The 222102-nt window shown below is 51.8% G+C and overlaps 4 protein-coding genes across 7 annotated transcripts; 2 read left to right on the forward strand and 2 right to left on the reverse strand.

Moving 5' to 3' along the window:
* The first annotated feature begins 231 nt into the window (after positions 1-231).
* On the forward strand, positions 232-133806 carry ANKRD11 (ankyrin repeat domain containing 11). Of its 3 annotated transcripts, none has more exons than XM_050311249.1 (13): positions 232-396; positions 24270-24349; positions 100323-100467; positions 107532-107670; positions 117833-118003; positions 119101-119304; positions 121255-121397; positions 122088-122235; positions 122990-129717; positions 130809-130907; positions 130998-131141; positions 131689-131781; positions 132585-133806. In XM_050311249.1, exons 3-13 carry the CDS (start codon positions 100381-100383, stop codon positions 132768-132770), a joined length of 8142 nt encoding a protein of 2713 aa, XP_050167206.1. In that variant the 5' UTR covers positions 232-396; positions 24270-24349; positions 100323-100380; the 3' UTR covers positions 132771-133806. The 3 variants fall into 3 exon arrangements, with proteins under 3 accessions (XP_050167206.1, XP_050167207.1, XP_050167208.1); XM_050311250.1 differs by lacking the exon at positions 232-396 and adding an exon at positions 5751-5770; XM_050311251.1 differs by lacking the exons at positions 232-396; positions 24270-24349 and adding an exon at positions 90703-90726.
* Positions 133807-136342: 2536 nt separating this feature from the next.
* Positions 136343-139555, forward strand: SLC22A31 (solute carrier family 22 member 31). Its single transcript, XM_050311256.1, is given in 11 exon segments — positions 136343-136445; positions 136448-136581; positions 136584-136682; positions 137236-137339; positions 137415-137569; positions 137810-137978; positions 138258-138379; positions 138490-138598; positions 138680-138894; positions 139009-139120; positions 139207-139555. Coding segments are annotated over 11 exon segments (1671 nt in total).
* A 599-nt stretch (positions 139556-140154) lies between these two features.
* On the reverse strand, positions 140155-145876 carry CDH15 (cadherin 15). The gene is made up of 14 exons (XM_050311252.1): positions 145764-145876; positions 143886-144038; positions 143596-143751; positions 143371-143515; positions 143129-143289; positions 142820-142948; positions 142530-142715; positions 142206-142459; positions 141979-142121; positions 141670-141906; positions 141355-141594; positions 140728-140864; positions 140490-140645; positions 140155-140352 (listed from the first exon to the last, which is right to left on the reverse strand). The coding sequence occupies exons 1-14, from the start codon at positions 145812-145814 to the stop codon at positions 140155-140157; spliced, it is 2346 nt and encodes a 781-aa protein (XP_050167209.1). The 5' UTR covers positions 145815-145876.
* A 4410-nt stretch (positions 145877-150286) lies between these two features.
* ACSF3 (acyl-CoA synthetase family member 3) lies at positions 150287-207507 on the reverse strand. 2 transcript variants are annotated; one of them, XM_050311254.1, is made up of 11 exons: positions 207488-207507; positions 204199-204921; positions 202664-202819; positions 192857-193011; positions 192284-192429; positions 186355-186467; positions 173232-173358; positions 170036-170215; positions 153481-153615; positions 152824-152935; positions 150287-150929 (listed from the first exon to the last, which is right to left on the reverse strand). In XM_050311254.1, exons 2-11 carry the CDS (start codon positions 204889-204891, stop codon positions 150713-150715), a joined length of 2034 nt encoding a protein of 677 aa, XP_050167211.1. In that variant the 5' UTR covers positions 204892-204921; positions 207488-207507; the 3' UTR covers positions 150287-150712. The 2 variants fall into 2 exon arrangements, with proteins under 2 accessions (XP_050167211.1, XP_050167212.1); XM_050311255.1 differs by having other exon boundaries at positions 150287-150880; positions 207488-207506.
* Between the last annotated feature and the right edge of the window lie 14595 nt (positions 207508-222102).

The raw sequence follows: 222102 nt of genomic DNA on the forward strand, positions 1-222102 counted from the left end.
TCTGCCGTGGCCCCGCCCCGGAAGTGCCGCCCGGCGCTCGCAGCCAATGGGCGGCGGCGCCGCGGGGACACGTCGCGCGCGCCGCTCTCCCATCGGCCCCCGCGCGCCGCGGGGGGTGGAGGCCGTTGCAGTTCCCCCCCCCCGTCCCCGCGCCCTCCAATGGGCGGCGTTGTCTCATCGGGCCAATGAGCGGCGCCGTCTCAGCGGCGCGCGGGGGATGGAGCGCGCGGCCCGGAGCCGCCACGGCGCGCGCCCCCCGCGCTAGGGCCGGAGCGGGACCGAACCCCCCGAACCGCCCCCGCACCGCACCGCGCCCCTCCGAGCGGCGGGGCCGCCCGACCCGCGGGCCTCGCTTCGCCGCCCGGCTGCCCTCGGCCCGCTCAGCGCCCTGCGCCGGTAAGCGCCGGAGGGGCGGCGGGGGAGCGAGTCGGGGGGCACTGGAGGGCACCGGGGACGAGGGACCGGGGAGGTTCCGGAGGGGACTGCGCGGCCGGGGCGGGGGCGCCGGGAATGGGGGGAGAGGGGCGAGGGGATTGGGGTCGAGGTGGGGACACCGGGGGCACCGGCAGCGGGTCAGAGGGTGTACCGGTAGCGGCGGTCGGGGGCACCCGGCGCGGGGTCGCGGCGAGGGGAGGAAGCGGCGTAGCGAGGGTGGGAAGAGGATGTGCGTTTTTGGGGGGTGACGAAGGAGGTGAGCGGCTCTTTGGGCGGCTGGGCGATTGTTGGGGGACCCGGGGTGGGGAGCAGGGGGTGGGAGGGGGCTGCAGGAAGCTGGGGGAGAGGGGTGGGCGGGGGTTGATTTGGGGGCTGCAGGGAGACGCCGGCGGCTGGGCGGTGTTTCGGGGTGCGGAGGCTCGTGGGGAGATGTGGGAGGATCACGGGGGGCCGTGTCGAGCCCGCCGTCCTGGCCACCCCCTCCCACCCCTCTTTTTGGGGAGAGGGGTATTTTTTTCGCAATGGTGCGGGGCCGGGGGGGGTAAGCGCATTTTGGGGTGAGCGTTGCGCTGGGAGGAACAATACCAAAAGTTGTCTGAAATGGTAATTTCCGTTTCCCATTTCATCATCCCGGGTAGGCGTTAGCCCTGCCCGTGCTGCGCAGGGCCCGAGCTCCGAGCCCCGCCGGTCTGGTTTAGTCCCCGGTTTAATCTTTAAATCGCTCCCTGTTTCTCTCCTCCGAGGGGCCTTTGTGTGCCGGGGAGGGGCCGCTCGACACCTTTGCCCCTTAGAAAAAAGGAAGAGAGGGAAAAAAAAAAAAAAAGGCTCCCACCCCCAAACAGCTGCAGCCCAGGACGAGCCTCCCCCAGCCCAGGGATGGATTCATGTTTAGAAAGGCAAATGCGCTCGGGGGGAGCTGCGCTGAGCCGAGCCCTCGGTGCCCTCTGCCCTTTCCCAGAGGGAGCAGCTGTCCGGGTGTGCGGCTCCAAACGGGCTCTTCATTGAGGCACAGGGGCCGTGTGTTTACGGCTTGGCTTCTCCCCCAGCCTTGGGGATCTGTTTTGGTATCCAGTTGCAGGAAAGGGTCCCTCCCCCCTCCTGGTTTTGTACACAAAGTGCTCTCTCACCGCTGGGGACACGGCTCTATAGGCAGAGAGCGAATTCCAGGCAGCTCTTGAAGCAAAATTCCCTTCTGAGATGGCTTCTGAAACGGGGGATACACCACTTTTATCCCTCTCTAGGCAAAGATTTTTAGGTGAAAACAGTTCTAGTGATTCTGTGTTTTCCTGAAATCTGTATAAATTTAAGGAACTTGGAGTTCAGTGTATTTCTCCTTTTTTTGTTTTGTTCATAAAATGGAACATTTTTATATAACCACTCCAGTTATTTCCTTTTTCTGTGGGGGAAAACCACTCCATGGAGTCCAGGAGAGGGAAAAGGAGATTAACTCTCACATGTTTCCAAACGGCACCAGCACATTCTTTGTGTGTGCCCTACCAGGAACTCAATATTTGGCTTGATTAGCTTATAAAGGGAAAACGTTGGCGTTTTTACAGGCTGGATTTCCTGGCAGATTCTGGGTTGAAGCAGTCTGAGATGGTTGTGGGGTGGTGGAAGGAGTTGGAAGGTGATGCGGAGTGAGACCTACACCGAGTTCTGTGCCTCGGTGGGGAAACTCTGGGACGGCATTTCCTTAGGGCACCACACACCGCCCCGCTGCTGTGTGACCTGTTTTCTCTCCGTGGGAAGCACTTGGCAGTGCAGGATCAGGCTCAGGGGTGGTCTCTGCCCGCTGGGGCTCTGGGTGAGCTGGTCAGGGTCTGTCCCCAAGGCCGTGTCTTTGCTGCCCCAGGTGTGTTGGGTTTGTGGAGCTCAGCGGTTTCCAGGCTCCGAGTCTCTGCTTCCAGGAGAACTTGTCAGTCCCACGGGAGGTATCGGACCTGCCGGGGCACATCCAGCCTGGAGCAGGGCTTGCTGTGAGCCTGGGCGGGCGAGCTGGGGCCTGCGGCACCCCCGGGCTTGGCTGAGTCACAGCGAGGGCTGGTTTGTGAAACTCCTGCAAACCGAGCTGCCTGTGCAGAGAACAACACTCTGCGCCTGGAGCACGGAGAGCCCTCGTTCCCAACTGTGCTCGCCTTATTCCTGCTGTAAATAGTGGCTGAGAATCCCCGGCCATGTCAGCGCCGGCTGCTGCGGCTGCCTGGAAACTGGAGATGTTGCATTTCGTGTTCCACAATTGGTTTTGCTGTTCAGTTCTGCTTCTGCTTTTAGAAATGAACTCTTGTCTGTGTCTCCATTTCATAAAAGAACATGGCTCAGGGTGAATTGAAATTTTTTTTTTTTAATGGTCTGCTTTTTGTTTTTATGATGTTGCAACGGCATTTTCTCAGACTTAAACCTGCAGATTGTCCAGTTTGGGTTGGGTTTGGATGGGGGAAGAAAACTAAAAAAAGGCAAAACCCCTTTGTCTTAATTTCTTCCTTCATGTGTGGTAGTCAACCTGCTAAGATTATTTTTATTTTCTGCTCAAGTTTTAGTGGACTAAGTCCCCCAAAATGCCCGTGAACAAAGCAAAGCGTGTCGTGGTGTCGTGCCGCGTTCTTCCGCTGCTCAGCAGAGCAGACAAATGTATTTCTCTGGGGTCAGTGAGACTCGTCATGTTAATCAATACTGTACCAGCAGTGTTCCCTTTCCAGGGAACCAGATGGGCTACTTACAACTGGTGCTGATTATTTTAACTGTGTAATTGTAACATGGCTGCGTGATGACAGTGTTTCCTGCAGATACTTCAAAGGAAGGTTCCCGACCAGTGTGTCTTTACAGCGTTTAATCTGCCCTCTTTGTCTTTATGTTGTGGCTTTTGGACATGTGTTTGAAGTACTAAGAGTGTTTTTTTTCCTTACCTCCTGCTTTTCTATGCATTAAAAGGAAGCAATGCTCTGGAATGATGAAGTGTCTCCAGTGTGGGAATAAACCTGGGGTTTTAGAGGCTCCCATAGTGGTGTTTCACTGAGTTTTAAGTCCAGGCAGTGACTAAGGCAAAAACTAGGAAGAGATTGAAGTAGCTGTGAGGAAATGGCAGTATTTTTTTTGTTTTTAAATAGTGCATGTGGCTTTGTTTTGGGGAAAATATGTTGTGTGGTGACTCGAGTCTTAACTGGGACAGACTAATTACTCGGTGAAGAAATCCTTCTCTGAGGGAAGGAAACACGCAGGGCCGGAGCTGGTTAATTACATTTTGTAAAATTATGGAGTGACGGCTTTCTTAGGAGGTCTGTCCCTCTTCCTTCCCCTCTTCCTGCCCTGTACCTGAATTTCAGGCTCAGCAGTTGCCTTACAGATTGAAATTCCTCCTGGGTATTAAGATTTGATGGTGGTAGACCCAGAGCAAGTAGTGGCAGGTACTGCTGCTTTTCAGTACAGCAAAGCAAATAATACTGGAAAATATTTACATGGGGGTTGTTATTCTCCTCTTACTTCCTTGATGAGCTCTAGTAAAGGTGCCTGTGTGCTCCCTCCATCGCTGGGGAGAATTCCCTGCATTTCGGTTGTAAAAGGCTGCAGAGAGAAACTGGTGTCTCCATAGCAAAGATTCCAGGGTTTCGTGATCAGCTCACATATATTTTTACCCCCATCTAATTTAAACCAGTCTGCACGACACTCACAGGAATGATTTGTATGCAGCTTTTAAATATTTTCCTCCTTCCTGCGTGAGGGATTAGCGGCACGGAGCTGCTTTTTCGGAGGGTTCTCAGCCAAGTGTTACGTAATTTGTGTGCCACCGATGCACGGCCATAAAAAATACTCCCAGCAGTGGTAAGGGAAAGCTTGTGTAGGCAATTATTTGAAATCACAAGCGTCCTAAGCAGGTTTGTGCAACCTTAAAAGTCTGGGCAAAATGCTGCCTTTGGAATCCTGCTGGTAAGGGGGGTGGGAAGCTGTCAGCGTCCGTGCTCTGGAGGCTGGTTTTGAGCATATTCCGCTCCAATTTTCAAGCTTTCCCGTGTGAGAACTGGTGTTTTCTGGTGGATTTTCTCATGCGAGTGTTGGGTATTTAAAAATATTAATTTCTCTGAGTCTGAGTGGTGCTGCTTCAGCCGGGGCTGCTTATAGGTGATGCCAATTTGTAATCTTTTGCGAGGGGCTGAAAAAAAAAGGTAAAAAGGAGCTTAAATGCTAATAGGAGTGAAAAATCTGCTCGGCCTGGAGTGTGTGTGAAGGAAGCGGGTGCATGTTGGGCTGTGGAGTCTGCATCAGCTGAGCTGGGGGCTTTTAAAAATCTGCTCTAATTTTTATGCTGCATGTGGAATGGCTAATCCCATAAAAGCCTCGCACCTTTTGACAGATGAAACGCTGCTGTTCTTCACTTATTTTTATAGATGGTATTAGCGCTGTGGCTCTGAGGGTAATGCAGTCCTTACACGAGGAAGATCTTGCTTTGATCTGACAGCTTTCAAGATCCATTTCCAATCATGGAGTTCCATTAACTCTGTTTGTAATGGTGCCCTCAGACTTTTTTTTCCTGTTTATGTGACTCTTTGGGGTGTTAACATTGCTCTGTATTTGAGTTCTCTTTAATAAACTGAAGGAGTAATTGGGGTCAGGAAAGGAAATAATCATGTTAGAAGGTGCAGTTAATTATATCAGGTATTTTGGGCTCCATAATTCTTCCTCTTGATTCTAATGTTTTCTTTGAGTTGTAAGATGTAGTGAAGTTATCAAATCACCAAAATAGGACAGTGGGGCAGGGTGGTACCTGTATGGTTCATTTTGGGAGTGTGAAGTGAGTGTGGCTAGATGGCCATGAGGGTTGTGGAGGGGTGGTTTCCCCGGTGAGTAGCCTCTTCCCTCTTCTATGTGGTCCAGTGTCCATCCAACATGATCTTTGTGGCCCTGTGTCTATCCAGTGGGATTGGGTGGTCCTGTGTCAGTCCAACAAGATCTGTATGGTCTTGTGTCTATCCAACATCATCTCTGTGGTCCTGTACCTGTCCAACATGATCTCTGGGGTCCTCTGTCCATCCAACGGGATCTGTGTGGTCCTATGTCCATCCAGCATGATCCATGTGTTTCTGAGTCCCTTGAGGATGGCACGGGAGCCCTGTGTCTCAGTAGCCCCCTGTGCAGGGGTTCAGGTGGGTGGTGGGTACCGGCTCTCTACAGGAACAGCCTCCCCTCTCCCTCTGCTCCTCCTCCCTTCAGGCACTGCCGGCGTCTCACCAGGCCTGGTTTTTCCTGCTCCTCTCAGTGTTGGTCCTGGGAAGGCGTGAGCTGTCAGAGAGCACTCCTGAACCCCTCTGTCCTCGGGTTAATTCTCTTTTCTGGAGTTTACCATGTGAGTAAGTCGTGCTGCTCGTGTCTGTGTAGCTGCTGTGAGCAGAGGCTGGAATTGCAACCTGGGCAGGCTGAGGGATTGGGAGACACTTCCCCACGGTAACTCGGCGAGGCGGGTGGTGGTGATGGGGAGGAAATTGGCTGCTGGAGCTGGGAGAAAGTGATGTTTTTTTCTAGGTCAGGGTTGAAGGCACTGTCAGGGCGGTGATGTGCAGCATATATTACTGTCTCCATTGTCCCTGCCATATGGATGTGTGCAGCACTGCCCTTGGCATTCAGGCATTGAATTATTTATCCTCTCCAAATCTGGAGGCAGCTTTTCTTCCCCTGCTCTAAGAAAACCAAACTTAGTCGATGAGTGTTTTTAAAATAAACCTTCCACTGTGAATTACTGCAGTGGCAGGAGCAGGATATTGATTGTATGTTGCGTTTGGATTCGGAAACCAAAGGTTACAACACTGGATATCTTGTGGAAACACTAAAATATTTATTTTGCTGTTAAGTGCAAGTGTGTCTGTGCTGGTGCTGGGTTTGTGTGTGACTGAAATGCCATGTAATGAAATTCATGGACTTTGAGAATGGAAAGGGTAGAAAACTTTGTACTGTGTGTAAAAGCAGTTTTGTCTCAGCTGTGTGTGAGGGGAGCGATGCTTTTCCAGGGAGAAGGCATCTCCTTTCCTCTTGTGCTGTGTTGGATTTGCTCTGAGAGCAATGTTAAGGTGGTCCTTGTTTGGGTGATGGGCTCCAGGTGCTCACTGAGGATGTGGGTGTGTGCAGGGTGTCACAAAAGGGTGGTTACAGGGTGAAGGAAGTCACGGGAGGGAGGGGAAGCAAACGCTGGAGGAAACTGGCTCTGTAATTTATTTTTAAGACACTGACAGCTTTGCAGGATAGAAAAGGTCTAGCATAATTTACCTTTAGAGCAGCATAAAGCTGCTAAAACTGTGTCACAGGCACGGGGAAGAATCAGAGAGTCGAGAAGGGAGATGTTACCCTCTAAAAAATTCACCATGATCTGGAGGCAGTGTGTCCCTGAAGGCTTTGCAGCCGGAGGCTGGAGAGCTGGGCTTGGAAATACAGTGCTGCCCTCAATATCTGGATGTGAAATGAAGGGATGTGTAATTAGGAACTGCGAAAAAAAGGCATTAAATAGCTTTAGAGGTGAATGGAAGCTTCATTATTAAGCACCAACTGCTTGACTGCAGTTCATGGTGCCTCTTCCTTTCGACTCACGCACACATGAAAGTGCTCCCCGCCCCCAGCGCAGCCTTATCGGCTTATCTGGGCAGGAGTTCAGAGCCATAAAAACTATATCCTGCTTACACCTTCCAGCCGATCCTGTGACCTGCACTGTGTAAACAAGTTGTACCAGGAGCTCCAAATGACTGGTAAGTAGCTGGGTTTCTGCAGGCTGGCGAGGTCCAGGAGCAGCCAAGATAAAGTTCCAAGAAGTTCTCCGTTGGGAATGGTCTCCTGATAGCTGCTACAGGGAGGAGGTGGCAGGGCTGAGATCCTGCTGACTGTGGCAGTGACCGGATCCCTTGGGAAGGAGTAATCTTTGGGATAGACTTTACACTCCGGGACTGGTGTTTTCCACGTTCTGCGGGAGGGTGGTTGTTGCAGATTGTGAAATGTCAGCGTTGTCGTAACAACAACACAGCTCTTGCTGCGCCGACTGGCGTCCTGCGATTGCGTCAGGCCTGGGGTGGACTGGAGATGTAAGCCTGCCTATTAATATATCCATATATCTTTGGATGGGTGGATGGGATTAGCCATGGCAAACCTGGGAAGAGGTGTAGGTAATGCAGGGAAGGGATGTGTGAGTGAGGGGACACACAAACATCATGCTCTTGGCTGTGCTCTGGGGGTTTAAATACCCCAGGGTGCTCTGGTTACGGTGTTTGGCTGCTGCCCACCCCAGGCTCCTTGGTTTCGTCTTGCAGGTCAGCACAGGCAGATCCGTTTATCTGAGCTGGACTGTGGGCTGTAACGAGCAAGTCTGGGGATTTTGTGTGTAGAACTTCACCTTTTGAGCAGTCCAATGATTGAGTGCATAGGTTTGAAGATGAAAACCTGTTTTCCTTGAATGTTCGGGTGGTTTCTTGTCCCACCAACTCAGAAGGACATAAGGAATATACTGGTTTTCAGAATTAGGCTCCCTGATAAGAGCTCTCTGTTCTCCAGGTTGCCTCCTTGCTGTGGCCTGTCCTGGCACGCATCGGGGTCCTGTGTGGTGGCTCTCCCTGGCTCTGAGCTGTTTGCTGTTTCCCTTTTTCCAGCAGCCCAGAAGGTTTCTGGCTCTCTGACGGGGATCTGAGGTGCCTGTGTTACTCAGCTGCTCTGTTGTGGGTGACGGCAGCGAATTCAATTCCCTTCCCCTGTGATCAGTGCTGGCACTGGGGTGTTAAACTGGTTCTGTGGTGAGAGCTGAATTCCTTTGAGTTATCCTTCATCCAGGGGGGAAGGGATCAGACAAGGAGTCAACTCTGTGGCTCTTTCCTGGTGTGCTGAGTGTGCTCCTTGGTTAGGGAGCTAGAGGTTATAGTCTTAAGCACTGGATTTAATTTCCTTTTGCAGTGTGCTCTGTCTGTAAGCTTCCCCTGCTTCACCCACCAGGATATTTCCTCTCCCTCCTGGCCGTCCCTCCCCCTTCCCAGGAGCCTCATCTGATGGAGGTTCTGCACTTGCCTTGGTCCTCCTCATGCAGGATTCTTGTCTCTAATTTTAGCCCGTCTGCCTTTTGATGTTCCCTCCCGTCTGTTCCTGCCTTTCTCCTTCTCTCTGAGATCATTCTGCATCTTCTCTCCTGGAGAGCTGGGCCTTGTTTTTCCATGGTGGCAGGGAAGTGCTTGGGAAAGGAGCGAAGCTGTGTTGAGGTGAAGGATCCGTGGGCATAGGTATTGCTGGCAGGGATATTTGGGATGCTGTACTGTGTGCTTACAGGGAGCAGCTCCTTCCCTCTCCTGCATCTCCCTCACCACTTACTGTTCCTGCTTGGATCTGCTCTTGGAATCTCTCCTGTGTTATGGATTCATCCTGTATTTGTTCGACGGGGCTCTTCCATGAGGTTACCAGTAGTGCTGCCCAGCAGCCTGGTGTCCCTGAATCTCCTGCCCTTTTCCCTGCAGGAAAGCTGCAGGAGGCCTGGTTTTCTTGGGAATCTGACTCCGTGTTAGCATGCATTTGCTTATGTTTACAGGGCAAATTACTTCTCTGATGTGGAGGCATTTGACACAGTCAGGCAGTTCCTTGCAAAGGGATGTGGAGCCCATCAGGAAGCACAGGGAACCCGACCCTGGAGCCTGGGTGTCCGGGAAGGCCTCTCAGCCTGGTGGGATTCACCTGCTCAGAGCCTTGTGAGCGCAGTGTGTGGAGCATAATCTGATTTGTGCCTGGAATATAAATCCTGGCTGTTGCAGACGTGCAGCCTGGGGTTTTACAAGTTCTTTTGTGAAAACAACATTCAGCCCCTCCACCGCTGCAGCAAGGAGCTTCCCTGGAAACCCAATCCCAGCAATTAGCGAGGTTTGCAGAGGATCCTAGCAACTGCTGCTGGGCTCTGAATGGCAGGGTTTAGTTCTGTTTATTAGTCTGATGTTTGTTGCTGTTTTCTGTGCCTTGTATGGAGGTACATAAATTAAACCACAAGAAATTCCACCTCAAGATGAAGAAGAACTTCTGTTCCGTGGAGGGTGGCAGAGCTCTGGAACAGAGGGTGTGGAGTCTTTGGAGACGTTCCAAACCCACCTGGACATGTTCCTGTGTCACCTGCTCCAGGTCACCTTACCTTGGCAGGGGGATTGGACTCCAGAGGCCCCTTCCAACCCTATTCGGTGATATCCTCCACATCCTATGGAGGGAAAGGTGGAAGGAGCCATGGATCAGTGACTAAATGAGCTGGGGTGATAATGGGAATGCTGCCGTGGGCTCTGCAGCAAGTGATCCTCGGGGAAAATGGAGCACGGCTGGAATGTATTGGGTGGTGTGTGACTCTGCTGTTTGTGGGTAACCTGAGCTCACCTGTGAGGAGTTTTGTTACCCAGATACTCCCTGACCTGACTTGCTTTTGTCAACAGTGGCTGGGGATGATTCGGGAGCGATGCTTTCCACGAGGCTGGTTATGTAAAAACCTTAATGCGCTGCCTTGTTCCAGCTCAGCTTTACAACGTGCACAGGGCTCCGAGTGGAACTTCAAAGGAGGGAGTTTGCTTTATGGTTGAACCTATGAGCAGTTTTATGTGCAGGGTGGAGTGAACTCGTGGAGAAGATTGCAGTTTTCCCACTGTCATAAAAAGTTACGATCCTCCTGATCCAAGCATTGTTCCGTAGGCGGAGGCAGGAGGCAGATGCAGAGGTCAGTGGGAGCGTGCACGGAGCGGGCTCAGATGTGCCAGCGCAGTGAATGCCCTCCTCTGTGCTCCCAGCTCTCCCAAACAGCTTCAAAAAGTGCCTTGTGCTCTTTCTGGGGCTTCCTAAGAAACCTGCACCTGTGTTACTTGTGGAACAGGCAGAGCATTTCCATGGGAAAGGAACTTGGCAGGGCGGCAGTGGAAGGCAGCTGAGGGGGGGCTGTTTTCCAGGGCAGTATTTTAAACTCTTCTTAAAACGTGGCGCTTCAGTGGCGGAGACTGTAAGTCAGTTTATAACCTTTCTTTCTTTGGGCTTTTCTTTGGAGTATGAGCCAAGGGAGTTAAAAAAAAATAACCAAGTGACTGCATCTTGATGAACCTCATTCCAATTAACTTCCCCCATGCTCCCAAAGATGTTCAAAAACTGAGACATGTTCCCTAAGAAAAGACTGTTCAGGTGAAGTGATGACAGTGGGAGAGTAGGTTCACCTTGTACAGCCTTAATTGTGGCCTTTTCTAAAAGCATTCAGTGACCTGTGGAGGGGTATAAAGTTATCCTAGCTGTGGAGTCACAGCTCCAAATTCTGAAGGATAAAACACTTCCCAGTTTTCAGTGAGTTATAACTGATTAAAATAAGTCACTATTCCAGTTTTGGTCAGATCTCTATAGACTTAACCCCTCCATTAAACCATATTCTGCTGAGATGGGGAGGTATAAATGTGCCCTTTGTTTGCAGCCAGGAAAATTAAAGGGTCACTACATTAAAAAAGTGCATTTTAGATCTTCAAAAAAGCTGTTCCTTAAAGAATTTTTTTTAATGGAAATGGGCACATACGTTGGGTAGGGTGGGTTGTTTCCCATTCTCTCATCTTGAAGAATTTTATTCTGAATACATGAAAACTTGGGGGGAAAAAAAAGACTGATCCCTCTCTTTGGATGACCCATTAGCTGCTCCAGCTGCCTTTTATTTATTTTTGTAGACACATGTGTGAATGTAAACATTTTATCTGGAATGGCCTCACAAATGTTCCTGCATTAACATATATTGTCATGGAGAATAATTTTCATTTAACTGTAATTTGCTTTATATTTTCCTGCCTGGTTGCCATGGAAACGGAGACGGATGTGGCAGGGACTCCTCACAGGAGCCAGGTTATGGATTGCCTCTCTAATGGACCTCTGTTAATCATGCTGCAGCTTCCACGGGAGGAACCAGGGCTGTTTGCAGGAGACACTTTATTTAGATAAACCGTGAGATGCCTGTGGTACCTCAGCTTAATATCCAGACTTATCAAGGGTGCTTTTTCCTTCTGCAGAAGTTTTGTCATAACAACTATGTCCTGTGATTGTGGAATTGAGATATATTTAAATTTAATGCCGGTTAGACTTGATTTTCAATTTTCATTTCATTTGCTGGAATAGCTTAACTAGTAACGCTCTTTCCTTGGCTCAGTTTAAGATCTGAAACGTTTGAAACAGAGCAGTGAAACATTTGTTATCCTTATCCTTGTGCAAGAAGTTGACTTGCTTTTCATAGTAATGTGTCTGTGCTTTTGCGTTTGCTTTTGGCTGCCAGCAGGTGGAAAGGGGGTGAAGATGGATTTTATTACACTTGTTGTCTGTGGATTTTGGGTCTGTTTTTCACCTTCTGTTTTTGACTGCCTTGTCCAAGGCTGCTGTTCTGAGCTGAGCCCACACAACTTGTCCAGAGAAGGGAACGGAGCTGGGGAAGGGTCTGAGGCACCAGGAGCGCCTGAGGGGAGCTGTGGGGGCTCAGCCTGGTGAAAAGGAGGCTCAGGGGGGACCTTCCTGCTGTCTCCACCTCCTTCCCAGCCGCGGCCAAGTGATGAGACATCTCCGGAATCGCTGCACCACGGTGATGACTCCTTCTACCCTGGGTCTCTGATGGCAGCGGCGGTTGTGGAGCAGCAGCAGCCACTGGCCTGGCCTTAATTCCAGAGGGATCCCAGGGCAGGAGATGCGTCCCTGCAAGGGCAGCAGTGGCACATCTGGCAGAGATGCTGTGTTCCTGGTGACTGTCCCATCGATGTGGCCCAGAAGACCAGTGGCACCTGGTGTGTACTCGCCACAGTGTGGCCACAGGTCCAGGGCAGTGGGTTAGTGGTGGCCTTGGCAGTGCTGGGGGATGGCTGGACTTGATCTTGGAGTCTTTTCCAACCAAAATGATTCTGTGATTTCCAGGATTATCAGTGCTCAGATTCCTGACATTTAGGATGCACTGAGAATGATCTCTGCCTTTGTCCATGTCCAGTGACTTGTTGAATCCTTGGAAGGAGCTGCCTTCCAGCTACCGAGATAAGAATCTCAGTGGCATTGGTTCAAACTGAACTCACCAATTAACAAATGATTCACTTTTGCTTTGGCGATGAGCTCAAGGAGAGAAAACCAACCACCCAGGATTCTCTGCTCTGTGTATTCTCATGGCAGAAACCTCAAATTGTATAGAGGCATGAATTTCATTTGTCTCCTGAATGAGAACCCTCAAAATGAATTTTTAGCTGGGTTGTAGATTGGTTTTTGGCCCTTTCTTTGCTGCTGGTCGTGGTCAGATGCCCATGGCCGGTTACGTAAGGCTGGATTACCCCAGCACGTGGATACTTCCCCATGCATATGGTCTCACAGTTATTTCTTGGTGCTTTACAGAAGGAATTGGGTAACATTTTGTTCTGTAATGCAGGATGAAGAAACCCAGCATGTCTTTCTGTAATGGCGTATAAACAAGTAGTGTAACATCCTATTTAGGGTGTTTGAAGGAGGAAGGGTTTGGGAGGGGAGGCAGGGCTGAAGCAAAGCTTGATTTTCCTTAGACTTACACACCAGATTTGAGTAGTTTTGCCTTCTGTGAACACTGTATTAGAAATGAGCTGGTTTTGAGGTGTATAAGCTCAGTTCTGTGTCTGCTGTGGATATGGAGGAAACTTGTTCACCTCTGGGCCCTCTCTGTGTGTCTTTCACTGTGTGGTGTTGGTGCTCTCTTGCTATTCACAAGGAGCAAATGTGCTTCACAAAAGTCAGTCTGATTTTAATAGAAGTCTGAAAAATGGCTAGGCTCTACTCAGGACTTTTGGGTCTTGACTGACTTTTTGCATTTTTTCCTCCCTTATTTTTATTTTTCCTCTTTTTTTCTACCTGTTATCCCATCAGTGCTCAGAATTGAGCATTTGTGTTGCTCAGTGACCTGTTTGGAATACCGAAATTCACCTCTACAGGGGGGTAGGTGATGCATTCTGGCAATGCCATCTCTAAACTCTGAAGATAGGACTCTAAAGGTCTAAACTAAAGATGAGACAGTCAGAATTCCTGGCAATTTATAAAATAATAAACACTTTCTGTAATTCATAGGTTTATTTACATTTCATTTTGGTTTTGCTTAACTTCAGCTACCTGAAAACCAAGTGTTCCTCACAGAATGCTTTATAATCTGAAGGCATTTTATGTGAGAGTTGTTAAAATATGGAATAGCATGAGAAAGTATTAGAAAGCAATTTTTTGGAGTTGATGTTGAGTTGGTATTTCCAGTATCACAGGAACATTGTGTGGGAATGAAGGCAGAGGTGCATGATGTGGTTCAGGTTCTTCCAACCCAAATAATTCCATGATTCCATGCTATTTTTAGGGTTCACTTACTTGCATTTGGGTTCAGATGGCAGCTCATGCTTTAATTTATCAGAAACCATAGAGGAGGGTTAATTGCAGATAAAGCATTATAAAGCCAAACTCTCACTCTGCTCCTTTCTCGTGAACCCTTGGGTTGACTTTGAGCCACTCTACGTCCCATGTCCTGCCGTGAACACAGCGTTGAATTTGACTCATTAATTGTGGGGGAGATGTGGGAAGGAAGAGCACTTCTAACACATGGCTGTTCCCAAAAAATGGTGCAAATCAGGATGAGCTGTGGGGCCCTGGAGAGTTCAGAGGAGCTGCCTTTATCGTGGGAAGAAGGATTTCTTCAGGGAGTGGGTGAATTGTTTCCTTCTGCTCTGAGCAGCCTCTTAATGAGCTGCCCTCTCCAGGGTGCAGAGAGATGAACCTCCCTTGGCCAACTCCAGCCTGGGAGGCTTCCACCACATCGCTGCCTTTGGATGGCTAGATCTAAAAATACATCCCTGCTGCACAGTGGATTTGAGGCACGTTAATCTGTTCCCTTTAGGAAGGAGACTTGTACTGGATGAACTACTGTGGAAACTGTATTTTTGCTGTGCAACGTTACTGGTTTTTTTTCTTCTAGCAGCAAAATGTTGTGGAAATCATTGTTCTGATTGGAATTCCCTCTCTGACAACAATAGAAGCAATGGGGTGGGGTTTGGAATTGTTTAATGAGGAAAAGTTTTGGAGGAGCGAGCTCTCCCAGGCTGCACAGGCTCCACCACGTGATTCCTCTTCGTCGTTCCGTCTCCTGCAGGAGCGGCTGCGTTCCCACTGCTGGGATAGTTCTGACCACTCCTGGCTCTTCTGGCACAGCTGTGTAAGGACACTGGGATTTGAGTTGGATTTGGGTTCATTTGGTTGTAATTTAGCACGTTTTCCTGGGATGAGGAGGAATGAGAGCCTGCCAGGATAACACCTCAGAGCAGTCCTGGAGTTATTGCTACCTCTGAGTGCAATGACTCATCCCGAAGCAGACAGCTCGTGCCCTCGATCCTCACTGGAGCTCCAGACACGTTCCCATGGCGTGCTGCAGTGTTCCTGGCTGCAGGCTCAGCCGTGACGCCGCTGTTTATTGTCAGCCTTTGTTTCCAGGTAACTTTGGGGAATGTTTTAGGGGAGCAGCAGGGCCAGTTCAGGCACAGCGTTGTGGGTTGGAGGTGCGTCTGCTGCCTGGTGTTGAACAACTCAGTAGCTGATGTTCTCCAGCGAGTTACAACTTGAATTGCTGCTGTTTGTGCCAGTGGGAAGCTACAGTGGGGCGTTTGAGGTCTGGGATCCACAATGACTTGCAGCAGGGGTTGCGTAAGTGCGTGGAGCTCTCCGGTCCCAGCGCTTTGTTTTCTGTGTGTTGCAGGAGACGCAGCTTTTGCCTCTCCAACTATTTAAGATTCAGAGTGTATTTTCCTCCTTTGATGTTTGGCTTACCTTGACAGGCTGAGAGAGCTGGGCTTGTTCAGCCTGGAAAAGAGAAGGTTCTGGGCAGACCTTAGAGCCCCTGCCAGTGCCTGAAGAGACTCAGAGAGAGCTGGAGAGAGGCTTTGGACAAGGCCCTGGAGGGACATGGAGGAATGGCTTTAAACTAAAAGAAGGGGAGATTCAGATTAGATATTAGAAGGAAATTCTTCCCTGGGAGGGTGGTGCGGCCCTGGCACAGGTTGTCCAGGGAAGCTGTGGCTGCCTCATCCCTGGAAGTGTCCAAGGCCAGGTTGGACAGGGCTTGGAGCAACCTGGTCTAGTGGAAGGTGTCCGTGTGCATGGCAAGGAGTGGAACAAGATGAACCTTGAGGTCCCTTCCAACCCAACCCATTCCATGATGTTGACACAGGAGCTCACTTGCTGTGTCTGTTGGACTTTTACCTGCTCCACCAGTCCCTGTTTTCCCAGGACCTGCTGCTGCTGCTCATCAGCACAGACTCAGTCACAAGCTGCTCAGACAACCTCAACCATTTGTAAGGAAACTGTCTTTAAAATATGGATGGCATTAGAGGGACTCAGGCTTAAAATTAGAAACTGTTTATGATGCACAGTTGTAGTTGTTTACCTTGAACCATAATTATCTTATTTCCTGAGTTAAAAACGTCACGTCAGCGTGCTGGAGCAAGATTTGATGACAAAGGAATTGTTTTTAGCCACCAGCAGAGCAAAGAACACTTGAAATGTGTGTCTAAATATGATTTTATAACCTAAAGTATAGCACACTCAGGATTTTAAATTGGCTCTGGAGGTTGCGTGGGCTTATGGGTCGGCCATTTGGCCGGGGATCAAGGGACTGGGTTTAATCCTGACTCTGTCCTTTTGTCCTCTGAGCGCTTTCCTTGCCACCCTCTGTGCTGTTTGTTTGGACGGCCCTGTGTTGGAAGGGAGGGATGTGCCCTTTCTCCGGGTGTTTGTGGATTTTCCTGGGGTGCGGTTTTGTGGCACAGCCGGAGCGGGGCTGTGCTGCTGGGGGTGGTGAGGCTCCCCCACCCTTGCAGCCGGGGGGCACGGCCAATCTGGCCCCTTCGGAGCCGGGAGAGCAGTGGGAAGAGGAAGATAAGGAGGTTTTGTGCTGGTCTGGCAGGTTCATGTGATTGATGGACAAGCTCTGGAGTGGCCCAAGGGAGAAGCTGGGATCCAGCTGCTGAGCAGGGCCAGAGCCCTCCCCCTCCTTGGGAACCCACATCCCTCGAGCCCCTCGGAAGGGCTGGGGCATATCTGCTGGCACAGACACATTCTACTTCCTTATTTTATTATTATGTTTCCTTATTTTATTATTCAGCAACGCTCTCTGAACCCGTGTGGCTGAGGTAGCCTGTGGCCTCCTCACACCCTTTTCCAGACAGGATTTCTGTACCTGAGCTAAGCAGCAGCAGCTCCTTTTCACCTGGACCTGGTGCTGCCAGGGTGCTTCCTTCTCAGGAGAATGGAAAGTGGGAGGGGAGCAGCTTCTTTAAATATGACAACTGCTACTTAAACATGTTCAGGGCATAGAATAGAAGGGGAAAAAAAAAATCAGTTGAAGCTTTAGGTGCTTTCAATGTATGTGGGATTTTAAGGAATCTTTTTAATTCTGACCTCAGCTTACCAGGCCCCAGACAATAGGGGAGGGATGCCATGTGGAAATCAAGGAGGTGCTTCCTTTCAACTCTTTCCTTGCTGTGTAATTTGAGGTGGTTGTAAGGCACTTGTAAGTTGGGAACTGAAGGCTTGAACACATTCTACAATTACATTTTTCATGTTGCTTTCTGGGGACCTCCTGGATTGTCCTGGATTGTGGCAGGGAATTGACTGTTATATGTACCTGGGTGTGGGCTCTGACTGACACCTGTGTATTCTAAAAAACCTGTGTCTGAATTGTTGAAGTGTCTGATTGTAATGTTGATGTGGCCACACATTTTTCTTGGCTGGGGTGGTTTTATTCCACTACTCAGAATCCAACTGGAATGCACTCTGTGGATAAGTTTGCTGTGTTTTTCCTCTTTGAGGGAGGCTATGTCTGTTCTTGAAGGCTGAACAGTGTCTTCCTTGACTCTTCCTTGGCTAATTAGTGTATAAAATGGGATGTTTGCATCCTTTTCACCAATCAGCATTCAGAGAGGAAAGGAAATAGTTCAGGTATTAATAGTAACCTGTATCCAATTTGCTACCAAATTGCACGGATGCAAATCTCTGGGCCTGCAAAGGTGACAGGTGTGTTTGTCTCTCTTCTGAAAAATGGTCTGTATTTTCTCAATGTGTTAAAATTGAGCACGGAGGAAGAAATGCAGATTCATATTTTAAATAAAGAGGAGCTCATCCTAGCCCAGTAGTATTGTTCACCCTCCTCCTTCCCTTAGGAGAACGTACAGAGGGAATCGAGTGGAATTTTATGGTGAAGTCACAGGAAGGAATTCAGTCTGGAGACAGGAAGGATGTGTTTGTCCCACCTCAGACTTGTATTTAGGAGGAATGGAAAGGAGGAGGTACCTGGACTGTGACAGCAACCATGAGCGCACTTTTAAATTATGGCTCTAATCCAGCAAAATCCTTCTTGCCTTTATTGGCTTGGTGAAGGCCAACATCTTGGAGCTCAATCCCCATCCCTGGAAATGTGCAGGGCCAGGTTGGACAGAGCTTGAAGCAATGTGGTCTAGTGGAAGGTGTGCCTGCCCATGGCAGGGGGTGGAACTGGATGAGCTTTAAGGTACTTTCCAACCCAAACCATTCCATGATTCTCTGATTAATTAGGACAAATTGGAGCTTCAGGATTTTCTAGCCTGGCTAAAGGGCACGGTGGGGTTTTCTAGCTCTCAGAGATGGGCACTACTTGTGTCTGTGTTCAGAACTCACCTCTGAGTGTCCCCTTTGGTAAGTCGGTTTATGCTTCATCTTGCATCTTTCAGAGCTCAAATGGGAGAAGTTCCCCTGGGTCACTGGGGTTATTTGAAGTGCAGACAGGTTTTGGGCAAACCGAAGCTGGCAACCTGGCACCTCTGTTTGTTTGCTGGCTGAATCCTAGCAATTCTTCTGCAAGTACCTGTGGGCAGGAATTGAGTAATCTCCAGGCAGGTTTTTGCTGAAAACTTATATTCTGTAGCTATGGAATATATGTTTTCTAATACTTGATTAATTTAGTTTTCCCATAAACCTTTCTAATTGTCAGCATCTGGGAATCTTACTGCTCATGCTGTTGACTTTATTTGCTTTATTCCTCACTAGTTTTCCTTTATTCCTTCTTGGTTTTATGCCCAGGAAGAGCATTTGTTGTCTGAGCCTCCTACCTTTTACTTGAACTTAGTGTATATTGGTTTCTGTGTGGACCTGGAAGTCTTTTCCTAGATAATATTTGGTTTTCAGCTGTTATGCCCTGAATTTTACATGTCTGTGTATGCTGCAGTACATAAGCTTTGTTATTCATGCTGTCTTTGTGTCTGACTGAAATAATTGGGTTGGATGTTTACTACTTCTCAGGTGGGGCTCAGCAAATATTCAGGATACAGAGGTCACATTTTGTTCTTATTTTCGTGTGAACTAAACCTGATCATGGATCAGTTCTGCTTGGAATATCCATACCACTGTGCATCCTGTGTTTTCCAAATGGCTTAGGAATTAAGAGCTTACACTACACTAAAATAAACAGCTTGAGGGTTCTGTAGATGATGGTGAAGTTTCTGGCTGGCTGGTGAACCAGTTCAGGTGGTTTGAGAGCAGATCTGCTGCTGCTGGTCTGTGCTGAGGGTTTTTTGGGAGCATGTTCTCACGGGTTAATGTGGATCTTCATTTTCCTGTGTCCCAGTAATAATGATGTGTTCTCCCAAAACCAGACAGAGCATCTTTGCTTTGCACGTGCAGGTCACGTAATAAAGAAATGAGCCTGATGATGCATCCTTTTGGAAGAGATTCAGCCAGGCTGGAAGATCCTAGCAGTCTTAGGGAATCACATTTCATACTGGAGCTCTGAAAATGAAAAATGGCAAGGTCTGGAGGATTCTTTGGAGCATTGGAGCTGACAGACAGGGGTGCCTGTAGCTCCCTGGGCTGCTGAAGGGTTGGTGGACAACTATTTTTGGGTGTTTAAACCTTTTTCTTATTTCCATTCATGACAGAGAGGCCACTTGATGGAAGTTACTGCTTTTGTTAGGCAGGTGCTGCTTGTGTAGTTAAGACTTCGTTGTCCACTTGCTGATGGATTTCATGAAGAATTTCCTCATGGAGAGGGCTGTCAGGGATTTGAAGGGTCTGCCCAGGGAGGTGGTGGAGTCCCCATCCCTGGAGGTCTCCAAGGAACGACTGGATGTGGCATCCAGTGCTGGGCTGGGTGACAAGGTGGGAATTGGGCACAGGTTGGACTGGAAGGTCTTGGATGTGTTTTCCAACCTTAATGATTCTGGGATAAAAGTGCTCAATCTTTAAGGCATTTACCATTATTAAAACAAGGGGAGTTGTTTTTAGCTTGAGCAGACTAAATCATGGAAAACAGCGTCCTCAGCCTGGGTCTTGTCTGTGGTTACTGGTGCAGCCTTGAGCTGCAGCCCAAGGCTGTTCAGAGCAATCCCAGCAGCTCTGTTTTGACTTAAGACTTTCCACTCCTTGAAGAAACCACAGAAGGGTGGTCAGAGTGAAGGAGGAGAGGAGGGAACCTGCTCCTGTGTTTCCAGCACTCATTACTGTGTGCACAGAATTGAACAGTCTAGTTCAGTTGAAGCTGTTGGGGCTTGTTCGGCTCCTGTGCCACATCGTGCCAAGATCCTCTTAAGTTCCTGCAGGGATTTGGAGCTGGGGCTCTTTTGAGAGCCCCAGGTTTTTACCCTGCCAAGTACCTTTCAGACTGCTTTTGTGGATCTTTCCAGGAGAAACAATAGGTAGTTCTAGAAGTTTTGTGATTCTGAGATATTCTTCGTGGTAGCAGACTTTAAATATCTGGTATGAAGAGACCAGATAACCAATAATGAAGTTGGCATGTCCAGCAATTCAGAGTTCACTGCTCAGCTGCGTCTTGCGTACTTACAAGGGATAAACTCTATGAAATGTTCAGCTTCTGCTGATAATTAGTTTTTTAGCTTAATGAAATTCAAACATTTATGGTATAAAAGGGTTTAACTTCCTTTTTTTTTTTTTGCACAGATTTTGGGGAATATGTGGGGCATGTTAAAAATACTTCTTGTGGTGAGGCCCTGGCACAGGTTGCCCAGAGAAGCTGTGGCTGCCCCATCCCTGGGAGCTGGATGGGTCTTGGAGGTGTCCCTGCCTATGGCAGGAGCTGGAATGAGATGAGCTTTGAGACCCTTCCAACCAAAACCATTCTGGGATTCTGTGATTTGTCATCACAGATCCTGACCTCTCTTAGTTCACTGGAGGTCTCCAATCAGCTTAGTCATTCCTGAATTTAGGCTTCTGTCAACCCCCAGTTCCCTGCAGTCTGTGTTGTTCATGTGAGACTTTCAGTTAAAACACTCAAAGAACAATTTAGTTACAGAGGAATCTCATCTTTCCCTTCTTTTTTGCTTGTTATAGTGGGAGAAATTGACCCTTGGGCTTTTCACCCACACCATTGTCTTGATCTGTGTTTTTGAGGACAGTACCAGGTTATTTTGTATTTTTTCATCAAGTGGCACAGATGACAGGAGTCTTAAAAACTGTAGGTCTCAGCATACCTATTATTTTCAGGGTGAAATAAAGGAACTTTAAGACTGAGAATATATCACCTACTTCAGTTCTTTCTGAAAGCCATCAAATTAAATTTTATTTGATGCTATGATTTTGTCACAATCAAACACTGAAAGGTTTTTTTGAGGAAGTGGAATTTTCTCTGTGCTTTGACTTGTCCTTTGAGTAATTGGTGCTGTTTGAGCATAGTTGGGATGTGATTGCTGGGGAATTATTTGGAAACTGTAGTGAAAGGCAGCTCCTGGAGCTCACTCCATTGCTGGGAATCTCTCTGTAAAGGGGGAGAGTGGCTGTGGAAAATGACAGTTTGTGTGTGTGCCTGGAGATGGCTGGGCTGGGAGCTGCTGATAGGCTGGAGGGCACTGCAGTTGGATCTTTTTCTCAAATTTATGGGGATTTCTTGGAAACAACTCTTTTCCCCTTTCCAGCAGGTGAAAGCTGTGGCTGTGCTGTCTCAGTCTGGTCAGGCAGTCACAAAGCTCTGCTGAACATGTGAATGGAGTGCATTGAAAAAACACTTCTGAATTTCCCCTCCCTCCAAATTTGTTGTCCGTGTTCCCTCTTGATTCTGTGTTGAAGGAAATGGAGCTTACCTGAGTGCAGGAGCTCTGTGGTGTCCCGTGTGCTCCCCTGTGTATATTTTCACTGGAGCCCTCGGAGAGATGCCTCATTGAAATTCTGTCTCTTGATGGAATTATTGTGAGGGAAGCAGATGAGTGCTGTGGAAAAAGGCTCTCCTAGTCCCTGGAGATTTTTTCCATTCAGAAGTTAGTCTCAACTAGAATCTAAATCTCATCCTGAAATTATGTTACGCTGCTTAGTTCTGGATCACCAGAAAATCTGAATTGATGCATGTCTGACTTTGAATCCAAAAACAACTTCTTGCCTTAAAGCAGCACTAATGAGAAGGGGAATCCTGCTGGAGAAGTTGCTGTACAAGTATTATTGTGCTCGATAGGGCTGCAGTTGCCATCAGGGGATCCCTCAGTGCTCCAGGACTCCCTGGCCTTGGAGAAATCCATGAGGTAACCATGTATCTCCTGCTCTTCTCAAAGAAAAGTGTCAGAAAACTTTCATTTTTCTCATCTGGAGAAGTTTACCTGCCACAGGATTCCTTTCTTTGCGTCAGGACTGTGTGCCTGTATGTGTTCCTCTGGGTTTTGGGTTTATTTTGGCCTGCTCCTTTTCACTGAGTTTCCAAAGACTTCCCTTGGCTCAGCTGGAAGCAGCTCTGCCCTGGATGCAGCTGTGTTGCTCATCTGTTGGGGAGTGAAAGATTCCCAAAACAAACAAGGCTCTCCTGGGGTTCCCGATCTCTTCCACTGTGTATCTGTCCTGGCTGGCCTTGGGGTCTCTCCTGGGTGATTCTTGGAAGGCAGATGTCCAAATCCAGCTAAATCAGAAGTTGTAAGGAGATGAGCAGCAATAAAGTATAAAATTGTCACCAGCTCTGCAAGGCCAGTCCCAGTGTGACAGCGTTATGGGGAACTAACTCTGATGCTGTTTAAAGAAGTGTCTGGCTCCAGAGCGTGATGTGAGGGGGCTGGACCTGGAAGTTTTGCAGGTGGAATTTGGGACAGGAATAATAGATAAAACAAGGTTTAAAAGCAGTGGTTGAAGCCCCATGGTGAAAACACGGGTGTGAGAGCACTCAGTGCCTTGGTCTGGTTGACAAGGTGGTGTTGGGTTAAAGGTTGGACTCAGTGATCTCAGAGGTCTTTTCCAGCCTAAATGATTCTGTGGGACCATTTGGGGAAAGAACACAAGAAGCTGAGTGTTCTCAGTGAGTATGAGAGGAGGGAGAGGAGGAAGACCATCAGCACGTGGAGATCCAAAGAGTTATAGTGGTCTTGGAGTTGGGGAATCTTTAGCCCTTTGAAAGGGGCAGCTGGAAATGGAGCAAACAAATAAAAGCTAAAGAGAACATGTTTTGTACTTTTTAGTCCACCTGTAACTTTATATATGTGAGTTTTTTGGGTAAAAAATTGGGGTTTAGCACTTCTGCTATTAGAAGGAAGGGTAATTTGGGAGAAATCCAGATTTTCCCACTGTCAGCTGGAGCAGGGGTTGGTCACTGTGCCTCGGTGTGGTTTGCAGTGTCTAGAGATGGGATGGGATGTGGGATTTTGGGGAATTTGGCATGAGCAGGATGTGGAGCTTGGAGTTCTCCCTTTTCACCTCTTTGTACAGGGCAGAGTAACTGCAGTTGGACTGGAGAAGGCCCAGTGCTTCCCAGTGCCTCAGGTACTGCTGCTCTCCTGGCAGAGTTGGGCTTTAGCAGTTTGGACCTGCAGTGCCTCAACAGCTTGTTTCTTTGCAAAAAGTTCCTTTCCTGACCTGTTTCTCTGGGGAAGTGTAGCAGAAGTTTTTCTGGGATAAGGCAGTGTTTTACACATGGCTGTGTCCAAGCTCTGCTCTTCCACACTGCCAGCCCCCAACAGGCTGTTTGTAGTTCAGACTTTTCCTTCCTCCGGTGACTTGTGCAGGTTCCCACCAAGCTGTGCTATCCCAAAGTCAGCCCCTCTGCAGGGGATGACTGTGACTCTTGGGGGATCTCCTCTGGAACAGACTGGCTTGTTCTGCCTGGGGAGGAATTTATTTGTGAGCAGACGTGGTGGTGGGACACGGGCAGAGCCGGGGGACCGCTGGGATGGAGCACCCTGGGCTGACTTCTATGTCCTGGGAACATGAGGAGTACAGGATTTGGGCTTGGAATCTGCCAGCCCTTTCATGTGCCAGTTAATGAATGTAATTCCCCTTCGCCTTGGGTGCTGAGAGCTCCTGCTGGTTCCTGCCTCGCGTCGGAAATTTCACTTTGGGAATTTGTAGCTGGAAAAATATCCTTGAAAGTACAGTGACAGCTGGTTGGAAAATAAAGTTAGAGGTTTGTAGTGGATTCACTGCTATTCAGAGCAAAGGTGTGCTTGGAAAGAGAGTGGTTGTGTTGTGGATAATTCCATGAGTTGTTTGGGAAGGTGAATTCCTGGCGTGGGAGCCCATACTGGCCCTGCCTGTCTTTGGTTCATGAACTGCTCACAGTTTGGGGGCTGACATATTTTTTTTTTTTGTAAATAAAATGGTTCTGAAACCACACAGATGGTCACAGAAACCTTGAGACAATGATTTTTTTTTTTTTAATCTATTATCAGAAAGTTATGGAATGTGGTGGATGCTCGGCTGAGCTTCCACTATTCCTTGTGTTCCTCTGTTTGTGCAGACTTGTTATCAGGGAGTTTATTTCTGGATTAGCCAAGTGTTTGTACTTGGTAACCTTCATGTACTCCAATCCAGCATGCATGTTGTGAATAAAACTCCCTTGGTTTAATTTTCTAATGAACCTATTCTCTGTTTTTCAGATTACACAGCGTTCTTGGGACACACCTCTGTTGGATTTTAATATATGTCCTGCTAAGAAGAGCTTTCAACTATGGAATCGGTAAATATTGACTTTATTTCTATCTAAATATTCTGGTTTATTCCCTAATAAGAGCTCGTGTCCCTGTTGGAGTGTTTGGTTTTGCCTTTTTTAAAAGTCTTTATTTTCTGAAATTTGAAGGTAAAAATTGCAAATTCCATGGAATAATAAAAGGTACTAATCAGGAATATCTTAGGAGCTGTCTGTAGTTCTGAGATGCCTTTTTAATTTTAGATAATTTTGATTATACCAAGTTTTTCCCTGACTTCAGTGAAATAAAAGTGAAGTTTCCTGTGTGGGCAGTTCCAGCACAAGTTTACCCGGCAGACTGTGCAGGTTGTTGGTGATGCTGAGTGTTAAATAATATCATAGTCCTCTTTCTTTCTCTTTGCTTTCAAAATGTCTTGAAAAAACCCAAAGTCTATTAGTTTCCCAATGTTATGTCTCTTTGTGATTAATCTAATTGAAACAGATGGCACCTACGTTTCATTTTGGGCAGAGAAACCTCCCAATCTGCTGAGACTACAGTTTGATTCAGTGTTAGGATTCAACTTTTTGAGAGCATTAGCAGATGTAGAAATAACAGGCTGTTGTAGAGTGGAATTTAGGGGAAAAATGAGATTTTTTTGCCTCTGTTTCATGGTAGAGGCTGGTGCTGTCCTGGAAGTCCCAGTGGTGTGGATGGAGCTGGAGGCAGGGCGTTGTTCTGGCTGTTTTTTTGGGGTTGTTGTTATGGCTGGTGTTTCTGCAGTGCTGGTGGTTTGATGTGCTGGGAGCTGATTAAAAGCTGTATGAGCTCATCTGGGCAGTGCATGTCATGGAGGGGTTCAAGGTCACCCCCAGCAGGCCTGGGAATCCTATGGAGAAGGCTCCCAGTGTATAACTCCAGTGTGCAGCTCCTGCCTTGGGGCTCTGGTCCTTGGCTGACCTCTGGGTTCCTGCTGCAGTGGGATTATTTGTGTTGAAGTTGTTGTCATCACGAGGAAGGCTGTTGGTGAAGGAGAGTTGCTCTGTGTGGAAGTCCAGCCCTGCCCTATCAGGTCCCTTTGCAGGCTGGAAGTCCCTTTGCTGCCTTTTGTCTTGGATTTTGAGGGGGGGAAATAAAAATCATCGTATTTAGTGTGTCCATAATAATTGCAAGGTAGTCAGGTGGAGACAAGATGTTATTTCAGCTTCCCCTGGTGAATATTAATAGCAGGAGAAACCTTTCACAGTGGAACAAAGCAGAGCAGGCATCGGTGACTCTCCCTGGGCTGTTAAGTAATTAAAGTGTATCAGGTGTGAGCCCTTTTCCCAGTGTGTACAGGAGTGCCTTCATCCTTCCTAGGAGCTCAGCAGGGCCCTGAAAAACCTGGCTCAGCCCTGACATCACTGATAAACCGGGCTGGTTGGTGGTTGCTGCCTGTTTTATTTTCTAGCTGGGGACAAAGATGCTTAATTCTGAGTTTTGAAGTAAATGGTGTTTGGCTTTTTGAAAGCAAAGCATCCTTTTAAAAGCAGGATAACAAAAACTTACCCAATATTCAGTTGTATTTGAGTGACCGTGTTTGGAAGGGTTTGCTCAAAACAAGCCAAGTTCGTCATAGCCACAGAAGGGTTTGGGTTGGAAGGACCTTAAAGTCCATCTCATTCCATCCCCTGCCATGGGCAGGGACACCTTCCACTAGGCCAGGTTGCTCCAAGCCCCGTCCAGCCTGGCCTTCCAGGGATGAGGCAGCCACTTTTCCAGGCAGTGATACCTTCTTTTTCCTGTTGGCAGCAGGAACGGCTGCATCACGTTGGGCTCATCCTGGGGTTTGGTGACTCAACTGGTCCCCAGCACCAACAGCTGGAGAGATCCGTGTGTTCCTAACACCTTCACAGGGAAGCAGAGGGGCCAAGGCTTTCTCCAGGCAGCAGCTTTAGTGGTGGCCTTGGCAGTGGCGTTTCAGGGAGTTCCTAATGAATATGCAGGTGTGGGATTAAAAGGATGAATGAGGAGCACGGAGCAGAATTGCTTTCCGAGCTGCAGCCGCGCTCTGACCTCCTGAGAAGGGCACGAGTGTAAAGCTGAGGCCTGTAGTGGAAAAGCAATTACAATCCAGGCTGCCAGGATTGAATTGTCCTCGGAAAGTCAGATGCTGCAATAATGGGAGAGTTGTTTAGCTGGAACGTGACTTCACTTAAATGCTCCATGTTTTTCTATTAATGCTCTTAAATGTGTTCATATATGGGTCTCAATTTTTACTGCTTTGAGGGGAATCGAGCTCAGTATTCCTCCAGGAGGATATTTCTCTGCATGGAAGTATTCTGATGAGTTTGCTGGCTTTTTTCCGTGCGTTTCAATTCTTATCCCTTCTAGATTAGAGGTGTTGGAAAATAAAACACCAGCGTTTCTTTGTTCTTTAGCATGTTGGTCACCACCCAGCCAAGGAGAGCGGTTTCCATGAGTCCTGGGATATGGGACTGTTGGCTTTCAGGGGGAGAAGCTGATGTGTTATGAAGGAGGGCCAAGAGAATGGAGAGAAAGCCACAGGCAAGTGGAATTACTAGTGTCATGTTAATAATTCTGAGAGAATTAGATTTTTTCAACCTGGAGAAGGGAAGGCTCTGGTGAGACCTTAGAGCCCCTTCCAATGTCTAAAGGCAGGGATAGATGAGATATTGGAAAGAAACTCGTCCCTGTGAGGGTGGTGAGGCCCTGGCACAGGTTGCCCAGAGAAACTGTGGCTACCCCATCCCTGGAAGTGTTCCAGGCCAGGTTGGATAGGGGTGGGAGCAACCTCGTCTAGTGTAGGGTGTCCCTGCCCCTGGCAGGGGGTGGAAGGGGGTGAACTTTGAGATCCCTTCCAACCCAAACCAGTCTGTGATTCTATGGACCATTAAAGAAGTAAAGCTGTGTCGTTTGTGGCTTTGCTGACTTTTGCTGTGGAGCCCTTTCTCTTGAAAAAGTACAGATTTTGGGAGTGCTATAAAACAGCTGGATGGCTCTCCAGGTGCAAGTTTGTCTGGAGTGTTTCACAGGATCCAGACTGGATTTGTGCTGCTGCCCAGCTCGGCCAGGGAAGGGGAGGTGGGTTTGGAGAGCATCCCGTGGTGCTTGTACACTGTCGTACCTGTGTGGGAGGTGGGTCCTCACAGCCCTTGGGAGCAGCAAACCTGTGTGTCCAGGTTGTGCTCTCTCGGACAGCACTGAAGTGACAAACTCTAAATTTAATTTTCAAAGCTGTATCTTTGCTGCCAGCAGAGGTTAAGTAGAGGTGGCTTAACTGTGAGTCTGGGCTTCTTTGTGTGTCAAACAGGCCTTGAGCTTTTGGACACAAAACCCTGCTGAGACCTACAGGAAAGAGCTTTAAATCCTTCCCCCTGTCCCCGTGAAAAAGCTGCTTTTTCAACTGTAATCTCAGCACAAGCGTTTGCTTTGAGTGGTTGAATTGCTGCTTTTACAGTTCTCTGTATTTTCCCAGAATTTGTTAAATTGCCAATGTTATTCACATGCCACTTTTGGCAGGTGCCACCTACATGCCCTCAATTTGAACGTACCTTTCAGGAGAAGTGTAGGTAGGGGAGGCTCCTCTCTTGCATGTCAGATGTTGGAGAGCGCAGCACTTCCATTAATTCACTTTCCCTGACCTTTCCACTGCTAATAAGCTAAGCTGGAGCACAATGCAGCACCTTAATGAACAGACCTGAGCTGAGCAGGGGCTGCTTTGAAAAATGTCTCGCTTGACTTGTTCCTTGGGTGTAATTCAGCTCCGAATGTATCCACAGCACAGATGGGAGTTATTGATGAGAGCAACCCACAACCAAATACAACCTTGTTCCTCCTTCCTCTTGTGTTTCAAAGTAGAGAAAGCCATGTCAATAATTGCTTAAAAAGAAGGAAAATAGTTGGGTTTTTTTCCTTGACTCTGCTTGGCTTGGAATAATCTTATTCTTTGAGAGGGCTGTACTGTGACCTAATTCTTAAAAGAAATCTACTTTGGAGTTGGGATTTTGTACAGGGAAAAGTTCATTAAAACAAGCTCATAACATAGACAATGCAAGGGATCACCGCTTCCAGTAACTGCCAGTCTGTAACTTCACATGTGAAGACTTCCTGAGTCACCCAACCCTGGTGACACAGGGAGGCTGGATTTAGGGAAGGGATCTGTAGGTTTTTTGGTGATTAAGAGGCCTATTCCTGCTTCCATTGTTGTGCAAAGGCATTCCTGGGTGTGACCTCTTGGGAAAGTAAAAGTGCTCGGGGCAGATTGTGCTGTGGGGAGCCAGGGGAGTGTTTGGATGGGTTTATTTATTTACATGTGTTTTATGGAGCACCAAAGGGTGTTCTCTAAAGTTCTGGTCCCCACCCTGAGGAAGTGGCACTCTGGCTGGGAGGTGACAGGGAGTGAAGTGGCAGCGTGACACAATATGGCTGAAATCCCTTGTTTTCCAAAGGTATCCATCAAGGTGTGATTGAGTGCAGATGATGCAGTTGACAGCAAGAGGTGTTCCCACTCCAGGAGCCCCCAAAGGCCCATGCGTAGGACCAGGCTCAAAGTTGTTCTTCTGGAATGAAGTTTGGGATGTCCTTGTTCCTTCCCCTTTTGTGTAGATACTGGTGAACCTGGGGATTTTGGCATTTGAAACCCTGAGTTCTTTAAGTGGGGGGAAAGTTTTGGGGTTTTTTTGTGTTTCCTGTCATGGGAATGCTGAGGGAGCTGCATTGGTGACTTGGGCATCTTCAGTGGGGCTACAGGTGTATGACAGGAACACACCAGCTGCTGGACACCCTCTGAGGTGGGAATTGTGCTTGGAGCTGTAAAATAGTAGGTGATCCAGAGTGTGTGTTATGGAACTCTTATATGGAAGGTGGTTTGGCTGAGCCATCCAAGTGTCTGACATGAACAGAGAGCTGCTCAGCAGTTTTTCCAGTGCTGCATGGTATCCCTGTTTTATGGTGGTTTGCTGGACTTCTTCAGAAATCCAAGACTGGATTGTCTTTAGCAAGGTAATGTTTTAATGGGTATTTTGATCTTGGATTATGACTGAACGGGCTGTTTGTTTCCATTTACTGGAGATGTACAAGAACTGGGAGAGGGGAGCTTTTGGGTGTTTTGCAGAAACTTGTGGATATGAAGTGAGTGAAGGGCTGTTGTCTGTGACCCCCATGGCAGATCCTGGGGGCTGGAATTCGTGGAAGTGCTCCCTCTACCTGGGTTTTTTGGGAAGCTGGCATGCATGGCTTTGGCCTCAGAAGTGGCTTTGGGTTGGTGGACAAACCCTGACAGCTCTGCTTTCCCTCAAAACTGCCCTCCTCACCACTCCAGCTTACCCTGGAGTGGGCAGATGGCTGCAGGAGCTGCCTCGGGGCGTTTTGGGAAGGCACAGCCGTTGGAGAGGGCTGGGGCAGAGCAGCAGTGAGTGAAGCACATTTCTGGGGCTGTGGGACTGGCTGAACCTCAGTGCTTCCCCTGAGAGTGGCGTCTCAGCTGCGACACTTTTGACTCTTGAATTTGGAACAGACTTAGCAGCTCACCTTTGGGGGTGGGAGCTTCTGAGGTTGTCAATACTATTGCCTGGAACCATCTGTTCCCACCACTAAGTAGCTGCAAAAATCACTAATTCGTTCCCTATTTTTTTTTCTTTTTGGTGGAGCTTGGGTGTAAATCTTCTCCCTTGTTATTTTTATGGACTCCCTCATTATGGAAGACAAGCATCTCCCTGGCACTGGAACTGATGTTCTTGCTTTAATCTTTCATCTGAATTTATTTGAAATTTAAATCCATGTCATTAATCGATATTAGGGATAACTCTGGAGCACAAGAGCTATTCCTGGGGAACTTGGTGCTCGGGCTCCCTTATCAACCAGGAATGGGCTTGTGTAACATCACCTTTCTGGGTGAAGCGCTCTGGGAGGAGCAGGGACAGCAGCCATGTGTATGGGTTATTTTAGGAAATCGCCACTGTAAATGGATGCTGTGTTTGCTTTTGCAAATTGAATTGGTCATGGATTCTTATTTTTTGTTTATTTTTGCCGTAGTGAATAACAATCCAAGTGGAATGGCCCCGGTGGTGCTGACCTGGTGGTGGTGGTGGTGACAGAGGGGGAGGCAGCACTCATGGTTCTCGTGTGGGGGTCACAGGAACACTGAAAACAACATTGATTGTGGGACAGACAGACCGCTGTGATATTATCCTGAGTTTTCCTGGGCTGGGATTTCACTCCAAGGCTTAAGCTGCAGAATCGAGGTGGATTGAGATCACATAAATGTGTTTGGGACAGCAGGTCCTGCGGTTCAATTCGATGCTGTCACACGGCAGGTGGTGATGATCCTTTTTTAGTACAAAAGGACTTGGGGCCCTGAGCAACCTGGTCTAGTGGAAAGTGTCCCTGCCCATTGCAGGGGAGATGAGATCAGCTTTAAGGTCCCTCCCAACCCAAACCATCCTGGGATTCTATGACTTTCCTGCCTGAGGCCAGGTGTTCACTGGAGTTTTTAGTCTCTTCCTTACTGTGTCACTGGAGTTCAGTTTTCCAGATGTTTATTTTGGTCATTATCTAAACTCCAGAGCAAATGCCTCGGGGTTTTGTCAAGGTGATGCCCAGTTTTCCCAGCTTTACACCATTGGCACAATTACCACTGTTGGCAGAAGTTGGGTTTTGTCTGATCGGAAAGAACAACACTTGGATTTTGATGGAGTTTGTGTGTCTGGACTCAACTTGGGGTGCAATACTGTGAAAATACAGCTATTGATTCTTGGTGTACCCTTCAGAAAATGTTGGTGCTTTCAGGATTGAGAAGTTTGCAGAAAAGTTGTAGTTAAAAAACTGTCATGTGCCTTACAGGGAGGCTCAGACTCCATGGGGCAGAGCCAGGTGGTTTCAGAGCACATTCCCTGTGATTTTCCTTGGCTGACATTTAACCTTAATTCTGAGTTTGCTGAAGTCTTGTCAGCCAGTTTGGTGAGAGATGGGGTGTCAGTGGCAGTGCTGGATGTGTTCATGTGGGCACCTCCAGTCTCTTCCTCAGGCTGACGGGATGGAGATGATCTCCAGTGATGAGCCAGACACTGACAACAAGGGAACACGGGGAAATATTCAGAGGAACTGCAAAACTGAGGGAAACTGGTCATTTTGGTGGATAGGGGTGGGTAGGGTGGGAGGAGCTCTCTGATTTTGGCCATTTTTATCCTTTTATATAATTCTTCAGCTGTTGAACGGTACAAGGATTCAAAGGTCAGCGTTGAATAGCTCTGGTTATTCTCTGCTGGACCCAGACTTATTATGGGTGTCATATGAGAAATATACTTTCTTTTTATGTTGCACAGTCAGAAGAAAATTATTTTGTTGTCTTCAGTAGTTTTTACCTCATTCTTGTAGTCTTGCCAATATCCTGTAGTTGTTTTTTGCAGGAAGCCTTTCAACATTCTCTTAATTGGAATTAACTGTTGTAAGAGAAATGCACGTTTGGGTTGAAGATAATGTAGGAAATAAATATTCAGAGAAATTTATTTTAGGTTAGAGGAAAAATGGTCATTGGAGAGTTTTGCTTTGGAGCTGTAACTTTGGAGAGGTATAAGGAAGGGTTTAAGGATAAAGGAATAAACCAACTCTGTTCCTGAGTCCTGTCTATGACTTCCTCGTGAGGAAAGTTGGACTGGGTGATCCTTTTTGGATCCCTTCCAGCTCAGGGTATTTCATGATTCCATGATTATCTTGAATAACCTCAGAGACTGGTACTAAGTCTACTCGATATTGTATTGTAAATTATGTTCATTAACATAATTACACAGTTTTAGTGCTACATGGAAGTTCTACAGAGTCAAAATCAAATGGCAACAGGTAGTCAATAATTGGACAAAATAAAAACATGAAAACAAATAATGAGGAAAAATAATCATGCATTCTTTTCCTGTCACCAGTCAGGACTGCAGCTGGATGTAGCAGCTGCCCAGGCCTGAATCCTTTTTTCCTCTCATTTTTAATGATGCTTTTACAACAGTCTGAAGGAAATCTCTGTCTAAACCAACTGGTAGTAGAGACATAGCAGCTCCTCTGGGCTTTACCTGAATTCTCCTTCCTTTACCGAATCCCCCTCTTTCTCCTTGCAGTTTTTGGTTATTTAGTGCTATAAAATAAGGAGAACCTGAATATATGAATTTACCCAAACCCTTGAGTATATAAACTGGAGAAACTTCCCTTGTTCCCTTGACCTCAAGCTTGCTGAGGTAGGAAAGCATTTAAAATACCCACAGCTCTATGTGAACATGCAGATGTATTTTTAAATGTCCCTTACTTCAAGGTCAACCACAATTCCAGTTGAAGTGCAGTTTGGATTTCCTGTAGCCAGATACTGTCCTTGGGGCTGATTCCCATGTTGTGCAGGGATTGTGGGATGGGGATCCAAGGCCCACATGGTGCTTTGGACCTGTCCAGATGGAACAAGTCCAGAGGAGGCTGCCAAGTTGATCCAGGGTCTGGAGCCCTTCTGTTCTGGAGACAGGCTGGGAGGGCTGGGAGTGTTCAGCCTGGAGAAGAGAAGGTTCCAGGGATATCTTAGAGCCCCTTCCAGTGACTAAAAGGGTTCCAGGAGGGCTGGAGAGGGACTTTGGGCAAGGGCTGAAGTGACAGGACAAGGGGGAATGGCTTTAAACTAAAAGGAGGGATTTAGATTAGATATTAGAAGGAAATTCTTCCCTGTGAGGGTGGTGAGGCCCTGGCACAGGTTGCCCAGAGAAGCTGTGGCTGCCCCATCCCTGGAAGTGTTCAAGGGCAAGTTGGATGGGGTTTGGAGCAACCCGGGATAGTGGAACGTGTCCCTACCCCTGGCAGGGGGTGGAAGGGGGTGAACTTTGAGGTCCCTTCCAGCCCAAACTATTCCATGACTCCGTGAGAGGAATGTGGATGGATGGTCTCTGCCCACAGGAACCTTCAGAGCTGCTTCATCTCCTTTTTTCATCCTTATGAAATGGCACCGAGCTCTGAGCTGCTCCTGAATAAGCTCAGGCGCTGATGAGCAAGAGGTTTAATTAGATCTTCAGGCTGGATAACTGGAGCAGTGAGCTGGGCATAACAGCAGGATGGAATTCCAGTGACGTGTCCGCAGAGTGCTGTGGCCCAAGCAGAGTTATTCCTCAGCCTTGCGTTATTCCTCAGCCTTGCGTTCCCAAACACCCCTGGACACTGAAGCAAAATGATGTGAACAAAAAGCTCAACTCTGATGATTTACACACCAAAATAGCTGCCAGTGAAGTGATCAGTGGCTGGTTTGATGCCCCATTGGTGGTATCTTTTGGTACTTCTGGCTGTGAGTTGGATACCTGTGAGATGCTGCTGTAAGCTGAGACTTCCTGGTTTGTAATGCTGAATTAATTATAATAAGGTATTAAAATTACCCTCCAATATAGTGATTTTCTGTGCTGTCACCAGACAAATTGTATGGTTTTGACCAGGAATACAGGCAAATCCAGCTTTTGGAATCTTGTGCTCCCAGTGATGCTCCTGCCCCAGAGGACACAGCAGCTTTAAGGTCAGGCGTCACTTTAAAATGAATACTTTTGTGACTGAGATGTCAGTGGAAAACAAAAAAAATCTCCTCATACCGAGCTTTGCTTTGCTCACAGAAATAGTTTCTATATTAATATTTAATTTACAGTAGCTCCAAGGAATGAAGAAAGTCCTGGACTCTATTTTTTTTTATACTCCTAAATACGTTTCTTTGGAACAGCTCTCGGATACAAACAAGGAGGACAGAGTGTCCTGGGCAAAGGAGTGAGACAGTTTGTGTTAAAACCAGAAGTGTTCATGGCTTTAGCATGGGAATGTTCAGTACTAAAGATCCATCAGATACCTCGGAGTAGATCTAGTTCCCCATTGCTCTTTTCCAGTCCCTTTTCTGCTGGGATTCTTTGTGGCTTTACCCCTTGATGCAGATTTAGATGTTTTTATTCCTGAAAGCCTCCCTTTTCTGGTGCTGCCAGCACAAAGCTGTGCTCCATCTCAGGAGAAAGAGGGATCAGAATTCCAGGCACGGTCCTGGCACAGCTTCAATTAAAAGGTGTTGAAAGAGCCTGGATTTTGCTGTTTTGCAAAGTTGGAATTTTTGTCCCTGTTAAAACCTTGGGGATCCCTGGGAAAGGAGCTTGATCCTGGCTTTTTCTGCTGGGTGAGGAAGAATTTATACCGTCACTCCCCTGCTTTGACCCAGTTATGAAACCCTTGCCTGTAAAAGTATTAATGTGGGGACTCTCAGCCATTGCAGTGTGAGAATTCCAGCAGTGAGAGCTTTCCTGGAGAGCCACCTCCAGTTTAGCCATTAAAGGCTGGTGATAAATCTGATAAACTTAGTAAAATAGGTATTCTAGTGTGCCGTGAACCTTCCTCATTACTCTGGAATTAATCAATGACTTGGACTTCTTTTTCCCCCCTGCTCAGCTGTACTTTCACAAGGTATAATTAAAACAAAAAAAGCTCTAGTTTTCCTTTTTGTTCAACTCTGCTGTTGTTGAACTATGTGTGGTTTGGACTTGAGCCCTCCAGAATGTTGGCAGAAGGTCTTGTCTGGAAAGAAGTGGTAATAATCCTTATGGGGTTGAAAAATGGGGAAGAAAAGATCTCTGGATGATTCTAGGCAGAATGTCAATGTGCATATATCTATATATCTCAACATGCACTAAGGATTGTGTGATTTCATATAGATATTCATAATTTTGGGTCAGGTTTGCTGATTTTTGTTTTTACTTTTTTGTAGCCAGTCCTCTTTTTAAACTTTTCGTATGAAGCTTAGTGCAGTAGCTAAAATTGCACATGGAAATCACTGCAATTTAAATGTTGCATTTTAATTCAGCTGAAATGATAGAGAAGTGACCTAAAACTATCTTTCTTTTTTTTTTAATGTGAATTGCTTCTCTTTTGCCTTCTGAGCACACAGCAGAAGACTATACCCATCCCTCCCACTCTTGTGGGGTCAGAGCCTTGAGCCAGCGATCTGTGTGCCAGGCTGGCCTCAGGTGAAGCCTTTGTTGAAATTCTGGTTGGGGAGGAGGAGAAGGTGCAGCCAGGCCTGGCTACCATGACCATGCCATAGGTGGGTGGTGGGGCCAGCTCTTCTGAAACACAGAACCACTTTTGGGTGTGTATGTTTGAGTTCTGGACTGGTATCAGCTTTCTGTGCTGTATCCTGGGGCATTAGTTCATGAAATCATTGGAAAGGACCTTAAAGCTCATCTTGTTCCATCCCCTGCCATGGGCAGGGACACCTTCCACTAGACCAGGTTGCTCCAAGCCCTGTCCAACCTGGCCTTGGACACTTCCAGGGGTGGGGAGTGCTCATCCTGACAGTCCCAGTGCTGGCCAGGCTCTACTGGGAGGCTGTGGGGGTGTCTCCAGGCTGGCAGTGTTGGAGGGCTGGGAGTGTCAGCTTGGAAATGCTGTGAGGGCACAAATAGCGTTGTGCAGTGACTCAGGACGTACTGTGACACTGTGCTGGGGGCTGGAATTCTACTTCTCTTCCAAATCCAGGCAAGCTTACAAAATTATCTGCATGTGTCTGTGCAGACTGGAAGGGGAAATATCCATTTCTTTGAGCTGCAGAGTGGTTGGAAAACATGGTCTCTTTTTGTTGGACATATAAGAATATTCTCCAACAGCAGCACTGATGCGTTTGTAGTGGCAGGAGATTGCCTTGGTGGTACTAGGGGTCAGGATACCTTAATTAAACCTTCCAGGTCAGGCTTCCCCTCATTCCTCAGCAGAATCACGGGCAGCAGCTCTCCCAGCTCCTCCTCTCAGTAGAATCCAGTTCTTGTGGAAAGCTTTATTCAAATCCAGGGTCAAGCTTGGAGTTAACTCTCAGTCCAACAACGTTAACTCCCGTGTAGTTTGTTTTTGTCCCGTTGTTCAGCTCTGTTTGATGTCACTGCTCTGGCTGGAGGGACGCCTGTGTCACTGTGTACGTGTGGTGCTGGCGGCCAAGCCAGAATTCCCAGCTGCTCCTGGGAAGCCGTGGAACCGGAGCCTGGCTGCTGCCGGCTGTGGTACAGAAGGCAAGGCCACAGCACCCGAGCCCAGGGGCTTTCCCAGGGCTATGTGTGAAGCTCAGCTCGGATTTGCAGGAGAGGGGTCGTAGCTGGGCTTGTTTTTCCTGGTGCGGGGTGAGGACTTGAAGGCTTTGAGAAAAGCAGATGTGAAACCCGCAGGGTGATGAGTAGACTCTGCATCACACTGATAGTTCAGAGAGGGGAAGGGTCAGTGCTTGATTCCCTCTGGACATAATGCCAAGAGTTCTGTTTTGGAGCTGTTTGAACGGTTTCTGTGAGGAGCAGGAGGTGAAGATGTTGCTGAGGATTTGGGTTTAGCAGACCCCTCTGTACCTTTGTGATTTTGGGCGGCCAGTGGAGCGAGGGAGCGTTGAAGCACTTGAACAAAGAATGTCTCTGGAAGTGGCCACTGGTCATTCTGGCACAAACTTCGACCAAAGCTGCCATTGTTTTTCTCTTATTTAAACAAGTCAAGCTCACGCTGGGGCTTTTTTCTCTTCCCTTGTAGTATAATGTTGGCTTTTATGTGTCCCCTGGGCCCACACCCGGCCGTGGGGTGGGCCTGCACACAGATGCATTGTTTGGGATCCTGCATTCCAGGGAGATCAAATGCTCCTGCACCACATCAGCTGCACATCTGCAACTGCTCAACCCTCCGCAGCCCCGCCGGATCCAGGTGCTGTGCAATTACCAGGTTAAAGGCATCGAGAGCTGCTGCTTCTCTGTCCTTTCTGTGAATTGTGCCGGCTTTGATTCCCTACAGCTGGTGAAACAGTCAGACTTGGTTCAGGCATGTGTGGAAGAGAGCTCATTTCATGCTTGGAATTGTAATTATGTTCTTTTCTTTCAAGCTGCCAGCGGTAAAAGATGTCTTCCAATGTGTATTATCTAAATAAGCTGTAGTGTTTAAATGTTTTCTTATTTCATTTTAAGAATGTGGCAAAATAAATTGTGCTTACTCTTCTAGTTTTGGTTCTGGAGCAATTAATTCCCCGTAGCTCTCTCGTGATCTGCCGGCCCAGGGAAGCTGCTGTGTTCCATTGCAGTGAAGTAGCTGTGGGGAGCAGGGTTATGTTGGTGTGGTGGCTCTGTCCAGGCCTGCCCAGTTGGCACTGATGTCCCCCCTTGTGTGCTCTGACTGCGGGTAGTGTGTGCTGTCAACCATCCTGCTCATCCCAGTCATCTCCTAGAGTCAGAGCAGCTGAGTTTCGGGGAATTTTAATCTGGTTAATACATGTGAATAAGAGTTAAGTGCAAACACTGAATGAACAAGGGGTAAGAGTTTTACACTGAAAAATGATCGATTTAGATTAGATATATGGAAGGAATTCTTCCCTGTAGGGGTGTTGAGGCCCTGGCACAGGTTGCCCAGAGAAGCTGTGGCTGCCCCATCCCTGGAAGTGTCTGAGGCCAGACTGGATGGGGTTTGGAGCAACCTGGTCTAGTGGAAGGTGTCTCTGCCCCTGGTAGGGGATGGAACGAGATGAGCTTTGAGGTTCTTTCCAACCCAGACCATTGCATGGGTCTGTGATTATTTCTCTCTCTAAAATAGCCTTTTCTGCCTCTGAGTTTTCTGTGATGAATAAATCCACTTCAGTATCCAATTAACTGCTACTGTGATGCTCTAAGCTTACTTCTGGAGGCTGCAGGTGTGAGGTTTTGAGCACAGAGGTTTTCATGCTGCGCTCTTGGGAGTATTGGCTGGATTTGGAGAGGAAAGAATACCAAGAATGCAGTTGGTTTTCGCTCACACTCGTGGTGAACCTGCAACTGGTATCTGGCACACTTGTAGTGAGCAATCGATCCCTCTTTCCTCTTCTCAAGAGAAGAGGAGGTGTTAAGAAACAACTGCATGTGGCACTCAGTGCTCTGGTCTAGTTGGCAAGGTGGTGATCAGTCAGTCACAGGTTAGACTCAATGGTCTTGGAGGTCTTTTCCAACCTCAGTGATTCTGTATCGTCCCAGCAAACAGCTCTTCCCTGAATGTACTGGATCTTCAGAAAGGGGTCCCTGCACGTGCTGTGACCCAGGAAGATGTTCCTTCAGAGCCAAGTTTGGGCTTTGGACCTGGACCTTTGGCTCCCTCACAGAGATGTTTTTCATATGCAGCTATTGGAGCTGCTCTGTGAGTTTGGAGTGTCTGGAGTCAGCCCTCAGATCCCCTTTCCCTCGTCTCTGGAGTCTGTCTGCTCATCTGTGGTCTTGATGAGAGTGCCTGATAACCATTTCGGTGTCTCTATGATTGACTGGAAGTCACAGTGGATAAATCTTTCATGATTGGAAACCACTTAAGCCATGAGGTGGCTAGTGATCACTGGGTATTAGTGGAGAGGTTCTACCAAACAATCAGGGAAAATTGAGTGGCAGAACATATAATTTATGACTTCTTCTCAGCTCTGTGGGGGCAAGTCAGTGAGAATCGAAACACTGAAAGGATTATATTTGACAGATATTTTAAAGAATGACTCCAGTTAGTGTCATTTATTGCTGGAATGTGTGGACAGATCCCAAGTCAGAGCCCTCGTAGGGGCAGTGCCAAAACCAGATATGAAAGAGTGTACAAGAAAATGAGGGTGCAGGATGTGGCCAAAGGCTCCAATTTTCTGACAATGGGCAGAAAGAATGTTATGAGGGCTTTTTTTCAGACGTTTTTCTTTGATAATGAAGTGTACAGATCCTTCTTAGTGTTGGCTGAAACCCCAGCCTGAAGGGGATTTGTTGGAGCTGGTAAGTTGGGCAGTGAAGGTGTCATCAGTGTACAGAGACCAGTTAGAGAAACTTGTGGAACGTTCTGGAAATTATCTGTAGGATATCTCAATTTTTGCCTGGCAGTGATATATGGCATAGGAGGAATCCGTTGCCCAGTAATGGAATGTGCATTGGAAATTCCTGGGCAGGGGCTGTTCTGTGCAGTCGGATCTTCCTCCACAGGTGTGTGGTGGGTTACAACCCTTCGCTCCAGAGGAGGAAAAACCTTCTAGAAAAACATTCTTCCCTCAGATGTTTTGTTGTGGTAATACCTCTAGAAGTATTAATCTCTCCTGTCACAGTTTGGCACTCACTCCAGTTCCCAGCAGGGGTTTCTCAGCTAATCCCTGTCTGGAAGATTTTCCCTTACCTTACATTAATTTCTGATCCCGACATCGTTTGAAGGTTTGTGTTCAGCTTAAATAAATACACCCCAGCCTGTCCTGTCGGCTCGGGGTTAAACACCAGGGCAGTGTAAGTACCTGTGAGTGTCCCTGGAGCAGTTCTGGTGCCACTCACCTTTCTTTCCAGCCATCCCCAAAACCTCCATGCCCTGGACTGTGTCACTGTTATTCCTTTGTGACCCTGGAGAAATTATTTGAGAATTTTGGTTTCCGATGCAGGATTTTCTTGCTGTGAGTAGCAGATGTTCTCACTTTAGCCCATGAGTGACAGCTCCTAAATCAAACATCTGCCTTGCTGCTGGAACTGTCCCCAAATGCTGCCATGCTTGAAAGCCAGTCTCAAGTCCTTGGAGCCAGCTCTGCCCGTGTTCCTGCGCTCTTGGAAGCAGAGGCAGCTGCTGTTGGCATTGCTGCTCCGTGAAGGCAGCTGGTGACCTGATCCATCAGTGCTGGGGCTGTTCACTCTGGAGAGTGGGTTTGGGTTTGGTAGATTTGCCCCCATGACACAAAGAATTGCTGTCACTGTGTGCTAGGGAGAATTGACCAAAGCAGTGTCCCAGCTTCCCTCAGTAAGTCTATGAAAGCATTGAGGGAAAAGGAAGAATCACAGATTTTAACCTTTTAAAATGTCACGTTTCTCCTGTTGGCTTCCGTTTTGACCAACACACCAGTCTGTTCTGTGACTACAAGGATGTGAAGTTGTAGGCCTGGATTAGGGCTCTGTGTACCACAAACACATTCCAGTGTGGACATGGTCAGTCCAGGGTCTGCTGGTTTTATTCCCAGATTTTGTGACTAAAATTCTCAGGAGCTGAAGTTTCTGCCAAGTCTCTGCTATGGCCCCGAGGAGGGGGGGAAAAACCCTTTTGCTAATAAAACGTTTTTGATTACCTTTTTTGGGTTTAGATCTGTACAAACAGTTCAAAACAAAGTTTTCAAGTCATGTTAGTTTTAAACTGTCCAGGCTTAGCCTACAAAGACCCAGGCTTGGTTGATTTGTGATTGTTTTTTTTTCCCAATGGAAGTGAAACTCCTCGTGATGCAGCTCGAGGGGCTTGTGCTCCCCTTCAGGTTTGGTAGCTTTGGGTCTGCCTGGGGTTGAAAATACTAAAGCTCAGTCTTGAATTCAGACCTAGTCTGGTGCTTGTCTTAGCAAAGATGGTCCTGGTATTATCTGCCTCAACCCTGCTGTGCCTGGGTGAAGTTCTACTGAGGGCTGTGGTGTCTGAAGAGGAGGCTTGAGAACAGGAGCTGGCAGTCATGCTGTGGGGGGACTGTGTAAACTCAGTCTAAAGATAATTTATGGTTTCTAAAGCTGCTGCTGAGTAAAACTTTCCAAGGCTGGCTCTGACCTGGCTCTTGTCAGTGTAAAACCGAGAACAGTCATCTCAAAGTAGCATTTTGAGTTGTGCTGAGGGGAAGGAGGAGAACTTTGACTTCCCAAAGGCTTCATTGGCTGCAGCTCTGCAGCACATGAGCGACTCTTCTTTCAGATGCGAACCGCCGGGTCACTTGACCGTTACCGGAGCCTTGACTGGTTTAAACAGGGCTTGTTGGTTTAAACTTGGCTTAGAGCGTCGTGTTTTTTGCCTGGTTTCGTTTTTGCAGCAGATGTGATGTCAGGGTTGTGATAACCCCCCTCGGCTGTCTCTGCACCCGCCGGTGTCTCGCTCCCTGCCGCGTTCCCGCAGCCGTGCGCCGGCACCGGGAGGGAGAACTTTGGGTCACGCCGGGTTGAGCTGTTGGCAGCGACGCTCGCGTGTTGGCAGGAGCTTTCCCAACAAGATGCTGGGAGAGCAGGGAAAGATTTCTCCTTGTTTTTGCAAATTAGCAAATGAAACCCTAAATAACTTGCTAAACTCAGTTTCCTTCTGTTGGGTTAAGAGGAGGGGAGTGCTTGGAAACCTTCGAGATCCTAATGGGCCAAGTGTGCTAAAAACACCTTCTTCCACCCCAGGCGCCACTTCTTTCCAATACATTTGGCTCATTCTGTGGCAAATCATTTTTATAACACTTGAGAAACTGTATATCTCCAGAAAAACAGGATGTGTGCCCTGCCTTATATTTTGGATTTGCTTTTATTTTTTGGGGTTGCTAAAAGCACAGCCCAGCCCCATTTTGGGGCGTTAGGGCTCTACCCGTTGGTTTGGTGCTGGTTGGGTGATAACGGCCCTGGTGCCCCTTCATTGGGTGGTTTTATATGGGGTTAGAGACTGGGTTTATTGGAGCACAGATACAGGGCAGACTCCCCAGCCCTTCCCTCCTGCAGGGTAACTGAATTTCCCTTTGCCAAGGTCAATTCTTTATCAGCTCCCAACCAGGAGCGTAATGAGGTCGAGTTCAGATACTGTCCCCCTTCCCCTCCCAAGGTGGGGACAGTGAGTTCCTCATCTGTTCCTTGGGCTGATAATGGCTATTCCTCCCTCCCACAGAGAGCTCTGGAAGTTTCTTAAAGTCTTGTCCCTAACCCTTTCTCAAGTTTTTGTGTATTAGATGGCTGTTTTGTTCTTCATGGCTTTGTCCATTTAATTTTGCATCTTATTTGACACTTAAAGAATTCTTATTTTAATTGAGGTTCCCCGTGAACTGCAGAACTGCAGGGTGTTGTGGAAGACCCATTTATATCTCAATTTGGGCAAGAAGCTGGAATTATAAGCTCAAGTAGGGCTTGAAAACCTGGGAAGAGGGTTTATTGGGTATGGAAGGGAGAGGAAACTGAAGGGGGAAGATGGAAAATGCCACTAAAAGTCAGTTTGAGATATAGAGTTCATCTGACAAGATGGATCAGAGGGAGCTGGGAATGTGAGACCATTTCTCTGATAATTAAAATACCAGTTTGTAACTAGTTTTCAGGCTGAAGAGCCAAAGTTTGGGCATTTTGTAAGACTGTGAAGGTTTTCCTCTGAGCCAGTAGACAAGGTTGTCCCCAAGAGGTGCTGATGTGCACATGAGGTGTCCCAGTTCCTTCCTGGCAGGAGCTGAGTGCACATCTATGTATTCACTAATGCAGATGTCACAGGGCTTTGGGTGTATCTGCAGGTAAGAAAACCCTTTCAGAAGAGCTTAAGTTTTTAGGTGAGGCGGAAGAACTTTCACTGCTGTTCTCTTCAGCTGATTATAGCTGAGCAGTGGGTGGAGGGAATCTTGGTCGGCACTGTGTGGTGGGTTCTCTTGTCCCTCTTCCCTGCCTGCTCACTCTGCCAGGGATGGCATAGAACCCTCTGCATTTCCAAACACTTCAGTCTAACCTTACATATTCTTCCTAGTCTATGTTTTATGGTTTTAAGTAGTATTTTACTGCTTTGGAGCATAACTACATTATAAAATTGTTTTTATCTCCAATAACACTTCTGAGCTCTGGCAAAGGTGATTTTTGGGTCTCTGGCTCAGAGACTCTCCTGATCCATTTCTTTGTCCATTTTATTCTTGAATTTTTCTGACTTTCTTCCATTCACTCCTCCATAGGGCAGGGAGTGACAGGTTATCCGAGATCTTTCTTTGTATGGTGATTTCCTGCTTTTAGGGTTCTGTGTAGAGAGCGTGCCAGTTTTTACAGTTCCTCAAGGACGTGATGTGTCGTTATTAAAAGGAAAACACTGGCTTATCACATTTTAGGCCTGGCCTGCTGACTTGTGGTTGCAGCGAGCTTTAAAGTGACAGTAATAACTTGTGAATGTCTCCAGCAGTGGTGGCTGTGGGTATGGTGATGGTAGGGCAGAAAAGCCCGTGGCCACCCACTGCTGCAGGTCTGGTGACACCACACCTGAGTAAAGGTGGTCTCAGTGTGGGTGTCTCATCACCCAGAGCCCATACAGGTACATAGAATAGTGGACTGGTTTGGGTTGAAAGAGACCTTAGAGATTATCCAGTTCCAAGCCCCTGCTATGGGCAGGGGCGCCTTCTACTAGACCAGGTTGCTCCAAGCCCCATCCAACCTTCTGTCAGTTTAGCCCACAGAGATTTGGTTCCTGATTTCAGAGAAAGCACAATGCTTGTTGTGCAAAATGTAGTCTCCCTTGCAGTGTTTCTCCTTCTCTTTTTCCCAAACCTTTCCTGGGTTTGGCAGGACACAGCCCCTGGGCTGGGGAGGCTGGGCAGTGACCAGGCTCTCACCTTCCTGCAGGGATGAGCATCTCCCACCTGGCTGCCTCAACCCCTCTCATCCTTTGAGCTGTGCTGGGGAGCAGTGGGATCACTGCAGCCATGGGCCCCATTTCCTCAGGAAACCAGGCTAAAAATACCCGAGCAGTGCTCTGGGAAGTGTTGCTCAGTGTCAGTCCTGAGCAGCCTCTGCTCAGCTTGTCCCCAGCTTCTGTAAATCCATCGAACTGGTGTTAAACGTGGCACTTACAGGCTATTTCTCATTCCTGACGTTCCTCTCAATAAATGTACCATTTCCAACCCTGTTTCTTAAAACTAACGCCCTTCAAATCCTTACTCCAAATTTTAGTGTCCTTCTTGGTGATGAGATAACATCCAAATCAACAGGAGCTCTCTGTGGAGAAGAGGAGGTTGCAGTTGGAGTCAGAATTTGGACACAGAGGCCATTAATATTTTTTCTTTTAGTGAAGGTGATGGATTTCCTCACAGATGGCAGTGGGATCTTCTTGGATTTGAGCATCACAGAACATGAGATGTGGGGATGCAGGTGGGCTCTGTGTGGGTGCCGTTGAGGGATCCTCACCTGTCTTGGGGAGACAAAACTGCCCAGGAGTGTCAGGTGTGGGATCACTCCCATTTTAGGTGTTTCAACTCTGGGGGAGTTTGGTAGCCTGGGAAAGTCCAGCCCTGCTCTGCTCACGAAGGTGAGTGTGGGAGGAGGAGGATGTTGAGCATCCTCATGGGAGCATCTCCTGTTCCTCACCCCTGGTGCTCCACTCTGGTGCCTGTGGATGCTCAGGATGAAATAAAGGATTTCAAGCCTGTCTGGTGTCTGGCAATCACATTTATGTGCTTTTAAAATCTTAAAATAGTCCATTTTAATGGAATTGGCCCGTGCAGCTCCTGGGATGCTGCTGTGGTGGCCCTGGAATGGCAGGAGTTCTGTGAGGGCTCTGCAGTGGCTGGGTGGGATGCCAGGGACTCTCCACCCAGGCAGACACAGTAGCACAGTGGCAAAATTTTTATTGGAGCCCTTTATTTTGCCTCTTCCAGTTGCTTGGCATAACGTGACCAGGGAGAGAGTCCAGGTTTATAGGGATATAAAGGGGCGTTAGATGTATCTGGGGCTTGGAGCAACCTGGTCTAGTGGGAGGTGTCCCTGCCCATGGAATGAGATGAACTTGGAGGTCCCTTCTAACCCAAATCAGTCTGTGATTCCATGATTTTTTTTTTTTTTTCTTTAGAACAAGTGGAGTGGTTTATGCAGGCAAGAAGTTGGGGCCTAAAAGTGGACCACAGCCTTGGGTACTGTCATGTGCTGATCCCTATCCTTCATCCCCTTGGAATGTTTCTGCTGGGGGAGGAGGTGCTCCCATGCTGTGCATTTCCAGTACCACCACCTGAGCCCCGAACTGGGATCACAAAAATATGCAATAAGAAAAGAGTCTGTGGGAAGGGATCTCAGGCAGGAGATTTGCATGAGGGAAATTGACTTTCATGGCTGTTAGAAAGGTTTCTGTTAAAAAAATAAAACTTTTTTTTTCAAGTATTAATTGAAAAACTGACCCAAACAATGGCTGTTTGTCTCCTAAAGAGCTTTGCCTCATCCCGTTGAAAGAACAGACAAATTGAAGCTGAAACATAACATTTTTTCCACAAATGTGGCCATGCTCCAGGACCATAAAGAGAATTTGGAAAGGCTGTAAAACACATGTTAAACAATTCTTTACTTGAGGCACCTCTAGAAACATTTCTTTTCATATAAATTAAATATTTACCTTGAAAATTTTTTTTTTTTTAATGAAAAGAGTTTGGTAATTAGAAGCAGAATGTTTCTTCCTTAGCAGATGCATATTAAGAAAGTGATACAGCAGCAAATAACACAATAAATGAAATAAAATAAATTTGGAACGGTATAAATCAGGGATTATATTTAAGGATGTTCCTTTCAAAAACAAATGTTTGACTTTACTGGCATAAGCAACTCTTGTGATGGTTTTATTTTTTAATAGTTACTATGGAATATATGCTAAACCAGAATTAAAGAAGTAAATTATTGTGGGATTTAAACTGGGCAGCACAGGGGCCGTGTTGCTGTAAGGTCTTTAATTCCTAATCTGGTCAAAGAACCTCAATTTGATACTGAGATTAGTTAATGAACTAAACACAGTTGTGTTTTTGTACAGAAAGGAAAAGTAGCATAAATTATGTCTATAAATAGTATATTTAATATAAGTTATTTAAAATGTTTTTTAGAAGCGTACTTAAGATCAGCATTATTTACCAAGGAGGGCAGACTTTAGATCTCAGATCTAAAGTCGGAATGTATGAATGTATTGCACAGAATGTATTAATACAACTCCAATGTGGAAGCAATGGGCACTTCCCAAATTTCTTGAGTCTTGATGCGATGCATGTTTTTAAACTACGGAGGGTTTTGAAGAGAACTGGAGATTGAGTCAAGCTGTGAAATGCCAGTGATATGTCATGTGTTCACTATGTATTATTTTCAGTTTTTACAGAGGAGGAAATTTTGATATTTAAACTTTTCCAAATGTCAACTGGTTCTGCACAAAATAATCTTGAGTCTGAGCCTCCCCAGGAACTGCGTGTCACCAGGAAACCTCCTGGGAGCGGAAAAACAAGGAAGTTTTTCCTTCTGCCCATCTCAGAACAAAGTCCTGTGGGAGAGGATGGAGCTGAGGGGTGGGAAGGCTCTGGAAGATGGATGTGTGGGAGCCGTCCCTTCTGTAGGGAGGCCAGCATGCCTGGAGCTGTGTTCCAAATTCCAGAACTCAAAGCCGGGTTGGATGGGACTTGGAGCAGCTGGTCTAGTGGAAGGTGTCTGTGCCCATGTCAGGGTTGGAACTGGATGAGCTTTAAGGTCCCTTCCAATCCAAACCATTCTGTGATTATATGAATTCCAGCCTTTCTCCACTCCCTCCAAACCTGTTGCTGTCCTGGCATTTATTGATACAGGATCTGATACTCTGGATAACTCCCCAGGCTGGCCCTGCATCCACCTCTGTGTTGAATTCTCCCAAGGAGCTGCCTTTGCAAGTGCCATTTGGCACTTTGCAAAGCTCCTGCCTGCACATCCTGCTGTGGCTGTTGGAGCATCTTTGGGAAAGCAGCTGGAAGTGTGTTCCCTGTGCAAAATGTCTCTGTCGCTGTGTCCCGTGGGAGTTGTCACACTGGGAATTTCTGTGTTCATTAGTCCCATGCTAGGAAAAATCCTCAGTTCCTACTGACAGCCTGAGGAATCATTAGGGCTGGTGACTTCCAGTATTTTTCCTAAGCCTCGGCATAACCTGACTTAATCTTTAATGAAAACTAGAACCCAGCAGACTTTATATAGTAACCAGCCCAACCAGTGTCCCACCTACCTGGGAGGGACTGCAAAGGAGCTGGTTGGTCTGGATGCTTCTGAGGATGGTATTTAAGGTGTAAATGTGGTTAAATTTTGCACATGAAAGCATGTGTTTTAGCCCAGGAATAGTCTGCTCACACCCAGCAAGGAGGGCGGTGTCAGAGCTGGGCAGAGCAGAGCTCGGGTCGCAACAGACTGTTCCTCTGAGAAAAAGAGTGCATTTCGCTGATGGTTCTTCCTGACCTGTCTGGTCTTTGGGAATAACGCCAGGAAAAAGCTGCTGTGCGTTTTCTTATGGATGTGAGAGTGTTACATGCTTGTGGTTTAAGAGCAAGTGCTTTTATTCTGAGAGGTGGCTTCTGTGTCTTCACAGGGAGGGTTGAGACTCTAAACCTGGGCGGTGGATTTGAGCTCTGTGTTTTATGCAGCCCCCAGAAAGCTGTGGGGGATAAATTCCAGCTGCTGAGAGGATAGATGGGGAAAGTCTGTGAAAATGAGATTTGGCTTCTGTTTATTTTTAAGACCTGCTCTGTTTTCTTGCCTTGATGTGGTGCATCTCCCAACCCCACATACTGGTCACTCATCACCAACTCTGCTTGATGGGCATCATCTTTGTGCTGCTGTGGCCCCAGATTGTCTCAGTGTTCAGTAACAGGTGCAAACTTAGGAGCTGGATATGGGGGAGAAATTTTTCCCTGTGGTGGCAGTGAGGCCCTGGCACAGGTTGCCCAGAGAAGCTGTGGCTGCCCCATCCCTGGAAGGGTTCAAAGGCAAGTTGGACAGGGCTTGGAGCAATCTGGTCTAGTGTAAGGTGTCCCTACCCGTAACGGGGGAAATGAGATGAACTTTGAGGTCCCTTCCAGCCCAAACCCATTCAATGATCCTATTAAAGAAACTTCCCCAAACCATTTGGTTCCTCAGACTGTGAGTGCTGGAGGGACAAGGAACCGACAGCTCAAAAGGAAACAACATTTAATGACAACTTTCTCCGGAGCTGTCTGTAAATGATGGATCATTATAGCTGTGAAAATCGTGTAGAAATCCAAACTGGCCACCAGACGTTGCAGAGGTGTTGTCGAAAAACTGCTTGGGGAATACAGTTATGGATTTTAGAAAAACTGCTTGGGGAATGTCATCATGTGTTGTGGAAAAGTTCCTTGGGGAGCATAGTGGTGCATCTACAGCTTCTGAGAGCCAAGGGCAGGTCTGTGTTGGACACGGGGATCTTCCACGTGGTGTCATGTGAATGGGTTTGAGTCAAGCTTTCATTTCCAGGTGAAGTGGGAGGTGTGGTTGTGTCCAGAGCACCTTTCTCACACTGGTACCTTTCAGGTACATGGAGGTGGTCACTACCTGAACCCCCAGACTCGGGGCTGGTCTCCGGGAAGTGCTGATGGGGAGGGGCTGCCTTTGTTCTCTTGAGCTCTCCTGGCTGGAAGCTTCAGTCTCAGCAGGCTCCCCTGAGGAGGAGCTGGAGGAGGCTCCCAGAAAGGCACATGAGCAGGGCTGGCTGCCAGCACCACACCGGAGCACATGGGCTGCACCGGGCATGGCATGGATCCCTCTGCGAGGGACTTCTCATGCAGATGTGATGCCATTTCACCCGAAGGTTTGGGGCAGCTGGGCTGCCCTGGCCAGGCTGGCGAGACCCAGAGAGGTGCATTTCCTGCAGAGAGGTAATGCTTGGAGCCAAATAGGAGCACCCCAGACACACATGGGGTGAGGTGGTCGTAGCCTCCCTTCCTGCTCCCTCCAGGAAACCAGACTGAGGAATTTTTCACATCTGGCAGTAGTGGTACATTTTTAAATTTTTTTTTTTTTTTTTTTCAAGGCAGAACAGCTTTGCAGTGATTTTAATTCAAGAGCAGTCAACTCAGTCGTACCTACCATAGGCTTGCGTGCGGTGCCGAGGGCTGATGAACAGCCTGGGTGGATCATGGCCCTTCCCAGTTGGATCTCCCTCCTGCTGGCAGCGTGGCCAGAGCTCAGTGTGTCTCTGCTGCCTGAGTCAGAGCAGCTGCTCTGACACGTTCCTGGTCCTGGGCAGCAGCAGGGATCAGCCAGCACCGTTCCCATACGGCTTTCATGAAAAACACCCTGTTTCAGTCCTTTTTTAAAAATCTGATTCCTGCTTAAATGTTGAATATAAAGATAGTTTATCATGATGGAGGGAATTACGACCTTTTCTTTGTGTTGTAATTTCTGTTATTAGTCTTAGTTTTCTCTAAACCCATTAAAAATGATATTCCATGTGAGCTCCTTCTGCTACAGTCCTGGCTTAAATGCTTCCCATGAGTTGTGCTGCCGCAGCTGCTCATGGGCCTGTCAGAACTGGAGTAGAAATAGCAAATTTTATTTTTATTTTGTTAAAAAAAAAAAAAAAAGAGAAAGGAACGTTTTTGTCTGCCTGTGTTTGCTTCCAGCTGAATGAGTTCCCTGCTTTGGTGTGCAACTGTGGCAGGTTGCTGAGGTGGCTGGAATAGTTTGATGTGGTGGTGCTTTTGGGTGAAACCTTAGGTGTGATGAGGAGTTAAAAGTTGATTAAAAGGGGGTCTTTATAGGTGGTGCAGTTATTAAACACCAGCTGTGGTTTTCAGAGTCTTGGTTCTGTACTTTCTGTTGAATGAACTACTTGGTGCATATTTAAAAACATGACTAAAAAGCTTAAGGTGGTTGAATAAGTCGGTGATGTGACGGCAGCAGAGCTCACGTGGGTTTTGGTGTGCCATGGTGGGGTCACCTGTCTGGAACAGGCTGGGATGATTCCTGCAGGGACACGTCCTGGCGGTTACCTTGGCTTTGTTTGTGATAATTAAAAATCCCTTGCATAGGGAAAATGGATCAAACAGAGCCAGAGCTCCTGGAGATGCCATGACAGAAATCACAGAATAGTTGGGTTTGGAAGGGACCTCTGGAGATCGTCCAGCCCAAAGCAGGGTCACCTAGAGGAGGTGACCCGGGAACACATGCAGGTGCATTTGGAATGTCTCCAGATGGGGAGACTCCACACACTCCCTGGGCAACTGTTCCAGTACTCTGTCACCCTCCATGGAATTAAGTTCTTTCTCATGTTGAGGTGGAACTTCTTGTGATTCTCTCCTCGTCACTGGGCACTGTGAAAGGAGCCATCATTGTGTTGTGAGGGCACTGCCAGCGCAAGACTGCTCTGCCCTTGGGGTAAAGGGATTTCCCCCCTCCCTACACATACTTTCCGTACTTTATCCTGGTTGGGCAGGGAAGTTGCTTCCTGAGATGAATTTTGGGTTTGGAAGCCGTGCCTGTGTGTTGCTGTTCCTCAGCTGAGCCAGGGATGCAGCTCTGTAAACCCGTGTTTTCCTTGAGAAGCAGTGTCTCAATGGAGACAGAGCCCGTGCGTGTGGTGGGAGAACTGGGAAAGAGGAGCCGAGCACGGAGCACCCTCCACCGCCCCCACCCGATTGCTTCCTCCCAGCCTATTGTTGGCATTCCGTGTATATTCTCCCCAGGAATTAACTTGTCCCCAAATCGCGGCGCCGTGGACGCACCAATTTTCCAAGCTTCCCTGCACCTGTCGGATGCGCTTTCCAGCCTCGGCCTCACAAAACTGTTTGTCATTCAGGGGGGACAATGTCCCCTTGTGTGCCGGGCTCCCGGAGGGAGGGGCCGGGCGGGGGCACGGCCCCGCTGGCGGATGGGCTTCCCATGTGAAATGAGACGGGAAGACAAATTGCTTCCAGAGCGGCATTTCACACAGGCGGGAGCGGCGATCCTGCTCCAGCGGCAGCAGCACCCGCTTGTCACTCACATTTCCATTATCTGGGTTAAATATAAAAGGGGGCAAGTGGGGGTGAAGAGAACACGAGGGAAGAAAGGAGCTTTTCGAGGACTCCGAAGGTGCTGCTGGTGGGATCGGCTGCGGGCTTGGATGGCCTTGAGCTGATCCCAGGTGGAGGGTGCATCGAGTTCTCTGCTAGAGCTGAGGAGCTTCCTGGTCACATTTGCAGGAATAGCTTGTTCTTGTTCCAGGTTTCTTTTCTGGGGAAACTTTCTGCATAGGGTTCTTCTCTTCTGCCTGGGGATGTCGCAAAACCTTGCGTTTGACTGGTCTTTATGTTGTCTTTAGGTTGATCTTTAAGCTTTACTGTAGGAGAATCCAGTGTTGTTTCCATGCATCTTAAAGAAGACACAAAAATATGACAACAGTTTTCTTGTTCTGATGATTCAATAGAAATACAAACCAGAATTTTAAATAAACGTGGAATTGAAGTTCAGTGGAGGTAATAGACAAGGTAAAGTCCAGGCTCACCTGAAGTATCCATACCTTTAGAAAGCACAAGGATTCTCATAAGCTATTTCCCAATAGTTACAATTTCAGTAAAATTTGAAACTTTTCACGACTTGGGAGATCTTGACGTTTCTGACTTGTCCTCAGTAAAGGCAGAAGCAGAGTTTGGTTGGGTGCTCCATGGGGAGAGAGGAGCATTTCCATGTTCTTTCAAGGCCGTGGGAGTGAACCCTGGTTGTGCTTGGCTTGGTGTCACTTTAAGGGCTGCATTATAATATTTCATTAGTGGCAACTGCAGCATCAGCACAGCAGCCGGTCGCGTTCACTGGTGGCAACCCCTGGAATGTGGTGCGGGAGCATCCTGCTGGGATGCTCCATTTCTATCCTGTGGCCTGGCTGCGCTGGTGGCAGGAGGTGAGTGAGGGGACAGCGACTTCCCAGCTGGCTCGTGCATCCGGGGAAGTGGAGAGAGACTTGCCAGTGGAGCAAAGGATGAGCAGTGAAGGGGGGAATTGTGGGGGAGACGAGCTGCAAGGTTGTAGGGAAGGAGTTTCTAAAGTGGATTTCCAGAGGGAAGTGTCCAAGACCAGGTTGGATGGGGCTTGGAGCAACCTGGGACAGTGGCAGGTGTCCCTGCCTACGGCAGGAAAGGGGAACAAGATGAGCTTTAAGGTTTCTTCCAACCCAAACCATTCCATGGTTTCATGGCAAACCAACACCCTGGTCCTGCTCCAGCCCACTGGTGACCCTTGGAAGCCGGACCAGTGAGGGGTTAAGGGAGTTAGTGAAGTGTTACTTTTTGTTGTGTGTGTTTGCTTTAAGGCTTCTTGTCCCCTTAACACACTTCCATCCCTGGAAGAGTTCTCAAAAAATCAGACGTGGGACTTTGGAATACGGTTTATTGGGCATGGTGAGGTTCATGAGATGTTGGACTTGCTGATCTTGGAGGTCTTGGAGTGGGACCAGTGTGGAGGAGGCTGGCAGGAGCTCTCTGTTGTGTGTGACTTCCTAGATCCATGCTGGAGGATGGGAAGGAGGAAAGGGAAAGGCTCAGCTCACTGCTTGTGTTGCTTCTCTCAGCAAACTCTGTTTCCTGAGGCTGGGGCAGCGGGGGATCTGTGGGGTGGCTGCTGGGCTCTGCTGGGGAGTTCCCCAGATATGGAGGTGCTTGAGGGAGAAACCACATGCTCAGTCAGGGTGTGGGTGAAGGAAAACCAGTCCAGACCTGGGTATTACCCTGGACAGGAGGATGTGCAGCACATCTCATCCCTGGCTCTGAAGGGTGGTTTGCTGGGCGGCACAGGGAGAGAGGATGTAGCAAACACAATATTGGGAAAGATGAAAAAACGAGTGGGTGGCAGTGAGAAGGAAGAGGAGGAGACAACCCAGACGATGAAGGAAAACAGGATCTTCTGTAAGAGATGGGAATACTGGAAGGAAGCCAGGAAGGAAGCCTGAGAAAATGGAGAGAGCACTAGGAAGGCTGGTGTTGCTCTGATAATTGCAGCAGGTATTCCTGGCATTCAGCTTCCAGAAACTGCAAAGCCTTTGAAAGCCTGGTCAAAACCAACAAAGTACATGGAATAATGTGAATATCCTTGAGTTAAACTTTGATTGTTTTGCCACTTTTTTCCAAAGGGGATTTGGTGTGTGCTGTTGGTTTGTCCAAGGAGGGAGCTGACCTTGGGAAGGGCTTGGGGTGCAAGTGGGTGTCGCCATGGCTGGGAGGGAATGATTTGGATCAGAAGCTTCAGGCTTGTTTATGCTAAGTGATTTAATGGATCTTTTTGTGGATTCTGGTGGGGAATTTGCTTCTGGAGGTGGTGTGGGCAGAAAAGCCTTGTGCTGTGTGAATGGTGCCCGGATTCCCTCCTGGGCCAGCAGCAGTGGGTGCTGGGCTCACTGGATCACTCCAGCCTGGCTGAGCGTGGTGAGCCGAGCTGGGAGAGAAGCAGCTCCAGCTCCTCCTGCTCCTGCTCCGGCACCACATCCATTGGTTGGTAAAAATAGCTCGGCTGCTGGCGTCAGTGCCAGGCCTCGCATCTGGCTTCCCCGAGCGAGCGGCTCCAGCCCTCCCTCCTCCCTCCCTCCAGACAGGGTCTGCTGGAGGACACATGGCGTGTGATGGCTGCGGCTCCAGCCGCTCCCTCCCGCCCTGGGCCTGGGCTTTGGGAAGGGCCTTTGTGCTGGGGGCTCCCTGCAAACCCAGCTCTGATCCCAGAATTGCTCCTGCTTGCTTGGCCCATCCTAATAAAACGGGAATCAATCCACAAGTGAAGCCAACGCCGTCTCCTGTAGCCCAAGGGGTTGTTCAGAGCTTTTTGGCTGTTCAGGGAAAAGGTGAACACCCAGCTGAGTGTGCAGATCGTGTTTTGCTCCCCTCTTGCGCAGGTTTGGCTGAGTAGGTGTTTAGAAACAGTTTGTATGAAGTCGACTGGTTCAGTGTCGTGATTTCTTTTTTTAGTCTTGCTTTTTTCAGCGTTTAAGCTCCGGAAAACAGGGAGATACCAAGTGCAGGCAGGAATGCTCTCTTTGTAGACACGGAAAGAGACCAAAGCAGCCTTGCGAAATTGCCTTCAAAATTCAGTGGTCTGTTTGCAATTGCTCACCTGCATGACTGATAGTGAACAGTGAATGTTTTACATCCTTGTCTAAAAAATTAAATTATTTGGGCTCCACAGGGTGTTGCAAAACTGTTCCATGCTCAGGCTCAGTTAAGTATGGCCCCGTGGGCTGAGCTCTGCACCTGTACTCTGATCCCTGCCCCAAACCCTGGCTAACTGCCTTTGCCAGCTGATCAGAGGTCTCCCACATGCCAGGAAGAATAATTTACCCGAAAAAACTGCTGTGGGTGTTTTCTGCTTTAATGCCAGTCAGCGATCAGCTCTCCCTCACTGATGGGACTTGCTCTGCTCACCATGGAAGGTCCACAGAGGATTTCCCTTCCCGTGCTGCGGGTGAGCCCGGATGGCTCCTGCTCCCCAGCAGATGTTCCTTCCATTTGCAGCCTGTAATTCCTAATCCTTCTCACGAGAAACATTTCGAATGGAGCTTTATGATGTGGTGAGCTCCTCCCTGAGCTGTTCCTATACCTCCTGAGCATAGCACCTCCAAACCATCCATTCTGCTGGTGAGGGAGGCCCAGCCCATTGCTGATCTGGCGCCATCCAACGCTTTGGTGCTTTACATCAGAGCTTTTCCTTCAACAGCCTCAGTTCTTTCTGCATCACTCCGTGGAGCTGTAGCTGATAAGATGTTGAGTTTCAGGAGCTGTGAACCAGTTTAGTAGGTGGGTGAGTTTTTCCAGCTCCACATTAGTGTTGCTGCTCTGTTGAAAGCTGGAAGACTGAGGGTGACACAAATCCACCCTGTTCCCAGATCTCAGCCTGAGGAGGTTTGCAGGAGTAGGGAACAGAATCATGACCTGTGCAGAGATCCTTGTGTTTTGGGCCAGCACAAGGTTGGGAAGGGGCCACCAACACACCTGAAATCCTGGCATTGAAGCTCCCTGCTGTTGCTGGAAGCTTCCCTTGCTGCTGTTCAAAGTAGAAGGATTTTTGTTTTAGTAACTGGAAAAATATTTCCAAGTTGTCAACAGATTTGTTTTAGAACAACTCGTGGGAAGCTTCTAGTTTTGTTTTTTGGGAATTCAAAGCAATTGGTGACATACCTTGTGGAGTTACTGCTCTGATGATAAATCCATGTTTTTAACATATATGGTGCTTGAATGTGGGAACATTCGCCCATTGTTTCTCCAACCTGCCTGTTCTAGAGCCATCATTGTATTTTTAGCATAAAAACTTGTTTAAAGTGTTCACTGAGTAGAGGAGAAATGAGAGTTCAGTGAATGTGTAACTTGGGAGTAGTCAGAGGTGCAACCAGGCTGAAGGAGGAATAGAGACGAGTACAGAGTGTGCTCTGGGCACCCACAGTTTCTGAATTTCATCCTTTTGAGCTTTTCAAGGCACAAAAACAGGTGCTATGTGTCCTGTATGCTGGTGTTGGCATTTCTGGGTGCTGGGGAGGCTGGGGATCCAAGGTCTGTTCAGTACAGGGGGTTTCCAGACCTCTCAGCAGGTTGGTCAGCAGACCAGTGCATGTTGGAGGAGGGACAGGGCTCCTTTCTCACCTTTTTTCAAAGAATTTAGGTCAAATACTGCAGTTGTGTAAGCAAAGTTCAAGCTGGTCATTAGGCTAATGTTGGGTCATCCCTGGGCCTTCAGCCCTGAACTCCTGGGGATTAGCTGGAATGAGAACTGGTGGTGTGTTGACAGGTGTTTTTCAGGTTTTCAGGACGGTTTTGGGGAAAATTTGGCAAATACCTGATCTCCAGAGCCATTTCATGGTAGGCTCAGAGATATTTCGTTTGAAGCACTTTATAAAAGGTGATTTTTGCTTGACTTTATCACTTCCCTGTAGCCAGATGAGGCCAAAGTAGCCAAGTCTGGGCTGAGCACTTCTGCCTGGGGAGCTTCTAGGCCCCTTCATTTCCCATGTTCTTTAGAGGAAGGAGGCTGTGTCAGCTGCAGTTTGCAGGTAGATTTTTTTTATAAAAAAAGATTTTATTCCATAAAAGGAAAAGCTCTTTGCTTAAAATTATGCTCTGTTTAGTATTGCCTTAAATTATTGAGAATATAGTGATGGTAAGGAAATCAACCTGTATGGTGAGGGGTGTGATGTACAGAGAGTTAATCTCTGCTTTCTCTGTGCATCATGGAAGGCATCATCTTTCATTTCAGTCATTGATTAGCAGCTCCCAAACCTGCTCCATAGCCTGCAAATCCTGAATTCCGAACAACAGAGTTCACAGCTCGTAGTCAGAGCGGCGTAATTCAGCCTCAGCTGCTTTATGCTTTGTCTGGTCAGTCAGCTTGAAAATTTACCTGTCTGTAATGAAAAAGCATAATTGTACCCTTTGCGTGAGGTTTTGCTGAGGTTTAATTTATTTTAGCTCAGTGTTGAGCCTGCAGCAGTCGATGCCGGCAGTGGGAGCGCGGGGGCAGCTCCCAGCTCTTGGCAGCCTGTTTGTGGTTATTGGGTTCCTGGGGTGCTCATGGACCCTTCTCCCAGAATTATCCTGTTTATTTCTACTCAAGTTTGTTGGTTGTGACTGTTTGAGTCACAAACTTTACAGGTTGCCTCGGCCTTTCCCCTTCCCCTGTGTTAACATGCTTCCTACTTCAGGGAGTGTTGGCCATCCCGGTGTGTGGAGTTGGCTGCCGATGACCAGCCCAGCTCAGGAATCCACAGTGTTTTTGGGGTGTTTTGCTTCTTGTTGGCAATTTACCCTGGGCAGTGCCAGGCTCTCAGCCCTGCCCGTGGCTGTGGGCACCCCGTGACCCCTCCTCATGTTCATCGTAGCACAGCAGGGTATGAGTCTGGGTGGTAACAAACCAAGGAACTAAAATCTTATCTCAGTAGTTCATGGTATTTTGGTTTTTATCTCCCCTCCTGCCTCTTAATTTATAAATGGTATTACCCAGTCCCAGGATCAGCTTTGAGAGATGCTGTTGCTCATGAGGGAGGTCTGGCTGTGAGCCGGGGTGTGCGTGGTGCCTGTGGTGTGCGTGAGGCTCCTGCCTGCTCTGCCCACACCAGGACGTGATGGTGGGGACAGGACCTGTTGGTGGGACTCGGTCACTTGCTTCAAGTTGCCTGACTTGAAAGGAGGTAGTGGAGTCCCCATCTCTGGAGGTGTCCAAGGAATGACTGGATGTGGCACTCAGTGCTCTGGGCTGGGTGACAAGGTGGGGATCCATCACAGGTTGGACTCAGTGGTCTTGGAGGTCTTTTCTGACTTAAGTGATCCTGTGATTCTGTGCAGAGTTTGAGTATTTAAACTTGAAGGAACATGTGTTAATTGCAGTGATGCCTTGAAGTTAAGGGAACTGGGATGGGAAAGCAGCTGGTTGCTGTGCCTGCTCAGGGTTGAAGGAAGGCACAGTTACATCAAACCCAAACCGATGTGCTGACTCACAGGGGATTTTGGGAGCTGGTTGAAGCTTTAACCTACCCTTGCAGCAGCAGAATCCTTACAACTGGACTCCAGATTTTTCCTGAAAATCACGGGTTTTGGGGAGGTGCAGTTGTCTGATTTTTATTTTTATTTATTTTTTAAGCAATCACACCCCTGTGCTTCTGCCTCTCTTTTTATACATTTGCCATACCATCAGCTACTTTGAATGCTTCCAACTGAAACTAAACAGTAAGAGCTGTGGTGGAGGTAAAATACTATTTTATTTCAGGAGGAGATTGGGGAATCTCTGGGTAAACAACCCAATTCAGCTTCAAAGCCTTTTCAGCTCCGATGCATTGTTCCTCCTTCAGCCGCTGCCTCGCACCCTAATAAAAGTGGAAATCAGGCGTGGGGGGAGGGGGACACAGCAGAAAACACAAGCTGAGAAGTGGAGATCAAAAGGACAAACAGAAGCAGAAGGCAGGGAAAGGGAGGCACAAAGAGTCACAGCTGAGCTGCGGAGCCTGGGAGGGATGGAGGAGAGACAACAGCTATTAGAGGAGGCTGGGAACAATGGGCTGAGCTTTCATTTGGGTTTAACAAAGCTGCCTTCCACCAGCGGAACTCCACGGACGCTGTGGCCTTAATTCATCTTGAAAGTTGTTGGCTTGCTGCTCGCTGGGGCTGGAAACACGCTTCAGTGTGGAGGCTGTCCCTTGTCAGATACACGGACCTCTCCATGGATGGGCCTGTTCAAGGGCCACAGGAATGAGTGTTTTTCTCCCTGTTCATATTGTGGTAAAACCTGTCCCAGTTTGGGTTATAGAATCACAGGGTTCAATGAATCTTAGAGCTCATCGCTTTCTACCCCCTGCCTTGGGCAGGGATACCTTCCACTAGACCAGGTTGCCCTGTCCAACCTGGCATTGAACACTTCCAGGGATGGGGCCAGCCACAACTTCTCTGGGCAACCTGTTTCATGGCCTCACTGCCCTTATTAGTAAAGAAATCTTGATTGGCAAGAGTTGGATTTGGAGGGACTGTGGGAACCAGCCAACAGCGGCTCTTTGCACTGGGAATGTCTCGCACAGCCAGAACGTGCTCCCTGAGCTTCCCTAGCTGATTAAACCAGTTCCCAAACCTGGCAGCCTGCAAGCAAACCCAGCTTTGAAAGTAAAGCCTCCGGGCTTTCAGGGCAAGTATTTATTGTAACAAATAATTTCTACTGGCTAAAGAATGATGACTATTATTTTTGTGGAGCCAGCAGTATGTGTTGCTGAGGCGAGGAGACTGGCCGTCGGTGTGGTCCCGTTCTGGCTGCGCTCCGGCACCCGTGTCCCCGGCACCCTGCACCCCCGGAATGTGGGCACATAGGCTCAGTCCTGCCTTCCCCAGCTTAGTGCTGGAAGCTGCTTATTCCTTCTCTCCCATCTGCCTCTCTCCGTTCAGAGCTGTGCCGCTGTGGGGGGCTGACCTACGGCAGCCCCGGGTCCTGGGGTGCCCCCAGGGCCAGGGGGACCGGGAGGTCCCTGGGGAAGGAGTGGGGTTTATCCGGCAGATGGGGAAGCCATTCCTCAGCCTCAGAGCTGGCTTTGTAAGGTTTTTCTTCTTGGCTTGATCCCAGGATGAGGGCCGTGCCATGCCCTGGGGACGTGGCTTGCAGGCATTCTCAGCCTCCCCTAGGCCAGAGGAGTTTCTAAACCTCGGTTTGATTGTAAAAATAATCACTGGGAAGGTCAGTGCCGTTGTATCCTGCTCCTCCCTTGCTGCCCGTGTTTGCTTTCCTTTGTTTGGGTGCCTTCTTGCTCCGACTTGCCTCCCTCAGCATGCTGGATGAGCTTTGTGGGGTGAACGCTCTACTTGGATGCTTAATTAAAAGGAGGGAGGATGTATTCTAAAAATCCTTGGTTTCCTTGCCTGCGTGTAGCGTGTTGCAAGGGTTGCTGAGCTGGTGGTGGGGAGGGGAAGCGAGTGCAGCATTCAGCTGACAGAGCATCTGAATTGCCGGTTGGAGCCCGGGGAGTTCAGGAGGGGGAGGGAGAGTGAAATGGATGCTGAAATCCTGAATCTGCTTCTTAAATTTCCTCTCTCCCTGGAGAGGAGGGAGGGAGCAAAGTTCAGCGTGGCGTGTTTGGCTTGGCTCCCTGTTACCTGCTGTCTCCTCCCAAGCGAAGCACTTGTGGCAGGGATAAAGGATGGAGCTTTATGGTGGGAGAAAGGACTTTTTCCTTTAGCAACATTTGCTTGTTTGTGGTGGAAGAGCATTACAAAAAATAATCCAGCATTATTGAGGAGTGAGTGGGCGAATCGCTGCATCAACTGCCATGGTAACTCCTGAAGGGCTTCACCCAGAGCTGTCAGAGCTGGATTGTTAGTGCTGTAGTGACTTTTAATGTAGAATCCTTTCCAGGCTATTTAATTATTTGGTCTCCTCATTTAAAAACAAAACAACACAAACCCCCTTTTCTCTGAACTACCTTCTCGTTGATGTTCTTCTCTCTGACCTGAATTCATCTGAACCGTGGGGCCCTGAGTTGAACAGCATAACTGTGCTTATGTGGAAGGAGCATGAGTGCTGCTGCTTGTGTACTCATGGAATTATGGTATTATGGAGTGACTTGGGTTGGAAGTGACCTTAAAGCCCATCTCGTTGTAATCCAACACTCTTTAGTCCTTGTGGAAGGAAGCTCAATGGGCCTCAAGCCCAACAGGTGACTGGGAGGCCTCCCTAGGGATGCGTTGCACAGTGGGATGGCTCCTGTCCTCCTACCCAGTTCCTTTGGCAGGGTAGCCCAGTCCTACCCCTGCCAGGGCAGCTTGGGCGGTATTGGCTTTGGGACACCTCCATGGCCTCAGCACCACGTTCCTCTGATGGGAGCCATCTCCTCCTACCCAGCTGTGGCAGTAGCTTGGGTGTGCCAGGGCACCCAGGAGGAATGTGGGAGCAGTGTGCCATCCCTGCTTTTATCTTCCATCCCATGAACACTGTGGGAGTGTTCATGAAGGATGTGTGATGGCTGGGAGGCCGCTGTGTTTGTTGTTCATCAGGCTGCCCTGGCATGTGAGGGTCACTGTGCAGATGAAACTCTGCCCATCTGTCCTTATTGCTGCTGCTTTATACCAGAAGAAAATCCAGGAACACAAGGGCATTTAATGCTCAGACGTGGCTGGTCGGTTGGCTTTGTAGAAGCCTCCCGTGGATGGACTTGGCGTGGGAGGTCCCTGGGCCTCACACTCACGTGGATGGGATGTCTCTGGGTGTGATGGGCACACCAAGACCTTGGTGCTCAGTGATTTGGGGGTGTTTCATAGCACAGGATCCCAGTGGGAGGGGCTGTAACTGCACTGGGAACCTCTGTGTGAGGAAGCCCAGGATTCTGGTTGCGGCCCTGGCAGCTTCCTCTGGAGCACCACCCATCTTAGCTTTGCTCAGCATCCCAATGGAGTTTGAAATGGTTTCATCCTGAATAATTTATCTCCCAGAGAGAGAGAGAGAGAGGCGGTGGAGGGAAGCGGGGAGGGGAGGGCTGAGCACGGGCAGGAATGGGCAGTGCGGGGTGGGGATGGGGAGCACCCCCAGAGCAGCTCCAGGCACTGCCGGGCTTTGTTGCTCCCGGCATTTTCTGCTGAACAAAAGCTCTGGATCCTGGGTAGAGGCTCCCGTGGGAGCCCTCGTGACCCCTGACCTGCCCTCCTGCCACCTCCAGGACCTCTTTGTCACCCGTGTGAGCAGTGGGCGCGAGGGTCTGCGCTGCAGCCAAGGGGCTTTGTGGTTGGTTTGCTGGAGCAGGACACGGCTTTACTAGTGGTTGTGAGCTTTACTAAAGGATTCCACGCTGGAGGAAGGGCTGCCTCCCTCCCCACCAGCCACCGTGCTGCCCTACTTCTCTCTAGGCTCAGCCAGCCCTTGCTGCAGCCCTACAAAGAGGTTTGAATGCATTAGTTTACATGGAATTAATCTCCAGATTCCAAACATGCTTTCAAGCTGGTTTGGCCTTATTTTCCTGCAAAAGGAGGCCAACTCTGCGTTGTAGGCAAGGGCTGTTGTAAGCGAGGGTTGAGCAGGGAGAGACCAGCACAGGCACCATATTCAGGCCATTAAAAGGAATTTCTGGCTCATGGACAAAACAAATTGAAAAATCTCCTTCTTTGTCACCACATCAGCAGTGATGGAAAAACAGAGCGAGGTTGTGGGGTGATCCTGCTGGTAACCACGGTACCTTCCTGAAGGGATTTGAGCTCCAGGTTTTCATAGGAAAATAATTAAAGATTTAAAATGTGCCACAAAGACTGTTAGAAAATCATGGGTGAGGGGAGTGACGGGAAAATGTTGTTACTGGGAATCAGGAGAAATTGGAATGCTGAACTGAGGTGAAGTGCTTCCAGCAACAGGTTGGTCCAGAATTCCCTCTGCTCCTTTGTCTGCTACCAGGGAGGGAATGAGGAGCTCAAGGGCTCCCGGGATTTTTTTGGATAGCCTGTCATCCCTGAGAAAGGAACAGTTGTGTGGGGGTGGGGAGCGTTGTATTCAAAAGTGGGTGAAATGGAAATGAGCCAAAATTCTGCAAATTTATAAGGAGCAGCAAACAGAGATTTCTTTGAGGAAAGGTCGGAGTGTTCGCTGTGAGCACAGCCCCGGTAGGAGTGAGCGAGGAAATGGAAACTGTGCTCCACTCTACAGGGCTGTTTTCATCCTTTAGCCAGGCAAAGATACACAAAGCTGCTTATTTTGGGCGGTGGTGGAATGTTTCTGTAATAATTTCAGCAAATTTAGGTTCACATAGAATATCTGTAAGAGCGGTGCACCCCCAGCTTCACCAAGGGTGTTCTGTGTGGTGGAAAAAAACTGCTTTCCCATGAATTTAATGGCTTTAAAGTGACAAGATGGCAGAGTTAGATGGGATATTAGGGAGAAATTCTTCCCTGTGAGAGGGGTGAGGCCCTGGCACAGGTTGCCCAGAGAAGCTGTGGCTGCCCCATCCCAGGAAGTGTTCCAGGCTGGTTTGGACAGGGCTTGGAGCAACCTGGGATAGTGCAAGGTGTCCCTGTCCATGGCAGGAGGGAGCTTTAAGGTCTCTCCCAACCCAAACCATTATGGGATTCTGTGAGTTTAGAAGTGGTTTCACCTAGAAGAATCTCTGTTGGGTTTATTTTTCCTCCCTGTTTAGTATCCTACATCTACCAGATCCTCATGCCTTGCTCATGGATGAACATGCAGCGTTCCTGTTCCAAGGAACTGGTCCTGGGGAAGCTTTGTTGGGCAGAGATGAGGAGCACACAGGGCTCAGGCAGAGGAAAATGATTAGAGAGGGAGCTGGGATGGTTCTCAGGAGGGAAGAGTTGAGCTGAACACAGGAGTATCCCCGCGGGGTCTTCGCTGTGCACCTGGGAGCTGCTGGATCACTAATAACTCCTATTAGGACTTCATTTGGGGCTGACAATCCTTCCCCCTTGTTGACACAGAGCATGTAGAAGCACGTAGTGTTTGAAACACAATATGCAAAGCACCGTGTTAGTAACTGACTCCAGAACATTCCTGCGCTGCAGAGGCTGCCCACAGCCTGCGGATTTCATAAGCTCCTCTCTGAGCTGGCATAGGGAGGACGTGGAAGCACTGAGCTGGAGTCACAAGAGAGCTTGAACCGTTCCCACAGTCCTCAGGCTTCCAGTGCCCGCTGGAGCCTGTGGGTGTTTGCCCTTTCCAAAGGGAGGGAAATCCCAACCTTCTGCAGCTTCACCCGGTGTCGTGTCACCAGAGCCAGGAGGGAGTATTCCATTTTCGGGGTACGGTTGTACCTCTGGAGGAGGGTGAGGGTTTGGGCACGTGAAGTGGCCACCTCTGGAGGAGGGTGAGGGTTTGGGCACGTGAAGTGGCCACGAGGCGCAGGGAGGTGCCGGTGGTGAGTGCTTGGCCAGTTGCCCGTGGGCAAGCAGAAACCAGAGTTATCTCTGGCAGATAAGCACCAGCAGGAAAACACGCCGGTGCTTTGCCACGAACAGGAGCCTGGTTTGTCTGTAAACAAGTTCTTTCGCAAAAATGTCTGCTTGGGACGGCTGACAGGGAAAGTGAGGAGCCAGGAGCCTGCACACGTCTGGCCAGGGAACATAGCTGGGCACGGAGAGGAGATGCTGCAACAACTGGCTCTGCCACTTTAAGCTGAATTAAAAACCACCCCAAGATCCACGCGGTGCTGGGCTGGAGCGCAGCCGCTTGCTGCAAATATATGAAGAAAAAGCCACCAAAATAGAAAATGTCATCATCGCTCACGGGGCGGCGGGAGCCGAGCGCAGCAAGCGGTGGCAGAGTGGGACAGGAAGTCTCCTCCCCCTCCCCGGGCAGAGCTGATCAAAAGGATGTAAAGCTTGTTTACAACATGTATGCAAAATACAGTTGGGAAGAAATCTGAGGTCTTTGCAGAACGAGCGCACTAGGAATGGGTGATGTCGTGCTAATGTAGGTCTGAGGCTGCTGAGCTTGTGACCCGAAGTCTTGGAATCATTGAGTATCCAGAGTTGGAAGGGACCCACAGGGATCATGACAACTCCTGGCCCTGCACAGGATACCCCAGCAAACCCACCTTGTCCCTGAGAGCGTTGTCTGAACGCTCCTTGAGCTCTGTCAGCCTTGGGGCCGTGACCACTGCCCTGGAGAGCCTGTTCAGTGACTCTGAGGGAAGAACCTTTTCCTGATATACAACCTAAACCCCCCTAGCACAGCTCTAGCCATTCCCTCGGGTCCCGTCAGTGGTCACCAGAGCAGAGATCAGTGCCTGTCAGGTCATTGTCACGTTGAGGAGCAAAGCAAGACTGTACCTGTCTCCGTGGGGTTGCCTCCAGTGAAATGGATGCTTGGAATGCCCACTGGAGGCTTCCTGCACCCTTGCAATGAAGGCTGGTTGTCAGGAACTGGGCACTTCATAGTGCTCCAGGAGAACCTTAGGCCCCAAGGGTGCTGCCACCCATTGGGCTGAGCATTTTGGGTAATGCTGATGCCTAAAGGTAGGAAAGAGAATTTGACACTGGAAAGATGAACATTTTGGAGCTGCTTCAGAGTCCAGACCAAAATGGCAAAGGTGTCTCGGGACTGGCAGTGGATCAGGGATAGAGTCATGCTGGTGTGTGTGGAAACAGGTCAGCTGTACAGTCTGCAGCCTCGCTCACCTCCCTCTGCCTTGGCCAGAGGCTCTTCCTTACCTCACCGGGAGTCTTAAGGCTTAATCCATTGTTTGTAAAGCTCCTTAAGATCCTTGTTTGGGAGCGCTGGAATCTGGAGGATTAAAACCAATTTATTTTTGTGTATCTTGTATAATGTGCGTCTCGAAGACTTTCCAAAGGAGGAGGAGTTGTGAGCCACAGGGAGATGGCAGGTCCGGAAGGTAAACACGAGAGAGGAAGCGGTGTGGAAGAACAAAGAGGGAAAAAGCCAGAGGCTGGTTCCCCATGGAGGAGACTTGGCTGTAAGGAGGGCAAGTTTCCAGCCCTGGAGGAAAAGGCTGGATGTAGCAGAGTGTCTTCCTCTTAATCCCACTTAAAGACCCATCTGGTCGGTGCTCCTGCCCTTCCCCACCTTCCCAATCCTCACTCCCTTGTCCCCTGGATGCACTGGCACTGTCCCTATGGCAGCTGCGACAGCCTCTCTCCCTCTCCTCACATGCCAGTGACACGCCGGAGAAGAGACAACCTGGTGCTTTGGACATAGGTGGTGCCTTGGCTCCTGTGGAAAAGGAGAAACTGGTGATTAAATTCTTTCCCCAGGTGCAGGTCGGAGTGTTCTGTGTAGGTGTGTTGCCGTCACGTGACTCTTTGCATTTGAAACACAGTGTTTTCCCACATGAACTTGTTTGGGGTCACAGGACAGGAGTCATACTTGTAGTCTCTATTGGGCTCCCTGGTTTCAGAGCTCACCAAGAGATGTCCTAAATCCTGGTAAGATTGCAGGCAAGCTTTGGGGCATCCAGATGATGTCCAAGAACATTTGAGACCCTCAGGATTCTGTTATTTGAGCCTTATAATCCAGAAATAGGAGAGCTTGGCAGGAGCGGCCGTCAGATGATACTGGTGGTGCTGGTGTGGGGCTGGAACCGTTGCAGTGTGTTGGCAGGAAGGTGTAGGTGTGGCGTAGGAAAATTCCTGAGGTGTGGGTGTGCTGGAGCCAGGGAGGATGAGTGACTGGTGCCAAGGGCTGGGTCCGGCCAGTGCCAGGTCCTGCTCACCTGGAATGGTGCTTGAGAGCATTGGGACATGACAGGAGGGATGCTCTGGGTCCTGGGGCACTGCTGGTTTTATGTCTTGGCACCATAAGGTTGGGATTATCCTCAATACAGCAATATTTGTTGTTCCCCAGTCCCCCTGAGGTCAGAGTTAGGGAGTTACAACTCCTGGGTTATGGCATGGCTGGAGATTCCGTGGGGAGTAGGTGGGACTGGGTCCCGCGTGTTTTTGCACTCGCATAACTAATGGGATTAACACAGTATTCACTTAGAGAAAAAAAGAAGAGGCTGGGGCTTGAATGGGGCTCAGAAGCCTCGTTTCACGCATTGGGAGCGGGAAACACAGGCTGTTGAGCTTAGCAAGGAGAAAGTTGGGAGCATCTGGTTGGTTGGAAGCCCGGCTGTGCCGACTGGCAGCACCTGGGCAGGGGCTGGGGTTGTGTTTGCCTCCCAAACATCTGCTGCCCTCGAGTTTTGGGTGACCTTGCCTGACACCCATCCTGCTTGGGCATTAAAAATAGAGATGTCTCTGCCTGCTGGGAGTGGAAGCTGAAGAAATTAAAATCAAGAATCAAGTACCAGATTCCTTGCGAAGGTTGCTAGTAGGAGAAGAGCTCAGGTTGTGGCTGTAGCAGATCTTGCATCCTGTAAATATTTGGGCATTAGGCTCTTCATTAAATGCTCCCTTGGTTTGAAAATATCTGCTGTGGTTGGTCCACATCTGCAGAAATGCAGGAATTTGCTTGAGGAAGTTCTGTTGCCTCTTTGCTGAGATTCTACAGCAAGTCCTTCTGGATTGGAAAGCAGTTCATTTTATTAATTTGAACTATTTTCTTGTTTTTGCTGTTCTTCACTCCCTTAAGTCCATGACTCTTTTGCCTGTTCCACTATTTAATCCTTAAAATCCAGTTACTTCCCACTCCAGCTCACCTGTTACTGTGAAGCTGAGCTCAGTCCCTGCAGCTCCAGGTGTCTTTGCTTTACCCCCCATGATCCAGCACTCCCTGATCCAGCACTCCATGCTGCCTTCCCTGCTTCCTATCTCACCTGAAAGTTATTTGATGGGGACTTGAAGTGCTGTTTGAGCTCTAGAACTAACATTTCCCTCCAAATATATTTTTCCTTTTGTTCTGCTTGATCCTGCAACTATCAAGTAGTTTAAATAAAGCTGCTTTTTTTGTCTCCTCGCCCTCAGCAGTGAAACACGAGAGCTCTGAGCAGGCACCAATATTTCCTCTTGCACAATAGAGAAATAACCTCAAAGTTGACTAAAGTTTCCCTGCCTGGTGACCTCGTGCATCCCCCATCCCCATATCATTGTAGTGTTAGAAGGCAAACGGAATATTGTGCATTTCAGGAGAATTTTTTAATTCCTTGGGGTTAATCCATGGCACGTGAAGTAGAGCATGGCACAGAGCAGAGTTTTGTGAAGCTCCACTGCTGACAGCAGAGCCGAGAGTGGATATTTCAGTTTTTGCTGCTGTCAGGTATAACCTCAGCTGGGGCAGAGCTGCTCCAGTGGGAGATGGGCTGCGATTGCTGTAGCGAGGAGCTTGGGGTGTGTTTGGGATGGAACTGAGGAGGGCTCTGCCTGTTTGTGGGGCCAGGGTGGGACATGCCATGTGCTTGCTGGCCAGGACAGCCCGGGATTGCTCCATCCAGCACTCTGTGTGCTGGGGAGGAGCAGGGCCGTGTGCTGTGTTTGAGGAAGAAGGGAAGCTGCAGATCCAGGTTGCATCAGAAGTCTGCTATTGTGAGTGAGCAACAGCCAGTTATTCCTAGTGTCTGATCCTCCTCCTCTGCCAGGATTTGTGGGGTTTGTGTCTTGCTGTTTCACTGCACTCCCCATCCCTGGAGGTGTTCACGGCCAGGTTAGATGAGGCTTGGAGCAACCTGGTCTAGTGGCAGGGGGTGGAACTGGATGATCTTTAAAGTCCCTTCCAGCCCAAACCTGTCTGAGATTCTGTATTTCAGCCCCTGCGTGCCCCAAACGTGGAGATATCTCTCCCTGCAATATCCCACCACACTTTTATCGTCCTCTCCTTCTTGACTTCATTATGTCTTGATCTCTGTAACCTCTTTAACATGTGTAAATACTGAAATGAGATTATCGTTAAAGAGCCCTTTATTAAAAATGTACTGCCCGTCCTAATCAGGAGAAATGTGCCTGTAGCTGCGTTTCTCTTGCCTGCATTTCCACAAGTAGAGAGGGCAGGATGGTGAATCATCTCACCAGGGCGACAGCTTGGGCTGGAAACCAGGCAGGTTTCCTCAGACCCTGCACCACTGCGATGCTCCCCATGGCATGATCCCAGCGTCTGCAACCCTGGAACTCCACAGCACGGGAATGTGGGCCTGCTCCCACGGGAGGGTCCCAGGAGCATGTTCCTCTTGCTGTGTTTAGGCAACTTTAAACCTCATTAACCTGCACTTGGTGGCCCTTGGTGCTGAGGGCCTGCTGGGCTCAGCTGACTTAGCACCAGAGTTTTTGGTTGAGCTGTGTCCCAGCAGTGCCAAGGGGTTCTGGCATGGCTGGCTGGTCTCTGATAAATCAGGAAACCCCAGGGAGTATCCTCATCTATCCCTTCCCAAACCAACCTTGGCTCTGAGCGGGTGGACAGGACATGGGACCTGCACCCACAGTTGTGTTGATGGGTGCCCAGGGCTCACCCTGCAGATCCTCCCTGGGGAGGGGGATCAGAGCAGAGGAGGATGGGGTACAGCCACTGTGGGGGGGCTGGCAGGGCACAGGCTACCCCAGGCAGAGGGAACATCCCAAACACCGCTTTAAGCCCTGCATGGGGACTTGCCATAAGACTGGCACGTGAGGGGCTAAATTGGAACGGGCTGCAGCCGCCTCTCAGTGCGTGATTTAATGAGCTTCAGTTCTCGGAATCTGGTGTTTGCTGCACAGAGCAGGGGCAGGAGGACAGGGGATCACTGGTCAGCCAAGGCCCTGGGGTCACCTGAAGAGCACAGGGGTGCACCCTGCACCACAGTGCTGCCTGTCCTTGTCACTGAGCACTGGTGTTAGTCCTGTCCTGGACCCTGGAACCCTTCCCTGGGGCCTTGCAGGCAGCTGTGCCTGGCCGTGCCTGGGATCCTGGCTTTCCTTAAGGGATTGCTGGAAACTCCCCACATCAGTGTGCTGTTGATGAGCAGGGTGGTCTCGCTGCTTTGCCGTCAGTGTTTATTACTGGAGCTGAGGAGCCTTTCCCCTACGGTTCTGGTGGAGCCTTCAGCGCGTGAGGATGATCAGAGAAGGATTTTTTTTCCCCTTGTAAAATATATTCCAGCTCCAGTTTGTAATGTGACGAGAGGGGGAGCGAGAGAAGGGAACAACAGCATTAGCGGATGTAGAAGTAGCTGGAATGAGAAGCTTTTGTGCCATTAATAACAGTCCTGGCGGGCAGCCAAGGCTGGGAGTGTGGGATTAGCCTGAACAATCAAGACTGCAGGATCAAAACAAGGAGGCAGGAACAGCGAGGTCACACTGCTGCCATCTGCGCTGCCGCAGTGGTGGGAGGGAGCGGAAGAGGGGCTGCGCTGGAGGAGCGATGCCGATGGCGCAGGCAGCGCCTGCCACCCCCAAACCGACCCCGTGCCCCTGCCAGGGCTCCAGCCTTGGCCATCACCTCCAGGTCTCCAGGCATCTTCCCGGGCCTGTGGAGGGAAGGGCGGCTGCAGCGTGTGGCTTTTAGGAAATGGCTTCTGAAACACCAGAAGCGGCTCATTGGGGCTCAACCGTGCAGCTCTTCCAGACTGATGGTCCAGTGGTGGTGTGGGGGGATTGGAATGGGGGTCTTCACTTGACAGTGCCCACCTGGAGTGTTCCTGACTCCATCTGGTGACCTGGGGTGGGCAGAGGTCACCGGCTGGATTCAGCCCCAGCTTTTGTGGGTGAGCCAGCCGTGTCCCTGCCCGGCATGAGGGCCAAGGGGACCTTTCCGGAGGCTCCACGTGCGGGTTTACATCACTCTTCCAAAGGAGGCCAAAAAGGGCTGTTGTGGTTTAAGCCCAGCTGGAAATTAAGGACCATGCAGCTGCTCTCTCAACCCCCCCCTCTCCCTGCCACCTCAGTGGAATGGGGAGTAGAATCAAAGTAAAACTTGTATGTTGAGATAAGAACAGTAAACCTTGTATGCTGAGATAAGAACATTTTAGTAATTGAAAATAGAGTAAAATATAGTAATGATGGTAAACGATAACAATAATGATAACAAAAAGGGAAAATTTTGAGATTTCAGCTGAAAGGTGATTTTTGAAGCAGAGGGCGGCAAATCTTGTTCTGCTTCACTCAGGCTCCCATCAACCTCTGCCGAAAAACCTTCCAAGAGTATCAGGAGCAAAACGATTCCTGTCAGTTGTGCCGCTTCTCCTCCCTTTTTCTGTGACCCAGTAAATCTTTCTGTCCTGTGAATGTAAATACAAAAGCTGAAACGCGAGAGAAGCAAAGCAGTGTCCCACAAACAGCCTCCCAGCTCTTGCTAAAAATATCTCGGTGCGGTGCAGTAACTCCCAGGCATTCTTTTGTCTGACTGCTTTTGAATTCCCTAATTGAAGTTGGTTGGAGGGCAGTGCACCAGCTTCCTGAATAGCTCAGATGTTGATTGTGAGTTAAAAAACAAGAGCAAAATTGTTTTTCCTTTGTGTCGCTGCGCTCTTATTTACCTTCCCCCTCCCCTCCCTCATTTTTAATCTCTGTATTTTTTTCACTTGCAATTTGATTTTGTGAGACAACCGCATTAAATCTGGCTGCAGGGAAGGGGCCGGGAGGCAGGGAGCAGGAAGACACAGTTTTGGGTACGTGATGCCACGTGCACCTCGGAGCCGGAGCTCCATTGGAAACATCCGGGCTGGTGCAGAGATGCTCTGCAAATGGAGCTTAACTTAGTAGGAAGTGTTAATAATGTTCCTAATTGCCTCCTAATAACTAAAATCTGTGGAATTTGGCACCAATTGGGATATAGTTTTTTCCTGCAATCTGTCCCTTCCCTCCAGAAAGAAGAAAGTTGCCTCCCTGACACACAGCAGCGATTCCTAAATTCATTGGAGGTACTGGGTGGAGTTTCCCAGGTTCCACGTGGCCTCAAACCAGTCAGTCCATGGAGCCTTTGAAAACTGTCTGTTTTGGTCCAGCACTCCAGACTTAACAGAGGAAGAAGAATAAAATCAGGCTGTTTCTCTCCTTTCTGCTTTTTTTTTGGTCTTATTTTTCACTTGGACGTGGAACCTGCTAAATCCAAGCTCATTTCAGGCACTCCCAAAAGGCTGTGGGAAGCATACACAGTGTGTCTGGGTGGCTCTCCGCTTACCCAGAGATAGTGCCCTGGGCTCCCATGGGGACAGGAAGGAAAAGTTTGTGACAGATAATTTGTGATAAGTCATGGCCAGTCCAAGAACCTCCCCTGAATATTGGAGTAAATGTGAAAAACTGAAATATTTGTGTGTATATTGGTAAAAGGGAGAAACTATGAGTGCTCTGAGCTCTGGCAAACAAAAACAGACATTGCTTTCACATCAGTGAATTAAAGGTTTGAGACTGGGATGGAGATGGGAGAGAAGCTGATTCAGATGCTTCTTTAGGAGCTGGGATTTATTCAGGCTCTCTGTGGTGGGAGACATTTCGTAGCTGCTCAGCAGCGGCAGAAAAACAAGCACAAATTTTTCTGTCTTCAGGGATAACTGCAGTGAAGCACGTGGGGGGAGGGCTGTGCCTGGACTGAAATACATCTCTGTCCCCCTGCAGAGCACCAGGCCCTGAAACTTCCCCAACACATAGCCCACAGAGCTGGAGTGGGGATTGGGCTGGCCTGGAAGGAGCTGGGCTCTTCCACTGCTCTCCTTGGAAGTGGAGCATCTTCCTGGTTTGCCACACACAAAATTGAGATGCTAAACAGAGACTATAGAGAGAGGGTGTGCTGCCTCTCGCTCTGCTATGGTGGAAAACCAGGAGGATTTGTCAGGAAGAGCCGAGTCCTGCCTGCACACACCCCACTTTTGGCACAGGGGTGGGGGACCAGGTGGGGATTTCCCCCTCACTTTCCTTGCCCCTCTTCCCGCAGGCAGATGGACTCTGTAGGTGAGAAACACCCTTATGGATGCCCCATCTCTGGAAGTGCTCAAGGCTGGGTTGGATGGGGCATGGAGCAACTTGGACCAGTTGAAGGTGTCCCTGCCTTTGGCAGGAGGTGGGATGAGATGAGATGAGCGTTAAGGTCCCTTCCGGTCCCAACCATTCTGTGATTCTGTGATCATTCAAAACCTCCCTTCCTCTGCAAAACCATGGCCAGTTGCTCCCAGGAAGTGGAGGCATGGCCAGTGGTGTGGGGCTGGAGCTGTATCGCAACACTGCGATCTTGTCCCCTCTGCTCAGCTCCCAGGTTAATGTTTACCCTCTTTGGGTTTCAGTCCCCAGGGTTGTTGGTGTTTCAGGGCACTTTGTGTGGGCTCTGAGCAGCCCCTTGGAGGGGTTCAGCTTATCGGCTACGCAGGAATGCGAAGAATTCCTGGGGAGGAAAATGAGATTTCCCGTTCCCAGTGGAGGGAAACCAAGCCTGGGCAGGTGATGTGGTGATGTTTTGTACACACGGCAGCTCCCAGCTTCGGGAGCCTCTACTCGGTTTCCACCTGGCCAAAACATTTCATTCTCACTGTGAACCTTAGAGGGGAGAGAGCTCCAGTGGAAAAGTTGACGCAGCCTTATCTGCCTCTGTGATAGAGGAGTCCGAGCCCTGGTTTATGTCAGGCTGGAAGCTTTTCCCATCCCTTGCAGCAAACTGCATACCGTTGCCTTGGAACAGCTCCTTCATCGGGGGCACATCGTTCAAGGAGCGTGGTGTGGTCAAGAATATGGATCTGGGTTCATTTTCAATCCATATTGAGTTCCCTCATGGCTGTCTTTGTTAACCCAGTGTCTCTTGAATGGTCCTCTTTGGAGTGCTACAGCGTTCCCAGCATTCCTTCTCCAGAAACTTCAGCCCTTGCCTTCAGTGTGCAATTATTCTTGCAGGAGACATTCAGGTCATCTGTTCCCCTCGTGCAGTAAGTGACGCTTCTACCCATGACTGATGCTGAACATAGTCCAGGGTCACCTTACCCAGCACTTGGTGCCTGAGGCTGCTGTTGCAGCGTGAACAGGCTTCCAAACTTTGTTAGCAGGGAAAAACCCTGGAAATAAATTTGCCAGCAGTGCCCAGACCCCCTCGCTGGTGAGGTGGAGCCGTCCTGGCTCAGTCTGGTGAGGTGGGATCTGCCGCTCCCCTTGCACCATAACCCCAATAACTGACCTGAAACGGCGGCTCCGGGGTCAGGCCGACATCTGGCACCGCAGCCAGCAGGGGAGGGAGGGGGAAACACTGGCTGGAAGGGAAGGAACTGGAGGAGGAGGGGAAGGGCGGGGGGGAAAGGACAGAGCCGGGAGCTCCTGAAGCTCCAGGGTGAGACATTAAGCAGAGAAGGGGCAGGATCTAATGCTCAGTGATTTTTGCAAGCGGCTGCCACAGGCTGGCTCGGGGCGGAGGGCAGCGTGTTTTCAGGGAGGTACCACAAACAACAACAACAGTGGCAGTTAATTGCCATCTCTCTGTTACGCCCTGGACTGCATTTGTCTCAGGGCAGGATGTGTTTACAGATGGATTTTGGAAGTAGCCAAGGATCAGATGGTTTTTGTTCTTTGGTTTCGCTGTTGGTGCTCGGTGACGCGGAGCTGCCTCTGCCTTCAAAGGCCGTGTCTAATGTTACAATTTCCTTCCTGCTATGAGCTGCTGTTCTCTGTGCTCACACCTTTCTGGAAGCCTTTCAGGCTACAGTATTCCCTACTTGGTTTTGTATTACAGGAATCTTTTTCTGACGGGGTTGAGAAAAACCTTTTCACTTTAGGTACATAAAGCAATAATAATCTTTTCACCTACTAAAAAGAACAACCCAAGGTTTCAGGAGACTGAGTCTGCTGTGGTGTGTTCTGGGGAGGGGAAAACATTCCCCCAAGTAGAGAAGCTTTTGCTGCCGAACCAGGTTGAGGGTTGATGGTTGATGGTGTGCTGTCCTGGTCAGAATCCTCTTCCCTGGCTACCAGGGGGTGAGGACTCCCATGCTCCCAACTTCCATCTGTTTCTTCCTGGAAAGGATGGTCAGGCATTGGAAGGGGCTACGCAGGGAGGTAGTGAAGTCCCCATCCCTGGGGGTGTTCAAGGAACGACTGAATGTGACACTCAGTGCTCTGGGCTGGGTGACAAGGTGGGGATCCGTCAAAGGTTGGACTGGATGGTCTTAGAGGTCTTTTCTAACATAAATGATTTTGGAGTAGACTTAAAACCCCCCTTCCCTTTGCACACTCTGTGTGGGTGAACAAGGCTGTTGTACCTCTTGCAGCTGCCAGTTTAATGCTCTGGTGTTGCATTTCCTTGCAGAAGGCTCAACCTCACAAGGCAGATTAGGACTGAGAAAATCCAGGTTCCATTAAAAACCATTGGAAATGAGTTCCCAGGTTGTTCTAAGATAAATCAATAATGCCCATAATCTCCCTGGCTGGACTTAGTGACCGAGCCAACCGTTCATTTAACCACCTTTTATTTTTTTTAAAGCACTTTCAAAATCATTCCTGTCAAGACCAACCTCTCACTCTGAATTGCTATTATGAAACTCTCAGGCAGCATTTGTTTTTGGATGATGCCAAAGCTTTGGTAATTCCCTCAGCCCCGTGCTTAGGAACCCTGCAAGGCTGAGCCTGTGTCAGTTCTGAGGGAGCCACAGAATTCCTGCAAGTTTGGAAGATGCTGTGAGTTTGGGAGTGGTGCTGGCTGAGCCTGATGTTTGGTGCGTCCCTGTCCCTCTGTGCTGCCCTGTGGTTGGTGTGTGTATAGAATGATGGAAGGAGTTGCAAATGATCCCTTTTTTGGTACAAATTCGAAGTGATTGAATGGATTTTTGTAGATGATAACTACTTTGTGTCACGATAGTCATCTTTTTGATTCTCTAGTAGGAGCCTCGGACAAAAGTTTGTCACCTCTTGGAAACTCGGCCTTATTTAACAGCACTTGAACTGTCAACTATTGAAATAATGTCTTGAATGGGATAAGATTTGGCTTGATATAGGGCTGTGGTCTTGGAAAACCTATAATTCCTCCTCCTCGTCCCCCCATGTTGCTATTACTATTGGATTTTTCTCTTTAGCTGTGGCACAGAGAAGATTGAGTTGCTGGAACATGATCTATATTTTGATTACTAAAAATCTTAGTGCTGCTAATTTAGTCAGCTGGTACGTTACGAACGTAGGGTCTGTGTGTTCAAACTGTTCTTGGGTTTTTTTTACTTAATAAGTTCTCCAGATAGTTGCCATGGAAATAATCCTGGATTCGGGGAGGATGTGAAGGCCCCGAATACGCCGGCGCGGTGGCAGCGGCGTGTGGTCTGCACGTTCCAGGCTCGGCTCCTGGACACAGCCCGGTGTTGTGACCAACTCTGGGATGGGAACTGGCTTGGTCCTCCCATGGCTGTCCCAGTTCCCCCTTTTTGGAGTTTTGGGCAGAATCCTCCTGATTTTCATAGTGCAGAAAAGTTGAAGGGAAGGCTCACTGCTGGTTTTCAAGGTTGATTGTGTTTTTCTGTCTTGTCTTTGCCTGAATCACACTAATATGAACAGGTTTGGCTGCTGCCTTCGCCTCCCCTGGGCCTCTGTGGCTGCAGAGGGTTGATGCCAAGTCTGGGGAGATTCCCCTTGCTCCACTCCTGGGTGCAGCTGTGCCAGACAGTGCCGGTGCTCCTGCAGCAGGAACCTCCCCCAGGCCCCTGTTTGTGCCGCACAAGAACAAACCTGCTTCCTCTGGGCCTGAGTTTTCCTTTTCAACAACTTCCTTTTTGTGCAGATGTTGTGTTTTTTGGTGAAATCAGTAGGTGTTGCTTTTCAGACACGATCATCAGAATATATTTTGTGTGTCTTAAACCAAACTTGGGCACTTCTGGCTTGAAATAAGGCAGCCAGTCCTAATTGCAGGAAAATTCAGGTTGTTTTCCTGGCTTCACAAGTCTTGAAAAACACCTTATTATTTAAGCTGGAATTGACTTTAGTTTGAGGAGCGAGGCAGGTATTTGGGATATGTGAATCCTGTGGGGCAGGACCAAGTGCAGGAGCTGCCGAAGCAGCAGCTCATCTTCCTGTACTCAGTTGCTGCCAGACCGATGTCCAAGGGAGGCATCTCTGACAGTGACAGAGACCTTCAGTCACGGAATCCCAGACTGGTTTGTGTTGGAAGGGACCTTAAAGCTCATCTCGTTCCACAATGACGTGTTTTGAAGGTCCGAAGAGTTGCGGTAGATTTAATTTTGGGCAAATAGTGGAGGAGGTGTGTTGATGAGTTGGAGGGACAAAGCCTTGAGAGCCCTTTTCCTGCGTGGTGGGCCAGTACAATGGGATCTGCCCCTTTCCTTGGTGGTGAAATACAGGTGGATCACAGGATGGGTTGGGTTGGAAGGAACCTTAAAGCTTGTCTCATTCCAGACCTTGGCTGTGCACTTTAAATTGTATCTGAAATAACAGCCTATGAGAGATTTTTCCTTTGTTACACATATATATTAATTTAATTATTTTTTTTTATTATTCCTGAGAGCTGAAGTGCGCTTTCTGCTGCCCCCCTCTTATTTACATACATTATTGAGTAGCTCTTGCTGGGATATGGAGGAAACCATGCAGTGCAGCCTCATGATAATGGAGATGGAGACCCCATCTCTCTGCCACCATCCCACCTCTCACCCCCAAACACCTGGATCACTCCATATCTCAATCCAATCATCATGGCAGTCTCAAAGGCAGATTTTAAAAAGCCAAGTCAGCACCATGACAAAGATGACTGAGACCCCAGCAGCTCGGTGTAGACCCCACCTCCCTGTTCTTATTCCTATTCCAGGCAGCAGCTCTGCATCCTTTTACGCTGCGCTGGGTGTATTAAATTAGGGAGTGGAGTGACAGCTGGGCAGGAGCTGGGAACAATGCAGATAAAGTTGGCTTTCAGCGCCGTGACCCTCTCCAGGCTGCACGCCAGGAGCCTATAAATAATTGATAGGAGCAACCACCCTGGCCAGCACGTTAATGTACCGCACGGCTCCGACGGCGAGCGGAACCGCGCTCCCCATTACATCACCGGGCTCTCCGACCGGCAATGTCATCTCTCTGCTTTTAAATAATAAATTGCACCGGGACCTGAAACACTCCTTCACCCCATTCAAGCCTACCGGGATGTGCAACTACACAAATGAATTTTACAGATGGTAAAATAAATTTTGTATCAAGCTGAAGAAAATTCCTTGCGGGAGGAGTTTGGCCCCGTGGACTCACCTGACATCAGTGGTGGGTTTAAGGGATCAAAGGCAGTGGTTCTGGGTGGTGACGTTGAATCTGGCTTGTTATCTGGAATGATTTGAAAGCTTGATTTGGGGTCACTGGCCTAAGTTCATGGGTAGTTTCAGGAGTAAAGTTCTCCGGTGTTGCAAGTCAGAAAATCCCCCTTGGCCAGGGCTGTGTCTGTGAGCGGAAGGTGTGTGAGAGGCACGTTCCGGTTCCTTGGTCCTGCAGCTCCAGGGCTTTTGCTTCCCATTGCTGGTGCTTCTGAGCAGTGAAAAAAGCTTGATGTAACCCAAACCCTGAGTTCTCTTCCCTGAGTCGTTCTGTTACCTCCTGCTTATCCACAGATCTGTGGAGATAAGCTAAAATGTGCTTTGGCTGTTCTTAGAATCATGGAATGGTTTGGGTGGGAAGGGACCTTAAAGATCATCCAGTTCCAACTCCCTGCCATGGGCCGAGACACCTTCCACTACACCAGGTTGCTCCAAACCCTGTTCTAACTGACCTTTCCAGCCTCTTGGGATGTGTGTGGGGTGTCCCTGACCATGTAAGGGGTACTCTTTTGGTGGACTTTTTATGCTTATTTTTGTGGGGCTCCAAGGATTTTGAAAATATAATTTAAAAAAAAACCAAATCCTAGGAGTACTAGTCTAGAATCCACAAGCATCAGGAATTGGGCAGGTTGTGGTGCCCTGTTCCTAATAAATTAGTGGAGAATAAATGGAGAAATCAAACTGGAGAGCAGCTGTTAGTATGGAAAAAATGAGTGTAATTCTGGGAAAATTGGGAGCAAGGACCAAGAAAGATTTGCTCAGAAAGACCTTTAGATTATTAAGACCACCCATTTCCCCAGCACTGCCAAGGCCACCACTAACCCATGTCTCCAAGTGCCACATCCATGTGGCTGTTAAATCCCCCCAGGAGTGGTGACTCCACCACTGCCCTGGGGAGATGTTTGGAACCCTCTTCCAGGAGTTATCTGTCCTGTGAGTGCATCCTGTCAATCTCAAACTCTGTGCAGGATGACTGAAAAGGGTGGTTTCTCACCTTCCAGAGCAGGACTTAGGGGAATGATGATTTCCAAACCAGGAAGTGAGCGATGGTGCAGAGCTGCCTAAGGAAGCGTAAGCTGCTTACGGTGGATTAGATGAGTGCCTGCTTAGCTCTGCAATTAGATGGGGAGATGGTGTGATAAATCATGAGTAACCAGCTTACCTGTCCCGTGATGTTGTTTATCTCCGGGCACATGTGCACCAGTTTCCAGAGGGTGGTGGAGCATCTGCTTTTAAAGGCGTAAGTCTGGAAAACAGGGTGAACGGATGTGCTTTCTGTACAGTTTTTGGGAGTGTCTTTGCTATCCTTGAACATTGGGTTTGCCCTGGAGTTAAGCTCTTTCCAGAGGAGCCCAGATGTGGGTCACTGGATCAGGGTGACACTGCAGGGGTGACTTGTGTTTCCCAGGGGGTCTTCCTTCTATGAGCCCAGGGTGCTCCAAGCCCTGTCCAACCTGAACACTTCCAGGGATGGGGCAGCCACAGCTTCTCTGGGCGACCTGTGTCAGGCCTCCCCACCCCTACAGGGAAGAATTTCTTTCCAATATCCCATCTAACCCTTCCCTCTGTCATCCCGGAAGGCTGTTGAGATCACACTGGTAGCTTCAGCCTCTGCTCCTGACAGCAGAGAGCAGGAGATCCTGCTGCACCTCCGTTCGTGGTGTGTCCATCTTCTGGTTCCCACACTGGTTGATCCCACTAGCACTGCTCTCTTCCCTCCCTGTGGCTCCCAGAAGCTCCATCCTTCCCTGCATCTCACCTTCCTGAGCTCAGGAAGGGCCTGTGCTATTCTTAGCACCTCAGCAGAAGCCACATGCAGGAGCCTTTGATGGAGGGAGCCGGAGTAACCATGGCATTCTCCTGGAATGGGGAACCATGGATTACAGCCACTAAAAGGCATAAAGCAAATAGCAGGATTATCCCTGGCGTGGTGGTTTTCTAGTGAGCAGAAGGCACTGCCTGACTTTCACGTTTAGGTGAGGCACTGTAAATAACCTGCAGTTAAAAAATAATGCTAATTAAATTCAGATGCAATAACGATTAACACTGCTGAGCTCCATTCACTGGATTTCCTTGTGACTCTAATTGACAGAGAAAAAACTCCGACCCTACATGGAAAAAGGAGGAGAGTTGCTTGCTTCTGGCTCTGTGCTGGATCCTCGTCCTGATGCTGCTGTTAAGCTCACATTTGCCCTTTCCCTGTTTTATTATTTTTATTTGTAATAAAAAGGCCACTTAACAGAATCCCAGAATCATTGAGGTTGTAAAAGACCACCAAGACCACTGAGTCCCACCTGTGACCGATCCCCCTTGTCACCCAGCCCAGAGCACTGAGTGCCACATTCAGTCATTCCTTGGACACCTCTAGGGATGGGGACTCCACCACCTCCCTGAGCAGCCACTTCCAATGTCTGACCACCCTTTCTGTGACAAAATTTTCCTGATGGGAATCTGGGGAGCTGCCCTGAAGCTCTGCCCATGTGGCACCCTGGGGTTGTCCCTGCCTGTGCATGGTGAGTGCTCACACTGAGCCCCCCAGCACCTCCCTCACCTTGATGCAGAAGGCACCATGCTCTTCTCTTCCCTTGATTTTCCAGAGGAGAGGGGAATGAGACTGGTGGTTTGTGCTGCTCCCGCAGCGTTCCCAGGGTTCACTTAGCATGCAAACGGTGTTCCCTGCACAGCAAATTCTGCTTTCAAGTTCAGCGAGTGCTCAGGCTCTGCCTAAATGGGCCTGCTAAAGATATTTTTTGACATTTGAAAATCCTATTAAGGCCGTTCCTCCATCTCCCCTCGCTCCCTCCCTGCTGCCAGCTCACCATGGAGGCTCCGCAAAGGTTTCTTTAGGCGGCCGGGTCACGTCCTGCACAACAGGCCTCGGGAATATGGGTCACAACGAGACAAGGGGAACAAAAAGTATATTGTCCTCGTGTCTTACGCTGATGGCTGATTGAGGGACTCCCTGAACGGACAGTTTAGGGTCTTAATGAGGTACCAAACATGAGGTAATTCAGAATATGCCCCTTTCAGGCTGCATGGCCTGCCAGGAGTGGGTTCCTCACGCCTGCTCCCGCTCCAACTCCTCTTTTCCAAGGGCATGGGCCTGACAGCACGTCCTCGGAGAGGAGTTTGCCACGGTTCCTGTTCCTGTGTGAGTCGGTGATGAAACCCATGAGCACATTGTTGATTTTCTTATTTACAAATAATTCTCATAAGTTGAAGCTGTTACTCATTGACTTTAAAGCCAGGGCTGGAGGCTGGAGCGGGTCCATTCAGCCTCTTCTTCTCCAGGCGTTTTAAAACTAAATTTAAGGAAGGATTTCTATTAAATCCTCATTTTCTGGGAAATTCCTGAAACCAAGAACAGCCTGCAGTGGGACAATCACCAGTTGTGCTGGTAGGTGTGTAATTACCTAGGTTTTGGGGAGCGGGGATGCAAACAAGTTTGCATACATTGAATTACAGGCTGTGTTTTAATAGTATGTTTTTTAGGTCTTGGCTTGGATCCAGAATTTTTTCGTGCTATTATCCTCTATTTACAGCTTTCAGAAATCAGCTGATGTCACTGCACATATGTTTAGAGCCGTTGCTAAGGTGATTAGCTCCAGAATTCAACGCCTACGCAGCGCTGATGAAAGGCTGAGAAACTGCTCGGCAGCGTCTGTTCGGAGCTTTGTCGGCTGCAACTATTAAGAACCATAAAACAATATTACCCAATTTTAGGGTAAATACGTTGGCCTTGACTGATAATCATGCATCAGGTTTTACAGGAACAGAGGCTTTATCTGGCACGTTTAAGTAAGCCTGAGAACATTTTTCACCAGGAAGGTATTTAAGATTGCCTCGTTCCTCATTTCCATGAGCCTCTGCAAGGTCGGTGTGTTCAGGGTTTCCCTCTGCCAGGAGGTGACAATCCAGGGCCAGGCTAGATGTCCGTTGTCTCTCCCCTGGGCAGGGACACCTTCCACTATCCCAGGTTGCTCCAAGCCCTGTCCAACCTGGCCTTGGACACTTCCAGGGATGGGGCAGCCACAGCTTCCTTGGGCAACCTGTGCCAGGGCCTCACCACCCTCCCAGGGAAGAATTTCTTCCTATTATCTAATCTAAATCTCCTCTTCTTTTAGTTTAAAGCCATTCCTCTGTGTCCTGTCCTTCCAAGCCCTTGTCCAAAGTCCCTCTGCAGCTCTCTTGGAGGCACTGGAAGGGGCTCTAAGGTCTCCACAGAGCTTTCTCTTCCCCAGGCTGAACACCCCCAGCTCTCTCAGACCCAGAAATACTCAAACTCTAATGGGAGTCTGTCCTCTGTAAAAGAAAGAAAGTAATTTACCTTCCTCTCCCCTTGTAGACAAGGAGATCAAGTTGCCTTTCCCCCCAGGACTGGGATCCTCTTACCTGCCCAGGTCCTGCTCCCAGACCAGCAAGAGAATACCTTTATTCAGGACAGAGAAGCCATGAAATACAATCAAGTTGCCTACAGCCTGCACCAAAATTGGGCCACCAAGTTACATTTCATAGGTGAAAACTCCTTTTTTGTTTGAATCAGTGCTTTAATTATGTACACAATATCGTCTTTGCAGTCCAAGACACTTTGGTGTCCTTAAAAAAACCCTAAAATTTAAAAATCTACTCTTTAAGCTGTGAAAATATGTGGATAAATATATATATGTGTGTGTCTTTTCCCCGAGTCATCCAATATCATAGATGTTCACAAGCATTTTCTTCCCGGGGAGTTCACTGCTCTCCCACTGATTATTTTTTCCTTTCCTTTTTTAAAGGAATCTGGCGAAGGCTTGACCTAGTTTGGCTGTCATCACACCGTGAACAGTGCAAGCCTTCACCTAACATAGCTCCCTATATTTTTGTTCTCTAGGCTGTGCAAAAATAGCCACACACAGCCAACAGCTGGGTGTGAGCAGCAGCCATGTGGGATTTGCAAGGACTGGGGCTGGAGAGGGGGTTTGGCTCATTCCTTCCCTGCTTCCAGCATTGGGGGGTGTCTCTGGGAGGAACCTGGATCTGGTCAGTGGAAGTGGAGCCCTTAAGGGGGATTGTAAAAAGGAGGGAGAGGGACTTTGGACAAGGGTCTGGAGTGACAGGATAAGGGGAAATGGCCTCCCACTGCCAGAGGGCAGGGTTAGATGGGATATTGGGAGGGAATTCTTGGCTGTGAGGGTGGTGAGGCCCTGGCACAAGTTGCCCAGAGAAGCTGTGGTTGCCCCATCCCTGGAAGTGTTCAAGGTCAGGGGTCTAGTGGCAGGGGGTGGAACTGGATGAACTTTAAGGTCCCTTCCATCCCAAACCATTCCCTGATTCTATGAGATGTTTGTGTGCAAAAGTAAAACCTGGTTTACAGCTCCTGTTCCTCCCCAAAACAAGGAGTTTGGCTGAGGGATCAGGATCTCCAGCACCCATAGGAAGCACATCCTTGGGCAGTGGTCAGCCTTCCTCATCTGGCTCATCAGCACCTGCATGCCCTGGGCAGGAGGGGACCATCCCTGGAGAGGCCCCCATTGCCTGCCCAAGGTGGTCCATGCATGGTCCAGCCTCACTAAATGTTCTCCCTGCATCTTAATTGTGCCCATTCCTGGGATTTATGGCATGGATTTTTCTTTTTTTGAAGTGGTTTTTTTTTTGGGTGGATCAGATGGGAACGCTTGTGGTCTTGATGTATGGGTTCCCATGTCCAAGGTCTGTGCTGATCCCCTCAGAGGTTTCCAGTGAAGGAGAGGAAAGGTGCTGATGAAGCTCATCGTTCTTCCATCCAGTCTGTCTTCCAAGCTGTCTTTGTGCCCCTTTCCTCCTCCTCCTCCTCCTTCACCTTTCCTGTCCTGGGCTCAGGGATGTTCCCAGGGCTCTGGGAGGGTGAACAGAGGTTGCATAACCCAGCTCCTGCTCCATGGGGCCCCGCTTTTGGCCTGGATTCTTTGGAGTGCTGGGCTCTTTCCTGCCATCACCTTAAACCTGTTCCCATGTTGCTGGGACATTTAACAGTTCCCACAGAGCCTGTTCCGTGTGTGGGTCATGTGGGGACCTGCATGTGGGGGGGTGCAGCCATGTAAGCTCTCCTGGAGATTTGAGCTTTTATTCTGGGAATCCAAATATAGTTCCGTGTGATCAAGTGCTCACGAAGAAATGGAGTAATCCATACTTGGGACAAGTCCAGGGCTTTAAATTCCAAACAGCCTCGTTCCCGGCAGCATGTGCTGAGCTGAAGGCGTTGGGAGAGTCAAGGTCTTTGCTTCTGATGGTTTAATTTGGACAATGAGCGTCACTTAAGAGTGCCATTTTATTGCATTCGTTTCACTCTTACTTTCCAAAGAATCCTTGTGTTCCATTCAGTCTCCTCCCTTTGGATGCTAATGGACTTCTGCTGGGATTTTGGTGCCTGAGACAATGCCCCCATTCAGGGCCTGTTACGATGGGGAGGGGCAGTTCCAATGTCAGTTAATATGCAAAGCCCCATCCTAATCAATGCTTTTTGCGTATCCTGCTCCCACAGAGTGCTGAGCTGGTCCTTCCAGGTCCACACGTTTCTGTGCTAAAATAAATGCGTTCCTCATGCAGCTTTTAGAAATCAAGAAAAAAAAAAGTTCCCAGTTCACATCTCAGCAAGAGCAGAGCATCTGCAGGAGTCAGGGTGGAGAGAAGAGCAGTGCAGTGTGATGGTCACAGCTATTTTTGACTGACCTTTTTGAAGTAAAACCCACTACCAATAGCACTTGGTCCTCGCATCCTTCGTCTGTGGGGCAGAGGGACAATGTAGTGCTGAAGGGTGGGGACAGCAGAAGGTGCTACCATGGGATGAGGGTGCTGTGAGGCCCTGGCACAGGTTGCCCAAAGAAGCTTGACAAAGAAGCTTCACCACTGGAAGTGTTCAAGGCCAGGTTGGATGGGGCTTGGAGTAACCTGGTCTAATGGAAGGTCTCATCCCTGGCCATGGCAGGGGATGGAACTGGATGAGCTTTCATGTCCCTTCCAACCCAAACCATTTCAGGATTCTGTGTTTTAACTTGCTGTCATATATCCTAGCAGAGAACCAACAGAGCCAGGTATTACTGTAACTCCAATGCCAAAATATCCAGTATATCCCAGTATTGTGGGATGTGCTGGGTGCGTGGGCTCAGCACTACCTGTCCTGTCAGCCCAGCTCCTGTACAGCCTGGTGTGTCCTGCACAGTGTGGCACCTGTATGTCACACAACAATCCTATGTTTTGTAAAAACCACTGGCTCAGGAACTGCCTGGTTTGTCCTTACCCCCATGTGTCCATACACCCCTTTGTCCATACACCCTCTGGTCAGTACCCAAAGGAAACAATCACACTTTGTGTTTCACAAGCCGTTTTTAATCTCTTGGCTCAATCCCAGTCACGAGGCTCTGAGGTGAAAGGGCTTAGAGAGACCAAAATGAATTGGGCCCGTCCCCATTGGCACCAGGAGGTGGCCACAAGGGATGCAGACCTGTAACAGCCAGACCGTGTGATCCGACATGCCAGGAAGTGCAGGAGGCCCCCCTGCTGCTTGAGTTGGCCTTGGGAACGGTTTGGAATGCAGCAGCCCCCATGGTGGGAACAGGAGGCTCCAGAGATCCACCTGTGGTGGCTCCCAGTGGTGCAGTGCCACTGGATGGGTCTTTTGGCCAGTGGCATTGGAGCCATTCGGGGCTCATGTGTGGCTTCAAGAACTTTGTCACTCGTGCTGTGTTGGTGTGAAGAGTTGTTTGACCTCTGATAATTGATGGATTAGCTGGGAATGTGGGCTGGAGACCTGGCCCTCCAGTCCCAGCACGCTGAGCTGTGACTCTTAGGAGCATCAGTATGGAATCATGGAATGATTTTGGTTGGAAGGGATCTTAAAGCCCATCTCATTCTACTCCCTGCCATGGGCACGGACACCTTCCACAAACCAGGTGTCCTTCAAACCTACACCTGCACTGACTACCTGGGGAGGAACTGCCTCAGAGCATGACAGGGGGTAATTATATGTGGAGTTTACCTTGCTGTTTATCTCTTGGACTTCATGGAATTGTCCTCTCTTGCATAGAAGGTGGGGTTGAGGGGGAACACTGAAGCCCCTCATGTGCTGGGGGAGCTGCTGGAGATGTTTCCTGCCTGGAGATGTTTCCTGCCCTGGCATCACTCTCTGATGGCTCTACCCACACACCCCAGGTGATGGGCTGCTGCAGTGCAATGGTTGGATGGGATGGGTTGGGTGCCATGGGGTGGGACAGACTTTACCCATACTGCACCAAGATGTTAACATTTTCCCTGGAATTTTAAATAAATCCCTTCATGTGCAGGCTGGTTTGTGACTCACACCCTTGGGCTGATGGCAGCAGCAACGTGGTGAGCTCGCACTGAAATGAGGACAGAACTTGGCTTCTTAAGGCTTGTCACGTGTTAAGGATGCAAAAGGATGTAAAGATGCAAAAAAACAAGGATGGGAGAGAAAACCAGTGGGTGAAGTGGCCTGATCCAGCAATTCCTGTCTGTCCAGCTGTTTCCAGCTCCAGACCTACAGCATTCCCTGTGCACACACATGGTTATGGACACTGTATTATGGCCCAGAACTAGAAAGAGGTGCTTATTAACATTAGAGAGCCAGAAAATAGCCCTCTTTGTGGTGTGAGGGTATTGCCTTGTGCTCTGTGAAATGCAGAGTGTGTCTTTAAAATGGAAGAGAGTGGAAATGGTGCTGTGAGTGAGCTTTGATTACACTATGGAAACCTGTACTGCTGATTTTTAAGAAGGGGGGAAAAACCAGAAAAAAAACCCCAAAAAGTAAGCTTAATTAAATATACTGGTTATAGCTCTTCCTATAAAATCACATGGCAACGTCTGGGTCCAGGGGAGTTGAAATGTGAAGAACATTTATGGGAAATCTATTTGGGGAGGTCTGAAGGGAGAGGGAGAGAGGAGAAAGTACAACATGAATGGATGACTTGACTTCAAATCTCTGCACTTTGACATAACTTAGGGAAAATAGGTTGTGACAGTGTATGAGTCATACAGAAACGGCTTGGAAAGGGAGGGGGATGTGAGAATAACTTTGGAATCAGTCAGTGGGGACCTGTAGCTCCAGAGATGGGCAGTGAGGGAGGGTGGTGGTTGGGAATGGAGCACATAGGTGGTCCCATGGAGGTTGTAGTAAGGTGGGAATCAGTTTCTTCTCCCAGGTAACAAGTGACAGGACAAGAGGAAACAGACTCAAGTTGTGCCAGGGAAAGTTCAGGTTGGACATCAGGAACAATTTCTTCATGGGGAGGGTGGTCAGGCATTGGAAGGGGCTTCCCAGGGACATGGTAGAGTCCCCATCCCTGGAGATGTTGAAGGAAGGCCTGGACGTGGCACTCAGTGCTCTGGGCTGGGTGACAAGGTGGGGATCAGTCACAGGTTGACCTCAGTGGTCTGGGAGGGCTTTTCCAACCCTAATGATTTATGATTCTATGTGCATGGAGCACATAGGTTCCATGATGAGCCACTGCTTCCCCTTGCTGGTTCATGGGCTCTGGTGGAGCAGGAGGAGGAGGAAGGCTGGGGAAGCCCTTGAAGGTCACTGTGCTCCTGAGCCGCTTGGGGTGATCAGCCTTGCCGAGCAGCACCGCGAGCCCTTGGCCATTGGAAGAACATGAAAGAGTTTCTGTGCAGATCTATTTATATTGATGATCTCGAGAACATGGTGAATAAAAAGCCCTGGGAGCTGCTGGGGAGTTCGTTTCAAGTGTTGTAGATATGCAGATGGCTCTTTCCTTCCAAGGATAAGGCCCGAGGAGGGAGGACGGCACAGGCTGACGGACGTGCTCTGGTGCACGGCCCCTCCGGTGCCGGGACACAGGGCAGAAGAGCCCGTTTGGTGGATCAGCACCCCGGGTTGGGCTGTTCCATCCCCAGGCTGTGCTTGCAGGGAGCTGAGTGCTCCTGTGGGAGCAGGTTTGTACAGGAATCTCATTCAAACTGGGCTCTGACTAACTCTGACAGTCCTGGTGCATGGATGCACTGGGTGTTGAGGCCAGGCTGGGTTTAGGATGTGGCTGTGTGAGCCACTTTGGAAAACTTCTCAGGTTATAGATGTGAGATTCCTTATAAAACAGTGCTCACATGACAGGCTGCTTACAGGGAAAACTGGGCTGCTGCAGCACCCGGTGCATCCCGAAATCCCTGCCTTGGAAAGCAATCTCAAAGCCTATCTGTCTTGACAGGGTCTCTTAATGGCTTACTGATAATGCCTGAAGATTTGCTGGAGCTCTGCCACAGCCTTGCTGTAGAATCACGGAATCATGAAATGGTTTGGGTTGGAAGGGACCTTAAAGCTCATCCAGTTCCATCCCTTGCCATGGGCATGAACACCTTCCACTAAACCGGGTTGCTCCAAAGCCTGTCCAGCCTGGCCTTGGTAGATTCACAGTGTTCTACTCTGCTTTCCTCCAAGCTGATATCCCCTTAGTTTTCCACAATGAGCTAAATCCCTCCCAAAACTGGGCACCTCAGAACGTGTATTCCAAGTGCCTTGTTGGATGGAGGTAGCTGGAGTGGGCAAGGAGGGATCTCCTCAGTTCCTGGCAAAGGTGCAGCATTCAGAGGTGCTTTGTGCTGTGGTTAAGCCTGTGGGTTCATTATCATCTACAACCATTTTGTCATTAGGGATATGGGAACTACTTGGATTCCGAAGAATTAAGGTTATTGTATGAATTCCACAAGCAAAAATTCCAGCTTCATAAACACATAGTTTGCTACGACATGGGGTTTCTGCCTGTTGGGGTGGGGAAAGAGTCATATAATCCAAAGCTACAGCACTGGATTAAATTCTCATGTGCAGAGTATTAAATCTCAGGTTTTGCTCTCCTTCTTGGAGGGGGATTTCTGTGACAGACCAGGCCATCACTGCTGAGCTGAAGGAGGTTTTTAATATAAAATAAAATAGGAATCAGAGTGCTCAGTGCACACCTGGGCATCACCAGAGAACGTTTGTTTGTCCTGACAGCACTGGATGTTTCAGACTGTTAGGGAGGGGAAGAAGGACATCATGCTAGGGGAGGTTCAGCTTGGACATCAGGAGGAATTTCTTTCTGGAAAGGGTGGTCAGGCCTTGGAAGGGTAGTGGTGGAGTCCCTATCCCTGGAGGTGTTCAAGAGATGCCTGGACACGGTACTCAGTGCTCTGGGCTGGGTGACAAGGTGAGGATCAATCACAGGTGGGACTTGATGGTCTGGGAGGTCTTTTCCAACTGCAGTGATTCTGTGAAAGCAAAAGCAAACAGAATCCAAGAGCTTTGCTTGTGAAATATTGCGATGGTCAGTTTTACTGTTGGGAGAATGTGTAGGTGCAGCCAAGCACATGAAGAATCCTTGGGCTAAACAGGGAACAAAATGCAGCACAAGGCTGGGGTTTATATTTTAAAAAGTCCAGCGGTGCCGTGTGCTCCAGTGACCAGGCAGTGCCAGGCTCTCCTCCTGGCCTGTCCTTCCTCCCGTGCCCCCAAGCTCCGCTTATGCCGTGTTAATAATTACTAGAATGTACTTTCAGTCAGGTTATTTGTTTTCCCTCCTCATGATGTGCAAGAGCGGATAATGAAATTAATTTGCACACTTGGTGAGTTTGCAAAGCCGGCTTCAGCCACGTTGCCACGATACCGTGGCGGTGCCGGCGGCTCCCGGGGCCGGTGTTTGCACAGCCAGGGCAGCCGGCTGCTGTTGTGGGCAAACAGAGCTCGGGGGGAGATGGGGTGTACCCAGCCAGGAGAAATGCTCTCTGCAGAGCCAGCACGGAGCGTGTGTGCTGTGAAACCCCTTCCAGGCTGTGAAACCCTTTCCCAGGCATCAACCCCCTTTCCATTGTGGAGCGTTTAACGCTGCCAGTGCCAATCAGGTCAGTGCCAAAGGAAGAAATTCCAGGGTTGCTCCTGCAGGTTGTGAAACTCATGGTTGGATCATGTGGGCAACCCAGGAGCCCACTGGTGAATTCAAGTGTTGTACTGACCCTTGTCTTTAAGTCCTGAGCCCCGTGTCCATCAGCACAAGGTGTGTGGTATGTGAACCTCAAGTGTTTTCCAGGAGCACCAGGCACTGCTCCTTGGACGAGACCAGGCTCTGACGGGCTGATTTCGGTCAGAGGGCGGCTGGTGAGGCTGCTCAGGCCACAGGAAGCTCTGGAGAGGTGGCCAGGCTTCACTGTGCAGAGGGTGGGAAACTTAGCTCTGGTGTTTTCTGTCTCCCTCACCATTGTGCTTTGCTGGGAGGTAAAATCAGCTGAGACAAGACCTGGTTGAGCTGTTTTCTGTGCCCTGATTCACCACACAGGTAAAGGACCAAGCCAGGAGTGTGAAGCTCTGCTAAAGCCCAATGCTCCTGTCCTGATCCTGAGGCCCCTGGGGCTGAGCCCTCCATTGGCATCCACTGGACATCCACCCTCTGACACAGCGAGAGTGGTCTTGGTGTGGCCCTGTGCTGGGCTGGGTTCTGCCAGGGTTCCACCCTGGTTCGTGAGGAGGCTTAGTCCTGGGATCACAAACAGAAGCTGGCTGTGCTCATCTCTCGAGGCTGTCATTCCTGGGAGGACTGGCAGTGTCCCCTTTGCCTGCTGTGATCCTGATGGGAGCACGTGTGCAGCGTGCCAGGTGCCAGCCACGTCAGCCTGGCGCAGACCTGGGGGACCAGGTATAAATAGTACCATTCCACTTGTTCTGTTCCTACCTGTGTCCTCATGATTGCTCCAAGGCTTGGATCCATGGATGTGTTACTTTGTTCTGGCTGCAGCCTGGCTTTGGGCTGCTCTTGGGGCAGAGGCTGCCTGTCAGTTCCAGCTTCTGTTTCCCCGCCAGGGTCACCAAGCCTGAATTTGATCCCTCTCTTCTCCAAATTCTGTGACTGAGTGCCACGTTGTCACACCGAGTCCTCAGCCTGGGGAACCAGGCAGATCCAGGATACAGCTGGAGACAGACCTTGCTTTTTAAGGAAGACAAGGAGGTGGCAGAGAATCAGTTGGGTTTTTTCCCCCCAGTTTGCCACGCATTATGTGTTGTCTGCGCGTTGCCTTTTATAAGGTGCTGGGGCTCCTGGGCAAGCCATGGTGGAGCTGTGCCATGGTGCCAGGGACATCCAAAGAGCCACACACTTCCTACCATGTGTCTGGTCAGCTATTCCAGGTATTCATAGAATTATGGAGTCATGGAATGGTTTAGATTGGAAAGGACCTGAAAGCTCATCCAGCTCCACTCCCTGCCATGGGCAGGGACACCTTCCATGAGACCGGATTGCACCAAGCCCCGTCCAACCTGGCCTTGAACGCTTCCACAACCTTGCTGGGTATTCTCAGTTTGACTCAGTTTTCAGCCAGTGTTGAAGCAGCAGCTTTATCACAAATTGTCTTCCCAGAGGCCACATGTCACTTCATGGGGCTCAAAGTCAAGGAGGGGCTCTCAGGTTTTTTTGAGGGGGGGCACATGTCCTTACAGAAAAGTCTGTTGAAGCAGGTCCATTCTTACAGCTTCCCATCACTCCTCCTCTGAAGGCACCTTAACAAGAGCTTTGTAGAGAAAATTGAGTTCCCCCTATACAGGAGCCTACCTGTTTTGCTAAATGCATTCCTGTGTTTTCACAAACGATAGATCTTCAAAAGCTGTGTAATTTGGGAGCTGGAGCTGGAAGAAGGAGAGCAGCAGGTTTGTGGAGAATTCACCTTGGTTTGATGCTTTGCAAGCCAGCAGTAGGGTTGTGCCGTGCCCAAACCTTCCCTGCCAGCCCCTGGACCAGGATGGCTCCTTCCCTTGCTTCTGACGTGTGTCTGGCCGGGGTCCTGGCAGTGAGCTGAGCCAGGCAGGAGCCTCCTGGCATCACCATGGCCACAGGCAGGGACCTGCCGGCACCCGCCACAGCAGAGCCACCGCTTGTTGAACCGGGAATGGGAAAACCAGACGGGGAGTTTGGCTTCTGGAACAAGACGAGCAGAAGTGACGAAGGTAACGCAGGCAAGGTGCTTCTCCCCGTACACCTGGCAGCGGAGGGCATGTGGTTTGCTTGGAGAAGCTCAGGGTTTGTGTGTTTTCCACGTTGGCTGCAGCACACGGAGCCCCATGAAAGCCACAGCGAGTGTTTCCTGTCACACAGCGCGTTGGGCAGCGGCGTGGCAGTGAGCTGGCGTCAGCAGCACAGCTCCAGCCGGGGCTCAGCTCCCAGCTCGGGCTGAAATAATCGGGAAATCCTCTGGTGGTATCTGCGTGTCGGGACTCAGGGAGCTGCCATGGCTTTTTCAGTGGTACAGAAAGCGTGGTGACAGTTCTGCTGGCGGGGAGGGAGCAGCAGCAGTTGAGAAGGAAAGGACCCAGCTCTGAGTGTGGCACCTCACGCATGGCTGCCCAGAAGTGTGCACAGCAGACCCGCCGTGTGCCCGCTCTCCTGCCCTCCCCTTCCTTCCCTCCTGCATGGAGCTGTGAATCCAGCAGAAACCTTTCCCCCTTCTGTAGCCTGGTGCTTGCCCTGCCTTCGCATCATGCCGTGCTGCTCCATGGTCCCTGGTGTGTTAAGGAGAAAGGCTTCCCTGCTGAATGCTGCCCTGGCACAAGCTGGAACTTCACATGGCCCAGGCTTTTCCCCCTCCTTCCCCAAGTTCCTTCCATGCTTACAGAATTCCAGTTTAATGTGAGCTATGAATCCATCTTTTCATAGAATCCCAGAATGGGATTTAAGGGACCTTAAAGCTCATCTCATTCCACCCCCTGCCATGGGCAGGGACACCTTCCCCTATCCTAGGTTGCTCCAAGCCCCATCCAACCTGGCCTTATGTCCATCTCTATTCAGTCCTTGCGCTGTCATTTAAAATCTGCCAATAATATGGCAAACAAATCTAAGTGTTGCTGCAAAGTGTTTTGTACAGGATAAAACATTGGTCTGGAACGCACTGGCCTCAGTGGGAGAAGGAAAAGAGGAAAGCAAAGCTCCTGGGTTTGCAGACCCCAAATTAGAGGAAGTCAGTGAAGTTCTGTGCTGGATTCTTCCCAAAGCCTGATTCCTTCAGGGCCCCTATGTGAGATTCATTCGGTCTGGTCCTTGCTCCTGAATCCACCAAAATATTCCTGAGGTTCCCACGCTGGGAGGAAGCACAAGGATGCTGAGATGGAGAGAGGGATCCTGGGAAGAATTGTGCAAGAACAGGGAGGACGAAGGATGTTTTGCTGCCATTACCATGGATTTTGCTGCTTGCAGCTGGGAGATGTTACTTGTCCACGTTGCGACATCGTGGACTGAAACCAGATTTAAACACAGACATCCCAAAGCATTTGTCCAAATTCCCCGAGGCTCAAGCAGGGATTTCACTGGGGTGTAGCTGGAGTTGCAGAGTTCCTCAGGGTGTTCATAGCAGGACTTTCATGCTGAGGGTCTCCTCAATTTGAAGGGCCTTTTTCCAGTGGCCATGGCACCTTTTGCAAAATATTTTTGATTTCTTCCTTGTGTAATGAATGTGCTTAGTCTTGGTCTCTTCTCAGGTTTAAGGGCATGTTTGAGTCATGTGGTTTATTTGTAGTTAAAGCTGGTTTTTCTCCTAGACTTCGACATAGTGAAGCATGTGATGGTGGTAATTGGGCAGGACTGGAGCGAGTCTTGGTTGGGTTTTACTGCAAGGTGTGTGTCATTATATGTATGTGTGTCTGTACATGTGTGGCATGTACATGTGTATGTACAGATATGGACACAGGGAACATGGAATATTTATGGAATTAAAGCAGCCCAGACTCCCAGGGCCTTGTCTCTGTTCAGCTGTGTCACATCAGTGCCAATTCTGAGTGCCTGAGAGTGAACAGGGCACAGAGTTATGGGTGATGAGGCCATGTAACAGTGATGCCTGTGCTCATTTAAATGGCCAGAAATTAGCTCAAATGCATCTTCATCCTGCCACCTTCCCAAGCCTTCCTGTTGTGCAGCCAAGCAGCAGATGGGGCTCTCAGAAGCCAGCACGAGCTTTCTGTAGGAATGGTGTTCGTCGTGCAGCTTCCTCTTGGGACAGGGCACTGGTGCCAGGAGTGGGGAGGTGGAATATGTGCAGGTGGGAGCACGGAGGAGCCTCAGCTCTGGCTGAGGAGGGAACAGAGTGTGGCAGCAGATCCTGCCAACCCCAGGTCCCCAGTGCCACCAGCAGGGTGGGTGACACCGGTTGTCACTGCCAGGGCATTGAAAGCTGCTGGTACTTCATCTGTCACCCTTGGGTCCATGAGATTCAGCATCAAAACAAGGACAGCACTGGTCAGGAATTGTGTATGCTAACTTGTTTCTCTGTCTTGAAAATGGGTCCAGCCCATTTTTGGGTCTTAGCTGGTCCTCCTGAACCCCGTGAGCTGCACTTCAGCAGAGCAATCCACAGCCCCAGCTCCGTGCTGGGCACAGGGGGCAGAGCCTGGCTCCCCAAACTGTCCTGGGAACACAGTGAGTTCTGCAGATTTGTGTTTAAATTTTGCCAGGATAAAGCAGTCCCAGGGAATCCCTGTCTTTCTCCACTGGTGGGACTTTCAAGACCCTGCTCACATTCCTGTGAGCTGCGGGTGAAGGCTTCACCCTGCCTGAAATTCTCAACTCATCAGGGTTGTGTTTCTTCCCTGTTTTCTGTGTGCAGGGTAGTTTGGGCTGTGTTCTTCCTCCCATATGCAGCAGCAGTGGAAATATCTGTGTGAAGTTGATCACAGTTTTAAGGTTGTTGTTCAGGAACTCCGGCAGAGACTGTGTTGGCAGACACGGCTCTTCCCTGGCTGAAGCCTGGTGGGTTTCTGTGCAAAGCAGGGATGGGCAAAGCACGGAGTACTCCCTGTCCAGTAGGTTTTGGTCCAAGCTGGTGATTTGGAGCCATCCTGGAGAGGACAGCAGTCTGATCAGCTCTCCCACCCTGGGTAACGGTGGTGTGGTGTGTCCCTACACTGCTCCAGCCTTCCTGTAGCACTCCGGCTGCTCCAGAGGTTTCCTCATCGCAGCTGATCCTGCTCCCAGAGCACAGCTCGGAGCACTGACTCAAACTACAGTTTTGTAACCTTGGCCAGGAACCAGATCATCCATCGGCAACATCCAGAAGTGGAGCAATACCAGAGGCAGCTGCGTACAGATAATTGAGGGAAGGGTTTGTGGGAAAAACTGCTCCCTGAGAAACCGCACAGGCGGAGTGGCTGCTCGTGGGTGCAGGGCACTGTCAGGGCTCGCTCCTAGTTCGGACTTTGTGTCTCCCAAGAACTGTCCCAGCTGGAGGATTCTGAGTCACAATGTGGTTGGGCAGAAATATCCAAATATAATCCTGTTAAATAGCAACACTTGGTGTAACAGAAGTGTGTGGAGCTGCCAGAATTTGGGACTGTTGACCTCCTGCTGGGGCAGGAGAAGACACTGGCAGGTCATAGGTGTGGCGTTGTGGTTGGAATTCAACCCTTGGCAGGGATGAGTTAGTGTACTGGGTCACTGCTGGAGAACTGTGGAGGAGTTGGATGCTCACAGAGCCCAGTGGGGTCATGGGCATCATCCTGACCATGGTCCTTGGAGACATGGGTGCAAATCCATGTGCAGGCTGACCTGCTCTTCTGTGTTGTTTTCTGCAGGTCCTGAGGAACACCAGGAAGGGGCATCTGTTCCACAGGTGATTGAAATACTAAGAGCTGCCTTAATTCAGTAATATTATTTAAGTAACTTAGGTTGCAGGATTGTTTTTTATTACAGTGAGGTTGGGGAGGCCCTGGCACAGCTCTGGCTGCCTCATCGCTGGAGGTGTTCAAGGCTGGGTTGGACAGTGCTTGGAGCAACCTTGTCTGGTGGAAAGGTGTCCCTACCTGTGGCAGGGGATTGGAATTAGATGGTCTTTAAATTTCCTTTCATCCCAGTCTGGGATTCCATGATTCCAACATAGTAAGTTTACATGACTGGTGTGTATTTGAGAGAGCAGCAAGCCTTGCCCAAGCCAGCTGTGAGTCGTTTCAGGATATCAGGAGGTCAGGAAACACTGTGGAGTAAGGCAGAATAAATATTTGGGAAAGGTGGAAGGAAGGACAGTTACTGGGGACCAGGTATTGATGTTGAGAACAGGAGAGAAGCTGTGCAAAGAGGTGAATGAAGATGTTTCGTATCTAAGAACTGATAAGGAGGGACATCCCCCTTCAAAAGCCAGGAGCAAACAGATAACAGGTTCCCCCTGGTAAGTAAAGGTGTGGAGTTGAAGGTGAGGACACGATGGAGCTGTGAGACCAGGAGAGCATGCTTTGCTGTGGAAAACACAGGGCTCTCTCCATTGCCCTTTTTTGGGTCCTAAGAATTAGCACCTTGCACTGCACTATCTCATTAATAGCTAATCTCTGGTTACCCATTGTCAGGTGCTGAGGAAACCACCTGTGTTTGCTGTGCAGGCTTGCAGGGCTCCTGCTGCTCCTAGCCCTGTGTACTCACCGTGGAAGACCATGGACTTTACTCCTCCAGAGCGGGACTGGAGCACAAAGAACGATTGTTCCTTGTTCTGCAAACTGCACATCCTGCTGGTGCTCATGTGCAATTTCAGGGACTAATCATGGGTCGTGTTGGCCAAACAGGTGAAGGATAAACTGGTGGAGAGCTGGTGCTGGGAGCATGTTGGTGGAGCAGCCTGAAGGTGTCCCTGCCCATGGCAGAGGGTGGAACGAGATGAGCTTTAAGGTCCCTTCCCACCCAGACAGTTCTGGGATTCTATGGTTATGCATGTTGAAAGACCTCACCTCTTGGTTTTCTCCCCTTGCTTTCCAGTATTGGGGGTGTGTGTCAACTTCTGGGTGTGAGATAATATTTTAAGGCAATTTTCAAAGATTTAAGACACCTGTTTTTCTGGGACAGAGTCCTTAAAAGGAACTTGAGGTATTAAAATTATCATTTTTCACAAGGTTTGTTCCTATTCCAACCTTTTCAGACCAAACAAATGTGTTGGATCTGTGCAAATAATGTCTGGGGCTCTAATTGCATTGGGGGGTTTGCATGGGCAGGAGCCTCCAGGCAATTCCCTCCTTATTTTCTGGCATTGAGGGAAGGCTCCACAATCTTTTTTACTCCAGGCTGGCGGGGTCCGGGCAGGCTCCGATGCACAGATCGTGGGCATGAGCTCATTTGTTGTGGCTTCAGCTTGAATGGCAGGAGTTTGGCTGCTCTGCGGGAGGGCAGGGATGGAGGGCTGGAATGGAGTGCTGGGATGGGGGGCTAGGACCAGCAAAGCTGTGGAAAGCTGCTGTTCCCCCCTGGAGATACATCTGAAAATGTTCTTTATTCCTCCCTGTAAGGGTGGGGAGGCCCTGGCACAGGTTGCCCAGAGAAGCTGTGACTGCCCCATCCGTGGAAGTGTCCAAGGCCAGGTTGGACAGGGCTTGGAGCAACCTGGGATAGTGGAAGGTGTCTGGGCCCATGGCAGGGAGTGGAACTGGATAAACTTTGAGTTTCCTTCCAGCCAAACCATTCCATGATTCCATGATTCTGTGATTCATTTGAGGTCCTCAGTGGTGTTTGCATTTCCCTTGTCACAGCTATGTTTGTTGGTGTGTTGCTCGCTGGGCCCGTGAGGAAGGAGGGATAGGGATGGGAGAATTTGAATGTATATGGGATCCGTTGGGTTTGTTAAAGAGGAATCTCCTCTTGGACATGGTGTTGGTGTTGTCTGGCTGGGGCTGGAGTGGGCTCTGTCCATGTTCCTCTGTTCCTCTGTGCCTGTCCCAGTTTGCTGTCACCTTCACTGGGAGCCTGGTCCTGGCAAACAGGAGCAGCTGGTCCCATGCTGCCTCCCAGATGTCCTGAGCTTGAAGCCAGCAGTGCTCTCCTCCTCATCCCTCCAAAGGACAGATGAATCCCTGCTCCCTTCCCTCCCTTTTGGGACCATTGCTGTTTGAGGTCCTCCACAGAAGTGTTTGGTCTCAGTGTGTGGCTTTGACTTGGTGTGCCCTGGGCAGAATAAAACCCATTTTCAACTGGTTCCTCAGCTCAGCAAGGGAAGAGGATCGTGGGTGGGTGGGCATGGCCAGGGCTGGCTCTGCAGCTTTCCCAGGAGATTGTGTGGATCCAAGCTTTCCAGCAGTGGGGGCTGCTGTGGCCATGCCAGGGCCTGGTGACCACCAGGCCGTCTGTGCAGCCAGGGCTGGACACTGGCTGGGGGAAACAGCTCCTTTGTTTTCCAGGAGAAGTATGAGGGATTATGTTCCCTTGAACTCACTCAGTCTCCCACTTCTTACTGTGCGGCGACATGGGATCAGCTCCTTGGAGGAGCTTAGTTAATTGTTTATGAAATAGGAGGGGTGCTGGTTGTCTCTGGTAGGGAGGTGAGCTGGAGAAGGAGGTCGTGGGAGGGGGTGCTCATCCAGCTCCTGAATTAGGAGGGGTTGAAGCCGAATTGTCATTCTGCAGCCCTAGATTTGCGACTCTTTGCTGCTCCTGGGGATGGCTCTTCCAGCTGGGAATGTGTACCTCCCCTCTGACTCTGATAAAACGTGCTTCAAAATGAAACGAACTTATTAAACGTGCTTAAAAATGAAAGGAAGGCTGCAGCGTTGTCGGCAATTGTTGTGCAAATGTGATACTCCCTGCAAGCTGTGGAACAGGCCAGGGCTGTGTTTACCCAGAGAGGCAGCGGCTTTCCAAGTGTAATGAGTCAGCTCTGCGAACAGAAGGGGCACAGAATTAATCTGGCATCCGTCTGGCCTTTTCTCAGTTAAACAGGTTTTGGAAGCTCCACGTGAATAGGTACCTACTCCTGGTACAAACAGCCACAAAGACTTGGGAGTGGGCACAGGTTTTTTGAGAATAAATTGGCAGCGTGCAGGTCATGGAGCTGTTTGAGCGAGGCACTGGTGGCAAAGTGGGGTTGATTTTTGGCTGCAGGTGGGAGGTGTGTCCCGGTCCCAGCCTGCTCACTGTCAGCAGAGCTGAAGCTGCTTGGGTTTAATATCCGTTGGAAAGGGTAAATAAATATCCGTTGCCCAGCACTTCATCTGAATTTCCACCTCTTAGATTTGCAGTGAATATTGAAGGGAATATTGTCCTCTGCTCCTGCCTCCTCCCAGGCACACGCTCCTTTCTCCTTTACCTGCACCTTAATGAGCCCCAGTAGGTGAAACCGAGGGGAAATAATTCTTTAATTTTACCAGTTGGCTAATGATGCTTGACAGAGTGAGGTTCTTGAGGCTGGGAATGGCTGGAGCTGCTCCTGGAGCCCTGACCTGGGGTGGGGTGTGGTGTGGGGGAGCTCCAGGAGCAGAGCCCCTTGCCTAGGCGTCGTGTTTGGTTCCAGCTCCAGCCCCCTGTGCTGGCAATCCAGGTATGGCTGAGCTGCCTTTCTAAGGTGCTGTTTGCATCAGCCCTTGTGTGCTGAACCCTGGCGCTGTCTCTGAGGAGTGAAGAGCAGAAATGTGGAGACACAAATCTCTGCAGGCATTCCCTCACTCAAACAGGTTTTCTTTTTCCATGATTCTCTATGGGCAGGTTGAGGTTATTAGATTGAATTTTCTGCACTTCTCCCCTTCTTGCTGCCCATCTGTGGCAAGGAGGAGAGTAGATCAGCCTGCTCCTGTCTTGGACAGTTCAGGTCCTTTCCTGTTCTTCCAGCTAGAAGGAAAGGGCTGGGGGCTGCTGGTTGGGAGTCCCAAAGCTCAACACCACAGCTGTCCCCGCCATCGAGCAGGGGGACACAGGGAGGTCTCTGTCCCCGAAGCTTTGCTCCTAAACACGAATAACCACCTTCCCATAGTCCAGGCAGAGGAGCTGGGGCTGTGAATTAGCCACCTTGGGAAGCACAGTCACCTGCTGGAAACACTAGTGCTGGGACTGTCTGTGCCAGGTGCTTTGGTCTGGGAACCTGTGCTGCTTCTGGGCTGCCTCTGAACTACGTTTTTAAAAAGAAAAAAACAAAACACAAACCAACCCAAAGGGCCCCAAAGCCTCTGAAGCGTAAATAAAACATTTAAATTTGAAAGGGATTTCCAGGGAACTTCTGAAATATAAGGCTGATGAAAGCACCACTCTTGATTTCCTCCAGCCTGTAACCCCTGTCCTGCTCTGCTGCAGGTGTGGGATCCAGCACCTGGCAAGGTGGTGCCAGGCTCTCCCAGGACATGGTTCAAGTCCCTGCTGCTTCAGTGAGGGCTGGCAGGAGGCCTTGGGTCCTGTCCTGTCCTGTCCTGTCCTGTCCTGTCCTGTCCTGTCCTCTCCTCTCCTCTCCTCTCCTCTCCTCTCCTCTCTCCTCTCTCCTCTCTCCTCTCTCCTTTCTCTTCTCTCCTCTCTCCTCTGCTTTCTCTCTCTCTCCCCGCCCCCAGAATTCCCATCTCGTGATGGAGCACTGCGTGACTTTGTTCCTGGACAATTTCCTGCAATTGTAGCTCTGCAGAGCTGCTGGTGTCAGACGTTAATGGGTGCGATGTTAGTCCTGGCAGGTGACAGCTGGGGAAAAGTTCCCAAAAGTGCCCTGTTTGTGCCATTGCAGCCTCAGTCGGAGAAGCCCACTGCTGTCGGGGTTGCTGGGGGTCACTCCTCGCAGATATCCCTTGGCACGGATGCTTTCCAGTCTCGGGAGAGGAGATATTTTTGTTCACCTAAAAGGGCCTTGGCTCCGGCTGCTGTTCCTGATCCCTGTTACAGCTTGCACCTCCCTGTATTTCAGATGTCAGTTGTTGTTCCAGCCCTGTAACCAGGCAACACACACTGGAGCAGGAGTGCTTTGTACCCTCTAGGTTGCCTCACCTGGGCCAAGGTGTGGCACCAGAGCCAGAGCTGAGATGTCAAACAGCCCTGGGAACGCTCTGACCCCTCGGTGCGTTCTGGTCTCATAATGGCAACATGTTCAGTAAGAGCATTTTTTAATGTAGGTTTTGTAATTTGTGTTGGTCCTGCAAGTGTGTCTGGGCATTCAGTGTGGCAAACTGTTCCTCAGGGTTGTCCTGTATCCCTGCACTCTGGATGGAGCTGCAGCTCCAGGAGGCTTTGTGTAGGCTTGGAGTGATGCTGTGGATGAAGAGCAGGAGAGATGTTGCTCTTTGCTGGGACATTATCCATTCTAGGCTATTCTGTGCACATGGAACAAGCCATGTTTGCAGCTGCAGGTCCCAACTTGCCTCCCTCTTCTCCCAGGGAACAAAGATAGGATGGGAGGACACAGCCTCAAGCTGTGCCAGGTGACGTTCAGGTGGACATCAGGAGGAATTTCTTCATGGAAAGAAGAATGTCAGGCATTGAAAGGGTCTTCCCAGGGAGATGGTGGAGTCCCCATCCCTGGAGGTGTTCAAGGAATGCTGGACTTGTCACTCAGTGCTCTGGTCTGGTTGGCAAGGTGGGGATCAGTCACAGGTTGGACTCACAGGTCTTGGAAGGTCTTTTCCAGCATAAATGGTTCTGTGATTCCCTATGTGATTCCTCGCAGCACCTCTTACTTATTGGGAAGGTGGCAGGAGCCTCCAGTGGCTTCTCCCACATATGAGGGTGGTCTGCCATCCAAGGGTTGGGAAGGGTTGTATCCCCATGGGAAGTGCCTTGCCTTTCCCCCCTGCAGTGGGAAGATCCTTCTGAGATGTCTGACCTTCCTTTTCCTCTCTCCCAACAGACGGTCGATGATGAGGCGATGGCAGCATAAATGAAGATCAAGTAAGGAAGGCAGAACGATGCCCAAGGGTGGGTGTTCTAAAACACCACAGTCAGAAGATTTCTCTCTCAGCAACGACATGGTGGAGAAACAAACGGGGAAAAAGGTTTGTGTTTGGATCATCTTCCTTCCTTTGGGAATGCTACTCCTGGAGCCTGGCATCTCCAAGCCATGGAGTGTTTCATGTGGTGGGAGGTTGCCATGGGCTCTTATCCTGGGAATGACATTGGTGTGTTGGTGCTCTGCCAGCTGATGGGGTCCATGTTATTCCTCTGTGGCTGCAGTCCTTCCCAGGAAATGCTATGGCCACCTGGACCCACCTTGGCTGAGCAATAGGATATGCTTTGGAAGATTCTCTTCCACAGTACTGTGCATTTTTAGGGGTTTCTTCACTGAGCTGTGGAAGGCCCAAGTGATGCAGTCATGGGTGAAAGTGTGTGCTGGGCGAGGGAGGAGCTTCTCCTCTGGATGGAAATGCCATGTCCGTGTCAGGCTCAGCTGGTCTTGCTTCCCCCAGCAGTGTGGGCTGACCAGGGCTCAGCCTGGGGAGCTGCTCTGCTGAAATTGCTGCTTCTGGGCTTTATTTGAGGTGTTTGGGTTTTGGTGTGGCTTGATGTGAAGCTACTGAGATGAAATCTGAGTTGAAGGATTAATAAGTTCACACTTCTCCTCTTCATTCTCAGATTCTTGTTTTGCTCCGGGCTTGAGCTCTGCCTCCTCTCATTCAGCTTTTCCCCCTTCTCAGTATCAGTCATTTCCAGTCAATAGTTTTGCAGAAATCTGGGTGCAAATTTAAATAAACATGAAAACCTACATCTACCGATTTCTGCTAAGGAAACAAATCTCATCCACTTCCCTTTCATCTCCTTGCTCCAGTTTCTCAGCATTCCCGCAGGAGTTTCTGCCTGGGAGCTGAAGCTGAGCATGGCGAGCCCCAGCTCCGTCACTTCCCCTGCAGTCTCTGCCGTGGTGATGGCAATAACACCTCGTGTGATTGAGGTCATATTACTGACAAAATGAGGAAAATGCCAGATAGCCAGCAGGAAAATCCCAGGCAGGATTTGGTTAAGGAGCATGTTTGTAGCGTCTGCCATGTTCCTCTTTCTGTGTTGTCGTGCATGGGCAGGTTGGTGCAGGAGCGTTGTGGGCACAGCGTGGGGCTTCTGGGAGGGAGCAAAATCTGGGATCAGGGGTATTGGAGAGGGAACAGCTGTCCTGGAGCATGGGGAAGATGCCAGCATTTACCCTGGCAAACAAGGATATGTAAATACAGGGCTGGTCTACGCCGGGTAAGAAGCTTAATGCTGGCGCAGGTGCTTGTGGAGGGAGAGGATCAGTTGGAATATGAATCAGCTCCCATTTTATTTCATCCACTCCCGGCAGCTTAAAGGTTGCGTGTTATTTACAGAGCAGGTTTGTCGAGCGGCGCGGAGGACGCTGGGAGCCGGAGTTATCTCCCGCTGGCTACAGAACTAGGACACAATTTTCTGCCTCCCATTCAGAGGTGTCGGCACAGACCTGCGGAGAGTGGCACTGAGGGGGACGGGGCAGAGCTTTCTGCTCACTTAATTCTGGCCTTTTCAACGGAGGAGGTGCTCACAGGCTCTTGTCTTCCCGAGGCTGAGCTGAGATCCAGCCCGAGTGGCCAAAGGATCTGTTTCTCCCTGTTTCTGGTTCATTCTGCAGCTGAGCTGGAGCAGTGACTCAGGGGAAAAGCACTTCGACCTCCTCCCTGCAGACGCTGTTGTACCTGCCTGTCAGCAGCCGCTGCCTTTCATATATCTTGCCTTTGTCAACACGTTCAAAGGCCTGAGATGTGACTTGGCACACGAGGCTGGATAGGGAGGGCAGAGCCCAAGCGGTGCCACACGCAGGGACCCACCAGTGGGCACAGAGAGAGCAAAGCAATGCCACTGCAGTGTTTTCCTCTTAATGTGACCTTAATATCCATAGCTGATTTAGCAATAAACAGACTTTACATGCCTGGGCTCTGCAGCTCCAGCGCTCGCAGTGGGATGGCGTTGGATGCTCAGGGGTTCTGGTGCTGCGGTGGGCTGAGGGCCACAGGGTCAAGGGGAATGGCCTTGAGCTGAGAGGTCAGGGTTAGATGAGATACTGGGAAGAAATCCTTCCCTTTGAGGGTGGTGAGGCCCTGGCACAGGTTGCCCAGAGAAGCTGTGGCTGCTCCATCCCTGGAAATGCCTAAGGCCAGGTTGAATGGGGCTTGGAGCAACCTGGTCTAGTGGAAGGTATCCCTGCCTATGGAACAAGATGGGCTTTAAGGTCCTTCCAACCCAAATCATTCCATGATTCTGTGATCACCAAACTTTGGACATGAGTTCCATGCTTGAACACACAGCAACCCAGCTCTCAGGGAAGCTGTGCGTTTCCAGAGGGCTCCTGCTTTGAGGAATAGGATGTCAGCTGCTGCTTTGAGCTGTCGAGCTCATACTGCTGGCTCTCTGCTCCCTGCCCTTCCACAGGAGGGACTTACGAACTAGTGGGATGCAACCACGAGAGTGAAGTGGTTTAAAGACTGTGTCTGACAGCATCGAAGCTGTTTCTCCCGAGGTTAGTGGAGCCCTTATATGGCTGCACTCAGCCTGCCCTGGGCGGGCACTGGCAGCCCCAGGGCTCCTCCTGCTGAGTTCAGGCTGAAGGGTTCTGTAAAAATCTGCATGCCTTATATGAATAATTCTGCTTTCTGGTCTAGATTTGCAGATCCCCATAGCAGAGGCAGATTACTCATGGCTTAGCCTGAGCAGGGCTCTGCAGCAAGAGTCAGATCAGTTGTGGAAACCATTTCCTGATGTGCCTGGGACTGGCTGGGTGGTTACACCGTGTGCTCGGCGCCTGCCACAGAGCATTTGCCTCTTTGTGGGGAAATGCTCCCTCTTGCATAGTCCAAATTGCATTTTTGCTGCAATGGTTGAGCTGAACACCAAGCAGAACAACAACTACCCCGGTTTTTGCTTGTAGGAGCTGGCAGAGATTAAAAAAACTGGAGCTTTTTCTCCTTCCTCTTCGCTCTGTTTCAGAAAAGGGAACACAGTCCATGTTTTTCAGTTCTTTTGGAACCCGATTGGGCTGTCAGGGCTTTTGAGTGCTGTACAAATGAGAGCTGGACTATGTGTCCACCAGAGTCACCTTCTGGGCCATGAAACCTGCAGAGACGTGGGTGACTTAGATACCGAAGAGCCCATGCTTTGGTGAAGAAAATCATCCCACGGTCATCACATCAGGGTCATGTTTCTTACAAACCTCGGTGCCTGAGGCTCACAGGAAAGGCTTCAGTTCCAATCACCTCCATACTTCAAATATTTTATTGCAGCTCTGATAACAACACAAATTCAGACTTTTTGGAACTTTGTGTGTGTACGTGTTGTACTCTGGTTTTGTAAAGGCTGCAAGGGACCCAGATTTAGGGACTAGTTTGGTTTCCACCACATCCAGTTGCCTTTTGGGTTAAACTGTCCCTTCCTTTTTGTAACGCAGGGGGAGAACCTTCTCCTGCCCCTTCTGCCCCTGACAAGACGTGGTCAGGAAATGACCTACTAGTGCAGGGAAAACCCCACCCTTTGGAGCATTTGGTTTTTTGCAGAGTGGGCTGGTTTGCCTGTGGCAGGACTTTGACGTGGGGCACAGGCCTTGGAGCCCTCAGTGCTCTTGGGCTTCTCCTCCTGGGCTGCCCGGGCTGGTTTTGTTCGTTGCTGCCTAATTTTTACTGACATCACAACCTGAAATGCTTTCAGCTTGTTTTGGAGAACAAAGGGCTCGGGGATTTCCATGGCTGGCAATGCAAGTCTCTGCATAAGCACTGGGATGTGAGTCAGGTTCTCTTGGAGCAAGGTGACGGGGCTGGAAATACAGATTCCTTTGCATGGGTTTGTAAATCACAGAGTCCCAGAATGATTTGGTTTGGAAGGGACCTTACAACTCATCTTGTCCCACTCACTGCTGTGGGCAGGGACACCTTCCACTTCCAGATTGCTCAGAGCCCCATCTAAATGAGTGTTATTAGAATTCTACATCAAAAGGAACCACAGGATTGTTTTTGCTCAAAGAACCAACCTTTGTCTGTTTTGTATGTCAGAAATGCCCTGATGAGATTGATATCAGGGTCTGTCGTGCTTTTGAGAGAAGCCCTTCTATCCCCAGGCTGCAGCATCTCACCCTGGTGGCTGCTGGGGCAGTTCGTGGTGGGTTTGTGCTCCAAACCATGGCAGCCAAAAGTGACTTGTGATCTTTTCACTTTTGCAAGTGTAACTCAAGGTGGGTTCAGTTACTCATATAGTAAATCTTACTAAGAACACAACGTGCCAGTAGGGGATTTTTCATGCACTCGTGGTTGCCACGTCCCCTTTGCCAAAGCAGCTTTTATTAACACCTACAAAGGGGAACTTGCTGCTGCTGCTGAGCTCTCAACTGTTCCCCGTCCCCAGACTCCTGTCCTGGCCTCGGAGAGCCCCAGCTCTTACACACAGATGTTACATACGAGTTTCTCTGCCAAGGCCAGGTTGGACGAGGCTTGGAGCATCCTGGTGCAGTGGAAGGTGTCCCTTGTGCATGGCAAAGGGGTTGGGATGAAATGAGCTTTGAGGTCCCTTCCAATCCAAATCATTCCAGGACTCTGTGATTCTGACTTGGATTTGTTCCATTTGTGAAACCTGATTCTGATGAGTCTGAGCTTACTTTAAACATGAGAAGACCTAAAAGTGAAACCAGGTTTTACTCGAGTAAAGGATGGCATTCTTCATTACAAAATTGGAAATAATTAGGGAAGTAAAGCTTAAAATAAGAAAAGGAAAACTTTCAGGAATAAGACTCTCCAACTGCCTTGATGTTCCACCCGCTGCTGCAGGCATCCCCAGCAGGTTGCTGCTTTCCAGGGGGGAGCAGAGTCTGGATCTTCCTTGCTCCAATTAGTAGAAAAGGTTATCGTTGTGCTACTGTACAAATTAATCTTCAAAGCAGTGCTGGGGCTGCTGCCGCTTCCTTCACTCTGTGGTATTTAATTGTGCTGAACTTACTGGATCAGCAGCTCTGAGCGTTGGGGCGGATGCAAAGGAAGCGCTGCCCGAGCGTGCCCGAGATTCACACGGACAGTTCCAGTGCCAATTCCACGCTGGGCTCACCCTGCTGTCTGGGAAGGTTTTTCCCCTAATTCCTCTACTCTCTCCCTCCTCCATCATGGAGATTTTAACAACATGGCAATAACAATGGCTTTAAATGGGAGGGTGGTGAGGCCCTGGCACAGGTTGCCCAGAGAAGCTTCCATCTGTGGAAGTGTTCTAGGCCAGGATGGATGGGACTTGGAGCAACCTGATCTAGTGGAAGGTGTCCCTGCCCATGGCAGGGGATGGAACTGAATAAGTTTAAGGTCCCTCCCAGCCCAAACCATGATTTTATGATTCTGACTTTCTAGAATAAGCTGCATTTTACATGTCCTTCCCTTTTTCTCACTCCTGGGTGTGCAGAGATCCTGGACAGCAAAAATCCATCAAAAAACCTACCCGATGTCTGAGAGCATCATCCCAGATGTTCCTTGAACTCTGACAGCCTTGGTGCCATGATCACAGTGCAGGAACCTCACGTGTCCTTAGTGCTCAGAGATGTCTTTTATCCAAGCAGATATAAGGAAAAGTTCAGGATGACCAGATATGGATGGCCAATGTGGGAAAAGGTGCTTTATTTGGTGGCTTTTCCGTGACACATACATGTTTTATTTTATTCTTTTAATAATAGAATCATAGAATTGGGACAGACTACAGTACCTGCTCACAACACGACATTCCTGGGAGATGATGGGAACTCCTCAGAGCAGCAGCTGGCAGTAGAAGTGGCATGATTTGTTATTCTCAACTATTTTTGTTCACCTCAGAAAAAGCAAGGCAAAAGCATTTCGATCTGGAGGGTTTAAAGGAAATGCTAGAGTGTTTATTTTGGCTGTGAGGACTCGGTCCCGCTGCTCCGGTGCTGAGGCCGGCACTCAGCAGCTGCTCTGGAGCAGGGCTGCCTTTCCTGGGGCTCCAAACGTGTCTTGGCTCCCTCCCACCACAGAGCCCTGTCAGGCAGGTTTGTTTCTCTTGCTTTACCAAAAAAGGGATTCCCCAGCCCATTTCCTCCGTCCTCACTGGAGCGCGGTGAGAAGAGCCACGGGGCTGTCACGCTGCAAACTGAACCCCTTGGGCCGAGTCGGGGTTTCTCTTTCATCTGTGGGTGAAGTCGGGTCTGCAGACAGAGACTCGGGAAGAGGAAGGAGCGACGCACGCAGTGACAGCACAGTCCTGTGACTGCTGGCACCGGGGCCACCTGCCAGGGACAGACAGGGACTGTGCCTCTCTAAACAAGGGAATGCTCTTAGGTTGGCTCCTCCGAGCTCCCGGCCACAGTCTGGCATGATTTAATGTATTGAGGTGCTTGTATTTAATCTGACTGCCTCTAAAGCTCAGGGTCTGGGTTTTGCTGGGTTATTGAAATCAGATCTGTCACAAAGCCGCTTGTGCTGCCCTTGTTGTTGGAGCGGGGGCACAGTGGTCAATCCAGAAGTGCTTGCTTAAAATAATACTGTTCCTCACATACAAAAAACACAAGGGCATGACCTCGGGCTGTGTATTCCTGGCACACTGAACTCCTGGAGTTTGAGTTGTGAACCAGCTCTCCCTGGTCACATGAAAAATCTCACCTGTCTCAGTACTTGGTAACTTTGTCTTGCTCAGGATGTTCCTTCAAAATCTCTCCCTGCTTCCAAGCAATTGCCAGCATTTCTGCTTCACCTTAAAATCCAAACTAACCCGAATAAACAAGACCGGTACAAAGCAGGATGTGGGTTGTTTTGTCATGTTGTTGTGTTCAGAAATCCTCAGGTTCCCCGATCCCAGCTTGCCTTCCCTCCATACTCACAGCCAGGTATATCCCCAGCCTCACACAACGTGTTGGCTCCATTTTTTACATGAATTGGTTGGGATTTGGCACCACACAGCAGTCTTGGTTGGCCTTTAGCTTGTTAGAGCTTTTTATCTTGGTAGAGGCTGCATTGGCAAACCCTGATGCTGGAAATCCACAATATAAAGGAAGGAGGTGCTGTGTGAGGCCAGTGTGAGATATTGGGGGGTCAGGTGAATGCAGTCTGGGGAAGGCAGTTGTTAATCTGGTCTCTTCTCTTTCCAGGATAAAGATAAAGTTTCTCTTACCAAGACTCCAAAGTTGGACCGGAGCGATGGCGGCAAAGAGGTGAAAGAGCGAGCGACCAAACGCAAGTTGCCTTTCACTGTTGGAACAAATGGAGATCAAAAAGACTCGGATACAGGTACCGAGATGCCATATTCCACCCTCAAAATGTGAGTGTTGAGGCTGGTGGGGAGCACACAGGATCCAGGGTACAGGCGATCCATACGGTAGTGTTGTATCAAGTTTCCTGCTTTTTTTTTTTGTGTGGAGGAAGAGGGTGTGGACAAGGGTTGGATAACTGCTGTGTGCACATCTGGAGCTCAGTGGGTTAAAACCCTTCTTGGTGCTGTTTCTAGGTGGACCAGGCAGTGGCTGTGTGAGGAGACATCCTTCCTTCAGCTGTTGTGTGTTGTTCCTGTTTCTTACTATCCTGGTTCAGGAACTGTAGCTGGGACAAGCCATGGAGCTGGGCCTGCTCATGAGAACTTTGAAAATAAGCAAATAAAGCTGAGTACTGTTTAAAAGAAAACCAACAAATAAAATCTGGTCAAGCAGGTCAATCTCGTGGCAGAAGAGTGGCTGGTACACAAGCATCCTGCCTACCGTGGCCTCACACAGATGTTGAAGGATTTGTCGTGTTGGATTTATGAGGAGTTGAGAAGAGCTGTCACAAAGCTTGGATGTGGAGAAAATAGTGTTGGTTGGTTGTAAGGGGATGGGCTGTGGATTTCTGGGCAGAGATTTGTGTGGGTCCTTCCTGTCCATTCCTAGGAGATCTGTATTTGGAAATAGTTTTGGTCAGGTAAAATGGTTGTGCAAACAGATAAAAAGCTAAAAGCTGGGAATGTGCTTTAAAATGCTACAAAGGCTGTGTTTGGTTGCCCTCCGGTGTGGGAGGTGATCTGACATGGGATGTGTCTCCTATGGTTCAGGAATCGGGAAAGCAGATTTGGAAGGGCCAGGAGTGCCACTGGGGAGGGCTGTTTGTGGATGAGCACACGCCGTGACATGTCCTGAGGTTGGCCTGGTGCTGCCATGGGTTTGTGTTGCTGAACTCCCTGTCTGGAGAGAAAGTTTCAAAAAATTAATTAATTCAGTTAAACGTGATGGCTGTTCGCAGGGATGAAGTTTTGGGGTGCTGTGGTGTCTCACTTGGGGTGTCATCTTTGAAGGGGAGGTGTCCAGGACGAGGCAAAGCTGATTAACCAGAGCCAGAGCTTCTGCTTTTTGTCAAGGGTGTTTCTGCCACGTTCAATACTTGGTTGAGAATTGAAGGCCAAACTGGCTGCAGGACTGTCTGACCCTCGTGACAGCTGAGACGTCACAGCAGCCCTCTGCCAGCTCGCTCACCGCGGCCCCCAGCAGCAGGGATCTGCTTTTCCGAGGGCTCTGGCCTCTCTCTGGCTGCAGAGATGTTGGAAATGTTTCTGCTGGCAGCAGCGAGAAGGAAACCAAGTGAAAAAAAAGAGCAGAGAGCTGCTGGGGAGAGGCTGTGACTGCTGGGGAGGAACAGCAGCCTGTGAGACCCCCCCAGCCCGGGGACTCCTGCGTTACCCCTCTGCTTTCTGCAGCTGTGTGACTCTTATCTCCGGACGTGTCTTCCCCTTCCTCTCCAGAGCTTGTCCTTCCTGGGGAAGCAGATGAGCTGAGGGGGCAGCAGCAGCACATCTCCCACAGGAGACCTGTATAGGGTTGTGGCACTCACAGACCCATTGAAAGACAAACTGGGCTTTCACAAAATCTGGGAAGGTGCAGGGAAGGTGTAAGAGACTCTCAACAACCTGTTTGGTGGGGACTGGAGAGGAAGTGACTCAGCTGCTGGGTTGGAGATAACCAGCAGGGAGCTGCAGATCAACGTGCAGAGTCAGACTGATGCTTAGCAGGAGCCTGTTCCTCCTCTTTGAGATCATCTACTCCAGGAATCTGATGCTGGAGATGGGAAAAGGCTTAGTGGAGATAGGAAAAGACTTCCTGGCACCTTGCTCTCCTCTTGCACCACCCCATTGTGACAGTGGGGTGTTTCATACCCGTCTGTTCCTTGGCCTGGCTTGAGGTAGAGGCAGGTGGAGACGTGTTTGTGGGTGCACAGACATTGCACATTCCGGGGTTGGAGGGGTCCCCTCGAGCCTGTGCTGGTGCCACCAGTGGCACTTGGCTGAGGACACACATGAGGCTGTGCACACTGAAGTGTGTGTGCTGTGCAGGACAGGCTTTTGTGTGGAACAAAGGGACTACCATGTGCCCACCCCACATTCCCAGAGGAGGGAGAGGCTGCTGCTGCTTGTTCTGCTCCTCAGCTTTGATCCCAGATTGCACCATCTCTCTGGCTGACCCTGGGTGGTTTATGTAACGTGGTCATGCTTCCTGGGCCTGTTCTCTGTGTGTTCTGTGTGTGTGTGTGTGAGGGGGGGTGCAGGGATATTCCACAGCCACGTGGAATTCAGCTGGAAGGACGTGGGAGTTGGGAGCTAGCACAACTCTCTCTTTGCCTCTAGTGGGATATTTTTTCCCCTCTTTAAATGTTTAAACAATGGCATGGATCCTCATCCTGATGTGTGGCAGTGACTCATTTTCCTTAGCACGGTGTATGTTGCTGTTTTCCCGGATAGCTCTGGCTCTCTGGGGTCGAGAAACATCAGAGGTGGATTTGTCTGCCGTGGAAGGGCAGCAAAACCCATCCTGGCCAGGTGAGGGGCAGCAGCCAGTGGTGCAGGGCAGTTTGAGGGCAGGTGTTAGGAAGAAATTCTGTTCCTGTGAGGGTGATGAGGCCCTGGCACAGGTTGCCCAGAGAAACTGTGGCTGCTCCATCTCTGGAAGTGTTCAAGGCCAGGTTGGACAGGGCTTGGAGCAACCTGGTGTAGTAGAAGGTGTCTGTGCCCATGGCAGAGGGTGGAATGAGATGAGCTTTAAGGTCCCTTCCCACCCAAACCTTTCCATGATTCTGTGATGTGGGCCCTAGAGGCACTGCTGGCCAGCACTGCTCTAAGCGTATGGTTTGGGTATGGTTGGTTCAGTGCTAAATGTTTTAAAATAATCTCCTTCAAAATGGTTTCTAGAGCAACAATTCTGGCTCTTGGGTTCCTCAGAGTTAACTAAATAAACTGTCTTTAGGAAAAAAAAATGGCATCAAGCCTTGAGCCTCCAGACTGTGCATGTTACAGCTCCAGCACTGTGTGAGCAGCATCTCTGTGCCTCAGACTTCTCCTCCTTCCTTCTCCTTCCCTCGTGCAGCATCTCCCCACATCCACAGGCGCTGCCGGGAGCCTACGTGCTGCCTGGCAGCCACCAAACGAGTACAGCCAGCTCTTCTCCCAGCAATTCCAGCAGCTTGGGAGGTTTCCTGCGGCTCCTCATCCCTGTGCCGCACCGAGGGGGGTTTAGGCTTTAAAATAAATTAATATTTGATAATTGTGGTATTAGAAGCACACAGAGCGGACAGCAGGGAGAGAGGGCAGTCCTGCTGGGAAGGCACCTGTGGGGAGGTGGCGGGAGAGGTGGGCACGGGCGGCTGGCGCAGCAGTGCCGGCGCTGAGCCACGGCTGAGTCATGGGCTGACTCAACGGCACCAGACTGCCGGCGTGGGGCCGGCGCTCCCCACCTCCCCCGGGCTCCCGAGGGGACGGATTCGCACCAACAGGTCCCTTAATGCAGAGTGGGACAGGTAATGCTGCTTGGGGAGCAGCTGTGAGATGCACAGAGTGCAGAATTCCTTATGCCCACTCCTCCTCCTGCGCGTGGTTTCCTTAGCTGGATGTCCTGCTGTCAGTTGAGTCCCTTGGCTCGAGGTGCAGCTGTGGTTTCCAGGCCTTTAGTCATCAGCAGGGAGAGTTGGGGCTCAGTACAAATCTGAGTACACTGAGTTAATTTTGGCTTCCAGCAGCTCTCCTTGGGAGCTGGGAAGGCCTGAGCAAGGCTGGGTCAAAGCTGGTGGTCTGCAGCAGTGATAGGTGCCCTGCCCCCTCCTTGTGTGCCCAGCTCCCTCCCTGTGTGTCCAGCTCCCTCCCTGGGTGCTTTTGGGAAAAGAAGGGAGAGACAAACCCCCACCAGCCCTCCAAGCTACTCTGTCCACACTGACCTTCCCTGGCTCTGAGATCTCTCCAGGAGCCCAGGGCTGAACTGGGGGCTTGTGGCCCGGGAGGTGCCGGGTGGACAAGGGCCAGTTGTGAGTATGGTTGGCAGGAGCTGGCCTTGGAACCTCAAACTCCTCTCTAATCCCCGAGGTTGTTACGTGACGCTAATTAGTCGGTTAGAAAATGCTTGATGAATCAGCTGACCCAAACCATCCTCTCCCAGAGCCGGCTGCTGCCTAATGCCCGCAAGTGTTTGGGAACGGGCTCGTTAGTCCCAAGTTGGGAAGGCTGGCAAGGGAATCCGTGAGAAGCAAATTACTGGCTTATTAAAAAGGGCATCTGCATCCCAAAGTGTTATTTGTGCTGTTCTCTGTGCTGGCTGTTCTCTGGTGTTTGCAGCTGGGGGCTCTGAGGGGCTGCGCTGCATCGGGGCTTTCTTTGCTTGTGTAATTTCAATCCTTTAACTAAAATAGTCGAGGAACTGTTCTCACCTAGCAACAGGGAGAGAGTGAATGTCAGAGCTTCTCCCTTCCTAGCTGGGCTCCATAATGCCGGTACAGTGTGGAGAGCCTGGCACACACCAGCCTTCAGATCACCCTGAGAAACTCCCCGTGCGCAGCAGCCATCTGGGAAGGGCTGCGCAGAAAACCAGGTCGTTTTATGATGGGAGCTGCCATAAATCTCCCTCCTCCCCCCTCGTCACCTCCTTAACATGCAGAGGGAGAGGTTGCAGTGTGCTGTGTCTCTGTGAACCAAAAATCTATCAATGATGGCTTTTTCCTTAATACAAGAGCTTTTATCAGCGCTGTCTGCAGAGTGTCCTGGCCCAGCTCCGGGAGGGGGAGGGCTGGCCATAGCCTTCCTCCCCCGTCCTCCCTCCTCCAGTTCTTTCTATTTCGTGGGAAATGAACAGTCTGAACCTGAAAATTGGTCTCTCTCAGAGTTATTCTTGTTTAACATGGGGATTGTTTTTTCTGATGAAGCCTCTGGGCTCCTCTTGCAGCAGTTTGGGAGCCAGTGGTCACTAGGGAAGAGCTGCTTTTACCCATTTAGGCACAATTGTGGGGTCTAGCCTACAGGTGTAGGGAGGACACCTGGATCACAGCATTAAACCTCTCTAGTCAAATTATGTTTTGAAATACTGCAGCCAGTGGGGAGCTTCCTGAGGAGCCAGGCTGGGCAGTGGGGATGGTGGGCTCAGCTCCACACAGTGACCTGACGTGGTTATAGAGGGGCTTGTTCCTCCTGCCAGCACCTCTCTCTGTTCCTGCCTCAAAGCCAAGATCTCCACCATCCTTCAGCATTGCAGGATGAGGCTCTGGCTCTGGACCTCCATCTTTCAGGTTAGGAACTAGCTTCCTACTGTACAGGAGTGGCTAAGGGCACCTTCCTCACCCTTCTGCCAAGGCAGACCCTGCTTTTCTTCTCATTTTGCTCATTGCATTCCTTTTTGGCACCTGGTTGATAAACCAGATCACTTCCTGGCTCTGCCCCCAAGTCCATCAGCATGTCCATGACCTCCTGATGCCGAGGTGCCCTCCCAGCACCAACCCTGGCATGCAGCCCCCAGCCCAAGCCGCATTCCTCTGCATTCCGGGGGTCTCTGTGCAGCCCTACTCGCTCTCCTCACTGAGCTCTTCACCACTGGGTGTTCTCTTGGCCTGTCCTGCTGCCCAATCTTGTTTATCCACCTGTACCATGGTGCTGCTTCCCATTCCACGCCACTGCTGCCAGGCTCTTTGCCACCTCCAGCCTTCCCCTCAGCACCACCAGCCTGCATGTCCTTCAGTTCTGGGGTTTCCTGGAGCATTGGGATGTGTTAGGACCATACTGCCCTCAACCTTTCTACTCCTGAGTCACTGGCCCACATTGCAGGTGCCCTGTGAGTACATCCTTGGGCCATGGTGCTAGGCCAGACCTGCTCTTCCCTGCCTTGAGCCAACACGCTCCAAAACGTTTTATGCCCTCCAAGTTCTGCAGCAGGAATGAGTCACTCTTACGCAGGCTGGGCCGGGCTGGGGGGAGCAGAGCCCGCGTGGTCTCAGGGGTGCAGTGCAGTCTCTGTTGCTGTCTGTGCTCCTCTAATTTATTCTTATTGATCTCTTGGTTGTGTGCTTGCTTGGCATGGAAACTGTTGAAAATCCCTGTTTGCCGGTGAGCCGGCACTCGGTGTCTCCATGCCAGAGACGTTCGGCATGAGCTGCTGGTTTGGAAATGGTATTTTTCCTCAGGGTTCCACCTTGCATGCGTGTGTTGTCATGTTGGAGCAGTGGAAACAGATGGTTTTTGCATTACAGGGTTCTCTGCGTGCGTGGGGAGTGAGGAGCCGTGCGGCTCCGACATCCCCATGACCTGCCAGCATCTCGTAGCACAGGCTCGAGAAACCTTGGAGAGGTTTGCCATCATCGCCCTGTTCTCCTTCCTTCCCTGCTTCTCTCCATTTTGGATAGGGCCAGGGTTCAGCCTCTGTCTGCCCTGCACACAGAGCCAGCCTAGCAACACTGAATCCCTCTCAGTCTGCCCTGGGACCCCATGGAGCTGCCAGTGCGCTTCCAGGAGCCCCACATTTGTGCTCCCGTTGCAGCATTGCCCAGAGTCTCATTTGGAGCATGAGAACCACCCGCAGGGAAATGCTCATCAAACCCCTTTGTCCTGGGAATCCGCTCCTGTTCTGCCTTTGCAGCCTCTCAGGCTCCGTGTGATGAAAGGCAGGAGCAGTTCCTGGCTGGGCTCCGCGGCTCTGCTCAGATCCTGCTTTCCCCTTTAAGCCTGCACACGCGGTTCCTGCTGGCGTCAGCATGAGGGAAGAGCCGAGCAGGATCCCCGAATAAAACCAGGGCTGAGGCTGTGCTCAGGAGGTTTGCAGAAGGGCTGAAGCAGCAAACGAGCTGCTTTAAAAATAGCTGCATGGAGGTGTGGCTCATCCCAGGCTCACAGAGCATCCGTGGGCTGCCGTGGTCTTCTGCTGGATTGCATGTGCACAGTCCAGCCACCGCCGCTGCCGATGGGCACTGGGGGCTCCCTGTCTGCTCACCCCCTCGTCCCCTGGGGGTTTGTGCTTGTTAAAGGGGTTTGAATGTGAAATAGGCTTTATTTCTGTCTGCTGAGGTGTTTACCCGCTGTGAGTTTCTCTTCATTCACTCCATGTTCCTGCAAGGTGTTCCAGAAATGCGTTTAATTAGAGGAGAAGGAGCAGCCTGTGGGAGCTGCCGGCACGTGGAGCCGTTGAGTGGAGATCTCTGTGCAGAGGCAGCTTTAAATCAGCTGAAAATCCGATTCTGAGTAAAAGCTGGGCTGAAATAAAACTGACGTGCAGCTCTGTGAGCCTGGGACCAGCCAGGGCTGGGGGAGCCAGCCCAGGGCCCAGGCAGGACCCTGACTCTGCTGAGGATAAGGATGGGAAGCAGCTCTGTCTGGGATGCTGGGAGCAGCTCTGTCTCTATCCTCCTCCTCATGTTTCAGACCCACTTATGGGTCTTGCTTCTGTGGTCCCCCCATGTTGCTGGAGGGTTGTGTCACACAGGGATCCAGGACTGCTGCACTGCCCACACTGGGAGCCATAGAATGCCAGAATCCTGGAATGGTTTGGGTTGGAAGGGACCTTCAAGCTCATGTCGCTCCACCCCCTACCATGGGCAGGGACACCTTGCACTAGACCGGGTGTGATGACCCACACTTAAGTCATCACACTGGGTTGCTCCAAGCGCCATCCAACCTGGCCTTGAACCCTTCCCACCGGGAAGCACGAGCCTGAGTCCTCGGCTGCCTCCGCCAGCCCTCGCTGCCTCACCACAGCGAGTGAGAACACAGCAGTCGCTTTCCAATTTATTTTTATCTTGTTGATCACATGCTTCTTAATGTTAAATGTTCTGTGGAGGAGGAAATTTCTGCAACTGCAGAATGAATAGGAGTTTAGGGGGTTTCGGTTGAACTCGATAATCAATTTTTGCAAATCCCAGGCTCGTGCTGACAACCTGCAGCAGCAAAGGGATATTAATGAAAATGTTCCCATTCTAATTGTGGAAGGAATTGTGCTCCCAGTTGAGGGAGCAGCCCTCTACCTCGTACAGCTCTGGAAATCATGTACTTTAGGGACACTGCCTAGTGTCACCAGCCTTGCAAGGTGTGACCCCTCGAGCACCTGCATGCCTGGCTTTGGGGCATGGCTGGAGGTGACCAAGGCTGAAGAGAAGCCAGGCCTGGCAGAGCAGGATTTAAGCAGCTTGGAGCAGCAGCTTGGAGCCTTAGGAAGAGCAGAGAGGTGCTGCACACATGGGTCAGATGTCCTTGTGCTCAGGGTGAGTTTGCCTGGCAGGACACACCGTGCAGCAACGTGGCTTCTGGAATTGTCTGCGTGAAGTTGTTTTCTTCCCGTAAGCACACTGGGTTTAATTTTATTTTAAGCCATTAAAAAACTGCCCACTTTCCTGTGATCTGATTTCATCTTCCAGCTCTGTTACAGCTGCCAAGATGACCAAAATGTGGCTTCAGAAGAGTAGACTGGGATTCTCCTTCAATGCAGACGTATTTCCAGGGCTTGTATTTCATAGAACCATGGAATGGTTTGGGTGGGAAGGAACCTTAAAGCTCATCCTCCTGCTTTGGGCAGGGACACCTTCCACTAGACCAGGTTGCTCCAAGCCCCATCCAGCCTGGCCTTGAACACTTCCAGGGATGAGGCAGCCACAGCTTCCTGTGCAGTGAGAGCAGGGGTTTGGACAAGGGTGGCTGTGCTCTCTGGCTGAGAGGTTTCCCGGGAGAGTCATTATTTTTCAAAATGTACAGGATCCCAGGAGCAGGGCTCGATGGAAGTCACCTGCTCCAGGTGAGACCTGAGCAGCAGGGGATGGCAGCTCTGCACATGGTGCAGGGAGGAGGTTTCTGTAGCTACCTGTGCCTCAGCCGTGGGAGTGCAGGAGCTGGAGCGGCAGGAATGGAGCCGAAGCAGTGCAGACATCCCCATACGCTGCTGCCCTCGTCTGCTGGAGACTTTCACTCCACTGTAGTTTGGTAAGTGAAGGAAGAAACCTGTGCTGTGGTGCAGAGTCTGGTGGCCGAGCGTGACCCCATCCGCTGGCGGTTCCACCTGACCCACTGGACTTTGCACCGAGGCACAACAGGCTCCGTCCCAGTGACCACGTGCCCGTGACCCACATCGAGTCTGGCAAAGGGGGTTGGATGAGCAGAGCTGGGGCTGCAGGATTGTTATTTTTTATTCCAGTGAGGCTGGTGAGGCCCTGGCACAGGTTGCCCAGAGAAGCTGTGGCTGCCCCATCCTTGGAAGTGTCCAAAGCCAGGTTGGATGGGGCTTGGAGCAACCTGGTCTAGTGGAAAGTGACCTTGCCATACCAGGGGTGGAACAAGATGAGCTTTAATGTCCCTTCCAACCCAAACCATTCCATGGTCATGTGACTCTGGTGTGGCTGTGGCTCTTTGGACCCACTGGAGATGGTGCAGCAGGATTTGACAAATCCTGATGTTAGCAGCAGTTGTGCTTGGTACCTCAGCAGGAGCTGCCTTTGCACCTGGATGATTTAGGAGACCGAGTGTCAGGCTGGAATTCGAGGATGACAAGATAGGCACTTCCTCTGGGATTTCTTCATCCCTTCCTCTGTTTGCCTGGGATTTTTTAGAGGGTTGCAGAAGATGTGACAGCAAGCAGGTGCTCTGTGCCAGGTGGGAGCAGCCACTTTAGGAAGAGAGCACCAGCCTGTTGCTCCCCATATCCATTTGGCTGCAGATTCCTTGGTTTGATGATGATGATGTGGGGGGGGATGATGGCCAGGTTTCTGAGCTGTCAGCCTATGTCTTGCCAGCACTCCTTGTTGATGCTGTTTGTTACCTCCAGTTGAGTCCGTGCTGTGCTGGTGTCAGGCTGCGTAGGCTCCCTCGAGCACCATGGCATGGGATGGAGGCTCTTAAAGCAAGATAGGAGGCACAGCACTGGCAGTGCCCACAGGGAGGACCCACTCCCTTCTTCCTGTGCTACTCTTTGACGGTGGGGGGAGAACTGGAGGCTGTTGGAGGAGCAGGAGTGGAGCATGTCCCGGCTGTACCTACGGCAGTGTGAGCCTGGGTGGCTGCTCCAGGTACCGGTGCTCCCATTTCAGGGGTCCATCCTTCACCACAGGAACATCCTTCACCGCTGCCTTTTTGGTTTGTGAGATGTGGGACATGGTTTTCAGTCCCGGTGACATTCATGGCTTGTGTTCCTGTGTCCTTGTCCCACAGAGAAGCAGGGTCCCGAGCGGAAGAGGATTAAAAAGGAGCCCGCCACCAGGAAGCCTGGCTTGCTCTTCGGCATGGGCCTCTCGGGGATCCGGGCAGGGTACCCCCTCTCCGAGCGCCAGCAAGTCGCTCTCCTCATGCAGATGACAGCAGAAGAGTCTGCAAACAGCCCAGGTGAGACCTGGAGGAGGGGTTTGCTCTGAGGTGGGAGGGGACAGGTGGGACCTGCATCCCAAATGCCTAGTCTTCCCAGTTCCCGGGGCCACCAGGAGGTTCAGGTGGCTGAGCTGCCACCTCCAGCGTGGTTCAAGGAGGCTGGTTTGCTGCTCCGTGGGGTCTCACCCGTCCCACAGGGCTCTGCAGGTGACTCCAGCCATGGTGTCACTGGGATTTGCACGTGGCTGTGGTGGCCCTTCCTTCCAGTGTCAGGCAGTAGCAGCAAGTGTCCCACGAGCTGAATCCAGGCTACTACCAAGCCTACCCTGGATGCTCAACTAGAGTTTTCATTCCATGGGAACCTCCTCCACATCAGTTCCATGTTTCCCACTGGCCTCTCAGCTGTCTCAGTAAAGGAGGATTGTGAATAAAGACAAAACATCATCCTCTGTATGTTTTTTAATGTTTCTTCTTGTGGAGGGGTAGGAGATGTGTAACCACTGCAGCTGTAACTCGAGATGTGGAGCAGCTGGAATGTGTTTACCACGGATTTTGTATTTTAGTAATTTTTATCTGTTGCAAACATGACCCCCCCAGGGTTTTTGGGGGACTGTGTCACATCTGCATCCTACACACAACACCGCAGCTTTTAGCCACATATTTTGTTGTTTTTAACCAATCTTGCTGCTGATGTTGCTGGTATTTGGGAAAACTAAAAGGGAAAAAGCTGCAGAGTGTTCACTGCATTCCAGTGTTCTCCCAGGAAATGCGCAGTCTCCTCCCAAGGCCATCAGACCTCACATGTGCTTGGTAAAAGGCCACTTCCCTTGGGAATTGAGGTTTGAGGGTAAGGAGCTTCATTGTTGCTCCCAAATCACGGGATTGTCCACAGCATTTGCCAGGACTCCAGTGGGCTCTGGCAGCCTGTGATTCCCATCTCCGTTGGACACACACAGGCTGCTCTGTTCACATCCACTTTGAAGGCTGGGTTGCCTCTTGCTGCCTTGTGGGGAATATTTAGGGAAGAGACGAGATGAAGCACGGTGCATGAGCTCCCTCTAAAGGTTTAGGAACTCCTTGGAATTGCGGTTCCTGACTCTGCTTCTCTCCCGCAGTTGACACAACACCAAAGCATCCCTCTCAGTCTACAGTTTGTCAGAAGGGAACTCCCAACTCTGCCTCCAAAACCAAAGATAAAGTAAATAAGAGAAATGAGCGAGGAGAGACTCGGCTGCATCGCGCCGCCATCCGAGGAGATGCCCGGCGCATCAAGGAGCTCATCATCGAGGGTGCAGATGTCAATGTGAAGGACTTTGCAGGTAACCAGCCTGGGAATCCCAACCTCTTCCCACCTGGTTGCATGTTCCACCTCCGAGAATGACTCCCACCACACAAAGTAGTTTATAACATGGTGTTGCTCCCTCAAGGAGGGGATTAGCCAAAAATAATGATTTCTCTCTTTGGGGAGGAAGGTCTTGTTGCTCTTTAAGAAACAACCAAACAACAAAAAAACACACAAAAACCTCCTGGCTGGGCAGGATCCAGAGCAATCCCTGGGCCTGCCATGGCTTCACACACTGAAACTGTGTACGGGCCCCTCTGGTCCATTTCCTTTGCTCTTCCATGTAGGTGCTGTCTTGGAAGTCTGGAGGGGAATTTGCCAAGGGAGATGTGCTGGCTTAGCTCTTTCTTTTCTTAAAATAGAAGAAATGATGTGCACAGAAACACTTCTAAGAGTGGGTTTGTGATGTCCTCACTCTGGAGTTGGGGGGTCGATGCCTGCAGATTTCTGGGAGTTGCTTTTAAGGACTGAATGTGGGGGTGCTGCTAATGGAGGGTGAATGTGAAGGGCAAGGTCAGATCCCACCAGGTGCTTGAATTAGAGGAGGTGGTGACTGTCCTGAGCCTGGTAGAACCACCTCCGCCTCCTCCTCCTCCTCCTCAGCAGTGCTGCCAAGCTCCTGCTTAGGGTGGTGGGATGACATGGGAACAACCCTGAGTCCTGCAGGGAGAAGGCAGCAATGAGATGATGATGAAGGTGCTGTTCATGCACCCCCGTGCTGATGGTGGGGCTGGATCAGCCTTTCTTCAGCACGTCCAAGAACTTGACTTTGCTCTTTGCTGTTCTCTTTGCACGATTTTAGGGCTATAAATAGATATGGCTGTTCCTCCTCCTGTATGATTAATCCCAGTGCCAGACTGAAGTATCAGTTGTGATTAATTCTGGGCACAGGTGCCCCTTCCGAAGGCTCCAAGTGAAGGTAACGGAACGCGCTCCCACGGCGCTATCAGCAAAACACCGGAGCAGCTGCGCTGGGAAACTTCAAAACAGGCTCTGCTTAAAAATAGTCTGTTTGAACACGATAAAATATTTTGTTCTGTGTTCTTCAGAGGTTTGTTTAAGAACTGGAGTCGCCGTTACTGTGGAGACCTGCTGTTTGGTTCCCCCCCTGAGCCGGTGTTCAGGCCTGGCTGTGTGCTTAGAGAGCATAGAAAATATTTGTGAGGGCTGTGTGGGGCCAGTTTCAGATCCTTGTCTGCAGTTCAGAGCTCAGGCCCAGTCTGGGCACCAGTGTTTCCCTTACAGAGGAGTTGGAACCTAAAGCCAAACCTTAAATGGTGCTTAAAAGAAGGCTGGAGAGAGACTTTTCACAAGGGCATGTAGTGCGAGGAGAAGGGTGAATGTTCTTAAGCTGAAGGAGTGCAGGGTTAGATGGGATACTTGGAAGAAATTGTTCTCTGTGAGGATAGTGAGGTCTTGGCACAAGTTGCCCAGAGAAGCTGTGGCTGCCCCATCCCTGGAAGTGTCCAAGGCCAGGTTCGACAGGACTTGGAGCAACCTGGTCTAGTGGAAAGTGTCCCTGCCCTTGACCACGATTCCTCCCAACCCAAACCATCCCATGATTCTACAAAGAGGAAAGGATTTGAGACCTGTCTTTCACATGACAGCAGCAATTCTCTTCACTTCTTACATAAAACTTTCCCTTTCCACCTCCTGGGGCCGTGTCCGCTGTGGCAGATGCTCTGCCTGTAGCACATGGCGTGACCAGAGGGAAATGTGGGATTGATTCTGAGTTCCTGGCTAGAGTAGCAGGGCAGAGCTGCAGGTTCCTTCCTCCAGGGGCATCCGGACAAACACGGCCAACTTGGCCTTCAGAGCAACACACCCTGTCCACAGCGGTACCTGCAGCCTCTGTGCCTGGAGGTGACTCTCCCGGTCTGTCTGTCTCTATGAAGGTGTTGTGTGCTGAGTGTCCCTTTCCCTGCAGGCTGGACGGCGCTGCACGAGGCGTGTAACCGGGGCTACTACGACGTGGCGAAGCAGTTGCTCGCGGCGGGCGCTGAGGTCAACACCAAGGGGCTGGACGACGACACCCCCCTGCACGACGCAGCCAACAACGGGCACTTCAAGGTTGGGTGTTGCTGGATTTCACTGCTGGGCTTTTAGGGAGTCGTTTGTGCTTTGTGCAGACAACTGTGAAAGCACAGGGATTCTGGTTATTTAATTTTCATTTGCTGTTTAGTGGGCAGGAATCTGTGTTCAAGGCCAGGCTGGATGGGGCTTGGAGCAACCTGGTCTGGTGGGAAGTGTCCCTGCCCATGGGATCTTAAAAGTCCCGTCTAACGCAAACCATTCTATGATTCTGTGAATTTCCTTGCCCCAGAGCTGTTGAGTGTTTTACGTGGTGTTCCTCTGCACACAAGATAGTTCATTCTTCTTCAGGAATTGGGAGGAGAACGTGGCCTTGTGTCTTGTTCTTCTTCTTTCCTGCCCAGGTTGGTTCTTAGAATTGCAGAATTATTAAGATTGGAATAGACCTCCAAGATCATCGAGACCAGCCATTAATCCAATGCTGCCATGCCCCACCACTAAACGATGTCCTTAAACACCACATCTGCATGGGTTTTGTACTTCCAGGGACAGTGATTCCACTGCTTCCCTGGGCATGTTGCTGGATTTTTTCTCCTTTTTTATTGCTGACTGTTAGTACCATGAGGCATATCCTGAGGACATTCCTCTTATAGTTTTGTATGAAAGTTCTACAAAATACCAGGAATCAAAACATCATGAGCATCTTCAAGCCCCTGTTTCTCTTTTCAGGTGGTGAAATTGTTGTTACATTATGGAGGGAATCCTCATCAAAGCAACAGGAAGGGCGAGACACCTTTAAAAGTAGCAAATTCTCCCACCATGGTGAATTTGCTCCTGGGGAAGACCACGTACCCCTCCAGCGAGGAGAGCTCAACAGGTGAGACCGACCTGTCTGGGGCTGGGGCAGTGATGTTTGTGGCCTGCAGCTGTCTGTTAGTGGAGAGATGTTGAAGGACAGTGAAGTTTAGATTCTTGTCAGAATATCCGCACTGCTGCTGCCACGGTCCAGAGCCCACCCATAGCTGTAACCCAAATTCAGACAGCATAACCAGCAGCTTTAGCTCCGGGAGCTGTTTGCACTGGGAGCCAACGTTGAGATCCCTTCCCTGGGGTAATCAAGATGCAGGATTGGAAACCAATTGCAGGTAAATGGATTTCTTACCTTTAACACATGGGTAATTACCACGGGGAGGAGGAGGTTTGTGTGTCCACGATGTGTTCCCATCCCTTGGCTGTTCCACCGCTGGTGTTTCAGGTTCTGCTCCCGGGCTGTCCTTGCTAGAGCATGTCCCACCAGTGCCACCATTGTGGGACACTGCAGGTTTTAAATAGAGCTAATCAGAGTTCTTATGGGGAGCCTTGACCTATGCTGTGTGCAGCCACAACCCTGTTACAAAGTTCTTGGGATACACCCAGGCTGTTGCTTTGAGGAGCACGCCATGCAGGTTGGAGCCAGGATGGCTGTACTTTCCTAAAACATATCCCAATCTGGCATTCCAAGCTGTTGTCTGCCAACCTGGCAAAGTCTGGGTGAGGCCAAAGGGTACCAGGATCGTTCTCAATGGTTCGTGTCTGTCATAGACCCCAGAGCCTCTTACAGCCTTTAACACGCTGTTCTTCTCTCTCTACAGAGACCTCAGAAGAGGAGGATGCCCCTTCCTTCGCTCCCTCCAGCTCCGTTGATGGCAATAACACAGACTCAGAGTTTGAGAAGGGTTTGAAGCACAAACCCAAGGCCCAGGAGCCCCCTAAAACCATCACACCAGTGAAGGATGAGTATGAATTCGATGAGGATGATGAGCAGGACCGAGTCCCACCGGTCGATGACAAACATTTGCTGAAAAAGGATTACAGGAAAGAGACTAAAGCAAACAGTTTCATTTCCATACCCAAAATGGAAGTGAAAACTTATACTAAAAATAACACAATTACACCAAAGAAAGCTGCCCACCGCATCCTGTCGGACAGCTCGGACGAGGAGGAGACCAGCGTGGCCGTGGGGACGGGGGAGAAGCTGCGCCTTTCGACCCACTCGATCTTGCCCAGCAGCAAGATCCGGGAGCCCGCCAGCACCAAGGCACCGAAGGAGAAAAGCAAAGTAAAAAAGAAGCGGAAGAAGGAGACGAAAAACAAAGAGGTTCGGTTTGGCAAAAAAAATGACAAGTTTTGTTCCTCTGAATCAGAGAGTGAAAACGTGGAGAGTGAGGAGGATGATAGAGACTCTCTCCAGAGCTCTAGCTGTGTAAAGGACTCGAGGCTAGTGCTAAAGGAATCCTCCTTGTTTAACTCTCTGTCTGCCTCATCGACCTCTTCTCATGGGAGTTTAGCATCCCAGAAACATAACCCCAATCTTACAGAACAGCACTCCAAGCACTGGAGGACGGACAATTGGAAAACCATATCTTCTCCAGCTTGGTCAGATGTCAGTTCCTTATCGGACTCCACCAGGACGAGGCTGACAAGCGAGTCAGACTATTCGTCCGAGGACTCGAGCTTAGAGTCACTAAAGCCAGTCAGGAAGAAACCAGAGCACAAAAAGAAAAACACCCCCCACAACACTGTTTCTGAGAAAAAGAATTCATTCCATAGCAATGTGGATGGAGCAATTCCAAAGCTGGACAAGGAGGGGAAGGTTGTTAAAAAGCATAAAACAAAACACAAACATAAAAACAAGGAGAAGGGACAGTGTCCCATCAGCCAAGACATTAAAATAATCAAAACATTTTCTTTTGAGTTTGAGGACTCTAAACAAAAGCCTGAGAAAGGCTTGATAGTAGAGACAGAAAATCCAGTCGAAAACAAGTTGAAAGTGTTAAAGCATGAGCGGGAACATGGTAAGAAGGAGGAAAAGCTCCCCAAAGGTAAAGTGGAGGAGAAGGAGTGGTTGTTTAAAGATGAGACTGGAAAATCCTCAAAAGAGGAGAAATCATTAAGAAAAATCAAAGATGGTAGTAAAGACCTGAGCAAATCCTTCAGAGAAGGATTGAGTAAATCAGAAAAAGAGAAACCTGTCAAGGAGAAATCTCCCAAGGAGGAGAAACCAAGAATACACAAGGAAGAGAGAAAGAAGAAGTCAAAGGACAAGCAGTCCAAATCTGAAAAAAAGAATGAGCTGAAGGAGGAGAAAGTTTCTAAACTAGAGAAAGAAAAATCCTTCAAGGAGGAGAAAGAAAAATGCAAAAAAGAAAAACTTTACAGGGATGAGTCTGGGTTTGATGAGTTTAATAACAAAACCCAATTTGCCGAAAGCGAGGACACAAAGTTCAGCCTTTCGGATGATCAGCAGGAGAGGTGGTTTTCAGACTTGTCCTCTGATTCATCCTTTGATTTCAAGGGTGAAGACAGCTGGGATTCTCCAGTAACAGATTTCAGGGAGATTAAAAATGACACCGTGGCAAAACTAATCATAGAACCTGTGAAAGAGGAAATTAAAGACAAGAAAAAGGAAAATAAAACAAAGGAGAAGAAGGATTACAACGAGAAGCGGAATGAAAAGGACACTTTTCTAAAGAAAAAGGAGAGGGACTATGTGGAGAAAAGCTCCGAGAAGAAAAAGGACCAAACAGACAGACACAAAGTTACTCCCAGTTATTTGCCTGAAAAGGATAAGAAAAGGAAGGATTCTGTGGAGACTGTCAAGGAGAGGAAAGAAAAGGATACAGGTGAAACCAACAAAGACAGAAAAGATTCCTCTGATGGCTCCAAAGAGCGAAAAGATTCCAAGACAAAGCAGGAGGAGCCCTATCGAGAGGACTTCAAAGACTACGGCTGTGAAACGTTCTTCAAGGATAAGTCTGACCCTGAATTCAGTGGGAAAACCCTGGAGAGTTGGGAGAGGCACCATTCTGGGAAGGAAAAGGAGAAGAAAGATGCTCCCGATAAAGAAAAAAAAGAAAAGGTGAAGCCAGAAAAATACAAGGAAAAATCCAAAGAAGGCGACAAGGAGAAAAATGAAAAAGTTGCTCCAGAGAAAATTCTGAAGGACAAAGAACTAGAAAAGAGCTTCAAAGAGAAGAAAGAAACTAAGGAGAAGTACAAAGATCTTCACAGCAAAGATAAGGAGAGGAAGAGTTCTTTCGACCAAGTGAAAGAGAAGAAAGAGAAAAACTTCTCCACGGACCGTGAGGATTTCTCCGAGAAGAAGGATGAGAAGAAAGGCAAGGAGAAGAGCTGGTACAGCATTGCTGACATCTTCACGGATGAGAGCGAGGACGAGAGGGATGATTACAGCTTGAGTGGGTTCAAAGTGAGCGACTCTGCTGGGGGCGAGATGCATCGCCTGGACAGTCTGCAGGACAAAGACGACGCGGCTGCCGAGAAGGAGCTGTACCCCGACAAGCACCGCAAGTACTCCTCCGACCGGCAGCACTCGGAGAAGCAGAAGGATAAGGAGTCCAAGGAGAAGAAAAAGGACAAAGGAACATCAGAAGGAGGAAAGGAGAAGAAGGAGAAGAGTTCCTTTGAGAAACACAAAGAGAAGAAAGATAAAGACTCCACCGAGAAGTACAAGGACAGGAAGGACAGAATGTCCATAGATTCCACTCAGGAGAAGAAAAACAAGCAAAAGCTCCCAGAAAAGGTTGAAAAGAAACACGCCAGCGATGACAAGGTGAAAAGCAAACATAAGGAGAAGCCAGATAAAGAGCATTCCAAAGAGAAGAAGTCTTCAAAAGGAGGGGAGTCAGAGAAGAGCCTGCTGGAGAAACTGGAGGAGGAGGCTCTGAATGACTACAGGGATGACTCCAATGACAAGATCAGCGAGATCTCGTCTGACAGCTTCACGGACAGAGGGCAAGAGCCGGGACTGACCAGCCTCTTTGAGTCTTCAAACCTTTCTCTTGCTGATGCCGCTGAAGAAAAGTTTAAGGACTCCCTCCCTTTACCCTGCCTGCAGGACAAACTCAAGGAGAAGGAGAGACACCGACATTCCTCATCTTCCTCAAAGAAAAGTCATGAGAAGGAAAAAGCAAAGAAGGAGAAGACAGAGAAAAAGGAAAAAACAGAAGAATTCAAGGACTCCAGCAGCAGAAAGGATTCCACTCATTACGAAAAAGATTTCTCTGTGGATGGGGAGGCTTTTGGCTCTTCCTACAACATGAAAGCAGAGGCTGATGAGGAACCAGAGAAGAGCATTGATTACTTGTTTTCTGAAAAGAAAGATAAAAATGATTCTGAAAGAGAGTTGTCAAAGAAGGCAGAAAAAGAAAAGACTTACGGTTCCAGCACCATCAGCGCAGCTAAAGAGAAAAAGAAGCGGGATAAACACAAGGAAAAATGGAAGGAGGAAAAGGAAAAGCATAGAGACAAACATGCAGATGGTTTCTTTAAACATCACAAAGATGAGCCAAAGTCAACACTGAAAGACAAGGACGGGCCTCAAGTTTCCACCTTTAAAGATAAATCCAAGGAGGACAACCTCAAATTCGGTGAAACCAAACTGAAGGAGAAGCTCAAGGAGAACCAAGACAAAGAAAAATCAGACTCTATAAAAATAAGCAATGGGAATGAGAAAATTACCATTTCCAAAGACAGTGGCAAGAAGGAGGCCAGGCCAAGGGAGAAACTTCTGGGAGATGGTGATCTGATGATGACCAGCTTTGAGAGGATGCTGAGCCAGAAAGACCTGGAGATCGAGGAACGCCACAAAAGGCACAAAGAGAGAATGAAGCAAATGGAGAAAATGCGGCACAGGTCCGGAGACCCCAAGTTAAAGGATAAGCTTAAGAGCTCAGAAGATGTGCGCAAGAGGAGTCTGGATCTGTCCACAAAGAAGCCGCTGTCACTGGATACTCAGCTCAAGGACAAGAAACTCAAAGAGCTGGGTCCGCTGACTCCTATACTGTCACCAGAAAACAAGGCACAGCCTGCTGTGGGGACAGACTCCAAGGACTGGATCACGGGTCCTCAGCTGAAGGAGATCCTCCCAGCGTCTCCCAGGCCGGATCAGAACCGGCCGACGGGCGTCCCAACCCCGGCATCCGTTGTGTCTTGCCCGAGCTACGAGGAGGTAATGCAGACGCCCAGGACTCCGTCATGCAGCAACGAGGACTACACGGACCTGATGTTCGAGTGCGCGGACTCACAGCACTCCCTGCCCATCTCCACCATGTCCATGAACGCCTGCTCCCCATCCTTCTTTGACAGATACACCAACGTTCCCAGTGGGCTCCCCGAGAACCCGAGTCAGACCCCGACTCGCACCATTCCCTCCACAAACCTCTATCGTTCCATCTCGGTGGACATCAGAAGGGCGCCTGAAGAAGAATTCAGTGTCGGAGACAAGTTTTTCAGACAGCAAAGTGTCCCGGCAACATCAAATTATGACTCTCCAGTGCAGCATTTAATGGAGGAGAAAGTTCCCCTTCCTTCTGTTCCTGCTGAGAAGTTCCAGTGTTTATCTCCCGGGTATTACTCCCCAGATTATGGAGTTTCCTCACCCAAAGTGGAAGCTTTGCACTGCGCACCGGGAGCTGTCAGCGGGGTTGCCCAGTCGCCTGAAAGTGTTTTCTCGGGTTTACAAGCAAAATCCTCCCCTTCGCACAGAGATGAGTTGTTGGCTCCTTCGGTGGAAAGTGCTCTTCCCCCCGACCTTGGCATGCCTTTGGACACCACGGAGGAGCAGCAAGCCACCGCCTCCATCATGCCACCAGAATCCACCTACCTACCACCCATCGAAGAAAACCATTTCAGTTCGGGTGTGCCAGAACAAAACAACATAGACTGGGATAACCCTCCTTCCCGAAACCCGGACACCACCATTCCCCCTAGCCTGATGAGTACCCCCACAGAGCACCCTGTGCCCTGGTCCATGGGCTCTGAGCTTCTGATGAAATCTCCCCAGAGGTTTTCCGAGTCCCCTAAACCTCCGCTCTGTTCCCTAGAGCCGATTCATCCCACGCCGGTAGCCTTCATTCCCACAGAGACTTCCTACCCTGTTTCTCCCATCTCTTACCCTCTGTCAGTGTCTGAACCACGGCTGGAGGAAGTCAAGGAGGATGCTGAGGAAGCAGTTCCTGGAGAGATAGCGAATGCTGAAGAGCAAGCTCCTTACATGTCTCCTACTAGGTTAGACACCTTCTTCAATAACTGCAAACCTCTTCCAGAAGAAGCACCGGAGATCCCTCCAGAGCCCCCATGTGTGCCAGCAGAACCTCAGGCCGAAGTCGTCACTGCACCAGAAAACAACTATCTGGAAAACAATAACGCAGCACCTGCTAATACGGAAGAGGCGGTGACGTGGCCTGATCCCTTCACCAACACTGAGGATGACTTGGACCTTGGCCCCTTCTCGCTCCCAGAGCTGCCGCTCCAGCCTAAGGATGTTGCGGAAACAGAGATGACCGAGGCAGAGGCGGTGGAGGAAAGCCCAGCAGCAGCTTCAGAGCCAAGCACTGGGATCATCAAAGCCAGCACGTCCGTGATAGCATCCAGCGAGCCAGAGGAGCCACCGGCCAGCCAGGCAGCGGCCACCCTGCCCGTGGACACAGAGCCACCAGCAGAGGAGCAGAAACCAGAAGTGGCTGCGCAAGAAACCACCTCGGAGGCGCTGAATGTGGCTGAGGAGAAAGGAGCGGAGGACTCGGAAGCGCAGGTTTTCCAGCAGACCCCGTCAGAGTCTACACAGGTGGAGAGTAAAGAGGTGGAGGCCGTGCACGAGGAGCTGTCGTCTGCTGGTGGGGTGGCAGAGAGCAGCTCCCAGCCCTGTCCCCCGCCCGTGTCCGGCTCTGAGGGCGTTGTTCCTCAGGACGGTGCTGTGGCCCGTGGCGGGAGCCAGACCCCGTCATCCCAGGCGGACACACCTCCAGGCAATGCTCAACCAGAAGTTGTGGAACCAGTACAAAAACCAGTAGCAGAAACTCCCAAACCACCCAAAATAGAAGAGATTCCTCAGCGGATTACCAGGAACCGGGCTCAGATGCTCGCCAACCAAAACAAGCAGAATGCCGCCTCGGCCGAGAAGGAATTTCCTCCCGTCTCCGCACCCGTCACACGTGCCAAAGGCCGCATCACGGAGGAGGACGATTCCCAGGCTCAGCACCCGCGGAAGCGCCGCTTCCAGCGCTCCAACCAGCAGCTGCAGCAGCAGATCAACACGTCCACCCAGCAGACGAGGGAGATGATCCAGCAAACACTGGCAGCTATTGTGGATGCGATAAAACTGGACGACATCGAACCGTACCACAGCGACAGGTCCAACCCCTACTTCGAGTACCTCCAGATCAGGAAAAAGATCGAGGAGAAGCGGAAAATCCTCTGCTATATTACTCCCCAAGCTCCCCAGTGCTACGCTGAGTATGTCACCTACACAGGCTCCTACCTGTTGGATGGCAAACCTCTAAGCAAGCTCCATATTCCAGTGGTGAGTCACCTTTTCTCTCTAGCATCAGGGACTGTCCCCTCCCTCACTGCTACAGGCACAGCCAAGATTTCCCCCATGTCCTGTGACCACCGTTGCAATGCCAACACGTCCCAGCCGTGGCTTTAACCTGCTTTTATAATATGACACCAAACCTGAGCCTGGATAAGTCCATGGCTGTGTGGTAAATGCAGCCCCTGAGATGCTGCATTTTTGCAGGGAAGACCTTGGACTGTGTTGAGGGACCCGAGATTTGGTCAGGCTTTAGAGCAAAGTTTGTATGAATACACTGGATTTGAAGCTGGAAGGTTAAGCTGCTTTTACAGCAGTGTAGTAACAGGATAATGAACCTGGAACAGAGAAAAAGGCGTGGCCCTTAACTCCTGCCTTCATTTTCCCAAGCTCTGCTATTTGACTTGGCACTGGGGCCAGCATTTCCCTGCTGTGCTGATGAACGGCCTCACTAATACAAGTGCATCAATCACCTTAGTGCTGCAGGCAGTAAATCTGGATCCAGATGGAGGAGAGTCGGTGTGACCGGCCACACCAGACTCTGTTCCCTGTTGTGGGCAGGGAGAAGGACCCCAGGCTGTCAGTTCCTCCTGCAGGGGTGTTGGCTCTAGTCCTGTGTTCACATCTTGTTCCTTCCTAGACTTCCTAGACCAACCTGCTCCTCTGCTGGCAACTGGGACTGTGGTGGAGGAACACCTTGCTCCCCAGAAGGTGCAGGATAGATCAGGACACAAGCTCCCATCCTGGGGCACAGACCAGGCTGCTCTTGGCAGTGGTTCTCCAACATTCAGACACACTTGGGCACCTGCACAACCTGCCCTGTGGCACATGGAGGGGTTCGGGCTCTAATTCTGGAAGCTGAGCTCTCCTTCTAGCACTGGGCACCTTTTGCTCTGTTGCCTCACACTTACTGAGGTCTGAGCACCAGCGGGACCTTGTCCTCGGCAGACCTTCTGTCTATGACACCGCTCCCTCTCCAAGCCCATGGCCAGTGTGCATTTCAGGATTCAGGCAGCACCCCAGGCTGTGCTACCAGCAGTGATCCTGGCTCTGACCCTCTGGCTCTAACCCTGTGCCCACAGATTGCCCCACCGCCGTCGCTCGCCGAGCCGCTCAAGGAGCTCTTCAAGCAGCAGGAGGCCGTGCGGGGGAAACTGCGGCTCCAGCACAGCATAGAGCGGGTAAGGGGACACTCAGACGGGGAACAAGGCCCAAATTTCCTGTGCTGGGGGGGCTGAGGCTGCCATGCTCACTGCTTTGCTCTTCCTCAGGAGAAGCTCATCGTCTCCTGCGAGCAGGAGATCCTGAGGGTTCACTGCCGGGCAGCGAGGACCATCGCCAACCAGGCCGTGCCCTTCAGTGCCTGCACCATGCTGCTGGACTCCGAGGTGTACAACATGCCTCTAGAAAATCAGGTCAGTGCCTGTCTCGGTGAGGAGAAGTGTCTCAGGTTCTGCCCTTCCTGGTCAGGATCATCTCACACACTGGAAAGGTTTATTTTACTACTCTCTGGGTCTTTTTGTGTGAAAGGAAGGGGAGAGAGCCATGACTCTGCTGCACTATGGGAGGGATCCTGGGTAGGGACAGGATCCTGGGATTTATTAGTGACCTGTATATTGATCCAGGAGCATTTCCCAGCCAAGTGTCTGTGCTACTGTGATCTTGGCATGAGTTGAATGAGACAGAGGTGTGCAGGGCTGACATGGACAGATGCCCTGCAGAGCATGTTAAAACAGGGAGTGTGTGCACCCAGGCATGTGTGCATCCCCATCCAAGGCTGAAGCCCTGGAAAGGGTTTCAGGCGGAGCTGGAAGAGGCATGCTCCATCCTCCATCCCTGCAGGCACCTCATTTCTGAGGAGTGTGTGCCCCAGGAGGGGTTTGAATGTGGCCTGTGAGACCTGTAACTGCTTAAAGTAAAAAATAATCCCCCATGTCATTCCTTTTGCTGTCCTTTGCTTAGGGAGACGAAAACAAATCGGTCAGAGACCGTTTCAACGCGCGACAGTTCATTTCCTGGCTGCAGGATGTGGATGACAAGTACGATCGGATGAAGGTGAGAGCTGTGGGAGCCCCGTGCTCAGGGCTGGGGCATTCTAGAAGGGTCCTGGCTGTGGCTGGAGCCTGGAAGATGCCTTAGTGGTTTCCAGCACAGAGTGGGTGTTGTTGAGGTGGTCAGGGCAGGGTTGCATGGTGGGGATGCTCCCATGCATGGCACAGTGGAGTGTTGGGATCCTCTGCAGCGATTTGGGAAGCACAGTGGCCTCTTGCTGGTTCCAAAAATGGGGAGGGGAGACAAGTTCAGCTTGGGGCTGAATTCAGCTGTGATTCCCCCTCATATCATCTGGTTGGAGCTTTCCCAGTCATTTGAACCCTCAGGGGCTGCTCTTTGCCAGGAGCATGTACTGCAGTGAACCTGTGGAGAGCTTCAGGGTGACAGGAGCCCAGGCAATGATTCGAGAAAGCTCTGAGAGGCAAACTCTGGCATGGGAAGGAGCAGGGACAGTTGTGATGCAGCTGGTACCACAGAAGGGGTTGGCAGCTCCCACAAAGGGAGAAGGTCCCTGTGGAGGCCAATGGGGACTGTACCAAAGTGGTCATTGGTGGTGTCCATGCTCTGGGGTACTCCAAGCCTTTCAAACCCAAAGCTTTTGGGTTTGCCCCAGCTCCTGCTGGAATTGGGCTCAGCAGACATGCCAAATCCAGCTGTCCTGTGTGTGGCATCCCTTGCTGCATTTAATGCTGTGCCCAGCTCAGTGGCTGCACATCCCCTGCGTTTGCTGGGTGGGACGGGCAGCAGGACCCTCTCCTGCCTTCTCCCACTCCCCTCTCACCTCCTGCTGGTTTTTCCTAATCCAGACATGCCTGCTCATGCGACAGCAACACGAAGCAGCTGCCTTGAATGCAGTGCAGAGGATGGAGTGGCAGCTGAAGGTGCAGGAGCTGGACCCCGCGGGGCACAAATCCCTCTGCGTGAACGAGGTGCCCTCGTTCTATGTGCCAATGGTCGACGTGAACGATGACTTCGTGCTCTTGCCGGCATGACAGTTCCACCCCAGGAGACATCACTGAACACTGGCAAGGACGGGAGCGCTCCGAGGTCGGGCGGTCGAGCTCACATTCACCTTTACCGCTTGCTGATGAATCCCTGGTCAGAGGAGGAGGAAGCAGCTATCGGCAGAAATCAAAACAATAAGAAAAAATAATTGCACTTTCTTCACAACGTGTCCCTCGCTTCCGGACTGACGGCAGCTCCGCGGGGCAGCGGGCCGGGCGCAGCTCCTTCCCACCGGCGGCTGCGGCAGGGAGGCACCGGGCAGTGCCGGCGGCGGGCATTTGGCGGCCCCGAGACTGGCCAGGGCACGGAGGGAGGAGGCCAAGGACACCGTGTGTGTGTTGCAGAAGCTGCTGAGCGGGGCCAGCAACCACGTGAACCATGTACTTGTGAACACCGTGATTTCCAGCTCTCTGTTTTCCACCAGGCGCGGATCTCCTCTCGGAGAAGCTGCAGTAGGAAACCATGGGGGGGAGGGGGGGATGTTTGAGTTTCTCGTTCCATCATGGGTATGTCTACAAAAAAAAAAAAAAAAAACACACAAAAAAAGAGTCACAAAAGAACCCCAATTAGAAACAAAAAGACAGTGTCCAAGTTGGGCAGCAGCGGCTCGGAGCAGGGACGGCTCCGGGATGTGCCCACAGCAGCCGCTGCCACCGTTGGGGACAAGCAGAGGAGCCGCCGGGGCGGCACGGCCGGGGAGACGGCGACGCAGAGAAAGGACTTTGCCAACTGTGTTTTTAATGGAGTAAAATCCACGTGGTTTATATATTTTTTCCTTTAATCTTGGGCATTTCGTTTCTCTTTCTGAGAACATAACTTGAAAACACTACAGAGCCAATACTCATATAAAGAAAAATTGTATCCCATAAATGCTGTACAGTTTTTATATACATTAACAATGTACTTTTGCTGCCTTCTAGATAATTTATTTTGCAACACATTACTGCACAGTTGTAAATAACTTATGTACTGTAACATCACTTTCAGTTATGTGTAAAGAAATAAATAAATTAATTAAAATTATCTTTGTATTTATAGTTCACTCTGGGCAGCATTTTCCCTGTCAAGGAAAAGGTTGCCCAGAGAAGCTGTGGCTGCCCCAGCCCTGGAAGTGTTCCAGGCCAGGTTGGAGCAGCCTGGTCTAGTGGAAGGTGTCCCTGCCCATGGCAGGGGCTGGAACAAGATGAGTTTTGAGGTCCCTTCCAACCCAAACCATTTCATGGTTCTGTGATTTTGAACTTTGTTTTTCTCCCCTTTTCCTCCCCGTGTGTCCAGTGGCATTGGAAACCCTTCAGCTGGTTGTGATGGGGTGGACCATGGGGAGAGGGGACCCCGCCTGTGCCATGTGCCAGCTGGGAGGTCACAGTGTGACATGAAGAATGTTTGGGCTCAGGCTGGTGAGTTTACAGCCCATGTAGTGACTGTGAGCCGAGGAGCTGCTCTTTAGGGGCTGCAGAGTCTGGAGAAGGATGAGTGGACCTGGACTTAATGCAGGGGGCAAAATTGATTGTCAGCTCAGGGATGCAGCTGGAGGCAGGTCTAGTGCCTATCCAAGACTTCTGTGATTTCCTTCCACCTGCTGCCCAGCCTTTCCCAATGGGCAGCTGCCCACATCTGCTGTCCCCAGGCTGGTGTTCCGGGATGAGGGGTGGCCTCCGTGGATGCCCGGTGCCAGCTCTGAGTTCTCCGGCTTCTTCTGTTGGATTTTCCTGGGTGCTCATGCTGGTTCAGTGTCTCAGCTGCCACTTTGGGAAGCAAAGATATTCCAAATGCCATTTGGCTCCTCTTCCTCTGCTAGTGAGGCTGTGCTGAGGGGACCCCTCGTTCAGCCCCCAGCCCAGTTCCTGCCTCGCTCCCACTGGCTTTGCAGCCAGCTGTGGAATTTTCCATGGTCTTAGCATGGGGACCTTGAGGGTTTTACTCCAACGTGTCTCAGCGGGGAGGGGGGGTGTCCCACCTTTCCCTGCCCAACCCCCAGCTCCTGCTTTGGCACTACTGGCACCAGGACCAGGGATCACCACAGCGGGATCACCCACTGCAGCTGTAGCAGGATAGGTGTGCCATGTCCCACCTACAGCCAGAGGGATTTTTCCCCCCATCCTTGCCCTGGGCTGTGGGATCAGGGTGGGCAACTAGTGCCCTGGGACTGGGGGCTGCTTCTGTGTTCAGGGACTTCAAGAAAGCAGACACAAATACATTATTTAATTAATTTCCAGCCCTGCTCTTTACTTTGTTAAATAAAATTCATCTGTGTAGGCACGGGAGAGGCCTTCTATCAGTGTGCAAAGCAGGAAAGTCCTGTGGGCTCATCTGACCACGGTACTGATGGCCTTGGGAGTCTCCAGGGTCAGTTTTCCTCGTGGCACTGTTCCTCCCAGCTGGGTCCATGGGTACAGATCCCATGGAGGGAGGCAAAGAAATGCAGATGTGATTTTTTTATTTAATGTGATTTTTCAGTGTGACTTTGTAGGTGTGATTTTTCAATGTGATTTTCAATGTGACTTTTTAATGTGATTTTGCAGATGGAATCTTTTCCACCGTGGCAGGTCCAGAGCTGAGCGCCTGAGAAATGCTGCTGCCCCCAGAAATCACGTCTGTGAGTAAATTTTAAAAAGAAGAGGGGAAAAAAATCTCTGTTTCCAGCTCGGCTGCTCCACTGGCTCTTCCCACAAGGTAATGTGGTGCTGGGTGCCCACCAGTTCTCTTCCTGGGGGAGGGTCATAGATCCCACTGCCCTCCTTTGAGGTTTAAGGGGACCTAGTGTATTTGTGCGTGTTCACAGATGTGTCCTGGCACTCCCAGCTGCACCCAAGCACCCCCAACACTGGCTGGGCCGGGCTTGCCCCAGTGCCAAGAGGATGCCTTGGTTTGGAGCACCATGGAGGAAGGGGGGCTGAGCTGGGGCTGGGGAGTGAACTGGGGCTGGGGGGGGGCAAAAAGTGGGAGCGGGGGTGAGTTGGATTTAGGGAGCTGAGCTGGGGTTGAGGAGTGAAGGGGCGTTGGGGAGCCAAACCGGGTTCCAGGCTTGGGAGGGGGGTAAACCGGGCTGGGATGTGAACGGGGCTGGGGGGATTGAACCCAGTGTTGGGGGACGAAACTGGGGCTGGGAGGACTGAAACGGGGTGGCGAGGGGGCGAACAGAGGCTGAGGGGGTGATCAAATCGGGGCTGGACAAACTGGGTTTGGGGTGGCGAACTGAGCTGGAGCTGGGGGGGGCACGAACCGCGAGTGGGATGTGTGAACCGGGCTTGGCGGGAGGGCAAACTGGGGCTGAGGGGGGCGAAGCGGGTTAAGGGGCGGCTGAACTGGGATTGGGGTGTGTGAACTGGGCTGGGGAGACAAACCGGGCTTGGGCGGGGGGTGCAAACCAGGTCTGCTCCCCATGTTGGGGGGCGCGAACCAGGCTTTGGGCGTGATGAACCGAGTCTGGGGGGCCTGAACCGGTGCTGGGAAAGGGGGTGTCAGAGCCGGGGGAGGCCCGGTCGGGGCGGTGCCGCGGGGCGGGTCCGCCCGGTGCCGCCCCCACCTGCCCTCGCCGAGCGCGGGCGCGATCGCGGCGATGGCGCTCGGGAGTCGCGGCCGCGGGGCCGGCGGGCGGCGGGGGTGGGCGCCGTGCGCGGCGCTGGCGCTCGGGTGGGCGCTGGGGTGGGCGCTGGGCGCGGAGCCCCGCACCGCTGCCGCCCCGACGCCGCTCTGCTGCCGCCGCCGCTCCGCCGGCTCAGGGGCCCCGCGCTGCTCCGCGCCGCCGTCCCGCGTCTCCGCGGCGGCTGGAGCCCCTGCCAGCTGTACCGCTACCCCCGGCACCCCGGCACCCCCGCCCCAACGGCACCGGGCCCTGCACCCGCGGATGGCACTACGCCCTGCCCGCCGCCGGCCTCCGCGCAAACCTCGTCACGCAGGTGGGGGACAGGGGCGGGGGGTTCGAGGGAGTTCAAGGGGACCCGGGGGTGGGGGTCCCGTGGTACAGGACGGGATAAGGAGGGTGGGGTGGGGCGGGAGGCTGTGGAGGGAGTTTGGAGGGAACAAGCTGGCGGTCCCAGCCACTGGAGCAAGTTGGGAACCCCTGTAAGGATCCCACGGGAAAGCCCTGGATGTGCAGGGAGAACACCGGGGATGTCCTGGGATGTGGGGGAAAGGGAGTTTGCTTGGAGGGGAAAGCAGGGATCCTGGGAAGAGAAAGGGTCCTGGGAGAAGAAGGTGGGAGACCCCATGGAAGAGGGCTTGGAGGTAGGTGGGGGAGCCCTGGAGGAAGGTTGCTGTGGGGTTGGAGGGTGTCCAGGGGAGAGGGCTCTAAAGGCCTTCAGCACCATCCTGCCACATCTCCACATTTCTGCTGTGGGGTGGGGGCTGGCCAAAAGCCCCCCTGTCCCATCTTTCCCAGCCCTGTGAACAGCAACAGGGTGGTCTACTGAGCCCCCCATGCTGACAGGCCCCCACTTTCTACCCCCACAGTGGGACCTGGTGTGTGCCTCACGCTGGAAGGTGCCCCTGGAGCAGACCACACACCTGCTGGGCTGGACACTGGGCAGCATCACTGCTGGCCTGGCCTGTGACAGGTAACGGGGGGGCATGGATGGCCCCCTGGGTGGGGGACACCATGCCCAATCCCACTCACAGCCTGTCCCTGGAAGGTTCGGCCGCCGTCCCACCTTCCTGCTGTCCCTGGCACTGGCAGTGCCCGTGGGCCTCGCTGTGGCACTGGCTGTGAACTTCCTCATGGTCCTGGTGGCTCGGCTGCTCTTCGGGGCAGCGCTGGCAGGAGCCTTCCTCGCCCTCTATGTGGCACGTGAGTGTGATCTGGAGGGTCCACGGGGGGGTGGGCATTGAGGACGCTCTGAGGTGTGGGATGCTCTGGGGTACAGGATGTTTTGGGGTGCAAAATGCTCCAGGGTATAGGATGCTCCAGGATGCAGGATGCTGCATGGTGTAGAATGCACTGGGATGCAGGATATTCTGGGATGATGCTCCAGGCTGCAGGATGTCCTGTGTCAATGGCACCCACAGTGCACCCCTCAACGCCTGCCAGGGCTGGAGCTGTGTGAGCCCACCCACCGGCTGGGGGTGACGATGGTGGCCGGATTCTTCTGGATCGCCGGGGAGCTGCTACTGCCAGGGCTGGCACTGCTGTGCCGGGACTGGCGGGTGCTGCAGGGCGCCGTCACCATGATCCTGGCTCTGCTGGCTGCCTGCTGGTGGTAAGGACCCCCGGGACAGGGGGGTGCGTGGGGCTGGGCTGTGCCTGGTGCTGGTGCCAAGCTGTTCGCAGCTGGGCACACCCTACTAGGGCCGCAGCAGGGATCAAAGGCTGCCTGGGACTCTCCAGGGGAGTGGGAACCCTTCCACCCTGGGTAAATGTTTGCTCAGGTTTGAAGTTGAGGATTTCTGGGCAGTGTTGCTTTGAAGCCGGATGGGAGGGTCAGTGCTGGAGGGGCCAGGCCCCTGGGGAACTCTGTGACCTGACACTCATGCCCCAGGTGCCCGGCACTGCTCCTGGAGTCACCGCGCTGGCTGCTGGCCACACAGCAACTGGAGAGGGCCAGAAAGACCCTGCAGGCACTGGCTGAGGACAATTACCCCCAGGACAGCCTCCTCACGGGTGCGTGGTGGGACTCCAAGGATGATGGAACACCAGGACCCCTCCCCACAGCTATGATGCTGAGGGTGGTGGGGCAGTGCCCAGTATCCTGGGATCCCTTCTCCCAGCAGAGCTGGAGGCCTTGTCTGAGGGGTCCCCACAGCCCCGATACCACACTGTCTGTGAGATCTTCAGCACCAGAGTCATCTGGAAGAACGGCGTCATCCTCGGCTTTGCAGCGTGAGCATGAGGGGGGTGCTGTGGGGGTGCTGCTGCCAGGGAGGGTCTCACTTGTGGCCCCCTGACACTGCTCTCCCACAGGTTCATCGGCTCTGGCATCCGCCACTGCTTCACCCGCAACCTGGTCCCCCACCTGCCCCACTTCTTCTCCTCCTACTTGGTGCTGGTGGGCACCGAGGTGGCCGCCTGCCTCTTTGTGTGCCTGACGGCCGAGCGCTTCGGGCGCCGCGCCATCCTCCTCCTCTGCACCGTCCTCACAGGCATCTCCTCCCTCCTGCTGCTGGCCCTCACCCAGTGTAAGGACCCTCAGGGGAGCCCCAGGCACGCAACCCTCAGCTGGGGAGGGAACTGCATGTCTGAGAGGGGTGGGTGCAGGATTTGACCCCTGATGGTTCTTCACCCCCTCCCAGACCTGCTGGAGCTCATTGTCTTGACCCTTTCCGTGGTGGGCACGGCCGCCTCCCATGCTGTCGCCATGCTCAGCATCTTCTTTGCCAGTGAGGTTCTCCCCACCGTGGTCAGGTAAGGGGGGAGCCACCCCCCTCCTGTGCTGCCCTGGGTTAGGGGGCACCCAGACAGGACCCCCTCTGAGTGTGTTCCCCCCGCAGGGGTGCCGGGCTGGGCCTGGTCGTGGGGGCCAGTTTCGTGGGCAAGGCGGCAGCGCCCATCACCGCCATCCCCAACAGCCGCGGCTTCTTCCTGCACCATGTGGTGTTCGCCTCCTTTGCCATCCTGGCCGTGCTCAGCATCATGTTGCTTCCTGAGAGCCAGGGCCGCAACCTGCCCCAGTCCCTGCAGGACGGCGAGAGCCAGCGCCGGCCCCCCCTCTTCCACCGGCCCCCCCGTGAGGACCATCTGCCCCTGCTCGCTCCCCACGGCATCCCCCACGACTACTCCCGCCTCGCTGCCTCCACCAAGAGGATGCTGGGCTCCCCGGACACCCCCCGCGAGATGTAGCTGTGTCCCCCAGTCCCTGGGGGTTCTTCCCACTGCTGGGCACTGAGCACAGTGCTGGGACGCCCATCTGTGGGTGCTCACAGGGACAGCAGGGAGCCCTAGGACGTGTGCTGGGTGGGCTGGGAGAGCAGCACGTCCTCCCTGCAGCAGGGCCAGATCCTGCCCCAGGAAGAGCGGTGCTGGGAGCCCTGGGGTGGGGGTGATGCCCCCGCGGGGGGTGCTGCTGGCTCCCAATAAAAGTGCCTTGTGGCTATGGGCCGCTGGTGTGTGGGAGGGACACCACCCCCCCCACCACTGGCCCCTGCTCTTTATTATGGCATGACCAGGGGTCTCCTCAACCCCCTCCTCCTGGCTCCCCCAGGGTGTCCCCCCCAGGGCTGCCTGGGTTTGCTGGGCTGGGGTCTGTGGGGGGATGCACGTGTGGACCCCTCTGCATGGAGTCCTCTTGCAAAGCCCCTCCAGGTGGGTGTCTTGTTCGTGTCCGTATCCAAAGCTGCTGCATCTGGTCATCTCTTGTCTGTGTGAGCCCCTCTCTGTCCCTTCCCTGCCCCAGCCCCTCCGTGGGCAGGGGGGTGTCCCCCTCCTGCCCCCCATTCTCACTAGTGCCCATAGAGGTCGGCCAGGCGGCGGAAGCGTGGCCCCCACTCGCTCAGGTAGTCGTAGTCCTGGTCCTCATCTGTCAGGCTGGAGACAATGGAGCTGAGGGGGCTGGCGACAGAGCCCGAGCCCTCGTAGTCGTAGATGAGGGCCGTGTCATAGGGGGGCACACTGGGGTCACTGTCAGCCGCCTCCAGCCCCTGTGGGGACAGGGGGGCATTGTCAGCCCCGCCAGGGATGGAGAGCTGGGGATAGGGGTTTCTGGGGACAGGGGGGCACTATCTGCCCCACCAGGGATGGGGGCTGAGGGCAAGGGGAACACTCAGCACCATCCCACCTCGTTGATGAAGTCCTCGATGTCAGAGGGGCTGTTGGGCAGCTTGCGGGGGGCGAGGGGCGTCCCGGAGCTGAGCGGGGCGTCCCTGCGCACCGGCGGCTTGGCCCGGGCTGAGAACAGTTCAGGGTGCCGGAGCTGGTTGATGTCGTAGGCGTCCTGCAGGGCCAGGAGGGGGTCAGGGCTGCAGGGCTGGGATGGGGACCCCCCCGGGGCTTCCCCTGCCGTGGGTCCTGCTCACCTGGTCCTCCTCGCCCCCTCCCTGCTCGTCGTAGTTGAGGATGTTGTCGCGCATGTCGTCCCGGGAGCGCTCCAGCAGCCCCTTGCGCAGCGCCCGGCGGCGCCCGCGCACCCGCACGGCCCCCACGGCCACCAGCACTGCGGGCACAGCGGGTGGGCACGGGGGGTGGGCATGGGAGGCCGGACATGCAGGGGCACGGGGCGGCGGGGATGCTGGCTGAGTGGGGCTGGGAGGTGGGATGGGAATGTAGGTAGGGATCACTGGGGTCAGTGATGGGGTGGGATGGGGTGGAGCAGAATGTTTTAGTGGGGGTCTTTTGGTGAGGGTCAAAAGTTGGGGGGAGGTGTTGAGGGTCACAGGTGCTGACTGGATGGGGTGATCAGGACCAGGGTGGGGTGATGTGGGACATGGGTAGGGAGAGTTTGGGGTGTTTTGGACCAGGATGGGGTAATGGGGGACATGGGCAGGATATGCATGGGGTGGCCAGGACCAGGATGGGGCGATGAGTGAGGGATGAGGTGACCGAATGTGCTGGTGGGGTTCGGGGAGGTGGCCAGGGCCAGCATTGCATGACAGAGTGCCAGGGTGCCAGGGAGGGCAGGATGGAGGGGTGGGGATCTCACTCACCAAGGAGGAGGAGGATGCTGCCGAGGATGATCAGGAGGGCCCCGAGGGTGATGCCGGCCCCGGCGGTGGCGGCAGCCAGGACCCCGTCCTGGCAGGTGCCGTCTCGGCCACAGTGACATACCGAGACGTTCAGTAGCTGCTGCTGCTCCTGCGGGGGAGTCCCCGAGTCCCGGAGCAGCAGCGGGAGCGAGTAGGGCCCCTCGGGCAGCTCCGCCAGCACGGCCAGCACCGCGTGAGTCACTGCGTGGGAAGTGGGTAGTAGAGGGTGAGCAGGATCCCCCTATGCAGCATCCCCCCAACCCGGCTGTCCCTCACCATTGAAGCGGGTGATGCTCCAGTTGCGGGCGAGCTGGGGCTGCTGGGGGCTGAGCTGGAAGTGGAAGGGGGCTCCATGGGGAGGCCGGTCATCGTCGGTGGCCCCCAGGAGCAGGGTCCCCCCGCGTCCCGGCCGCCCGCAGAGCACTCCTGCTGGCGTCTGCAGCTGCGGTGCGTGGTCGTTCACCTCCAGGATCTCGATGGAGAGGGTGCCGGTGGCCGAGAGCGGGGGCTCGGCTGGGGGACAGAACAGAGGTGTCGTGGGGGGAGGCAATAGGAGCGGGGGGACGTGGCAGGGGTGCTGCTCACCATCATCTCGGGCCAGGACCAGGGCGATGTACCAGCCGCCCTGCAGGAAGGCCGAGGGGTGCAGCAGCTCCCGCTTGGTGCGGACGGTGCCGGCGTGGGGATCCAGCTGCAGCCAGTCCGCAGGGTCGTAGAGCAGCGCGTAGCTGTGGGTGCAGGGGGGGTGTGACATCGCTCCCTGAAACACCCACAGTGGGTGTGGGAGGCAATGGGACAGGAGCAGGACTCACGTGAGGGTCTGGATCTGGTGGGTGTCGGGGTCGCTGGCGGTGTAGGTGGTGATGGGGGTGCCCGGGGGGGTCCCCTCCAACACGCTGATCCTCCGCGGGTTCTCACGGAAGACGGGCGCCTCATTGACATCCCGCACACGCACACGCACTGTGGCCAGAGCCCGGGGGCTGGGGGGGGCCGTGGGCTCCAGTGGCTGCTCATTCTGCACTGACACCGTCAGCTCAAAGCGGTCCCGCACCTCGTGGTCCAGTGGCTGCGAGAGAGGCTACGGGTCAGCCGAGCCATGAGCCCCCCCCAGTGCTCCCTGGCAGCCCCATGCCCACCTTGACCACGGAGAGCACACCGTCGTTGGTGTGGGGGTCAGTGCGGATGGTGAAGGCGCCTTCGGGGTCACCCTCCAGGATGGTGTATTTGGCCAGCCAGCTGGGAGAGCCCACGAGGTCCTTGTCGTGCACGAACACCTTGCCCACATCCACACCGGCTGCCTGCTCCTCCACCTCCATGGAGAACTGGGAGGACAGCAGCGTGAGGCTGGGGTCTGTCCCTTTGGGATGCTGCAGCCCCTTGAGGGGATGGCTCCCTGGCACATTCTCATATCCCACCCGCCTGCTACCTCCTCCTTGGTGAACTCAGGGGAATTGTCGTTGATATCCTCCAGGTAGATGACAGCCATGGCAGTGGTGGTGAGCCCATCCCCAGACATGTCAGCTGCCTGCACCGTCAGGTTGTACACCCCCATGGTCTGTAGGGAATGAAGGGGGCCAGTACTGAGCCCCTCCAGCCCCCCAAGGAGCACAGAGGTCCCACAGCTGCTGCCCACCCACAGTGTCCCCACACCTGGGTCTGCTCATGGTTTCACCAGCTGGGGGGCCCTGGTTGCCCCCAGTCTCAGTGCCACCACAGGTGCTCCCCATCCCATTACCTCACGGTCGAGGCCGGGCCGTGCAGTGCAGATCTCCCCGGTGGTGGCATTGATGCTGAACATGCTGGCAGCGCCCTGCTCCAGGATGGAATACCGCAATGCTGCGTTGTCTGTGTCTGGGTCGTCAGCATCAGTGGCATCCACCGTCATCACACAGGTCCCTGCAGCCGCAGGAGTGCCTGGTGGGTGCCAGTTTTGGGACTGGCTCAGCCCCTCCCCGCCAGTTCCCCCGCTGGACCCACCTGGCTCAGCCCCCTCCACCACATGCCCCGTGAACACGTCCTGCCGGAAGAGCGGCCGGTTGTCATTCTGGTCCACCACGATGATCTCCAGGTCAGTGGGGTCCTCCAGTGTCACTCCACCCAGGTCGAGGGCAAAGGCTCTCAGCTGTGGGCACACAGCACGGGGGTTGGGGTCTAGCTGGGGACCCCTTGGAAGGATCTATGGGCACTCAGGATCATCCTTACCCGGTAGCGGTCGTTCTCCTCCCGATCCAGCATGGCATTGAGGAAGACCTTCCCACTGAACTTGTCGATGGAGAAGATGCCCAGGGGCTCCTCATCCACCCCCGGCCCCTTGATGCTGTATATCACCCCCCCGGGCTGCTGCTTGTCCGACTTGATCTGCCCCAAGGAAATCAGGTCTGGGTGTCCCAGGCTGGGGGTCTTACCCCTCTGGGGTTGCTCCAATGCAATCCCCCTGCCCAGGGTGCCTCCCACCCCAACACCTGGAAGAGAGGGTGGGGCTGCTCGCCTACCTGCACCAGGAGATGGGGGATGCGCTTGTGGTTCTCTGAGACACTGATGGGGGGGATCACCCAGGCCCTCTTCACCCGCCGTGGACCCTCATGCTGCCGCCAGGCCTGGGGGGTGCCTGGGGCTGCGGCACCTGGCTGGGCTGGGCTGGCACCCTGCGGGGAGGACAAGGTGCTGCTGGTGACCCTGAAACCTCTGGAGTGGGGTGGAATGCGGGGCAGTGGGTAGGGAGGTGGTGCTGGGGTGGGCGGTGATGGGGTGCTGGGGTGGGCGGTGATGGGGTACGTGGTGTGGGGACACACGGTGCTGGGCCCCCCTGATGGGGTTGAGGCTGGGTCTGAGGGAGCACAGGGGCCACCCGGCTCCCACAGGAGTGTTATGTTGGTGGTCCCCTGACATCCTGGTGTGATGGTGATGGGTGTCCTGCAGGGATCACCAGGAAGGGCTGCCCCACAAATGATCCTGGTTGGGCTATGTGTCCTGGGACCCCTGCAGAGGGGATGAGAGGGGTACCTCAGGCTGGCAGCACCTGCTGTGGCCCCCCCATATCACTGTCACCACATGGACATGGCAGTGAGGGTGGAGGGGTCAGGGATCAGTTTAGGCTGCTGGGGTGGTCTTGGAGCACAAAGCTGGGGTGCTGGAGGGCAGAGGGAGCTGGGGGGCAGGGTTGGAGCTGTGAGCTGTGAGGGGGGAGATAAGGGATGGAGACAGGGATGGAGACAGTTGTAGGGGTGTTGCAGTAGGGTCAGGGAGCTGATGGGTTTAGAGGCTGTGCAGGACTGGGATCAGGGAACTGGGGGGGTGGCATGGGGGTCCAAAGCTATGGGGAGTGTGGGTGCTGGTAGGAAGGAGTGGGGAGGAGGTAGGGAGGTAGGAGTGGAGGGCTGTGTGCACACAGCCAACCCCCTCCAGCTCTATGCCACCCTCATCCTGATCCCACAGGACATGCACTGTTCCCTCCCTGGGAAGGGAGCACATCTGGGCAGCACCAGCCTCGCACCCACATCTGCACCCAGCTGTGCCTTCACCGCTGGCTGCCGAGGTGTCCCAGGAGCCCCAGAGACTTCGTGTGCACCCTGAGGGGGAGGAGGGGGAGCAGGGCTGTGGGAATGGCTGTGCTGGGGGTCCCTGGGGATGGGGGTTGGGGAGCGGGGGCCGCGTGTCAGCCTCATGGGATGGGCAGGACAACAAGCTCGTTCCAAGGCTATGATGGGCACTGCACTGTGGTCTCCAGCTGTTTTTGTGAGTCCTCCCCTCCAGGAGAGACTCCCTCCCTTCCCTGAGTGGCCGCTGTAGCTGGGGATGGGTTAGGAGGTGAGGGGGCGATGGGGGCGATGGGGGCTCTGTTGCTGTGGGGGCTGCCCTGCAGGGTCCCTTGCTTTCCCCCGCCCTGAGGTACCGAGTGCAGAGACCAGGCCAGAACCCCAACAGCCCCATGTGGCTCAGGCCTGAGACCGCGGGGAGGGGCTCTGGGGCGATGGGCATGGGCAAGGGGGTGCAAGGGGGGTCTGGGACCTCAGATGGAATGGGAAAAGGGAGAACAGGATGCATCTGAGTGCCTAACACTTCCCCAGACCCGCTCTCAGCCCATCCCGGCTCATAGGCGCAGGCAGCGTGCCGGAGCCGCAGGCCCCCCCCTGCCACGGCCATCTGTGGGGTGGGAAATGCCTCAAGAGGGGCTCCAAGCCCCCATCACCCCCAGCCCCATCCCCGCTGCCCCCAGGGACATGACTCTGCGGGGTTTGGGGTCCAGCTACTCCCCAGCTCCGTGCCCAGGCTCCCCATCCCAGCCAGCCCTCCCAGGGTACAGAGTGGGGGTTCCCATCCCAACCCATCACACCACATCCCCACCCTCCCGGTCTCCCCGCACCCCTTACCCGAGCACAGAGAGGGGCGAGCAGGCAGGCGAGGAGGAGCGGGGGGCCCATGGCGGAGCGGGGCACAGCCCGGCCGCCGGCCCCGAGCTAAAATAGCGGCGGGACTGGCTGAGTGACAGCACATGTGCTGCGGGCACTGGACCCCCCCGCGGGCAGCTGGCCCCGCCGCCCCCGGCCCGCAGCCCGCACCCCCTGCCCTGCCCGGCCCGCCGAGGGGCCCGCCGGGGGAATTCGGGGGGCGAGGAGGGAATGGGGGGGAGGTCCTCCCTACCCGGGCCGGGAGAGCGGGACCCGGGGGCCCGGGGGGCCGGGGGTGCGCAGCCCCGGGCAGGGCGGACGGAACGCGGCAGCTGGCGCAGGGCGCGCTCCGGGGATGCCGCGACGGGGCGGGCGGGAGGGGAGACCTGGGCCCCCTGCCCCTCCGCTGCTCCGGCGCCGGGACAGGGACCGGTACCGGCACTGGGACAGGAACAGACACCAGCAGAGGGATAGGGACCAGCACTGGGACATGGATAGGGACCGGCACCGGTAGTGGGACAGGAACCTGAACAGGATAGGAACCTGGACAGGAACAAGGAGAGGGACACGGACACGAACAGTGATCGGGAGCGATTCTTCCCGCCCCGCTACGCCGCTCCTCCCGTCGGGGGGAGCCCACCGGCCTCTCCCCGGCCATTCACGGTGCCGGTATCATCTGCGTTGGCGTCGGGGCCGGTCCTGTTGCAGGGTCAGGAGAGAGACGGCAGCGTCCCACTGTCTCCTGGTCCCGATGGATTCCCACGGGACGGAGCGGCCGAGGGCTGCTCGGGGAGTCCCGCCAAGACTCTCGGCCCCCGTTGTCGGTCCCAGTGCTGTCCCCCGAACCCCGGTCCCGATGCTGCCCGTGACTATCGGGGCCCGTCCTGGTGCTTTCTTCGACCCCCAAGGTTGGTCCCGGTGCCGCCTGCGGCCCCTGTGCCAGTCCCAGTATTTCTCTCGACCCCCGGTGCCGGTCCCGGCGTTTCCCCCATCCCCGATGCCGGTCCCGATGCTGTCGCGGTGCCGTGGCACCAGGTGGCAGCATCGTCCAGGCCACCAGCCCCGACATCGGCGGTCCCCGAGCACGAGGTGCCGCACCGAGGACCGGCCCCCTCTCGCCGCGCGGGGTCCCAGTGCAGCAGGGATGGAGAACCGCGACCCCCCGGGCAAGTCGAAGGGGTCGAGGGACTCTTGCTCTCCCGGATAACCGAGCCCTGGATCTGGCAAGGGAGCGTAGGTTTTTCGGTGACACTGGTGGCATCACCGCGTACCTGCCTGGCAGTTGCAGGTACTCCCGGCCAGCACCGTCCCGTCCACGGAACAGGTGCCCTGTGGGTGGGCACCGACACGGGGATGCGGAACAAGGTGTGGGAAAAGGGATACAGGAGGAGGGATACAGGATGTGTCCTGCCCGTACCCAGGAGCTGAGCGGTGGTGTCAGGGCTGTCGGTGTCTCCAAGGACTTGTCACGAGCGGGTGAGCGTCGGGCACCGATGACCCGCGGCTTGGCTGGGCCGTGGCGTGGGCAGCGGCGCTCACTTGCCCGTCCGTCTGTCCGATCCCATCCGTCCGCCCCGCTGTCCTGTCACCCCGCATCAGTGTCACGGCGAGGAGCCGCCCCGGCGGCGCTGGCCGGGGGTCCTGGCGGCTGCCCCTGACCCTAACGCACCGTGGCAGCGGGGCGGCCGAGCAGATGTTCCCTGCCACCGGCACCGCGGCGCGGGGGTGCTGGGGTGGCAGATGTGACAGGCTTTGACAAGGCGCCAGACCCGCTCGTGGGGACAGGGCTGCCCGTGGTGTGTCCCCGGTTGCAGCACGACAGCGAGTGCTGCAGCCCCCCTCACTGCTGGCCCTGCACTGACACCACTTGCCCCTCTCCCCCCAAAAACTGGGGGTCCCACTGGAGTGCAGTGGCTTGGGGTCTCCCAGATGCTGAGTCCAAGTGGGACCGGCCCAGGACCATGACCTTCCTTGCTGTGCTGGGTCACCCTGTTTTGGAGGGTCCCAATCCCCCCTCCCATCTGACACTCTCTGACTTGCCCAGAACAGTGCAACTGCTGTGGCTGCTCGGACCAGTTGTGCCCCCACTGTGTGTGCTGGGACCATGGATATTCCTAAAGTGGGATGCAGCAGGACCAGTCATGACCCCAACAAGGGACTGGGGGTCAGGGCAGTGCCCAGCAAGGGCAGAGGGAGCAGCTGGGAGCACAGAGGTGCCACACGCTGGCATAGCCCCATAAAGCCACCAGCTTCAATTTTATATGGCAATAAAAGGTAATGTCAGCTATAAAGCATGAGAGCAGGTCTTGGTGTGCTGAGTGGGGGGGGGGGCATGGATGGGTGGGCAGTCCCCAGCTCCCTGGGACACCCCAGCAGGGCAATATCCACTGCAGTGAGTCCCCAGGCGTCCCCAGGTCAGGGACACCCCCAGTGCTGTTGACAGGGCCAGCGTAACAGCCCATGCATTAAAGCTGCTGCTATGGGTTGTTGTTGTTGTTCTTCTAATGGTTTTATTGGGTGATGCTGGGCTGGGCCTGGCAGGCCTTAATGAAGGAGATTGATGGCTTAATCGCCTGTAGCCATTACGGGGTAATTGAATGGTTGTGTACATATGATCCGACCGTCAATGCCGACGTGGCTTGCAAGTGAAATGCCTGGAGCGGGAGAGGGGGGGACACAGCCCCTCTTGCACCCCTAATGGAGGTAGCATGGAGGGAGCAGAGCCCATGGCCTCGGAGACTCCCATCCCTCCCTGGGGTCCTCGCTGTGTCAGTGTTCCTGGAGGTCTCCATGTTCATCCAGTGGCACCAGGTCACCCCACCCCATCTCCACCTGGCTCAGCTCCCAAACTGGGTTCCGTAGCACCATAACCAGGTGCTTTAATGAGGCTTTTAATTAACAGGTTCCATCTATAGGGATGAACAACAATGGGGGAGTGCAGGTGGCACCATGGGGGTACAGCATGGATGGCAGCCCCAAACTCGGGGGTCACCACTGACCGCCTGCCCTGCAGAAACCACCGAGGAGCAAATCCAGCAGAGCCACAGCCGAGTCCCTGCGCTGAGGTGTGAGTCAAACTACTCATTTTGTGTGTGACAACCAGGTGTTTTACAGTATTTGCTACCTGTGATCATCCATCAAAGCAATCGATAGCGTTCCTGCAGAGTTTTATTAATGATCTTGTCACGGGGCTGGTGCGGGGTGCCCGGGGTTGTCGAGAATGATAGATCATTAAGAGCTTTTGCTGCTATTTATTCTCCAGTGACCTTGTCTTTCTCCATTGTTGCTTGCTTAAGAGTTATGAATGCGAGACATGATAATTTGATATTGATCTATTTGGTAAGTTAAAAAATTTACTGCATCGTTGATGTTTTAACAAAGGATCCGCTCGGTCCCTCCCGCAGGCTGGGACGAGCTGCCAGTGCTCAGCTCCACACGTGTGTCCATGTGCTGGAGCACTGAGCCTGTGGTGTGGGACAGGGAGGGGTGGCTGGTGAGCTCTCGGTGTCCCCAGTGTCCCCATCACAATTCCTTCTGAGCCTGAAACACCAAAATTCAGGCCCTGGGAGATGCTACTGTGGGCTGGGTGCTGGTATGTGGCTGGATCCCTGTGCAGATGGTGTGGAGTGGGATGGAGGGGCTGCAAAGGAGGAAGCCTGTTCCTATCCACATCCCCTTCCCCTTTTCTCATCTGCTGTCATGTCCCTATCCCATCCCTACTCCCTATGTCCAGTACTTGCCAGCTGTCCCCTCCATATTCATGATGTGTTCTGCCAGGTTTTTGGGGCTCCACTGACCCTAGCAAAGGTATCCCTGTAATTACTTGTGCTCTCTGTTCCTCTTGCCCTTCCTGTTGCTTCCAGTGCCCCACCAGCTGCTGGGGAAAGCTGGCGCTCCCTGTCAGCCCCTTGGCCCTGGACAGGATTGGACCAGCATCCTGATGCCTCCCCAGTGCAGTGGGATGGACCCACTGGTTGGGAACCTGCAGGGCATGGCTGCCATCCCTCACTGGCATTATTGGTCTCCCAGGGCTGGCAGCTCCTGTGTGAAGTCAAACAGGGACAAAATTCCATGTATAAAGGTGGGGTTTATCAGTAGTGCCTGTCCTCCAGGTAATCAATGACCTTCAGACGTGGGCACTGGTGTCTCATACATACAGAGAGTTTAATTCATGCTGCATCTGCTCCAGGGTGCCTGTGACATCCCTCTTGGCTCTGCCCCCACCCCAGCCTGCCATGTGCCCACCAGGGCTTTCACCCCTTGCCCCACTGTGGACACAGCCCAAACCCCAAGCCTGGTCACGCTGTTCCTCCCCATCTCCCTGGGGTCTCTGCACATTATTTATTGTTTCATGGCTCTTTGATCACACTGAGGTTCCTGCAAGTCCCTGGCAGCCATCCCTTCCCCTTCCCCCTTTCCTGCTCCATTGTGGGATGGATTACACCCATGAGGTGCACTGGGAGAACATGGGGAGAGATGTACTGAGTTAGACAGCACAGCCAGTATCTATGTGTGATTTTGTATTTATTCTTCATTTGTGCTGGGAAATTCTTCCCTATGAGGGTGATGAGGCCCTGGCACAGGTTGCCCAGAGAAGCTGTGGCTGCCCCATCCCTGGAAGTGTCTAAGGCCAAGTTGGATGAGGCTTGGAGCAACCTGGTCCAGTGGAAGGTGCCCCTGCCCATGGCAGGGGGTTGGAGCGAGGTAAACTTTAAGGTCCCTTCCCACCAAAACTATTCCATGATTCTGTGATTCCTGCAAAGGGTTCTCACACAAGGAAAACCTAACTCTGCAGCTCTGGCTCAGCTCGGCCAGGTGGGATAAATAAATCCTACTTTTATTGGATATTATTCATGGACCAGGCTGCAGTGAGCCCAGATCTGCTACTGCTGATCCCTGCGGCACCTCTTTGAAGGCAGAACAGACGTGGATCAAGGCCAAGCACCCCTGGGGGTCCCAGCCCTGACCCCAGGGCCAGGAATCAGGCTGGGTAGAAGCGCTGCAGAAGCTCCTTCTTGTTCACTTTCCCCATCTGGTTTCGTGGGATCTCCTCCACCACGATCAGCTCCGTTGGGATGGTGTATGGAGCCATGGTCTCCCTGGAACAGTCCATTACAGCCATCTGGGACCAGCACAGGCTGAGGTGTCCTGGGAGCACCCACAGCCCTCAGGGCCCTGATCAGTCACACCTGGGACCCCCACCCGCACCCCAGGGGCCCATTTAGCTCTCAGTCCCACTAGAGCTGTTTGGGAGGTTGTTTGTTTCCAGCCTGTCTCTGCAGGGAGCAGCTCAACTCTTGGGGATGCAGGGCTTGTTTCCAGCCCTCTTCTTGCCCTTGTCTCCTGGGAGGACTTTGTTCCCCCACCACAGTTCATCCCTGGTCCTATTCTTCTCCTGCCTGTGCTCTCTGGTGGCACCTGGACCTGGCTCACCACTTGCCGTGTTTTGGACTGGAGATAGACCCTGTTACTGACACCTGGCTCCACCTGACACCTCCAGCTCATCCATGAGGGTCACCCTTGGCTTCCCACTCGCTGCCCTTTGGGAGCAGCTGCCTGTGCTGCCAATCCTGCCATGGGGCACCCCAAAGCACCCATCCACCCCCGAGGAAGGGGCATGCAGACCCTTCAAATGGTGGAATCAGTGACCCTCCCTGTTAGAGACAGGGACAACGCGCAGTGGAGTGGCGGATGCTGGACCCCACGTGTTCCTGGTGCCCGTCCCTGAGAACTGAGACTGCAGGTGAGTCACCTCCCCAGGAGCGTGCAGGTGATTTGTCAGTGATCACAGCCCACGGGGGCCTTCCTGCTGCGGGGAGGGGTTTGAGCACTGAGCATCATTCCCTTTGCAGAGCACGCAGGGGGGTCTCCCCTGCCTTCTGCCGCCCGTGTGTCACCAACCTGGGGCTGTGCCCAGCCCCGGCAGCGTCCTGGCACTGACTCTAATTCGAGATGCCAAGTCTGCTGAGCCCTTCAGCCCTCGCCTGGCCTCCTCCCCCCGCTGCCACCAGCACCCGGCCATATGGATCCGCTAACTCGGGATGGCGCCTGTCGCCGGGAAGCGCCATCGGAGTGAAAGCCGCAAAATGAATCACTCTGAAGAGGGACATGTGTCTCCTGCCAGGGAGCGCAAGAAAAGGGGCCAAGTGAATGTAAGTGACATAAAAAATAAAGGGGACAGACAGGGCGAGAGGGAGAGGCGGGAGGGGGCTGGAGCGGTGCCTGGAGCCACTGCTGGGCAGGGAGCACAGCCCGGGTGGGCGGCCGGACCCTCCGGGGGCTCTGGTTTCAAGGGCAGAAGAGCAACATCTCCCTCACAGAGCTGGGGACAGCGATGGGAAGAGACGTGCAGGGAACACTCTGGGAGGGGGGTAGGCAGGGAAGTACATGGGGGGCTGAGTGCAGCCCCCTGCCCTGCACCAGGGACCCACAGAGCAACACCTGGGGGATTCACAAGGCCATAGGTGGGGGATGAAAGGATCTGCTGGGATCACAAATGTCCCTGCCAGAAGGACAAGGGATGAGCAGGCACTATGCAGCACGATGAGCACCTCTCCTATGAGGAAAGGCTGAGAGGGTTGGGATTGTTCAGCCTGGAAAAGAGGAGGCTTTGGGGTAACCTAATTGTGGCCTTCCAGCACCTGAAGTGAACCAAGAGCTGGAGAGACACTATTTACAAGAGCCTGGAGTGCAGGACAAGGAGGAATGGCTTCCCACTGACAGAGGGTTAGATGGGATACTGGGAAGGAATTCTTCCCTGTGAGGGTGGTGAGGCCCTGGCACAGGTTGCCCAAAAAAGCTGTGGCTGCCCCATCCCTGGAAGTGTCCAAGGCCAGGTTGGACAGGGCTTGGAACAACCTGATGTAGTGGAAGGTGTCCCTGCCCATGGCAGGGGGTGGAACTGGATGGGCTTTAAGGTCCCTTCCCACCCAAACCATTCCATGATTCTATGATTCTATGACATGTCCCTGATGAGGACACTGCTGGCTCTGACCCTGCTTTCCCTGTGTCCCCCACTGTTCATCTCCCTGTGGCATCTTACCTGGCCCAGTCCTTCAGGTCCTTCACTGAGAGCATCTCTCCCTTGCGCAGCTGCACGACAGCACTGACCCGCTGCCCCCACACCATGTCCGGGGGCCCGATCACAGCCACGTCTGCAGGGAGAACAGGAGGTGGAGTGAGGAACCTGAGCAGCTTCTGGAGCCTAGGGGGGTAGAAGGGGGGTTCAGGTGTTGGCAGCAGCCATGTGAGGGGAGGAAAATGCACAGGAAAACACCCTGGACCTTTGTGCTGACACAAAAACAGAGCTTTGTACCATGGAAAAGGCAGGAAGCCCCATGGTTTGAGCAATTTAGAGTCAATAGGGAGGAAGATGATGTACAGAGTGGTGTGGAGCTGGGGGTGCCTTTTGTCCCCTTGTACAGGGCCATGCACAAGGGCAGGACAGATCAAATTACAGTCTCATTTCCACAGTCAGATGGGAGCTGCTGCTGACTCAGCACATGGCCACGGGCTTTGGCCCCAGGAGAGAAGTAACAGTGGGATTTAGACACTTTGCTCAGACTAGTCTTGCTTGTGGGAGGGCTGGGAGTGAGCTCCAGGCAGGAGCCCTTGGGAGCCTCATGCACCCACTGATCCAGGGCTGTGTTCCCACGCTCCATCCTTGCCAGCACACCACAGGGACAGGGCAGAGCAGTACCTGTGATGTAGGGGTGTGCGAGCAGGTGACGCTCCACCTCCAGGGCGCTGATTTTGAACCCTCCATTTTTGATGATGTCCACCGAGGTGCGGCCCCTGATCCAGTACACGCCGTCCTTGTACACTGCTGTGTCTCCTGGAAAGCAAACCTCTCCTTGCTCCACTCCTTCCTTCTGGCTCTGTTTGTCCAGCCCCTCAAAATGCCACTTGGCAGCATTACCAGCCCAGATACCATAAAATGTGCCAGCAGCGGTGCAGTTTTCTACACCTGATTCCCAGCTCACCCCTGGCACGCTCCACAGCTTACACGTGGTGCTGCAAAGGCAGCAAATGCCCAGAGATTTTCAGTGTCAGACCAATGAAGCATCAGGATCAGACCTGAAATCCAGGCTGCTCCCCAGAAGAGCTGTGTCCCTGCTCAGCTGGCACATGCCAAAATGTTGAGCAGCTCAGCTGAGCCAGGGAATGATTAATTGTTCCTGTATTTGCCTGCCCCTTGGCACTGTGTGGATGATGAAAGCTGTTTGGAATATTTTGAAGTTGAGGGAGAGTTTGAAACTGGGGTTCTGCTGGGATGAACTGCCTCCTGCATCCAGACCGCTGTGGTGTGTGACTGACAGAGGATGGGAGAGGGAACATTAATTAAATGGTGGCACTGGGAGAGCAGAGAGCTGTGAGTTTTCAGCAGGGAGATCAAGAGCTGCTTATTCACATAGAAAAGATGGGGAGAGGAGAGGGAATTCAGCCCTGGTTCTGTGACACACAGTTCCCATGTTGCTCTTTGGGATCTAAGTCCAGGCCCCATTTGCATTTTCTCTGTTCTGATGGGGTGAACAATCCCTAGGACAGGGACATGGTTGAGTCTCTGAGACAGACCTGGATGGGGGAAGATTTCTCTGTTCCAGGGTCTCCTGATGTGAAAGCCAAAGGCCTCTGTGCCTGCCTGGATGACTTGCTTCTCTTATCTCTCCTTACACTGAGAAAGGACAGAATTCTTATCCCTGGGTGTCCTTGAGTCTGTGGGGAGGTGTCAGCCACACTGGTCTCTCTGGAGCCTGTTTGCAAAGCAGACTGCCAGGGCAGAGCCTGTCACTGGGGCCCTGTGTCTGTCCCACTCCTGTCCCCCATGCACAGGGCACCAACAGATCTTGTCTGGCCTGAGATCCCATTTCCAGTGTGGGAAGTCTGTGCTTTGCTGGCAGAGGGATGTCAGGACATGTCTGTACCACAATGAAACACCTGAGCTGGAAGCAGTCTGAGCTCTCAGGGCCATGCAGAGCATCCACCATGGCCCTGCCAGATGTGCCAAGGCAACTTGGGAGACCAGTGCTGGAGCAGGGTCCTTAGGATGGGATCTGTACCTGGCTGGTTCAGCTGGGTGATAGCTGGAACCAGACTGGCTGAGGGTATGAGCATCCCTGCATGGCCACCACCATCACCCCTGTATGGCCTTTGCCAGCATCCCTGTGCAGCCACCCCATTTTCTCAGCAGGAGCACAGGCAGGATCTGTTCACACTTGCCCATGAAGCTGTGTCCCACGCTTAGAAATGTTATTGCCAACTGCAAAATGTCCTTTTTGGAGGAGATGTGCTCCCTAAGCTCTCCTCTTCCAGATGTTCTCCATACAATCAGGGAGAGGAGGAAGAATCCTCGCTGCTCCCCTTCCATCCCCTGTGCTCCCCACATGGATCCCTCCATCCTGTTGGCAGGACGTCATGGTGGGGGAATGAGCTGCATTATTATTGTAACTATTGTGAGCTTCTGGGACGAGCTCTGTAATTCCCATGTCTCTTCCTTTCCATCTCCTCTCTCCTGTGAGCCCAGTGCCAGGGCCTGGCTGTCACTTCCTGAGCTGACAGGCCGGAGCACGCTCCGGGGGACCGCCATCCACGAGGACAACCACATTACCCTCTGCCCTGCACCATCTGCTCCCAGCCCAGCATATCAGGCAGCCTGTGCAGCGGCACATCCAGCATTCTCTGCTTCCCAGGCCAGTGGGGAATTCCCAGGCTGAGGAGACCTGTTAAAACAGTGCTGACTTTTCTTAAAGGCTCTTCCCCACATGCTGCAGGTAAACAGTCTGAGAGTCACTTCCAAACCTGGCACTGTCTCGAGGGCCCAGAGCAGAAGTTGTGCCCATCTTCTGGGGGGTCCTGATGTGAGCTCCTGTGCCCCACGAGCCCACCCAGCCTCTGCAAGCAGCCCTGCTGCTGGTGTTGTGCTCCGTCCATCCCAGCTGCTCCAGCTCTTCCTGCTCCATCAGGCTGCTGCGTCCAACAGGATGTAGAGCATGGGTGCCCTTGCCCAGCATGGACAACAGGTGACAGGGGGATTCTGAGCAGGGAATGGAGCTCTCTGCCCATGAGATAACACCACTTTCCAAACCACATTCCTGTCTATCTTCCTTTCCAGCTGGCTCCCCGGTGTTTCCAGGGAGTACCCAGTGCACCAGCGTAGGGACGGGAGGGATGCAATGGAGTTCACTCAACACCTGTGTGATCCTTCTCCTGCCCATCCTGCCTCCAGAGCTCCCAGTCCTGCTCTGGTTTCAGCAGGACTGATGCCAGGCATCAGCTGAGGGATGCTGGACTCCAGTAATGCCTCACTCCCTCTCCATCCTCATCCTCCTCCCTCTAGCATAGGGATCACCACAGTGCACACGATCAGGGTCAGGACACTGTGCCCGTGCTCAGATTCCTCCCGCAGCTTGGAGCCACAACCAGCACTTCCCTCCTTGCAGCCAGCTGTGCAGGGAAGGGAATTTTGGCTGATAAGATGACGGCGTCGGACACCCCACCTCTGCCTGCCTGGGCCACCTCCAACTGGCTCCTTTCATCCCACAAAGCCACCAGCAGCAGAACTCCGTGGCAAGTGGCTCCATGCCGGAGCTGCATCAAGGCTGTGGGATTATTGTTTCCCTGACAGCGGCCGTCACTGCTACCTTTGGATCTGTTTCAAGATGCTCAGTGGGCATCTGTTCTGTGAAATGTTAAAGGCTGTGCTGAGCTGCATATTGAACAGGCTGCCCTTTGCTCGAGTTTCAGACAATTATATATATATTTATATATACAAAATCATAGAAACATGGCATGGTTTGGGAAGGGACCTTAAGCTCATCCTGTCCCACCCCCTGCCAAGGGCAGGAACACTTTCCACTACACCAGGTTGCTCCAAGCCCATCCAACCTGGCCTTGGACACTTCCAGGGATGGGGGAGCCACAGCTTCTCTGGGCAGCCTGTGCCAGGGCCTCACCACCCTCACAGGGAGATGCAGAAGGAGACACGTGCAACGGAGAGCAACATTTCCCAAATCAGACTGCAGAGATTTCTGCAATGAGGCTCTTCAAGTTGCAAAATCCCCATTCCAAGGACAAAAGGGCCCTTGTGACTCTGCCATGATGGGCTGTATTTTGAGCACCTCCTTCAGAGAGTGGAGAGAGCTACCAGTGACCAACACTGCAGACCAAGCAGCCAGAGCCGCTTCCCAGGACACAGGAAACAAAGAACCTCTTTCTTTGCTCCTTGAGCTGAACTACAGGATCAAACTCTCCCTAGAGCCCCTGTACCAACACCCTCTCACCCACGGGGCAGCTTGTTCCTGGCAAACACGGCACAATTCCCACATCAAAGGTGTCCTGAGCAAATATTTGAACCATCTATTAACCAAAAGAACACTTTGGCTGGAGAAGTGAAATGCTGAGTGGCTCCCGAGAGCTCTGAGATAGCTGAAATATGCATTAAAAAAAAGACTTTTCAGGTAAATCATGAGGAACAGTGACTTCAGCCCAGTCTAGATGGAGATCCGGGAATGTCTTAGGATCTGCTGGAAAAACTAAATGAACAGGGCTGGTGTTGCCCTCGACATGGGTCTGGCACATTAATCCAAGACCTCAGCCCTGCACACGGGTGCTGAGGAGAGGTGGGCGCCCCAGGAGGAACCCATTCCAGGCACACCGTCCCTGCTCCCCAGGGACAGATGTCACTCAGAAACTTGGAAGACTGTTTGGTAACACGTGCCACCAGCTTTGTGGCAGTGACAGTGTGGCAGCGACGTGCGAGCCGAGATCTGGCGCGTGGAGCTGACCCGGGAGCAACGCGGCGCTGCGCTGATCTGCAAACTGTCACGCAGCCTTTCCTGGCTTCTGGGAGGTGTTTCCCCATCCCACATTATTTATATACCTATTCCTTTGTGTTTGGAGCCCCTAGAAGGGACATGGCAGGTGTTTCCCAGGCAGCTCCACCCCAGCAGATGGGAGGCAGGACAGTGTGGACACCTGAGGATCCGCACTCCAAGGTTTGCAAACCAAAGCCACGCAGTCCAACACCTTGAGCGCAGCCCAGCCCAGGAGCATCCAAATCCCAGTGGATTTGGCTGTTTGCAGCTGCAATGTGGCAGACTCCCTCAGGACCTCCCTGGCTGTGTTGTTGGGCAGATCCAGCATGGGGAACACTCAGCACAGCAGCTCTTGTGCACATCAGCAGCAGGGAAGAGATGCCAGTGCCATGGAAATGGGTCCAGCCTCAGGCACTGGGAGCATGGTGAGGACAGTCTGGGCTCAGACCAGGACCAGCCATCCCTTAAAAAATGAAGATAGAACCAAGGACTGCATGAACATTGTGTTGGAAGAGCGGAGGAGGCATTGGAAGCACTTTTGGAGCATTGGAAACAGCACCAGGTACAAATGTGGAGTCAGAGAGGAAAGCTTGGCTTTGGATATTACCAAACCTCATCCAGCTGCAGTATGTGGCCCCTGAAGGACTGGACCATGGGACACTCATGGCTCCATCCCACAGGATCTCTGGATGTCTCCTCACTCCTGTCATAACTCCAATAGACCAAGTACTGCACAGCAGAAAATACCAAGAAACAGCAAAACTCCCCTTTGAAAGGGAAATTAATTTGTTGATTATTTCACCCTCCTGCTCCGGAGGCTGTTAATGTTCTCCTCAGGAGCTCCAGGGGCCGGAGCTGTGCGGGGGATGCTGGTGGGCTCTTCCCTGACAGCAGCAGGATGTGGTTTGAGCACTTTCAAATATTAATTAGACCTTTTGCTGTTAATGAATCACTCCTGATTTTTGCAAAGTCTTGGCTTTCAAATACTCCATGCAGGAGCTCAGCCCAGTTCTCCTCAGAGAGTGGGAATGGGGAGCAGGAATGTCTCACAGCCACTTTTCGAGATGACTCTGACCTACAGGACACAGAGGAGACCTGTATGGCAGCTCCTTTGGGCACAGTCACCCTGTGCCACCCACAGACAAGACAGGGGAGAGCCAGCAGAGCTCCTTCAGATCACACAATCCACCCTGCTCTTTTGGGAGCCTTTAAGGCTTTTTTTCCCCAAACTCCAGGAAGAATTCCCTGCTGTCAGCTGCTCTCCTGCCATGATGATCCCTCATTTCCACAGAGAAGAGGTGGAGGAAGGTGCTCACCCTCCTGAATTCCTCTGCACCTGAAATTGCTCACCAAACCAGCGTGTCGGGGGAACTGTGTCAGGGGGACCAGCAGGCTCCCAGCTGGAAAACCCCTGGGAAGCTTGAAGGGAGGCAGTTGGAATAATCACTCTTTGCCCTTCTCTAGTGCCTTTCAGCCAAGGATCTCCAAGCACACTGATCCAGAGGCTAATTAGGCAGAAATAGGAACAGCTGGCGGGATGCAAACGGCCTCGGTGGGATGCAAAGAAGCGGCCTCGGTGGGATGGGAAGTGGCCTTGCACACTACGGAGCAGTGGGCAGGAGGTTCTGCATCTCTGCTCTACCCTGGGATTAACTCCTGCCTGCCTCCTGCTACTCTGAAGTGGTTACTGATGCTCCTGGTCCATCCCAGGCTGAAGCAGAGCTCACCCTCTGGCAAAGGTTATTAAAATTATTTATTTTTCAGGCAGGATTGATCCAACAGACTGAGCAAGCGATGAAGAGCCTGAGCCCTGATCCCGATTCTCAACACCTCAGAGAGCAGAGCCAAAATCTGGGAGTTCAAACTCCATTTGCCTGGTAAGGGTTTTGTGGGAGTGAGTCTCCAACCTCAGCTGGACTGGGGCACACAGGGGCCCAGTCAGGGCTTGTGATGGTCACCCTGACCACTCAAAGGCAGCTGTGGGGCCACAGCTGGCAGGCAGGTCCTCCTCCATCCTCCTCCTTCCTGAACAGTTTTCCTGCCTGCAGATCAGGTCCAGGAGCAGAACCCAGAAATGCTCCTTGCCAAGCTTTGGAATCCTCCTGCAGCCATGAGTTCCATGTGCCCATCACATCTCTCATGTGCTTTCAAGTTTCCCTGCTCTTTCCAAAGCAGTTCAGCATCTCACCACGCTCCTAGATCCATGGAAACTATTTTTTGCAGGTAACACAGCCACAGTGGGACTGAGAAGCTGCTGAGTGTGGCACAGCAGTGACGTTCCTGTGGTCACTCTGCCTCTCTTCCCATCCCTGTGCAGCACAAGCTCCCTGTGCAGCTCCCAACCCAAGCCCAGCGCTCAAAGAAATGGTTTCTTCCCATTCCCAGAGGCTCCTCTGTTGGAGAAAAGCCATGTGGGGTGGATAAATGATTATGAAGCGCTAAAGGCTGTTCATAGGAATTAGATAATCCGTCCCCTCTGTGGCCAAGTGCCGACCGGGATGGGCTGAGGGATGGGCAGCTGAGCGATGTGTCTCCGTTACGGTTTTCAGCCTTTCCCTCCCCCCATGCCATGAAACTGCATCCATAGATCCCCCATCTGCTCACATACATCACACACTTCACTCCAGTTTATTAGCTGGAATAAATCATAAATATTTCATTATATATCAACGACGCTCGACTCCGGGAAGGCGCAATCCATCACCTCGACATTCCTTGCGACCCGCTGCCGTGCAATAAGCTTTCCAGTCTATTAAACAAGATTGATACAGTGTGCCGGGATGGACTAGGGGAATTTATTTATGGAGCACTGGGAGAGGGAGGGCAGTGAACGTGTGGTGCCACACAGGCAAACCAGGGCTGTTCCCATTAGCCCTGGGGCAGCCCAACCACAAAGCCCTGGAGCTGCAGGAGACTGAGTCCTCCTCTGAGCGTGCTGTGGGAATGTACTGCCAACAGAAGATAGAATCAGGGAATTGTTTAGGTTGGAAAAGACCCTTAAGACCAACGAGTCCAACTGCTACCCCCGCACTGCCAAGGCCACCACTGAACCATGCCCTTAAGCATCACATCCACATGGCTTTTAAATCCCTCCAGGGATGGGGACTCCACCATTGCACTGGGCAACCTGTGCCAGGGTTGGACAACCTTTTTGATGAAGAAGTTTTCCCAGCATTTTAACCTAAATCTTCCCTGGTGCAACTTTAGGCCATTTTCTTTTGTTCTGTTGCTTGTTCCCTGGGAGAAAAGATAGGAGAAGATGCTGCAGCAAAGCAGGGCCCAGCTGAAGCTGCATGTTGGCTCCAATACAGACCTTCCAGACTGTCCCCATCACTCACCATCACTGTCAGCAACTCTCTGGTTGAAAACTGGGCTTTCAACCACTGAGGAGTTACCAGCACCTGATGGACACTTGTGAAGATGCAACACACAACGATCCAGAGCTTCTCCTGCACTGCTGGGATTGATTGGAGGCATCCCTTCTGCTGAGGGGGATTGACACCTCCTCGGCAGCGATGATGTATGTGTACATATCTATTTAATGAAATGCTAAATGATAGGCTGAATAACAGCCCAACTTTACCTTGATTTATTGCATGGAAGTGAGGAATGTTCGTCCCTGCTCTCAGCCATCTTGGCTACAAGCAGAGGTCGCGAGCACTAATTGTAGCTAATTAAGGGTAATTAGACTTGTGGAAGTCTGGATTTTGGCTCCTTGTGCCGGCACGTGTCCCAGCTCCCATGGGTCACCTGCCTGAAGGCTCCTCTCCTCTTCCCCTTCACCCCCATCCACCTCAGCACTTCAGCACACACATTCCCTGAAACGAGGCTGTATTCCCAGCCTTGCTTCCCACTTCCTTCCCCACTGCTGCATCATGTCCCTAAATGCCTCAGCAGGGAAAGGCAGCAGGAAAACCCTGTGGTCCTCCAGCAGCCTCCCAGCATCAAAGTTAATTACAGAATCATGGAATATCCTAAGTTGAAAGGGCTCCACAAGGATCATCGAGTCCAACTCCTGATCAGGGAGTTGGCTCCTCACTGGAGCCAAGCTCTGATCTTGTCCTTTCTGCAGGTTATTGGATTCTCCCTGAGTTACAAGGGGACCTGAGAAAATTCCTGTTAATCCCAATCTGGTTGAAATCTTGAACTCCTGCTTGCTCACACCTTTTCCACCCTGCACAGATGATGACAGTGAGACCTCCCAGGCTCCCGAAGTCCAACTTGCTGTTGCCTTTGGAGTGTGCCACAGCCATGGAGAGGCGGTTTGGGGGCTTCTCAAGTCCACCTACCCTCATCTGGTCACTCAGACCAGCAAATGCCTTCCCTGGGCTCATGGAAGGCATTGCCCAAAAATAATGGCACTGCTCCAAGGCCCTGCTGCCGCTGTGGTGCTCTGAGGGCTCTGTGTGCGCCGCGATCATTAATAAAGCATCAAAGGCTCCTGAGGGAGAGAGTTTGAAACTTCCTCAAAAAAACACATGTATATTAATACCACACCAATTATTCATAAGGAAATCATCTCCCCAGCAGCTCCCAGGGCTGCTGCTCGATCTGTGGGTCCAGGGCAAAGCCCTTTCCCATGTCCCAGCCCTGCCCAGAAGAGCCACTGGCACCGGGAAAAGGGCTGGCACCGCACTCCTCAATCCAGCTGCTATCCTGGCACCGGCAGCTCTTGCTGGCAGCAGCACTACAATCCTCTGCCAAAATCCTCCAGTGGGGCCTGGGAGTGGGAGGGAGGAGAGGGCTCAGCAGCTGCACCCTGAGATATGTCCCTGAGCTTGGAACTGGCAGGTGAGCTCAGCATGGAGCTGCTGTTCTGCAGGCAGGTTCCATTTGGGGTCCACAACACAAGGACGTGGAGCTGTTGGAGTGAGTCCAGAGGAGACCACGGAGATGCTCCAAGGGCTGGAGAAGCTCTGCACTGGAGACAGGCTGGGAGAGCTGGGGGTGTTGACCTCGAGAAGAGACCTGAGAGCCCCTTCGTATCTGAAGGGGTTCCAAGAGAGCTGGAGAGGGACTTTGGACAAGGTCCTGGAGTGACAGGACAAGGGAGAATGGCTTCCCACTGGAAATGGGGAGATTTGGGTAGGATGTTGGGAAGAAATTCCTCCCTGTGAGGTAGTGAGGGGCTGGAATGGAATTCCCAGAGAAGTTGTGGCTGTCCTGGTTGCTCCATCCCTGGAAGTGTTCCAGGCCAGGTTGGACTGGGCTTGGAGCAACCTGGTCTTGTAGAAGGTGTCCCTGCCCATGGCAGGCGATGGAACGAGATGAGAGTTAAGGTCCCTTCGAACCCAAACCATTCTGGGATTTTATGAAGCCCCATCCCAAAGTCTCCACCAGGTCCAGAGCAAGCTCTGCCTCACTCCCCTGGAAGAGCCCTTCCTGTTCTGGTCTGGAGGACTCCTGCTCTCCAGACATGGGCTGTGCAGGCATCAAGGACGGAGCATCCAGAGTCAGGGTCATCCCCAGGGTGGCACTGCCTGCTCCCATCCCTCCCCCAAAACAACATCCAAGAGAATCGGTGGCTGTCACACTTTGCAGGCCACTGGCCACCGAGGCAGAGCAAGATTTCGCTGCTGTTACAGATTTCTCCCCGCGTGAAATCTGGAGGTAATTTAATGGCTCACGAGAAAGGAAATAAATCTATTAGAAGGGAATCGCTGTTTGTTTACGCACCTTGCCACGAACAGCCCCGGGAGCGGCGGCGGCAGCAGGTGGATGTGCAGCACCATTTATTTACATAATAAAATTGCCAAGTAGATTTGTAGCTCAGGGGCATCCTCGGCTCTCCCTGCGCTCCCTGATTCCCATCAGCACTAATGGCAGGTGCTGTGTGCTCAGCAAGGGGGGGACAGACCCTCCAACTGCCCTCGTGACTGCTGCTAAGGGATGGAGGGATGCAGATGCCTCCATGTGTTGAGTCCTTGCTCTGGATTTGGGCAAGGAGTGGGAATTGCACCGTGCTTTGCAGTCTTTTCCATCTATCCATATGAAGCTGAGTCAGGGGAGGGTTAAGATGGATATTAGGAAAAGGTTCTTCCCCCAGGGGGTGGTTGGTCACTGAACAGGCTCCCCAGGGCAGTGGTCATGGCCCCAAGGCTGCCAGAGCTTAAGGAGTGTTTGGACAATGCTCTCAGGGACATGGTGGGTGTCCTGTACAGCGCCAGGAGTTGGACTGGATGATCCATGTGGGTTCCTTCCAACTCAAGAGATTCTTGATTGATCTGTGAGAGGTGCTGGGTCTGCTGAGAGCTGCCTGCTCCCAGGAGAAAGGGGTTAAACAACTGACTCCACACTCTCAAAACTTCTCCAGAGAGCTCTGAAGTATCCAGCATGATGAAAAAAGAAAATCAGAACAAAAAAAGCAGCCCAGCCTGGAATGAATTCCTGTCATGTTCTGTAACAGAGAACTTTGTATTCCAGAGGCAGCAGCGCTGAGCCTGCTGTCAGAGCCACGCTGGGAGAAAGGGCAAAACCCTGCCGAGATGAAAGAATGGGAAGCACTGGAACAGCCTCCCCTGGCATTTGCACCTGGAAAAAAAATAAATCACTCAAGGGCATCTCACAAGGAGCTGTGCTAATAAGGCACTGCTCCCCACGCTGGGTGGCTGCGCTGGCGGAGCGGGAGATGGAGCAGTGCCAGGAATGCTGGCAGCATCTCCAGGTACCTGTGACATGAAAGGAGCAGGTAAGACAAGTGTAATTCAAGCTAGTAACCCTGAGCTGTGCTCTCCCCCACTCTGCTTCCAGCCAGGGGACAGGGGGATTGGGGCTGCCACTGGGCAGCCCAGGAGTGCAGCTACCCCTTGTCTTGGCTGATCTATCAGTGATTCCTTCCCCTCACATGTATTTTCCAAAGATTCCTCAAAGTTATTGCACCTCTCAGGCAGGTTGAGAAGTCACAGAGATGCTCTCTGACCATCTTGGCTTGTCTGCACATCGTATTTCCATCACGATCCGAATTCCCCCTCCACAGCCCTGATCTGGCCACTGTGAGCAGGCTCATTCTACCCCACAGACATTTCCCTGCTCTCAAGAGGACTTTTCTCCTTCTCCAAGAACAGAGAAGAAGGCAAGACAGCATTTAGGCATTGCCCTTTCATGTCACAGTGCCCATGACTGCACGCAGAACACCCCCGAGAGCGTAAGGCTGGTGTAAGGCTGGTGTAGGGTTGGCAGGGTGCTGACGGCTTCAACCCCACTGATGAGCAGAGACAGCAGAGTCACCTTCACCTGCAGACACCTTGGGGAGCTTGGAAAGCCCCTCCCACTGCAAGTCAGGCTTCTCAGCACGTCCCACTGGGCAGCAGGTTTGGGCTACCAAATACAAAGGTCTATCCCTGTACTATTGTTTTGGGCCTCAAGGGTTGCTGCAGATGGTCCCTGCTCTAGCCTTGGCTTTGGACACCCTTATGTGACATATGCCAGCAAAGTCCTCAGTGCTGGTGTCCAGCCAGGAGAGGACAGCACCAAATGGAAACTCAGCCTTGGCAAAGTCTGGAAGCACCCCAGGTCCTGCCTGCCCTTGCCAGAGGTGCTCCTCCTCAGCTTTATCTCATTTCTTCAGCTCAGCATGACCAGGAGCCTCTCCAAGCCCTGAGAGCTGAAGGACACAAGCAGATGAAGCCTCCCCTGGCTGCATGTCCTGCTCTAAGGGGGCCACACGGCTCTGATGGAAAACTGTGGATAAACCAGGCAAACCTTTGAAGGTTTCTGCAAACCAGGCAGCTAAGACTTTGTAGGTTCACTCCTCATTAGCAGGAGCTCATGGGTGACTGATATGACACAAGTAGGCTGAGTAGGAACCCCCCCCCAACTCCTCAGCCCAAATTACCGCAGATGGGTTTGCCCAGAGGAGCAGCCAGAAAAGAAAATGGGTAAGTAAAAATGAAAAACATTTCTTTTTTCACATTAGCATTTAAATATTTATGGAAATCCCTGCAGACAACGAGATGAAAAAGAAAACTCAAGGAGTAATAAATAAGTCAATGCTCCAAGGTGTGGCTGCACAGCTGAACGCGGCTGGCGGAGCTTTGAAGAGCGTGGTAACCAAAAATAATAATGGTGGTAATAAAAATATTAGAGCAAACCCCTCTGCTCTCTGCAGACCCTGAGATTAGCTCAGTACAGTGCTAATAAGGCCAAAGTTGTGGGTTTGAGCCCCATGTGGGTCATTCACTTAAGAGTTGGACTTGATGATCCTTGTGGGTCCCTTCCAACTCAGAATATTCTGTGATTCTGTGACACTGAGGAATCGATCACTCATTAGCTAAAGAAAGCTCCTGTCCATGCAGTGACCTGTCCCAGGCTCTAGTGAGAGAAATAATTAAATAAAGCAAGATAATGATGGGAGAGTGTTGGCAGAGGCACTGGTGAGACGTAAGGACAGATTTCTGCCTTAAATTGTTTGCCTGAATATACAGAAGCCAATACTTTTGCTTACAGTACAGTGGCATTAGTCATGAGTAAATATGTTCTCAATTGTCTGGAGTGAAACCCAGAGGGAAGAGTTAAGAGCTTCTCAAAGGCAGAGACATTCAGCTCGTCTTCGAGCACCAATACCAGCTCAGCACCCAACAAAACGTCAGCATGTCTTGGATCACATGTGATAGAAGTGACCCTTGCTCTCCTTCCTTCCAGGGAGGAAGCAAACCAGGGCACTGGCCTGGGGATTGGAACAAGATGATCTTTAAAGTCCCTTCCAACCCAAACCATTCTGTGATTCTGTGAAACCAAATCCAGAAGGAAGGTCTATTTTCCTCCTGAGGTCAAATTTCCTCCTGAGCTGGACACCTCTGGTGACAGGGAATTGTCAGGATAGCCCCCCATCACCACACAAGGAAGGACAGGTACCACCTTCCACTAGACCAGGTTGCTCCAAGCCCCATCCAGCTTGGCCTTGGACACTTCCAGGGATGGAGCAGCCACAGCTTCTCTGGGCAACCTCTGCCAGGGCCTCACCACTCTCATAGGGAAGAATTTCTTCCTAAATCCCTGGGATGGGATGGGATGGGATGGGATGGGATGGGATGGGATGGGATGGGATGGGATGGGATGGGATGGGATGGGATGGGATGGGAAGAACCACTCCCAGCAGTCAGGGGCTCATTCCAGCCTCTCTGCCTTCAGACTGTGAGAGCAGCACTGTCGTAGAACAGCTTGAGAGGTAGAAGCAGAGTGAGAGGGAAGAGCCTGGATTTTGGAGGTACGGGTGCCTGCTGTTCCCACCGTCTCTCAGCTGGGAAGCAATTGCTCCATGCCTTTGGAAATCAGACTTGGTGTAGCAGAGGTTCTCAAAGAAGTAAAGGGTTGGCATCTAAGATGTTTGATACGACGAGAGCAGAGCTTTGGAGAGTAAACAAATTCTGTGCCAAAAGCTGCTCTCATTTACAGCTACAAAAATCCCAAGTCACTCTGAACTGCTGAAAACATCAGCTTCATGAGCAGTCAAGGAAATGGAATCACAGAATCGGGGAATCATGGAATGGTTTGGGTTAGAAGGGACCTTAAAACTCATCTCGTTCCACTCTCCCATGTCCTGATGACCCCTAGACTTCCAGCTCTTGGGCAAACCTGGAAATATTGAATCCTCAAGGAGAAAGAATAAATACTGATGCAAGAAGCATAAAAAAGGGAATTCTCTCTCCCAGGTGTTCAAAGAATTTGGAGGTGATAAAGGCTGGTGTATTAGAAACCATTCCACATTTAAGAAACACCTCTTAAATGAGGGCTGGGTGGAGATGTGAGCCCAGCACACAGCTGGTCTGGTTTCTGCTCCTGCCCCATGGATATCCAGTTAGATATCCCTTCTACAGCAGCACACAGAGCTGTGTTTGGGGTCCATCTGGCATTTTTGGGGGTGTCCTTTCACATCATTTATGGGAAGGTGGGTCCAAGCTCTGAGCTGCCCACAAAGGAAGAGGTGAGTGCTGCCATCCTGCCTCACTCACAAGCTTATCTCTGACAGAGTCCACAAGAAGATCCTCCAGGGAAGAGCCCACCCTCCATCCGGCGGGATCACCACACCAGTAACTCCACATCATTTCAACACAATTAAGGAATCATTCCTTTAAAAATAGAATTTACATTAGCTGGATTTGTGCCTAGGAAAGCCACCGCAAACAAACAGAAAACCTGCAGATTAGGATGCTAATTAGATGCATTTCTATTTATAATCTGCCTTGATCAGGCTCAAGTGTTTTCTCTTTCAGGTGTCTGTGCTCCACCCACGGATGTGAGCAATTTCCCTGGCAGGGAAACACCTGCTTGTCCCTGGGGACAGGCAAGTGCTGGGAAAGGCCTGCACATGAGGGATGGGGGTTCATCCTGCCCCTTCTCCTTGGGGAGCAGCCCCAGAGGAAGGACAGCTTGTGCCTGGCTGAGGATACCTGTCCAGGGCCTTTCTAACAAACACTTTATTTCTCTGTGCTGGAAAACAGCAGGAAGCTTTTCCTCTCCCATGGAATTCATGGAATTGTTAAAGTTGCGAAAGACCTTTAGATCACTGAGTCCAACCATCAGCCCAGCACCACCACCGTGGTCACCACTAGCCATGTTCCCACGAGCCACATCCACAAATTTTTTGAACACTTCCAGGGATGGTGACTCCACCACTACCCTGGGCAGCCTGTTCCAATGCTTTACACCCTTTCCATGAAGAAATGTTTCCAATATCCAACCTAAACTTCCCCTGGCACAGCTTGAGGCCATTTCCTTTTATCCCGTCTGTTGTTCCACCCTCCTGTCAGAGAGTGAGAAGGTCTCCACTGAGCCTTCTTTTCTCGAGGCTGAACCCCCCCAGCTCCCTCAGTCGCTGCCTGTGCTCCAGTCTTGCTGGGGGTTGGACTTGATGACCTTGAAAGGCCCTTTCCAACCCTAACTATTTTATGATTCTATGGAATCTCAAAGAGCCAGGCTGGAAATGGCAAGGATTTGCAGCTGGTGGCAGTTGTGGACTGGAGAGCTCCGTCTGAAGAGGATGGACAGGCACCAAGAGGTCCCTGGAACCACTCTGAGTCACTGGGATCCTTCCCTTGACTGGGAATTCATGGCTGCAACTAGAGCATGTTCTATTTCAGGAGCAAGCTGGGAATTCAGTGCTGAGATGTTCCCAGCTAAGCCAGGGCTTGGCCTTGGTGCCTGTGTTTGTAATAATACTGGAAAAGCAACTTTAATTTTTTTTAATCTTTTCCCTGGATCTCCCTCTTTCACTGCAGAACATCCAGAAGGAATAAAGAGACACAAGATCCACTCTGTTCTCCCCCTAAAGCCTCCAACAAAGGTATATAGGAAATGTTTTGGGTCATAGGATTTATTATTAATGGGATTCTGGGGTGTCTGTGACCTGTGTAAAAGGGTCCAGTAAAAATTCAGTGACAAACTAAGACTTAACAATGTGAAAAAACAGCTACAAAGGTTGTGGGTTTTTTTAAATGCAGCTTAAAGAAAGAAACTTAAAATATATGAGTCATCATTTCAAAATGTGCATCAAACAAGTTAAATAACTCTTACTTTCTTAACAACATATTAATCAAAGTGCATTGATTCTTGAATCAGATTCCACTCCCACCAAGCTCTCTATCTTCCCCATCCTGATGCATGCATTAAGAGAGTTTTATTCTGACAGATACAATATAGCAATCAATAAAATCTTATTATATGGAGCAGAGATACATGGATTTGTTACAGGATTTATGCACTACTTTCATACCCAGTGCTATTTCATGTCTCAGCCTTAACCTGTAATTGAAAATAAATCTCCCTGAATACACCAGATTCTAATTTTCTGGATGTATGGGCAAATGTGAATGGAAGCTGGCCTTCCCTTGGGGAGAAGGCTGCTCTTGGATCCCATTGCTGCCTGGTGCACTTCGCTGGACTGACAGATTCCTGTGGGGAAAACACCCTGTGCAGGCAGGAAAATATGTGGGAAAATGGGCAGTGCCTGAGCACAACACTCCCAAACCCTCTGTCCCCTTTTTTAAGCCTCCAGAGCCACTTGCTGCCTCCTGGGCAGGGATAATACAATGTGACAGTGCCACAGCCTGAGCTGCACTGGCATCGCAAGGCTCGGATGGATGGATGGATGGATAAATGTCAGTGAGTGTGATGACCAGGCAGGCTGGTGGTTCTCTGTTTTCCTCCAGCTCTCAGGGTTTGATTTTGCTCACAGAATCATGGGATAATTTGGGCTGGAAGGGACCTTAAGCTCATCCAGTTCCACCCCTTGCTATGGGCAGGGACACCTTCTACTAGATCAGGTTGCTCCAAGCCCCATCCAACCTGGCCTCGGACACTTCCAGGGATGGGGCAGCCACAGCTTCTCTGGGCAACCCGTGGCAGGGCCCCACCATCCTCATCCTAAAAAATTTCTTTCTTCCTTCTTTTCTTCCCTCCTTCCTGCTCAGCAGCACACAAGTGTGTCTGGAGGCTGCCTCTCACCTGGCAGGGCCAGCACAGCTGGGAGGGTCCAGCAGGGACATGAGACAGACGGCCAGAGGCATCTTTCCTTTGGGCTCGTCTCGGTCTCCGAGGGCTCGGTGCCACTTGGATGTATGACAGCAGGTGGAAACCCAGCAGTCTCCCTGGAAATGGCTGGAGGGGACTTTGATCTAAGCAGCTCTGTCAACAGCGTTAATACAATAAAAATAATCAAATTCACTCAGATGGAAATGAGAGATGGAGGGATCAGCAGACAGCAGTGCAAATCCCAGGGAATAAAGAGGGCAGAGCAACAGCACATCCCCTCTGCAACACCAGGAGTTCAGAGGCTTCTCCAAGGAACCACAATCTCGGATTCATCAAAAAGTCACTGTTTTTTCCCCCTTTTTTCCCTTTCCTTTTCTAGCTGGAGGCACAAAGGGGGTGGGTTTGCAGAGGAAGGGCTGCCCAGCTTCCTGCGCAGCGCACACGCACCCAGAGGGAAAACAGGTCTGCAGTTGTTGCACTAAGCACCTGGTTTTCCCAAGATTTCCCCTGAAATGGAGTAGGGAGCTGCAGGAGCACATTGTGGGAGTGCTGGTGGCCAGACTCTGCATTGCTATTTTCTCCTCCTGCTCTGGAGGGAGGGACCATCCTTAACATGAGCTTGTTTTCCTGAGGAAACAGCTTAATGGGAGAAAAGGGGATTTTAATAAAGGAGCTGTCAGTCAGACAGGAAAATGACTGCTACCATTAAGTTTTGGCTATTTTTTCTTTTGGATCCTCTACTTTTGAGAAAAAAGTTAACTATGGTCACAAAACCAAAGGAGGGAATGAGCTCTGGTGACTCCTGGCTTTGTGTGTGTAACTGTGGGGATGGACACTCAGGTAGAGCCTCAAAATAATTATACTCAGCACACTGGGAACCCCAAGATAAGAAGGATGGGGACTGCTGGAGCAAGTCCAGAGGAGGCCATGGAGATGTTCTGAGGGTTGGAGAACCTCTGCTGTGGAGACAGGCTGAGAGAGCTGGGTGTCCAACCTGGAGAAGAGAAGGCTCCAAGGAGACCTTAGAGCCCCTTCCAGTACCTAAAGGGGCTCCAAGAGAGCTGGAGAAGGACTGCATAAGGGCCTGGAGAGATAGGACAAGGGGGAATGGCTTCCCAATGCCAGAGGGCAGGGTTAGTATAATTCCATAATTCTATGAAATTCAGCCATGGGGACTTGGCCACCACCTGCAATCACCCCATCATCTGCTTTAGGTGACCTGTAGGTCACTGATGGAGACACACTCCAGAGTTTGGCATGAGCAGAATGCTGGTATGGATTCAGAAATGGCACTGTCAGGGTTCAGGTGTTCAGCCTCACCTTTAAATCACCTCTATGACCTGGAAGTGGCAGATACGGCAGGTTACAGCCTGGCAGTGGCCAGGATTGACCTCTTTCAGATCCTGACAGTATGATCCAAAGTCACCCACGTCTGCTTAATGGGGGGAATTCACCCTTCAGATCTGGTCACTATGACAGGACACAACTTCTTTCATTCCCTGAGGTGGGAACCACGGGGACATTTGCCACCTCTGAGTGATCTCCAGAGGCTGCCAGTGCAGCAGGGGCAAGCAGGGAGAGGAAGGGGTAATAGGGCTCATTCACAGAACTGCCAGTTAAATGAGGCTTGGAAAAAAACCAGCCCCATCGACCCGATATCCACGAGAGAGATGGAGCAAGCAGTGATGAGGGGAATGAAAGGAAAGAAAGGCAGAGTGGGGGATGGGATGGGGAGGGGAGTTCAAGGCTCCTGTCTGAGGGAGGGAGGACATCAGGGAGGTCACCTGGACAGGTAGGGCTTGGCCAAGCACCCCCTGACCCACCCTGAACCCCCGTCCTGTCTCTGCTCCCCTCCCTTATTTCCAGCTCTGAGCTTTGCTCAGTTAGCGAAAGGGTTAAGTTTAATTTATACTGATTTCTATTTAATATCATTCTCTCCCCGTAGGAGCCGGCAGCTGTGAGCTGATTGTAGTCCCTCATTATGCAGTCTGTATCACTAATGGCCTGTGACAAAGGCATGCCATCTTCCCGGCCTTACCCCCGAGAGCCAATTAAACACACATACTCCCTTCCTGTTTGCAGCGCATTACAATGAAATTAAACTGAATTTCAAAATCATTTTCTCCTAAAGACATCTCTTTGCAATAATTAATGCACGCTATTCCTTTGCAGCTGAAATATTCATCAGGAGTGTTGACTAAAAAAATTTTTAGAGCTGATTGCCCTGCACCCCGTGCGTCGGCTGATGGTGCTCCGGTCCCAGCCCGCAGTACCCGCCTGGCGTGGGGACTCGTGGTGACACTGCTGGCAGAGTGATCTCTGCTCTGGGAGAACAATTATAATAAATCACAGCTTCTTCAAGAACCGTCAATAAATAAGGTTGCACAGAAGGCATCAGAAATCCAGCCTGACTCCTGACACAATGGCACTGCTAACACACAGCAAAGGGGAAAATAAGGAGGTCAGAGCTGTGGATATCATGGAATCAGAGAATCATAAAATCACTGAGGTTGAAAAAGACCCGCAAGACCATCGAGATCAACCTGTGACTGATCCCCACCTTGTCACCCAGCCCAGAGCACTGAATGCCATGTCCAGTCGTTCTTTGGACACCTCCAGGGATGGGGACTCCACCACCTCCCTGGGCAGCCCCTTCCAGTGCCTGACAACCCTTTCCAGGAAGAAATTCCTCCTGATGTCCAACCTGAACCTCCTCGAGCAGAGCTTGAGGCCGTTTCCTCTTGTCCTCTCACTGGTTGCCTGGGAGAAGGGACTGACCCCCCCCACACACATCTTGCTACAGTCTCCTGTCAGGGAGTTGCTGTAGCTGGTAGTTAATGATTCTATGATCCTATGACATGGTCCCCATGTAAATTAAGCTAAATCCCACCCGTTTGCAAAGTTTAATTCCCCAGAAAACATTAAGCAGTGGTATTCTATGCTTAGGAGCAAGGAACCCCAAACATCCCCCATTACTTGGCTGACTCACTTTGGCCAACACAAGCAAAGCCCCTTCCTGAGCCCAGAGTTTGGAAGCACATCCAGGCTGTGCTCCAGGCTGCCACCACCAATTCCCAACTCCCCCAGAAGCTGGGAAACCCTGTGGGCCAAATCAGAGCTGCTGTCCCCCTTTCCCCTCTGCCAGGTGCTGTGGGACGCCACCCTGTACCTGTTCTGAACCAGCCGTCAGGCGTGAAGGCATCTGCAGTTTCTTTGGGTCTGTTCCAGTATTCCCGGAAGACAGTGGGTCCTTTCACGAGCAGCTCCCCTTCTTGTCCCTCCAGACCTGGTGTCACCTAGGACAGGCACACAGTGAGTGCATCTCTCTATCACCTGTCCCCCAGCACCACAGTTTGGGAAGCAGCGTGGTGGGCGAAACACAGGACACACATCATGTGCTCTTCCAGCCTTTACCAACCTCCACCACCCTGCCCAGTCTGCAGGACCTCTTTCCTCAGGTGGAAGTGCTCAACCAGGTGCTTTTGATATTCCAAAGCACTCGAAAGAGACACCTGTGTCATATTAAAACAAGGACTGCTAACCTGGTACTGCAGTCCAGGTAGGGCAACACCTTCCAGCTGTTTGGAAGGAGCCCTCACATGCAAATATAAAGGAAATAACCTTGGGAAAGGGATTGTCTTTTCTGACTCCTTGAACACTTCCAGGGATGGGGCAACCACAGCTGCTCTGGGCAACCTGTGCCAGGGCCTCACCACCTTCTCAGGAAAGAATTCCTTCCCAATATCACACCTAACCCTGCCCTCTGGCAGTGGAAAGACATTCCCCCTTGTCCTGTCCCTCTCCAGCTCTCTTGGAGCCCCTTTAGGCATTGGAAGGGGCTCTGGAGCCTTCTCTTCCCCAAGCTGAACAAACCCAGCTCTCGTGCTCCCATGACACGCTCTCATGGCTGTGCCACCCTGCTCCCTGCTCTGTTGACAGACAAAAACCTTCACTTTCCAAAACTGTCAATCTAACAGTTATTTTTTTCCTGAGGAGGTGGCAGGAAACACCATCTGATTCGTGCTTGCAGACACACAGCTCTTTTTAGGTTCACTGGAAGGCAACGGTTGTAGTCACAACCTGGTCCCCTGCAAACCTGCCCAGGCAGGCTTTCTATGGCAACAAAACAAATATCCTGCTGTTATAGCAACTGGGGAACTGCAGGAAGGTCACAGACTTGCCTGTCATGGCACCATGTCTCATGTCCTGCACATACATCACTTGGCAATTAGAAGGACGCAACAGGCCAAGGGATCAGGAACTGGATGGGCACAAACATCAGAACACTTGTGGGACCATGTTAAACTCAAACTTTTGGTAGGGGAGATCATGGAATTGTGGAATGGTTTGGGTGGGAAGGGACCTTAAAGCTCATCCAGTTCCACCCCCTGCCATGGGTAGGGACACCTTCCACTAGACCAGGTTGCTCCAAACCCTGTCTAAGCTGGCCCGGAACACTTCCAGGGATGGGGCAGCCACAGTTTCTTTGGGCAACCTGTGCCAGCACCTTACCACCCTCACAGGGAACGATTTCTTCCCAATATCCCAATGTAAACCCACTCTCTGACAGTTTAAGGCCATTACCACAGCGTGCAAAGGCACTCATGGGATGGAAGGCACTGTGGGATGTGCTTGCTCCATATGTCTGTGGAGAACAGCTCAGTAACGGGAATTCCCTGCCACTTCCCGAGCCACTTTGCACTTGAGCTGCAGCAACACGGACAAGATACATCTGGGATCCCGAAAATCAACGATGCCAGAAACAGGGCCACGAGGGAAACAGTAATAGCAGCATTGGAGCATCAGGCAGTCCCAGGGCAGGGCAGGATCTGTGGATCTCTGCAGCCTTTGATGGAAACAAAGCCTCCCTAATGGGAAACGCTCAGAAAACTGCTTTTTAAGGCATAAATTTCTTCCTGATGTTCTGTCCTGGAGGATGGGGTGACATGAGGATCTCTGCACACACAGCTCAGGCTCCCAGAGCCCTGGCTGGGCATCAACTCCTTGCCTGGAAGATGCTGCAGGAGAGAAAGGCTGTTAATTTCAATGAGGAATTGAGTGATAGCAAGGTGAGGGTGGTGCTGGTTGAGTTCTCCCCAGGGGTTCTGAAAAAGGGAGCCTAAAGTCCAGACTCTCCATGAGCAGGACAGTACAGAAAAACCTGAGGGTCCAGGAGAGCCCAGGAGCAAAATCTGCACTTGCAGCAGCAAAAGGGACAGAGAGGCATAGAGGGCACAAAAAAGGGCACAAAGGGCACAAGAGGCATGAAGCCTCCATGGGCAAGTGTGGCTGGGCCATGGTGGGTGATACAGAGGGACCAACAAGGTTGCTTTCAAGGCTAGTAGAGCCTGTGTGGAATTGTATGATGCAGCTCTGTCTTCTCACTCTTTTTCCTGCTGGTCCAGCATCACAAAACAAGCACCTCCCTGAGCAGCATCCTAGTTTTTGGGCTGCTTCCAACTCCCTCAAAAGGGCTGGGGAGAGGGTGACAGAGGTAAGAACCTGCAACCGGTTCCCTGAGCTACAGATCCTGACATGCTTTGGCTTGTCAGTGCTGAACACAAGAACAGGTGGAAATTTGGCTTCTGCAAAGCCCTTCAGCCCCATCCTACCCAGGCACCACGCGGTGCCGGATACCCAGACACCTGCACAGCTGAGCTGCCCCAGGGACCAATCCTGCCCCATGTTTACCTGCACTCTGCGATGTCTGCTATGAATCAAGCCTTGAACCAGCTCCAAATTTCTTGTCATATCAACTCAAATTTTGGCAGTGGCTCAACCCACATCTTATCTTGAGCAGAGCCCCTTGGCAGCAGGCACCTCCCTGTTGTGTAATTTAATGATGTTATGGCTGGCTTGCAAACAGTAAAACAGAAAGGCCGTGACGTTATCTTAATAGGATTTTGCTTGCTGAACTCGGAATGTCACTGGCACCGCTCCCCAGCGTGGCAGAGGGGATGTGAACCAGCTCACAAACAGTGTAAATTAAAATTCAAGGTTCAAGGCATTTATCTCCTACAACCCCTCGTGTCTGATCCCTGCTAAAACCCCACTGGCTGGCTCTGGGAGCGGGGTTGGAAACACATGACTGGGGTGGTTGTTTCCTTTCTCCCTCAAATCTCAGCGGCTCCCAGTGTTGAGGCACCAGTTCAATGGCACAAGCAGCTGCTGGAAGCATCAGATTTCTGATTGCACAGATCTCCCCCTCTCCCAGTGCCATATTTTAATGCACTCGAGCAACTTTAACATCCAGGCACAGCGTGGCCCTAGAGGTTGTTGTCTGAGAGCTTCCTGCTTTAAACCCAGCCGGAGAGTCAAGCCGGCCCAGCCGGCACACGAGATAAGATTCCATTTTCCACGCATGAAAATAAAAGGTTGTAATAAATCCTTTGAAGGACTAAATCTGGGTGATTATAAAATGCATATTTTCCCCATTCCCATTTTACCTCTTTATTAGGAGGGCGGTTTGTAAAGAGCTGGGAATCCCCGCTTGGCAAACGGCCCTGGGATTTGTTCAAAGTGCCCATTTGTTTTCTTGCGGTCTCTGCCCCACATTCCTCCGGGAACTGCGGGAGAGGAGCTTGTAATGGACTTTAATGGAATTAGGGGCTTTTATGGAGGGAGGCTCAGAGTGGCGTGTCCTTCTCTGGGAAGCAGGGGAGGCACGGCAGATTCCTAAGCAGAAACATGTGGGAGACACAGAGAGAAAGCTGGAAGGTGAGGTTTGTTGGGAAGATAAGAACATGTTATTGGGCTGACAACTGGGAGGAAGACAAACAGGCTCTTAGGGAAAAACCCAAATATCTTCAGGTTGCAAACAGCAGGTTTCAGGGGGCACATATAACTTCTACCAGATGCTTCCTTCCCCCTATCCCTCCAAATAATCACATTGTCATGGAATGGGCTGGGTTGGAAGAGACCTTAAAGTTATTCTAGCTCAGCTCCCCTGCCATGGGCAGGGACACCTTCTACTGGATCAGGTTGCTCCAAGGCCCATCCAACCTCGCCTTGGACTCTCCCAAGGATGGGGCAGCCTCAGCTTCTCTGGGCAACCTGTGCCAGGGCCTCACCATCCTGATAGGGTAGAATTTCTTCCCAATATTCCATCTAACCCTGCCCTCTGGCATTGGGAAGCCATTCCCCCTTGTCCTGTCACTCCAGGCCCTTGTCCAAAGTCTCTCTCGAGCTCGCTTGGAGCCCCTTTAGGCACTAGAAGGGGCTCTGAGGTCTCCCCAGAGCCCTCTCTTCTCCTGGTGAACATCCCAATCTCTCCCAGCCTGTCTCCAGAGCAGAGGGGCTCCAGCCCCTGGAGCATCTCCATGGCCTCCTCTGGACTTGCTCCATCAGCTCCACATCCTTCTGGTGTTGGACCCCAGAGCTGGAGGCAGCACTGCAGGTGGGGTCTCACCTGAGCAGGGCAGAGGGGCAGAATCCCCCCCTCATCTGCTGCCCACGCTGTGGAATCAGCTCAGGGCATGCAGGGGGTTTGTTTCTGGGTCCCATCGCACACTGATGGCTCATGTTGAGCTTCACTTCCACCATCACCCCCAAATCCTTCTCCCCAGGGCTGCTCTCAATCCATTCCTCACCCAGCCTGTGTTTGTGCTTGTGTTTGCCCCAATCCACATGCAGGACCCTGCACTTGGCCTTGTTGAACTTGTTTCCTGGGTGAGCACCAAAGGCTGTGGATCAGAGCATCATCTCTCAGGAGGGACCTTAAAAGGGACTTCGTAATTCCATGAAGGAAAAGCATTTAGACTCGGGAGGAAGGAAATGTTTCTGCAGCCCTGCCTCCACTGCCACAGCCCGAATGCACTGCTCGGCTTGGAATTGCTTGGCATTTTTCCCCACCTTGTAAATAAATGATTACTGTGATCAAAATAATTAAGCAACTGAGCCCTTAAGTGACTAATAGAGACAATAATTTATATGTGTGAGGTTTATGGAAATGATGGAGTCCTTTTAGCAGTTCTCCCAGAGAAGTAACTTTCTTCTGGTGTTTGTTGGGTTTTTAACATACCAGAGCACAGAAAATGATATAACAAAGTCTGAAGGACTGACCCAGCTCCCTTGTGTACTCCAGGGTTGGGCTGCAGAGTATGGATGCTCTACCATGCTCCCAACGCACCACTGCTGGAGCTTACTTGCCACCAACACCTCCAGACACACCCCTGTCTCTCAAGAGACCCCTCACTCACCCCTTCAAGACTTTGGTGGCCCAGAGCCTTGTCTACCCTCTTGTCAGGAAACTGAAGAGAGTGAGAAGGGTCCCTCCTGGGCCTCCTTTTCTCCAGGGTAAACACAGCATCCAACAGTTCAGCCCCCACTGACCTGGAGAGAGCAGGGTAGCTCCAGGCTTTGCCCAGACTCTGCTTTTCCAGATCAGGGGATCATGCCACAACCAGAACTGGCATGGTGGGTACTGAGGGAGGTAAGGACATGCCCACCTGCCTCCTAAAAGGAAGCTGGAGACCAATAACCCACTTGACAGTGCCTTTTAATCACTGTCTCCCTGGGCCATATTGGAATGGATGTCCTAGGGCTGTAAGGTTTGCTAGAGCATTACCAAATCCCAGGCAATCTGAACTCTCCTGCACATTCCTAATTAAAAATTCCCTGCTAAGTTGCATGTTTTTGTCATGGCATTATCGTTCCTTGGAGCTTCATGTCCTGCAGCATCCTGCACAAGCCTAGCAGGAGGTAATTTAGACACAGAACAATTTTCCTCCTGCTGGAAGAAGGCAGATTTCCGCTCCTTGGGGACACAGCACAGAGAGAGTAAGGCAAAAATAAACCCCCAACCTAAAAACCCCAAGCCCAGGCTGTAATCTATGAGGCCACATTTCACATCTGTTTTTGCAATGTTAACTTTTATAAAAGGGCTGGGAATAACACAATCCATTTACTTTTCATTTTGAAGGGTTATAAATTTAAAAGCAAGGCTAGTGCACAGCAGAGCTGGAACACTGAAACTTATTTTCGAACAACCCAACCCTTTACTTACAGCAAATGTTGCTCCACTGAAAACAAAAGTGATTGTCTATATTTTTAGGCAATACTGATTTTTGAAAGTTACAGAACTGATTAACTCCAGATGATCCCAAAAGCACCACAGAAAACAACCCAAGTTGGGGAAAGGTCAGTCCTCCCTGCAGTTGTTTCATAGACACAAAACTTCTTATCTATATTAACACCATAAATTAAGCACGTAACACTATTCCAGAGATGCCAACAGCTCTCCCTGCTGCTGTTCTCATCCCTCTTGTTTGCAGGCTTCACCAGATAATAAAGGAGGTGAGATGTCAGCACATATTCCCCCTCCCTCCATTTTCCTCGTTAGGGGAAGGCTCCCGATATGCCCTCACGACACCCGTGCTGACTCTGTGCTCGGGGCAGGCAGAGGACCAGGGAATGATTTAATTAGTGGCCCCCACTTTGTTTTGGTTTCCATCAGCCTCCCTTAAAAGTGGAGGTTGTGAGGCTGTGATGAGCTGGGACTGCCCCAGAACCTCTAATTGTTCTTTGTGCTGAGCCACCCCAGTGGCTGGTGCCTCCTCCCCACCACATCCAGGGCTCTCCCACAAACAACCCAAGTCTTCCCTCAGCTACAAAGACGAATGGTCTAGTGGAAGGTGTCCCTGCCCATGGCACTGGGTGGAACAAGATGAGCTTTAAGGTCCTCCCAGCCCAAACCATTCTGGGATTCTATGTAAGCACAGAACAATAATAAAGAGATTAATAAAGATTCTGAGGGTGCTGTGACAAGAGCGAGTTCAACACAAGAAACACCTGTGAAAAGAGGGTTCTTCTTGACATATGGATTCAACTTCAATGTGCATGGAAATATTCTCCTGGGATGGAGGCTGCCCCTGTGAGTAGAAGAGTTTTCAGCTGAGAAACAAGGGGATATGATGCTAAACTAATCTCTGCCTCCACTTTTACTACCAGGAAGAAATAAAATAGAGCTATGGCCACATATTAAGCAAAAATAATCAGAGGGCAGACAGAAAGAGGAAGGAGATATAAACATATCTGAGAATGGAATTACCAACCAAGTTGACCAAGGAACTGGATGTGATCAATGAGAAGTAGCTAAAATGTTTATACAGTGCAAAAGCAGCCTGGGCAACCAAGCAGAGAAACTTGAATTACTCAGGCAGGACACAAAACAGGCTCCTGAGGAGATGAGAGGAATATGGGGAAACAAAAATGATAACTGGGACATACACAAATGCAGTGTCCAGCACTGCAAGGGCTTTGGAAGGAGGTTTTGGAAGAAGTAGAGGCAAATGGAAAATGGGAATAAAATGCAGCATGTGTTTACCAAAGATGGACTGTGCCAGAAATCCTGAGGGCTGGAGTTGCAGAGAGAAGAAAATCAGCAGATCTAATCCAGGTTGCCTTCAACAACTCATTCCCCACACTACCTGAGCATGGGGTTGAGGGCAAGCTAATCATGGGAGGTAGAACTGGGATGCTGGAGGTAAAGTCCATCACTGAGGTACCAGAACATGAGGATGGGATGCAGCAGGGACAAGAACAGGTGAAAAACTGGAGGAGAGATGTTATGGAAGTGTAGGAGCACTGAGGACAAAGAATTAACTGGTTTAGGCTGAAGCCTGATCAGGACAGGAAAGGAAAAAGCAGGTGTTCCTTTTGTTGTTCCTCTGGGAACAACAGCTAGACAGGATTCCCTGGGCCAGGCAGTCACATCCCCATGAGTATGTCCATCCCTGCCCATTTTCAGGAATGCCAGGCATGGCTGGCATGTGCCTGTCTCCATCCTCAGGAGCTACACACAGCAAAAGAGCCTGGTACAGTCACACCAGTTGTTTCAGAGTACCTGGATGGATGATGAGAAATCCCACAAGGAAACATGTACAATAGCAGACCTGCCCCAGAGACGTGCCGAGTACCCAAATCCAACACCACCCACAGGCAGCAGCCATGGGGTGCCCAGTCCTTGGAGGAAGCCCCCAAGACAACTCTGGCAGCTCAGTGGTGACCGAGCACCTCCCCACGGTTCTCCAGAGACCTGGGATGAACATGAGCGAGGTGGAGCCGCTCCTGGTCCGCTCCACAGGGACATCAATGCCAAGACCTCTGGTCACAACCACCGTGAAAGTGCCAGCTGCCCCCCTGCGCCCGCAGCCCCGCCGAGGCACTGGCAACCAGCAGCAAGCTGGGAGCAGATGGCAGAGACACAGGGGGCACAGGAGGAGGGGCCCGGGAATGCTGGTGTCTTTCGGGAGCGATGGCCACAGCCGAGCCGTTCCTGTCCAGGACGACAGCTTGCATATGGATAAACAACGAGATAATTACAACCTTTGGCGGGGGGGGGAGCAAAGCCCATGGCACAGCATCCTCCTGCTGCCAGCTCCTGCAACCCGTCCGTCCCCACAGCTCCCTTCGCAGCCTGGTCACGAGGAAATCACTTGCCATAAAAGCCCTGGCTGCAGCCCTGTGTTGGATACAGCTGTGAAACCATTTATCTATTGAGAGACCCCCATTGTCAGGGGCTGGGGTTTGGCTTTCGTGCGAGTGAGCAATTTGGAAGAGATAAAAAAAAAAAAAAAAGAAAGAAATCCAACAAAAATGACAACCCAAAAAAATCCAACAAACAAACAAGTAAAGAAGGAGAGACAATACCCGACAGCTTGCAGGGTTTCCAGGCCTCTGCCAGCTGGGAAGCTGAGCATATGAAATATGCATTGCACTGAACAAAGCAAACTCAAACGTTCAGTGTTGGAGAGCTGTAACCCTTTCCTGGGCACTGGAGCCATGGGAAGAGCTCCAAAAAATAAGGGGGAAAAAAAAAACAGGGGAAAAACCATTCAGGGCTGTGGGTAAAGATTATTGAGCCTAAACAGTCCAACAGACTCAACAAGGAGCTGCTTAGGGTAGGTGAAAAGTTTAGGAGCTGCTTCGGATACAAGTGGCTCCAGGAGCAAGATCTGCAATGACTCAAAGCAGTCAAAGTTGCTGTTCCTGACATCTGCTTCCACACCTCTGCTCCCCAGGGATGTGTTAGAGGAGAAGCACTTCTCCCAGCACTCCCAGGACAGCATCTCTCTGAGGGATCAGGCTCTGTGTCCCCACACTCCTGCCCAGGGAGGAGGTAGGGACATTGTCAGGGCAGGCACTGTGACTCCAATGGCACTGTCATCTCCTGCCCATGCTGTCCTGTCACAGGTGTCCCCAGTGAGGGGATCTCATCTGGCTGGAGCACCTTGGTTTGGTGCTGGCAGCCTCAGGCTGGGGACAGCCTGATCCATGTGGCTCCGTGTGTAGCTCAGGAAACCAGCTCGCAGCCCAAGGGTGCAGAAACACCCAGCTGAAAACCTGAACTGGGATGCAACGGAGCACAGGGCTCATGAGATGTGAGGAGGCTGAAGCGCTGGAGCACGTGCGTGAAAGGAATCCAGCACTCTAATCAAGGCATGGGAGAAAATGAAGGGAAGAACAGAGATCCAGCAAACTTTCAGCTAAGTAGATTATTGATCTTCAGGGTGTGCCAGGAACCAGCTTTGCAAATTACAGCAGTCCCCTGCTGCCAGCTCAGGCAGTTCCCGGATGGCAAAGCAGAAACATTCCCCACCTCCCTGCTCCTGCCACCCACACTCCTTCCCCCAGCACCACTGCGCTCCTGTTTGGATCTCACATGTCCAAAGGGTGATGGTGTGAAAGGAAAGGGCTCAACGCCTCAGTCTATTGGGAGAGACTGTGTTAGTGGGGAATAAACAGCTCGAAGAGAGTCTGTTGTCGCGGGAGCAGAAGGCAGGAACCTGAGCCCAACACAAGCGGGGAAGGCGGTGACCTCGTGAGGCTCCACAAACAATTCCTTGGCAAAGGCAAGCACGCTCTGCTCACAGTCAGGAGGGTCTGCATGGCACAGCTGAGGTGTGAACGCCTCACAGATTGCCCTGACAATGTGCCTCACCCCCGTACAGAGATCACCTGCTCACAGGAGCCTGGTGGGAAGAGACGGCATGGACCCAGCTCCTACAGGGGTGCTCAACATCCCACTGGATCAGCCCCACGGTGTTCGCCCTCACAGAATACACTGAGTTGGAAGGGACTCACATGGATCACTGAGTCCAACTCCTGGCTCTGTGCAGGACATCCCAACAATCTCACTCTGTGCCTGAGAGCATTGCCCAAATACTTCTTGAGCTCAGACAGGTTTGATGCTGTGATCACTGCCCTGTGGAGCCTGCTCAGTGCCCGACCACCCTCTGGGGGAATATCCAACCTTCACTGACTCATCTCCAGCCATTTCCAACTGTCATCAGTTCCACCACTAGCCATCCCTCCAGGACCTTTCCGCCTTTGCCAGGTCCACACCACAGACCTTCCAGCCTTCAACCAAGACTCCATAAGGCTCAGAGCCCTCCTGCAAGGGGGTGAGGAAGGATTTGTTCATCCTTCTCATAATATGCGAGGAAAAGGCCACAGGGTTATCCAGTGGCCCAGGCAGGGTGACACAAACTGGATCTTCCCATCACAGGGACTTCCCCTCTGCTGTGGAGGAGCTGATTTAAACAAAGCCAGGCCTTTGACTGGTGGAGCATGATGAGCACTCAGACTGTCAGATCCTCCTTGTTTTAAATAAATTCCACTGACGTATTCTCTGCTGACATGAATTATTAACCAAGCATGATGCGCACACAGTGCCAGCAGCAGCGTCTCGGGGCAGGGACAGGCAGCAGGTGAGGCTCTGCCCGGGACCTCAGGTGTGAGGCAGTGGAATTACAGCATCCCTGGGAGCAGAGGGGTGTCACCACCTGCCTGCCTGCCTGCCTGGCCATGCCATGGAAAGTCACACTGCACGCCCAGGGCATATAAAACTCAAACTCCTGGCATCTCTGCACATCCGCCTGTGCCAAGACACGCTGGGAGCAGCGACAGTTTTTTCCACCTTGTGACAATCCCAGGGACAGAGGCAGCTGGCTCTCCTCCTGGAAATGTTGTGGATGTCCTGGAGGTACCCAGCCAGTCACTGTCTCCTAGGGTGGCCTGAAACAGATGGGACCATTTTTTTCCCTTCAGCCTGAAGAAACTCCCAGTTAAGCTGGGACAAGGGGAATGGTGGGTGAGATGGGGACAGCGTTTCAGAGAGGAACCAACCCACCAGACAACACCCAGAGGTAAACTGCCACCTTCCCATACCCTCCCTTGCTGATGACTTGAGAATTCACCAGAATGTTCAAAAGATCCCCAAGGGAGACCCTGACGGAAAGCAAACCATCAGCAAGGGGCAGGGAGCCAACACCAGAGCTGGTGGGAGCTCCTGGGAGCAGGGTAAGACATGGATATGGACTTCAGACACCTACAGTGGGGGCGTAGGGTGTATGTGAGAAATGGCTGGGATAAAAGGGCAATTCCTCTTTCCCAAAAATAAACGCCAGCAGCCTGAAAACAGGGAAAAGAGAAGAGTTATGTGAATCTCAGCTCTCTGAAGGCCTGAGGGGATGGTAGGCTTCCAGCATCAGACACAGGTCAGCTGGGCTCCCCTCCTCTGGTCACTCAATGCAATGAGAAGGAAGTGGAAGAACTACTGAGCAGAAAAATAACATCCCATTTTTTTTCCTCTTATAATTCAGTAGAACAACATCCACATTTCATCCTGGAAGTAGCTGCCCTTTGGGTATTCTCATGTCTGAGACCTAATTTGTAAAGAGCCCAGAGATCCCTTAGGGGACAAAAAGCATTATAGGATCATTATTAAAAGGGACACATTATATTTCATGTCTCAGTTCCACATAAGTGGAAAAAAAAAGTCCAAGAGCTAACTCTAGGATGAGGGGACAAACCTGTGAAACATAACATCCATCCAGGGAAGTGACAAAAACTGGATGTGGTGAGTCTCCTGCTTTGCCCACTGCTCAGCCACACCACAGCAGTGACACAGAGGAAAGAGCAGAAAACGTTGGGTTTTTTAAAAAAAGCCGTGATCCCTGGCCAGAGTGGCTCCTCTCATCCCTCCCTCGGGCTAGTTTTACATGTCTGGGGTGGGACCCAGCACTCGTAAGGCATTGGAAAACAGAACACAACCCGCCTCACCCCGAGCACAACACACCCACGGGACTGCCTGTGGTCCTGCTGGTTCCTCCACCTGCCAGCACAGAGAATTTAGAGAATAAAAGGGTTTCTTGAGCCTTTCACCAGTGCTTACTCCAGAAGTGTCTCTGTACACCCTGCACAGGCTGGGAGCTCCTTTCAAACCCTCGACATGTAGGTGGCTGGATGAGAAGCAATTTCCCCAGAGGAATGAGTGAAGCCACGTATTTCAGGTTGAATCTCACGCCTGCCTGTCTCCCACCCACACAGCCACACGGCTGTAATTTCCCTCACACACACATTTATCTGCTCAGCCAAGCCTGGACATCACCTGGGGACTGATCTGACGGAGCGACACGACCTGCACCCACAATGAGGGAATGTGGGAGGAATGCAGACCCTGTTCAGCTATTTCTGTGGGAAGAGAAAGGGCTGAGGCAGCAGGACAGCCTGGACCAGCCCTGGGCTGGGCTGCTTCTGCAGTCATATGTCTGGGATGGGGGCAGATCATGCTTCCCCATCCCAGATATCCAACTTCTGATACCAGAACTGCAGATGTAGACATCATGTGTCAGTCAGAGCTCAGCACAGAACTGGATTTTCATGGAAACCTGATGGGTTTCCCCCAGTGCTGTTTCAAAATGAATGCAACCCCCGAGGCCACCAGTCCTCCCCTTCCAATCACAGAATTGCAGAATGGTTTGGGTTGGGAGGGACCTTAAAGTTCATCTCACTCCACAGGCTGGGGCATCCCACTAGACCAGGTCTTCCCACTGAAAGAGACTAGTTTTAGTTGGAATACTGTGGAGAAATTCTCCCCTCAGAGGGTGGTGAGGGACAGGAACAGGTTGCCCAGAGAAGCTGTGGCTGCCCTATCCTTGGAAGTGTTCAAGGCCAGGTTGGACGGGGCTTGGAGCAGCCTGATCTAGTGGAAGGTGTCCCTGCTCATTACAGGGTAGGCAGGGCGGAACCAGATGACCTTGAAAGGTCCCTCCCAACCCAGACCATTCCATGATTCTATGATTCAGTGCACAGCACTTGTGCAGTTCATAAAGTACCATGGCTACAGTAACCCAAAAAAAGAATACAAAACCCTTTAAATAGCATAATTGACTGCCTGTGAATTACAGCAGTGGAAGCCTCAGTCCTTGAGGTTTCACAGGGCTGGGAAGGAGAGAACTTTCCATGAGTGAAGACCTTTTCAAAGTGAAGCAAACAGGGCTGAGTACTACCTGTGTGCTGTTCTCATCCCCCTGAGCATGGACGGTGTAGGAACGAGCCCCGTTCTTCAAGGTCTCGGTGGCAATGCGCACTTCCACCCCCGGGAGCGGGGTGCCCACGGAACCTACAGAGGGAAACAAGGTGGGAACAGTGGACAGCCTCTGGGAAATCACAAAATCAAGGATGCAAAAGAGCAGCTGCTCGTCTATCAGTGGCATCTGCAGACTGTGCTGGCACTAAAGAACTTCCTAGCAGGGGGTTACCCTTCAGGAAGGCTTCGATCACGTCGTGTGTCTGCATGCAAATGTCACGACGGTGCAATATGCTGTTGTTCGCTGAGCAGGCAGTGCTGGAAATGCCTCAGAAAACAAATGTGTCTCCAGCCCTGAACAGTCTCTCTTGGCCAGTCTTTGAAGACTTCAGCACAGCTTCATAGCTCAGTAATGAAGCCGTTTCTTTTTTTTCTTAAAAAAAAAAAAAAAAAAAAAAAAGGCACCATGAAACCTACACAAAGCTGTGAAAAGAAAGAGCACAGTGATTACTCCAGTGGCTCCTCTACAGTCTGAACCTGACAGGGGAGGCAAAGGCTTAACAGTGTGAGAATTGGAAGGGATTATCTCAGTTTTAGGAGACATCAATACACTGTATAGAAAACATCACAGGAGAAAAGCAAGGATCAAAACCACACTGTTCGTCTACAAGTTTCAATTTTCAAAGCCAGGGAAGCTGACACAGTGTCAGCTATTGAGCTCCAAGGTGGTTCTGTGACCAAACTACAGCATTCCCACCCCCTAGTTTAGTGCTTGCTCTTCCTGGGGAGCACCTGAAAGCTCAGCAGAGAGGGCAGCTTTGTTCCTGTGACCTGTCTGATGGGCTCAGCAGCAACCAGGACCCGCGGGCATCTGCTGGCTCAGCAGGGCTCGCTCGGCATCTCAGCGGCACAAAACAGTTCTTGTGGCAAAACGAGGCCTGTGACCTTCATCCCCTCTGAGCAGGGAGAGGGACAACAGCTCAAAGCAACCTCTGGCTCACGAGGACTGGACAGGTCTGAGCTTCAATTCGAGAAGGACTTTTCACAAGGGCATGGAGTGACAGGAAAAGGGGGAATGGCCTTAAGCTGAAGTAGGGAAGGCTTTACATTGGGATATTGTGAAGAAATTCTACCCTGTCAGGGTGGTGAGGCCCTGGAACAGGTTGCCCAGAGAAGCTGTGGCTTCCTCATCCCTGGAACTTTTCAAGGCCAGGTTGGACAGGACTTGGAGCAACCTGGTCTAGTGGAAGGTGTCCCTGCCCATGGCAGGGTGTGGAACTGGGTGAGCTTTAAGGTCCCTTCCAACCCAAACCATTCTGTGATTCTATGATTCTATAAACTGGTAAGTGTGCTTTTTATTTGAAGAGATGATCAATTTTTCCCCCTGAACAGCATCCAGTTAGTGCTTTCCAGGTCTGCCAGGATCAGCTTCACCTTGGTGAAGTTCCTACAGCAGGATGTGCAGGACCTGGAGCTCAGTGCTGTCTTCCCCTTGTCACTCTTATTTCAGGCATTTGGGTTCAAGTGACACCTTTCCTATCCTAGTCTCATTCTCCTCTTCAAGCCCTGGAGATCTGCTATCCGTGACATCATGATTTTGTTTGCTACATTGGTCAGTTGCCATGGAAATAGATATGTCGTCGTAGCCCAGATTTATGGCATCCCTGCAGGATGAGCCAAGAGCAGATGGGCTATGAGGGAGTGAGATTTTATTGCAGTGAAACTACCCGAACAATTAGCAAATCTGGCAAGAAATAAACAGAAAGCGACGTGGCAGCTCTGTGATCCGTGTCTGCTCTGCTCGGAATTGCCTCCGGCATTCAGGTCAGCCAACACACAGCCAGGTCCTTCCTTCTCTCACCACCAGCATTGCGTGGGCTGCTCCCATCTCCTGGCCAGACACTGCCAAAAGCCTGAGACAGAGGGTTGCAGCAGGGTGAAGAGGGAGCCATGAGCCAGAAGTGCCCTGAGGTGCCATGTCGAGGTATTTACGGAATCAGAGAATCACAGAATATTTGAGTTGGAAGGGGTCCACAAGGGATCATCAAGTCCAACTCCTGGCTCTGCACAGGCCAGCCCCAAAAATCACACCATATGTATTTTAAACCTGCTATGAGAGACTCCAAGAGGCCTCGAAGCAGACAACAAGTCATGGAAAATACAATCAGTGTTGTGTGGAAGCTTGTTGAAGCCGCCTTCTAGACTTCTATGGGAACAATTTCTCCAGGGTGAAAAATGCCTTGGGTGAACAGACTTCTACCTGCTCACAAAACGTGGCACCTGACAGTGAGCAGACACCACAAAGTCAGTCCTGGAAAGCTCATGGAGGGAACATAAACCAGAGAAGGAAGTGCCATGGGCTCTCACAGATTTGGAATTTTTCAAATCAAGAGAAGCTGGATACCTTCCTTGGAAAATCCTTCTTCCCTGGATGCAAGCTGCTGACCTCAGCATGGAAATGTCACGGATCATAGGCAGCAGGACTCAGGGATTAGTGCCCGCTTCTAGTCTCAGAGAAGGAAACACCAAAGCTCAGCACAGTGCTGGCAAATCTAAGCCACGGAGAAGTGACGTGTTCCCCACACAGTGTTTCAGATCACAGTTACAAACACAGCTTTACCAGTTTGTTTCCTACTTGGCTAAAGCAAAAATCTACATGTAAAACAAGTCCCTGGTGGAGAGCTGCTTCCTTATATTGGGTCTGGAAAAGGTTTTCTGGTATTTAGGAAAAATGACATACTTGGAATTCAACATCTGTAAAGGCTGAAAAGCTCATATCATTGATTAGAACTACACAAACCTGACAGTACTAATAAAATTCATGCGAAAACAATGACTAGAGCTTCCCAGGCCCACCCACCACATCAAAATACACACTGTGCCAACTCCAAGAGGTCAAGAGAAGATTGGGCCCATTCCCAAAGGAACAGCACCGGATGTCCTGGCTTCAGCGAGACCACAATCAGTGGTGATCAGCAGGGTGTCAACACTTAGCACTGGCTTCCTTTTGTCCCCAGACATAATCCTGAGTGGAAACTGGGGAGAAATCCCTGCTCCTTCCCCTCTTGCTCCCTCCAGCTCTCTCCACTTTGCAGGCTCCTGACTGTTAGGAGCTGCTGGCACCACGCCCGTGGTGTCGGCGCAGGCGGCACCAGCCGGGCTGCAGGCAGGAAGGAGTGACACTATTATTCTTTCACCGGTTCTCCTCTGTTTAAAAAAGTTGTCAGCTCTTCCCAGATAAATTTAATTGGCCCCGCGGTCTGTGTCCTTCGGTATCTGGGTACCTCGGTGCTGTTATGTGCCGCGGTGTCCTGGGAGAATTGAAACAGGCCAACGATAAGGCACTCAACGATCTCACTGTCAACAATACACGGAGTCCCCGCTGTAGGAGCTATTAGCTGCCTCTGATCTAAACCTCCAATTAAAGTGGTGATTAGGCCCAGTGAGGCATTCTCCGGCCATGAATTATTCATCTCCCTTCACAGTAACAGCACCAGGGGGGATTAGAATGAGAGCTGGTGAAAACAGAGGCATTTTAAGCAGGGTTTTAACCATATACAAGCAAACATTTATCTTTCAAATCTTTCATCTTTGTTTCTTCTGAAAATTAAAGCCCTCACATTCTCGTCCATGCCCCTTCAGACCTGTATTGTGGGTGGAGAGAAGTGCCATGCTGCTGGTGACACCAATGGGGACAAGGGCAGGATGAGCAGGGTCTGAGGACTCGACCCTTCCCCAGCCACACCAAGCAGGTGGAAGTGGGCAAAGGAAGCCCCAGGATCTCTCTTCAGAGGCTCAAGAATCATAGAATGGTTTGGGCTGGAAGGGACCTTAAAGATCATCTGATTCCACTCCCTGCCATGGGCAGGGACGTCTTCCACTAAACCAGGCTGCTCCAAGTCCTGTCCAACCTGGTCTTGAATGGTTCCAGGGATGGGGCAGCCACAGCTTCTCTGGGCAACCTGTGCCAGGGCCTCAACACCCTCACAGGGAAGAAATTTTTCCCAATATCTAATCTAAACCTACTCTCCTTCAGTTCGAAGCCATTCCTCCTTGTCCTGTCACTCCAGAGCCTTGTAAATAGTCTCTCTCCATGTTTCTTGCATGCTTCCTTCAGGCACTGGAAGGCTGCAATTAGGTCAAGCCAAAGCTTCTGTTCTCCAGGCTGAAAAATCCCAATTCTCTCAGCCTTTCCTCACAGGAGAGGTGCACCATCCTTCTAATTATCTTGGTGGCCTCCTCTGGACTCTCTCCAACAGGTCAAAGCAGTAGAGAAGGGCATGTGCTGCTTCCACTCCAGGAGAAATTCTCTGGCAAATGTCCCCTGTTCCCAGCCCATCATCACATTTGACTTGGATGCTCTGTGGTACATGGTGACCTCCCAGCCCAGCCTCCAACAGGGCACTAGATCAAAAGCTTTTTCACAGCTCCAGTAAATTATGCCTCAGCTTCACCCATCTGCTTCCCAGCTGACACTGCCTGAAATAAATTAATCAAGCCTATTCAATTATAGCCTCCTCTCTGTACAGTCTCTCGCTGATCCACACCTTTATGAGATGCTTCTTTTTCCTCTTGGGGCCACAGGAGCCCCTGGATGGGGCTAAAGTGACAGTCCCCAGCTCCTCTGCTCTGGCTGCATGAGAGGATTTAACCCCAGGTCCCCTGCAGACCCCAACATCCTCAGGGATGATGCCTCCGAGCATGGTCACCCAGCTCTGGGGCAGGAGCTGCACGTCTGGGTGCCAGCTTCTGTCTCACCATGTTACTTGCAGTCTTATTTTTTAGTTTCCTGGGAAATTTCTAGAGGCTCCACTCGTTTCTCTTCCTGAAGATCAATAAAAAGCAAATATAACCAGGCCACAGGGACACCGGAATGATCTCTGCACTCTCACCCTGCAGTGTGGGGCTCACAGTTTGAGCTAATGCAGGTGGGAATCTTGTTTCCCTGCCTGCTTCCCTTTTCTGCCTGCAGGGATGGGGCTTCTGGAGGGAGGGAAAAGTGCCTGAGGTGGAGTGGGGGAATGAGAGTTACTCTGCAAAAGTAAAACAGAGTTTGTATTTCAAGCTGTTCTCAGGCTGAGGAGTCAGTGAAGGGAGTTGTGGCTTCCCCTTTCCCTGCGCGAATCCTGAATCCCATGGGATTGAGGTGCTGTGGGAAAGCTGTGACACCCAGGACAGCCCCCCAGATCCCCCAAAAGGCTGCATATGGTGCCATGTCTGCACAGACAGTGTGTGGGGAGGCAGGTGGCACAGGGTGGGTGCTCAGCACACAGATGGCCACGCTCCAACCAAGGGAGGGTGGGGGTATTTTATATTTGTAATGTTCAGATCAATTTATTTCTAGGTTACACGAAGTACAGATATCAAGAGGAGTCACAAAGTGTAGCTAAGAGAAGGAGGGGAGGACAAGGAGAGAACAGGACCAGAGAGTACACCGAGGTGTGACAATTTCTAATTCCTGAAGAGGCAAGAAACAGGCTCTAAAATAGGAGTGAGCAGACATCCTATTTTAAGTGTTCAGCACTGATGGGTTGGACAAGCACTGCTGTGTGGAGAATCCTGTGTGACACCACACAGAAACACAGCTCCAGGGAGCGGGAGCTGAAGAAACAGTCCCAGTGCTTCAATTCACTATGATTTTGGAAGTAATAAAGTATCAATATGGACTCTGCCAGCCCGGCTGCTCAGGCCAGAGGGCACCACTGTGAGGTCTGCACACACAGCTTTGATCCCAAGGAACAACCAGCCACTACCCACACATCCATGTCCTGGTTTCCCAATGCCAATTCCCCTACCAGCATCCCTGTAGCCTGCTCCTCACTCATGTATATACTCTGCAGAGAAAACCCACAACCACTTCCCAGCACACACCTCCAAACAGTGAGTGGGCACCCTCTGAAGACTCCTACCTGGGACACGGACTCCATGCAAAGGGTTAGAAAGTGCCATCCCAATCTCAGTCATCCCGTACCTCTCCAGCAAGGTGTGCCCAGTGATGCTCTTCCACTTCTCCAGGACAGGCACGGGCAGAGCTGCTGAGCCTGACACCATTAACCTGCACAGGGAAAGCCCAGATAAGAGAGTATCCAAGATTACCTTTTCTCCAGGGAATTTGCAGCCTAACAGGGTCACATAAAGTCTGCCTTAAGACAGAAACACCAAAAGGCTTTTAATCGGGATCAAAGATGTTCCTCACACATTCTGCCTGATATGGGGTTTAAGTTGAGACAGGACAGTCTCCTCAAAGGGATCCTGGAGTACAAGCTTGGGCTGCAGGACAAAGTCAGGGTGACACAGATAACGAGCCCCTTCTGGCTTTACCATGCAAGAGTGGCTCATAATTAAATAATGTCACCCTTGTTCCTGTCAAAGAGATGCTAAGGCACAACAACCAGCACTGAAAGAGCTGGTGCTGAAAGGAAAATCTGGTGGGGACAGCCAGGCACCAGCAGCCCCTGACCACAGGGGCATTGCTCTCCCACCTGATGTTCTCCTGGCAAAAGGCCCGCACAAAATCCTGGACTTGTGGCTGGGAGAAATGCTCGTCGTAATACTCCATCAACTTGGCATAGATGGTGGGCACTGCCATGAAGACACTGACACGGGGAGATTCGGAGCTCAGCAGCTTCTTCCAAACCTAGAAAGGAAGGGAAAATACATGGATAAAAACGCACCTCTGCTATTTAAGACTTCTGAGAAGTACAAACAGTTGGAAGCCTATTGTGTGCACCTCATCCATGTCCAGAGCAACTTCCCAACCTTCATCATGCTCTTATTGCCCAAAGCACAATGTTCATCTCTTATCTCATCAGTGGATCACCCACCCACTGTCACACTCACAAGATGATGGAAATAGTATTTTTTAGTGCTGTCACGTTGCAGCCAAGAATTTGCTCTTGAAGACAAAAGCTTGTGGTAGAACCAGTTAATTCCCTTATAGTGTACAATTCTCCAAAGGCTACACAAAGCCACCAGTTGTCCAAAGCATGGGAGCTCTTCTTTGGAAAGACACTAAGTCACACCTGAAGAACACAATACACAGGTAGGAGCCCATGGACTCAAACTTCTGAGGGAGAAAATCTTTGAAGACAGATGGCAGAGTCTGGAAGAAGAAGATCACACACTGGAACTGGGAGTGAGACTCTGTGAAAATAGTCTTTTGCTGCTGAGTGTGTGCAGAGAGACATGTCCTCAGCAAGCTCAGAGGAGCCACCAGAATCCACAGGTAAACCAGAGGCAGCAGGAGAAAGTAGCTGTCCAGGAGGGCCAGTACACCAATGACACTCTTCCTAAGAGGAACGGTCGTAGAATCAGTAAGGTTAAAAAAGACCTCTTAGATCATCAAGTCCAACTGTTACCCCAGCACCACCATGTTCACCACTAAACCACGTCCCTATGGGACAGATATTCTTCAGCTGCAACTCCTGCTAACTTGTGGGAACTATTAATGGGGGCAAATTCCAGCAGCAAGCTCTACTGGGATGTGGATGAAGACCCTCTCTGGGATAAGCAGCCCCTGGGAGCAGTTAACAAGGCACAGGAGCCACAAATAACCACAGTTGGGCCCACTCCTTCCACACCTTGCCACTTGTCCCCTAGGTGAGCTCTTCCCAAGACAGGAGCGATCCAAAGCCATCAATAAATCAGAGGCCCCACTGACAGCCGCCTCCTTCCCCTCACTCCGGTCCCTGCCCTGCTGGTGACAAATGTATTTCCTAACAGCTCCTGACAGGGCACTGCCTCCGCTCCTGCCTGCGCACGCTCAGCTGCACACGGGCGCCTGCAAAAACCCCGGCAAGGCAGGCATTGATTGAAGGTGAACCAGTGATTCTCCTTCATGCTGTCACTCTGCCCCTTCCCCTCAGTCCTGCTCACTCAGGCTCCATTTCATTACTTTCAACTTGGCTGCACCAGTGCCGCCTCCCCCCACGTCTCGCACTCCACTGCTCCAGAACAATCAGCTCCTAAAAAAAACCCCACCACCACCACGGTGTTATTCTTAATAGAGCAGGACACATCCACAAAGGCACTGTCCCATCCAACAGGAGGAAGTTCGTGCTGCCTCCCAGCCCAGAGATGCAATGGGGAGGGAGGAATGCGTAAAGTGGAAATCCCCTAGACACCTCGGGAAGTGGGACATGAGTGCTGCAAGATCCCCTGGGCATCAAGGAAAGCAGAGTTGGAATGTGACTTCCTGGACTGATGGGTGATATGTTCAGAGAGGGAATATTTCACTCCCTGCAGAAACCCCACCTACCAGCATGACCCCCAAACCCAAATATTGCAAAATTGCATTTTGAAGGATCTAATCCCTGTCATACTTCTCCTAGCCTCTTCTTCTCTTCAACCTTCCAATATCTTTTGCATTCAAGGCAGCAGGATGGAGAAGGGCTGCCATCTCCAAAGCCAGGGCTGAATGGACCTGCTCTCCTCAGCCTGGTGTCCCCGAGAGCCATTGCTGTGGGCAGGAGAGATATGTGATGGCAAGCAGAGATCAGGACTGTGTCGAAGAGATCGAAGGGAGACAGATGCTCAGGATTGTTCAATCCTTGCTGGGTGATTTTTTCTGTCTTCCCGAGTCCTGAGCAGCTGCAGGGAACACAGGAGATTTCCAGTCTGGCCATGCAGTAGAGTTATTTTTATATGATTCTGGATTTGAAAAAAACCAACACTATCACTCTAAACAGAGCAAGTTTCTCTTGCACCCAGAATTCCCTGTCCTGCTGTGCCTGCTGAACTCCTGCCCTAGATAAAATCCTTCTCCTGCCACTCCAGCCACGGGAGCAGCATTTTCCATGTCAGTCTGACTCGCCCCAGCAACAGCCCCTTCCTGAGGATAAGCAGCTGCCTTTGGATTTGTGCCACCAGCTGCCGGGGTGATCTGCTGACAGCCAAACTCCCCACCTGCTCTGCTCCTGCTCAGCCAAATCTGGATCCTTCCCATGTGTTTAACAGGACTAAGCCCCGAGCCGTGGTACAAAGCTGGCAGCTCCAAACACTCCGCAGAGCCCGAGCTGGCCGGAGGGCTCGTCACTGCCCAGCCAGCTGGAACAGCTATTCCTGGGTTATAACTCTAACTTCACGCTCTGAGAGAAGGATCTGGGAAAGCCTTGTTACCTGGGACTAATCAATCAATCCCGGGGCTTGGACAGGCTTGTAGCAAGAGGCCACTTTGTCCTTCCAGCACCCGGCATCCTCCGACAGCATCGGGCTTGGAGCAGCACAATCCATCTCCCCCTCTGTTCTCCCACGTGTCACCAGCACCACATCAATTCCCTCTGGAAAGGATATTGGCAGCCCATCATTCCATTTTATTTTGCTCACCTGACACCTCAGGCCTCCAAATGCTTTTGAAAAGCCCTGGATTCAAGAGGCAAATGCGGCACTTTGTGCCAGGGCTGCTGGGCTCTGCACCAAGGGAAGCAGCAGCCTTCCAATGGAATATGCTCATGAGAAGTATCAAGATTCCTTTTAAGATAACCAAGGGCTAGAAACAAAAACTTTCTCACTGCAAGAAGCAAGAGTGGGAACAGCTTCCCATCAGGAATAACAACAGTGAATGCTTACAGGACAGGACTGCTTGTGCCAGCAGAGAAATGGGAGACCTAATGTTCCCAAGAGCCTTCCTGTCAGCATGACATTCCTGATTTTCCCTCCCTCCCACTGCTCAAAAGCATATCATGGTCTGGCCAGTGGGATTCTGCCATCATTACATGGAAAAAAAAGGAGAAAATGACACCAGTGGGTACAAACCAACCACAGCGAGACACAGCTGGAAGATTTTTCCCACATATTTTTTCCAGTGTGCAGATGGTGAATGAGGATGAAGGAACATACAAGCTGCTCCAAGGGACGGTCATTCCATAGAGTAACCTTCCCAACCAGCCCCCAGGCCCACTAAGATCACCTGAAGGAAGAGATGTGAGCACAGAGGAGAAAAGGCAATCATTATTTCCTTTTACAGAGGGAGAAGTGCAAAGACATGAACTAGACAGAAACAACAAACCCACCAACACCTGGGCATCTTCTCATGCAAAAAAAGAAGAGAAGGTGGAAAAATCATATGTATCCTATATAATGTAAGATTTTCCCTGACACAAGATTCCCAAAATTAGAGGAACTGTGGGCTGAAAAGGAAGCGAATACCAGCATGGATTTTTCCATCAGCCCACAAATGGATAATGTGCTGTTGCCTCTATTGACAGACACAACAGCGCCTCTCTCCTATAAAATTATTGTACCATTTTCAGTTGTTATTGAATTTTTTTCAACCTTTTCAAAAGTAACAATCCCCCTAATGCAAGGTTAACTCATCCCTTTACTTGCCTTTTCCTTGGGGAAATGGGTCTGTGTTTTGCATCGACCACTGCCATGTGGGAAGCACCGGCAAGGAAAAGGGCTGCTGATGTTTTTCAGAGTGTCTGTGTGAGCAACAGGCACAACACGGCTGTAGCCAAAGCAGCTGCTCATTTGGGAAGACCCTGTGCCAAACACCGAGGGTGGGAAGCTCCTGTAACTCAACAGCAGCAGCAAAGGGATGGCAGGACCACGCTTACAAATCCGACTGCAATTTATCCCCAAAAAGCACATGGGCATGACGCGAGATGAGAGAGCACCAAGGGGAAGCTCTGTTCACTCCCAAGGACTGAGCAGCCAACACTTCACGAACAATATGCAGGAAGAGAGAAACACTCTTCTCTTCAAAGGGAAATTGGGCCCTCGGTGGCTTCATCTGATGTTTGTTATAACCCCAAACTGTTCACGCTCTGCATGACTCTGGTTTTAATCATTTATTCATCAGCGCAGTTTGATGGCCCCTCTGCATTCCAGGCTGAAGCTTTTAAACCCTTCCTATGCTGGAGGCATACAGAAAGGAGCAAGCGCTTTCCCTGGGACCTGGAAATATAAGTAAATATGACAGGCTCTGGTTCCATTTTTTGTATTTCCCCACACACATCAAAAGCCATTACTTGGGAACAGATGCTGAGGACAGACGGCAGATCTGGGGAGATGGGAAGAAAACCTCTAACTTTTTAAAGCCAGGTCTGTGAGAAGTGATCAAACATAATCCATTCACCAGTGACCTGCTCCTCCCTCCACCGACTCCTCTTTGAGTCTGAAATAAAATTACTCCTCTGAAGCCTCCCATTAATGGATGAAAAGACTTCCAGCCTTTCTCCTGCTGAAATTGGATAGGAGCCACCATCCCCAGCACGCTTGGTTATTGGAGCTCAGAATCCTCTGCTTGGATTTGCTTTTCTTTTAAAAATAAACTAAAAGAGCTGCCCAGAGTGATGTTTGCAGAAGTGACAGATCCAGGGGAGAGGCTCAGTGTGGTACACACTTCTCCTTCCCAGAGGCAACCATGGCTGCCAAGCCCTGGCTCTCCCCATGCAGCCCAGCCAAGGTATAAAGAATCAGCTCAGCCTGGCTCACACAGATAACAGCAGAGCCAAGGACAAAGTTTGCTTCCAGACGTAGCACAGGCTCTCCTGGCCTTTGGGAAGTCAGGGCTGTGACCACACACGACGCAGCAGCAACCCCACAGCGACACCTCACACACAACCTCAACGAGCGCCAGGTCTGCGGCTCCCTCCCACCACCAGGAAAAGGTGCCACCGGTGACAGCACACCCACAGCATGTCAGGGCAAGCTTGTCCCAAATCACACACCTCCTCTGGGCACTCAGCAGTCCTAGTTACCTAGAAAGAAGGGTCTAAATAAGATAATTTTGATGGCTTTGCTTGCAACATTGTAAAACAGGGTATGGTTTTTAGAGGGTTTGATCCTCGGAGGCACCTTAAGTCACACACACAGTGAGGCTGGCACCAAAACAGCAGCTCTTTGCAACTGTAGGGCAGTAAATCTGCATCTTGGCATATTTATCATGGAAGGGGTTGCAGGGCACAGCCAGGGCTGTCACTGCACAGGCAGCACATCACAGCTTGAAACCTGCCCGGCAGAGCTGAGCGGGCAGCACACGCCACAACTGGGTCACCAGAGTGGAGATTTCCATAAGCTTCTCCCATCACTCATCAGAGCAAGCTTTTTCCTTCAGGTTTTTGAATACTTTTATTTCCCACTCTGCACAAAAGACTGGAAGACCTCCTGGGATCTGATCTTCTGTTTATCAATGCAAAGCTGACAAGGAGCATCTTGCTCTTAGAACATCTTTCCCTTAAGGCGAGAGCAGGGCTGATCCAAAGCAAAGACAAGACATTGCTGTTGTTCAAACTCCAAATGGATCCTCTTCAACCAAAAGCCTCAGCAGAGGATCCTGCAAAGCAGACACTGACCTCACAATTTGCTCCAAAATGCTCCTGTCTTTAGGGTACCTGGCACAGCCATGTCCTGGTCTGGATGGGGACATCAACGTGTGACTGTCACAGCAAGAGCAGCTGCATGGAGGGCACACGGCTTCTCCTGGCTCCGTCTCTCCAGACTCACTGACATTTCCATGGAGCTACCATCACCACACAGGGTGTGCTCAGCCTCAGCAGCCTGAACTGCTGCAGGGAGAGAGCTGGAAGGAGGGAGCCCCTGGGAATGGATGCTCTAGTGAGTGCTCAGTGCAAACCCAGAGGCCTCCAAAAAGCACTCGGTCACAGGCTTTCTCTGCTGCCCAGTAGGAGAAGGCTCACCTTGCAGTCCTCCCTTAATGGAGGCATTAATCTCTTCTCTCTGGCCACCAGACTGCACAAAAATACCATCTTTTAAATGTCTCCTCCTGCACAAGAAAAAAACTGGCACCTGGGATAGGGTCAACAGCAGCTGAGGAATGCAAACAGGAACAGCACAGCTGGAGAAGTAAACTCAGCTTGAAAGCAGGTTATGGTGGGAGGATCACGTAGGGATGCTGAGGCTGCAGCTTGCTCTGGCTCCAGAGGAGGTTTCTGCCCTCCCAGTTCTCACCCTTGAAAAACACTAAAATAATTATATCACAGCCAGCTGTGCCCCACACAGCTGCTGGGAGGAACACACTGCCAGGCTCACTGATGTTCTCCTGCCTGCTCCATGCCCACAGCAGTGCTGAAAACTCTCCCTCTCAACCATCCCTGCCATTCCCGAGCCCAGAAGCACAGACAGGCACAGTGGATGCTGCTCCCACAGCCCCCAGGCAGAGAAGGGCTCCCTGTGAAGATACTCCATCCCAAGGAGTACAAGCACTAGAGGACTTTGCATGTCACGTACAAGTCGACTAATTCTGGAAACTAAGGGTCCATTTATAAACCCTTTATTAATAAATGATTAATAGATGCAGCCATATTTTTTAATAACTTGCAATAAAAAGATGCTGGGAAAAGCTTAAGCAAGACAATCTTAACAGATGGTGCTATAAAGTGAATTATAACATGTACAGTAGCTGGTGCAGAGTAATGGATGTCCTCATTTAATAAAAAGAATCTGATTTTATGCAGCAACTTTCACGCTTGAGGCACCTCAGTACAATTTAACGAGTCCTCCTGGCCTCAGCAGTAGCTTGTGTGCAGCCACAGACATCAGATGCTGGTTTAGTGAGAGAGAGGATGTTGGTCAGGACACTGGGGCTACTCCACAGTCCTGATTTTTAACCTTTTCTTGGCCAGCTTCCAAAAACAGATGGAAAGGTCTGAAAGCTGCCACCTCCTAACACTGCACCACAGGGAATGACAAGCAAGCCTTGGTCTGGGGCTGGAACTGTCTTCTCAGGGGAAAAAAAAAAAAAAGAAAAAGAAAAAAAAAGAGCATTATTCCCACCACCAAACCCAGACTGCCATCTGTATCCACGACTATAAGGCATGCCGCAAATTATGTAATTTAATAAACACTGTAATAATAAAGTATTTATTTTGTATAATGAAGTGTTAGTGATTAGAAACCAAACACACATCGGGTGTGCTGCTGCGGTTTCTCTTGAACCTTTGCCAGTATCACTCAAGGCTAAATATGTCTGCAGCAGGTTGAGAGTAAGTTCCTCGCCTTGTTTTGATCAGCCTGTCAAGTGTTTTAGCTGCCAGTCGAGTTTCTTTATATCACACTATAATTGGCTGCTTTCTCAAGGTGCAGTGAAGGAAAAAAAGCACACGGCAAAACTTGGGCTCCTTTGGCAAAATCCTCCACTGCTGCTTTGCTGAAAGCTGATTTCAGTAGCAAAGGGCATTTTGTAAACAGCTGGTGAAAATAGAGTGGAACTGAAAGGCAGCTTGCATTAAACTCCACAAGAAAGCCTTATTTACCCTCCTGTGCTCGCTTTGTAGTGTCGATCAAACCACTTGCAGCTCCCAGGGGAGGCCCTCGGAAAAATAAAGAGAATACAAAAAATAGAACAGCAAATGACGTCCTTCAGAGCCCCAGTGCACCTGAGAGGCCCCAGAACAGCACTCCGACCTCCCTGCCCAAGTTCAAGCTCCAGGGTCAAGCAGCCGCCTCCGGCGCTGTCCCCGCATGCCCTTGGACACGTCTGGGGAGAGCTTGGATCAGGGAAGGCAGGAGGGGTGTCCCGCTCCCCCATCCTGAACCCATCCCTCAATGTCAGCTCATTGATTTGCAGATGTCGGGAGAGAGCAGAGAAAAACACCAGGGGACAAGGGACCATCAATCACCGGTGGCACAGGACGTGGAGCAACGCGCCCTCCAGAGGCTCTGCTTCCAGGATCCCGGCACCGGCTCTGCCTCCCAGCACTGGCCACACTCCCTGCTACAGCACACTCGTGCTGCACCCCGAGCTTTTGGGGTCACACCCTCAGGTCAGGGGAGGACAATTTGGCAGCGACCATAGAGGAAAGAGCACTGGTTACAGCTGCCAAGGGACCTTCCTGCCACCTTCTACTGCAGCATCCTACCAATTTAGTCTCAAAATTCAAGTGCAGAGCTGCCCCTCTGGGATTCTGGAGCTATTCCACCCCAAAGGATCTGTGTTTAGGCATCAAAGCCATCTTAACATAAGAAAGTAAGTGCCCATTTTCTGTGGTTGCTTCTCTGAGAAGCAGAAATAAGCACTGAAGAAGTCCCCTGGTCCTGCCATCACTCAGATTGGAGCCAGAGCTTACCCTCCCCTGGTAGCAGCACTGCCAGAGGCTTCCAGGTGTATCCCACAACTGTGCACTTTGTCCTTCCAGTGTGACAAGGATATGGACAAACACAAACAGGTAAAGCAGTCTGTTTAGTTACACAGCACAGGCTTGACAGGCTCCTTTCACTTTCCCAGGGAATTCTGCAGTGACATCACACATTTCCCTTCTGCTACAAGAAGGCAGCAGCACCTGAAAACCCAGTTATCCCTTAACAGTGACACTGCAGACACCACCCACAACACTGGGAGATGTGGATGAATGGTGCTGGACCCCAGGAGCTGGGAACTGTAGAACCTGTTCCACCTTCCTGCTGCTTGCCCTGTTTCTAGTCCCTTTTCTTCTTCTCTTTACATCATTTACCTTCCACTGCTGCACAGAACAAAGGAGAAGCAGAACGCTGGGACTGGTGTTTCCTGGCTCAGCTACAAAAACAACATTATAAATGCATCATTCAGATAAGGTTTCCCTCCTGCCACCTTTCCTAAAAGCTGCAAGAAGGTCTGGATTTGCAAACTCTCTCTCATATCCCCGAGTCCAAACCACAGCTCTGTTAACACTTGTTTCTCCAGAGAGGAAGAGCAGTGCTTTCATGCAAGTGAGGAGAACCAGTATTACTCTTACTGCAAGAAACTCTGAAGGCTGTGTTTCATCATTTAATCTCATATAAAATACTAGGGATATAAGATTGGAAGGGGGGCTGCCCAGGGAATCACCATCCCTGTAGGTGTTCAAGAAACAACTGGACATGGCATTCAGTGTTCTGGTCTAGCTGACAAGGTGGTGATCAGTCACAGGTTGGACTTGATCTTGGAGATTTTTTCCAGCCTGAATGATTCTGTGATTCTGTGAAATGCAAGGTATCAAAATAGCCAACAAGCAGCACAGTTACAAGCGGTATCCAAGAGAAAAATCCAGCATTTCCACCCTTCCTGTCACTAAAAAAATTAAGAGCCCACCAAGAGAATTTGCACCCAGAGTTAGTGTCCGTGGAAGGGCCTACCAGCAGTCAGAGACCCCCAGCCCCACAAGGAGGAGCAGTGTTAAGTACGTCACGTTTAAACAAGCTGCAGCCTCTGGAATAGCATTTACCCCGGACTGAGCGTTGTGAACCACACACAGCCAGTGGCTAAAGAGCCTGGAATTCTTAAAGAACTTATTTCCAGAGTTGCTCTAATTACAATGCATGGGGTCCTGCTGCTGAATTTCAAAGGCAAGGCTCAATCCCTCCAGGCTCACCATCTGTGCGCTGAATTCCGGGAACATGATGCACGTCGCTCCCACCCACAGAGGACACAGGAGCTTATTGATCACCCCGTGGACATGATGCAAAGGCAGCACGTGCAGAATGACATCCTCCTTCTTCCACTCCCATTTTTCAACCAGCCCTGTGGTCTGCAGAACAAAACAAACAACACAGCATTAGGGCAGGAGGAAGGATTCTCCCAAGGTATCCAAACCCCAAATCCCTGGGCACAGCCAGTGGCAGGAATCACAGACCTGCCTGGGCACAGAATCTTTCCTTTAGGATCAGCACGAGCAAAATTCCCACCACAACAGCAGAACAGAAAAGGAACGCCTTTTGCATCTTTATATCATCAGCAAAGCCCTTCCTTGTTGCTGAGAAATAGTCAACAGTGATTTTAAGCAGGGCCTACAAAAATATCAGCCTGCTGCTACACATGCAGACTTAGCAGCAATAGTAATAAAAAAACTAATTTTCCCAGAATTCTCTTGACTGTTTGGACACTGATGACACCAGGCTTTTAGCACCTGCAAGGGATAAACAGTAGGAGCAGAAAACCACTGATAAACAGAAAGTAGGTTTCATACTAGTAAAAAATGTTGACGTAACAAGCTTCCAGAAAACTCTGCTCTGAAGGGATAATTATCTGAAGGGATAATTATCAGGTTTCTGGGTGACCAATGCCCTTCAGAGCCCAGTGCTGGCAACTGGAAAACTTATTTACAGCCACCTAAAAATAAAAAAGCATTTGAACAGCGGAATTTGGTCGTGTCCCTCACAATCCTCTTCCACAGGGCAGGGAGCAGCTTTTAGGCTTTCTGGACGACAGCACAAAGGATGGGAACTGCTCAGGCCAGCCCCAAATGATCAGCATATTTGTAAGGGAACAGATTCTTTGCCCAATATAGCCAAGCCCTGGCTCTATCCATCAAGGCTTTCATTCCACTCCCAACACCATGGTATCCGAGCGCCCAGAAAAACGTCAGCTCCCAGAGGTATCCCTAAGGCCTACTGTATTCCCTGCCCTTTTTCCCTAATGGCAGGAGTCTAGCAGTTGCAGGCACTGATAACCAAGTGGTGATGTAGTCAGCAGGCTCATTCAAACTTTTAATTCCTTTTGGCTCTGAGAGCTAATGGATTTTTTGCCTTGGGGATACAGAGCTGAATAATGCACAGGCTTCACACAGCACTGGGCTAAGATATATTCCAGTCAGGAGAAAAGATTCTTCCCTAATCACAGTGTAGAGAAGCAAACTGCAAAGAAATCAGGTTTTTTACCACAGGTCTCATCCTTCTGCTTTCCAGGAAAGTAGGGAGGAGAGTCCACCTGCCCTGGGGTGCAGCTGCAGCAACACCACCAGGCCAAGGGTTAGAGCCTCAAACACTTCTGGGTGTTCACCTTCCAAGTGCTGAGGATTTCTGAGTTACAGCCTCACAGCTCCCTGCAGGAATTTGGTAGTGGGAAGGTGTGTTTGCAACCCCAAACCACCTCCAAAATCCAAGACTCTGGAGGGAGAACAGCACTCACCACAGCCTGCACATTCTCATGGGTGCTGAGGACACCCTTGGGCCGCCCCGTTGTCCCGCTGGTGTAGATGATCATGGCTCCTCTGTCTTTCCACGAGGAGCAGGTTGTCAAGGGACCCTCTTCCACAGCTGCATGGCCTGTGGATCCATCGCTACGGGACTTGGGAAGCGGCAGCATTGGGATTCCCAGTTTCTTGGCACTAGGGGCTATTTTCCCCACGTATTCCTCGGCTGCAATGACCAGAGAGCTCTGGGAATCCTGGATCACGTACTCCAGCTCCGGCACGGGGTGTTTCCTGTACAGGGGCACTGCTATGCCCCCGCTCATCCACGAGGCCCACTGGGCCACCACGTACGAGGCATCATTGGGACACAAAAATGAGATCCTTTCTTCCTTCAAGTCCCTGCTGGAGCACTCCAGAACTCTACAGATCTCCTGGGATAAATGCAGGCTCTGGCTGAGCAGGTCCCTGTATGTGTGCTCCCCATTTTGGTCAACGATGGCGATTTTGTCACCAAAAGCCAAAGCCCTGGTGAAAACAGGTGTGATGTCACTGCTGCAGGTGGCCCAGGTTGTTTGCAGACCCCTGTGGGGACAGCCAGCCCTCTTCCACCCCCATCTGGAGCAAGACAGGTCCCGGACAAGGCTCCGGAGGGGCTGGCTCAGCCGAGGGAAGAGTAGGGAGAGCAGCATCCCGCCAGCACCACTTGTTTTGGAGTGATTCTGCAGAAAGCAATTACAGGAGCAGATAAGTACGTGCAGAGATTACCCAGGGGGTTATTCCCACCAAGAAGAAGTGGCAGCCTTCATTTGAATAACATCCACTGTATTATTGATGTCCCCGCTTCAGGCTGTCATATCCCCGGCACACTGGGCAGTGCCTGGATGGAACGGGAGGCTGAGACCCTTCCCTGTGCAGCCTCCACATCCCTAAAAACCAGCTAACTTAAATTATGACCTAGTTTTCATAGAATCATGGAATGGGTTGGGAGGGATCTTAAAGCTCATCCAGTCCCACCCCCTGCCATGGGCAAGGACACCTTCCACTACACCAGGTTGCTCCAAACCCCATCCAGCCTGGCTTTGAACACTCCCAGGGATGGGGCGGCCACAGCTTCTCTGGGCAACCTGTAACAGGGCCTCAACACTCTCACAGGGCAAATTTTTTCCTAATATTTTTCTGAGGTATCCCCTCAGTCCCTTCCAACTCAAACCATTTCATGGTTCCATGAAGAATCCTGACCCCCTCTTCACAGCCTGGAGCTCTGGCTGGGAGCTCAGCAGGAAGCAGCACCCTCTCCATAGAGCCCTCAGCAATGGGGAGCAGAGAAGACAGAACAGGGCTGTGGCAGGAGAGAGAGGGATTTACTGCACAGAATCCAATTACCACCAAAACATCCCCAGAGAGATTCCATGACAAGAGGAAACAGCCAAAGGATGACAAGTCCTCACTCTCTGAGAGTGTCCGTGACACTTCCTTGGCACCAGCAATCACAACTTGATTTCCTACAATTTTTTTGATAAATGCCTATTAGTGGAGCAGCTCGGCTAAAACAGCCTCCCAGCTCAGCTCCTCACTGTGGGGAGGAGCTGAAATAAAAGGGATCCAGGCTGGTAGCTCCCCAGGGAATTGCTGAGCAGGGCTTTACCCAGCACAAGTGTTTGTTTTTCCGTGACCCCGCGGTCTCTCCCCTCCACCTTGGGAGCGTTTCTCCACCTAGACACCGTCTCTGCTCATATTTTCTTTTGCATATCGACCTCAATTTCTGCTTCTGCAAAAGAAGCTTGTGATTTACTGCGGAAACATCTGGGGGGGTCAGAGAGGCTTCCAACTCAGAGTGGGGTGACTGTGTGAACCCCTGACATTTGCCACCAGGATGGAAAAAAACAAAGCAGGTCACGACCAAACCGGTGTGACATCTTTCCATTGCTCTGCAGAGACCGAAAGATAAAGAGCCAACACATTTTGTAACTTGAACCGAACCCGAGACCTTAACTGGAAGCAGTGTTTTCCCAGGATCCTGCTCTCAGCATTCTCCCTGTTCCCTATGTGGCTCCAGAGCAGGTGTTTGCTGCTCCTTCACAACAGCTCCTTCCAAAAAAATCCCATTATCCCACTCCCATGAGTCTAAACTGAATGGTGCCATAAACAGCAGCACCTTCAGCCAGCCTAGGCATTATGGACTTCAGAGAACTGGGCTTGTCTGTGTGTGCAGACTTACAGACACTGAGGGGGAAGTAAATCCACGGGCGGTTTTCTTTCCCCTCCCATTCCTCAGGGATAACTGGGACTACAAACTCTGGCACAGCACACCTGGAACCAAAGTTTGTTACCAGGGCCCATGGGAAGATCGTGGCGGCGCAGATATGGGGCTCTGCTGCTTTGGAAGAGAAGGTTCAAACCTGCCTGGAAGGGAAGATCCAAGAAGGGAGGGTCTGCCCCCTCCCAAGAAAGGGAAGGGTCCAACCCCATCCTCCTATGACTGAGGAATTGAAAGCAGCCAGGGGCTCCCACCAGCTCCAAGCACAACCAAACCAGTGCAAACTGGAAGCTGACCCAGTGCAGACCCATCCCTGTCCATTCTGTGCCAATCCCCTCTGCACCTTCTGAACATAAAGGGCATAAGTTTTATTCCCTGAAGTAAAATGATCCACAGAATTACTCTGAGCTATTCCAAACTGAGTTATAATAGGAAATAACCATCGTTCCAGCTCTTTTTGTGGCTTGGTGACATAACTATCACTGCAAGTCCAACCTGCAGGATTCCATCCTTTCCTCATTTATAGGCATAAATACAAAGCAACTCCTTGGCTTTTTCTGCAACAGACGAGATTAAAAAAATACTTTACTCTTGGAAAATAATAAAACTTAGAGAAAGAGACTTGAGAAAAGTATCAAATAATGACTGAGATGCTCATTATTTTCCCCTTCTCACGACACAAAAAATAGATAAATACTTAATCCTAGAAAGGTTTGTGTTGAAAGGGACCTTACAGCCCACTCAGTCCCACTCCCTGCCATGGGCAGGGACACCTTCCACTATCCCAGGCTGCTCCAAGCCCCGCCCAACCTGGCCTTGAACACTTCCAGGAATGGGGCACCTATGGAATAACCTGTGCCAGGGCCTCACCGCCCTCACAGGGAAGGAGGGCCCTTATTCTTTTCCTATCCCAGATCGGATCCCCCCCCTCCAGCTCTCTGCCCTCACCCTACTCACGGCGCGCCCCAGAGCAGAAGCAGCAGGAAAACCCCTCGCCCCGCGATTCCCGAGGGACCGCGGGCACGGACCGGGCGCGCCGCGGCCCCGCCGCAGGCCCCGCAGCCGGCGGGTCCCGCAGGGACGGCGCGCTGGACCCAGGGCCCCGCGCCGAGGGCAGCGGGCCCGGCTGTGGGGCCACCTCGGGATCCCCCCGGGACCGCCCCGGCCCCGCCGCCTCCCGCGGCCTCACCTGCCGCCGGGGGACCGCTCCGTGCGCGGACGGCTCGGGGGGAACACGGCACCACGGTCCGAACGTTCCGCGCACGAACGTTCCGCCACCGCGCCGACCCGCACCTGATTTACGGGGATTTGGCCCCAAACCGCCCCCGGGAGGCGGGGCTGGGGGCGCCGCGGAGCCGACGGTCACTGCAGCAACCTGGAGCGTCTTCATGATGTCCTCTGATATCATGGCGGGTGTTCGTGGTATCATGGAGCGGCAGCTCTGCCTGGTGGTGCTGGGGCCATGTGCCCAGTCTGCGGGACTTTGGGATTTCGGCACGGATGAGGAATCGCCTGGACTCATGGGACCTCCATGGTGCGGAGAGACGTCCCTGGGGTGCACAGACATCTTAGAGCCACACAGACACTGGTGGGACACACAGACATCCAATGGACACATGGACATCCCGGGGACGCACAGACATCCCGGGGACACACAGACATTCTAGGTACACCCAGACCCCATGGGGATGCATGAACATCCCAGGGATCCTCAGAGGTTGCCGGGTGGCACACGGTATGTCCCCTGCCAGCCCTGTTCCCCGGTGGAGCCGTGTTTTTCCGGGTGTGCGCGGTGCTCCGTGAAGCGGCACGGCCGGGGTGACCCCCACCCACGTCCCCAGGTGTGTTTCCACTGGGGCCGGCGGCCACAGCCCGTGAGGCACAGCGGGGTGGGAGCGGAAACAGGGCCACGAGCCCGGCCCAGGGCAGAGTCCAGCTTTGTGCAAAGCCTGGCCTAGGGCAGAGCCCAGGCCTGGTGGAGGGTGCAGCCAATGGGCCCGTTCCGGCTGTGCTCCCAGAGCCCCATCGCAAGGAGCGCCACTGCACAGCACCCCATCTCACAGCGCCCCACAGCACAAATCTCCATTGCACAGCTCCCTCCTCGTTGCACATCTCCCCTCTTACCCAGCTCCCTGTTGCACATCTCTCCATCTCCCAGTGGCACAGCCCTTACCTGTTGTGCAGCACCATCTCCACTGCACAGGGCCCCACTGCCCGGCTGTCACACAGCTCCCGATGCACAGCTCCCCACAGGATGTGTTCCACAGCTCCCTCCCATTTCATGTCTCTCCATCCCACAGCTTCCTCCCCATGGCACATTCCTTCTCCATCGCATGACTCCCCACTGCAGAGCTCCCTCCCCACTGCATGGCTGTGGCACAGTTCCCTCCCTGTTGCACGCTGCCCCATCACAGAGATCCCCCCCATTTCTTCCCCATTTCATGCCTCTCCAGTGCACAGCTCCCTCCTTGTTGCACAACTCCCCATCACTCAGCTCCCTCCCCATTTCACAGCTCCCCTTTGCACGGCTGTTGCACAGCTCCCTCCCCATTGCACACTCCCTCCCTGTTCCACATCTCCCCATTGCACACTCCCTCCCTGTTCACGCTTCCCCATCACACTGCTCCCTCCCCCTTTCCTCCCCACTGCACAGCTCCTCGTGTCATGTCTCCCCATTGCACAGCTCCCTCTCCATTTCAAGTGTCCCCATTTCATGGCCTCACAGTGCACAGCCCTCTCCCCACTGCATGGCTCAGCATTGCACAGCTCCCTCCCTGTGGCATGGCCCCCTCCCCATCACACACTTGCCCATCACAGACCTCCCTCCCCGTTTCCTCCCCATCACAGGGCTCCCACTCCATTGCACAGCTCTTGCAGGACTCCCAATTGAACACTCCCTTCCCATTTCACACCTCTCCATCACACAGCTCCCTTCCCATTCCACAGCTCCCCATTGCACGACTCCCTATTGCACACTGCCTTCCCTTTGCACACCCTTTCCCCATTTCAAGCCTCCCCATCACACAGTTCCCTCCCCACTGCACAGTCTCTTCCCATTTTACACCCCTCCCTTTTTCCTGGCCCCCCATCACACATGTGCCCCATGCAGAGCTGCTGCAGGTGGGTCTGAACATCCCCAACAGCTCTGGGCTTGCCCCCAGTGCCACCAGGTGACACCTCCCTGAAGAGGGTTTAGGGTAGCTATGCTCACCTGCTGCCCTGCAGGTGTGCCCACTGCCCACCCTGGCCCTGCCACTGCCCACCCCGGCCCTGTCACTACCACCCCAGCCCTGCCAGTGCCACTGTCACCCTCCACTTCACACTTGCCATCTGTCACCGGCCTTCCCCGGGCCCTGCGGGCTGCAGGGATTAACACCCCGCTCCCAGGGGTAAGTGTGCCCACAGGGGGGTCTGTGATACCAGCAGGGTGTCACCATCCCCGTGGTGGTCCAGGGGCTGGCAGAGACTGGGGGCATGGGGTGGGGACAGGTCTGAGACATCCATGGATTCCTGTGCCAGGCAGAATGCTTCTCTGTGCCTCTTTAGCGTGTTCAGAGACCCCCCCGCCCTGGGTGGGAGGTTCAGGACCGTCCTCCCCGACCGTGGCAGGAGGCAGGGCCAGCTGGCCGTGCACACCAGATGTCCACCCCGACCCACCCTCTGCCGCTCCGGCCCCCGGCACCTGGTGCCCACCGGCCATCTGGAGGCGACCACATCCCCGGAGACGATGCTCAGCCGCGGCCACGAGCAGCAGCCGGCCTCTGCCGTCCATTCCGGGGCCGCACTCTGCTCCCCGGGGCCGGGAGGAGGGAGCTGGTCCCCGGGGAGGGGTCAGTCCAGATGTGCCACCACAGCTGGGAGTGGAACACCCAACGCCAGACACGAAAAAACCAAGGTCGGGGCACACCACAGCCCTGCCCACCCACGACCCCCCTGCCCCGGCTCGTGGGGCTGTTGCGAAGGTCCCCAGAGCACTGGGATGTCCCCAGAATGCCACCGTGGTTTGTTCCCTCCCTCCCTCCCTCCCAGACGGATGTGAGCCCCGCAGCCCGCACCAGAGGGAGGATTTTCTGCCTGCTCCCCCACACCCCTCCCCCCCCATGCCTTACTCAGCTTGGTGATTAATTATGGATCCAGCAGAAAGCTTTTATTGCATTTGAGTTTACTTGTGGCACATCCGTATTTATTAAAAAAAAAAAAAATAAAAGGAAAGTAATTACTGGGTGGTGTAAACACCGCAAACACCACTGGGTTCCAGGGAGCTCAGTGCTTGGGAAGAGCACCACAGCTACCAGAGGCTCCATCCCGGTGGGATGGGATGGGATGGGATGGGATGGGATGGGATGGGATGGGATGGGATGGGATGGGGGAACTGGAAGCTCCTGCCACAGTGCTGCTTCAAGTGAGGATGGAGCACAGTGAGGTGGGAGCCCATCCATCCCCGCTGGGACACCCCAAGACCATGGGAATTGTGACCCCATCCTGCCCCAGCCCAAGGAGGGACAGAGCCAGAGCACATGCCAGGATCCCTGATTGCTGCCCAGGAGGGTGTTGTAAACAAGGGGGAGTGAAACATTTGATCTCCATCCATCTGCTGGAGCCTAATCCCCCACCCCTCGTGCCTCATCACTTCCCAGCCTCCCTAATCTGCTCCCCGCCAGCCAGCGGAAGGTCAGTGCCAGGTGTCCCCCACCTCATGGCCTGTGGCACTGGCACAACCAGGAGGCTGCCACGGCTGGCAGGGCCATAAGGTGGAAGAAACCAGATTAAGTGTTCCCATTTTGGGGTTTAATCCCTATGCTGCTGTTGTTGTAGTGGGATGGCACAAGGCAGGGACAAGGTCTCTCTCTCTTTCCCTTGTTCTCCTCCCTATTTCAGAGGTTCCCCCATGCCTGCATGCCACCCGGCATGAGCATCCACTGTCAGAGCCGCTGCCCACACTGGAGTGGCAGGGCACAGGTTTGTCCCCAGGGGCCTGTGGGGGACACGATTGCCATCGGGACTCCCTGGGGACGGGAGCAGCTCGGAGCTGCTCGGTGTGAAGTGGAGCCATAAGTGGCTCCTGCGTCACGTGCTGAGGATAAGTGCAAAATGGCCCTATTATGATAATTGCATGGAATTATGATTGATGGAGATTAGCTGCTTATTTGAGGAAATGGCAGGCGCACGTGTGACACGGGCAGGCTGGGGCACGGCCACCGGGGCACGGGGACACAGGCAGAGTGGCACACCAGAGTATTCCGGGGATCTTCATATGGCACAGTCACCACCATCCTCGCAGCTTCTGTGTTCCCAGCTGGTGGCTCTCGGGCTGGGATGTGCCACCACACAGGAACACTGGGGGCTGCACGCCAGAGGGACCCACTCACACCCTGTACTGCCCTGCGGAAGGCTCCTGGTGTCTCCTGCCAACTCCATTAAAGACATCCCTGGTTAGGGGGTAAACCTGTTAAACAGGGATGGCAGCAGCTCTCCATGTGCTCCCAGTGCTCTGTGCCCCCAGGCTGTGCCATAGGGCTTTGCTGTGGGGCTGGGGAGGGGGCAGAGGGCAACCCCAGCACTCCCATGGGTCCCAATGAACGTGGCTCTCAGTAAATGACTTATTTTGGGAGAACCTGAGCAGGAGCTGGGCTGGGTCTGTTTCCTGCCTCCTGCCCAGCTGTTTCCACTAATGTCCCTTGGCCTCAGGGACCCTCCTGTGTTGTTGGCACCAGGAGATCCCAGGCTACGGTAGATGTCCAAGACACACTCCCACCTCTCCCTTCAAAAAGACACCAAACCCAGGAATTTGGGGAAGAAAAGCCAGAAAAGTGAGGTTGGTTGTGATGCCGATGGCCCCAGGATGGAGCCATGGCATGACTGCACTGCTGGGGACAGGATTTTGGCATGAGGTGGGGATGCTGCCCTGCACGAGTCTGAGACAGCCATGTTGAGCAACACACGGCCAGAGGGCACCCCAAAACCCCCCACCCATCACCAGAAGTCCCTCCTCCGCTCTCCCCTTCCCAATTTCCCGGGCCTCCCTTCGCAGCAGACGGATGCTGGGTAAGAGGTGTGTCTGTGGGAGCCGTTCTCGCCATGCAGCATCGCCGGTCTGCGTCGGCACTTGCCATCCCTGGGATGGGCTTTCCCGTCTGGGCTGGGGGCACAAGTGGGGACAGACGGGGCTGAGCCTCTCCATGTGACACCGGCACCTCGGCCAGGCTCCCGCGCCTCCGCAAGGGATGAGGACATTGCCCAGCTGGCCTTGGCCAAGGGAAGGGGCCCCTGGTAGGTCCCCACCACCGGGCACAGCGAAGCCAACTCCTTTCTTTGCATTTTCCCTTTTTCCTCCCCCCATTTGGCTTTTGGCAGCGGAGCTGCCGCGGCGGCTGGGGCGCGCAGTGCCCGGGAAGGGCTGCCAAGCCTCGGCAGCCCCCCACGGCCCCCCGGCCCACCGTGCCAAGGCTGGTGGCTGGCAGAAGGGCTGCCTGCGCCTGGCAGGGCTCCGTCAGCTGCGGGAGGATCCCTGTGCCGCACTTGCTGCCAATTTCCCTGCGAGCTGGCACCACAGGCGGCTCCGGAGGCACCGGCAGAGAAGGCTGGGGAGGACGGATTGTGAAAGGGAGAGAGGAAAAAAAAAAATAATGGACACATGCCATCGCTGGAGCGGCAAGGCTGCCAAAACGCCAGCAGGCAGCGGGGGCCAAAACCCACCGGCGGCAGAGAGGAGGGTCTGGCAGTGCGGGCACATGGAGGACGGGCAGCGCGGCAGAGGCACGGCGTGGCCGAGGCAGGATGGGCAGCAAACGGAGGAACCGGAGAGGAAAGAGGTATTTGCCTTCGTTTTCAAGGGTGTGCGTGCGCGTGCATGTGTCTGCAGCCAGGGTTGTGCATCCCGGCCGGCTCAGCGCATCCCGGCTGGCTCAGCTCCATACAGGCTGCCCACGGCCTCCCTGGCTGTCCCGCTGCTCTCCCGCCTGGCCTGTCCCATGGCTCTTGCACTGCTGCCTGGCACAGGCAGGCGAGGGCTCTGGGTGCGGGTCAGGCTTGGTCGATGGCTGCAGAGGGGATTTGCTGCACGCGGGGCCGGCAAGGGAGGTTGTGGCTTTGTGTATTTGGGCTTTGTTTGCCGGTGGCGGCGGGGCTGGGAGCCACAGGAGCTGCAGGCAGGGAGGTGTGAGCCAAAGTCCTGCCGCCAGCCAGGCTGGCACGTGGGAAATGTCCCCTGATCCCAAACTGGAACTGCTGCAGAACCGAGCCTGGTGGCTGGGTGAGGAGAAAGGCAGGGTGGGCAGTGAGCCCCCCACACTCACCACCATACTGGGGAGGAAGAGTAGGGAAGGGGACGATTTTGGTGCACTAGGAAGCTCTTGATCTATGACCACGACCTGCAGAATGTCAGGGTCATGGCCACAGGGTGCTGGGTGAAGGAGATGGGGGTGTGGGCAGGTGTGGGAGCCTTAGGGAGGGCGTTGAAGGTGCAGGGCAGAGCTTTGATGCTGCCACATGCTGATCCAGGTTGCAGAGCATGCTGCCTGCCCCGTGGTGCAGGAGCAATGCTGGAGCCAGCAGCAGATGCCAGGAACACTGTGGTGTCACCGCTCCACTGGCACCATGAGAAGGCTATTGGTCCTGAAGTGCCAAACCTGTCCAGTGCCAGGGAAAGGAGATAGCACTGAAGGGAAACAGGACTGTTGGCAATCCCAAATCTCACACCACCCTGATTCCTGCCTGCTGCTCTGCACCCCTGAAGGATCCTGGCTGCGCCCAGGAATGTCCACTTTGCACCAATCCCACCAGGACAAACCTTTCTCAGGGTCCCTGACCCCAGCACCCATCTCCTGCAGGAGCCAGGGCAGGGAGCCCAGCATCCAGCTTCGAGGGCATCAGCATGTCCTTAGGAGGGATGTGGAGGGAGGCAAGAGGAGATGTCCCACCTTATCCCATCCCACCCCAAGCTCCATCATCACTGGCTGGGCTGGTCAACACCTGGCAACCCCAACTTCAAACTGGAGGAGCAGCTCTGTCTATTCCTTCATCGGATATTGGGAATAAACACAGCACCCTGCTGATCCCCCAAAACGTCCCACTGAGAAGGATCAGAAAAGGTCCCTCCACCTGGATGGCACCACTGCAGCCCCTACTCAGAGCTGCCATTCACAGGAGGACGGAGCCCCACACCTGCCCTGCACTGCCCATCACAGGGCCAGGGGGGCAGAAACGCTCCCCATGTCACGGGATGATCCCCCCATCTCCCCCTCTCCCTCGTTTTCCTCCGTATTTCACAGTTCCTGCTTCCTGCACAAGGCAGGGGTCTCCAGGGACTCCAGCCAGATGTTCTCTGCAGCACACCACATTGCTTTCCTAATGAAATATTCATGGAGCCTCTCCGCCTCTTGCCATGAAAGCCTTCTGCAGCTCCCAGCCATGGAAACGCTGCGCAGGCAGCATTCCTGCAAAGCTCCCGGCCCCCTGCTTCCCGCTTGCCACCTCCACCTTCCTCTTCCTCCTCCAGCCGTGCTGGAGCGGGGTCTTTGTCCCCTCTCACCTCGCAGCTGGGCATGGCCAGGGCATAGCCAGGCCCATGTGCTGGGGACACTGTGTCCCTATACAGCTGTTGCCCACCCCAAGGAGGGTCCCTCCGTGGATGGGAGAAGGGGGAAAGTGGGTGCAGACCCTCACGTGGGGCACAGAGGGGTGTCACCCACACTCTGCCCAAACCACCACTGCTCCTGGTGCTCCCGCCGGCTCCCAGCCAGCCCGCAGCATTAGCGATGCTGTGCACCATAATCCAATTAGGTTGTTTATGCAAACAATCAGGTTTTATGTTTCGGTAAAAAGCTTAAATAACCTTAATCAAAGTAAAAGACCTGAAATTGTAGCTGGCAGGGGCTGTGCGTTGGTGGGTGGTGGGCAGGACACCCTGTCTGGCTCGTGACACCCTGCCTATGTCACACCCGCCTCTGGTAGCCCTGGGATCTCCAGGGGCCTCAGCACCAAGGGCCACATGGGAAATTATCTGCTCCATCCCAACATTGCTGCCAGAAGGTCAGAGCCATCCCACTCACACTGGGGGTTCCTAGTGCCCTTCATCATCATGTCCAGCAAGCCCCAACCTGGCCCTGAAGTCATGGCTTGCTGGGACCTCTTGTCACCCCTTTTCCTAAAGCTGGGAACACTGAGGCATCAGGCTGGAGGGATGCAGGAGATCCCAGCCAGTGACCAATCCAGCACGCTGCCACCATCCCACCTCACATCACCAGCCCCAGCTGCTCCAACAGCACCACAGCATCCCGGTACCAGGAGAAAATCCCTGCAGCTCCACCTCAGGGCAGTGTGAGGTTGCACAAAGGACTGTGCTCAGCCCCTGTGTCTGCCTGGGGATGGGCATGGTGAGTTGGGGAGCAGGACTGACTCTGGAGGGCCATGCCCGCTGGCGCTGCCTACCGCACACCCCGAGTTTCTGGAGGAGTAATAAGCTATGCATGTAGTGTAGAAATAAAACATGTTCTGCAGAACAAATGATGTTAATTTGCTGAGAGGCTCTGAAGCCGAGTATTAGCGAAATGCCTTGAGGGAGAGAGCGGCAGCTGTGCTGGAATTAATGGCAACGTGCCGAATTAGCACTGCTATGCATCATAGTCAGAGGGAAAAAATTACCAGAGAGACGGGGAAAACAACCCTCTCCATGTGCCAGCCCCGACCCTGGGGCAGACTGCAGAGCAGAGCTGGTGCGGTGGGTCCTGGTGCCCAGGGGATGCCCCTGCCCTGGCCCTGCCCAGGCACACCATGGCTCACTCTGAGCCCCATGGCCTTCTCTGCCGAGGTGTGTGTCCTCAGGAGTGCTCAGCATCGCTCTGGGATGGTCAACATCACTCCTGGGTGTTCAGCATTCCACTGGGACACTCGGCATCACTCTCATGTGCTCAGCACCCCTCCAAGACACCTGACATTGTTCCAGGATGCTCAGTATCCCTCTGAGGTGCTCAACACTCTCCCAGGTGCTCAGCATCCCTCTGGGACATTCAACATTGCTCCCCGGGTGCTCAGCATCCCTCTGGGATGCTTGACATCACTCCCAGGTGCTCATCATCCCTCTGGACTAAACCATGCCATTCCATCCCACCCCTCTTTCCAAGGACCATCTCCTCTAGGATCTGCATCCCTGTTGCTCCCCCACTCCTTCCCCTTCTTTCCAGGGTGTTATTCATCTCCTTGTCTGTTTATTTCTTCTCTTCACTCCTGGTGGTTGAGCACCGAAAGTCTGTAGCTCCTCATTGATTACTAACAGTGCATCTGGTTTACAGCTCCACAGCCTCCTCCAGAGCATCCGTCTTCCTTCCCTACCTCCTTCCTCCTGGCCACCCACCGCAGCATGGCCCGGCTGCCGGGAGCACACTGCGGACTGTGCGTTACCTCCTAATGGATGGTTCCAGTAAATTCCACACTTCTGATGAATATTTAATACCAGCTTCCATCCCTGCTGCCTGCCGGAGGGGGATAGGTTTGGCAGGTACCACAGTGCTGCCAGCTCTCATGGGAAATGGGGTTTAGCCCTTGGGTGGCTGAACTCGAGCCCATGCAGATGGCAGTGAACAGTTATCCCAGTGGAGACTGGGGCTGGTGACATCCTGAGCTGGTATACCCGTGAATCCTCATCATCCCATGTGCTTGTCACAGCCCGTGGCTGCTCATCCCCAGCATAAAACAACTCCAAAAATAAAACATGTCCCTGTTTGTCTTGTCACCCTCACTCTTTTCTCCTGCTTTTCCTCTGCAGATCCCAGTCCCATGGGAGCAGCTCCAGCCTGGCCCTGGATGCCACTGTATCACCCAATCCTGGGGCACAGACTCACACCTGGTGGTGCCATGGGCCATGTGATGTGACAGATGTGGATGTGCCACTGGTCTGGTCCTTGCTAGGATGTGCCAACAACTGCTGAGCACTGAACCTGCTGGTACATGGCAATGGGAATGGGAATCCCCCTGTGACCCTCCTGCAGCCGTTAGATTTCAGCATCCCCAGGAGTGAAGAAGGTTTATCCATCTGGAGGCTTATCTATGTGAACACCAGCACACGTGGAGCTTTACCAAACACACTCAGGCTCTGCTGACTGCCTCGGGGGCCAGGAGTTGGCCTGGGAAGGAGAAACATGCTCCCAGCTGTGCCCTGGATCATGGGAACGCAGAGGCTGATGGTGGCATCACCCCACAGGACCTGCATGGACACACTGAGGGCTATGACAGGAATTGCTCTGCAAACCTGGAGCACCATCAGTCCTAACCCTGACCCTGCTTCACTGTGTTCAGGGGATGCTCTGGGGTGTCTTCCTCATCCCCACCACAATGCGGGAGATCTGGGTGCTGGGGGCCATCATACCCTTCCATTCCTGAGGAACCAGGCTGGAAATCTCGTAACTGGGTTGATTTGGGAGAGGGATGGAGAAGCTGGGGGAGGTACTGTGTGGTGCTGGGGGTGCTTGGGGTGCTGGGGGTGCCCCGGCATAGGCAGGGCAGCGGGAGCTGCCGGTCACTGCCAGGTTACATCTGCCGGGGCACGCAAGAGTGACTCCAGATGCATTAGAAGTGCCGTGCTCCAATTTCAATTTCATCGTCTCACAATCATTTTCAGGCTCCTCTTAGTGCCACATTAACGAAGCCTGCTCGTTTGAATGCATAATTAGCCCAAGCATTCTACCTCGCTAATTTCGAAGCAAGGGGGGGAGGGAAGGGGGGGGGAATTTGCATATTAATTTAGCAGAGGGAGAGAAAAACTGTTTACCACTTGCTTCTTGCTGTTGATCACAGCGGACTTAACTCTTTCCCGGGTGCCATCTGGAGCTGCGGAGCCGGGCGCTCAGCCGGCACGTGGGACGGGATGCAAAGGTTACTCGGCAGCAATTAAATCCTCCCCGACCACCCTGGTTGCCTTTGGGAGCTGACTGGGAGCACTGGGGCTGAGGCTCCTGGGAGCACAGGGCAGGTGAAGGGCAGCTGAGGTGATGATTGATGCTTCAAGGTGTTCCCCAACCCTCCTCCCCATGTGGCTCTGGGGTAAAAGTGCCCCAGCCACCTGCCCCAGGGTGGCAAAGTTCCATCCTGAGTCTGTCCCTTTCATCCTTGGCAAAGCCAGAAGAAGGGATTCCCAACAGCATCATCCCTCCTGCAAAGGGTGGCTGGGTCCACCCTGTCACCCTTGGGGGCACCTCTGTCATTGAATTTCCCTAATTTTAGCATCATCCACCCATAATATGATGTTGGATGAGCATGTGTCATCCCCAAAATGCCTTTGGGGCTCATGGATTTGGTGTGCATGGGATGCTCACAGACCTGCTGCACCCACAGAGCACCCACAGACCAGGGTGGGCAGCCTGGCTGAGCACTGACAAGTCATTACATCCCCCCATTACCATCCCCCTTTGTTTGGAAGTCCATGGGTGTCTTGAGCCGAGGTTGGAGGTAATTTGTCTGTCTCCTGCAGCGGGCTGTCATCTCGCATCTGCGAACCAGTTCCATTTGCACTGCCATTAAAAAAATCTCAGGTCTGACAGGTAGTAAAAAAAATGTTAAAAATTTGCAACAGGATGTTGGGAATATCATGGGCTGATTCCAGAGATAGCTGGATTTGAGGGAGGTCACAGCTCCAATGAGCCATATTTTGGCCTTTGGACATGTATTTCAACTTCATCTGGCCTTTGCACCTCCATTCCAGCTCCCAAAAATGCCTTTCTCACCCCTGGAGACCCATTGCCCCACCATCCATCCTTTCCTGCTGGCTTGGAGCCATCCCAGTGCGTCACAGCAATTTGGGGACAACTCCATCCCTGGCATCCCTGTGTGACTCCTGTATCCCAGCTGGCACAGAGAGATGTACAAGGAGTTTATCCTTCATCCTGCTATGAGAACATGGAGCTGCATGAAAGGGGGCATCCCAAATGTGGGTCTGGGGTCTCTGGAGTGGCCGAAGCAGTGCTGGGTTTATGGTGGAGCGTGGGGCTGGCTCAGAGGGGGTTAACAGTTGATTACAGCCTTTGTCTCCGCATCAGTGTACATAATGCGCCCGCATTTGCATACTGCAGTGTGCGCTCAATTAAAATGAACTTTTAATTTCTTCTAAGTAAATTACTTCTTCCCGCTACGTGACGCGCACAAAATGTCAGAATAATGGGAGAGCCTTAATGAGCTGGGAATGAGGGGCAGGGAGGGGAATGCTGGGGGCTCCGGCTCCCCTCTGGGCTACTCCTGCCAGGGGAAAGGATGGGTCCTGCTCTCTTCTGCCTTCCCTGCTGGGGCACGGGACATTCTTGCTGCCAGGATGCCCCCAGGTCAGGGCAGGGGTCCTCGCCTCCTTCTCATCACCTCCTGCTGCCTGTGTTCCTGTAAGGAACTGAACTCTCTGGGTCCTACCCACATCCTGGCATCCAGGGATGTGTGGAGACACAGGAATATTCCTACAAGTAACTGAGCTCTCTGGGTCCTGCCTGCATCCCAGCATCCAGGGATGTATGGGACACAGGGACATCGGAGCATCCCTGCAAGGGGCTGAGCTCTCCAGGTTCTGCCTGGCATCCAGGGATGTCTGGGGACATTGGAGCATCCCTGCAAAGGCCTGAGCTCTCCAGGTCCTGCCCACATCCTGGCTCTCCACACCATCCCAGAAATGTTCTCTGGTTCATCTTCTTCCCAGGATGCCCCAAGCCACCCCCAGGGACCCACAGCCCGCTCTGTCCTCCATCGGAGGATGCTCGGGGAGGAACACGGAGCCCTCCATCCCGACCTTCTCGGCTGCCTCCCGCCCGGAGCCGGGGTGGCCGCGTGTCCGCGGGGGCCAGATGGCAGGCGAGATTACTGGAATTTGATTTTCAGATAAATCACAAACCTGGATGAGCGAGTGCTGCTCCAGATGCATTATCCGTAATCCCTTGGAAGGGAACCTTTCGGAGGAGACGGTCCCTGTGCCAGCTCGGCAGCAGCTGGGTAATCCCGGCCGGCGGTACAGCCCGCACAGCCCGGGGGGATCAGCTGCTGCCCGGCCGCACCGCGGTGTGTCACCCGTGCTCGCCACGACCCACATTTGGTCCTGCCGAGCCCGGGCGGGAGCAGATGGAGCCAGATGGAATCACACCAGGAGCACACGGGTACCAGGACGAGCCCGTGCCCACGGTGCCCGTGCCTGGCTGTCTCACCCTCTCTGCTCAGTGTGGCAGGAGGAGGGTGAGGGGATGCAGGGGAGCTCTCCCCATCCCATTTCTCCCTTTAAGTGATGCCCAGAGCATCCCAGTGCTGCCCTGGGTTTCCGACATGGGGGGCATGGAGACACCCCCCCCCTTCACTCATCCCACCATGCCCAGCCTGCCCACACCAACAGCATTGCTCAGTTAAGTCCTAAAGATACACCTCCACCCATTCCACTGATTAACTGGGATACAGTAATGACTCCCAGGCTGCAGGGCCAGCCCTGGTGAAGCTGCTGAGGAAGTGGAGGGAAGGGACAGGGTGGCTGCAGCCCGGGCTTGGCACCCGAGGGGGCTGCTCCTTGTGACTCTGGTGCTTTGGGGTGCCCAGGGGAACCAGCACTGCAGTGAACTGCAGTGTCCAGAACCAGCGGGGACTGCAGGGAGGTGCAAGCCCCAGTATTCCTGGGAGTGCTGAGGGCTATGCTGGGGGATTACCACTCCAGTTTGGGGTCATACTTGGAGGGCACATTGAATTTTGGGGGCTCTCAGTTGGGCAGCAGCTTCCCCAAGCCCCATATTTGGCTCATCCCCACCTTTGGGAGCCACGTCCTGCAGCTCCCTCTCTCCTTCAGCAGCACAAATTCAGGGACTTCCCAAATAAATGCAACCTGCAAGAGGGGGGTGGTGCAGGATCCAGCACAAAGCCCCCCCTCTCCCCACGGTGCAGCCAAGCACAGTTGCAGACCCCGGGGCTGACCCTGATTTCCCAGGTGGTGGTGGCAGGTTGTGCCCACTCCGAGACAGGACATCCATCACCCACCGGGAAAGGCAAAACAGGCTGCGGCACAGACCCGTGACAGGAGGATGTGCCGCTCAATGGGCACATTAACCTGAGCCTGTGCCCCCTCCCTGTGGGCCGGGGAGGTTGGGGGGGCCAGGAGGAGGCAGCAGATAATGATTCCTCTCCAGCTTTCTAAGGAAAAAGAGATATGAAAAGCTGAGTGGGGAAAGCAAACCTTTGTCTGGCTCTAGCATGGTCTGGGAATCTCACCACTACGTGTATGACGACGGCCCTCGCACACCTCAGCTGTGTCTCCCTAAAGGGAAGGGTCCCCCAAGCTGGTCGTGACACCAAGAGTAATACCCAATGTGTGTTTGTGGGAGCCAACAGAAACATCAACACATGGCCATCGCTGGACCCTGCTTTTTATGTTTTCTCCCCAAATCACCTCTTTTTGAATCCTCATTTAGAGGAAATGGTAGCTCATCTCTCTGGGATGGTGCTTCATCTCCCTGGGCTGGTGATCCATCTCTCCAGGCTGTTTCCCACCTCTCCACACCCTCAATGTGATGAAGATGGGATGCAGCACTGTCAAACCGCATCCCTGCTAAGGGCAGTCATTACCCATCCCCTTGTTCCCTCGCCAGGCCTGGTCTCCCCCAGCCCCCCTGGCATGGTCCCAGTGGCAGCGAGGGAGCACGCG

The sequence above is a fragment of the Myiozetetes cayanensis genome, unplaced genomic scaffold, assembly GCF_022539395.1.
Source record: "Myiozetetes cayanensis isolate MyiCay16 unplaced genomic scaffold, myiCay2020 scf16, whole genome shotgun sequence".
NCBI classification, from domain to species: Eukaryota; Metazoa; Chordata; class Aves; order Passeriformes; family Tyrannidae; genus Myiozetetes; species Myiozetetes cayanensis.

Excerpts from the sequence above, each read along its gene's own strand:
- ANKRD11 (XM_050311249.1), top strand. The coding sequence starts at position 100,381 with ATGCCCAAGGGTGGGTGTTCTAAAACACCACAGTCAGAAGATTTCTCT. Across the intron at positions 118,004-119,100 it reads AGAGTCTGCAAACAGCCCAG|TTGACACAACACCAAAGCAT; the intron begins GTGAGACCTGGA and ends TCTCTCCCGCAG. Across the intron at positions 131,782-132,584 it reads ACAAGTACGATCGGATGAAG|ACATGCCTGCTCATGCGACA; the intron begins GTGAGAGCTGTG and ends TTCCTAATCCAG.
- CDH15 (XM_050311252.1), bottom strand. The coding sequence starts at position 145,814 with ATGGGCCCCCCGCTCCTCCTCGCCTGCCTGCTCGCCCCTCTCTGTGCT. Across the intron at positions 144,039-145,763 it reads TCGCCCCTCTCTGTGCTCGG|GGTGCCAGCCCAGCCCAGCC; the intron begins GTAAGGGGTGCG and ends TCCTCCCCGCAG. Across the intron at positions 140,865-141,354 it reads CAGCATCCTCCTCCTCCTTG|TGCTGGTGGCCGTGGGGGCC; the intron begins GTGAGTGAGATC and ends CTGTGCCCGCAG.
- ACSF3 (XM_050311254.1), bottom strand. The coding sequence starts at position 204,891 with ATGCTGCTCTCCCTACTCTTCCCTCGGCTGAGCCAGCCCCTCCGGAGC. Across the intron at positions 170,216-173,231 it reads TGACGGCTGGTTCAGAACAG|AGCTGCTTAGATCAAAGTCC; the intron begins GTACAGGGTGGC and ends CGCTGTTGACAG. Across the intron at positions 150,930-152,823 it reads GACCTGAAGGACTGGGCCAG|GACACCTCAGCCTGTGCTGG; the intron begins GTAAGATGCCAC and ends GGGTGCTCCCAG.